Below are 288,358 nucleotides of genomic sequence, written 5' to 3' on the forward strand. Positions count from 1 at the left end.
CGTTATACGTTATATAGTAATACTATACAACCTTATACGTTATATCGTAATGCTATATAAAGTTATACGTTATTTTGTAATAGTATATAACGTTATACATTATATCGTTATAGTATATAACGTTATACGTTATATCGTTATGGTATATAACGTTATACGTTATTTTGTAATAGTATATAACGTTATACGTTATTTTGTAATACTATATAACGTTATGAGTTATTTTGTAATAGTATATAACGTTATACGTTATATCGTAGTATTATACAAAGTTATACGTTATTATGTAATAGTATATAACGTTATACGTATTATCGTAAAACCAGACAACGTTATACGTTATATCGTAATAGTATATAACGTTATACGTTGTAAAGGTATACTACATAACGTTATACGCTTTATCGTAATTGAATACAACGTTATACGTTATTTCGTAATGCTATATAACGTTATACGTTATTTTGTAATAGTATATAACGTTATACGTTATATCGTAATACTATACAACGTTATACGTTATATCGTAATACTATACAACGTTATACGTTATATCGTAATACTATACAACGTTATACGTTATATCGTAATAGTATATAACGTTATACGTTATATGGTAATAGTATACAACGTTATACGTTTTATCGTAATGCTCTACAACGTTATACGTTATATATTAATACTATACAACGTTATACGTTATATCGTAATGCTATATAACGTTATACGTTATTTTGTAATAGTATATAACGTTATACGTTATTGTGTAATAGTATATAACGTTATACGATATATCGTAATGGTATATAACGTTATACGTTATATCGTTATAGTATATAACGTTGTACGTTGTTACGGTGTACTACATAATGTTATGCGTTGTAACGGTGTACAACATAACGTTATACGTTATATCGTAATAGTATACAACGTTATTCGTTATATCGTAATAGCATATAACGTTATACGTTATATCGTAATAGTATATAACGTTATACGTTGTAACGGTATACCACATAACGTTATACGTTGTAGCGGTGTACTACATAACGTTATACGTTATATCGTTATAGTATATATCGTTATACGTTGTAACGGTGTACTACATAACGTTATACGTTGTAACGGTATACTACATAACGTTATACGTTATACCGTAATACTATACAACGTTATACGTTATATCGTAATACTATACAACGTTATACGTTATATCGTTACAGTATATAACGTTAGTCGTTATATCGTAATAGTATACAACGTTATACGTTATATAGCAATAGGATCTAACGTTATACTTTATATCGTAATAGTATATAACGTTATACGTTATATAGCAATAGGATCTAACGTTATACTTTATATCGTAATAGTATATAACGTTATACGTTGTAACGGTATACTACATAACGCTATACGTTATATGGTAATAGTATACAACGTTATACGTTATATCGTAATGCTATACAACGTTATACGTTATATCGTTACAGTATATAACGTTAGTCGTTATATCGTAATAGTATACAACGTTATACGTTATATAGCAATAGGATCTAACGTTATACTTTATATCGTAATAGTATATAACGTTATACGTTATATAGCAATAGGATCTAACGTTATACGTTATATCGTAATAGTATATAACGTTATACGTTGTAACGGTACACCACATAACGTTATACGTTGTAGCGGTGTACTACATAACGTTATACGTTATATCGTTATAGTATATATCGTTATACGTTGTAACGGTGTACTACATAATGTTATGCGTTGTAACGGTATACTACATAACGTTATACGTCATATCGTAATGCTATATAACGTTATACGTTATTTTGTAATAGTATATAACGTTATACGTTGTATCGGTATGTCACATAGCGTTATACGTTATATGGTAATAGTATACAACGTTATACGTTATATCGTAATGCTATACGACGTTATACGTTATATCGTAATACTATACAACATTATAGGTTATATCGTAATAGTATATAACGTTATACGTTGTAACGGTATACCACATAACGTTATACGTTGTAGCGGTGTACTACATAACGTTATACGTTATATCGTTATAGTATATATCGTTATACGTTGTAACGGTATACCACATAACGTTATACGTTGTAGCGGTGTACTACATAACGTTATACTTTATATCGTAATAGTATATAACGTTATACGTTGTAACGGTATACTACATAACGTCATACGTCATATCGTAATGCTATATAACGTTATACGTTATTTTGTAATAGTATATAACGTTATACGTTGTAACGGTATGTTACATAGCGTTATACGTTATATGGTAATAGTATACAACGTTATACGTTATATCGTAATGCTATACGACGTTATACGTTATATCGTAATACTATACAACATTATAGGTTATATCGTAATGGTATATAACGTTATACGTTATATCGTTATAGTATATAACGTTTTACGTTATATCGTTATAGTATATAACGTTATACGTTGTAACGGTGTACTACATAACGTTATACGTTGTAACGGTGTACTACATAACGTTATACGTTATATCGTAATAGTATACAACGTTATTCGTTATATCGTAATAGTATATAACGTTATACGTTGTAACGGTATACTACATAACGTTATACGTTATATCGTAATGCTATATAACGTTGTACGTTATTTTGTAATAGTATATAACGTTATACGTTATTTATAACGTTATACGTTAGTATATAACGTTATACGTTAGTATATAACGTTATACGTTATTTATAACGTTATACGTTAGTATATAACGTTATACGTTATATCGTAATGGTATATAACGTTATACGTTATATCGTTATAGTATATAACGTTATACGTTGTAACGGTATACCACATAACGTTATAAGTTATATCGTAATGCTATATAACGTTATACGTTATTTTGTAATAGTAAACAACTTTATACGTTATTTTGTAATAGTATATAACGTTATACGTTGTAACGTTTTACTACATAACGTTATACATTGTAACGGTGTACTATATAACGTTATACGTTATATCGTAATGCTGTATAACGTTATACGTTATTTTGTAATAGTTAATAACGTTATACGTTATTTTGTAATAGTATATAACGTTATACGTTGTAACGTTTTACTACATAACGTTATACATTGTAACGGTGTACTACATAACGTTATACGTTATATCGTAATACTATACAATCTTATACGATATATCGTAATGCTATATAACGTCATACGTTATTTTGTAATAGTATATAACGTTACACATTATATCGTTATAGTATATAACGTTATAGGTTATATCGTTATGGTATATAACGTTATACGTTACATCGTAATACTATACAACGTTACACATTATATCGTAATAGTATATAACGTTATACGTTGTAACGGTATACTACATAACGTTATACGTTATATCGCAATGCTATATAACGTTATACGTTATATCGTAATGGTATATAACGTTATACGTTATATCGTTATAGTAAATAACGTTATACGTTATATCGTTATAGTATATAACGTTATACGTTGTAACGGTGTACTACATAACGTTATACGTTGTAACGGTGTACTACATAACGTTATACGTTATATCGTAATAGTATACGACGTTATTCGTTATATCGTAATAGGATATAACGTTATACGTTATATCGTAATAGTATATAACGTTATACGTTGTAACGGTATACTACATAACGTTATACGTTATATCGTAATGCTATATAACGTTATACGTTATTTTGTAATAGTATATAACGTTATACGTTGTAACGTTTTACTACATAACGTTATAAATTGTAACGGTGTACTACATAACGTTATACGTTATATCGTAATGCTATATAACGTTATACGTTATTTTGTAATAGTAAATAACGTTATACGTTATTTTGTAATAGTATATAACGTTATACGTTGTGACGTTTTACTACATAACGTTATACATTGTAACGGTGTACTACATAACGTTATACGTTATATCGTAATACTATACAATCTTATACGATATATCGTAATGCTATATAACGTTATACGTTATTTTGTAATAGTATGTAACGTTATACATTATATCGTTATAGTATATAACGTTATACGTTATAACGTAATACTATACAATCTTATACGATATATCGTAATGCTATATAACGTCATACGTTATTTTGTAATAGAATGTAACGTTACACGTTATTTTGTAATAGTATATAACGTTATACGTTATGTCGATATAGCATATAACGTTATACGTTATATCGTAATAGTATATAACGTTATACGTTGTAGCGGTATACTACGTATCGTTATACGTTATATCTTTATAGTATATAACGTTATACGTTATATCGTAATAGTATACAACGTTATACGTTATATAGCAATAGTATCTAACGTTATACGTTATTTTGTAATAGTATATAACGTTATACGTTATATCGTAATACTATACAACCTTATACGTTATATCGTAATGCTATATAAAGTTATACGTTATTTTGTAATAGTATATAACGTTATACATTATATCGTTATAGTATATAACGTTATACGTTGTATCGTTATGGTACATAACGTTATACGTTATTTTGTAATAGTATATAACGTTATACGTTATTGTGTAATAGTATATAACGTTATACGATATATCGTAATGGTATATAACGTTATACGTTGTAACGGTATGTTACATAGCGTTATACGTTATATGATAACAGTATACAACGCTATACGTTATATCGTAATGCTATATAACGTTATACGTTATATCGTAATAGTATATAACGTTATACGATGTAGCGGTATTCTACGTAACGTTATACGTTATATCTTTATAGTATATAACGTTATACGTTATATCGTAATAGTATACAACGTTATACGTTATATAGCAATAGTATCTAACGTTATACGTTATTTTGTAATAGTATATAACGTTATACGTTATATCGTAATACTATACAACCTTATACGTTATATCGTAATGCTATATAAAGTTATACGTTATTTTGTAATAGTATATAACGTTATACATTATATCGTTATAGTATATAACGTTATACGTTATATCGTTATGGTACATAACGTTGTACGTTATTTTGTAATAGTATATAACGTTATACGTTATTTTGTAATAGTATATAACGTTATACGTTATGTCGATATAGCATATAACGTTATACGTTATATCGTAATAGTATATAACGTTATACGTTGTAGCGGTATACTACGTATCGTTATACGTTATATCTTTATAGTATATAACGTTATACGTTATATCGTAATAGTATACAACGTTATACGTTATATCGTAATAGTATACAACGTTATACGTTATATAGCAATAGTATCTAACGTTATACGTTATTTTGTAATAGTATATAACGTTATACGTTATATCGTAATACTATACAACCTTATACGTTATATCGTAATGCTATATAACGTTATACGTTATTTTGTAATAGTATATAACGTTATACATTATATCGTTATAGTATATAACGTTATACGTTATATCGTTATAGTATATAACGTTATAGGTTATATCGTTATGGTATATAACGTTATACGTTTCATCGTAATACTATACAACGTTATACATTATATCGTAATGCTATATAATGTTATACGTTATATCGTTTAGTATATAACGTTATATGTTATAACGTTATAGTATATAACGTTATACGTCGTAACGATGTACTACATAACGTTATACGTTGTAACGGTGTACTACATAACGTTATACGTTATATCGTAATAGTATACAACGTTATTCGTTATATCGTAATAGTATATAACGTTATACGTTATGTCGATATACCATATAACGTTATACGTTATATCGTAATAGTATATAACGTTATACGTTGTAGCGGTATACTACGTATCGTTATACGTTATATCTTTATAGTATATAACGTTATACGTTATATCGTAATAGTATACAACGTTATACGTTATATCGTAATAGTATACAACGTTATACGTTATATAGCAATAGGATCTAACGTTATACGTTATTTCGTAGTAGTATATAACGTTATACGTTATATCGTAATACTATACAATCTTATACGTTATATCGTAATGATATATAACGTTATACGATATTTTGTAATAGTGTGTAACGTTGTACATTATATCGTTATAGTATATAACGTTATAGGTTATATCGTTCTGGTATATAACGTTATACGTTACATCGTAATACTATCCAACGTTATACATTATATCGTAATGCTATATAACGTTATACGTTATATCGTTATAGTATATAACGTTATATGTTATATCGTTATAGTATATAACGTTATACGTCGTAACGGTGTACTACATAACGTTATACGTTGTAACGGTGTACTACATAACGTTATGCGTTATATCGTAATAGTATACAACGTTATACGTTATATCGTAATAGTATATAACGTTATACGTTATATCGTAATAGTATATAACGTTATACGTTGTAACGGTATACTACATAACGTTATACGTTATATCGTAATGCTATATAACGTTATACGTTATATCGTAATAGTATACAACGTTATACGTTATATCGTAATAGTATACAACGTTATACGTTATATAGCAATAGGATCTAACGTTATACGTTATTTCGTAGTAGTATATAACGTTATACGTTATATCGTAATACTATACAATCTTATACGTTATATCGTAATGATATATAACGTTATACGTTATATCTTTATAGTATATAACTTTATACGTTATTTTGTAATAGTATATAACGTTATACATTATATCGTTATAATATATAACGTTATACGTTATATCGTTAAGGTATATAACGTTATACGTTACATCGCAATACTATACAACGTTATACATTATATCGTAATGGTATATAACGTTATACGTTATATCGTTATAGTATATAACGTTATAAGTTATATCGTTATAGTATATAACGTTATGCGTTGTAACGGTGTACTACATAAGGTTATACGTTGTAACGGTGTACTACATAACGTTATCCGTTATATCGTAATAGTATACAACGTTATTCGTTATATCGTAATAGTATATAACGTTATACGTTATATCGTAATAGTATATAACGTTATACGTTGTAAGGGTATACTACATAACGTTATACGTTATATCGTAATGCTATATAACGTTGTACGTTATTTTGTAATAGTATATAACGTTATACGCTATATCGTAATGGTATATAACGTTATACGTTATATCGTTATAGTATATAACGTTATACGTTGTAACGGTGTACTACATAACGCTATACGTTATATCGTAATACTATACAACGTTATACGTTATATCATAATGCTTTACAACGTTATACGTTATTTTGTAATAGTATAGAACGTTATACGTTACCTAGTAATAGTATATAACGTTATACGTTATATCGTAATACTATACAACGTTATACGTTATATCGTAATGCTATAGAACGTTATACGTTATTTTGTAATAGTATATAACGTTATACGTTATATCGTTATAGTATATAACGTTATACGTTATATCGTAGTATTATACAAAGTTATACGTTATTATGTAATGGTATATAACGTTATACGTTATATCGTAATACCATACAACGTTATACGTTATATCGTAATAGTATATAACGTTATACGTTGTAACGGTATACAACATAACGTTATACGTTATATGGAAATAGTATACAACTTTATACGTTATATCGTAAGGCTATACAAGGTTATACGTTATATCGTAATACTATACAACGCTATACGTTATATCGTAATGCAATATAACGTTGTACGTTATTTTGTAATAGTATATAACGTTATACGTTATGTCGATATAGCAGATAACGTTATACGTTATATCGTAATAGTATATAACGTTATACGTTGTAGCGGTATTCTACGTAACGTTATACGTTATATCTTTATAGTATATAACGTTATACGTTATATCGTAATAGTATACAACGTTATACGTTATATAGCAATAGTATCTAACGTTATACGTTATTTTGTAATAGTATATAACGTTATACGTTATATCGTAATACTATACAACCTTATACGTTATATCGTAATGCTATATAACGTTATACGTTATTTTGTAATAGTATATAACGTTATACATTATATCGTTATAGTATATAACGTTATACGTTATATCGTTATGGTATATAACGTTATACGTTATTTTGTAATAGTATATAACGTTATACGTTATTTTGTAATAGTATATAACGTTATACGTTATATCGTAATGGTATATAACGTTATACGTTATATCGTTATAGTATATAACGTTATACGTTGTAACGGTGTACTACATAACGTTATACGTTGTAACGGTGTACTACATAACGTTATACGTTGTAACGGTGCACTACATAACGTTATACGTTGTAACGGTGTACTACATAACGTTATCCGTTATATCGTAATAGTATACAACGTTATTCGTTATATCGTAATAGTATATAACGTTATACGTTATATCGTAATACAATACAACGCTATACGTTATATCGTAATGCAATATAACGTTGTACGTTATATCGTAATAGTATATAACGTTATACGTTGTAACGGTATACAACATAACGTTATACGTTATATGGTAATAGCATACAACTTTATACGTTATATCGTAATGCTATACAACGTTATACGTTATATCGTAATACTATACAACGCTATACGTTATATCGTAATGCTATATAACGTTATACGTTATATCGTAATAGTATATAACGTTATACGTTGTAACGGTATACAACATAACGTTATACGTTATATGGTAATAGTATACAACTTTATACGTTATATCGTAATGCTATACAAGGTCATACGTTATATCGTAATACTATACAACGCTATACGTTATATCGTAATGCAATATAACGTTGTACGTTATATCGTAATAGTATATAACGTTATACGTTGTAACGGTATACAACATAACGTTATACGTTATGTGGTAATAGTATACAACCTTATACGTTATATCGTAATGCTATACAACGTTATACGTTATATCGTAATACTACACAACGCTATACGTTATATCGTAATGCTATATAACGTTGTACGTTATTTTGTAATAGTATATAACGTTATACGTTATGTCGATATAGCATATAACGTTATACGTTATATCGTAATAGTATATAACGTTATACGTTGTAGCGGTATTCTACGTAACGTTATACGTTATATCTTTATAGTATATAACGTTATACGTTATATCGTAATAGTATACAACGTTATACGTTATATAGCAATAGTATCTAACGTTATACGTTATTTTGTAATAGTATATAACGTTATACGTTATATCGTAATACTATACAACCTTATACGTTATATCGTAATGCTATATAAAGTTATACGTTATATCGTTATAGTATATAACGTTATATGTTATATCGTTATAGTATATAACGTTATACGTTGTAACGGTGTACTACATAACGTTATACGTTGTAACGGTGTACTACATAAAGTTATACGTTATATCGTAATAGTATACAACGTTATACGTTATATAGCCATAGTATCTAACGTTATACGTTATTTTGTAATAGTATATAACGTTATACGTTATATCGTTAAGGTATATATCGTTATACGTTATATCGTAATAATATACAACGTTATACGTTATATAGCATTATGATCTAACGTTATGAGTTATATCGTAATATTATATAATGTAATACGTTGTAACGGTATACTACATAACGCAATACGTTATATGGTAATAGTATACAACGTTATACGTTATATCGTAATGCTATACAACGTTATACGTTATTTTGTAATATCATATAACGTTATACGTTACCTAGTAATAGTATATAACGTTATACGTTATATCGTAATACTATACAACGTTATACGTTATATCGTAATACTATACAACGTTAAAGGTTATATTGTAATGGTATATAACGTTATACGTTATATCGTTATAGTATATAACGTTATACGTTATATCGTTATAGTATATAACGTTATACGTTGTAACGGTGTACTACATAACGTTATACGTTATATCGTAATAGTATACGACGTTATTCGTTATATCGTAATAGGATATAACGTTATACGTTATATCGTAATAGTATATAACGTTATACGTTGTAACGGTATACTACATAACGTTATACGATATATCGTAATGCTATATAACGTCATACGTTATTTTGTAATAGTATATAACGTTACACATTATATCGTTATAGTATATAACGTTATAGGTTATATCGTTATGGTATATAACGTTATACGTTACATCGTAATACTATACAACGTTACACATTATATCGTAATGGTATATAACGTTATACGTTGTAACGGTATACTACATAACGTTATACGTTATATCGCAATGCTATATAACGTTATACGTTATATCGTAATGGTATATAACGTTATACGTTATATCGTTATAGTATATAACGTTATACGTTGTAACGTTGTACTACATAACGTTATACGTTGTAACGGTGTACTACATAACGTTAGACGTTATATCGTAATACTATACAACGTTAAAGGTTATATTGTAATGGTATATAACGTTATACGTTATATCGTTATAGTAAATAACGTTATACGTTATATCGTTATAGTATATAACGTTATACGTTGTAACGGTGTACTACATAACGTTATACGTTGTAACGGTGTACTACATAACGTTATACGTTATATCGTAATAGTATACGACGTTATTCGTTATATCGTAATAGGATATAACGTTATACGTTATATCGTAATAGTATATAACGTTATACGTTGTAACGGTATACTACATAACGTTATACGTTATATCGTAATGCTATATAACGTTATACGTTATTTTGTAATAGTATATAACGTTATACGTTGTAACGTTTTACTACATAACGTTATAAATTGTAACGGTGTACTACATAACGTTATACGTTATATCGTAATGCTATATAACGTTATACGTTATTTTGTAATAGTAAATAACGTTATACGTTATTTTGTAATAGTATATAACGTTATACGTTGTGACGTTTTACTACATAACGTTATACATTGTAACGGTGTACTACATAACGTTATACGTTATATCGTAATACTATACAATCTTATACGATATATCGTAATGCTATATTACGTTATACGTTATTTTGTAATAGTATGTAACGTTATACATTATATCGTTATAGTATATAAGGTTATACGTTATAACGTAATACTATACAATCTTATACGATATATCGTAATGCTATATAACGTCATACGTTATTTTGTAATAGAATGTAACGTTACACGTTATTTTGTAATAGTATATAACGTTATACGTTATGTCGATATAGCATATAACGTTATACGTTATATCGTTATAGTATATAACGTTATACGTTGTAACGGTGTACTACATAACGTTATACGTTGTAACGGTGTACTACATAACGTTATACGTTATATCGTAATAGTATACGACGTTATTCGTTATATCGTAGTAGTATATAACGTTATACGTTATATCGTAATACTATACAACGTTAAAGGTTATATTGTAATGGTATATAACGTTATACGTTATATCGTTATAGTATATAACGTTATACGTTATATCGTTATAGTATATAACGTTATACGTTGTAACGGTGTACTACATAACGTTATACGTTGTAACGGTGTACTACATAACGTTATACGTTATATCGTAATAGTATACGACGTTATTCGTTATATCGTAGTAGTATATAACGTTATACGTTGTAGCGGTATACTACGTATCGTTATACGTTATATCTTTATAGTATATAACGTTATACGTTATATCGTAATAGTATACAACGTTATACGTTATATAGCAATAGTATCTAACGTTATACGTTATTTTGTAATAGTATATAACGTTATACGTTATATCGTAATACTATACAACCTTATACGTTATATCGTAATGCTATATAAAGTTATACGTTATTTTGTAATAGTATATAACGTTATACATTATATCGTAATAGTATATAACGTTATACGTTATATCGTTATGGTACATAACGTTATACGTTATTTTGTAATAGTATATAACGTTATACGTTATTGTGTAATAGTATATAACGTTATACGATATATCGTAATGGTATATAACGTTATACGTTGTAACGGTATGTTACATAGCGTTATACGTTATATGATAACAGTATACAACGCTATACGTTATATCGTAATGCTATATAACGTTATACGTTATATCGTAATAGTATATAACGTTATACGATGTAGCGGTATTCTACGTAACGTTATACGTTATATCTTTATAGTATATAACGTTATACGTTATATCGTAATAGTATACAACGTTATACGTTATATAGCAATAGTATCTAACGTTATACGTTATTTTGTAATAGTATATAACGTTATACGTTATATCGTAATACTATACAACCTTATACGTTATATCGTAATGCTATATAAAGTTATACGTTATTTTGTAATAGTATATAACGTTATACATTATATCGTTATAGTATATAACGTTATACGTTATATCGTTATGGTACATAACGTTGTACGTTATTTTGTAATAGTATATAACGTTATACGTTATTTTGTCATAGTATATAACGTTATACGTTATGTCGATATAGCATATAACGTTATACGTTATATCGTAATAGTATATAACGTTATACGTTGTAGCGGTATACTACGTATCGTTATACGTTATATCTTTATAGTATATAACGTTATACGTTATATCGTAATAGTATACAACGTTATACGTTATATCGTAATAGTATACAACGTTATACGTTATATAGCAATAGTATCTAACGTTATACGTTATTTTGTAATAGTATATAACGTTATACGTTATATCGTAATACTATACAACCTTATACGTTATATCGTAATGCTATATAACGTTATACGTTATTTTGTAATAGTATATAACGTTATACATTATATCGTTATAGTATATAACGTTATACGTTATATCGTTATAGTATATAACGTTATAGGTTATATCGTTATGGTATATAACGTTATACGTTTCATCGTAATACTATACAACGTTATACATTATATCGTAATGCTATATAACGTTATACGTTATATCGTTATAGTATATAACGTTATATGTTATATCGTTATAGTATATAACGTTATACGTCGTAACGATGTACTACATAACGTTATACGTTGTAACGGTGTACTACATAACGTTATACGTTATATCGTAATAGTATACAACGTTATTCGTTATATCGTAATAGTATATAACGTTATACGTTATGTCGATATACCATATAACGTTATACGTTATATCGTAATAGTATATAACGTTATACGTTGTAGCGGTATACTACGTATCGTTATACGTTATATCTTTATAGTATATAACGTTATACGTTATATCGTAATAGTATACAACGTTATACGTTATATCGTAATAGTATACAACGTTATACGTTATATAGCAATAGGATCTAACGTTATACGTTATTTCGTAGTAGTATATAACGTTATACGTTATATCGTAATACTATACAATCTTATACGTTATATCGTAATGATATATAACGTTATACGATATTTTGTAATAGTGTGTAACGTTGTACATTATATCGTTATAGTATATAACGTTATAGGTTATATCGTTCTGGTATATAACGTTATACGTTACATCGTAATACTATACAACGTTATACATTATATCGTAATGCTATATAACGTTATACGTTATATCGATTGAGTATATAACGTTATATGTTATATCGTTATAGTATATAACGTTATACGTCGTAACGGTGTACTACATAACGTTATACGTTGTAACGGTGTACTACATAACGTTATGCGTTATATCGTAATAGTATACAACGTTATACGTTATATCGTAATAGTATATAACGTTATACGTTATATCGTAATAGTATATAACGTTATACGTTGTAACGGTATACTACATAACGTTATACGTTATATCGTAATGCTATATAACGTTATGCGTTATATCGTAATAGTATACAACGTTATACGTTATATCGTAATAGTATACAACGTTATACGTTATATAGCAATAGGATCTAACGTTATACGTTATTTCGTAGTAGTATATAACGTTATACGTTATATCGTAATACTATACAATCTTATACGTTATATCGTAATGATATATAACGTTATACGTTATATCTTTATAGTATATAACTTTATACGTTATTTTGTAATAGTATATAACGTTATACATTATATCGTTATAATATATAACGTTATACGTTATATCGTTATGGTATATAACGTTATACGTTACATCGCAATACTATACAACGTTATACATTATATCGTAATGGTATATAACGTTATACGTTATATCGTTATAGTATATAACGTTATAAGTTATATCGTTATAGTATATAACGTTATGCGTTGTAACGGTGTACTACATAACGTTATACGTTGTAACGGTGTACTACATAACGTTATCCGTTATATCGTAATAGTATACAACGTTATTCGTTATATCGTAATAGTATATAACGTTATACGTTATATCGTAATAGTATATAACGTTATACGTTGTAAGGGTATACTACATAACGTTATACGTTATATCGTAATGCTATATAACGTTGTACGTTATTTTGTAATAGTATATAACGTTATACGCTATATCGTAATGGTATATAACGTTATACGTTATATCGTTATAGTATATAACGTTATACGTTGTAACGTTGTACTACATAACGTTATACGTTGTAACGGTGTACTACATAACGCTATACGTTATATCGTAATACTATACAACGTTATACGTTATATCATAATGCTTTACAACGTTATACGTTATTTTGTAATAGTATAGAACGTTATACGTTACCTAGTAATAGTATATAACGTTATACGTTATATCGTAATACTATACAACGTTATACGTTATATCGTAATGCTATAGAACGTTATACGTTATTTTGTAATAGTATATAACGTTATACGTTATATCGTTATAGTATATAACGTTATACGTTATATCGTAGTATTATACAAAGTTATACGTTATTATGTAATGGTATATAACGTTATACGTTATATCGTAATACCATACAACGTTATACGTTATATCGTAATAGTATATAACGTTATACGTTGTAACGGTATACAACATAACGTTATACGTTATATGGAAATAGTATACAACTTTATACGTTATATCGTAAGGCTATACAAGGTTATACGTTATATCGTAATACTATACAACGCTATACGTTATATCGTAATGCAATATAACGTTGTACGTTATTTTGTAATAGTATATAACGTTATACGTTATGTCGATATAGCAGATAACGTTATACGTTATATCGTAATAGTATATAACGTTATACGTTGTAGCGGTATTATACGTAACGTTATACGTTATATCTTTATAGTATATAACGTTATACGTTATATCGTAATAGTATACAACGTTATACGTTATATAGCAATAGTATCTAACGTTATACGTTATTTTGTAATAGTATATAACGTTATACGTTATATCGTGATACTATACAACCTTATACGTTATATCGTAATGCTATATAACGTTATACGTTATTTTGTAATAGTATATAACGTTATACATTATATCGTTATAGTATATAACGTTATACGTTATATCGTTATGGTATATAACGTTATACGTTATTTTGTAATAGTATATAACGTTATACGTTATTTTGTAATAGTATATAACGTTATACGTTATATCGTAATGGTATATAACGTTATACGTTATATCGTTATAGTATATAACGTTATACGTTGTAACGGTGTACTACATAACGTTATACGTTGTAACGGTGTACTACATAACGTTATACGTTGTAACGGTGCACTACATAACGTTATACGTTGTAACGGTGTACTACATAACGTTATCCGTTATATCGTAATAGTATACAACGTTATTCGTTATATCGTAATAGTATATAACGTTATACGTTATATCGTAATACAATACAACGCTATACGTTATATCGTAATGCAATATAACGTTGTACGTTATATCGTAATAGTATATAACGTTATACGTTGTAACGGTATACAACATAACGTTATACGTTATATGGTAATAGCATACAACTTTATACGTTATATCGTAATGCTATACAACGTTATACGTTATATCGTAATACTATACAACGCTATACGTTATATCGTAATGCTATATAACGTTATACGTTATATCGTAATAGTATATAACGTTATACGTTGTAACGGTATACAACATAACGTTATACGTTATATGGTAATAGTATACAACTTTATACGTTATATCGTAATGCTATACAAGGTCATACGTTATATCGTAATACTATACAACGCTATACGTTATATCGTAATGCAATATAACGTTGTACGTTATATCGTAATAGTATATAACGTTATACGTTGTAACGGTATACAACATAACGTTATACGTTATATGGTAATAGTATACAACCTTATACGTTATATCGTAATGCTATACAACGTTATACGTTATATCGTAATACTACACAACGCTATACGTTATATCGTTATGCTATATAACGTTGTACGTTATTTTGTAATAGTATATAACGTTATACGTTATGTCGATATAGCATATAACGTTATACGTTATATCGTAATAGTATATAACGTTATACGTTGTAGCGGTATTCTACGTAACGTTATACGTTATATCTTTATAGTATATAACGTTATACGTTATATCGTAATAGTATACAACGTTATACGTTATATAGCAATAGTATCTAACGTTATACGTTATTTTGTAATAGTATATAACGTTATACGTTATATCGTAATACTATACAACCTTATACGTTATATCGTAATGCTATATAAAGTTATACGTTATATCGTTATAGTATATAACGTTATATGTTATATCGTTATAGTATATAACGTTATACGTTGTAACGGTGTACTACATAACGTTATACGTTGTAACGGTGTACTACATAACGTTATACGTTATATCGTAATAGTATACAACGTTATACGTTATATAGCCATAGTATCTAACGTTATACGTTATTTTGTAATAGTATATAACGTTATACGTTATATCGTTAAGGTATATATCGTTATACGTTATATCGTAATAATATACAACGTTATACGTTATATAGCATTATGATCTAACGTTATAAGTTATATCGTAATATTATATAATGTAATACGTTGTAACGGTATACTACATAACGCAATACGTTATATGGTAATAGTATACAACGTTATTCGTTATATCGTAATGCTATACAACGTTATACGTTATTTTGTAATAGTATATAACGTTATACGTTACCTAGTAATAGTATATAACGTTATACGTTATATCGTAATACTATACAACGTTATACGTTATATCGTAATGCTATAGAACGTTATACGTTCTTTTGTAATAGTATATAACGTTATACGCTATATCGTAATGGTATATAACGTTATACGTTATATCGTTATAGTATATAACGTTATACGTTGTAACGTTGTACTACATAACGTTATACGTTGTAACGGTGTACTACATAACGCTATACGTTATATGGTAATAGTATACAACTTTATACGTTATATCGTAATGCTATACAAGGTCATACGTTATATCGTAATACTATACAACGCTATACGTTATATCGTAATGCAATATAACGTTGTACGTTATATCGTAATAGTATATAACGTTATACGTTGTAACGGTATACAACATAACGTTATACGTTATATGGTAATAGCATACAACTTTATACGTTATATCGTAATGCTATACAACGTTATACGTTATATCGTAATACTATACAACGCTATACGTTATATCGTAATGCTATATAACGTTATACGTTATATCGTAATAGTATATAACGTTATACGTTGTAACGGTATACAACATAACGTTATACGTTATATGGTAATAGTATACAACTTTATACGTTATATCGTAATGCTATACAAGGTCATACGTTATATCGTAATACTATACAACGCTATACGTTATATCGTAATGCAATATAACGTTGTACGTTATATCGTAATAGTATATAACGTTATACGTTGTAACGGTATACAACATAACGTTATACGTTATATGGTAATAGTATACAACCTTATACGTTATATCGTAATGCTATACAACGTTATACGTTATATCGTAATACTACACAACGCTATACGTTATATCGTAATGCTATATAACGTTGTACGTTATTTTGTAATAGTATATAACGTTATACGTTATGTCGATATAGCATATAACGTTATACGTTATATCGTAATAGTATATAACGTTATACGTTGTAGCGGTATTCTACGTAACGTTATACGTTATATCTTTATAGTATATAACGTTATACGTTATATCGTAATAGTATACAACGTTATACGTTATATAGCAATAGTATCTAACGTTATACGTTATTTTGTAATAGTATATAACGTTATACGTTATATCGTAATACTATACAACCTTATACGTTATATCGTAATGCTATATAAAGTTATACGTTATATCGTTATAGTATATAACGTTATATGTTATATCGTTATAGTATATAACGTTATACGTTGTAACGGTGTACTACATAACGTTATACGTTGTAACGGTGTACTTCATAACGTTATACGTTATATCGTAATAGTATACAACGTTATACGTTATATAGCCATAGTATCTAACGTTATACGTTATTTTGTAATAGTATATAACGTTATACGTTATATCGTTAAGGTATATATCGTTATACGTTATATCGTAATAATATACAACGTTATAAGTTATATAGCATTATGATCTAACGTTATAAGTTATATCGTAATATTATATAATGTAATACGTTGTAACGGTATACTACATAACGCAATACGTTATATGGTAATAGTATACAACGTTATACGTTATATCGTAATGCTATACAACGTTATACGTTATTTTGTAATAGTATATAACGTTATACGTTACCTAGTAATAGTATATAACGTTATACGTTATATCGTAATACTATACAACGTTATACGTTATATCGTAATGCTATAGAACGTTATACGTTATTTTGTAATAGTATATAACGTTATACGTTATATCGTTATAGTATATAACGTTATACGTTATATCGTAGTATTATACAAAGTTATACGTTATTATGTAATGGTATCTAACGTTATACGCTATATCGTAATACCATACAACGTTATACGTTATATCGTAATAGTATATAACGTTATACGTTATTGTGTAATAGTATATAACGTTATACGATATATCGTAATGGTATATAACGTTATACGTTGTAACGGTATGTTACATAGCGTTATACGTTATATGATAACAGTATACAGCGCTATACGTTATATCGTAATGCTATATAACGTTATACGTTATATCGTAATAGTATATAACGTTATACGTTGTAACGGTATACAACATAACGTTATACGTTATATGGTAATAGTATACAACTTTATAAGTTATATCGTAATGCTATACAACGTTATACGTTATATCGTAATACTATACAACGCTATACGTTATATCGTAATGCTATATAACGTTATACGTTATATCGTAATAGTATATAACGTTATACGTTGTAACGGTATACAACATAACGTTATACGTTATATGGTAATAATATACAACTTTATAAGTTATATCGTAATGCTATATAACGTTATACGTTATATCGTAATAGTATATAACGTTATACGTCGTAACGATGTACTACATAACGTTATACGTTGTAACTGTGTACTACATAACGTTATACGTTATATCGTAATAGTATACAACGTTATTCGTTATATCGTAATAGTATATAACGTTATACGTTATGTCGATATAGCATATAACGTTATACGTTATATCGTAATAGTATACAACGTTATACGTTATATCGTAATAGTATACAACGTTATACGTTATATAGCAATAGGATCTAACGTTATACGTTATTTCGTAGTAGTATATAACGTTATACGTTATATCGTAATACTATACAATCTTATACGTTATATCGTAATGATATATAACGTTATACGATATTTTGTAATAGTGTGTAACGTTATACATTATATCGTTATAGTATATAACGTTATAGGTTATATCGTTCTGGTATATAACGTTATACGTTACATCGTAATACTATACAACGTTATACATTATATCGTAATGCTATATAACGTTATACGTTATATCGTTATAGTATATAACGTTATATGTTATATCGTTATAGTATATAACGTTATACGTCGTAACGGTGTACTACATAACGTTATACGTTGTAACGGTGTACTACATAACGTTATGCGTTATATCGTAATAGTATACAACGTTATTCGTTATATCGTAATAGTATATAACGTTATACGTTATATCGTAATAGTATATAACGTTATACGTTGTAACGGTATACTACATAACGTTATAAGTTATATCGTAATGCTATATAACGTTATACGTTATATCGTAATAGTATACAACGTTATACGTTATATAGCAATAGGATCTAACGTTATACGTTATTTCGTAGTAGTATATAACGTTATACGTTATATCGTAATACTATACAATCTTATACGTTATATCGTAATGATATATAACGTTATACGTTATATCTTTATAGTATATAACTTTATACGTTATTTTGTAATAGTATATAACGTTATACATTATATCGTTATAATATATAACGTTATACGTTATATCGTTATGGTATATAACGTTATACGTTACATCGCAATACCATACAACGTTATACATTATATCGTAATGGTATATAACGTTATACGTTATATCGTTATAGTATATAACGTTATATGTTATATCGTTATAGTATATAACGTTATGCGTTGTAACGGTGTACTACATAACGTTATACGTTGTAACGGTGTACTACATAACGTTATCCGTTATATCGTAATAGTGTACAACGTTATTCGTTATATCGTAATAGTATATAACGTTATACGTTATATCGTAATACTATACAATCTTATACGTTATATCGTAATGATATATAACGTTATACGATATTTTGTAATAGTGTGTAACGTTATACATTATATCGTTATAGTATATAACGTTATAGGTTATATCGTTCTGGTATATAACGTTATACGTTACATCGTAATACTATACAACGTTATACATTATATCGTAATGCTATATAACGTTATACGTTATATCGTTATAGTATATAACGTTATATGTTATATCGTTATAGTATATAACGTTATACGTCGTAACGGTGTACTACATAACGTTATACGTTGTAACGGTGTACTACATAACGTTATGCGTTATATCGTAATAGTATACAACGTTATTCGTTATATCGTAATAGTATATAACGTTATACGTTATATCGTAATAGTATATAACGTTATACGTTGTAACGGTATACTACATAACGTTATACGTTATATCGTAATGCTATATAACGTTATACGTTATATCGTAATAGTATACAACGTTATACGTTATATAGCAATAGGATCTAACGTTATACGTTATTTCGTAGTAGTATATAACGTTATACGTTATATCGTAATACTATACAATCTTATACGTTATATCGTAATGATATATAACGTTATACGTTATATCTTTATAGTATATAACTTTATACGTTATTTTGTAATAGTATATAACGTTATACATTATATCGTTATAATATATAACGTTATACGTTATATCGTTATGGTATATAACGTTATACGTTACATCGTAATACTATACAACGTTATACATTATATCGTAATGCTATATAACGTTATCCGTTATATCGTAATAGTATATAACGTTATACGTTATATCGCAATAGTATATAGCGTTATACGTTGTAAGGGTATACTACATAACGTTATACGTTATATCGTAATGCTATATAACGTTGTACGTTATTTTGTAATAGTATATAACGTTATACGCTATATCGTAATGGTATATAACGTTATACGTTATATCGTTATAGTATATAACGTTATACGTTGTAACGTTGTACTACATAACGTTATACGTTGTAACGGTGTACTACATAACGTTATACGTTATATCGTAATACTATACAACGTTATACGTTATATCATAATGCTTTAAAACGTTATACGTTATTTTGTAATAGTATAGAACGTTATACGTTACCTAGTAATAGTATATAACGTTATACGTAATATCGTAATACTATACAACGTTATACGTTATATCGTAATGCTGTAGAACGTTATACGTTATTTTGTAATAGTATATAACGTTATACGTTATATCGTTATAGTATATAACGTTATACGTTATATCGTAGTATTATACAAAGTTATACGTTATTATGTAATGGTATATAACGTTATACGTTATATCGTAATACCATACAACGTTATACGTTATATCGTAATAGTATATAACGTTATACGTTGTAACGGTATACAACATAACGTTATACGTTATATGGGAATAGTATAAAACTTTATACGTTATATCGTAATGCTATACAACGTTATACGTTATATCGTAATACTATACAACGCTATACGTTATATCGTAATGCTATATAACGTTATACGTTATATCGTAATAGTATATAACGTTATACGTTGTAACGGTATACAACATAACGTTATACGTTATATGGTAATAGTATACAACTTTATAAGTTATATCGTAATGCTATACAACGTTATACGTTATATCGTAATACTATACAACGCTATACGTTATATCGTAATGCTATATAACGTTATACGTTATTTTGTAATAGTTTATAACGTTATACGTTATGTCGATATAGCATAAAACGTTATACGTTATATCGTTATGGTATATAACGTTATACGTTATTTTGTAATAGTATATAACGTTATACGTTATTGTGTAATAGTATATAACGTTATACGATATATCGTAATGGTATATAACGTTATACGTTGTAACGGTATGTTACATAGCGTTATACGTTATATGATAACAGTATACAACGCTATACGTTATATCGTAATGCTATATAACGTTATACGTTATATCGTAATAGTATATAACGTTATACGATGTAGCGGTATTCTACGTAACGTTATACGTTATATCTTTATAGTATATAACGTTATACGTTATATCGTAATAGTATACAACGTTATACGTTATATAGCAATAGTATCTAACGTTATACGTTATTTTGTAATAGTATATAACGTTATACGTTATATCGTAATACTATACAACCTTATACGTTATATCGTAATGCTATATAAAGTTATACGTTATTTTGTAATAGTATATAACGTTATACATTATATCGTTATAGTATATAACGTTATACGTTATATCGTTATGGTACATAACGTTGTACGTTATTTTGTAATAGTATATAACGTTATACGTTATTTTGTAATAGTATATAACGTTATACGTTATGTCGATATAGCATATAACGTTATACGTTATATAGCAATAGGATCTAACGTTATACGTTATTTTGTAGTAGTATATAACGATATACGTTATATCGTAACACTATACAATCTTATACGTTATATCGTAATGATATATAACGTTATACGATATTTTGTAATAGTGTGTAACGTTATACGTTATATCGTTATAGTATATAACGTTATAGCTTATATCGTTATGGTGTATAACGTTATACGTTACATCGTAATACTATACAACGTTATACATTATATCGTAATGCTATATAACGTTATACGTTATATCGTAATAGTATATAACGTTATACGATGTAGCGGTATTCTACGTAACGTTATACGTTATATCTTTATAGTATATAACGTTATACGTTATATCGTAATAGTATACAACGTTATACGTTATATAGCAATAGTATCTAACGTTATACGTTATTTTGTAATAGTATATAACGTTATACATTATATCGCTATAGTATATAACGTTATACGTTATATCGTTATGGTATATAACGTTATACGTTATTTTGTAACAGTATATAACGTTATACGTTATTTTGTAATAGTATATAACGTTATACGTTATATCGTAATGGTATATAACGTTATACGTTATATCGTTATATTATATAACGTTATACGTTGTAACGTTGTACTACATAACGTTACACGTTGTAACGGTGTACTACATAACGTTATACCTTATATCGTAATACTATACAACGTTGTATTTTATATCGTAATGGTATATAACGTTACACGTTATGTCGTTATAGTATATAACGTTATACGTTATATCGTTATAGTATATAACGTTATACGTTGTAACGATGTACTACATAACGTTATACGTTGTAACGGTGTACTATATAACGTTATACGTTATATCGTAATGCTATATAACGTTATACGTTACTTTGTAATAGTATATAACGTTATACATTATATCGTTATAATATATAACGTTATACGTTATACCGTTATGGTATATAACGTTATACGTTATATGGTAATAGTATACAACGTTATACGTGATATAGCAATAGGATCTAACGTTATACGTTATATCGTAATACTATACAACGTTATACGTTATATCGTAATGCTGTAGAACGTTATACGTTATTTTGTAATAGTATATAACGTTATACGTTATATCGCTATAGTATATAACGTTATACGTTATATCGTAGTATTATACAAAGTTATACGTTATTATGTAATGGTATATAACGTTATACGTTATATCGTAATACCATACAACGTTATACGTTATATCGTAATAGTATATAACGTTATACGTTGTAACGGTATACAACATAACGTTATACGTTATATGGGAATAGTATAAAACTTTATACGTTATATCGTAATGCAATACAACGTTATACGTTATATCGTAATACTATACAACGCTATACGTTATATCGTAATGCTATATAACGTTATACGTTATATCGTAATAGTATATAACGTTATACGTTGTAACGGTATACAACATAACGTTATACGTTATATGGTAATAGTATACAACTTTATAAGTTATATCGTAATGCTATACAACGTTATACGTTATATCGTAATACTATACAACGCTATACGTTATATCGTAATGCTATATAACGTTATACGTTATTTTGTAATAGTTTATAACGTTATACGTTATGTCGATATAGCATAAAACGTTATACGTTATATCGTTATGGTATATAACGTTATACGTTATTTTGTAATAGTATATAACGTTATACGTTATTGTGTAATAGTATATAACGTTATACGATATATCGTAATGGTATATAACGTTATACGTTGTAACGGTATGTTACATAGCGTTATACGTTATATGATAACAGTATACAACGCTATACGTTATATCGTAATGCTATATAACGTTATACGTTATATCGTAATAGTATATAACGTTATACGATGTAGCGGTATTCTACGTAACGTTATACGTTATATCTTTATAGTATATAACGTTATACGTTATATCGTAATAGTATACAACGTTATACGTTATATAGCAATAGTATCTAACGTTATACGTTATTTTGTAATAGTATATAACGTTATACGTTATATCGTAATACTATACAACCTTATACGTTATATCGTAATGCTATATAAAGTTATACGTTATTTTGTAATAGTATATAACGTTATACATTATATCGTTATAGTATATAACGTTATACGTTATATCGTTATGGTACATAACGTTGTACGTTATTTTGTAATAGTATATAACGTTATACGTTATTTTGTAATAGTATATAACGTTATACGTTATGTCGATATAGCATATAACGTTATACGTTATATAGCAATAGGATCTAACGTTATACGTTATTTTGTAGTAGTATATAACGTTATACGTTATATCGTAACACTATACAATCTTATACGTTATATCGTAATGATATATAACGTTATACGATATTTTGTAATAGTGTGTAACGTTATACGTTATATCGTTATAGTATATAACGTTATAGGTTATATCGTTATGGTATATAACGTTATACGTTACATCGTAATACTATACAACGTTATACATTATATCGTAATGCTATATAACGTTATACGTTATATCGTTATAGTATATAACGTTATATGTTATATCGTTATAGTATATAACGTTATACGTCGTAACGATGTACTACATAGCGTTATACGTTGTAACGGTGCACTACATAACGTTATACGTTGTAACGGTGTACTACATAACGTTATCCGTTATATCGTAATAGTATACAACGTTATTCGTTATATCGTAATAGTATATAACGTTATACGTTATATCGTAATAGTATATAACGTTATACGTTATATCGTTATAGTAGATAACGTTATACGTTGTAACGGTATACAACATAACGTTATACGTTACATCGTAATACTATAAAACGTTATACATTATATCGTAATGCTATATAACGTTATACGTTATATCGTTATAGTATATAACGTTATACGTTGTAACGGTATACAACATAACGTTATACGTTATATGGGAATAGTATAAAACTTTATACGTTATATCGTAATGCTATACAACGTTATACGTTATATCGTAATACTATACAACGCTATACGTTATATCGTAATGCTATATAACGTTATACGTTATATCGTAATAGTATATAACGTTATACGTTATGTCGATATAGCATATAACGTTATACGTTATATCGTAATAGTATATAACGTTATACCTTATTTTGTAATAGTATATAACGTTATACGTTATATCGTAGTATTATACAAAGTTATACGTTATTATGTAATGGTATATAACGTTATACGTTATATCGTAATACCATACAACGTTATACGTTATATCGTAATTATATATAACGTTACACGTTGTAACGGTATACAACATAACGTTATACGTTATATGGTAATAGTATACAACTTTATACGTTATATCGTAATGCTATACAACGTTATACGTTATATCGTAATACTATACAACGCTATACGTTATATCGTAATGCAATATAACGTTGTACGTTATATCGTAATAGTATATAACGTTATACGTTGTAACGGTATACAACATAACGTTATACGTTATATGGTAATAGTATACAACCTTATACGTTATATCGTAATGCTATACAACGTTGTACGTTATATCGTAATACTATACAACGCTATACGTTATATCGTAATGCTATATAACGTTGTACGTTATTTTGTAATAGTATATAACGTTATACGTTATGTCGATATAGCATATAACGTTATACGTTATATCGTAATAGTATATAACGTTATACGTTGTAGCGGTATTCTACGTAACGTTATACGTTATATCTTTATAGTATATAACGTTATACGTTGTAACGGTGTACTACATAACGTTATACGTTGTAACGGTGTACTACATAACGTTATACGTTATATCGTAATAGTATACAACGTTATACGTTATATAGCAATAGTATCTAACGTTATACGTTATTTTGTAATAGTATATAACGTTATACGTTATATCGTAATACTATACAACCTTATACGTTATATCGTAATGCTATATAAAGTTATATGTTATATCGTAATAGTATATAACGTTATACGTTATATCGTAATAGTATATAACGTTATACGTTGTAACGGTATACTACATAACGTTATACGTTATATCGTAATGCTATATAACGTTGTCCGTTGTTTTGTAATAGTATATAACGTTATACGTTATGTCGATATAGCATATAACGTTATACGTGATATCGTAATAGTATATAACTTTATACGTTGTAGCGGCATTCTACGTAACGTTATACGTTATATCGTTATAGTATATAACGTTTTACGTTGTAACGGTGTACTACATAACGTTATACGTTGTAACGGTATACTACATAACGCTCTAAGTTATATGGTAATAGTATACAACGTAATACGTTATATCGTAATGCTATACAACGTTATACGTTATTTTGTAATAGTATATAACGTTATACGTTATGTCGATATAGCATATAACGTTATACGTGATATCGTAATAGTATATAACGTTATACGTTGTAGCGGTATTCTACGTAACGTTATACGTTATATCTTTATAGTATACAACGTTATACGTTATATAGCAATAGTATCTAACGTTATACGTTATTTTGTAATAGTATATAACGTTATACGTTATATCGTAATACTATACAACCTTATACGTTATATCGTAATGCTATATAAACTTATACGTTATTTTGTAATAGTATATAACGTTATACATTATATCGCTATAGTATATAACGTTATACGTTATATCGTTATGGTATATAACGTTATACGTTATTTTGTAACAGTATATAACGTTATACGTTATTTTGTAATAGTATATAACGTTATACGTTATATCGTAATGGTATATAACGTTATACGTTATATCGTTATAGTATATAACGTTATACGTTATATCGTAATACAATACAACGTTATACGTTATATCTTACTGCTATATAACGTTATACGTTATTTTGATATAGTATATAACGTTATACATTATATCGTTATAGTATATAACGTTATACGTTATATCGTTATGGTATGTAACGTTATACGTTATATCGTAATAATATACAACGTTATACGTTATATAGCCATATGATCTAACGTTAAAAGTTATATCGTAATAGTATATAACGTAATACGTTGTACCGGTATACTACATAACGCTATACGTTATATGGCAATAGTATACAACGTTATACGTTATATCGTAATGCTATACAACGTTATACGTTATTTTGTAATAGTATATAACGTTATACGTTGCCTAGTAATAGTATATAACGTTATACGTTATATCGTAATACCATACAACGTTATACGTTATATCGTAATAGTATATAACGTTACACGTTATTGAGTAATAGTATATAACGTTATACGATATATCGTAATGGTATATAATGTTATCCGTTGTAACGGTATGTTACATAGCGTTATACGTTATATGATTACAGTATACAACGCTATGCGTTATATCGTAATGCTATATAACGTTATAAGTTATGTCGATATAGCATATAACGTTATACGTTATGTCGATATAGCATATAACGTTATACGTTATATCGTAATAGTATATAACGTTATACGTTGTAGCGGTATTCTACGTAACGTTATACGTTATATCTTTATAGTATATAAAGTTATACGTTATATCGTAATAGTATATAACGTTATACGTTACCTAGTAATAGTATATAACGTTATACATTATATCGTAATTCTATACAACGTCACACATTATATCGTAATGCTACAGAACGTTATACGTTATTTTGTAATAGTATATAACGTTATACGTTACCTAGTAATAGTATATAACGTTATACGTTGTAACGTTGTACTACATAACGTTATACGTTGTAACGGTGTACAACATAACGTTATACGGTATATGGTAATAGTATACAACGTTATACGTTATATCGTAATGCTATACGACGTTATACGTTATATCGTAATACTATACAACGTTATACGTTATATCGTAATGCTCTAGAACGTTATACGTTATTTGGTAATAGTATATAACGTTATACGTTATATCGTAATAGTATATAACGTTATACGTTTTAACGGTATACTACAAAACGTTATACGTTTTATCGTAATGCTATATAACGTTATACGTTATTTTGTAATAGTATATAACGTTATACGTTATTCACAACGTTATACGCTAGTATATAACGTTATACGTTATATCGTAATGGTATATAACGTTATACGTTATATCGTTATACTATATAACGTTATACGTTATATCGGTATAGTATATAACGTTATACGTTATATCGTTATAGTATATAACGTTATACGTAGTAACGGTATACTACATAACGTTATACGTTGTAACGGTGTACTACATAACGTTATACGTTGTAACGGTGTACTACATAACGTTATAAGTTATATCGTAATGCTATATAACGATATACGTTATTTTGTAATAGTAAATAACGTTATACGTTATTTTGTAATAGCATATAACGTTATACGTTGTAACGTTTTACTACATAACGTTATACATTGTAACGGTGTAGTACATAACGTTATACGTTATATCGTAATACTATACAACGTTATACGTTATATCGTAATACTATACAACGTTATACGTTATATCGTAATGGTATATAACGTTATACGTTATATCGTTATGGTATATAACGTTATACGTTATATGGTAATAGTATACAACGTTATACGTTATATAGCAATAGGATCTAACGTTATACGTTATATCGTAATACTATACAACGTTATACGTTATATCGTAATACTATACAACGTTATACGTTATATCGTAATGGTATATAACGTTATACGTTATATCCTTATAGTATATAACGTTATACGTTATTTTGTAATAGTATATAACGTTATACATTATATCGTTATAGTATATAACGTTATACGTTATATCGTTATGGTATATAACGTTATTCGTTACATCGTAATACTATACAACGTTATTCATTATATCGTAATGGTATATAACGTTATACGTTATATCGTTATAGTATATCACGTTATATGTTATATCGTTATAGTATATAACGTTATACGTTGTAACGGTGTACTACATAACGTTATACGTTGTAACGGTGTACTACATAATGTTATACGCTATATCGTAATAGTATACAACGCTATTCGTTATATCGTAATAGTATATAACGTTATACGTTATATCGTAATAGTATATAACGTTATACGTTGTAGGGGTATACTACATAACGTTATACGTTATATCGTAATGCTATATAACGTTGGACGTTATTTTGTAATAGTATATAACGTTATACGCTATATCGTAATGGTATATAACGTTATACGTTATATCATTATAGTATATAACGTTATACGTTGTAACGTTGTACTACATAACGTTATACGTTGTAACGGTGTACTACATAACGCTATACGTTATATCGTAATACTATACAACGTTATACGTTATATCGTAATGCTTTACAACGTTATACGTTATTTTGTAATAGTATATAACGTTATACGTTACCTAGTAATAGTATATAACGTTATACGTTATATCGTAATACTATACAACGTTATACGTTAAAGCGTAATGCTATAGAACGTTATACGTTATTTTGTAATAGTATATAACGTTATACGTTATATCGTTATAGTATATAACGTTATGCGTTATATCGTAGTATTATACAAAGTTATACGTTATTATGTAATGGTATATAACGTTATACGTTATATCGTAATACCATACAACGTTATACGTTATATCGTAACAGTATATAACGTTATACGTTGTAACGGTATACTACATAACGTTATACGTTATATCGTAATGCTATATAACGTTGTCCGTTGTTTTGTAATAGTATATAACGTTATACGTTATGTCGATATAGCATATAACGATATACGTGATATCGTAATAGTATATAACGTTATACGTTGTAGCGGTATTCTACGTAACGTTATACGTTATATCTTTATAGTATATAACGTTATACGTTATATCGTAATAGTATACAACGTTATACGTTATATAGCAATAGTATCTAACGTTATACGTTATTTTGTAATAGTATATAACGTTATACGATATATCGTAATCGTATATAACGTTATACGATATATCGTTATATTATATAACGTTATACGTTGTAACGTTGTACTACATAACGTTACACGTTGTAACGGTGTACTACATAACGTTATACGTTATATCGTAATACTATACAACGTTGTATTTTATATCGTAATGGTATATAACGTTACACGTTATGTCGTTATAGTATATAACGTTATACGTTATATCGTTATAGTATATAACGTTATACGCTGTAACGATGTACTACATAACGTTATACGTTGTAAAGGTGTACTATATAACGTTATACGTTATATCGTAATGCTATATAACGTTATACGTTATTTTGTAATAGTATATAACGTTATACATTATATCGTTATAATATATAACGTTATACGTTATACCGTTATGGTATATAACGTTATACGTTATATGGTAATAGTATACAACGTTATACGTTATATAGCAATAGGATCTAACGTTATACGTTATATCGTACTACTATACAACGTTATACGTTATATCGTAATACTATACAACGTTATACGTTATATCGTAATGGTATATAACGTTATACGTTATATCTTTATAGCATATAACGTTATACGTTATTTTGTAATAGTATATAACGTTATACATTATATCGTTATAGTATATAACGTTATACGTTATATCGTTATGGTATATAACGTTATACGTTACATCGTAATACTATACAACGTTATACATTATATCGCAATGGTATATAACGTTATACGTTATATCGTTATAGTATATAACGTTATATGTTATATCGTTATAGTATATAACGTTATACGTTGTAACGGTGTACTACATAACGTTATACGTTGTAACGGTGTACTACATAACGCTATACGTTATATCGTAATACTATACAACGTTATACGTTATATCGTAATGCTTTACAACGTTATACGTTATTTTGTAATAGTATATAACGTTATACATTATATCGTTATAATATATAACGTTATACGTTATACCGTTATGGTATATAACGTTATACGTTACATCGTAATACTATACAACGTTATACATTATATCGTAATGGTATATAACGTTATACGTTATATCGTTATAGTATATAACGTTATACGTTGTAACGTTGTACTATATAACGTTATACGTTGTAACGGTGTACTACATAACGCTATACGTTATATCGTAATACTATACAACGTTATACGTTATATCGTAATGCTTTACAACGTTATACGTTATTTTGTAATAGTATATAACGTTATACGTTACCTAGTAATAGTATATAACGTTATAAGTTATATCGTAATACTATACAACGTTATACGTTATATCGTAATGCTATAGAACGTTATACGTTATTTTGTAATAGTATATAACGTTATACGTTATATCGCTATAGTATATAACGTTATACGTTATATCGTAGTATTATACAAAGTTATACGTTATTATGTAATGGTATATAACGTTATACGTTATATCGTAATACCATACAACGTTATACGTTATATCGTAATAGTATATAACGTTATACGTTGTAACGGTATACAACATAACGTTATACGTTATATGGTAATAGTATACAACTTTATACGTTATATCGTAATGCTATACAACGTTATACGTTATATCGTAATACTATACAACGCTATACGTTATATCGTAATGCTATATAACGTTATACGTTATATCGTAATAGTATATAACGTTATACGTTGTAACGGTATACAACACAACGTTATACGTTATATGGTAATAGTATACAACTTCATACGTTATATCGTAATGCTATACAACGTTATACGTTATATCGTAATACTATACAACGCTATACGTTATATCGTAATACTATAACGTTGTACGTTATTTTGTAATTGTATATAACGTTATACGTTATGTCGATATAGCATATAACGTTATACGTTATATCGTAATAGTATATAACGTTATACGTTGTAGCGGTATTCTACGTAACGTTATACGTTATATCTTTATAGTATATAACGTTATACGTTAAATCGTAATAGTATACAACGTTATACGTTATATAGCAATAGTATCTAACGTTATACGTTATTTTGTAATAGTATATAACGTTATACGTTATATCGTAATACTATACATCCTTATACGTTATATCGTAATGCTATATAAAGTTATACGTTATTTTGTAATAGTATATAACGTTATACATTATATCGTTATAGTATATAACGTTATACGTTATATCGTAATAGTATACAACGTTATACGTTATATAGCAATAGTATCTAACGTTATACGTTATTTTGTAATAGTATATAACGTTATACGTTATATCGTAATAGTATACAAGCTTATACGTTATATCGTAATGCTATATAAAGTTATACGTTATTTTGTAATAGTATATAACGTTATCCATTATATCGTTATAGTATAAAACGTTATACGTTATATCGTTATGGTATATAACGTTATACGTTATTTTGTAGTAGTATATAACGTTATACGTTATGTCGATGTAGCATATAACGTTATACGTTATATCGTAATAGTATATAATGTTATACGTTGTAGCGGTATACTACGTATCGTTATACGTTATATCTTTATAGTATATAACGTTATACGTTATATCGTAATAGTATACAACGTTATACGTTATATAGTAATAGTATCTAACGTTATACGCTATTTTGTAATAGTATATAACGTTATACATTATATCGCTATAGTATATAACGTTATACGTTATATCGTTATGGTATATAACGTTATACGTTATTTTGTAATAGTATATAACGTTATACGTTATGTCGATATAGCATATAACGTTATACGTTATATCGTAATAGTATACAACCTTATACGTTATATCGTAATGCTATATAAAGTTATACGTTATTTTGTAATAGTATATAACGTTATACATTATATCGTTATAGTATATAACGTTATACGTTATATCGTTATGGTATATAACGTTATACGTTGTAAAGGTGTACTACATAACGTTATACGTTGTAACGGTGTACTACATAACGTTATACGTTGTAACGGTATACTACATTGCGTTATACGTTATGTGATAATAGTATACAACGTTAGACGTTATATCGTAATGCTATACAACGTTATACGTTATTTTGTAATAGTATATAACGTTATGCGTTACCTAGTAATAGTATATAACGTTATACGTTATATCGTAATACTATACAACGTTATACGTTATATCCTAATGGTATATAACGTTATACGTTATATCGTTATAGTATATAACGTTATACGTTATATCGTTATAGTATATAACGTTATACGTTATATCGTTATAGTATATAACGTTATACGTTGTAACGTTGTACTACATAACGTAATACATTGTAACGGTGTACTGCATAACGTTATACGTTGTAACTGTGTACTACATAACGTTATACGTTATATCGTAATAGTATACGACGTTATTCGTTATATCGTAATAGGATATAACGTTATACGTTATATTGTAATAGTATATAACGTTATACGTTGTAACGGTATACTACATAACGTTATACGTCATATCGTAATGCTATATAACGTTATACGTTATTTTGTAATAGTATATAACGTTATACGTTATTTTGTAGTAGTATATAACGTAATACGTTATATCTTAATAGTATATAACGTTATACGTTATATCGTTATAGTATATAACGTTATACTTTGTAACGTTGTACTACATAACGTAATACATTGTAACGGTGTACTGCATAACGTTATACGTTATATCGTAATACTATACAACGTTATACGTTATATCGTAATACTATACAACGTTATACGTTATATCGTAATGGTATATAACGTTATACGTTATATCGTTATAGTATTTAACGTTATACGTTATTTTGTAATAGTATATAACGTTATACATTATATCGTTATAGTATATAACGTTATACGTTATATCGTTATGGTATATAACATTATACGTTATATGGTAATAGTATACAACGTTATACGTTATATAGCAATAGGATCCAAATTTATACGTTATTTTGTAATAGTATATAACGTTATACGTTATATCGTAATACTATACAATCTTATACGTTATATCGTAATGCTATATAACGTTATACGTTATTTTGTAACAGTATGTAACGTTATACGTTATTTTGTAATAGTATATAACGTTATAGGTTATATCGTTATGGTATATAACGTTATACGTTATATCGTAATACTATACAAGGTTATACATTATATCGTAATGGTATAAAACGTTATACGTTATATCGTTATAGTATATAACGTTATACGTTGTAACGTTGTTCTACATAACGTAATACATTGTAACGGTGTACTGCATAACGTTATACGTTATATCGTAATACTATACAACGTTATACGTTATATCGTAATACTATACAACGTTATACGTTATATCGTAATGGTATATAACGTTATACATTATATCGTTATAGTATACAACGTTATACGTTATATCGTTATAGTATTTAACGTTATACGTTGTAACGTTGTACTACATAACGTAATACATTGTAACGGTGTACTACATAACGTTGTACGTTATATCGTAATAGTATATAACGTTATACGTTGTAACGGTATACTACATAACGTTATACGTCATATCGTAATGCTATATAACGTTATACGTTATTTTGTAATAGTATATAACGTTGTACGTTATATCGTAATACTATACAACGTTACACGTTATATCGTAATGGTATATAACGTTATACGTTATATCGTTATAGTATATAACGTTATACGTTATTTTGTAATAGTATATAACGTTATACATTATATCGTTATAGTATATAACGTTATACGTTATATCGTTATGGTATATAACGTTATACGTTATATGGTAATAGTATACAACGTTATACGTTATATAGCAATAGGATCTAACGTTATACGTTATTTTGTAATAGTATATAACGTTACACGTTATATCGTAATACTATACAATCTTATACGTTATATCGTAATGCTATATAACGTTATACGTTATTTTGTAATAGTATGTAATGTTATACATTATATCGTTATAGTATGTAACGTTATAGGTTATATCGTTATGGTATATAACGTTATACGTTATATCGTAATACTATACAACGTTATACATTATATAGTAATGGTATATAACGTTATACGTTATATCGTTATATTATATAACGTTATATGTTATATCGTTATAGTATATAACGTAATAAGTTGTAGCGGTGTACTACATAACGTTATACGTTATATCGTAATAGTATACAACGTTATTCGTTATATCGTAATAGTATATAACGTTATACGTTATACGTTATATCGTAATGGTATATAACGTTATACGTTATATCGTTATAGTATATAACGTTATACGTTGTAACGTTGTACTACATAACGTTATACGTTGTAACGGTGTACTACATAACGTTATACGTTATATCGTAATACTATACAACGTTATACGTTATATCGTAATGCTATATAACGTTATACGTTATTTTGTAATAGTATATAACGTTATACATTATATCGTTATAGTATATAACGTTATACGTTGTAACGTTGTACTACATAACGTTATACGTTGTAACGGTGTATTACATAACGTTATACGTTATATGGTAATAGTATACAACTTTATACGTTATATCGTAATGCTACACAACGTTATACGTTATATCGTAATACTACACAACGCTATACGTTATATCGTAATGCTATATAACGTTATACGTTATTTTGTAATAGTATATAACGTTATACGTTATATCGTAATAGTATACAACGTTATACGTTATATAGCAATAGTATCTAACGTCATACGTTATTTTGTAATAGTATATAACGTTATACGTTATATCGTAATACTATACAACCTTATACGTTATATCGTAATGCTATATATAGTTATACGTTATTTTGTAATAGTATATAGCGTTATACATTATATCGATATGGTATACAACGTTATACGTTATATCGTTATGGTATATAACGTTATACGTTACATCGTTATGGTATATAACGTTATACGTTATTTTGTAATAGTATATAACGTTATACATTATATCGTTATAGTATATAACGTTATACGTTGTAACGTTGTACTACATAACGTTATACGTTGTAACGGTGTACTACATAACGTTATACGTTATATCGTAATGCTATATAACGTTATACGTTATTTTGTAATAGTATATAACGTTATACATTATATCGTTATAGTATATAACGTTATACATTGTAACGTTGTACTGCATAACGTTATACGTTGTAACGGTGTACTACATAACGTTAGAGGTTATATGGTAATAGTATACAACTTTATACGTTATATCATAATGCTACACAACGTTATACGTTATATCGTAATACTACACAACGCTATACGGTATATCGTAATGCTATAGAACGTTATACGTTATTTTGTAATAGTATATAACGTTATACGTTATATCGTAATAGTATACAACGTTATACGTTATATAGCAATATGATCTAACGTTATAAGTTATATCGTAATATTATATAACGTAATACGTTGTAACGGTATACTACATAACGCTATACGTTATATGGTAATAGTATACAACGTTATACGTTATATCGTACTGTTATATAACGTTATACGTTATTTTGTAAAAGTATATAACGTTATACGTTATATCGTAATACTATACAACCTTATACGTTATATCGTAATGCGATATAAAGTTATACGTTATTTTGTAATAGTATATAGCGTTATACATTATATCGTTATGGTATATAACGTTATACGTTATATCGTTATGTTATATAACGTTATACGTTATATCGTTATGGTATATAACGTTATACGTTATTTTGTAATAGTATATGACGTTATACATTATATCGTTATAGTATATAACGTTATACGTTGTAACGTTGTACTACATAACGTTATACGTTGTAACGGTGTACTACATAACGTTATACGTTATATGGTAATAGTATACAACTTTATACGTTATATCGTAATGCTATATAACGTTATACGTTATTTTGTAATAGTATATAACGTTATACATTATATCGTTATAGTATATAACGTTATACGTTGTAACGTTGTACTACATAGCGTTATACGTTGTAACGGTGTACTACATAACGTTATACGTTATATGGTAATAGTATACAACTTTATACGTTATATCGTAATGCTACACAACGTTATACGTTATATCGTAATACTACACAACGCTATACGTTATATCGTAATGCTATATAACGTTATACGTTATTTTGTAATAGTATATAACGTTATACGTTATATCGTAATAGTATACAACGTTATACGTTATATAGCAATAGTATCTAACGTCATACGTTATTTTGTAATAGTATATAACGTTATACATTATATCGTAATACTATACAACCTTATACGTTATATCGTAATGCTATATATAGTTATACGTTATTTTGTAATAGTATATAGCGTTATACATTATATCGATATGGTATATAACGTTATACGTTATATCGTTATGGTATATAACGTTATACGTTACATCGTTATGGTATATAACGTTATACGTTATTTTGTAATAGTATATAACGTTATACATTATATCGTTATAGTATATAACGTTATACGTTGCAACGTTGTACTACATAACGTTATACGTTGTAACGGTGTACTACATAACGTTATACGTTATATCGTAATGCTATATAACGTTATACGTTATTTTGTAATAGTATATAACGTTATACATTATATCGTTATAGTATATAACGTTATACATTGTAACGTTGTACTACATAACGTTATACGTTGTAACGGTGTACTACATAACGTTATAGGTTATATGGTAATAGTATACAACTTTATACGTTATATCATAATGCTACACAACGTTATACGTTATATCGTAATACTACACAACGCTATACGTTATATCGTAATGCTATAGAACGTTATACGTTATTTTGTAATAGTATATAACGTTATACGTTATATCGTAATAGTATACAACGTTATACGTTATATAGCAATAGAATCTAACGTTATACGTTATTTTGTAATAGTATATAACGTTATACGTTATATCGTAATACTATACAACCTTATACGTTATATCGTAATGCTATATAAAGTTATACGTTATTTTGTAATAGTATATAGCGTTATACATTATATCGTTATGGTATATAACGTTATACGTTATATCGTTATGGTATATAACGTTATACGTTATTTTGTAATAGTATATGACGTAAGACATTATATCGTTATAGTATATAACGTTATACGTTGTAACGTTGTACTACATAACGTTATACGTTGTAACGGTGTACTACATAACGTTACACGTTATATCGTAATACTATACAACGTTATACGTTATATCGTAATGCTATATAACGTTATACGTTATTTTCTAATAGTATATAACGTTATACATTCTATCGTTATAGTATATAACGTTATACGTTATATCGTTATGGTATATAACGTTATACGTTATATCGTAATAATATACAACGTTATACGTTATATAGCAATATGATCTAACGTTATAAGTTATATCGTAATATTATATAACGTAATACGTTGTAACGGTATACTACATAACGCTATACGTTATATGGTAATAGTATACAACGTTATACGTTATATCGTACTGCTATATAACGTTATACGTTATTTTGTAATAGTATATAACGTTATACGTTATGTCGATATAGTATATAACGTTATACGTTATACCGTAAGAGTATATAACGTTATACGTTGTAACGGTATGTTACATAGCGTTATACGTTATATGATAACAGTATACAACGTTATACGTTATATCGTAATGCTATATAGCGTTGTACGTTATAACGTAATAGTATATAACGTTATACGTTGTAACGGTATACAACATAACGTTATACGCTATATGGTAATAGTATACAACTTTATACGTTATATCGTAATGCTATACAACGTTATACGTTATATCGTAATACTATACAACGTTATACGTCATATCGTAATGCTATATAACGTTATACGTTATTTTGTAATAGTATATATCGTTATACGTTATGTCGATATAGCATACAACGTTATACGTTGTAACGTTGTACTACATAACGTTATACGTTGTAACGGTGTACTACATAACGTTATACGTTATATGGTAATACTATACAACGTTATACGTTATATCGTAATGCTATATAACATTATACGTTATTTTGTAATAGTATATAACGTTATACATTATATCGTTATAGTATATAACGTTATACGTTGTAACGTTGTACTACATAACGTTATACGTTGTAACGGTGTACTACATAACGTTATACGTTATATGGTAATAGTATACAACTTTATACGTTATATCGTAATGCTATACAACGTTATACGTTATATCGTAATACTATACAACGCTATACGTTATATCGTAATGCTATATAACGTTATACGTTATTTTGTAATAGTATATAACGTTATACGTTATATCGTAATAGTATACAACGTTATACGTTATATAGCAATAGTATCTAACGTTATACGTTATTTTGTAATAGTATATAACGTTATACGTTATATCGTAATACTATACAACCTTATACGTTATATCGTAATGATATATAAAGGTATACGTTATTTTGTAATAGTATATAGCGTTATACATTATATCGTTATGGTATATAACGTTGTACGTTATATCGTTATGGTATATAACGTTATACGTTATATCGTTATGGTATATAACGTTATACGTTATTTTGTAATAGTATATGACGTTATACATTATGTCGTTATAGTATATAACGTTATACGTTGTAACGTTGTACTACATAACGTTATACGTTGTAACGGTGTACTACATGACGTTATAAGTTATATCGTAATACTATACAACGTTATACGTTATATCGTAATGCTATATAACGTTATACGTTATTTTCTAATAGTATATAACGTTATACATTATATCGTTATAGTATATAACGTTATACGTTATATCGTTATGGTATATAACGTTATACGTTATATCGTTATAGTATATAACGTTATACGTTATATCGTTATAGTATATAACGTTATACGTTATATCGTAGTATTATACAAAGTCATACGTTATTATGTAATGGTATATAACGTTATACATTATATCGTAATACCATACAACGTTATACGTTATATCGTAATAGTATATAACGTTATACGTTATTGTGTAATAGTATATATCGTTATACGATATATCGTAATGGTATACAACGTTATACGTTGTAACGGTATGTTACATAGCGTTATACGTTATATGATAACAGTATACAACGCTATACGTTATATCGTAATGCTATACAACGTTATACGTTATATTGTAATACTACACAACGCTATACGTTATATCGTAATGCTATATACCGTTATACGTTATTTTGTAATAGTATATAACGTTATACGTTATATCGTAATAGTATACAACGTTATACGTTATATAGCAATAGTATCTAACGTTATACGTTATTTTGTAATAGTATATAACGTTATACGTTATATCGTAATACTATACAACCTTATACGTTATATCGTAATGCTATATAATGTTATACGTTATTTTGTAATAGTATATAGCGTTATACATTATATCGTTATGTTATATAACGTTATACGTTATATCGTTATGGTATATAACGTTATACGTTATATCGTTATGGTATATAACGTTATACGTTATATCGTTATGGTATATAACGTTATACGTTATATCGTTATGGTATATAACGTTATACGTTATTTTGTAATAGTATATAACGTTATACGTTTTTTTGTAGTATTATATAACGTTATACGTTATATCTTATTGGTATATAACGTTATACGTTATATCGTTATAGTATATAACGTTATACGTTATATCGTTTTAGTATATAACGTTATACGTTGTAACGTTGTACTACATAACGTAATACATTGTAACGGTGTACTACATTACGTTATACGTTATATCGTAATAGTATATAACGTTATACGTTGTAACGGTATACTACATAACGTTATACGTCATATCGTAATGCTATATAACGTTATACGTTATTTTGTAATAGTATATGACGTTGTACGTTATATCGTAATACTATACAACGTTATACGTTATATCGTAATGGTATATAACGTTATACGTTATATCGTTATAGTATATAACGTTATACGTTATTTTGTAATAGTATATAACGTTATACATTATATCGTTATAGTATATAACGTTATACGTTATATCGTTATGGTATATAACGTTATACGTTATATGGTAATAGTATACAACGTTATACGTTATATAGCAATAGGATCTAACATGTTACGTTATTTTGTAATAGTATATAACGTTATACGTTATATCGTAATGCTATAGAACGTTATACGTTATATCGTAATGCTATAGAACGTTATACGTTATTTTGTAATAGTATATAACGTTATACGTTATATCGTTATAGTATATAACGTTATACGTTATATCGTAGTATTATACAAAGTTATACGTTATTATGTAATGGTATATAACGTTATACATTATATCGTAATACCATACAACGTTATACGTTATATCGTAATAGTATATAACTTTATACGTTATTGTGTAATAGTATATAACGTTATGCGATATATCGTAATGGTATACAACGTTATACGTTGTAACGGTATGTTACATAGCGTTATACGTTATATGATAACAGTATACAACGCTATACGTTATATCGTATTGCTATACAACGTTATACGTTATATCGTAATACTATACAACGCTATACGTTATATCGTAATGCTATATAACGTTATACGTTGTAACGGTATACAACATAACGTTATACGTTATATGGTAATAGTATACAACTTCATACGTTATATCGTAATGCTATACAACGTTATACGTTATATCGTAATACTATATAACGTTATACGTTATTTTGTAATAGTATATAACGTTATACGTTATGTTTTTTTTTTTAACTTTGTTTATTATTTCCAGGTTTTTTACATTTTTTTTTTTAAATGATTTTTTTTCCAGAATAAACGCTGAATTCTAATTGTCGGGTGGTACAGGCAAAGGTACCGATACGCGACGGTACGACGTAGCCATGCATTATTACATTTTTTTCTCTTTTTTTTTTTTTAAGATTATTATTGTTAAATAAGATAAAATTAAGCCGCTGTTGCTCTGTGCTTATGTACGATGTTTTAATTTATGTCCTGAAAGCCTGGACGCAAAAACAGGACAGTTCGCTAGCCTATTAGGGAGGGGCTGGGAGGGGATGGACTGGGAGGGGCGGGGAGGGGTGTTCTGTGGGATTAGTATAATATTTGTTTATCTATTTACATATTTACATATTTACATATTTACACTTTTATTCGGTGAGCGTTGCTGTTCTGTGGCTCTTTATCTTGTTGTTTTTTGTTGTGGGTTCCGTATCCACCAATATTTTTTGTGTTTTTTCTGTGTTTGTCTTCTGTATCCTTTTGGGGGAGGGCCATGTTGTATCTCCACCTAGTGTCTGCCGTGCGGCCATCTAGGTTTTCCTCGTATTGAATAGATTTCATTCCTATTTTCCTTTGCATATGATAAATTATGGGTATGTTGTTTTGGTCTTGGAGATAGTTTCTTTCGTCTAGGTATAGGAAGGCTTCGGGGGGGATGTAGCCTGTTAACAGCGTGTTTTTGAAGTATGCGTCGTTTGGGTATAAGCAGCCGAAGATTAGGCTGTTTTCTTTGATCTTCGCGGCTTGCGAGAAGTGATTTCTCGTTAGTTTTAGGATGTGACAGTCGATGCGGTGGATGTTGGCTAAGTCGTATATTTTTTTGTTTTTTATGTATTTTCTGTATCCGCTGTGTTCTGATCTGTAGATGCTCAGGCAAGCTCTGATGCATTTTCTTTCAAATATGCGAATTTTTTCCATTATTGACGCTGGTATGTTGTACCATATTGGGCAGCCGTAGGTTATAATGGGTCTTATTAGCGATTGGTAGCACATGATTTTTACTTTGCTATCGAGAATTCTGGAATAAAACAGCCTTTTTGTATTCCAAAAGGCTTTGCTGGCTTTGGAGAGTTGGATTTCGATGTGTTGCTTATAATTTAGTTTTTCATCTATGTTTATTCCTAGGTATTTTACGCAATTTTTGTGTGGTATGAGGTTCTCTTCGTTTGCTTTTTCTTTTAGGCGGAATTTCCTGACTTGTTCCCTTTCAGCTGGGCCGATTTTGCTTGTCATGGGTCTGAATAGTATGGTTTCGCATTTGCTTGTGTTAATTTTTAGTTTCCATGTATGATAGTAATCGCTGATTTGGTTAAAGAGTTCTTGCAGTTCTGTTCTTATCGTTTTGGTTTTGCGGCCTGTTACGTAGATAATTAGGTCATCCGCGAAGGCTATGGAGCGTTTGTGTGTGGATGTGTTGAGGTTAAAGAGGTTTAGTAAGTCGTTATTGTAGATGCTGAAGAGTAGCGGGGAATTTACTGTTCCTTGTTGCAGGCCGTTCTCTATGGAGAATTCTTTGCTTAAAGTGTGCGGGCCGTCGGTCATTATGAAAGTTTTGTTTGTTATCATGTCCCATACTATTTTGATTAGGTATTCGGGGAAGTTCTTTTTAATCATTTTATAAATGAGTCCTGGGATCCAGACGGTGTCGAAGGCTTTTTCGATGTCTATTAGGCAGGCGGCTACTCGCTGATTTGCGTTAAGTGCCCAGCAGATATCCGACGTAAGTTTGTTTATTGCGTGGATTGTGGAGTGTTTGTGGCGGAAGCCGAATTGGTTTTCCGGGATTACCTTATTTTTTGAGCAGAAGGCTGCTAGGGGGTTGTTTATGATCATTTCGTATACTTTGCTTATGTTGGGGAGGAGGCTTATGAGTCGTAGGTTTGCAGGTGATGAGCCGTCTTTATTTTTTTTTGTAATGGCTATGAGTTTGGCTTTTTTCCATTTTTTGGGTAAGTACGTGTTGTTTAGTGCGTTATTAAACGGTACTGTGTAGTACCATTTTATTTTGTTTGGTAGGCGTTTGAGCGAGATGTTTGGGATGCCATCGAAGCCGGCGGATTTTTTGTTGTTTAGCGTGGAGAAGATTGTACTTAGTTGATTGAAGTTTGTAAAGTAGTTTATTTCTGGGTCGGGCTGTTTGGGGTCGTCCGATGTGTTTTCGTTTGAGAATGTGCAGACTGTTTTGTTTAGCGCTATATCTTGTTTTATTTTATTTTTTAGTATGTTTGTTTCGGCTATGATAATTCTGTTTAATTGTTCTCGGCCCATGTGTTCGTTTTGTGTGTGAGTTTTGGCGAAGTGGGTGCCGATAATGTCTAGTTTTTCCGTTGTTTTTGATATTATGAAGTTGCCCTCTGTGTCTTTGTTGTTGTTGTGTATCTCGATGCCTGCTTCTTGTATGAGGGAGGCTTTTTCTGGAGGCAGTTTGAGGGGCGGGATGGAGTTTTGTTCCTTTGGTCTGAAAATTTGATTTATCTGCGGGAACATGCTAGCAGAGTCTTTTTTGGAGATATTTTTTATTTTATTTGTCCAGTATTGATTTATAGAGTTTGCGAATTCTTGTTTTAGTTGTGATTTTATTTCGTGTAGCAGGTACTTTAGGAATTCTATGTCTTCTCTTTTGTCGTAGGAGTAGTTGAGTCTTAGGTTGTTTAATTTCGATAGTATGTAGCTTTTATCTCGTTGTAGATTTTTTATTTTGTAGTTTATATATGGCTCGCAGGAGTCTTTTTTTTTAAGTGTCGGTACGGATTCTTGTAGGGCGATTTGTATATGTTTTTCTATTTCGTCTATGAACGAGTCGATTTGTCTGTCTGTTAGGTTGACATTGTTGTAGATTTTTAGGTCGCAGTTCTGTTCGAGTAGGTTTTGGAACTTTTTCCAGTCTGTCTTTTTGTAGTTGTACCTGGGTGTTTCGGTCTGCGTTTCGAGTGTTAGGTAGTCGGATGTGTTTTTGCTTATCTGAAATACTATGGCGTTATGGTACGTTAACCACTGCGCTGCCGTCGTCCGACACTAGTTAGTGTCGAGTGGTGGTATTTGCTTGTCGAGTGCCGCCACACTATAAACTTATAAATTTCTTCTATCGCAGAATTTGCTGCTTCATTTTCAGGACGGCCTACTCTATCGCCAGTATTAGGTCTCAGGTAAGATTTGTAACAATTGTCATGATACTTAACCTCAACAGCAACTAAATCATACTCAAAATTAATGCGTGCAGTAACAGCTTTTGATACGTCATCAGAACGACCCTAAGCTACTGTAAAAGTATTTCACTTAAGCCATTTCATATCTTAGTAATTGTGATTCTTAGGGAGAAAAATATGAGGAACGTTTTTGTAGACAATTTTATGATCTACAACTTTTGTCTGGGCTATATTTTCGATAAAACTTACCGTTTTCAAGAAAAATTCAAAAAATCCGAAAATTTTGACTTTTACCTTGAATAACTTTCTTAGCACGCATGGTATCGATAGGGATTTTTGGTACTCTATTTCTACAGGTGCACCCAAGGTCTCTACCAAAATTTAGCTCCGTTGGAATTTTTGTTCTTTGATCACTATTTTTATGTCTATTTTGACCGGACTATAATGGGTGAAATTGAAATTGCAATTGACGGGACACAGTGGATAAAACTGAAAGCAGGCGGATCTAGGGGTAGGACATCCGTTCGTATGATATTCAAGGATATCGCAGGACCTACTGGCTATGCTAAGAGAAATATTGTCAGGTTATCTGACTAGTGCTTTTGAATTGATAATTGCCAGACACATAATGGAAGACATAAAATATTGCACTGAAACCGAGACATGTCGAGTTTTAAAAAAGACTGGATAATCACAATTGCTAAGTTACGTAATTTTCTAAACAATATATATGCCTGGGGCACATATGAAGCAAGATCATTGGAAGCTTCCAAAAGATTACATAAATTTATTTACATAAATTCACGTTGTTATCCGAAATATGGGACAGATTTATAAATGATAACCAGGCTTGTTATAATCTATATGAAAATATCTTGATAAATGAATTATTTTCAACGAAAGCCCGATACAGATTTACGAAATATATGCTCAATAAGCTTCATAAATTTGGTCCAAACAAAACATATTTTGGATGGTTTCCGTTATATGGGGAAAAATGAAAGTCGGTGGTCAAGGAAAAAAAAAACACAAAATGACTTTGTGTTTTCTCCTCACATTTATATAAATCAGAAAACTGCACGCTTACTGTGTATAAAAGTAAACCTAACGTAAGAGTTCTCCTTCTAAGCACCAAACATACAGATGTACAAGTAGAAGACAATTATAAGCGTGTTCCAGAAACCATCACTTTTTATAATAGAACAAAGTTTGATGTGGACGTGATCGACCAAATGGCACACAAATATAATGCAAAAGCAGGGAATTTGGAATGGCCTCTTCAAGTATTTTTCAATATTTTAGATTTGGCAGCAATAAGCGTCTGGATATTATGTAAATATATTATGTAAAAACAAAAAAAACATTTGCCAAAAATTAAACGCATCATTTCATTTCAACTTTCATTTTCTCATTTCAATGTCAGAAATGCAAAAACATTGCCAAGTAGGTAATAATTGTTGTATATATTGCAATAACAGCATAACAACATGTATGGGGAAAATGTACAAATAAAATTCAGTATATTTGTAAAAAATACGCTCAATAAATATGATTACCCTATACCGTTAATATTATTGTTATCATTTCCATGATAATTTTAAAAAAAGACCTTTTACTTATTAATAATTTATTTAAATGTAAAGCCTAATATTATTCAATTTAAACTTAATTTGAATAAATCGATTTTTTAAAAAAATTCGTATTTGTGTTTACCCGTCAATTTGACGGGTGCTCGTAAAGATAAGTATGTAAGAAACGTCCGTAAACCTAGCTTCACTGTCCACATGTGCTGGAGTTGCTCTTTGATAGTATCGAAACATGTTCAGAGAATAAGAGATTCATGTTAGCGTTGACGACTGTAATGATACCCGCAGTAAGTTTACATTTCGAATCAGACGCTCAACTACAATTTGTGAGGCAGCCTCTCAGTAACTGTCGCATTTTCTGAATTCATAAAAAACGATCACTGGTTTAAAAAATATCATTTTCTACTGTACTATGCCATTAAACACGAAGAGTTTGCTTTCGTATCCAATTATGATGAATTTATTAAAATGTAATTAAAGAAAATGATATAGACTAGTATAAACTAACCTCTCTATTAGTATATCTGTAATTAGTATTAAGAATTCGACATGTATCATTAAAAAATTTTTTAAAGCTCAATATCTCATTATAATATACAACATATATTCCAATAATTTATAAGAAATACAAGAACACTAATGGATAGGAGAAATTATAAACCACAGACGAGGTTCTGTACCTCAACACAATGCATAAACATGGCATATTGAATTGAAATATATTTTTATCAAATACTTATAATTATAATGTATGTTTTACAATTATAATCGTAAAACATGGTAGATCGAAATAGATCGAAGAAACACTCTTCTTCGTCTTCCTTCTTGCATATCCTTTTTTTCTCTCACCCCTATTTCAAAATCTCACAAGAATTCTTATTAACTGAATGACAACTCATAACACTGGGAACAAACACATGGACTGCTATTACAAAAACGACTTGGTTGTATGAACCAACTTGTCCTCCAACAGATTCATATAAATGAAGTTCTACTGTATTGTAAAATTACTTATTAAGTACGAAAAAAACATTTCATATAAAATTCGAATGTATTATGTGTTACGTCCCATCTTTAACCTCTTGGCCTACACGCCATCTGCCGATCGGCCGCTATACCATTCATCTGTTCAGCCGCATGCCCGCAAGATGTATACTTCTTATGACATGTATATTTAGGAGCTACAAAAGGAATTGTGAAATAATAAACAACGTTTGAGGACAAATAGTGTTTTTAAGACGTGCTTTAATAATGTTTTTAGACTCTTGGTTTTCACTTATGGCACAAATCTCTTACCACGAGTCTCGCTCGTGGTTATAGGCCAAGGGGTTAAATATTGGTGATCAGTTTTGGAGCCTCCGACCTCGCACAAGATAATCGACACACGACCTTCAGCAACAGTACAGCATGACAATTTCTGTTCATAGATCAAAATACGCACATTTTTGCACGTATGCTTTGAGTGGCATGCAGTGGAGTGCAGTGAGCGTACTGTCACCTGTTTCATCCTCGACTTGCCCGTCCAGGAATGTACAAATTCGACAATTACAGGTATCGTAACGCGGTTGCGAGGCAAGTCTAGTAGGTTTCAAAGAGGGGATTTTCCGGTGCGTCCAGCAGATAGGTAGATAGGAGAGCAATTAAGGAGAAAAGTGTCGGTAAATTCATTAAGTCGTGACCGTCGGTAACGTGAATTCACAAGTTTCTTGCTACGAGTTGCGCACGTTTCGAATAAGTTGCGCGTGTACGGCAGATATCTGTAAAAAGTAGAAAGATAATAGGTCGGAATTCGTGATTATAAACCTCGAGCAGTACGTAAGTACATTGTGCGTTAACTTAGGACGCGGGTTGAGACAATAGTCTTTTAACGTAACAATATTACGAGACCGAGAGGAGTGTGTGAATGTGAGTGCATAGCACAGTAACGATGAACGAACGAGCGTCTAGAGTAAGTCGTGCATACCAATTATTATATTTCTTCTTTCTTTCCTTTGGTATCAGAAATAAAAGTGTATTATTGTTCGTCGAATTCAATATCGGATTCATGTTAAAAATGAAGCTCGGTGCCTCTCGTTCGAGTATTCACCCGTGTGGCGTGCTCGCTACCATAATTGTTCGTGCTCGCATGTCACATTAGAGGGCATATAAAGGACATATCTCTAACTCGGTGATAAAAATTTTGGACCAAATATGAGCATCACAATTCTTACTCGTGGAATCTAATTCAGTAATTAAGACTGGGCCAAAATTGTATATATTAGTTTGTCCGAAAAGTGTCTTTCTTTTACAGACTCCTCTTTTACAACGATGCATCTTTATACAAGAAACCTAATCTGTCGAACGTTGTGATCTTTATTTTGATAGAATAAAATGGATCATACGTAATTCGATAAAATAATATAAAGCGGAAAATGTTGTGCATCCGTTATTTTCTTACAAAATGAAAAAAACTTTTCGGACGAACTAATATCAAAACAGTGTAAGACTTTTTTTTCAATTTAATTTATTAATCTGTATTCCTCTATGTACAAGACTGCGCCTGCTAAATAATCCTTCCTATGATACAAGATAGAAGTCCATTTACTAGTAAAATTGCATTTCACCATCAAACTCACTCAATACATTGCAATCAATTTTTTTAACCATAATAGATTAAAAAAAGAGAGACAAAACGAAAGAACAATTCAGATTATTATTTACAAAAATAATTGATCAATTATCGATCGATTAATCATTGGACAATTCATCTCTGCATTTCTACAAAGGGAAAGAAATACAAATTTAAGATAATCATTCTTTCTTTGTACTGTTTTTAATCAATATAATGAACACAACCTGTGAATTAGGCAATAGATAATTCATTATTAATTATGTACAAGTAATTATTATCGAATAAAGAATTAATGAAGGGACACAAAAATTTTTCGTGGTTATTTCATAATGACAACCCATCAATCAATCGACAAATACGGAATGACTAATTAATTAATCATCGGTACTAATTGTAAGGTCTTTTTGTTAAAGACCGACAGTAGTGACACAATTAACTAATTAATCTTAGATATAATTGATCAATTAACGATAAAATTTCTTAAGCTAATTAAACGAAATTGATACTATTTAAAGCACCTGAAAAATTCTGCTCTTAAAAATTGTGCTCTGCTTAGAAAATTCACTGCGACTTTTACCCTTCTTTTTAAATAGTAATTAGTGTGATCATATTTACTTGTCGCAATCTGAATCATTATGTTATAAATTAATTTTGTTTTATCATGTTATTATATATGAAGTCATTTATATCCATTTACGTGCAGTATTGACCTTGCATTTTTTTGGTAACTGTCTCGTTTTTTCTCTTTTTTTGGACACTTTGGCATAAAAGATAGATAAATATATCAAAGTGACGCGGCTGAAACGAATCAATTTTGATTCAAGTAATCTTTAAAATGAAGAATATTGCTCTAACTAAAAAAAAAATAATGCACAATATTAAAAAAGATTTCACATAAAAAATATGTTTCGACTATTTCAATGGTAACAAGAAATGTCATTACTGATAAAAATTGCATTGAGTAATGTAACATTTCGTATTACATGATTGCAACGTTCTAAGTCATTTTAAGTATTAACTACAATATGCTATTATTCTCTATACAATGTAAATTAATTCACATAATACACCTTTCTAATACCCATTTGGTTTTCATATACGTGTAAATTATTAATTTCAAATTACTTTTTTTCGCACGCGCCTCTACATTGATATTCACATAACAATGGATACCAAAAATAATCATTTACAAGTTTTTGGTTTGTTCTTCGATTAAGTAACATTTTTCTTTTCCACATATGAATTAGTTATGTACAACAACTCATTTAAAAATTAATCTAATCAACGTAAAATGGCTGCTGTGTAAAATTAAAATATGGAGGTTCTCAATTATTTTCGTAATTACAATATGTCGAAGCGTTGATAAAACGATCATTTAAAAGCTTTAAATTAAATATTTATGTAATCGAATGTAATACTGTAATTTTAGGAATACATTACATAGTTTTTCATGTAATATCTTTCCATGCAAATATTTAAAAATATTGAATTATAAATTTATAGTCTAAACAAATAATATTTCAAATATTTCTCAATATTCATGCAGAAGAAGGATTTAGTATCAAAAGTGAAATTTAAAAAGAAAAGCGAAAAAAATAGCTAATGTAGGAATGTTAAGTTAATTTAAATAGTACTGCCCAGCGATGCGATACTTCACAATATTTGACAGAAATTGTAAATAAGGATACTGTCAATTAGTGTCCAACAATAACATTATAGCGCGTACAAAAGGAAAATAACATTAAGTAACATCAGATTCTCAAGCTTGATACTAAATATGTATCTTTATAATATAAACGGACGTATCATTCTGTTCTTTATAAAATATTACTATAAAATAAAAGCATATTCAATTTACTTCCAATTTTAACCCTGTGCTCTCGAGAGGCGACTCCACGGAGTTTCGTGCGGCAACTCGAGTGACGAGTGAGAGGCGACAATCCCTATTTATGCTAGATTTCGACATATCCAATTAATGAAGGCGCAGTATTAGTTCGTAAATAGGTTCTTTAGCTCTTTATATTTTTTGCTAGGAAGTGTAAAGTATTACACTTTAAAATGGGGATAAAATATTTAATCCCAAATCCTCCCGAAACTATGATTCTATCAATGTCTCCGACGTTAATTCGGATTCGACGATCATGGCAAAAGTATTATAGTTTCGAAGTCCTAAAAAATGGTTTTCAGAAGTGAAATTAGCTTAAATGAAGATGAACTTGATTTTGAGCTATTGAGAAATGAGATCAATTGTATTCAAGAATGCACCTTGGTGAATACTTCATAAATTACGATACAAAGAAATACAGAAATTAATTATTACAAAATCATATTTTCAAAGATGTAAATATATATATATATTATTAGAATATAATGTTTTTGTACGTCAATTAGTGTATAAAATCATTTTACACTAGCAGTACACTAGCACGTGTCACGTATGCGATAAATCATCTCGAATTGCTACTTCGCCCGACTGCAAAGTCCTTGAGCGCAAAGAGTTAATATTAGAACGCATAATTAATGGTACATAAGCACGTATATGATACTTAACTTCGTTCCTTTTCCTTTTTCCTTCTTTTTTTTTTTTTTTTTTTTTTTTTGATACATTAAAAATTAAATTTTGTATTCTCTTTAGCTACATAGTAAAATGTCTGTGAATAAAATTGAGATTTTTATCGACATTTTTTGATAAAACAACTGTGATACAGATGAAATGAAGTAAATTGTTCATTTTATCACCGCTCCGACAATCGTATATTATGTTCTGTTAAAAACTTATCTGGCTTTCCCTTTATAATTTAGTCAATACTCAATAAACAATGGTTTCAAAGTAATCCACCCTTTCGTCCAAACAGCAGCGAGCTAATACTTCCCAAAGCGGATTGCGCAGGAGATTCTTTTGCAGCCGTAACAGGAACTGCAGCAGATGTAACCTGTCCGAGATCAGATCTCATGGCCCTAGCACAAGTTCTTCTTTGTCTAGATTCCCTGTTTGGTATAGACTCATCTTGTTTTTTGTCAATTATGTTTCGTTTTGTTGTAGAGGAATCACTAGCAGTGGAAGAAGGTGAAAGTTTCTCTTGATTCCCACTCATGGAGTTTCTCAGGAAAGTTAACTGAGCCATGGGGCTTACAGTACCATGCCTGGCATATAAAGAACCTTGTAACACTAATGGGGAGAAAGATGAACCATACGTTGAAGCCATTATTGTGTCAATGCCTATTCTTTCAAGTTTCTCAACTAAACGGATACTGGTAAGAGCTTTTTTATCTGATCTGGATAATTCGGGTCGTTTTCTCTTTGCCTGTTGGAAAATACAAGAAATATTAGAATAAATCAAATTCAAAATAAATTAATAAAATTTAAAATAAATTAATAATGCCCTTTCTAATGTAAATTCCTTTTATTTTCAGGAAACAATCTACTATAATAATTTGTTACGCTTTTGTATTTAAATACCTAATTTTTAATTAGCAAGTGATTGTTAACGATCAATTAAAGATCTGAATTTGAATTATAAATAAGAGAACTATCATTTATATATTGATAAACAGAATATGCTTTCTATCCTTAACAACAAAACAGTAATATTATTTCTAATAATATAATCAAACTAATAATTCCTCATTTTTATGACAATTGTTCATCAATATGTGGAGGAAAATTTATTTAGTTAAATATCGAGAAAATTCTATTGACATTCCACGCTTTTCAATATTCACATAAATATGTGAAATGATGTCATGATTAAGATCAAAGTTCTTCAACTAATCGGAATATTTTACAATGCTTATCAAAATTAGAAGAGGTCAATTAGATGTGTTTTATAAAATTAATATTTTTTATGTATTTTATAGAAATATATGTTGTGCGTAAATGCGAGCTGCCAATACAATATATCCGAACTTCATTATCAAATCATATTGAATATAACTGTAATTTTGTCATATTAAAACTCCAAATGTTTTTGTTTCTAAATATTTATACATACCTGAGTTTCTCCACCGAATGTTCTCTTTAACAATTCAGCTCCACTGGATAATAACCCTAAAGAAAGTCTACCTTCTGGAGTTGGTGTACTAGATCGACTATCTGGAGGACTAGCATCAGGACTATTACAAGGTGTTGCAGTGGGCGTATAATTCCTCTCTCCACTCGGCGTTAATGAAGAAGGTGATACAGCTTTTATACCTATTTGAACATATTGATTAAATTTATTAAATTTTTTTACTAACGAGTTTTCCTAATAACTGAATTAGGTTCTAGTAGTAGTAGAAAATGTAACTTGTATAACTCTTGTATTATTTTTATAAATTAGATAAAATATTTTCAATGTCAAAACAGAAAATACCTCTTTCGTTTAACATTTTTGCAAGTCCAAGGGTTGTTGAAAATGTTGAAGTTGAAGTTGAATTTTTTCTGCTTAACGTGCTTGGAGTACTCATACCAGAATTTAAAGCACTACTAGGTGCTGTTTCAACAGTACTATCCACAATACTTGGAGTGACATTTCTGTGATCATCAGGATGAAGAACAGTACTATTGGTAAACGTATATATGGAACCTGTATCTTGAAAAATTTTTCCAGGGTTAGTGTATTCTTCATCTTCTTCAAGATCGCTTAAAGTGAAAGTAACTAGGCCTAAATCTTCCAGGCCTCGACCTCCTCTTGTTTTTACTCCTGGCCGTTCTTCTAAAAGACCACCTAAAAAATAAAACAGTGATTTAATTAAATATTTTTATATTTACATTCTGTGATATTAGGTCATCCCATAAGTTCCTGCCGACTTTTGTGTATACATTTCATGTGTCGATTTATAAACATACGGCGATAAGGGACCATTGCACTTGAAAAATGGGAAGAAGTTGTACAACGAGAGGGGGATTACATTTTTTCATGAAACTGAAAGGTATGTAAACAATCTTAACGTATATAACCGCTCGAAAAACGGAACAAACTTATGGGATGACCTAATAGTTTCATTTTTCAAGAAGTGTAATTTAATTATATACAATAACGTGGTAAGTAAAATACTGGTAAATATAATATTTCTCATTGTATTCTTGCAAGAGACAAGGCTATTGTATGTATATTATCTATAACTGTTATAATATATTATACATATACTGTTATTAAAATATATTACTAAAACATATTTTTTTAAATAATTTTAATAAAGGATCATACAAAATTACCTAGTGTAGGTGTAGCTAATCGAGTCCAATGATGTAAAGTTTGAGAACCTTCAATAGGTTTCACTATTTGTAACTTTTCAGGAACTCTCCAAGTATTTCCACCATAGCCACTTAAATTTCCACTACTTCCCGTAGACATAATACTGTCTGGAGTTCTACAACCATGAGGTACGGAAGTGGAAGGTGAATGCATTCCAGCATCATAGTCATAACTATATCCTGTTCCAGTGCTGAGACAAGCACGCCTTGTAAGAACTTCTGCAGGTGTTAATCTACGGAGTGCTACTTCCAAATCTGCTGCACCAGGAGCACCTGGCACTCCTATTTTTTGTGGACCTCTAAAATTTTTAGAACATATTTACTGATTTGTTTTATAAATCAGTATTCAAGGAAATGACTATTAGCCAAATTGAAAATTTCTTATTTTATATATTGTCAAAAAGGCTAATAAATATAAACTTACGGATAATCTTCAAACTCTTCTGAATCGCTATGTCCAGTGGAATCCACAGCAGGAATTGATGCCACAGGTCGAGGCTGACCACAACTCATTCGTGGTCCAGTAGAACTGCTTGATAAAGTTGATACTGTCATTGAACCTATTCGTGGGAATTGATTTGCATCAGCTGGATAAGATGTATTTCTTGATGCACTCCTCACTGTTTCAAAAACTTTCTTATATGTTGGTCTGTGTCCAATATTAAGAATATAAATTAATACTTTTCTTCAATGAATGATAGCAAAATGAAAAATGTGATTGTGAAATGAAACAAAACACATACATCCTATCTGCAATGATGCCAGAATCCAAACTGAATTCAGAATAAAGCGATGATTCCAATTCTGAAGCAATGGAGTCTGCTTGTGGAACAGCACCCATCGAAGGGAACAAAGAGCCTCCCCTAACAGTTGGCATACCTCTGTGTCTTTGTTTTCGTAATTGTTCTTGAGTTTCCGTCAATAAATTTATCACCTTATAGCATAAAATATTTTGAAAAAATGTATTATTGCTTAAAATACTTTAATATCATTTAAGATTATCATCTAGCCTAGTTCTATTTAACTTAAAAATATTTTTTAAACTTATTCTCCTAGTATAAAAAAAGAGATAGTCAGTGAACAGTAGTATGGTAATATAGAACTGTCTGAGAATATACCTCAGCATATCGTTCTTTGAATTCAGCCAACTCGTTCGCCAGAGTGTTTTGATTATCCTTGGTGATGTGCAAAGTAGCGCTCATTTCATCATGCTCAGCCATCAACTGCGCCAATCTCAGTTCTGTTTCAGCCAGTTTTGCTGTCAAATTGACAATTTGTTCGTGTTGCAATCGATTTTCATCCTTCTGTTTATCAAGCTCTTCCGACATTCCTTGTACCATCGTATTTGCACTTGCTACATACAAAATAATCTATTTACTAATAGAATTTTAAACTTCAATTAATACGAACTTTAAACATTCTTATGGAATTCACAAGTTTTTATTTAAAAATTTTAAGAAACATTCATCGACTAACCGAGTTGAGCAGTAATATCTTTGACAAGTTCTGCTTCTTGTTCTTCCGAATTCTCGGCATCGTGCATCAATTTCGCGAATTCAGTTCTTAATTGCTTATTTTCATCCTCGAGGCAGCTGATCTTTTTCTGCATCATGTCAAGGTTGATACTGCGAAGTCCGGTGGGCGAACCGGCTTCGGAACTTGATTCTTCAACATCATTTGTTAATATTTGGATTAATTCTGTCTTTTTTGCGAGTTCGTGCGTGAGTTGGGTAATTTTTTCATTGGCTTCCTTTAAATCGGTCTCTAAACTGGTAACTGTGACTTCGAGTTTTTGATTGTGCGATAGAAGTTCTTTACCGATACGTGCGGTTAGTTCCAAGTCCTTTTCTTTCTACAAATTAATTATTCACTTAACATTTAACGAACACGTCAAATAATAATTCAATAATTTACAAAGTGTGATTAACAAATACCCCGATTGATTGTGTTAAAAGCAGTCTTTATTAGATATCGATACAAGCAATTAATTCCTTTCAAAATATTCCCTTTTTGAGGTTATACACTTATGACAACGTTTCTGTCATTGATTTTCCAAACGAATCTTTCGAAATATGTCTCAGACGCGTTATTATATTCCTTCAATATATTTAAACATCGTACATTGCTTACTCCGTGAGGAGTGTTCTTTTAGCAACTTTTCTTTAGCGAAACGTAGTTCTATAGTTAAACAGTTATCTTATTCATCTGACATGACTTCCTGCAGTTTCTGGCTCTTTCCACAATTGAAAGTGTTACCAAAAGAACGAAGATTGGACGACATTGAGACAATAAAGGCGAATACAATGAAATATCTGAACAGTATTCCGAAAGATTAGAAAATCATCAATGGGAGAATTTGGCATAAATATCTAACAAAGTTTGCCTTTAACATAACAAGTTCGGATATTTTTTTCATCACATCTTAAATTGTAGCGTAATAAGCTTTATTTTAATTTTGTTCTATTTTCTATAGAGAAATTTTTGCGAGTAAGAATAAATTATACATCGTTAGAGGCGTGCGGAATCGTGTCGAGACTTGGTTGAAACAAGTTATATCTCTATTCTTCTAATATCCTATCTAGCATTTTTTTATTTTTTCAGTTATGTTGAAATATTCTACGTGTTTACGTTTTAGGTAAAGTTATACACGCTGATAGGAAATACTGAGGAGGTATTTTAAATTGAGTGAAGACCAAGATGACACAAACAAAATGATAAAATTTTAATTTTCTTCAGTATCTGATAAAAAAGCGAATGGTATGTGTCAGTACCTTTTGCAGCAACTGTGCAAGGTGATTCATAAATGTATGTCCATACTTCAGGTGATGAATCTACACATTAAAATAAATTAAAAAAAAAAAGGGCGTATGAACGTATGTCCTATGTAAGTACTTTTAGTTTTCGAGATATGGATTCCTCATGTTTTAACATACGTTACTGCACTTTTACCTTTCAGCATCTAGAAAACTGTAACGAGCTAGCTAGAATAGAATACTGGCTACCTAAAATTTTATTTTATTTATATCAATTGATATTGTTTCGCACATGTTGCACTCTGACTGAACAGCTTGCAAGTTGGTTACAATATAAACTTTGAATTTACTCACAAGACAACTAACAAAGTTAACTTCGACGAATATGTTACCTGTTTTGCTTTTATAATAAACAACAGATTTACTGGATGACAACCTTGATATTTGTTAGATTCCAAACGAATAGATTTGATACTTGCTAGAGCGATAGATGCTAAATGTAGCAGTTAGCATAACAGATGACGGACCAAACTATACTGTATATATTGTGGAGTGATGAATCTCAGGAAGGTTTTTTTTCAAGATTCGCAAAAATTTGAAGAATAGGCAATGCTGTTGGGAGTAACACGTAGGTTGGAGAATTTTCAAGTTACTCGAACTTAAAGAGGTGACGGAAAAGGACGATAATTGGTTACAGGAAAGTTGGTGAAAATGAACTCTGTCTACTGGTCATCCTCAGTTAGCGATTGACGTGGGTCGACGTGCGTGACGTCCGTGTAATCAGTTAACGGTTCACAAATGATGAAGTCATAAAGCGTGTGGTCTCGAAAACATATTGATTTGTAGAATATATTTTCTATAAATTTTTAGTCATCGGGGCCACAGCTGCAGAAGACAAACCCATTGGATTTATAATCCTATTATTGCACAGCAACAGCACACTTGAGACGAAAATGACTCGATTTGAAAAAGAATGTTTCCCAGAAGAAAGGCTATTTTTCTACATAATTAAATCAAATTTATGAAAAAGAAGAATAATGCTTATAAAACAGGTTTAAATGTATTTTTCCCTCATTTTTAGTTTCTAACCCTGGAAAACTATCAAACTACTACTAACCATCATTGTAGGCAGAACGTAACCTATAATGAGACGCATTTATAGAATAACGTCATCTTTACGAATACAGTCACTTTTTCAATTTTTATGAAAAAAAGTCAATGACGAAAAAGGAATTTGTTAAAACATTCTGGTTATGAATAACTGTTATAAATGATCGAAATATTTGTGGTTACTGATAATCATAGGTGATCAATCAATCAAATTAAAATCATTATAGGTGAGACTATTTTTTTCTTCCTTTTCTTTCGTTTATCTACCATTATCCATAACGGAATGTTTGTTGAATGACCATTATCAATGACAGAAAAAAATTCTGTCATGGAAAATGATTAGCGACAACAAGCAACAAATTCTTTTATATATAATAACTATGACTATGGGCAAACAAAAAGAGATTCTCTTATCGATATTGATCACCAGTAACTAAAAAAAAAAATTCTCTTACACACAATGGTTATCGGTAATCAAAAACATTCTGTTCATTTATTTTATATTAATTCTTATGCTGCAACTTTTAGTCATTTTGGTTACAACTGTTAGAGTCTTTGAACATTTTGTTTAGCTATTCCATATCTTGGAAATTAATATACGTAGGACATATGTTTACATAACGTTTTTTTACTTATTTTAATATGTAGATCCATTTCCTGAAGTATGAACATGCATTTCTGAATCACCTTGTATATTTATATGCCGAATTGAGTCTCGAGATCCCATTACGAATACGAGTTCGTAATCCCTGGATCCTGCACACCCCTATATATATATATTGTATATCAGCAGTCATATTTACCTCCTCCAGAAGCCTTGTAACTGCTTCTATGTCATTATAGGTCTTGGTCATTTGGCTCACCCGGTTGCTACATAAAACTGAAATGAGAAATAATCGTCTCTGTAATAATTTATAAAAGAAATAGCATTTAAGAGTAAATGATTAGAAAAAATAGTACAATCTAATGTGGTATAATAGTACAACCAGCATATTATGTAATAAAGAAGCAATAACTAAACAATGAAATAGAATAATTGTACAAGCAATGCGAGTAATAAATCATAAGGCAATAATAAGAAATTAATATATATATAATATTCTAGAAAAGCTAAATGCATTTGTAATGATACATTCGTTGTTTAAGTCATACATGGTATAAAGAGAAATTTAAATTTTGTGTATACCAAATACTTCCTGTTTATGAGTCAGTAAGAACCTGTTATATGAGTTAGTGTTTCTATAAACATTTGCAATGATATTCATTGTCTAATTTTATACACAGTGTGAACAAACATTAATATTTTGTGTACATCAAATTCTCCCTATTTATGAATCAATAAAAGCCTGTTACACGAGTTAGAATTTCTTTGATCAATATTTTGTATATGAGATATAAATAACACTGCTATTTAAAATGCTATGTCACGAACAATAAGATTAATTATATCACAAAAAGTGATTCCTGAAATTTAGTTTAGAATTTTAGATACATGGCTGACTATCCGCACATGTATTTAAACATTGAGTTTATATTTATTGTTTTTGTTATTGGTGAATATACAAATGTTTTATACGTATTCGACAATGCAAATGAATGAAAAATATATTATGTTATTCGTAATAACTTTTTAATTACCCAAATATCTCCATTATTTTTAATAACACATAAAATGTAATTAAAGAAAGCGTAGAGTTTGTAGAAAACATTTTATGGTCAATAGTTTTCACAACTTTATTCTTTCTTCACTTTTTAATAAAACTGTAGATTTAATTATACGCTTTTAATTACCAGTTTCTATGAAATTTTATTTCGCTGGTATGTGAACTCCTTTATTACCTCTAATTCTTTCTTCTCCTCGCATTTCCAACTCATTTCCTTTGCTCTGCCACTTTCATTTTAAAAGATCATGATCGCTTTTAATTACCCAGATGACAATTTACTTTTCTTTTCTTTGATTTACTAAAATTTTTGAATTCAACATATATTTTTTATTAGACAATATAAATTAGACAATATCATCAATATTTGCAATTTGCACAGCTCCTACATAATAAATAGTATTTTTCATTGAATCTCCTAGATTTTAAGCAAATAGTAAATCTTTTATTTTCGCTAGCCTGAAGTTCTTTTTCGTTGTTTTCAGTATAATGAACCTATTTAGTATAACTTTCCTTTTTTTGTTTCAGCGAAAGTACTTTACATATCGTTATACACGTAGAAAACATAATACAGTAGATTCAATCTGTGCAAAAAAGAAACAGAAAAAGAGAAAAAGAGTATACATTCTTCATAAGAAAATGAAAAAAAGATGTTTGGCGTCAAGGTATTCAACGAGCTTACAAGGATAAACTGAATATCGAACGATCGGAATGCTGACGTTCAGACGTGCTATTTTTGGAAATAGCTTCAGTTAAAAAATGCTGGAATCAATTATTCTAAGAGTCAAGAAGTAGAATCTATTCTACCACAGCAACTTCTGTATCTCTGTAGAGCACGTGTACTGCTAGCGTCTTCGTTCTTTATATTTTATATTTTCACCTAAATCTTTCTTTGATTCGATGCAGAATTTTGACTTATTTTTGACTTATTTAATTACTATGTTACGAACAATAGGATTAATTGTACCACAAAAAATAATTCCTAAAATCTCTTTTTGCATTTTCCTAGAAGAAGATTTTCTTTTCTAACATAGTATCCGTGAGATCTTAAAATCTACTCGACCAATTGGTTTAAAATTTGATGTGCACTTTCAGCCCGCGTATCACTGTAGCTTGAATTAGAATAAATTTAGTACTTTTCCTTTTTCTATTTTTTTTCCTCAAAAGTTGAAAAGATATGAGAAAAATTAATAATCAAACTTCATAGGATTGAGTTAACAGAAATATCATGTAACATGCTTTTTGTGTTTGTCGGAATATCCACTACAATCTCGTGAAAAAGACGTATGATCCTATTTATGTTACCCAAGGTGACCTTGGTTTCGATATAGAAAGAAAGTATTTTCGCAATTTTTTTATTGTTGCTTATAGTACACTCGACATCGGTAAAGTACGTAATAAAAATTAATGTTTATTTAAATGGAAACTAGTTATCAATAAATGTCAAAGAAATTTCTCAAAAAGTGAAGTGATTAAAAAAAATTTTTTTCTATCAGTAACTATTATCAGTAACCATACATAAACATAAAAAATATTTTTGACTATCGCCAACCAATGTTGATGACAAACATTGTTCTGCTCATATTCGACTACTGTCTGTTGTTATAATATTAATTAATATTAATAATAAAATTAATATTAATGACGATTAGTATATTGATACTACTAATATATTTTACTACTACTACTAATATATTTTATTATCGCTATTATAAATATCTAATATACATATAAATATCTGTTACATACAAGTGTATATAATAATATGTGTAATAAATATCTATTTTTTGTTGCATATTTTTCATATCACTTTTCGAATTAATAACACATGTGCAAGTTCCATAATTCATTCACTTATGTTATCAATGAATATGTAAAATTAATATCAGTAATGCTGATAATAATTGACGGTAGTTGAATGTAACCAGAAATTATTTTTGTATATTTCGATAATGGTTATCGATAATGATCATTGGTAATCAAGAACATTTCCAGTCATTTATATTGATATACTCGTAACCACAATTACATTTCCGCCATTGATAATGATTACCGACAATCAAGACAAAAATTTTCCGTTTATAATGATTATTCGTAACCACAATTATTTCATTAAAGATATTAACTTTTACACCACAACTTTTCAAATTTGTCTTATAACATTTACGATGTCTGATCACGAGTGCTATTCCTATTCGCACCAATTTAGCACCTGGTATTGTGTGATAAGAGAGCATGATCTTATCGAAAACAAATGGATTGGATCGATTTAAGAAAACTTTTAAAGAAATGGGTTCACAATAACAACGATAGCGCGATATCGCGAGGAGAGGAGTTGCAATGATGCATTGTCTTCTCTGTAGTAAGTTGCTTTCATCACTTGAGAAATGAGAACACAAACACGATATTATAAAATTTAATGTAGTTACATAGCAGCGAATTGTTGTTATTTCTGTATTTAGAGGTAGCATCGTAATAGTTATTATTTTATTCTTTGGATAAATCTATCACACCGTTCTGAGCTGAAAAACCTTTGTTGCACTTTCTTACATGAACTAGGGATAAAAACAAAAGAACATCTTAAATCTATCGATTAAATCTATCGATTGTATCTAGAACTATCTTCTAGTTACTATTTATTGTAACTAGCGCATCTGCCTATGGATGGCGAGCGCGAACTCACGTCATTTTCAACGCGAATATATTTACAAGAATATGAGTAATTATAAAATAATGGAAATATTGATTTTAGAGCCAATTTGTCATTAAAAATATATATATATTTTTTTTCTAAATAAATAATTTTTCTTTTTAGACATCTACGAAGAATGTGTTCGTAATTGGTTTTATAGAGCTTTTATGAACGCAAGGAGAAAGCAAATGAATAAAAAATTACCGAATTACACTTGAATTTTTTCTATGAATCAGTTAACAGAAGAATTATGCTTTTCATTCTACTCTTATTTTACTTTCGAATAGCAAATTTCATTCAGTTGCATTAATTAGTCGGAAACATTCGTATCAAGTTTGAAATAATATACTGTTTCAAAGTTTAAGCTATACAGTGAACAGATAATTAAGGCCGTCAATGAATTTCTTTTTCAAGTTACAAAATATAATCACCAACATAAGAACCGATATATAGGGTGTCTCATTTTAACACCATTTCATTCTCTATGTTTTTCTATCCGAAAATTTCATCGCGAATCTTCTTTCGTTTCTTTCTATAATATGCATTACACAGAGAGTATCAAATAATAGGTAAGCTGTTGTTTTTAGAAAGTGACGCATCATATTATTTATGTAACTGGTAATAAACAGTTTACGAACGCTAAACTGTCACGTCACCAATATGTAGTGATAAAATGATACAGTTAACGAGATGTAACATGTGTAAGAGAATATTGTATTACTCTACTCCCTATATTGCGTGTTGTAAGTACAGATATACTCGTATAATATTACAATGTATATGACGACGTATTATACGATACAAGAAACAGTACAACAAACGACAACAAAAAATATCAACGGTGGATTAAATGATTTCCAGGGGAGGTGTAAATAAATTTCACAGTGGTTATTTATTATTATATATAATTGTTACATACTCTTCGTATTTATTGACAAAATATAATTTACAACTGAAGGGTCAATGGAAGAAAGGAGGAATGTCAAATCTAACGAATTTTGGGTTTAACATTTTTTGTTGCTATGTGTGCACTTTATTTGTGTCGCATTGTGAATTAAAATTTTCCCAGTTTTATAGTAGTTTCAAGAAATTCATCTGTACAGCCAGAAATGAATACTTTTCATTTCTTATAGTTTAACGTGTTACATATTACTCAAAGTTACAAGTAAAAGTTGCAAAAGATGTAGAATAAAATGAAAAATAAAAAGATATAGTGATTTTGATGTGTGAGAATATAAGGGCTGACGGAAATATGGGAAAAGATAGAAAGAATGTAGAAAGCAGGCACATCAGAATGGCGATGGACCTACATAGAGACACCCCTGACTATATTTTGCGATCGCGTAATTATGCAGAAAAGGGAGCCTCAATTACAATTTGTCGTTATATTATATATTAAAATTTTTCCGAATATATTGTAGAAGGTCCTGAGTAATGTGTATTATACTTTGTCGAGACATGCGATGATCGTGGTTCAAAAGTTACGGCAAAAAGAAAATGGCACTTGTTAAGTTACGTTGACTCCAATATAAATGACTAAAAATTAAATTATAGCCGTATGCATTCGCATAGGGTTGCGATCCTAATAGTGGTAAGGTATATAGTTAGGCTAGGTTAGGTTAAATTAGATTCCATTGGCGGCTGGGGCCGAAGCACTCAGACGTATCACAGAATCTGACCTAACCTAACATTTAAACCACGATCGTTGCACGCACGTTGTAATATATGAAGTATTCTTTCTGGTGGTTTGTGATTATTTTCTAATAGTTCTCTGACTAGATTGCATCAAAGCAGAAAGGGCATATATATATGCTAATACCAACTTTAAAAGTTGTATTATTACTATAATCTCGTTAACGCAAACGTACATACCTTTCTGACAAAGATGTCTCTAGCTACAATCAGAGGAACTATCAACTGACCGTCACAAAACACCGACAGGATGGAGGTGCTTCGTCAGAACACCTTATATATTACACGGTCTTATGCCTCGGACAAAGTGCATGTTACTCAAGACTAAGGATGCCACACGATTCCCTTAATTCGGCGATAACATGATATCACGTTATCCCTACTGCCATTCTACAGCTACGTCGCTTGTGTCACATGACATGAATTTCATCTCACGTTTCTCAGCGTCGCGTGTACCAATATTGTCCCCCACTCTTCCATTTATCTACGGCATGAGTCACGACGTCACTAGTTCACCGACTATACTACTTCCCCCACTACCTGAGGGACTTTTTCCCTTAATTCCCTTGATCTGGTAACGCTGCTCAGGACCAGGGTTTCCGGAGGGGTTCCTCGCACGAGCAGAGGTCGTCAACCGCCACTTTCGATACAACCATAAAGGTAAAAACTCGCGTATTGGTCGAGAAGTTACATTAACAAAGAAGATCATATTGCTATGTGACAGTGGCAGTAGTAGTAGAGGGATTAAGTGTATAAGCGAGGAATTTTTCCTGGTTACTTTGCTTAGGACGGTCTCCTCTACAAAATATTCGAAATTCAACAAAATCAAAGTTGAGGCTCCCTTCTCTGCATAATTACCGGGGATTGGAATCGGGCAGAACGAAACTGGGAATGTTAGCCAGAAAAAGTACCAGAATATACATCCTGGCAATTGAAAGGATCGAGGAAGGCAGATGCCCTGCATCTGCCTCAAGATCTGCTCAACAAAGAAAAAAAAATATTCGGAATGGTTGACCCTCGGAATGGGACAAGCAACTGCTTGGAGCCCTCAACGAAGTAGGGGATGGGGAGATGGGCAAGCTGCCATCGCCTGAGCAGGAGTACAAAGAGCTGGGAAATAAAAGATGAATTATGCAAGAGGATAGAGCGTGTTATTCGAGAAGATTGAAGCAGAGTCGACATACTACAGTGAATACCGGTTAAGAAAGAAAAAAGTGGAGGTCGAAAAATACTGAATGAAAAATGGAGTCGTAGGGGCAGTGGACAAAGACTTAGAGGCCAGGGCTACACGAGCGTTGAGCCGGTGCTGTGTTGCGTAGCTACATACATGCACGCTAAATGTTCTACAAGGCTCACGCGTGTGTGCGTGCGGTTCTACAACGCAGGGTCGATCTAACACTCGTGTAGCCCCGATCTTAGGTGCGAAAACGTTGGGGGGACAAGACGGTATGCTGAGGAAGAGAACCTAAAGCATAGGTTGTGGGAGCTGGAAGAAGAGAGTTTTCGTCACATGTAACTATGCAACGGAATGCAGGGAAGCGGGGCAAGGAGGCAGAGATTTGGATGCGGGACATGATGGGAAATGACGAATGAAAGGAGGATATGAATGATGTATTACAAGGAAGATTGGTGAGAGAGTTGAATATGTAGTATATATATATAAGATGTGTAGTGTATAGTAGAATATTTGAACAATTAGCAAGAGAATTGATTACCACTACAGATTAGTTGTAGATATAGGTTTTACATTTATGATGTAAAAGTAACATAGATTATTATCCAGAAATTATAATGTATGGGTGGAGAAATGAATATACCATACACATGTATATGAGCAAATATATGAAGTTATAACATTATACGTATATTAAAAAATAAATCTTCGCTTTCTGAGAAATGCTAAAACTTGACATTCCCCCTTCTCCTTGTCGACCCTTTATTTTTAATGCACAAGAACTGTTATATATTAAATTCCTATTTAATGTAAATATATCTGATCTGTAGATTATATGTAAACGTTGCTAATAAATAATAACTATATTAAGATTGTATACTAGTATAAAATATTATTTGTATTATAGGTAGTAGTTTTAAGCTTGGTTCAGTTCCCTGTTTAGTGTAGTTTAATTTTAGTTTTCTAAGCAAGACAAAATAAGCTTCTTCTTCAAGGTCCTTGGGGCGAAAATTAAAATATAATAATAACGATAATAGGATAGTTGTTTAGTAATAATTTCCAGAGCCTCTGAGAGATAAGTAAATTGTTTATCGCATTAAAGATATTAACGAATTAGTAATACATCTTATGCATACAGAACAAAATTTGAGCTAAGAATTAAATAGAGGTTTTGAACTATTCTTACAGTTATACTGTATTTAGCAAGAAAATAACATACTTCTGTTAGATTTATGTAAGTGTATTTTGTAAAAGCCAGAAACAAATGTTCAACTTTTTGAAGTGTTTTAAAGTGCTCGGCTTATTATAAAAATTAAACGATTAATTATAAGAAAAAACCAACAATCCTTGCTATATATATATATATATATATATATATATATATATATATATATATATATATATAGCTTCATATATATAAAGTGCTTCAATCAAACAGCGTGCAATAAATTCGTGTTAATCAGCACTGCCTGTGATTTAAAGATTTGCGAATAGAATAATGAAACTGAAAAGTCGTATGGACTGATGAATATTTATAATACAATAATTACAATTAAGATTATGATACTCATAACTAGGAAACGTTACTGTTTCGGTACTAAAATTTCAAAACGCAAATAGACACAAAGATCTTACAATAAACAGAAATTGCATAATTAATACTGACATAAATTTGATTCGCCAACGAAAAGAAAGATAAGAATAAAACAAAAGCTTGCTTTTTAAACTTTCAAATAATATGAAATCGATAAATAATACACGATAAGTAACTAGCATATTCGATTAAATTCAAATTTAATTCTAATATTCCTTTAACAAATGTTTCTCGTAATTGAAAATAAAACATTGAATAATTAGAAGGATTTACATTCGAATGAATAGTTAAACAAATTGTAATATACATACATATGTTATGCTTCTAAGATAATACAAATATTAGATGTTTTAATGTTCTACACGTTCCTAGCCATTTGTAATAATGTAACAAAACAGTTGTTAAACCAATTTATCGCACTGACTATACAGCACAAAATAATAAAAAGCGCATCGACAATAATATTCTCCAAAATATAATCCGATGTATATTAAATTTTTCAAACGAAATTATAATATATTTTTTCGGTAAATATTCACAGAAACAGAGTCACCTCCGATTTACATAATTTTTTAATATGTTATCAAGATCATCGATCAACCTTAGTAGTATGGTGAAGATCTTAGTCAATTATCAAAAAAAGTTTGCATAAAAGTACAATAACTTTCCGGACACCATATACGTTTAATGAAATGTAAATAACCGAGACCTTTTTTTTAGATAACCCAAACCTCACTCAAACTTGTTTGTGATGAACTTTCTACCTTGAGCGCCACCTAGATTTACTCGAAAACTGGATCACCAAGTGGAAAATTGAAATCAATGAGGTTAGGTTAAACCCTAACAGTTTCTCCTCAAGGAAAGGGCAATGGCCACTCTTTGTTAATAGCATAAAAATACCGGAACTATCATCAGTACAATATTTAGATCTTCACTTGGACAATAAATTCAATTGGAAGCAACATATAATAGTGAAAGGAAAGCAAGTAGATCTTAAGATGCAAAAATACGTACTGGATACTTGGCAGAAAGTCGAGATTATCGCTGGAAGATAAAATACTTAATTATAGAACAATAACAAGTCCGCGTATGGACTTCTGGTATCGAGCTACCAAGTCAGGGTTAGGTTATCGGTAATCGAAAGCATTTGGTCGGTTTATAACGGTTGTTCGTAACCAGAATATTTAAAAATTATTTTTTCTTTTCAATCACTTCCTTCTATTTCTCTAGAAATTTTTTTAAAAATTCATTGATTTTCCATTTGGTTTTCTGTTTAAACGAAAATTACTCCTCTGTCAATGACTTTTTCAGAAAAATTCTAAGGATAACTGTTACTTTTGACTGGAAAAGCAGTGGCCAATTGACCTGAAATGAGGTATAGGTATGTTAGGATGGAGAAATAGGTTATCATGGACCTAAGGCTCTAACCCACCAAACCAGTCTATACAATAGAAGCCTATAGAATTCTAAAGGAGTGGAACAAAAATTCTGATGGGTTTCTAATCTGATCTAACTCAAATCTATTTTTAAGTCCATCAGAATTTTGTCTTCCTTCCTTTAGAATTTTTCTCAAAGTGCAGGTACAAGCTTTTACTTACTGATGCTACTACATCAAAATACAACATAATTTATAAACATTTTCTGATAATAGCTTTTAATATACAGCGACCTTAACTAAAACCTTCACAACGCTACTTAGAGTGACGATTTTGACAAATCAAACTAAAAAATCATCGGAATTGGGGAGCCCTTTTCGTGAATATTTATCTTTTTTTTTATAATATTGTAGAGAGAATTAAGACAGACTATGGTATATATAAAATATCGTATTCTCATTTACAGAATATATCGTTTATGAAGGAAACAACTAAAGTTTGTAAATTATACGTACTATAAAACCACAGAAAGTACAAAATAAGGCAGCACTGTGATTCTTACAAACGTTCACAGAGTACACGAAATATGTTGTGATCTATGAGCTTTTTACACTTTCTTCGATCCTCTGGCATTTTACTTCATAGTAGCATATTCGTTACTAAGAAAGAAACTGACATAGCAATTACATTTTATTCAGTTAAATTCATTTTCAATGTTTTCTTCTAATATTGTACAAATTTCTTAGCTACCACTTTGTGTTCCCGCACGAACACAAATTTTTTACTGATTATTCTTTATCACAATAAAATAATTACAATATCAGAATAAAAATAAAACATGGTAAAGGATTAAAAACTCGTGCAGATCGTTAAAAATAACATCCAGTACATATGTGTATATAATATAACGTATAACTAAATATAAATACATACAAAACGTGATAAAATTTGTGATACAAACGACAACAGAATACATGTATCTTCCTCATACAAAGCTTTCGCTTTCAAACGAATAGCAAAGGCTATCGAGTATGAAATTTGATCCGGTACGTCTACCTGAACGCCATCAGTATGATTGCGAACTAACTAGTCTTCTATTGGTATTTATGGACTCTACGACTTTACTGTATGACTCGACCGTTCAATTAAAAATACAAGGTGAAGTCGTACAGAACACATGTCCCAACCATACGTGCTTACATATTCATTCATTGATTATTCATGTGCGGTTCAACATTTCTAACCGTGTAAAGTTAGAACATGCGTAAGATAAAGTACGTGTCACGGCATTTGGAACTGAATGGTTACCAATTGTGTAAAATCTTATACGTTTCTTTTTATTTTATTTATTTAAACGATTATCGTCGCATCGACATCTCAATCATTAGCGACGTGTCCTCTTGTTTAGCTTACGCTTAGATGAAATCGTAGATAAGTTTGAGAAGGTCTCAACTTTCTTTGTATTATGGAAGGAATCGTTTGACGATTTGCGAAGTTTCATCTGATTTCGTGAGATATCAGTTTCTTAAAAAAAAAAGTCAATAAGCGCCAAGGGTCAGAGAGCATTGGTACGTGTTGCAGTGAGGTGTTCTTTTTAGGAGGAATTGGCGAGCAAGTCTCGCGTGACCAACACATCTTTTAAAACACTTGGTTTGTTCTATCCAAGGATCTTCCCACCATGTTGGGAAGAAGTCGTTTGAATTATCGCTCGGTTTAGTTGTAGTTTCAGTTTACAAAATGATTGTGTAAAGTCTTTTAATAAGGTGATTACGAAGCAAAATCTCTTCCTCCTCTAATCCTCTAAACCTCTAATCAGATAATATAGAAAATTGTAGAACAAATCCGCAAATATCAAATCTTTTATTTCACCAGAATTTTGTTGATAAAAGATTGCCAAAAATTGTTTATGTGATATTGCAGTTGTTGACGATTATAAATGTTATGAAATTTCAAGCGTAGTACTTTTTTTATTTATCAATGTATAAACTATTTAGTGTGAAAGTGCAAACTAAAGATCCTCTGGACATCTGATAGTTGTACAATGATGAGATAGATGATACGCAAGTGTGCTTTGTCTTGCAAGTATGAATAGAAACCTATGTATATGTTTGTAGATAGATAAGTCGAATCGAGGTAAATGCGCATTTATTGAATCAAATTTCTAAGTTATTCTTCTTGAAGAGGGAAGAAGCTTTGTACGTAAACAAAATTTCTTTTACTAATTCTACTTATCTCTTCCTGAGAAACCATTGGTCTCGTTCATATCACAAATATCCCTTTATATATACGTACATGAAGAACTTAGAATTCAAAAGATACACGAACATGTGCACGTACAATAAATAATATTAAATAAATAAAATACAATAAATAAATAACGCGAAATAAGACAAAAGACACAGAGAATATGAAATACAAAAATTCTCAAAGAGTAATATTTTCCAAAGAAAAGATCTCGGCTTTAGTGTGGTGTCCGAACTGCAAAATATTCAGCGTGAAGTCGTTGAAGCTGAAGATGAGGGTCGTTTTTATGCAAATAAAGTGTACAAAATTTCGGTCAAATCTGTTGATGCGTCAAATTCTGGCGGATTTTGGCGAGAGCTTCCTTAAAATTTTCTCTTAACTGCAGAATTTAGTTTTAAAAGTCCCTTACAGTGTGCGTAATTAACAGAAATCTAAAATTGTGCACTGTTATTTCTTTTGTTCACCCAACTTTACGTACATTCTTATATCGTCTGATTAATCAATTTCCCAAGTTTTATTCTTTTAATTATATACTCAAAAGTATGAATTTCCATAAAATTTCTCAGCCTAATGATCGTGGTCCTATGTGGATTTCTAAAGTTGAGACCTCTGTCGGTGAAACGTTCACAACATTGGAACCTACCACACCAGTCGAAATGGCTACTTCTACAATTCTATTTTAAAATTCCTACTTTACGTTACATCCCTCCCCCCTGCAACGATGTAACGACTTTTTTAGTCATAACTAAAGGAATAATATAATGATCTTTTTTTATATATTCAAAATGTTACTTATACCAATACCAGCGAAAATGACTAGTTCTACAATTTTATAAACGTGGCAACCCTCGTTTAGGGATTATAGTCCTAGATGGATTAATAATAAATACCAAAGAGTATACTACATAAAGTGGAACTCCTTCTGTAAGAAAGTGAAAAATCACTAAATCTAAAAATATTCTACTATTACGTATTTTTTAAAGACCAGTTGTTTGGTTTTGGTAGAAATAACTTCTTAACGTCTTAAAATTGTAGATGGCTCTAACGATAAAGACGACTTAGCCAATGGCGCCACAGCGAGCTATATGCTTCCATCGCGCATTTTTCCAAGTATCCAGGACTAATATTCATTTACTTAAAAAACAAAGAAGTCTAAAAATTATTTAAGTGATCAATTATATTTTGCGGTAATGATTTTATTTAACGATTTCATATATTGTTCATACGAAACGTCCAATTGAACTGTACTTTATAAAAGTAGAAAAGGTGGCGCAATTAATTGGCAACAATTCCAGGTAAACAATAACTGATAATAACAACAAAAAAAAAAAAAAGAAAAAGAAAACCTGTTGCTAAAGTGAAAAAGGGAGATCTCCTCGTTCAGTCACGCAGCGGTGTTTTTCAAAGAGGGGAGATCTCCTTATTCGGTTGGCCAAGTGTTAACTGTCGGTGGCTCTAACGATAAAGACAACTTGTTAAGACGATGAAAAACGACCCTCGTTTTCGGCTTTAGCGGCACAAAGTACCCTCGTAAAGAGACACGTTCGGACCGATAACTTTACGGTCCGGACACTATACTAAGCCCAAGGTCTCGAAGGAAGTGTAAAATTAGAAGCTTTTGAATGCTTTGGTACCGCGAGTCCTGCTACAGTGAGATTGCTCTTTCACCCCTTTCATCCTGGGGTATAAGTACACAAGGTCATGAGCAAAGGGCAAAGAAACAAATAGGAAATGTGAAATGTGACCGTGGCACGCGAATGAGTCACGAACGTTCGAGAGGAGAGGCCGTGGTGACGCGCCTTCTCGTCATCTCGGTCTTCGACCAACCGGATGCTGCGCATTCACCGTCAATTTCTCATTCAGCGTTTCTAATATACTGTTCAAAATAACGGAAAAACCTTATGATCCAGCCGCTTTATATCCTAAGTGTGCACAGTTTTATACTATAACAGGAAACTGTGGCGCATTGATAAGATAATTTATATATTACGACATTTCTGTTACGGCCCTGTTACGGCCAAGAAATTTTTTCCTGTAGCAAGAATCTCAAACACGCGCGGATAATACGAGTTTCGAGTGTCAGCGTATTTTACTTCTGACGAATATTGTCGCGTTACGAGTACAGTAAGTAGCTTCCTGATTCGTTGCAGTTCGAACAACGCGTATGGAACGTTTGGATAATAATACGTTGAGACAGCAGGTCTTTGGATACTGCAGTTTTTGCTATACCAAAGTTTCCTAACCCTCGGTTGTCGTCATGGGTCATAGTGACCTACAGTTTTACTTTGGACAAAGATATCTTCAAAGCGTAGCTTATGTGTATTATTAAATGTATTATCTATTACTAATTTGTAGTGTTCTTTTATAACATCTGATGATCATGTTGCAAAGAATCCCATTAGTTTGTGTCTGGCGATTCTCTAAAGTTTGTAATGGGATAGGCTGACCCAAGTGTGATAAAAGCATATTTTTTGCTGCAATCGAACAGATTTTATTTCTGTGCAAATTTTCCATAGAAATTCTCGTGCATGAACTGCAGAAGGAATTAAGTGACATGGCTGTTATATCTTCTTAATACCTAAATCTGCGTACGTATAATTAAAATATAAAATTTTGGTATGTTTTGTGCAGGAATGAAATGACTTTTTTATATAATTGCAGCAGATTCTTTCTATTTACAAACAGCTCGTCCTCAACGTGTCAGATAATGTAAATGTCATTTTTAAAACGTGCACTAGAAAAATATTTCTTCCCACGCCTTTAGCATAAGGAAAGATAGAAAAGGTACGATATTTCATCACAAAAGTTTTTTTTTTTTTTTCTAAACTTAATGTTAAAGATATTTTTCTCGAAAATGATGTCACTTCGTTAACCTTCTTTTGTTATTTAAACACATATTCTAGAATATTCAAACTATATTTCCAAATTTGTTCGATTCAATATCACTACTATTCTTCGAACAGCAGCTGCTCGAAGATTGATCCGGGTCTGACTGACCTAATGTGACAAGCGCGTTTCATGAGCCAATGTGACACCGAGGGTTCAACTACGACAATCCTCTACGAAGAAAATATACAATAAGATTTGTTCATTTCCGGTTTAGTTTTCGAGAAAAACGAGTTTGGAAATAAATTAAATTTGACCAATTCCGGACTAGATGGGACTAAATAATTGATATTCTACGTCATTCTATGCGCGAAAATAATTTAGAACAAAATATCCCTCTCTGTTCCCGAGAAAAAATTAAATTAAAAGATTAATCAAACCGACTATCATCTGATTAATTAGTTCCTTGATTTTTGTTAATATAAGAATTCACGTAAAGTTGAAGGAACAAAAGAAATAACGACGAGTGTACAATTTTAAATTATTGGGTTGGTAACTAAGTTACCCAACCTAACCTCAATACATTTTGAAACCGGTCACCCGACCGGACCTGTTACTGTAAATTAAACACGTTCAAACCTTATTTTCTTGAGAACGAAGCCTCAAATAGAAGAATTTTATTCTACGTTTTGGACTAATCTTCACACGTAGAACCAGCTGTCGATTGTTTAGTGGTCGTCTAACCCGCAATAAGCCACGTTTTAACTATTGGGTTGGCAACTAAGTGATTGCGGATTTTGTCAATGCCACCTAATGGCAACATCCGCAATCACTTAGTTGCTAACCCAATAGCTAACTCGATAAATTTTCGAACTCGAATTTTTCGAGAACTGAGCCGAGAACGAACAAATTTGTAAAATCTGTAAAATCTGATTCCACGTGTTCCATTCGTGCGAATTCTGTATCAAAGCACCGGCGCATCACACACTGATTAATTTCGTATTTTGAACAGTGTATCAGCTACTTACGTTACAGGCGAGGATTTGCGAAACTCGAAGGGAAGTGTAATGCAAGAACTGAAAAGGAAAAAGAAGCTCAAGCCATTTCAACTGATCCCGGCAATTTGAGAATTACTGACAGGAAACGCAGGTGCAAGATGGCTCCGTCGGCGAGGAAGCCAACAGGAAAATCGGTGTATGCAATCCGGTGCAATCGGAACATCCCCAGCAAGGCGCGGGTATCCTAGAGGAGCTGGGACAGTTTCCATCCAGGAAACCTTCGTTTTCCAACAAATCCTCGTTCGACGGTCTGATGTCTTCGTCGTATTCGTAAGGGTCATCCTCTTGGGGATCCTGTAGCTCCTGGTCGGAAGATTCTTCCGGTTCCAGGAGCGTATTGTTCGAAATGCTTCTCTCTTCCTCCGCCAGGATCGGCCAGGAACCCAGGGAGGATCGGGAGCAATGGCTGATTCGTTAGCTGTATTTATTAATTAATGCAATTTTCCTCCAGGACCTTCTCTCTTTCTACTTTCTTATTCCTTTCGAAACGTCTATCTTAGCTACGTCTTGCTGCCTCGTACAATTCTCGCTTCTATTCTGAACGTTACAAAGTCTGTACATTAATTTGAATTTCGCATCTGTGCTCGCTGTTAACGTTCAACGCCGGACTGTATCATTTTACGATCATGTTTCGAAAGAAGTTCGCGACTGTGCGTCGATAAGCAAGTGTCCTTTTAAGTTTGTTATCGCCATTGGTAAAAAAGACAGTGGAAACAGATCTGCATTTTGAAGTGAATTTTTATTAAAGTTGGGGTTATTATGTTACATTCGCTAAAATGAAATCAATGTCGTAATTACGACAATTTATTCTATTTCACATTTGCATTGTAAATGCTCTTTTTTTCTTCCGTTTAATAAGCCTTGTGAGATATGTACATCCTACATGCGCAATTAGCGTACATTGCTAATTGGACAGCGTTGTGAACACTTGTCGATATTCCAATTGCTGGATTACGTAACATAGCGAGAAAAGTTTCGTGAGATAAATAGGAACTGTAGAGTGCAATTTGATTATCGTGTGACTGTCCGAGGGTTCGCTGGAAGTTGTAAACACTTTCGGCTAAGAAATATACGTTTTTTTCTTATTGACCTAAGCTTCATTTTTTCCCTTTCTACGAAATCTTACAAAATATTGAGAATGTCACAATATTTCCTTCGATATCGTCGTAACAAAAGGTTGGACTTCAGAATAAGGTATAATGTGTACGATGCTGTACACAATTTAATAATCTTCATTATAACTAGTTTTTCAATCACTTTTTATTCCTCGTTGTTTGCAATGGTAACGATCGTTTAAAGTTCACGAGCAATGCTTGTCATAGAAATAAAGAAAACAAATATATGCTTTAACATTCCATGTTTAATTAGTTTCCTATCAAATATTTATATATGTATATACGCACATACATTGTAAATATTTGTTTCTATAGAAATAATTAAATTTGAAATGTGGGAGTAAAATTATTATTATTATTAATATATATATAATATATATAATTTATATAAAATATAGTATATATATAGATGTATATTTTATGTTTACATTATGTTACATACACATATATATATTGTATTTTATATAGAAAATATTGATTGATTGAGTGATAATATTATCCATTAACTTTTTCCCTGTCAATTGCCACTAGCTATCTGCTATATTACTGAACGATAACAATAAACAATTAAAGAAGAAACTTGCCGCAACGCGCGAGTATCGAACGTTAGTGAACTTTATGATGGAAATATTCAAATCTTGATATCAGCTATCGTCGATAACAAGTTCTGAGAAGAAAAAAACGTACGCGAATATAAATTTTGCACACGCAAACGGTTACATAAATGTTGTAAGAGTTCAACAGTTTATTCGTAAGATTGGTAATATTTCATTGCGAAGCAAACGAAGCAAAAAGGCGGAGAATGTCATCAACGGAAATAACATTCCAAGAACTATTACTGCTGCTACTGACAATAATCCAACGTGGATAGAAAAACAAATATCGCATAATTCAGCAAGTGCAATTGTCTTCGGGGTCTACGCTGTACACCTGATGCACAGCCGACATGCTGACCAACTACTGCAACTACTTGATGAACATCCACAGATGATACAGCAATTCTAGCCACCGATAAATATCCTAAGGTTGCATCGACATCATTGTAGCAACACAAACTAAGTCAGTGGAGAACAGAAGTAAATACTAACAAATGGGCAGGTCACGTTTACCTTGAATTTACCATAACCATGTTGCACTTATATCCCAAAATCAACTGGTTGACTATTTTGGGTCACATCTTGACCGCAAGGTAACATGGAACCAGCAAACGACAAAGAGACCCAGCAAATTCGATTCAGGAGGAAAGCAATGTTCTAGTTAACTGGTGGACGTTCTAAGTTCAGCATAGAGGCATAGTTACTTGTACATAAGCGCATTATGAAACCAATCCTGGCAGTCAATCATAGAGCACGGAAGCGAAAAGCCTACACAGCAAAGTTTGAAGCTCTTCAGCCAGGACCAAGCCAAGAGAAACGATGGAATTCGTGAAAATCTGTAGACAAACTGTGTTACAGTTTGCAGGTAGCGTGGCTGTGCAGCCAGTACAGTTCAAGACTAAAGGACCATCCCATCTTAGTAGTCAGAGATCTACACTTACGCAATCAGCCTCGCAAAATCCGGAGAGAACATCTTGGTGACTTTCTACATCGACCAGTTACATCGACAACAAATTGTAGGTGAGAAACAGTTACGCATTGACACGAATGAAATATAATTTCGTACGGACGCCATCCAAAGGGATAGCTGTACACTTACCGAATGTCTGTGTCGTGAATGAGTTTTGAACAGACTGTGAAGACTCTAGGATACTAGAAAAAGAAAAAGGAGGAGATTCAACAAGTCATTCTAATCGTGACCACGTTACTTGATTCAAATGAAAAAAAAATGGCAAAGGAGGTAGAGATGCAAACCATTTTGAAATCTTATGGTCATTGGTGACCCAAAAACAAACGATGATCGAGAGACCTCGTGATATTGCTCCTGACGTTGGTTTGGAAAAAAATCGAACATGCAAAACACGTGTCGAAGGAAAGAACGAGGTGCAAAAGACGAAATGACGCTGACCCTTCGATGGTCATCTGCAAGACTCGCTCCTTATTATTCCGTGCAAGCTAACGATGTGTTAGTGCAAGATGAAGTAGACGTGGAATTACCAAGGAAACGACGAGAGTTGGCGAACGAATGCAAGGTGAATTTTGACACGGTACCAATAGTTGCGTTCGTACGCGTTTAGTGACGACTTTTCTGTTTCCTAACCCCAACCATTTTTTTCTTTTCTTTTTTTTAACGTAGAGAAATCCTCATGGACACTCTGCTGCTGCGAAGACAACAGAGTAGTGTCCGACAAAAAAGTTACGAGTCGAGTCATATTGACCAGGCTATCACTGCAATCCCACTCCTGGGCACGACCCCACTACTGCCCGCCATGGAGACAACCTAACCTCAACCTAACTCCAACCTAACCTCAACGATCGTCATCTTTTGAACGTCATTAGGCGAGTGATTATTCTCGATCGTATTATATCTGGAATATTATCATCTGGCCAATCTCTTAATTAGTCCCGATGTAACATTTGGGGCAAGATGGGACATTTCGGTGGACGCTAACTTTTAGATAAAATGGACCTACGAATGGAGGACAGAGCGACAATGTTGGATTGGAGAATAAACGCGGATGGCTGTTGAAGTAACTGCACGGAAGCAATGGGCTGTCGTAAAGCAGTTGCAGCTTTTAATGTCCTGAAAACTGCATTGGACAGGAAGGTGGGTCCCTGTCGAGAAAGTCCTCGACAGTTGTTGAGGACTAGTTTAGAACCTTCCCAAAGTGTATTTTCACTGGAGGAGGAGGAAGCATTAGTATTTCATTTGAGAGAAATGGAGGATCTATTATTTGGTTAACAACAATTAACAGCAATTTGTGCACCCCATTGTGCATTTTCTCTTTTTCATGTCAAGTTTTGAAAGTTTATTTTAAGATATTTCTATATTGGTGCTAGACACAACATTTTTTGTGAATACAACACCAGTGGTGCATATAGTATTTTAGAACAATTCTTTCTGTAGCGTTCTCATCTTGTCTTTCCTCCTGGATTGAAACATGAAACTTCTGCAAATGTTCACTTTTCAAACACTAGGACAATTTTATGACAGCAAGTTATTTCATAGAGTCGCGAAAAACCAGTTTAAGAGTGCACTTACAAGTTTATTAATTTTGAAGTCTGCGACAATGTTGAAAATTGCTTAAGCAATTGGGAAAATGCAGAGAATTAGAAAACACGGAGACAGAAATTATTTTGTCTAAATACGAGACATTTTAAAGAAACCATGTTTGATCAAAATTTTATTGTCAAAAATGAACCACCAATTGAGCGATATAAAAATTGTGTAAAAATAAAAAATTTCTATTCTCTTATCAAAAATGTTCCTTCTAATAACACTTATTCCAACATTCAAAGTCATTTGTCATGAACAAGCTAAACCATAAATTATCATTCATAAATTGCGGTTAGCACATGAAGATTTATTCCTCTTACCATTGTCAATATTTCAAGAGTAATTTCTTTTAAAAAGTGTAAAAATCGTGACTCTTCTTAATAAGACTTGAAAATTACTTGCAAATTTTCCGAGTGCAAAAACGAGTGACAATGAGAACACACGAGACATATCTACACGATGTGTTGCTGTTTATAAATTATAAATAAGCATTGTTGAAAGTCAACAGAATAATAATCCGTTTGTTCTGTCCTCCGCTGAAAACAATACAAATATAAATACTGTTGCGTAAGAATGCAATAAGAAATATTGCAATTTGACTTTTCATCAATAGGATTTTATCAAAAATGAAATCTTGGATATCCTCATTTCGTGTTTGATGAGTCATTAATAACACAATAATAGTCTTCTACAAGCTTTCGTTTATCGCAGTCTTATCTAGGTATCCTCAGAGATTTTCCTCATTTTAGATTCTCATTTAAGTTTACTTAAGCAGAAGACTTTTAGTTTTAGCATTATTTGTGTAAAGTAATACGTATATTGATTTCACTTGTTCTTCTTTGGTTATTAATAGTACTCCGGTATATTCCGTTATAATGTGCAATCTGCACGTTCAGCACTGTGGAAATTTGTATAACACGTACTCTTTGCTTTCTAGCTGGCAATTACCGCATATCGTACATTTTGCTGTTTCTATAATCCTATGAAACATGTTATATTTACCGACATTTACCGGTTAAGCTAATTTCTTCCTATCCAATTAGCCTAAGCTGCTCTATATTATTTATACGTGTTGGTAACTGTAACTGGATATAATCTTCACGTTTGCGTGTCCGCAGCTACTTCGATTCTCTTGTACATCGGATCGAATTTCAAGATTCTGTGTTTGTCCTCTGGTATAAGCTTCTCTCTTATCTCCTCTGGGATGTTTGGCGTGGTTTGGTGGGAGGGGTTACTAACTTCAAACAATTCTCTAAATCATAGCAAGCGAACGTCTTTCGAAACATTATCGTAAAAAATTGCATTACGTAATAGAGAACTTTGCATAATATATACTCTGTCGATAAGGAACCGAGCAGCTTTTCTTTACCTGTATCGTTTGAAACGTTTCAATATTTCCCAATGTTAATTATTTTCTATAAACTTAAGCTTGAGAGCAACAAAAAGTACGCACTGTCTGAACTTTTTAGACTGTTAAATTTTTAGTAAAATTGTGACATAAACTACTGGCATTTATTTCGGACATGAAACTCGATACTATGTTTTAAACACGATAGTGGCAAGCTTTATGAAGGCCCTGGAAGTGTTATAAAATATACTTGGACGTTTTGCATTCTTATTAAAAAAATATTCTATATACAGGACACTAATGGCCATTGAATAATTTAAAAACAAGAAGTTGTATCAACTGAACAAGCAACAACGCAAATATGGAGAATTGTTATCGTTTGAAAATATGGGTAAAGGGGGGAAAACAGAAGTTTTAAAAGTTATGCTATAAGACTTATTCAATTAAAACAATGTGGTTACGAATAATCATGATAAACAATAAAAATCTTTTTGCTTATCAACCAAAACGATTTTTTGCCATCGATAATGGCTATTAAAACAAAATTCGGGTTATCGACAATTGGTAATGGTAACGAAAAATCCCGTCATCGATAATAGTTATCGGTACCTAAAAAAAGTTCCATCTTTGATAATGGTTATCAATAGCCAAAAAGAAATCCGCCAAAAATAACGGTTATTAATCACCAAAGAAATTTATGATGGTTATCGGTAGCAAAAAAATTATATCGTTGATAATTGTTATCAACGATTAAAAGATGCTTTCTTACATAATAGATATCAGTAACCAAAATTATAATTGTTATGAGTAACCAAAAAAACCTCAGTCATGAAAAATGGTCATTGGTGACTAAAAATAACTCCGTCACGAATAATAGTTATCGACAACCAAAAAATGATTCTGCCATAATGGTTGTCGGCAACAAAAAATATTTCACGTAGATAATGGTAATCGGTAACCAAAAATATTAGAATCATATATAAGGGGTTATTCGTAAGTAGAATACTTGAAAATTAATATTGTTTAATCGTTTAATATTTTGAAAAATTTCTTTGATACTTAGTGTTCACTGTGTCCTATGACAACAGAAGTTACCAGTATGCCAGTCTCCCCCCTCCCCCCTATAAAAATTGTAAAAATAAATGTTATTTTTGATCTCTGATTACGGTTAATTTATAGTGCAACAATCAAAAATAAAATTACCAAAAGTTCTGACGTAACACCTTAGGTAGAGACGTCGCAGGTGATTATTGATTTTTCCACGCGGTAAAGCTTGCATAAGAGTATGCACTGAAGTGATAAACCGAGACTACGCGACTCTCGTCATTTATTTATAGGAACAAAGATGTGACTACATGTCGACAAACTACATGTACTTGCATCGTTAACTTTGCACTTTATCAGTAGGCTGACGTTCCTCGACATTAATTACGAAAGTTGAACCTACTTTATGCGTTTAATTTTAAGTAATCAATACGACGCATATATAATAAGAATATTCGTTTAAAAAATGTTGAAATTATTAGATATTATACGACGCACCGGTTGGAGTATTTCTTGTAAAATTCTCGTAAATAATGATACGAAATGACCGGCCTGAGAATAACCACGTGGCAATATGCATCAATCTAAAACGTTGCATAATGTATCAAAGATATACATGAACGATTGACCTCCAAAATAATCTCTTACTGTTCGTCGCAATCCATTAAACATGATTCTAGTTATAATGTAAAAACAGTGAACCTTGTGTTTCATTCGTGTTTTTAATCCTAAGATATCCAAATCGAATTCCACGTAACGTTCCAATAACAAAGAAACATTACTACAATGTTTCTTTCATATTGTTTTGTTATATATTCCGCATACCTATGATATACAGAGAAAAAAATCAAAATAATAGCAGAGTCGTAAAAGCAATTATAAATAATGAGAAATGCAAACAAAATATTTAGAGATAATAATTTAAATATAAATTGTAGTGTTAGGGATATTTTATATATAATTATCTTAAACAGATAAACTTGAACACAATTAAGTCTATTTGAAATAATACTATAATAATTGCTTGAAATCGTTCCAAAACATTAATTTATCAAATTATAGTTGTTAACTTCCGTATTTTATATAAATAATAGATAACACATTGCACGTTAATTTAATTAAGTAATACAATTATAGAAATAAATAGAATGGAAGAATTAATAATTATAGTATAATAAAATATTATGGAACAGAATACTCTTTAATCCATCGATAAAATTTAAACAAACAATAGATTTTAATTAATTTCGATTTCTTAACAAGTTTTGATTTTCATTAGAATTGTCGTATAGTTCTAATTTTTAAACTATATATAATTATAAAGTAGTTGAGAAAATTTCGAGCAAAACATAGCACAGACTATAAATAAACTGTGATTTCTTATTAGCGAAGAAGAAGAAAAAAATAAACAAAGGGGTTAAAGTTTCGAGATTTTAAAAATGGCGTCATGTCTCGAGGGTTGACCAGCAACGTTGGGAAAATTAAAGAAAAGGAAGTAATACAGTAGTCGTTATCTATATATGGAATAATCTACCTGATTATTATTTATCTACACATGAATATATCATTTCAAAATTTTGTAATATTTCGTTTATGATTCAATCGAATTTGAAATTTCAAAATTATTGTCCAAGTATATTTTACGATAAAGTACGTTGGAAAAATGGAGAACAAAAAGTGAAGAGGAGATTTGCTTATAATCACATGTTGATCACTCGATGTAATTAGTTGTGTTTCAAAATAAATACTTACCATTCAGCACATTAATTTTCTGCCTCTGACGTCAGAGGTTGTACCGGGCACATTTCACTGATCTTCTTGAAGTTCTCAAATTTTAACAATTAATTGTTTATATAGACACTAATTGACACAACAAACAGTGATCGATGATTCACGCACGTGAAAGAAAGAGAATATTACTTCTTATTATTAGAAAACATGAAGGTAGCGTGAAACGAAACAAACGACAAAATTACTCCGGCGCCATGACGCATAGCTGTCAGAGCAAGCTGCGCGGGCAAAGATGCGTATAAATACGGTTGAGAGGGAAATTTAAATCCTAGGAAATTCCTAGGGAAATAATTCGACGTAAGTATTAGATGGATCTGGTTTTTGTAAAGCAATTGAGGTAAAGCAATTACTTGACAATTTGTTTGGTATCTCCGATCCTTTTCAAATTCCCATATATTGAAAAGCTTCTTAAAAGTTCAAATATTATTTAAAAAAAGTATCACAAACAATTCTAATTGTAAGTACTTTTAATTTTATATCGAAACTAAATTTAAACCTAACCTAAAATAGGCTACTACTAAAATATTAGTTTGTTATTTGTTATTTCATAGATATACAAAATTTTGCCCAACACTGCCTACCAGTAACAGCAGCAATGCGATTATCGGATTTTCTAAATCCATGACCTAAGTTCATTTATTACGGAGTTGTCTCGCAACTTTCCGATAAGCGTTGACTTGTTAAAACGAAACTATATTTCCTACGATCTTTGTGACTGCATTTAATTCATCTACAATATTTCGTCATTTTTCAATATGTTAGTTCATATGTTCACATATCACACATATAATAGATATATTACAATACTTTGATTACAGAAGGAGAAGCAACTAAAAACTACTAACAGACCTCAGAAGCAAGGTCAAACTGGTTTGTTATATATAATAGAAATAGAATACTGTTTTTATGAGTATATATTATATGTATTACTTAGTGCTTTCACTATCACCGTTTAAGGAAAAAGTCACTGTTCACAGCTCAACATTCAAAATTTTTAAATTTTACATAATGTGACATATTTTTACATATATAGTAATAAAAGCTGCCAAGTAGACAACGCGATTCTTAGAATCGCACACATATGTGTAACGCTGAGCTGTGAGTAGATTGCTTCTTACTACAAACCACTTGTCACACATATCTAGATATGTAAGGTATTGTATTGTTACCTATTTAACACACACGATACTACTAAGACAAAGTCAATATACGAGTTTCGACGACGGACTCAATAAGGACGGAAACCTCCATGTTTACATTTTTCTGTCGACCGTTCGAGAGATTTGCGAGTGTTGTGTTACAGTGTCTCATGTTAGACGTGTGGCTATTTGCACAAAATTTGATATTCTATGTGTTCCAAACAATTTTATGTACAATCTTTGTCAATCGAGAAGAAAAGTTTAAAATAAGTGAAACAATGTGTTGCAGTGTCGGATTAATGATAATTTGGCGTTGTTATAACAAATAGAAATGGTATCTTAAACGAAAATAAATAAGATTTATCCTAAAGAAAATTGAAACACAATATACGTAACATACGGTCACGAACGAGAATATTGGCACACTGTTACAGGGTGAATAATTTTTTTTAAATTGGATCAAACGATTTGAGCCTTTTTGAGAAGTTAGGAGGATTAGTTTACCAGATGATGTGGCAAAAGATCTTTGAAAAAATTGCAGTTGATCGGAATCGCAAAGGAAATAGTGAAGGTAATTTCTTACAACATTTTATCTGAATTTCTAAGGAAAATTTGTGTATAGTATAAACATGTAGTGTATCACATGTGTGACGCGTGGTAGCGAGAAGGTAATAAGCAATAGTAACATAGATCTAACAATAATCGTTACAAAGTAAATAATATGTTAATTAGGCTGTATGGAGGAGTTCAACAGCTGCGATGATGGAAATTTGGAGAATGGGAATGTAAGTTTGGAGGAGATTACAAAAGACATATTTAAGACATATTTAACGTCATGGTGAAGAGTATAATGAAATATGGGGGACAGAAGAAAAAAGAGAAATAGAAGCAGTACAAGAAAGGTATCTAAGAGCAGTATTAGTGACTGGAGAGGTGCACACCTACAGTAGGATATTTAGACAAGAAACGAAGACGGAGAAAATACTTCTGGGGTCAGGAGAAAGGTACATAAAATATGGAGATATGAAGAAGAGATTAGAAGATCAGAAAACTCACTACTTGAGGAGTGCAGAAGGGTCATTGATAGGGAAAAATGAAATAACATGAGCCATAGAATGGCAAGAGAGAGATTTAAAGGAAAATAGGAACGAGCAGATGGGAAATGGAAAACAGAAATAATCTTTCGTTTATTACATATACATGTAAGTGTGATTTAAACTATATCATGTTTAATCTCATTTTAATCAGAAGAATGTCGCAAATTCGTGGGTATAAGATTAAATTCGAGAAAATCGAAAATAAACAAGTTCCATCATCGTCTCACGGATAATTAGTGATTTTTCATAGACCATTGAATACAATAGATCAGGTTACGCTACTCAACGTCGAGCTCCGTGCTGTGTTGAAGCGAACAACATTAGAACCGATGACGGCCTATCAATTAGGAAGAAAGAAAGTATGTACCTACGAAAGGAAGGGAAAGTCAAGAAGATAAAGATAACAAAGTTAGGTTCGGATTAGGGAACGAGTGGAGGATGAGTAAACTCCGGATGAGGAGAAGAAGGAATGCGGTATATATGGGAAGGGGGAGGGAATAGGAGAACACGTTATAGCGCAATGTGAATATACAACAATGGGTGAACGAACAGAGATTCTTATCGAATAAGAGGCTAATGGAATAGGATGGATGAAGAAGGTGACGGATAAAAGAGGATGAGTAAATGAATCCCAACAGGGAACAGGAGTCTATAGTACATTTTGGTCAACATCGAGCGAAAAGTATAATATGATTCTATGGTCCCTGTAGATCATTTTACTACACGCGGATTATAGATTACATCGCAGTAAGGGAAGACGACGTAATGTTGAAGACAAGAAGCGTGTTAGGCGTTTGGAATTTTTTTTACTATTGTTCATTCTGGTCCTTAATTACTTCGCTTTGTTGTAATAAATACTGAAATAAAATGTATTACTACGACGTAGTATAACCTACAAACCGATTTATCTCGAAATGTGCTAAATGTGCTCTAGACCTGTATTACAGCTTGGTATTCAAATATTGGAGATATAAAGATGTTTACTGATGCAAACTGAATGAGACATAAAATGGAATTATGTAGGATATTTAGGATGCAATTACACATAATAATATGCAAAAGCGATTCAATGTATCCCGGGAGGGTTTTGAAATGAAAAATAAGCGTAATGTAAAATGGAAATAAGTAGAGCTTCCTTATTCAGAACACAGCATTTTCCAGTAACGAATGACTTTTCCCTTTCAAATATGTACATATTTTATTATTGCCCGTACAAAATGTATTCTTTCCCTTATTCGATCGAATGGATTTTGATTATAAGAACTTACTACGAAAGCAATATCGTTCCATCTGTCGAGACAATATACGACACATTTAAAAACCTCAAAGCTGCCGTAGGTACAACAGAATTGGTAAATGTACATGATGCTGGGAAAATCACAATCGCAAATATTAAAAAACGAAAACATGATACTGATTTCAATTATTTGAAGCACATAGATCCTTCGAGTGCTGGCAACGGTAGGATAACCTTAAATATACTGATGCAATGAGATGGTTTCGTTACGATAAAGACGATAATAGCGATGATTTTATACAAACGGAGACAGCAAACGAAAGTGTCTTCTCATACCGATGCATTCGTGGTATTCGAAAAGGAGCTTCGAACGTTCGAAGTAGAAAAAGAACGTGGAAAAAATTAGTAAGGTTATATAATAAATATAATAAAATATAATAATATAAAATATACTAAATATAATAAGAGGTAATAAGGATCCATAAAGATTCAATTGATCCTAATTTGTATTTGAATAAGTGAAATTTCATATGAGAAAAATAATTGTTCCATTATCCAAATACTTCATGATTCGAACAGTTTCGTCTTTCTGTTCGTTCGGATAAGGAAGGTTCCTACTTTGTAATTATCAACAAATGGCTATTCAATTTCAAAGTTTTAGTGGACCAGATGTTCAACACACTAAATAAATACTACTACTACTACTACTACTACTATTATTACTAGTACTATTATATTACAGTACCTGAGTAATATCAATTCTGAAAAGAGATGGATAGACATCTGGAATATAATTTTTTGAATTTCTTAACTATAGTCCGATAACGATTAAAAAAGAAAGCGTGGAACAAATAATTTTTTCGTAATGTTTCTGTGAACTGACTGAACGTGATAAATAACAAATGATTACTGATAAAAATTATGTATATCATCGTTTTTACAATTAGTCAGTTGATTAATCTTTTGTTGCCATAGTATTACAAGATTTAGACGTTTCTCCAACTGCAATCAATTACCAAACTTAATGGGACAAGTAATCCGTCCAGTTTATTAATTTCAGCATTTGCCGCAGCGAGCGTTGCACGATTTGATAAGTAGAAGATAAGAAACGTCAAAGAAATCTCTTATCCTTTCAAAGTCACTTTCAAATTCTTCGAACTGAATTCTTAATTTCGTATTATAAAAAATTATTAATTTCGTATTTTCCTAATAACTTTTCTCGCATTTCCAACGATTTCGTGTTTACTTTAAATTTCCTATTGGAACAAAACTCGCTTATTTTCCAATGCAGTATTTTTCGAAAGATCAGATCCGCGATTGGAAATTTTTCTACCCTAATTGCGACAGAATATTTTCATTTCCTGTATATGTCAATTATATCTAATCACATATTTATGAAATACTAAGCTTGTAATGGGCGAAAGTATAACGCAAGAAAAATAATAAAATACAAAAAAAAAAAAAAAAAAAAAGGAAGAAATTTTATTCCAAGTCAAACCGACAACCTTCGATTAACATTCTTTTAACGATACATAATTAGCTTTTAATCAGAAGAAATTTCTTTTCAAGTTTCTCCTGGACTATGTTAATTTCGTTATCGATGATCTGTACAAAGTGACACTCGTATCTGGAGGGATCTTGAATATCGCTTGATACATCCTCTGTTTCACTGATCGTACTCGATCAACGAATTCCGAACAGAGAAATTAAAGCGGCGACGAAACGAAGGCAAATGAAAGTAGACCGTCATCGATTTAAAAACGACAAGATCGAAATCGCGCTTCCTTTCTTCGTGCATTCGATACATGAAAGTAACGTGACTTCCTCAGTCGTTAAGAAAGAAAACTTTCGCGATACGAATATCGGTCTGCTTGTTCCTAAAAGGAATCTGTTTTGAATGGTATATAAACCGTATAAGCGTATATGGTTACTGACATTGTCCAAATGTTATTCTTTGAAACAGAATAACATCTTTTACAATTCAACCAGACGACTTGTTTTTTTTTAGGAAGGGGGGATTTTATTAATATAAAGAGAAGATTGGTACTGCAAGTATATATTTTTTAAATATGCTTGCATTAATATTCGAAGTCTTCCCATCAAATTAGAAACAATTTTCTTTTTTAATTCGATTTATAATTAAAAAATCAAGAAATTTGTAGACGTGCTTATCGCTGGATAAAACGGTTCTAGGTTTGATAATGACAAATATCAATTTCATAATTTCGTATTGTACGAGGGAAAAAAGAAAGAAAGGAAGAGAAAAGAAAGAGAAGAAAAATGTAATCACATGGCAAATAATGAAGATTGTAAAGAATAAAATTGCTGCAGTTTGACTCATCTATGACGTTGTAATTAACATGCACCTTATCAAGTGCGAAAAGATATTCGGATATTTTTCAGAGAGTGAAGTGTATTTATATAAAGAATGGCAAATCTAAAATTAAACTAAACTACCATTAAGAGACATTCAGAAAGCCATCGTTCTATATATATAATGCTATCTTTTACATTTCGCATTCGTCCCCGTCACTTTTTCGTATTTAGAGAGATATCTCTATAGCCGAGCTATTAATATCCAATTTCGTAAATGGCGAGATCGACTAATCGATATTATAAAGCGGAGCTTCCTCGTCTACGGGTCGTGACCCCATGTGGGGTCGTGTAACAGAATTATGGGGCGGGGGAAATTTTTGCAACTGCTACACACCAGAGAAATAAAAATGTCAATGCCCTGTCAGCAAAGGACGAAGAAGAATTTACCATGTTATTAATCGACATGAGTATAAAACAGAATTTTCAACAATTTTTAAAATGATCTTGAACACGCTTATGATATTTTATATTACATATGTAATAATGTGATTCAACAACTCTGTTTAAATAATATCTGATGCTAAGTAAATTGGTCAAATGTATTAGTATTCAGTCATACTATCACAATAATTTACAATACTAATAATGTGCTGCAAATATATTATTAATATTAATGCAACTATTCAAATTTGTTAACGTTCGACAAAGTTATTTGAATAATATCTGATGCAATTAGTATTTACCTACACTATAACAAAATCCTATTAATAATATTAATGTACTAGTATTATTAGTAGTGTTAATACCATTAATTAAATTTGTTAATGTTCAGAAAGTATATTTGAAATAATGTCTGATATTAAGATCTAGATTCCTCAAGGCAATTAGTATTCACCTATACTGTAAAAAAAATCTATTAACAATACTAATGCTATCTCTCAAATATATTAGTAATGTTAATGCTATTATTCAAATCTGTCTCAGATTCAACAACTCTACTTGAATTATATCTGATACTATACAAAACCCTTAACTATATTAATATTCAGCTATACTATCACAAAAATCTATATAGTTTATATACTAATAATATTCGCCAAATATATTAGTAATAGTAATACTATCACTCAATTTTTTTAACGTTAAGCAGCTCTATTCGAATAATATCTAATAATAAAGCAGATGCTTCAAATCTACTAGTTTGTATTCAGTCATACTATTACAAAAATCTATAATAGTAGTAATATCCTTCAAATATATTAGTATTCAACGTTATTATTATTATTCAAATTTGTTAATAATCTGAATATTAAATTCTCGCCTCAATTATGTAATAAAAATTGTAAATGAGTAATTAATAATGACATGAAAAAATGGCGTCTTTATTATCGACGGTTGTAAAATGAAAATATCGATTAACTCTGAGAAACATTGAACATACTCTGTTATATCAAATATTCAGCATTTGATTCTTTATGCAAAAATAAACAAGCACATTTGTTTCAACGATATGCAAATTTAATTCTGCTCTAATAGCTGATAATAAATGATACAATTATAAATGTAACAAAGAATTGTTTCAAATTAAACTTCTCTAATTTATTCTCGATTAATGTTCTATTTGTACAGGGTGGACAATATATAACTGACCAATTTCAAAGTCCTGCCATTCCGAGACGATGCATCATCTCCTGTTCCGCTTGAACGATCGTATCATAGACGTACGACAAAATAATCATCCAGCATTACACAATTCGAGAGCGGTGAAAAATTGTCAAAACACTTTATCAAAGTAATTCGTCGATAACGATGACCTCACGCAAATTACTCTGCCGGTATCTTCCGGTCATCAAAGATCGCCTGATTCTATTGCAGTGGGTTCCTTCTTACGAGGTTATCTCAAAAGTAAAGCGCATGTCGATAAACGAAAGCCAATCGAGCAGCTAAAAGATGCTATTCGAGAAGCGATAGCGAACATAACTTTCGAAACGTGCGAAGATGTAACGAAAAATACGACTGACAGGGCTGACTTTGTACAGCGTCCGAAGGCAAACATCTTTCTCATATCATGATTCCATACATGATTTCCAAATATTAATAAATGACTCGTATTAAAAAATACTGTTGTTTTTTTCTTCGTCTAAAAGTTATCGACAGTGAGGATCAGTCGGTCATATATCGTCCGCCCTACATATCTATCTTATGTACCTTCTTATGTACAAAACTGTGGCTGCGTAACATTCTCTCGACATAAAATGGGTTGGCAAATGGGAAAAGTTTAAGAAGCGCTGTCATAAACCATTCATATCCTACCTCGATTAAGGAGCAATGTTCTGATAACTCTGATATATATCTTGCCGTATTTCGTTTTGGCAACGTGAAACAGAAAGTCTGACACGATTCCATCGCCTTCGTGTATATCGGTCTCCGCCAAAACCTCTTTCAGCGCCTCCACCCGTTCTTCCGGCGTACTTTCGTCGTACGACGACAATTTGTTCTCCAGGCATTCGACCACGCTGAAGTCTTCCCAGAACTCGGGCGGATCAGTTTCGGGCTTCCTGGAAGATTCGGTATCCAGGAAACCAGAGATGTCCAACCCTGCGTAAGACACGTCCAATGCCAAATTCGCGAATGTGGGAGTTTGGGCTAAAGGGGAACTGGCTTGCAATTTCCACTGATGATTCTCACGATCTCTCGACTTGCAGCGACTTTGCGACTCGCCTGACCCTATGGAACTCGCTCGGTTGTTAGTCCGAGAAAGTTCCTTCGAGTCCGCGAAAAAATATTCATTCATTTTCTGCGAATTGCTTGCTTCCGGTCGCCAGAAGTATTTTTCCTTTAAATCTGCCGACAGATTTTCGTTTATCCCCAATAACAGCTGCCTGTCCTCGCTGCTTTTCGACGAGACCGCTTTCAAATTCCAAACGGCCTGTAAATCACGATGTTCCGCGACGTTTCCCGTTGTTTTCCACGCAAGATTTCCTGCTTCGCCGTCGATACATTCCGAGCAACTTTCGCTGCTCCTTGGAAGAAAACCATCGTGAGAAACTTGAATTGTCTGCCAAGACGAGTCTTTCTGGGAATCCGTCTCCGCCGCGCTCTGGGAATACTTTGCTGGCTCACCGATTCTTCCTCGCACGCCAACTCCCGACAAATTTTCAACCGGCTCTCGATCCAACACATTTTGAACTGTGTCAATCGTTCTCGAAGAATGGCCTACCTTCCTTTGACATTGATAGCTTGCTTCTGCACATGAAGCACCGTCTAACTTACGCTCAAATTTCCCAGACACTCGCGGATCGTGCTCGTTGCTCATGTCCCATAATCGGATTTTCGATCTTAAGAAGATCGAAATTTACGTACCGCTGTTCATGAGATCACGTTATCCCAACACTATCTTTCCATTTGTCTCTTTCTCGTCAACACAGCTTCGCCTCGTTGGTTCATTTATTTAATTCTGCACTCTACAACACTGTTACGAATGATGTTCGAATCGTATGACGAATTTTCGTGAATTAATGCCAATGGTAATTTCGAGAGTGCGCTACAAGAAGCAGTTAGGTTTTAAGGATTGCTGTTTTATGCTGGCATATGCTTGGGTGGACGTGAAATGTGTGACGTTGACAAGAGCATGGAAAAAAACTAATGAACTGCCTTGACGGCACCACACAGGGCGAAATGGAAGATAATATTACGACAGATGTAGAATATGCACACAATACCGAGAATATAACGGCAATAATGGCATTTCTCAACACTTTGAAATATTTGAGGCGATAGAAACATAATTGAGATGATCGAAGGCACAAAGGGCACTTCATCGAATTGAATCTGCTCAAAAAGTTGTGTGATTTAGCAATTAAATTTTTGATCGAATCATATTTAATTTCATTATTTGTATTGCTATTATTATAATTTATATTCTTCTTTTTAATAAGTAGGATAAACATGAATTTGCGAAGATGAACATCCTTCTATTTAATTTCGTTATTTGTACCGATATTATTACAATTTATATTCTTTTTTTAAATACATAGAACAAAGATGGACATGCTTTTCTTTAATTTCATTATTTGTATTGCTATTATTAATATCTATGTATTTTGAAACACATACATAAAGATGAATATCAAGAAGGTAACTCTTTTATTATCCGAAAACCTTTGTCCCCAACAATTCAGATAACCGAGATTCTACTCGAATTAATTTTTACAAACATTGAATATCTTAATTGGATTCTTGCTGACACAAGATCATTAAACCTAATGGCAGATATATTTTGACTCAATGAAGATTATAATACAGCAATGGGAAAGAAAGTGGAGACGAACAGCGTCCTCTCACATTGAAAACATCAGTGACTCGTTCTTCCAAAAATACGACATAACCCCCTCACTACTCAGAAGAGACCAAGTCGCTATTACTCGCATCTGAATAGACGACACAAAAGTCTCCCACTTGCATCGATTGACAAAGGACGCAGCTCCCGTTGAAGAATGCGGAGAATGCAATGTACCAGTCGTTTTATTTTATCCTGCCTGGAGTGGTATAACACACGTCGTTCATAAACTGAAACCGTGTATTAGAGACAATGGTAACAAAGAAAAAATCAACGATCTGTAAAGACCCATTAAAGAAAGCAAGATAGTTAACGTGATACTTTAAGCATATCTGCCTTCTTCGCTAATAATCTTGCAGTAATGCAACGTTAAATTTATATATATAAAATTTTATGAAATTAAAATTACCATACCAGACTGGTCCTTTGTCATTTGAAATATGGCCCCCTTATGTATGTTTCTATAGATTTGTTTATGAAACTATATATTATAAAGAGAGATAACTTAAAAGTTAAATTAACACCTAAGCTATTTTATAATCTGATTGGCTAATGTGTTATTAGAAACGCGTCTCCTATTGGGCGATCAGATCGCCCCCTGTTGGTTGATACAAATGGTAATTGCGTAGCCACAGTCTCAATGGCAACGTACTCTACGGCGAGCGTTTATACAGCAGGTCGCCACACATAATTAAAGATTAATTATGGTTAAAGAAAAAATTAAATGAAGAATATACAATAAAATTTCCTCATATGACGCTTCACTTCTGAGAAAATCGAGTTTGAAAAGTTGCCAAGTATACTTTAACTTGGTTAAGACTAGGTGTGAGTAAACAGTCAGCACGAGGTTATTATACACGTGAAAATAAACAAAAAATGTTGAATAATATTTTCCCGTTTAAGGCATCATTTTCAAGGAACTAAAGTTTGATGGAAATAATGTTTAATTACGAACTGGTTTGATACAGACGCATGAAACATCTTCAAATGTATTTTTCTCAAAAGATAAAAAGAAAAAAAAAACGAAGCGCATTATGAAAAAAATCTATTCTGTACTTTTTGCTTATTTTCACATGAAGTTTAAGCTCCTGTCGATTGTTTACTCTTGTTCAGTCTGGAATTATTTAAATTTAAAAATACTTGTTAAATTTTCAAACTCGGTTTTCTCCAAAACGAAGCCTCGGATGGAAAAATGTTATATCAAATGTTCTCTTTTTTTTCACGTAGAATCGCCCCTTGCTCGGTTGTATTACGATTTCCACCTCACGTGTGTATAGAAAACAAGACTATAGTTTTGCAAATATATCGTTCTTATCGACCATGTCATGCTGCGTGACCTAACAACTAATACTATTATTTCGTACCTGTGCAAAATTACTTGGAACTAAAATACCTTGTGTTACCTATTTCATTGTTTTATCAAAATAAATAAAGCGTGCACGTATATCTCATCAAAAGATATTGATGTACAATTGAAAGCATATCACGGTGCTGTTTACAAAAATCATTTAGATCGTATCGATAAGAATATAAATACTCGGAACTTTCAATACGTGCGATTGACTAACTGATATCAGCTATATAAGTGCCGATAAACTGACCACATTGTTATGGACCAATTATGTATATCTCTACGATCAGAAATCATAATTGTCCATCATGAAATTAATGCTAATGTTAATAAGAAAATGTAACCATGAAACGACAGAATTTATACTTTATACTTAACATTTATTAATCAATTTCAATTTGACTAATATAGTTGGCTAGGGAACTGCCTTATCGATAGAGAACTAAAAGCAGAGCGGATGTTCAAAGCGTTCGCCATGAAATTCGCAAACATAGACACGTTTCATACAAAATATCAAACGTGTTTAAATATACCGAGATTATATTATTGTAATTAGTCTGTGAATTTTTATAGATCTATGGGAAACTTAGAGGTCTGAAAAGCAACTTCTTTTTATCGTTAATATCGAATATAAACATTTTTCTCTACTTTGGTGCACAAATGTGAGACGAACCTTCAATTTTATTTCCATAATTGTATTGTGTTCATTATATGAATTAATTGTATTGTATTGTATGTATTCATTACAATTGTATTCATTACATGAATTAATTGCAGTGTATTAATTGTATCCATTTTATTTCTATTGTATTCACAAATAAAAATTTGCATAAATATCCTCGGTCGAATTATGATAATATATTTTCAATGTACATATTTATGATACAAATTTACAGTATCAGATAAAATTAGACGGTATTAAACTAAAATGTGTTAATGTTAAACTAAATTACGTGTCAGTAACGTGCGTATTAACAATATAAGTTTGAATAATTTTCCTCCTGCACCCAAATTTCTATCCATCATTTTTTAAACCCGCTGTAGCTACAATAAATTACAGACGTCCGCATATTTTCTGGAATTTCATCAACGAGATAAGAGGTTGAAATCAAAAATAAAACATTGCATGATTGATGATCATTGCTTGGCAGCTAATAACGAGTAAAAATTAATCAAAAAATATAATATCACAGTTTTTTACGATGATCATCGATAGCAAATTTTACAATTAATTTTAATACGTCTCTTATACTTTTCTATGATCCTAAGAACGAGCGAACATCGACTGTTATAGCACAAAATTTCCGTGCACGCTGATTAAATTATATGCATTAATTAAATTGCTGGCAATAAATTGGTGTGAAAGAGCCGCACCATAGTTTCGAAAACAATAAACCATTATACGTATCGCATTTTCTTTTCCTATTCCATTTAGCTGACGAATTATTTCTATGAGAAAGCGTTGAACAATTCAAGAGGGGACGTGTCTAAAGAATTAGATGGTTTTTCTTTAACAAGGAAAGCTTAATTCATCGTCTAATTGATTGTTGCACAATCCTCTGAGAAAATCGGCTACAAGACTTGAGAAATTCCTTTTCCCTGATAAGTCGCGAATTCAGCCACGGACTAACTGGTTGCTTGCTTCACTCAGATTTACGCAGGCTGTCTCAACTGAATGAGATCACCCAGGTATCTGACTTATCTACGATTGTATGAAAAAAACCTCTCAGGGCAAAGTTAAATTATTTGCCGTTATGAATCTCGTTCATCACGTGAATTTAACGTAAAACTATCAGTATACATATCTTAGTAATTATATAGAATAATTACACTATATAGAACTATAGAAAAAGATAGATTTATAATTATAGATAAATATATATAATGTAATATAATTATAAATATTATATATATATAATTATATTTACTATTAAAAAAAATATAGCAAGAACTTACTAAGGCAGAGGTGGGATGAAGTAGACATTTTTGTTTCGCACAAGACATAACAAAAATTAAAAGACCATTCAACTTCTAATCGATAACACTGACAAGCTATCGTCAATGATCGTTTAAATGTTTACGTAGCTTATCTTTTGCTTCTTAATGAAAAGTATTTTGTGTCCCTCATAAATTATCCGTATTGTATGGGACGGTGTAATAAAAGAGAATAATAGTAATATGTTATTTGATTAATCCATTTCTCAATTTTTGTTAATGTAAAAATTTATATAAAGTTAGATGAACGAAAGACATAACAATGAATGTACAATTTTAAATGAAATGTTGAAACCGGTCATTTGAACGGGCCTGGTAAGGTTAGTGTTAATATTATCTCTAGACATCAAAATCATAATATTATGATCAAACTTACGTGAAACTTACTATATCTGTGTAACGAGCAAGAGTAATCATGAAATTGAAGAAGAAGAAATAAACCTTCGATAAAAAATATAGTATAATTCTGAAATTTAATCAGAATTAACGTAAATATATAATATTAGTTTATAGCGAAACTAAAAAATCAACGGTAAAACCTATAAGACTAAACAATATTAATTAACGTGAATAATAAATTCATAAACCTTTTTATTCTGTAAATATGCCAACGATATTGAAAATGTACGGAAAAATTGGAAGAGTATTAAACGAATGATACCGGGCACCTCATATGTTATATATCATTCTTCCATAAGCACCCGTTCCCATGTAGCATTGAAGAAATTCGTCGCTAATAACAATACTTTGCGAAAGACTTCGACGAAATAACAAAAATTGTATCTCTGATATACAAAGAATTTAATCCAATTCAGTAATATGTTACTGCTATCTTTGAAACAACAAGCACTTGAAATTGCACGCAATATAGCACATAGCAGGCGAACGCAAACAAAGAATTTGTGCTGTATTACGGCGATCGTGTCATAGTCAGGCCATCGGATAGATTAAACAAATAAATGTGTATTTCAGAAAACTTGTCATAGCCTCGGGAGAAGCTTTTACCAGAGAGCTTGATAAACGATGTTTTGCTATGGAATTAAAGATCAACGTAACATTTATTTTATATATATGACATGGCGTCTTTGACGAATATGGTTAGCGTGGATCTGTGACATTTTATTCGAAGAATATCGTCGATGTTGCGAACGTTGCATACAAAGAGTGTTTGGATATGTTTAGATAGTTGCTGTTAGGGTAATAAATCAATTAGGATACTGAAAGTGGACAATGTGCAATATTCACATAATTCATATAATATGTAATAAAAGAAGAACGACTTAACGAAAATATAAATGGGGTATACATGGTATAAATACAAGGAATAAAAGGAAGACATTACACATACACTTATTATAAAAATTAGGAAATACAATAATCCCCTGGAAATTACTGTATATTTGTTTTTATCTTCTGAAATATATTGAATGGAACTAAACATACCCATAAAGGGATAGCAGACCGTACACGAACATACAATAAGTTTTAACGTTATATATCTAAAACTAGGAGTGAAACTTGCTGGTGGTAATGTAACGAGGTTGGTTGCCGGGTTGGTAGCCCTGGTCCGCTAATACACATGAGAGAAACAACAACAAATTCGTGAATCGCGATATCTTACAAACGCGTATATCGCCATTTGCAAAGGAAAAAATGGCAACGCGACAATGACCTGAAACGTTGAATTAATGAAGGCATTTCTTTTGCAACAGAATGTTGATATAATTAAGTGGATAGGTAATCTCCTAACTAGAACCAAATTGAACATTTGTGGGATTGCACGTTAGACGTCAATTGGGAAATTAAATTATACTTAATTAGAAATAAAAGGTAGTTAACACAAAAAGCTACAAAATCATGATGTAATATACCGACTGGGGTTTACGTTCGATTAATTGAATTAATGCCACACAGATGGCATGCAATCATCAAACCCAAGGGTTGCCCAATGCCTTTCTACATTACTTTTTATTTAGGTTTTGTTAGAAATGGTTATATAATTCAAACAAGGCATGTTTCTTAACTTTTGTCGCTAGGTTTTATCTTGTTTTCCCGATATCAATATTAACTGCAGATGTTACAAGAGTATAATCGACAAACAACGATATTATAATTTCATGTATGGACTGCTCTCCCTTTATCGTATTTTTAATTCCAATCATTATCAATGTATCTAGGAAGATAAAAGATATACAGGAATTTCCAAGCAATGGTTACGTTTTTTTAATTTCTGCCAAGTGTACATACACGAGTAAAAAAAAGTCCTTAGACGCAAGGTCAGAGGCTGACAATAAACATCAAATTTTATATCGTTAATTCTACATGCATAACTGGTGCTACAAAATAAAAAAGATATCGTCGCCAGACGAATTTTCAATGTCTCTCTTTCAAATTATAACAAACGCACGTTGGGATGGTCTTGAGATGAACTCAAGATACCATTCATCAAACACGTGATTGGTTCTCATGCGGCAAAACACGAAAACCGAAATGCAGATCACGACAGTCCCCTCATTAAAGAATTAACAAATTAGCCAAAAAGTACAAGGAAGACTCAAGAAAAATATTGGCAGAAGTTATTATTGTTGAATAATAATTCGCGGTTGAACAGTCAAAAGACAGTATCTTAGCTTAGTGAATTTAGCACGCCCAAATGTCAATTTTTGCAAGAAATGAACGTTTATCCACGTCTGTCCAACTATTTGAGAATTTTCCATTGTCTACCCCCCAAGAAAAATTTTTAGAAATTTTCATTTAGCAATAAATCTAACATCTGCACCGCTAATTTTTTCATCGATTCTTAAGTGAGATACAATTGTCTTAAATCACTGAAAAAATTCATACTGCATTCATGTCAGATTTTTAAATATTTAATATTTTAAATATAAATAAAGATTTTTAAAGCTCATACGCTCCGACTTCTAATTTTTATAATACTTTGGTCTAATATTCGCAACGTAGAAAGTTATAAAGTGAATTTTCGAAACTAAAGTAATATTTATAGTTTTAATAATAATTATTTTAATTACAATAATTATTTGTGGTTTCGATAATAATTATTTTATTATAGCGAGAAGCATCACCGCATTTTCATACTTGTCGATAAGATTAAAACCAAACGAGAATTAATCGCAGAGTATTACTACACGCGCGAAATTGGTCGTCCGACTGTTGGCTGTTGCGAGTCACATGATAAAAATTGCATAGTTCCTTGAATATGGTCAATATTATCGGATTCATATACATATGCAATCCTCACATACATAATGCATCACCATTTTCACGGATCAAAATCAAGAAAGATAAATGTCGTTGGTCGTTGTAGCAGGTGTTCTTTAAATATATCGTACGCCATATTGAATCGGCCATTATGAATCTTCCAAATCTAAGTTCAAATTCGTTGCTAACAGTCGACAAAATCTCTGGGAACGATCCTTTAAACTATCAGACTGACGTAAAAGTTCGTACGTCGAAACGTATGAGTTGACACGTTAATGGATTTTCAGATCTTTAACCTCTCATGTCTCAGAAACTAATTGTCAGCTCCATTTGAAAATTTATTGTGGTAGATGTTTCACCATAAGGGATTATCGACACGAAATACAGTTCTAAAATTCGGGGGCACGAAATAGGTGACTTTTTGGGTCAGTTTTTGCAATACAGAAAAAAAAGGTTTTTCATCCCACGTTTTTCCTATATAGCTAATGTTTTAGATATGCTGAATCTAAATGAATGGAAACACCTTTTATTTAAATGTTATTAAACACGTGTTCATCAAATATAATTGACGTGAAAGCAAGAATTTTATTCTCACGATAAAACGTAATGACTTCTTATTACAATGACCATTAAAGTGTTCCTTACAAAAAAAAGTACTTAAACGCGGAAAATAATCGGAGCGCAAGAATAGCCGTTGATTAATGCAGGTTTGGATACGTTATATTTCTATTTAAGCTCTGAAATCACGAAAACGACCTCCATGTTCGCCAACCATTCACACAAATTATACGATCGTTAATTTTATTAAGAAATTATTCCATTGATTCAGAAAGAGTTAAGCAATAAAACATAATAAAATATCAATATAATGCAGTAACTAAGAGCTCATTCTAAGAATATAATATAGTGTAAGAAATTAGGAATAAGAAGGCAACAACCTCCTTGTAATAGGCTGTAATGGGCCTAAAGTACAGAAAAAATTACTATTGTTATATTCTTTTGACGATTAATTTGTTCGACGAATAGCCCGTAGTTTTCTTTTTACGATAATAAGGAATCGAAAAATTGTATTTAACTTTTATCACATTTACTTGCAAAATGAAATGATTCCCGTTAATTTCATTAACGTGGGTTAGTCACTGTTCTCAAATTGTTTGTACAATAACAACCACAATATGCACATCTCTATTAATTGCATACCAATATACATATAACAATTGTGTACATATTCGACATTAAACAATGAATCCAGAATAAATTCATATATTTCTGTCAAATTTTATACAACAAATAATTTTCAATTGCTATTAACAGCAAGGATCTTTGAAATCTATCACGTTATCAACGATATGTTTATAAAGATAAAACGATGTTATACAGTTATGTAATAACGATATGCAAAAGTTATATCACATTTGGATAATGTTAAATAACGAAAGATATAAAGCATTATTTTAACAGTACAAAACACGATAGAGTATCGTGAAGTTAGTATATAACCTGAAAAGCAGTACATATTTAAAATCTAATCGATGTGAGTTCCAATTTAATTTAACCCAATCCCATTATAACTAATGATATTCGTAAATATAAATGTATCTCATGCGAATCATTTAAATTTTTGTCGTGAAACTTGAAGAAAATATGTTATTCTTTAAACCTAACCTCACTTCATCCGAGTACGCATGCTTTGAAAGGCATATCTACATTTTCAAGTATCTTTTAATAATTATAAAATTAACTTTTAGAATGAATATCTTTACTGTTTTACAAAACATCAATTAATTTGCTATAAATAAGGTGCAAATTAATCTATCTCCATAATAAAGCAAAGAAATTATTTTCTAAGAATCATTTTAACCTAACCTAATCGAAAGGGCAGTAGATTTCCAAACATTCCAATCTATTAAACATTGACTAACTTTAAACTAACCAATTTAAATTAAAGAAATATTCTACAGTTTTACTTATCTCTCACACAAAGTATTAAATTAGAAATTCTAAGTAAGAATTTTATGACAAAGCATGTTTATTACGGAAACGTAACGTTTATTGTTCCGGTGTTCAATATTAGCAATCACTTTCTTAAAAGCAGTAAATGAATATATGATATGTAAATACTGCAGTAAGCTGCACTGCATTCAGATTAGTGTCAAGCTTCGCATACGAAACAATACATGAAACACATAATAAAATATTAGATCAAATTTTAATTCCGATTATATTGCGAAAATTATAAATGAGCGAACTGTCGAATTTTCACTGTGGCATTAATTCACGAGTAATAGCTACGAATCATTCATCGTGTGAATGAAATTTTCATCCAAGATTATATAAAACGTTATGCGTATGTACATCGTAGAGAGTTAGGAAAAAGCTATGCGTGTAGATGATGAAAAATATGTGAAATAAAAGTTCACCATAGCACCACTTCACTTATAATTGCCACATCTTAAGATTTAGTTCACTGCACTAGGCCACTTTTCTTTGATAAACACTAACTGATAGGAATACGTCAGCTTGCCAAAAGATTAGACGAGTTCTTTTACATACAATATCGACGGAAAATAGACGCGCACAACGTCCTTCCAACGTGGAGGACGAGCGGCGACTAAAGTACATCATATAGAATTTCCAGCAGCACTGCCGGGTCGAGCGCTCTGATTGGTCGAGCACTCTTCCGGGCGGCTCTTACGATTGGATATCCGACAAAAGAGCGCCTAATTGCATGTGACTTGTTATCACGGAGACGTAAAACGATATTTTAAATAAAGAACAAATGTATTTAGAAGTACCTATTCAAAGTATTTTCGTTGTAAATATCCTTTTAGCAAAATTAATGTATCACGCGAATCAAATTGCAAAACAAAATATTAGTATATAGAGTATTTTCATAATAATAACTGGAACAGGCTATAACTCCGTCGCAAGTGAAGATAGAGAAAAGTCGTAGAGAAAAAGTTTGCACTGTTTAACACGCTCTATCATACTACCGTGCTAGTTTTTCTCGCATATACACCGGTTGCAGTTGCGAAGCGTGTTGCACACTTTTTTCAAACGAGTCTCTGTAATTTTTTATAAACCATTCGATGCATTCTTAATATTCAGAAAGTATTAACGTACTTGGATCGATGAACGATACAAATTTGAAAGATATCTCAATTCTAATTCCACCAAATTTGATATATCAAAAATAAGTCCATTTCTCCACCCAAGTACCTCGATACTTTTTTGCAGAGAATGAAACAACACATCGAATGATGTATAAAAAAAATATGTTCCATTGAGAAAAAAAAATAGAGATGACCTTGAAATCTTTGATACGCCTCGCTTCCACAAACACGTGTAATTTTTCCTAATAAAAATTTGTTCTATCTTCTACGTTTCAACGCTATAGCTTGTTCTAATTCTTAGAAACACCTAATAAGCTGTGTAATATATCTGAGTAATATACTACTCTCATATATCTAAATAGAGATATTTGAGTGATCGCAAAGAACGTATAAAACTTGTAAAAAGTTAATTTGATAAAAGTATTTAGATAACGATTTATGAATAAGATTGAGATACAAACTTATTGATAAAACTGCACGTATAATGCTAGAAAACACAAGACCATAATTCTTTGTGTACATCTGTGATAATGAATTATTCATTACGCTTTAAATCGCTCATAATCTTATGATATAAATAACTATTTACCATTGTATATGAATTATTAAATATGTACCTACATCGACTCTTTTCGCTCAAATGTGTTATACGTATGTATTTCTGGGAAACGGCAGTCTTAGTAAATGAAAGGAATTAAAATAATCTTTAATTTTGAAATATAGCGAAGCAAAGATTAAATATAGAAATGAAGCAAGCTACAAAATTCGTAAAGCTGAGAGATAAGCTGAGAGGGGGTTCGAACATCGCACATTTCCCGATAAACACGTGAAACAGCGAATTCTTTAAATAATTCGGCCGTACGTACGAAAGCAAAACTAGCGAAAATAAGATGCTCAAGGGGAGAAATCAATCGCTAATGACGACGTCCAAGGAGCATTATCGAGCAAATTAACGATAACGAGCGAACGATAAAGATAGAATTTTATCGATGAAATTGCTAGCTTATCGATGAAAAAAAAATACGCTAACTAACAATAAGTTCTAAACATGATTTACGAAGACGATAAACAATCTGCAATTTCCTGTGCGAAATTCGAGGGCGAAATATTTGAGGATTAATAGTTGACGCACAGTTCCCTCGTCGTAAGCTCTTCTTAGCGCTGCAAGAGAATTCCGAGAAAAATAGCGCGCACAATTTTACTTTCTCAGGTCTTTTTCAGTTAAAAACCCATTGTTACGTAGCTCTTGAAAAGTGCTGCTTTAAAAGATGCTACGTATCTCATTTTCTTCGTACATTGTCCGTAGGACGGTCAATTTCTTAAAAAAAGAAAATCGCCATCATCGTGCGACATCGGTAAGCCCCATAAACAGAGTGGTCCAGCTGTAACTTCATCATCTGTAACATGTCGCTTGTTTTTCATGATATTTAAAAATTATTTCACGTACATGTAGAATGATTTCGAAGGGAACATAACTTGCAGCGACTAAATTTTTGGTAGATGAATGCGTAAAAGACATACGAAGGTCACCGATGCTTTTTTCTATGGGATCACGTGTGTTCTTAAAACGCTGGTCGATCCAGCTGAACATCAAAAAGTACTATTTATAAGTAAAAGTAGTATTTATGTCGAAAAACTATCTTATTTGTTAGGTACTATTATTATTTATTTACTATTATTTAATATATATTATACTATTATATTATATTTATTTAGCATTGTATTATTTATTAGTTCAGTAGATATTTTTACTTTAATTTGTCATACTTAACGTATGACAGACAAAGATAGTCTCTCCTTGCCAAATCTTCACAAATTAAATTTTAATTGTCTGCTATTTTTAAAATTGATATTTTTTCCATATAACAATATATATCGTATAAGATAAAATACTATAAATGTACTAAATACTACGCAATATTATACCTAATATGGAACTATAATGGTATTTTTAAAAATCTCCCAAACAAATATCTCTCGAACGCTTACAGATGATCTCAACCAATCGCTTTGTTATCGTACGCGTTGTGGTTCATCGGTCGAGCGAACGTATAATGTCGTAGCATGATCGTTTTACCTTGTCGGTGTTCGAAAACTTTCAATGCTGTGTAAATTTGACGTGTTTCTTCTTTTTTTCCTTTTCGTATTTCTTATTATTTTACCATACTTATTTGTGCTTCTCGTTGCTGCTCACATACGAACTGAAGTAAGTATAAGCTGAACATCGTGTTTCCAACTTCGTGTAATTCCAAATATGGCCACCCAGTAGCGGTGCAATTACGCAATATTCCATATTTGCATCGCTTTCTTTCTAAGTTATTTTATTTAGAGGAACATCAGGATGCTCTCTTGCAGCATTAGGAAAAATCAACAAGAAAGAAAGTCATGAGAAGAAGGTGGCTCGAGCCATAAAAATCAGTGGAGAAAAGAAAATGGGGTATCTGAAAGCAGCAAACTACTTTCAAGTGGGCAAGAAGCTGCTGTACTGCAGTCCAGTTTGATACTTGCATTTACGACTACTGTAAGCATCTATTTCTTAACGTGTTTCTTTTAAAATGTGATTTTATTACCAAAAAAGAATAAAGTAGGGCGAGAATAAAACTATTCTTTGTTTGTTTTCCATGAAAATGTAGTACCTTGTGTCAATATCACATCTTTGGGTACATGTTCCATATTAGATATAATTTCTGTCTTTTTTAAGGTTAGTTCGAGAGAAAAACTTGTTTATAGCGTTATGAGTATAAAGTAACCTTAAAATGAACGTAAATATACGAATAACCGTAGGAAGCTTTCTTTGTTGTGATTTCTTTCCCACGAATAACATTCGAAATACGATATGGTATTGCAGGTTTGACTAATTTACTTTTTTATCGGGGACGACAAGATGGATCGATTGCTGCAGGGCTTCTTAAACTATGAGTCGTAATCCTATATAGGATCGTGTAACAGAGTTACGAGGTCGTGAAACTTTCATAACTATCACACATCGGTGAACTAAAAAATGTCAATCATCTGTCACAGAAGATCAAGTGATTAATCGACATAAGTATACAACAGTATTCTTTAAAAAAATAGTTTGAATGTATTTTTGCTTGGAATAAACACAGAACTTCCAATAATTTATAAAATGTCCTTAAACACACACTCATGATTATTTTATGCTAGGTATCTACTGCAGAAGGACAACATCATCGTTGACGATTGCAAAATGAAAATATAGATTAACTCTGAAAAACATTGAACGTACTCTGTTGTATCAGATATTCAACCAGAATTTAATTCTTTATGGAAAAATAAACAAGCACATCTGTTTCACCGATATGCAAATTTAATTCTGCTCTAATAGCTGATAATAAATGATACAATTATAAATGTAACAAAGAATTGTTTCAAATTAAACTTCTCTAATTTATTCTCGATTAATGTTTTATTTGTACAGGGTGGACAATATATAACTGACCAATTTCAAAGTCCAGCCATTCCGAAACGATGCATCATCTCCTGTTCCGCTATAACAATCGTATCATGGACGTATGAAAAAATAATCATCGAGCGTTACACAGTTCGAGAACGGGAAAAAATTGTCAAAACACTTTATCGAAATAATTCATCGATAATGATGATCACACGCAAATTACTCTGCCGGTATCTTCCGGTCATCAAAGATCGCCTGATTCTATTACAGCGGGTTTCTTGTTACGAGGTTATCTCAAAAGTAAAACGCATGTCGATAAACGAAAGCCAATCGAGCAGCTAAAAGATGCTATTCGAGAAGCGACAGCGAACATAACTTTCGAAACGTGCGAAGATGTAACGAAAAATACGGCTGACAGGGCTGACTTTGTACAGCGTCCGAAGACAAACATCTTTCTTATATCGTGATGTTATACATGATTTTCAGATATTAATAAATGACTCGTATTAAAAAAAACTGTTGTCTTTTAGTTCGTTTAGAAGTTATCGACAGTAAGAATCAGTCAGTTATATATCGTCCATTCTGTATATTTAAGTTATGTACCTTTTTATGTATATAAGTTGTCTTACCTCGACCTGTTATACTTAATTACTCGTTTATTTGCGACAATACAAGAGAACGTTTTGGACGAAAGTTGCATGGTACTGTGCTTTTATCTATCTGATCTTATGATGACCTTGAGACGTATAGCTAAGGTGGCATAAAAAATTTTTAATGGGTGCCTTCATTTTTCATTAGGTACTCTCGTAGTTGATATTCAGACGTGTTGAAAAAGATGCAAACTTTTAATTTCAACATATAAGAAATTCGATACTAGGAAATTAGCTGAACGTGACTGCTCGAAATGAATTGACTATTTTGGACACATTACAAAACTGCAATCTTGTGTTTCGATGATGCCACATCAGTGACAGTATTATGAAAATCTTTATGCGTGATCGTAGTGTACACTAGGTAACGTTAATGCGTGTGGCGCATTGAATTTTAGCACGTTTATGCCAGCGTGTACCACCGGTGGCTCACACTTGAATCTTTCATCAGACGGTGCACGCCAGTAAAAATGTGGTTCGTTTAGTAACTAGAAAAAAATTGGTTGAAAATTTAAACAATGGAAATTTAACGCATATTAATTGAAAAAAGTAGGATTTATGTAAAAATATAACAATTTAATATTATTAACTTATTATAAAAATGAATACGAGCCCCGCCCCACGGTAAGAAACACAAATAGCAGCGCTGGCGTAAACATGTTAGAGTCCGCATCCCGATTGTGTTGGATAGCGCGAAACACACGAGTTTTTGATGTTTTGAAAACATCTGAATGTCGGCTAAGAGCACACGTAATAAAAGACAGAGGTACGCGTTTACAAACTTTAGCGTCGCCTTTACAAGACGCTTCAAGATCGTCGTAAGGTTAAATAAATAAAAGCACTCGATACCAAACAAGTTTTGCCTGAGACATTTTTCTGTATCATCGCACATAAGAGAGTAATTAAGGATGACAGAGTTAAGTGGGACACTCTGTATAACTGGGGTGGCGTGAAATATTTCCTGGCAAAATGGAGTTGCGAATGGGAGAAGTTTAAAAAGTGCTGAATTAGTGTATTGAAAAATTCATGATTCCATGAAAAAAAAAAAAAAAAAAAAGGAAAAGAAAGAAAGGGACAACGGTGACCTTCATACGTCCTCTACGCTTTCATCTAGGACAAAGCTAATCATACCAAATTACGTCCCCCTCGAAAGCATTCAACTTGTACCTGAAACATTTTTTTTCTTAATATTATCAAAATCGAGCGATATATTCCAGGTGATAAAGTTAGGTGGACCACCCTGTATAAGAAACGATGTAACACTTACCAATATAAAGCGATTTGCCTAACGTTTAGCGTAGAGAAGCAGAAAAGACGGTGATGAAAGAATTGATAGAAACAATTACTTACTGAAATAATTGAGAGTCTCCCGGATTTGCTCCGGTGACAATTTTAAGTCAACGTCTATTGATTTTAGGGCCGGTGAAGGGATGAACCAATCCGCGTTCTCGTATCCTATAAACAATAAATAACATCAGTCATACGAATATTTATAAAATAACTACCTGTAACGCTTAAATATATTTGGCGACAAGAAAAAGAAAATAGCAATTACAATTAGAGTATTTTATACAAATTCACATATTTGAGAACATAATCGAGAAAGTAGAATCTAGGTAGAAAATTGATTTAGCTACGAAGTATTATAGAAAGAACTGTACTTCGAATATTTTAATGCAAATTGCTTTATCCTTATCGATTCATGCAAACATCTCTCAAGCTACACATTATTCGAAAAAGTGTCTCAAATAAAACTTATTTTGTTTCCAGTAGGCTATTTTGTGATAGCCACGAATCTTATGTAGGTGGACGCATCCTTGACATTTCATGGTAACCTTTGTTTTTTTTAAATACAACTATACATTTTTTTATAACCACTCGGTGTATTTTTTAGTTCTCTACAAGAAAGTATCCAGGTACTTGGGTGGAAAAACGACCAGTTCAAATGATATTGTAACTTTAATCTTGTGAAGCTTACCGTACACCCACAATTTGACAAAGTTAACGTTGAAATATCTTTTAAACCAAGCATTTTCAGATACAAGTACCTTAATACTTTCTTCTAGAGAATTAAAAACTGCATACGATGGTGTATAAAAAAATGTACAGTTCCATTCACAGAAACAAAGATCACTTGAAGATCTCGAGAACGTCTGGACAAATCTGGTGGCCATCACAAGACGTCCCATTTAAAACACGACGTGTTTTATCAACTAATGGGTCACTTTTTCGGATAATACACAGTTTGAGAAATGTTTGGCTCGATGAAAATGAGACACCCTATACATCTTTTTACACTGTACACATTCTGCGTAATTTTGCACTTTCAAGTTTTCTATAAATGCGTAAAAATCTGGAGCCTAATTATAGTAAACGAGAGAGGTAAAACACACGCATACTCATACACGTGTGTATAATAAAAATATTTTGTTTTTATTTGGATGTTTCGTTGCGTCAAAACATTTGGATCATTAGCAGCCAACGTTACTTACACAACAGCCATTACGTAAGGTTACAAGTCGGAACATTACAGATTGTGTTAAATTAAATGGAAAAATATTGATTCTTTTTGGAAACTTCAATTTTTTCGCGTTGTCATAATAAATGTTCGTATTACTTCGTGAATAAAAATGATTTATTCTAAATAGGGTATCATAATAATACTACTCGTAACAATAAAACACATTCGAGTGAAATGACAATGGTAATTATTTGTTTGCACTGATGATGTTTCTCGTAAACTTTTGTAAACATGTATAATTTATTAAATTTATTGTAAACACGTATACTTTATGTATTTGGTTGCCCCAAAAGTTTATTTCGTTTTATATTTAGATGCACTACATTTTCTGCTTTATATTATTTGTATTATTTTATAATTATATTATAATATAATTGTATTACATCATATTATATGTAATATTATTTTTATTTATATTATTTGTTTTTCTATTATTATTTTATCGAATATTCTATTGGAACAATATGGATCATACATAATTCAATGAAACAATACGAAACGAGAAATGTAGTGCATCCATTATTTCCTCATAAAACGAAAGAAACATTTGGGACAAGCCAATATAATAAAATTGCAAGTTCACCCTCAATTTACAGAATTTACGTGTAAGCGAAGTAATTAACGCTGTGTAAAAATAGGCCGGCTAAATTAGATTTATATACAAGTCTGAAAGACGATTTGCAAGTGTTACAATGTAATAGATTTGATGCGTAAAAGTGTACGTTTTTACAAACACACTAACAGCGAGAAATAGAAAATTCCTGGCAGAATACATTTTATATATTTTTCTATACACCGACGTCGTCGATCTTGTTATTAAAATTACATCTCATATTTTTCTGTGCACTCTTTCAGAAATACTATTACGTCCAAATTATCGAACCATATAGTTTACGTGGTCTTTGAAACAGAATTGCCTATTTTATCTTTGACGAAGACTTTGTAATAATTAAGTTCAGCTTATGCGCCATCATAAAGTTTCAAAAGTAAATTACACTACTAGCACGTATAGTTCTTGATAATGTGCGTATGATAATGACATCTACGGTGTGTACTTGTTTCAGCGTGCAGAGTGTCCTATAATTTTGCTGTATAGATTCTATGAGCGCGCTCTGTACGTAGAAATACGATGAAAAAGTCTCGTGACAAAATGTTCGTAAAATGCTTTATTAAGAACATATAAAACATAATAAAATAAGGAACAAGATAATACTAATATTGTATCAATATTAATACTATCTTAATAATACTAATATTCTTAATAGCATACACGTGTATCACAACGAGTTAATTAGGAAAATCGACACTGCAATTGCAGAAACTAGAAAAAAATTCCAACGAAATTTAATCCACAACAGATTCGATAAACCTACGTACTAAAATGTACCTACGTCGGTACAAGGTATTTTGTGATGTTTTTAACGTTTTACTATGTCGATAACATGTTTCCTATCGATAAGGTCACGCGATGCTTCGAAATGGAAACGTGAGAACGTAAATACAGGGCCGAACCGAACAACATGTGAAATCTCCTCGCGACGAGATTCCTCGTGGAAAAATACGACAAAAATGTGCCACAGAATTTTTCACTCTCCGGTTAGTTTACGAGAAAATCGAGTTCGAAAATTTGTCAAGTATACTCGAACAAGCAGAGGTCTCAATAATCGACAGAAGGTCATTCTACGTGTGAAAGGAAGTGGAAAACGTGAAATGAAATTTGTTCACAGGACGCTTCGTTTCAGAGAAAAATAAATTTGTAGATACACCAGTTTCCTTGAAAGTAGAACGAAACCACAAACAGGAAAATTTTATTCCACATTTTCAATTTATTTTCGCACGTGCAACGACCTCCGGTCGATTATTTGGTTCTAGCTTATCTGAAATTAGCCATGTTCCGGTCTACTTGATAAATTTTCAAACTCGATTTCCTGCGGAACTAAGCCGAGAAGAAAAATTTCTACGCTATATTTTCCCCCCTGTTTTTCCACAAGGAATCACGCCGTGCCAACTTTTACGTTATTCGATCGATTTTATATGTAACTTGTGAATGATACATCAAGCACGTATGGGCTTTTCGTTGGATTTGTTTTACTTTTGTTTTCGCCAAGTTTATTTACGTGAATTCAGACGATCACTATTATTGCCAACATTATTCTCAATACTCGAGGTTCCACACATTGCATTGACAATATACAGAGTGTGACAGGAAATGTGGGGCTTTCTTTGATATTTAAAATCAATGGAGGAAATTCCTGTAGACATGTGCTCCATCTGTCTTCGTTTATGAGATACAACGACGTTTGTAAATCTATATGATAATTAACCTATGGAACATGTTGAAATACCGAGGCTGAGAATAGAGCAAATTCTTCGACAAAATCGGTGAACACCAGCAACCGTACAGAGTGTAGCCGGATGCATGACAAAACATATACAGTTTTACCTTGAAATGCAAAGTGGTCATTTCAAGCATCTTCTGTGAATCTAATTAGATGACACAACATCAGAATAGAAAATTCGTTACATCTCATAAACGAAGACAGACAGAACACGTGTTTATACGAACTACTTTGCTTGCTTTTGGACGCACGATCAGCTCCAGAAGTGGATGCCACATGTTCTGTCGTACTCTGCACATTGATCATCTAGAGAGTGTACAGGGTATTTCTTACGCACGACGATCTGGAAAAACTGAAATGCTAATGATAATATCGATCGTTTGGACGCTCCTTAACACGTCGAATGCCACGCCAGTTTTATTGGGTTGGCAACTAAGTGAATGCGGATATTGTCAATACCATCTAATGACAAAATCCGCAATCACTTAGTTGCCAGCCCAATACAAGGTTTGGTTGTGGGGCCACGATGAATTTTTTATTATGCGATACATATAATGTTGAAATATTACTTACAAAAGATATGTTACGATGTATAATCATCATTAATGAATTTATCTCACTGGGGTCACCGGTGACCCCCATCACGCTGTAGTGCAATTTCGCTCGATTCACTTATTTTTCGCGATTGTCAATTATCTCATATTGTTCCTTCGCGTTGCTAAATAATTGTTCTATGTTGCTACGTCTCGGGACCTACTATAAACCATAATACATCCCTCGGTCATACTTATTCGGATTAATAATCCTAAAAAACCGTTACAAGATTTAGCATTTTTAACTTTACTCTCAAGGCCCTCAATTGCCATCAAACATCTTTCAAGTGGAAACGTTGCTTAGAGTTATCGTTCACTAAGGTAAAACACGAAAAAGGCGAGTTTTCCCATGTTCGACAGCCATTAATGGGGGGTGCACATAATACATGTATATTTCATGTATAAATAAAACTATTTTTACATGTTTTATAATACACTAATTTCGTCACACCATTGTAGTAACGATGGTAATAATACAAAATTTATAACTATTGACATTTGTCCAAATTATGTATTTCTACTAATCTTGGTGCGTGGGTCACCGGTGACCCAAGTGGCATTCAACGTGTTAACCGTTTGATTTCCAGGACAAAAGTTTGTTATTTTATAAGATACATCTACATTATTATACATGCGTGCTATTTGTTTATAAATATTTCAACTTTTCTTCGATAAAAATTACTGAGAAGATAACAATGAAATACGAAACACCGTCAGTCGTTCAAACGTTCCGGCACTTTTCGACACAAAATCTGAACAGCACTGCTTGGGGCTCAAATGGTTAATCGATTCGCAACCGATGACGTACCGCTACGTCAAAATCAAATTAGGTGGTTGTCACCGACGACGTAGCAGTACGTCAAGCTCCGAGTGAGATGTTTCCCCCGCCATATGCCGCTAGTACTAAATCTTCACTTTGCCATATTTTTATCAGGGCTCTAATTGCATGACCTGTTTCTTATAACGACAACAGTGAACCTGACGATGGATCTGTATCAGAGGAACATACATATGCAACCTGATCGTACGTAATCTGTCATATTCAATGGGCCACATTCAGTGAAAATAGAATAGAAAGTGGAATTGTTGATGCAAGTGAAGAGAATCTTGTGACGAACAATGTGGCGTCAAAAATGAAAAAATGAGAAGTGGATATCAGTGGATATCGTATAGCGTAGAACCGAAGGACACATGGGAATGTTAAATAGAACAAATATTTCAAGAAATAGAAATGGAAAGATCGGAAGAAATTAATATACTATCGCTAAATGATAAACGAGGGCTCGTGACAAAATAATTAGACACTCGAGGCGGATGCAGAAATAGCACAAGTCTTATTAGACACACCGAGCGACTTGACACGTTACGTTCATCCACTGTATGCAGTTTCAGTCAGTTCGACACTGCAGCGAACTGGTTGCGAATGGGATAAAACACAGTGGAGAAATTTGTACAAAAAGATACAGGCCACCCTGTATGACACTTCTCTTGCATTAGATTGGAACCTGCATTAGTCGAATGTTCCATTCGAATTCGAACATTCCACTATCCAAAGGTTCAATTAGCGGAATATTCTTTGCTTGTGTGGCAAAGGACACTTAGGTGTGTTTTCTGTAATTTTATGTTACTTTCCTATTACTTTGATACGAAGCTAATGTTGTGCGCGTTAATATCTCGTGTCTAATGACATCAAAGAGGAAACGTGTGGTAAGAAACGTGGAAAGGAAAGAAGATATACATGGGAAATTAGAAAAAAGGCGTGGAAGTGCCGGAAAAGTTGCAGAAATTTACGACCTTGGAAGATTGATAATTAACGACGTGAAAAACAGAAACGTGTAATTAAAAATTTCTCAGATGTTCCGACAAGTAGGAAAACATTAATCCATATGAAAAATAAATATCTATGCTGTGCTGTTTTATAGTAATTGTGGTAAATCAGCAATAAAGGAATACCAGTATCTAGATATATATTCTGAGAAAAAGTTTCGGAATTTCGATAAATATTACCTTCCACTGATAAGTCGAATAAGTCTTCGTGCTGAGAAAAAGAAGATCACAGTGAAAGCAGAAGACGACGCCTTCTTGTTTTAGATTGTTTATGGCGTTGGAGAGAGGAATCGTAGATGGTTTGAGACACGAATAGAATATAATTCAAAGCAGTGCAATGCATTGGCTTGAACAGAAAGTTCGTTTCGTTTTTCGTGGCGAGATGGACCTCAGTTTAAACAACGACTATCAGCCACAATTTGATTGGTCGAAATTGGTATTGATTAATTAACAGTGTTGAGTGTAAAACAAGCATTTTCCGATGTCTTTTCTTTGTTGGCCAGGCACTAGTTCAAACATAGTTCATGAAAATCCAAGAATTTAAAGAATAGCTTTTAATTACAAGTCAATTGATTTACCTGATGTTGATTAATTGATAGTTAACTGTTGAATGTTAAACAAACATTTCCCGATATCTTTTTTTTTGTTGGCCTGCTATCAATTCAAACATGGTTCATCAAGACAATGCAAAAGTTTAAGCAATAGCTTTTAACCACAATTCAATTGATTTACCCGATATTGATGATTAATTGATAGTCAACTGTTGAGTGTAAAACAAACATTTCCCGATATCTTTTTTTTGTTGGCCTTCCATCAATTCAAACATGGTTCATCAAGACAATGCAAAAGTTTAAGCAATAGCTTTTAACCACAATTCAATTGATTTACCCGATATTGATGATTAATTGATAGTCAACTGTTGAATGTTAAACAAACATTTTCCGATATCTTTTTTTGGTTTCTTGGCCAGGCACCAGTTCAAACATAGTCCATGAAAATCCAAGAATTTAAAGAATAGCTTTTAATCACAATTCAATTGATTTACCCGATGTTGATGATTAATTGATAGTTAACTGTTGAATGTTAAACAAACATTTCCCAATATCTTTTTTTTTGTTGGCCTGCTATCAATTCAAACATAGTTCATCAAGACAATGCAAAAGTTTAAGCAATAGCTTTTAATTACAAGTCAATTGATTTACCCGATGTTGATGATTAATTGATAGTCAACTGTTGAATGTTAAACAAACATTTTCCGATATCTTTTTTTGGTTTCTTGGCCAGGCACCAGTTCAAACATAGTTCATGAAAATCCAAGAATTTAAAGAATAGCTTTTAATTACAATTCAATTGATTTACCCGATATTGATGATCAATTGATAGTCAACTGTTGAGTGTAAAACAAACATTTTCCGAAGTCCTTGATTTTTGATGGCCTGGTACGATTTGAAGCATGCTTCGCCGAGGCGACGGACAACTATATGTGTTAAACGTCACACGACAAATATTGATGCAACTCGAATGGGGTGTTCTGCACCATCTACCATATTCTCGCGATTTTACACGCTCAGATTATCATTTACTCGCTCGTTACAAAACTACCTTCGACAATAAAAGCTCGTGTTCCTTGGAAGACTGGAAAAACAAATTGGAGCTATTCTTTTTCTCAGAAGACTAAGCAATTCTATGCCAATGGAACAGCGAAGTTATCAAAAGAATGACGAAAAGACATCGAAAGGAATGCCGCATACATCGATCGAAAATGGTAGACGTAAAAGAGAAAACACGTCCTGCAGTTTGGTCGTAAAAACGAGACGAACTTTCCATTGAAGCCAATATCAACAAAATTCGTTACACCATTAAAGAAGGTGTAAAATCCATAAATAATTAAATTCATTTAATTAAATTACATTCAATTGTGATTTTAATTTAATTAATTCAATAATTTATAATAATTCAAAAGATGTATTACATTCACTTTATATCGTGTTCTTTCTCATTTTGATGATTTCGAAATACAGAATGATAATGATAAAAACAGATGCTGTTTTGTATCATTCGTTTCTATATCGTAGAATTCTCTCATCTATTGACTAAATTAGGATACTCGAGGTTCCATCGTACTTCCATTTTTCTTTAATTTAATGTGATAAATTATATTTATGTGCAATGAATTATGTCTATATATAATGTGTTCATATTTACCTTGAAATTGAGTGAGAGTATCGGCTCGCAGACGGTATCGAGGTATCTGTTCTTCTAGCAAACTGATGATCTCAACTTCTGGCAGTTCAGCTCCACTGCATACCTCTACAATAGAGTTAATTTCGTATTCATATTTTACTCTTATTAATCCATCAAATCACTTCTAACAGTTATACTTAACATTTACATTGAACAACCAATTAAATTGTAAGAAATCCTCCTAAAATTTTACCTCTCACTTACTGTACACCTTATTTATAGCAATTTGTGTTCCCTATCACAGTATCATTGGAGTGTTAAAAATCATGGCAGTGTAAGTCAAGAGATTCTGAGAATTAGAATTTAGCATTTCAAATCCTACAAACATCATCTTCTCCTAATTAACGACGTTATAGTTTTACTTTCTTCCATGATACGTTTTCGTGCTCTGAGAACGTACGATAAATTTCTGGTAACAACAATGAACGTTGCACGCTATTTTACGAAGAAACCAGGGAATTGACTTACACCGCTACGATCCTCAGTCATCCAATACGTTACGTGCAAGTTTCTGATAAAGCTGAATAATTAATTATCACTTAACATTTAAAACTATGTAAAACAATGTAATTTAGCAATTTCTACGTATCTATTATTATAAATAAAATATAGTATACTCTATGTGATTATCTAGTAGATTTAGATCTAGTAGATTTACACGTTTAAGATTTGCTTCGAACGAAACTATTTTCTGTAGCTTCTGCAATGCATATCTGCTTGCAAGTCTCAGACGTTTTGCACGTGTTTTACAATGTGTTTATGAAATGAATTGCATGGAATTTTCTCTCGAAAAGTAATTACGACAATGCAGCTGGAAAGTATGTATTTTCTATACGATCCTCTTAATTTCTCATAGCGGGATCGTCGAACCGTGACACGTATGCTTACAAAGACAGGGTCTAATATGCTGATCTAATACGACAAGATCTAACAAGCTACGCTTAATTGGTGTGGCATTACTCGAAAAAGTGTTCTCAAATTTGTCTTCTTATGAATTATTCCATCAGATTGTTTGAGATTATCTAGCGATAAAGAAATAAAAAAAAAAAAAAAAAAAGGAAGGAAAAGAAAAAAAGGGAACATTATCGTAGTTAATTATCTTAATCGGCAGCAGTGAAGTTTATTAATTACTAAATTATCCAAGTTCGTTAAATTGAAAGCATGTGATATATATATGGCGAAAGAAATCAAGTAGCGTTGTAATAGAACAATTCTCATTGTCTAACGATCACTATGAGAAACACTGATGTAATCGATTCTACTGCATACTGTCAAGCTAAATTAACTAGAAATACAAAACCACTTATACCAACACTCAATCTGATAGGCAATCATGCTTGCTGGCAATAATGCACGCATTTAATAGAGTGCACGATTTCTTCAGTGATTTTTTTTTATTCGTATATAAAGCAAGATTGTTTTTCAATACGGTTTAGCAATTAGAATAGAAAGACATTTTTTAATTTTGTCTCGGTGAAATTTTTGTTGTTAAATTGGGATTATAATTAGATGACACGTTTGAATAATTGAACTACTCTATATATGTATTTGTTGATAATTTGGAAGAAATGAAGTGAATTTAAAAGAAGATTAGGCGCAGAGACTTCTAGGCAGAAAAGAAACATTTTTCTTTTATAATTTAAGTTCATGTAATTGTGATTATTTAAGTTTAGCTATGTTATATTTCTTTGTACAATATCAAACAATACCAAAGCAAATTTTTAAATTTCAAATGAATCTGAAAATTTTCAAATTTCGAATAAGTCTGAACATTTTTCAAGTTTCTAGTAAGTTTGTGCATTTTCACATTTCAAATAAGCTTGAACATTTTCAAATTTCAAATAAGCTGGAACATTTTCAAGTTTCAAGTAAGTTTGTGCATTTTCACATTTCAAATAAGCTGGAACATTTTCAAGTTTCAAATAAACTGGAACATTTTCAAATTTCAAATAAACTGGAGTATTTTCAAATTTCAAATAAACTGGAGTATTTTCAACTTTCAAATAAACTGGAACATTTTCAAATTTTGAAATGAGCTGGACATTTTCAAATTTCAAATAAGTTTGAGCGTTTTCAAATTTCGAATAAGTCTGAACATTTTTAAGTTTCAGATAAGCTTGAATACTTTCAAATTTCGAATAAGTTTGAACATTTTCAAGTTTTAAGTAAGTTTGAACATTTTCAAACTTCAAGTAAGTTTGAACATTTTCAAACTTCAAGTAAGCTTGAACATTTTCAAATATCAAGTAAGTTTGAGCATTTTCAAATTTCAAATAAGCTTGAACATTTTCAAAATTCAAATAAACTGAAGCATTGTCAAATTTCAAATAAGCTGGAACATTTTCAAATTTTAAATAGGTTTGTGCGTTTTCAAGTTTCAAGTAAGTTTGAGCATTTTTAAATTTCAAGTAAGTTTAAGCCTTTTCAAGTTTCAAGTAAGTTTGAACGTTTTCAAATTTCAAATAAACTTAAACACTTTCAAATTTCGAACAAGTTTAAACATCTTCAAATTTCAAGTAAGTTAGTGCATTTTAACATTTCAAATAAGCTTGAACATTTTCAAATTTCAAATGAGCTGGAACATTTTCAAGTTTCAAGTAAGTTCGAACATTTTTGAATTTCAAATAAGCTTGAACATTTTCAAATTTTGAACAAATTTGAACACTTTCAAATTTCGGACAAGTTTGAACATTTTCAAGTTTCAAGTAAGTTTGTGCATTTTCAAATTTCAAATGAGCTGGAACATTTTCAAATTTCAAATAAGTAAAAATTTCTACATTTCCGATAAAGGGTGACAAAAAAAATTGCCCGTCTTTTGTCTCACGATTTTGGGACGGAACATAGTGCCTAATGATGAAATGAAATTGTCAAGTTGAATTGACTATTAATTTGTCAGACACAGGAAGTTAAAAACATGAAAATTCATTAGCCACATCAGTTCATCATACGCTTCGACCTACAGGCTTCTATATTTAAGAAATTGTTGCCAGATCTTTAGTCGATTGCTAACAACGAACTCAAATTTAGATTTTCAAAATTCACAATGACCCATTCAACATAACGATCCAAATAGTATGCCAAAAAATGTCCTAATATTCATAAAGCTTTCATTCAGAGAACTCTGATGTTAAAAAATTATAAAGGGAGTCTTCAAACTTAAAGTAATATTTAATAACAATAATAATTTTAATGGTAATTACTCTACTTATAATAATTGCTTACTATTTTAATAATGATTTATTTTATTATAACGGAAAACTTGTTTGAAACAGCTTGTTTGAAAATTATACTTGTCGGTAAAGTTAAAACCACAAGAATACTAATCACAGAATATTACTACACACGCTAAGGTGATAACTTTCCGACTGTTGGCTATTGCCGTCACATTATACCAATTGCACGGTTCCTTGGATATGGCAATATTATGTGATTCATGTACATACCCAATCCTCATATACGTAACGTATCCATCGTCATTTCCAAGGAACAAAATCAAGAAAAATAAATAACCTTGTAGCAGGTGTTTTTTTTAAATATGTCACCCGCTACATTGAATCTGTCATATGAATTTTGTAAACCTAAGTTCAAATTCGTTGTAAGCAATCGGCAAAACCTCTGGCAATAATCTCGTCAATTATCAGACTGACATAAACGTACGTCGAAACGTATGAGCTGTCGCGTTAATGAATTTTCATACTGTATTACCTGCCGTATCTCTCAGAAACGAATTGTCAGCTCAGCTTGAAAACTTGTTGCGATTGATATTCCATCGTAAAGTACGATTTGATACAAAATTCTGATCCACTCTTTGAAAATTTCAATTTATTTCTTTTAACAATCGATCGAATGTATCGTCATAAATTAGTAACATAATAATTTTCTTAGTAAAATTAGTAATATGATCAAATAGGTTTTTGTATGCGTAAATATTATTTTTGTTTGCTTATTATGTTGTAATAATATATTGTACGGTTATCTGCTGGTTGGCTCAACAGAGCCAATTGTAAACGTAAAATGTTTCCTTACAAAGTTATAACAATAATACCGAAATTATAAGTGATTGGTTTCTTGTCTTATTCTGCATGGAAACGGATGTGAATTTTGTATTTATTAGAACAACAACTTCAGTAAACATAACCAATCGATCGAACGAGAATCCAGTTACTTATAATTTTCGTATTGTTGTTGTCACTTTGTGATAAAACGTTTATGATCTTACGTTTGTATAACATTTTTTCATATTTTTGATCGTACAATTTGGCGGGATAAAAATGAGACACCTTGTATATATTTTTTGTGAACATAACCTATTACCACACATTTCTACGTAAAAGAAGTTATTAATTACTTTTCATTTCCTCCAGCGAAGCTAAATGCGAGGAATTGTAAAGTTAGAATTATTTCTATTCGCAAATATTTTTACATATTTCTAGAGATACTTTGGTATACGCATTTATGAGATATTTAAGTACATATTCCAAAAAGATTGTAACGCTGGTATAAGTATACAACTTTCTACAAGATGCTTTACTAATTGCTAATACAGACGCTATACGAGAAACATGATTTACGTTAATTAATTGTAATAAATGTCAAATTGCATTTTTTTCAGATTTACTAATACATATACTACGATATATTAAATATGGCATCGTTCCCCATTTCTAGGCAATGTGTACAAATTTGATTGTATATGAAAAACTGATTTTAATATATACGTTACATTTATTAAACATTTCCCTCGAGGAATTAATCGTGAATACCATGGAATGAATAAAAAAAGAAAAAACTTATTGAACATATATTTTCAATAATTTCAGAAAAATTATATATACGTGATTGATCAATAACAGTTAATTGAAAATTTTATATATGTAAATACGTATTCTTTTATCGATCGTACTTTAAATATCAAATCAACGTCATGCCACGTAAGAGTCATACGTAGCTAGTATTCATTTCCTATTTGTTGAAAAGTATTTTAAGTGTGTTATTTCTCAAGGAAAATTATTTAAAGATACAAAATTATATAATCGAAGGGAAGCTCTTCATTTCCCGACAAACGAAAATAAGCGTTTAAGTCGTAAAATACTCTGACTTTTGAAAACAGTACAGGTTTATATAACGTTGCCGGTGCTGCCACCTAGTAGCGTGAGCAAGATACAAAGCAAAATACAAAGTCGGTCTCTGTCGATAACAAAGTTCTATTCACATTATGTACATAGATAATCGTGAATCGAGATTTAACGAAACAAAATACACAGTTCAGAATTGTATAAAGTAATACGGTTTGAACATAAATTAAAAAGTGGAAAGAATGCCTGGTGAAGAAGCGTACCGTTTCTCCATTTGTTAAGAATGCTTTCCTTCTTTTCCAGAAATTTTTTAAGTTTCGCAGGGCCACTGGGCCGACTAGACTCAGCACTTCTTAAGTACATAATCCTTAATTCTAACTCATTTTAAACACGAACCTCTCTATCTTTCTGAACACCATCACTTCAATGCTTAATTATGTTTACAATATTTTTTCACTCGTGTAATATTACTGTTCACTTATCCACATGTATTTATTGTCAGTGGATACGTAGCTTTAATTTCTTTTTATGTATATATTACAACCTGTTAGATATGCTTTATATTTGGCACATAAAGTGCATGACTACGTAAACACCAAATAAAAAGCTTTACGATACCGAACGAGTTTACAATCTTATTTTTCGGTATCAAGAAGTGCAAAAAGGAAGAAAATGAAGGAGAAACCGAGAAAAATGACCAACAGATGTTCGTAATGTCAATGTAATTGACTTTTCGCAGTCGATATAACGTTACGAACGTTCCAGTGACATTATGCTGCATTGAAAGAGGCGATGAGCACACGTCTTTTATGTCATATCTCTAATTTATTTATACGATAATTGTTATTTATAATTTCACAAGACACTTCTTCTAGTCGAAAAATGTAACGTCAAAATTTCTCACGTAATTTATGATATCACCAATAGTTAAATTTGCAACGAGTTCTTATTAAAAAGTAGAATTGGTGAAATTGAAATTCTGCAGAGTGAAGGAAACGATCAGACGGATTCGCGAGTCGAGTGAGAACTTAGTGCTCGAACAGACCGAACAAAATAGCACAAATCTATTGGCTCGTGGCCACCAATCTTGTTTCTTTACGAACCCTGAATAGGTTGATCGAAAAATATCGATTTCTATAAATTTTACTCGCTATCATCATTTTTTTATTATCTCGCACCTTGCAGTAATTCCATTTCGCTAACGGTCGAATTTACCGAAATTTACCGGCTAAAATAAAAACCTGGCGAATCGGGTCGACGAATTTTTAGGCTCTAAAACCGATGACGTTCCCACGAGATAAATATAATTTTTGCAAATAACTATTTCTACAGCGGCTCGTATACTTTTCATTTCGTCTCAATGTTACGAATTTTTGTATTGTTCAATTAATTTTCATTTAATTCTAATGAAGTTTGCGAGCTAAAGAACAGAACGCTGTTCTGGGAAAATTCGATTCTGCGAATCTTTCGTAACATCTTTTCCTCGTTTTCCGACACATCTACGCGATAGATCGATGGACATAGAAAATTGTGAAAATCTTCGAATCGGTCCACGTTAATTAATTTACCATTAATTAATTTACCAGCTTGTTATCGATGGACTGCGGAATCTTATGAAAAGTTTAAAAATACCAAAATAAATAAGACGCACGTAACATTGCAAAAACAGACAGAGCATCCAAATAACATTACAACATAGTACTTCTTATACTCAACAGGAAAATAAAATGTCTGCCTAGGTTCTACCATTTTAATCGTGCTCGTGAAAATATGAACTTGCATAAAGTTCCGTAATCTACTTATCGATATTATATTCAGCGTTAGACAAATGAACGCTAAAGTAGGAGAGCGTAAAATGACCGACCCTTTATAGGTCGGTTATTTTTAGAGCCACGCAACGAAGTACGTTAGTTATTTCGGCATCACCGTCAGAATCGTAAAATTATCTCGTCAGCTGATTCGAAACACCGTATACCTGGTTCAAATGCTTGCAGCACTGCTTAGGTGAATGGTCGTCCTAACTTACGTCAGTGGGCGAATTTAAATGTTCCAGCTACATCGAAAACCAGAAACTACACTTATCAAATATGGCGCATAAGTGTGAAGCAAATATGTCAGTACTATCACAGTCGCGTTAAATCTAAAGCTTTGCCTGATAGAGAAGATTTCAGACGATCCATACCATTGGCAATATTATTTGAAGCAATTTATTATTTATTTATAGTATTTTTATTACAGCTCGCAATGAAGCAAATGTGTGGAGATTTTAATTGAAATAAATAAATAAAGTAGTTTTATTTCCATTGGCTGTAGCTTCTTTCTTCTCGTCGTTTCATTGGGTTGAACGATAAGATCGTTTCGTTTTTACGGCCAAACCGAAGCGTATCTTGTTTCCCGTACGTCTATTGTTTACCATCGACGTACGTGTTTAACCTTTCGATGACTTTTCGTTATTCCATTGTGATGTCGTTCTTTCATTGGCGTATAATCGCTCGGTTCCCCAAAACGGACGAGTTCTAATCGTCGAGCTAGTTTTGTAACGAGCGCAATGAGTAATAGCGCGGCGTGGAAGTTCGCGAGAATATGGTAGATGGGGTAGAACATCCTATTTAAGTTGCACGGATATTTGTCGCGTGACGTTTGACACGTGTAGTCTTATGTTGTGAACTTATGTGATGAAGCATGTTTGAGCTGGTGCCACGAGAAAGAAATATTTGGGAAAATGTTTGTTTTATACTTTACAGTTGACTGTTAACTAATCTTCGATAGACCAGATTAGAGCAATTAAATCGAGGTTGACAGCCATTATTTAAACTCTTACGTTGCCTTGGTGAATCATGTTTGAACTTGTGCCAGGTCAAAAAGAAACAAGTACTTCCGAAAATGTTTGTTTTCCATTCTACAGCCTACTGTTAACTGATCATGTATGATACAATTAAGTTAAACCGAGATTAACAGCCATTGTTTAAGGTTAGGTTCATCTGGCTACGAAAAACGGAATGAACTTTCTGTTCAACCCAATACGATATTTTTACTTATTTAATGGTTGATAGAATAATTGGTATTGTTTGAAATTTTCTGTAGCTTTTGTGGATTATTATTTCAGTTTAAGTGTCCTGTATCAAGGTGGCCCTCGATTTTCTAAATTTTAAACTTTTCATTGTTGTTTCAAACTGCTCCACATGTTTGCTTCAAAGAAATAATCAATCTGCTTCTAAAGGTTTCAGGAACAACGCCAAAAAAGTGAATTCTTAACCAACCCATTTTTTAATAATGGAATATTTAAAAATTGCTATAGATTGTTCTATTTGTTCTGAACATTGTTCTATTGTTCCATTAGGAAATAATTTAATGAAACTGTACCCATAAGACAATGGACATTTCTCTCCAGTTTGACATAAATATATATAAATATGTATAGAATAATATTGTATAATATACAATAAATTACATAACATGTATTGTACAGTACAATGTACTTGAACAATATATATTATACAGAATAATATATATAATACATATTATATTATATATTATTACTTTATATTGTATATATTATACAAGTAACACAGTAAAATAACTAAGAATGAAATGTTTAGCATGATACAATAATTAGCAATTTAGAATAAATTGTATAACATGTATGGTACAGTACAATGTACTTGTACAATATACATTATACATAGTGATATATATAATACATACTATATGTAATATTATCACTTTGTATAGTATATATTGTACAAGTAACAAAGTAAAATAACTAAGAACAAAATGTTCGGCATTATACAATAATTAACAATTTACAATAAATTGCATAATATGTATTGTACAAGTAACAAAGTAAAATAACTAAGAGGAACTAAACGTTTAGCTTTATTAATTATTTAGCTGACAGGATTAAGGTACCTCATAATACATGTAAGCAGTGTACACAAACAGGTAGAGAAGAAGAAAAAAAGTGTAAAATTGAAGATGAAGAAGGATTTCTCAGCACAATTTTCCCTTTCCACGTAAATATACAAGACAATACCAAACGCATGAACTACATACACACAATACAAATAAAGAACATATTGCACATTGACTGAGTAACAATAACGGTACGTTGAGCAGCAATTGTAGAAACTACACAAAAGCGGAAACAAGTAGAGAAACAGTTTAATGTAGGCATACAGTGCCCTGAATAATTATGAACTCAATCCTATCGTTCGTAATATTAAAACAAACGTTGAGGAAACTATTTTGACAAAACAAATTTATATAATTTTATATTATAATAAAAACCAAAACGAAGGATACAAGAAAGAAAAACTTTCTTCTTTTCAAGTCCGGTAAAAATGAAATTTCCTCTGGAAGTTGTATTTTTAATTGTAAAAGAAATATAAACTCAATGTAAATTTTCTTATGTCCTCGTTAGATTTCTTTTTATTTTTTTGTTTCTATTTTATTCCTTTATTTTTTATTACTTTTATTAATCTGTTATATAATGTTTCGTTTTGAATAAATTTCACATCCACACGGATTTTATTTGTTTTTTAAGTTCAACGATATTTTTTATAGCTACTTCTCCTGATCGTAAACTTCTCTCGCTAGAATTCCACACAGGTTGTCGATAACGTTCAGATGGGCAGAATCGATGCTGGCCATGGCAATAATTCTATCCAGAAATCTCGAAGCCACATTTTTATACTCGAATAGCAACGTCGTTTATTTGAAAAATTATTTTTTCGTTCTCTATCTCAGTTATCAAAGGCAATAATTCGCCATGTAACATCTCCCAATATCCTTTACTTTACTATTTACGAAAACAATTTCTCTTAACTACGATGTCCATATCCACACACGATATGTTTTCTTCTTCTTCTTTTTAATGTTATGAAATAAGGCAAGAAATATATTTGATTCTATAATTATTCACAGCACAGTATATTTCCATACTGTATATGTCCAACAGGGTGTCATGAAACTGACGCACAAACCGACAGGAGGTAAATTCATATGAAAAAATAAGTCGAAGAAATGGAACGACGTGTTTTCTACGAAGCTTCATTTTCGAGAAGATCCAGTTTGCAAATTTATGTATAATCAAGTATAATTAAACGTGGCTAATTACGCATTGGACAGGAGTAAATAATCGGTAGGAAGTTGTTGTACGAGCGAAAATAAGTCAAAAATGTAGAATGAAGTTTTTGCACCAGACGCTTCGTTTCCGAGGAAAATAAATCAAAAGCTTGATGGTTGACGTGCGCTAGTCCAGTTCTTAATTAAACGTGTTCATACTCTATTTTCTTCAGAATGAAGCCTTAAACGAAACCACTTCATTTCATATTTTTCACTTATTTCCGCACGTACTCCGTGCATTTGCTTCCACGTTGATAAAATGATCCTAAAAAATTACGAATCTTGTCCTTATTTATGAAACCATTCAAATTAAACAAAGAATATGGCAAAAGTAACAATCGATATCGCGGAGATAAGATAACGGCAATAGCGGGAAGCAAACCAGGACGTTAACTATGCTATTTATAGTAATAGAGAAAGATATTTAGTAATATAGGTGCGAGGAGAGACAGAGATCTCGTAATTCGAAACTTCCATTTAAAATACACGGGTAACCTGATAGGTTTTCAAACTCATTATTCTCGAAAACGAAACGTCGAACAAAAAAATGTTATTCTCCTTTCTCGACTTATTTTTTATTTTTTCACCTAGAATCGCCACTCGACCGCTCGTACCATGCTTTCGGAGACACTCTGTGTATTATTACATATTTCTCCATAAGACTGACACAAAAGACAAAGCTAAACAGCAACATGTACACGGATACTATATATTAGTATAAATACAAACACAATTACATATCACACGCAACACACACGAAATTCTTATAATTCTATTCTTATCGATGTAGCTAAAAACGGACACCAAATAAATGATCGTTAAAAAAGAAAAAAAAGGGAAAAAGTCTAAAAGAAAGACGAAAAAATGTTATTCTACATTTCTTTCCTATTTTTTCGCAAAGGATCGTTCCTCACCGTTCGTTTGACGTACATATATATATATAACGTATATATAGTTAAATGTAGGTACAATAGCAAATAACAGAAAGCTTAAAATTGATATACTATGGGTTTTAGTAACTTTTGTTACCGAACATTTCCTGCCATATCGATAACGATCATCTATTCTGCAGTATAGGTACACTGTACTTATTTGTTGCTCTTATTAGTCGACTGCGGATGTTTACGCGTCTTTGCAGGAAATTTAAGATCCCAAAAATCTCGACAGTGCGTATAATACGTAAGAACATACGCAATATTTAAAACGGATCACCTACTGTGATGTTCGATAGACGAAACAAATTTCCATTTAGTTTCCGTTTCTTTAATTATCCCGATAAAAATGTGAATATTGCATGAACATGCACAGCCTGCTAGTTACATATAAATTCATCTAGCAAAATTATGTCGTTTTATGTTTTTTATTTTCTAAACTTTCTTTTGCCCGCCACATGATAAATATATAAATAATATTATAAAAATATCACAAAAACATTTTTATCGATCGATCAAAGTTGCAAACGTTTATCGTTACCGATAACAGGTAACCGTGAATTTACAGCACTAAATTAATTTCATATCGATTGATTTCGAATTGGCTACGGTTATTTCACTCGAATTATTTTCCTATTTTATTGATTTAGAAGACGAAGTTCTCACTTAGTTGCAATGGCTCCACCGATTTTCTATAGCAATATTCTACAGGAAACAGGAAGCTTCGCAAATCTCGTTTATTCTTCTTAAACGAGGAAAATTATTCGTTTATGCTAGTTCGATGTCGAAATGCCTCTATGGAACGATGACTGTAACGAAGAAGTGGTAGACGATGACAACGGCAACAATGATGATGATGATGATGATGATGATGATAATGATGATGATGATGATGATGATGATGAGGATGATGAGGATAATGATGATGGTGATGATGATGATAATGATGATGATGATCGTAACGATAATGATGATGATAATGACCGAGAGAAGTAATCATCATTTGCCGGCGGTGAATGTCGTTTGCCATGGAGGTTCGCAGACCACCATAAAATACTCGTTCTCGAGAACAGAGGGGATAGTTGCTTCTTTGAATTCAAGAAGATTAGAGCACTTCTTTCATGCATGAATCGCACCCGAGAACTCCTCATCGAACGTGGAAACTTCATCTGCTCGGATGAATTCAGTGATTGTATTAGAGTGCTGAAAGTGTTTACGCGGGAAACGGTCGCGAAGAATCTGTCGGAAAACTAATTATCGAACCCGTGACATTCGCTTCCGCGAATTCTAACTTACTCTGTGACTTGTGAACATTGCGTCATTCGTAAAGTTGCATCTGTACTGTTCGTAATTGAGAACGCAGGTAAGTGGTTGACACACACGTCGCTAACAGGATTTCCATTACCCAGGATATTAGGTGCTAACGACTAATTTCCATGAGAAATCCGTTTGTATACTGTACGACGTCACGCGTGCTTTACGTGAATTATCGTGCAAATTTGATCCGCCAGTTTTCATTCGTATTTGGCATTCGAATCGATACGTATTCTACAGTCTATTACGTAGTAGCATTTTCGGTAACTATGGGACAAGCCATAGCGTTCAGACGGTAGAAGATTAATTTTTTCTTCACTGAAAATTAATTTTAATCGAGGAAAAAAAATTTCGTTAGCAAAGATTGTATGATTTCGAGTGATGCGTCACGTGGTGCGTGTGTCTTTTCCGAAAGCAGAGGCGTTTGAAGGATTTCAAGGACATCTGTCTTGTTCTTTTTTTTCTTGGATGAAACTATATATTTTAGCGTACACCGTTTGATACGTTTGTTATTTCCTACAAAAATGTATTCAGGTATCGAAAAATGGCTAATTTAAGAAATATTTAGATCGTAATCTTGTATGAGGAACAAGGAAAAATGCAGAGTAGAATGCTTGTGTTTCCGCTTTTTTAATCTCATGAAAACTAAATCTAACGAAATTAGAATTGAAATATTTTTCGAGCTAAGCATCCTTCGACCCAAGTAGCTTCATATTTCTTGAGAATTAAAAAATGCATCGAATAAAATTAAAATAAAAAATTAGCGAGTTTCGGTTAAAAAAATGAGCGTAATGGAACTTCGCAAGTTTTTTCTCAAACTTTTCTTGATGCAAAGTTATAGTTATATTGTTTCCGTATGCCAGGAACACCTTGTATACAGTACATTCTGTGTAACCGAGAACGTTCAAATATTCGGAAAAATACGAAAAGATGTTCCGAACAAAGGCTATATAGTATCAAGGCAGACACACTGTGCTTTTATCTCCACTTAACCGGTGACATTGAAATATAATACTAAAATAGAATATTGACATTTAAGTATAATATTGAAATTAAAATATAATATTAAAAGTAAAATTTTTCATTCAAAGATCATCATTTTTGTTACATATTCTTATAGCTGACTTACAGACGTTTTCAAAACACTGGACACTCGTGTCTTTTGCATCACCCGTTATCGAGATATGAATTTTAAAATTCGATGTGCCGCCGGCATTAACGTTACCGATGCACACCACGCGGCGCATAAACACGTTTCTCGTAACACTGCTACTGGCACGGTATTGACGAAACACAAGATTACGATTTTCTAATGTGTCCAAAGTAGTCGATCAATTCTCAGACTCGGTTACTTTATGTAATTGCTCGTATCGAATTTCTTACATGTTGAATTTAAAAGATTATTTGTTTCCACAGTTTAATTGTTTATCTTGCAATGTTTCGAAAACATCTGAGTGTCGGCTACGAGAATACGTAGTAAAAAATGGGGTATCCGTTTACGAATTTTAATGTCGCGTTTACACAACGTTTCAAGGTCGCTGCAAGATATGTGACCCTCGATGTTATGTAAGTTTTGTCCGAAACATTTTTCGTATCACTAGTATTTTTCCAGATACTTGAGGATCTCCGATTAAACAGAACATTATTGTAGGTGGTGTGTGTTATATGTAGCGTATTATTCGGTACCCGAATTCATACGCATTATGAATACATTTGTATCATAAAAACGCGTTGCCAGGTTAAGAGTATACAGTTACATTAATATTCGGATACAACACTATCTCTGTATCTTGTTGCTTTGTATAATAAAGAACGATTTAAATACATAGTCACTTATTCTTCTAAAAATGTGAATCATTTATTGTAGGTTGAAAATCAGACAATATAATTGTCATAAGACAAATCTTAGAAGTTATGTTAGAAGAGTTAATATTTTTAATTAAAGAAATATTTAATACGAATAACCATTACAAATGATAAAGGTTTGTTGGATAACCGGCAATAATTATCGATCGCGGCAATTTAATTTTAGTTACCGATAACCAATGTCGATAACCTGAATCGATAATGAAACATATTTTTCGTTACCATCAAGCAATGCCCACGATAAAAATTTTGTTTAGTTACATTCGACTATCGTCAATTGTTATTAATATCACCGATAATTAGTACATATTCATTAACAGCATAGAAAAGACATATATTTTACTTTTTTTGTTGTTTTTAAAATTTTTATTGTAGACATTAATTGGTGGTAATTAAAAAAAAATTCAGGTCATTTATATTGGTCACTAACAATCAAAATCAAATTTTCGTCATCAATAATATTTACTGGTAGTCAAAAGAAATTCTATCATTCATAATAATTATTCCTAATCAGAAAAATTAAAAATTAATATTTTTTCTTCATTTAATTGTTTTATCGAGATTTGTCGATAACCGGCTTTCGTTCAAATAAAAATTGATTTTTGCTCGATGACATTTTTCCAAAAAATATTTAAAATAGCTGTTATTTTGGATCTCTGTTGAAAATACGTGAACAAGAAGTTGTCATACAACAATTGTTGAATACCGATAGATTCGAGGAAGCATAATATCATAGTACCAGATATTATTTTTAAATAGAACACATATCAGGTGTTATCCTGATTAATATCCATAAAAGAATATTTTTTAAATTTATATCCTGATTAATTAATATTTAAATTTATTTCCTGATTAAAATTAATATTTAAAACCAGTAGATCAGTCGATGAATTGTGTAAATTTTAATATAAATTTTTAAAGAAATAATTAAATTGAAATATTTGTTGACTTCCGAAAAAATGGCAAGTATTGCTCGCATATCATTAGTTTTTCATTAATTTATATATTTTACTAATATTCACGTGTTATTGATGTACTAATGTACTATATTAACTATAGCGTCCAAGTATTTATGAGCGTTAATATATATGTAAGTACAGTAGCTCACAAAAGTATTTAAATACCTGCAGAAACTTGTTGCAAGTATACTTTTACGAATATGTTTTGTATGTTATACAAAAACATCTTGAAATTTTATTAACACTATAATTGGACACGATTATTCCCAAATTGTAATATTTAAAATTTGAAACTTGAATCTGAGAATATATATTATATAGATGTTACAATATATCTACTACAAGCATATATGTATTTGTATATTAATAGACGACAGCATTCTTCATATTAATAAGTCACGATATTTAATGCCATCATCTTTAGCAATAACTATGTGTATGTTTAAGACCACTGCTGTATACTAACTCTCTACTATTAATAAGTGTATGCTTGCAGTAAATGTTTTGTAACTTCTATATACATTTCCAGATTCGTTTCAGATTTTATCAATGTGCAACAATTATGGGACTTAGAGATGGAAGGATGCATAGAATGCACGTCCCATGCAAAATAATATGTATTTGTTCATAAGAATATAAATTTGCATAAATTCTGCAATTCTCTAGTAATTATAGGTGGTATTCTGAATTCAAGATCATCTCAAGGTCATAGTATAGCAGGTCATTCAATTCGTCTTAATGTCAACTACTACTCAAAACATATGATGCCATTAAACAAAGTCCAGGTAACCTTAACTTTTCAGTGAAAAAATTTTTTTTAGAAATTCTTGATATCCAAATTGGACTAAAGACTACCTTTTGTTTCAAACATGTTCCTGGCTTACTATGGAAAATGCCCCAAAAAAATAGCGGTTCATCTTGCAGGGTATATAGCAGTTTAAATAAATTGAAAAATGTGTGTGTGTGTTAGTAACAAGTTTTAATTCATTTAATAATAATAAAAAGAAGTTGGTTACCTAATTTTAGTTTTATCCCAAATTTTATCAATTTTTTTAACTAACAAGAAACTTGAAAAAAATTAGGCATGATTCATTCTAGCAAACAGCAACATTATCTACTTACTGCAACAGCTATTCGCGTTGATCATAGCGCATTATTGATAATGATTGTGTAAAAGAAAAGAAGATATCGTTGAAACAATAGTTTCTTAAGATGGTCAATATGTGAGCGTCGATAAAAGGACGTAAAAACACCACTAAGCGGATTCAATGTTTATCGATAAAAGATCTTCCGATAAAGAATTGTTAAAGTTATAAAAAATGAGGGAAAACCAAAAGACAAAAAAAGATGGAGATAGCGAAGATAAGTATGTACAGTCGGTCACAAAAGTGTACGTACATCCTTTAAAACAAATCAAACAGACCAAACAACTTGAGTCTTTTGAAGAAGTTAGAAGGATTAGCTTACTAGACGACGTGTAAAGAAAATTTTGAGAAAAATGCAATTGGTTGGAATTGCGAGGAGAATAGTAGAGGTTGGTCTTTACAATTTTTGCTCACTCACCAGTGATGGTTTCGACATCCTTGGTTATCGGTGGAGGAGGAGTAAGAGGACCTGATATTCTGTTCCTTGGTGACCGAAGAGCCTGTAGGGCAGCCCTTGCTGTAGGCGAGACTTTCGATCGAATCGAAGCCTCGGGCCCCTTGGGAGCCGCATCCTCCACGGCGGCCAGCTTGGACGCTGTGGCGACGAAGGATATCGCCTCACCTTCCTTCACGGACAACCACACATGCGAAGAAACAAATTAAATAATAAATAATTACGTCACTTATTTTCGACAACATTCAACAAACAACGAATAATTTGAAATTCTTTAAGAACGGTAACAGACAGGTCGACTAAGACCCACTGTCCACGAAAGCGTCGTATCAAAGGAGCGTAGACATAACCTTATTAAGTCCACACTATCAGACAATTTTCCATAGACACGTGTCGCAGCCAAATAAAATCTGTGTTTCATGGAAAATCCGCAGAAAAATAGATTTTTATTGGCTGTGTCACACGTCTATGGAAAATTGTCTGATAGTGTAGACTTAGCTTCAAACGAGACGATACGCTTATGCCGGTGTTCAAACTACGAAGTGTACATACATTTTGTAACATTAATAAAATGTCGGGCAACGAGAAAGACGCTTTCATCCTGAATCACTAGAACTGTCGTTTTACTAGATGCTTCAACGTTTAGCCACTGACTGAGAATGTTAAAGCCAGACTTGACGAAAACCCTGCTGTTTCGTGCATATTGTTTTACAACACGATATATACAGGTATATATACGTCTTGAAACTTCCCTGGTGGTGGATCTCACAGTTATGTAGCGACCTGTGTTTCTGCAGCCCGCCACCAGGGGCGTTGCTGCAGAGTAGTCAAAACGATAGGGGACAAGAGGTTATAATTTTTTGTCTCCTAAAACGAAGTTTAATCATAAATAGAATTGTTTATGGATAAATAGCGTATACCCATTTATAAAGTATTATAAAAACTATAAAATATTCATTGGATTATTTCCACCACGTGTTACTCTGTTGAGATTGTTGACTACTCGAAATCAACTGTGTATGGTGGACAATACAAGAAACTTTCTGTCCTCAAATCTGAAACTACCCCCACCACGGAAGTTGCAGGGCCTGCTTATACCATACGGTTTTACAATAACCACTGCATGCGTACTTACTGTCTACCTACATCAACGCGTCTAATATACATTTATGAAACAATGTTTTATGGTCAGTGGACATAAGGTGGTAGATTTTCGGGTAGCGAGGAATTTTATTTAATTCCTTTGTACAAAGATCGATTAAGTGATTGATTGGCAAGGAGTGCCAGATATAGAACCCTAATTGGTCAGAAAATCTATAAAATTGTATTCAGTGGTCGATTCAATACAGCTAGAGAGATCGGGCTGGTTCAGAACTGAACCGATAGTATGAACGCGTTTCTCAATTTACCATCAGTCAACCCGTAATTTTTCGAGTGTTGTTGCGGCGCACAGTAGACCAAACAGCGATTTTTTATGAACTAATTCTCAGTTTTCTTACATTTCTAAAGTCCAATAGATCTTTAGATGAAATACCATTTATCTATGAGAAAGATACCATTGAACTGAAAAGTAAGTAATAAGAAGCGATCATAGTCTTCCCTTTTTATTGACCCTATGATTAACTTACAATTAGTTTCTTTAAATACTCAGTAAATTATTATATAATTTTGATCGATTAGCACGTAGATATTGTCCTATTGGACGATACCCGGGCTTGCGTCTGTCTTAGCAATACTGACTTATTGTGTCGTGATCAGATCCTCCGGATGTGTTTTTCCCAACCTTCGAGCTAAATTCAATATGTACAGGTTTCTGGCTAAGCTATCTGCATTGCTTTCGAGTCGAGTTTTATATTTCTTTGCAAAACATTCTGTTCCCTCTTCGACTGTTTTAATACCTAAACCTATCCTAAGGTCACCATTACGAACATACCCCGGACCATTTGCAAATATTCTAAGTATTATCGAACGCGTTGAACTCATAGTGTGAATACCTATAATCAAAATCATAGGATAGTAATTTGACCCGTCCAAGATCGAACCGAGAGTGGACTAATATTCTTTCTAGGAATCGTTTCCGGGCTAACATCAGAGTGAGGTCGGATCGTTACTCATAATGGGAATATCTACAGTCAAACTCGAAATGGGGTAACAGTTTGACAAAACCGAGAACGAATATCTAATATTTAATATCGTTAAAAGTAACAGAGATATCGCTTTGTAACAGAATTAGATTAACACTACACGAGTGTTAGCTACAACACTGAATGTACCACAGGACTCGTGTGCAGTTGCATTTCTACAACGCAGGTCACGCATGACAGTATCGGTCCAACGGTCGTGTAGCCTGTATATTTGAGAATGTACTGTTAAATTTTGAAGGAGAAATTTCAAGTATTGTGTCATTAGAATGTACAACCATTTATGTATTTTCAACGCCCCTAGCGGTAAATGACCATTGAAGGAGAAATTTCAAGTATTGTGTCATCAGAATGTACAACCATTTATGTATTTTCAACACCCCTAGCGGTAAATGACCATTTCGGGTCCCTGACCGTAGCAGGTTTGTTGCTTACCCCTATACCTACTTCTGCCTTTTGTACTATCCTGTTACGAAACCCTAGAGTCGGAACTGTTACTCAATGCATTTAATCTTCACAAGTTTAGTGAACTTATTTGATATAAAACTTTAACACGTTGAATGCCATGGGGGTCACCGGTGACCCGCGCACCAAGATTAGTAGAAATACATAATTTGGACAAATGTCAATAGTTATAAATTTTATATTATTACCATCGTTACTACAGTGGTGTGACGAAATTAATACAGTATAAAACATATAAAAATAGTTTTATTTATACATGAAATATACATCTTTTACGTGCACCCTTTACCAATGGCTGTCGAACATGGGAAAAACCCGCTTTTTCCGTGTTTTACCTTAATGAACAATAACTCTAAGCATCGTTTCCACTTGAAAGGTGTTTGATGGCAATTAAAGGCCTTGAGAGTAAAGTTAAAAATGCTAAATCTTGTAACGGTTTTTTAGGATTATTAATCCGAATAAGTATGACCGAGGGATGGATTATGGTTTATGATAGGTCCTGGGACGTAGCAACATAGAACAATTATTTAGCAACGCGAAGAAACAATATGAGATAATTGATAATCGCAAAAAATAAATGAATCGAGCGAAATTGCACTACAGCGCGATGGGGGTCATTAGTGACCCCAGTGAGATAAATTCATTAATGATGATTATACACCGTAACATATCTCTTGTACGTAACATTTCAACATTATATGTATCGCATAATAAAAAATTTATCGTGACGTCATAGCCAAACCTTGTAAAACTGGCATGACATTCAACGTGTTAAACGTGTCTTCCACAAAAAGGATTTTTATCATCTGGCGTAGATAAAATCTCAAAATGTACATGGCCCTGGTCGCTCTAAAATCTTTACAGGATATTGCACATACTACTAGCTCTCATCACACAGATGAGGCGCGTTTCATGAGAGAATGTGACGAAAGCTAATTTTTGACTTGACAGACAACGAAAATGTAAGCAGAGGGAAATCTCCTTACATACGCGCCGATGATTATGAAAATTGTGTAAGTCTACAACTTAAAGAGAACTTGAACTTTTACTTTATTTCATGTTACAATATACGTTACAATAATATGCAAGAATTTCTGCATGAAAAGCAATTAACTTAAGTCACGTTCATAGTCACTGACACGTATGTCTATTACACCGAAACTTTTGTCTCTGAAAGAATTACAGATTACTCAATAAAAGGTTAAATCCCAACAATATATTTGATCCACTTTGGAAGCATTATTTTTCTTTTATGTTTGCCGCATCAGGGATTGTATCATATCTCTGTCATAACCAGCAATATAGCATGTTCCAAGATGAACAGAATGAGACCTACACGAACCTTCTTTCTCATTTGTAATATTTCCTGCGCCACTTTTAGAAAAACCCCTTTTCAGGAAAGTTTTATCTTTACTTCTTCCTAGAAAAAAAATGTCCCACATTGTGCTGCATTAAGAACTGTATTCTCGAATAGCCAAAGGTGCATGTGTACTACCGAATGAAGTAAAAATCATTTGCTCCTAGCTGATCCTTTTTGTGGTTAGTGTCGAAGACTATCGTAAATGGTAAAGTAATGGTAATTACGCAACAAACTGTTCGCTGACATGCATGGAAATTTCAAAACAGCACATGACAATAATAAATCAATTGTTCTGTACATACGACAGAAATTTCCACTGTTATACCTTCACACCTCTTCGGACAATCTTGGTAAAAAACACTTCAGAATTGCTGATACCTTTTATTTTAATGACTAACCAGTTATTAACAATTCAAACGTTAACTACTTAATGAGATAAGTTCTGTTGCGCAGTTGTCGAAACATAGCTATAAAATCACTTTTGTAATCTTTTGTACAATAGTCAATAGGATATCGTGCATCCTGGTTACATCTATCTGCTGTAATACCGGGTACTCGCGCCTTTTTCGATACTTGCAGTGAGTAAACTTTCGGTAGTAAAAGGTACTTTATTCACTTTAATATTCGGACACATTTGAAGGTAATTCTTAGGTAAACCTCAAAATTCAAGATTAAACCTCAAATTTCAAATTTCGAGCGGAATTAATTTGGAGCGCAAGAGACCCTCGTGTAAAATCTGAAATCGACTTATCACATAATTATCGAGAAATTGCTAATAAAAGTCGAAGCGTTGTCATCGCACAGTGATGAAAAGGCAAGGATTTTAGTTTTACTTTCCCTTCGAAAATGGAAAACCTGTATCCAAGAACCATGCCAAAATTGGCAGAAAATTATATCCAAATGTGACGAAGTGAATTGTTCTATTTCTGTAGAACTGTCCAGATGCTTTTTACTTGAATACTAATGAAAAACACAGATTTACGTAGAAATCCTTCATAAGCTACGCAATGCAGCCGATGTGGCAACGTCTCACAATGCGTATGTTTAGACGTTTGAATAACGAGTGACGATTGACTGAAATACACCAATTTCTTTAGTTAAAGCTAATTCTGTGAAAAAGATAGTTCTTTAGAAAAGATACAATGTATAATTGTTTCAAATTCATATTAAGTCTGAACCGTGTATTAGTTATCCGAAATTTGGAGATAAGACATTAAATAATATAATACCAATCTCAATTTATTTATTACTGTCAAATAATTTTCTCAAGTTTAACGAATTTTATTTTATAATTATTAAGTCTCTAATCTTTTTTTTGGCAATTCTAACTAATTTCTCTTTCTTGTCTTTTTTTTCATGATGACAATTCCATTCTGACATCCGCGGCGACGTTGCCAGGCCTGCTGCTTCAATTAACTACGCTAGTCAATTTGACATTCTATTTTCGTACTGCAATTATTTATATTAACATTTAACTTTTTAAAATAAATATAAATGATGTCAAAAATTATTATTATTTTTATAATATTATTATTAGTAGTAGTAGTAGTAATAGCAGTACTAGTAGCAGTAGTTGTAGTAGAGTAGTAGTAGTTTCTGCTCGGATTTTTCTTTTTCACAAATTTCATTTTTTTTATGTTTGTTTCACACCAATTTATGTACAATTATAAGTAATAGTGTAAGTACTGTATATATGTATTATAAGTAATAATGTAACCAATCCATATACAGAGGTGTAAACATCAGTGACCACGATTTTCCTCAGCTATTTCCGATAATAAATAATTCTGATAAAAATTAATCAGCTTCCAACCGACTACAAATTGCAATATCAAGAATTAAAAAAAAAAAGAGGTTTCAGCTCGATGAGAAGACAAAGTCACATCCATTGTTCCAAATGGAACAATACATTTTTTTACACATCATTCGATGGATTTTTTAATTCTCCATGAAAAGGTGTGAAGGTACTTGGATCGAAAAATAATTAGTTTGAAAAATATTTTAACTTCAACCTTGTAAAATTTGTCGTATAAAACACGAGGACAGATAGCGTAATACTTCGTTATTTTTATATTTCTCCTCGCAAACTAAAATTTCCTTTTCAAATATGATGAACATATACACATGCACGGGAAGAATATAAATGTGTGTACGTATGTGAGTATGTTGTGCTCCAGTTTTTGTGGGAGGAGAGTTGCTTTGCAACTAGGCGGTCAGTAGGTGTTCCCCACGTTGATCGAGGGAACACTGTACTAAGTCTAAAAATGATATGCAATTTAGCAGGAAAAAATGTCAGAAAAATTAGAACAGAAATGATTAAAACATACATATGTAATACGTGTAATACATATTTGTAAGAAATTTTACCAAGATTTAATTTTACTAATTTTTATTAAGAATATTGTAAATTACATATTTGTAAGAAATTCTAATTTTGCATGTAGAATTTAATTAGACGTGAGTCGTTCGATTATTCGAAAAATTCGATTATCCGATCATCGTGAAAGTAATTAGTTCGGACAATCGTGTTGTACCGCATTTCGAAACACAGGTGTTAAAAGGGCGTAAACCTGTTTCGTCACACTATTTCGCGAAACGCGCCACTGTAGCACCGGTACCAAAATTATATTTTTTTATGTTAATATTTAATCGTCCTTTTGGTTTTTAAATTACCAAAAAAAAAAAAGAAACGAACTTACGAAATTTGCAATTTAAGCAACCGCGGTTTTGCCGATTTTCGACATGAATTATTCATTTTGATACGGACGATGACGATAAATATGCTGGTTAAGAATCTTCTTGATTTTTTCCTTTTAGTCCTCCTCGCCAGCCCCAATCGCTAACCAACCAACCGGCGAGATAAGATTTTTAAACGCGCGTTTATTGCAAGATGAAAACAAGAAACGATCAATTAAAACACTTTGCAAAATTGCTATGTTCGAGTACAACAAAGGAAAGATCGTTACGTTAGACGTACAATGCGTCATTTAAAATGAAATTCACAATTATGAAATATTGCATCGTTCACAGACGAATGATATCTTTTAATAATAAGGTCTAATATCTAAAATCTTCAGACAGAATCTTCTTTCCTAACTGTATTCAATAAATGCAGTGTTTTATCAAATATCTACTGAAAATATTTATTTGATTTTTGTATTCTGTTGACCTTGAATTCCATCATATCATAAATCATAATGCAATATAATGCAATATAATGTGAAGAAATTAATATACAATATAATATAAAGGATACATTAATATAACATAATATAAAAATCTATTCAGACTATAACAGAATACAACGATCTAACAGCAGTTGAAACTTCTATTTCTCTCATAAATCTACACCACACGAGACAAATACTGGGAACTAGTGACGTGAATATGCTTATTAATTCATAAAAAAACACATTAGAATAGTAGGATAACGATTTTATATAGCGTTATATGGTGATGTGGTTATACAGAGTGACTCAGCTTAATGGAATCATCTAAATATCTGCTTCACGTATTGTTGCATGAAAAAGCTTTTCAGGGCGAAATTAGGCTATTTCAAGGGGCACGTGTAACGGTGAAAAGAATTCTTCAAGTTCGTTTCTTTTCTAGGAGACTTCGAGGTCATCGGTATTTTTCTTTCTTTTAATAGAATTTTGTACATTTTTTTTACACCAATCTATGTGATTTTTTATTCTTCATAGCAGGGCTTGTTAAATTATGGGTCCAGACTCCATATGAGGTTGCGTAACAGAATTACGGGATCGTGGAAATTTCTGCAACTGCCCCACACCAGTGAAATGAAAAGTTATCGATCACCTTAAATTAATCAATCAAAGAGTGAAGAATTCACAAAGTTGTTTAATCGACACAGGTATGAAACTGCAGCTTTTTAAAAAATCGTTAAAATGGTATTATTATACTAATATTAATACTATAATGATAAAAAGATTTTAAACACACATAACATTTTATACTACGTATCTGTTGCAAAACAAAGTCTTCGTCATTGAGGACTATACAACCGAAATATCAATTACCTCCGAGAAACGTTGAAGATGCTCTGTTGTGTAGGATCTTTACTACAATTAATTTATTTACAATAAATGGATTAAACAGATGTTGGTTAAACAGGAAACGATGGTCGTCTAACGTGAACTATATACAACAACGTACTATAATTTAGACAATTAAATGGTTAATTTGCAACTCTCGTCACCACGGATCCAACGCTCTATCTTACGCGGACCACACTCTCTCGGCAACGCAAGCAACACTATCTTCCTGACTTCTCGATTCTCACTCTTTGACTTCTCAACTAACTCTCTCACGGTTAATTCGTCTTTCTCCCTTAGCATCCCTTTGTTTTTTGTCTTAGCTCCACCACGCACGTGTTCCGCAACCGCTCGTGGCCAGGGTCACGACCTATCGGCACTTCGCCTTTCTCGCGACATTGTTTATAGTTCACTCGATATCTCTTAGGCCTTTGGTCCACGAATACAGTTATATCAAATATCCAGCCAAAATTTGATTCTTTATGCGAAAGTAAATAAACATGTTTATCTCGATATGCAAATTTAATTTTGTCTTACTAAATGGTAATAAATAATACAATTATAAATATGACAAAGGATTGCTTAAAATTAAACTTCTTTGATTTATTATCGATTAATGATTTATTTGTATATTTATTTTATATACCTTTTCATGCATACGAATTGGGTTGAGTAAAATTTTTACGGAAGAAATTTAAACGAAACAATATATATATAAATATATATAAAATATAAGATATGGTATAAATAAAAATAAGAGATTCTAATTAAAAAGCAGACACATAAATCATTTTTACACCTTTTGCATTCTGCAAGTATTTCCCTTCAAACAATTTGTGTTATCGTTAAATAGAAAACGAAGATTTCTTGGGCGATTGCGTTACATTCAAAAATATTTCCAGCCGAATTTCATCAAATGCGGAGTACGAAACACAAAAAACCGAAAGATAAACACAGCCACGTTGTACAAAATCAAAGTCAAAATATCTCTTGAAAATTAAGTATCTTCAGAAAAAAGTAAATACCATCTAAAAAATACCGATGACCACGAAATCTCTTAAAAAAAAAAAAAAAAAAAAAAAAACCTGAGAGAAAGTCCAACTCTTACACGTGACGCCTGAAGTAGCGTAACTTTGTACTGAGAAGTTCTTCCTACAGCAATAAATGAAGCAAACATTTAGGTGATCCCATTCAGCTGAGCCACCCTGTATGTATATTGTTATACAGTAAATAAACAAAATAAAAATCTAAAGAACAAAGGTGTAATATTTTTCCTTGTCCGACGGATCACGTACCTGGAAAACGTATCACGAGTCTATAAATTTACATATAAATTCTTACGATCAAGGTATCAATTACAAGCTGGCAATATATAAATCAATGTTTAAGTAAGATTATTTCTGAAAAGAGATTCCGCTAACAGAGCAAATAGTTTTATTATCAGTCGTACATCAGTTGCAATATACGTAATCAATTGCAATAATGATAATAATATGATAATAATAATAATTGAATAATGTTTAAGTAAGATTATTTTAGAAAAGAGATTCCGCTAACTAGTTTTATTAACAGTCGTACATCAGTTGCAATATACGTAATCGACTGCAATAATGACCAATCATCGAAATCAGTCTCGGCAAATTATCGCGTTCCTATCCGATATGAAGTTTTAACGAATGAAAATTTATTTCGTTTAGTACGAACGTTGATAAAGAGATTGGATAAAAATTTCTTCTTCCGTTCTCCTTATTTTCTACCATATCTTATTTTTTTAATCTCCTTATACCGTGTTATTATCTTTGTCAATAGAAATAATTTTTATTGTAACGTGTATTCATGTTGCATTTATATTTACTATTTTAATTTCATAGAGCATTTTTATGTATTTCTATTTTATAGCGCGAACAAAAATTGTACAAGTTCGATTATCGTAGAATTACGCTGGAAATTCTTCTTAGAAATTTCTCGCCAGCGAAGTAAAAACAGAAGATTAATAATACACGTACAATAGAATACAGTCGAACATCCAGTAGCCGAGGATCTATTATCCGAATATTCCATTATTCGTATATTCTACTATCGAAACGTTCCATTAGCAGAACAAATCTTTCGCTTGTGCCCATCGCTACTATGTGTCCTTTCTATAATTTCATATTATTTTCCTATTACCTTAATACGAAGGTAATATTGCACGCGTTAATATCTCGCGTCTAATGGCATCAAAGAGGAAACGTGTCGTAACGAACGACGAAAGGAAAGAAAAGATGCCTGAACAGTTAGAAACAGATATGGAAGTGTTGCAAAAATTGTAAAAATCTACAACGTTCGAAGATCTATAATTAATAACGTGAAAGACGGAAACATGTAATTGAAAATTACTCAGGTGTTTCAAGTAGTAAGATAACTCTAATGCGTTTGAAAAATAAATTTGACAATGACAATAAACCAGCAATAAAGAACTGCCAGTATCTTGATATGTCTCGTGCGATAAAGTTTTGAAATTTGGATGGATATCAATTATCAAGGTTTTAAATCTTCACACTGAAGAAAGGGAAGGTTACGGTGAAAACAATGATGAGAACCTTCTTATTTTGAGATGTTTATGGCATCAGATGGTTTGAAGCACAAAGAGAATATGATTCAACCTATAGTTCAGTGTATGATTGTAAAATTTGATTTAACAGTAATGAGGATGCAGAGTCCATAAATAATTTAAAAAGTATTACGTTTATATTGTGTCCTGTTCTCTGTAATTATTCTTCTATTACTGGTTTCAAAATATAAAGTAATAATTGTAAAAGGAGACGCTAATTACAGACTTAATTTAATTGAAATTAATTCCACAGGTTCCATTGCACCACGTAAATAATGAAATCTATTTCTTTTTCTTTTTTCTTTTAAATAGGTGGAAAGATTAAAAAGAAATTTGAAAGAACTCACGATATCTTCAAGTTAATTATAAAGCATAGTTAAACGATAAAAATGGCATCATTTGCCATTTCAAGTTTCTAAGATGTTGGCGCTATTTCTCGTGACACTGATACTCACGAAGTAAACACTAGCAACTGCAAGCTAAAACCAAGCAAGGACGAAACGTTACTGGAATGTACAAAAGAACGAATTCAAGCTATTAATATACATACAGAAAAGTGTATACGCGCTGTATCCAGTGAACTGTATTCAGTCACTAAGTTCACGTGTCTCATGTTTCCATTAAAGGGAAACCTACTACCATTTGTAAAAAACATACAAGATATTCTAATATTCTTTATACGTAGACTACCACGGAAATTTTATATTATATATATTTTGTCCAGGAAGTCGCAATGGATTGAAACATGCCAGACATCCGAAATAACATTTAGATATTTCAAAGATTTTTTTGGAAAAGTCATTGAGTGAGAATTAAATTTTATTTAAATGTAAGCAAGTTATCGGTAAAACTGAAAAAAATTTCTCAAAATATTGAATAACTACAAAATATTATCCTTTAATTGTTTTGTTTACGAATAACCATTATGGATAATTACAACGTTTCTTGCCTGTTAGTAACTGTTATCGATAAAGGACATTTAATTTTGGTCATTAGTAACCGATACAAAGGGATTTTTTTTTTTTTTTTTTTAAGTTACCAGCAATTGATGAAAAGAATTTTGTTTTGATTACGGATAACCATTACCTATGGCAAAAACTTTTTTTAGTTACATTCTACTATTATGAATTGTTATTAATATCACTGATAAAATTAGTATTCATTAACGACATAAAGCAACATAGTCATAAAACTTATTTATTAATTATGAAAATGTACGAAACAAAGAATAAGACAAGAAAAATTGTAGTACAATATTTTTATTCTTGTATTAACATTGTACTACAATATACCTTTTATCCTATTTTTTGTTTCATATACTTTCATGCCCTTTTTTGCTCAATAAAATGTATAGCTTTCATAATTAATATTATTAATATTTTTATTTTATTTTTTATATTGTCAATGAGTATATACTAATTATTATCAGTAATGCTAATAACAATAAACGATAGTAGAATAGAAGTGGAAAAAATTGTTACCGTGGATAATGGTTATCGGTAACCAAAATAAAATTTAGATCATCGATAATGGTGATTGGTAACCAAAATTAAATTTCGTCGATAATTTTTATTTGTAACCAAAATAAAATTCCCGTCATCGATAATAATTGCCGACAATGAAAAAAAATTTCAATTATTTATAATGGTAATTTGTAAAGAAAATAAAATTCGTGTCGTTGATAATTTGTTACTGGTAACTAAAAAACATTCCAATCATTTATATTGGCATATTTGGTAACCAAAATTAAATTTCCGTCATCAATAATGATTACCGGTTATCAAAAAAATTTTAACCATTTATAATGGTTATTCGTGATCAAAATTTTGTTAATTAATTTTAATTAATTCTTATAACATAATTTTTAAAAATTTGTCTCACAGTAATTATGATTTCTGAAATATATCATATCATAACATCTAATTTTTGCGAAATATTGTATTGAATTTGCGCATCTTTTTTCTGACGATGTTATTGAAGTCATTCATATCGTTGCAAATTTTTTAATCCGTAAAATTTACGAAAAATTGAATAGAACATGCATCACCAGAGACAACCGTAGCACTCAACGTGTTAAATACAAGGAATTGGAAAATTTTCTGGAATTATGTTTAATTACATTCATTTCAAGTATCATTTCAAATGATTTTCAGAATTACAACTACTGTATCATCAGTTATATATCTAACAAATGTTCATATGTACATACATCGTAATATCTCGGCAATCTTATCTATTTTGAGAAGATTCTATTGATTAAATGCAATTACTTTGCAGAAACTAAATTCACATATATTATATAACTATAATTGAATTTATGAATATACTATAAGTCGTCTATCATTTTTATAAATAAGCTTTATTATTTCTCTCTTATATTAGAATGATTATCATTCACTGGAAAAATTGACAGAGATATCCATCAATCAAGATATTTGAAAGAGTCAATAATTTATCACCATATAAAATATTGAGGAAAGTTTTTATTTGATTTTATCGTTGATACGTTATCACACTGCGATAAGAACAAAATAAGCAAATGTGAACTTTCTTTCGGCATCGTGTTAAATAGCACGTAACACAATATGTATATCTAATATGCATATATTCTATCCTAATCTTTCAAGTAGTTATCAAGAAAAGTAGATTAACATGCAGTTACGACCCTTGGTCAAGAAAAGTATCTTAAAAGCACAACTAAAGTGCAAATGAAATTTTATACGTTACGTTATATCTCATTTATATTTGTATTTCTACGTTTGCTGAATTTCAATATAAACAAATCGTCAGCATTATACTATGTTCGAGACGTTTGAAAAATCGCTACTACGTATAATGGATTAATGTATTATTATTTTTATCCATAGATCGATCTAATTCTCCAATTTGTGACGCTCAGAATACGATGCGATATAGGACAATTTTATTAGTTTCCACGTCTGTCGATATCACATTACATATATTTTACCGACGCTTACAGCATTATGAATTGACAGACTTCAGCCTGTCAATTCGCTTGTGTCATAGAACAAACGAAAGATAGTACCTATGAAAATTGGAAGATTGAAGACAGTCATTGAAACAAAGTGTATGAGAAACGAATATAAAAATGAAAGTGACAGGAGAAACGATTCTGCGATTATTTTGAATAGTTTGTACCGCTGTAGGTACCATATGTAGCTGGCTTTTGCAGCTGTTTCTTTTATACAAGTGAGATCACTAAAGAAGACCAGTTTAAAACTTCTATGTAGCCTTTGCTATTAGACTCATTACGATTATATATTTACAGTTAAACAAATCCTAAAGAAAGACATCAGCACTGCTTACGTCATAGAATAAATAAAATGTGGCACGTACTCATGCCTATGAAAATTGAAAAAGTGTACGAGGAATAAATATAAAAATGAATGTAGCTGATGTTTGCAGCTGTCTGCAGCTGTTTCTCTTATAGAGAGGACACCACCAAACATCTGTTTAATACTTCCTCTATATGAACTTTACAAATTTTATCTCAATTGTATTTACAATTGATCCATATCCATTTTAACAAATCCTAAAGAAACATCAGTGCTTCAACACACATAGAATAGAATAGAATTAACAATCTGCTTATGCCATAGAATAATAAATCTCCCACAGAATAATAATACATGAAATACCTATGAAAATTGAAAGATAAAAAAGAAAAAAAATATTGAAACAAAGCGTACGAGAAATGTCAGGGAAAAACGATCCTCTAATTGCTTTGAGCAGTATCTATTGCTATAGATACCGGATGTAGCTGGTGTTCGCAGCCGTGTCATTTATACAAATGACATCACTAAAGAGGATCTGTTCAAAACTTCTATGCAAACTTTACAAATTTTATTCCGATTATATTTGCAATTGATCTGTATTCGTTTGAATTTCATTTATATTATTATGAATTATTACATTAAATATTGTTATATTAAATTTCATAACATTAATTTTAAAACGTAAAGAAAAACACCAATGATTGTTCAACCATACGATATAAAAAATTGTGTAAAACTTATTTATTAAAACGTTATTTTTAATGTACATTGATTTTCTCACAATTTCTTTGAAATTCCGACGATTTCGATATTTATGTATTATTATTCATATATCTATATCTATTATCTGTACAACGATTCATTTTTCAGTTAGACCAGTTTTACTTAAAATACTTATCTTCAAAGTTAGTAGTAAAATGGTTAGAAGAATCTTTTTTAGAAAGAAACGTGTGTTTTATTTTTAGAGGTTATTGTCACACTACAAATATCTTAATATGTTTCATTTAGCAGGAGTAAGAAGCATTCGTCGTATTTCACGCTGCGACGTTTCGTGTAAAATGAATTTGTATTATTTTCAGGCATGAATAAAAACTTACAAGAGTAGATTCGCTGACTGATCGTGAAAGGCTATTTGCCTTCGTTCCCAAACTACGCTGAAAGACTCCATCGTAAGTCAATTCAGCGTTATCCTTTTCGCAAGTGGAATTTTGAGGTTTTAAAATACGTCTGGCGGAATTTCGCCTTGCTTCCGCGAATGCAATCCCTCTAAGCAACATTTGTTTGAAAACAATTGTGAACTATCACCTCCAAGAATATTTTTCTCGGCACGTACGCCTGACTCCCGACATAAAAATCAGTGTTTGCAGTTTCTCCAGATATGCTTATCGTTATACCGAGAGAAAATTCTTTTAATACCGAGTAACGATAACGACGAATTAAAAATATACAAAAAATCCTTCAGACAGGAAGTAAAGCCTTTTTCATTTCAAACTATTCAAAAGTATGAATTAATAAGTACGAATTCCGTATATGTAAATATGGTATTAAAAAGGATTTTACGTTCAACACGTAATTGCAGATTTAAAAATTATTCTTTCTATAATCGTGAATATTTCTGTAAAAACAATTTCGACTTTAACACAAAGTTACAAATCGAAATAAATTTCCAGGGACTTCTAAACTTTCACTCAAATCTCACTTGAAACTGAATATTTATCTTAAAGGAGTGTCACAGAATAAAATGAACACAGATATCGGAATCGTTTTGGACGAATAACTCGTCAACTTCTAAATAACTTCTGAACACCTCAATCCTCGCATAAGAGAATGTCTTTTTCCTCCGCTCTCGTTATCACTTGTCCCGAGCCGATAACAACTGTACAATCATATTCAAAAGTCTGTCAATTTTTTAACACCTATCCGTATAACAATGATTATATTGACTTTCCTTATAATTTAATAAAATTAGGAATTTGCGAATACAATTCAAAGAGTAATTAAGGTTAAACCTTCGTAAAAAGGGTGTGGAGTTGAAGTAAGATTCAAAGAATGAATTAAACATTTCAGAATAAAAATTTTAAAAAGATATTTAGAGAATATATCAGAAATAAAAAAAAGAAATAAGGCATAAAAAGATTATAAAATAATTTTATATAGCAGAATCAGAAATAAAGTTATGATATGTTAAGGAGCATATGTATAAGTGATGAACTATAACAAAATAAAAATCAGTGAAATAACACAAGACAATCTTATAACATTAATGTAGATTAGTCTAAAATGAAATTATAAACTCTTCGTAGTGTTATTAACATGAATACAAGATGAAATATATATAAATAATAATTTCAAATTACAAACTAACATAACTCGGTTTATTTTTCTTTCAGAGACTGTACTATCCTAATACTAAGACAATTATCTCTATTCAGATTAAAATAACCGTTGTCTGATATGGCATAACAGTTGAGCTAATTTATTGGTGGCTAATAGTACATTTAACTGTTGAGGAACTGTAATTTGTCTACAATATTAATCGGATTAAGACTTCTTAATTTATCAGAAGGTAAGAAACATTTCTATAATTATTATTGATTTCTTTAATTATTCATGAAATTAATTATATACTAATTAATATATTATAGCAATGCAATAAAGAATTTTAATATATAAATGATTAATATCCAACCAAAACAAATTTTAGTAATGATAATTCAGAAAAATAAGCTGTCTCAGTATTAAAATTATACGTTAATTAAAACAACATTTAATGAAACCAGATCATTTAAGTACTCAATAATTTATCTCATAACATTACTTAATGGTTTAAGGTTATATAATCAGTTTATAAGTTTAGTTCATTTAGGAACTCACCGTGACGTAGTATAAAATTTTTGGTTTCCAATAAGGAAACCACGATGATCACCAAAACAATACACTGTATAAGTTCTGCAAACATAAAAGAAATCATATAATTATTTTAACACGGAGTTGTTTTAACTTCTTCTTATTAAAACATAATATAATATGAAAATATAAATTAATTATTCTTAAAATTCACTTATTCTTAGGTTTACATTTCCATATACACATATATAACTTGAAAAGAAAAGAAAAAAACATTTTAAATCAATGAAAAAAAACAATAAAACATGGAAATATATAAATTATTTAAATATAAAATGCATTTATCAATTTAATAACTGAGTAATAGAATTTTTAAATCTATATAATTAGACTTATCATTATAATTATAATTATATATACTATATCAAAATATTTAAATAATGTCAAATAATATCAACATGATAACTAAAACTATTTTTTTTAAATAAAACCAGAAGCAATACATAGCAGTCTTTAACTTAAAAACAGAAGTTACAATAAAATTAATAAGAAAATGTCACAAATATTTTAATTTCGTAAATTATGTTTTTTTCTCAACTTTTATGTGATTATAATACTAATGTAATAGTATCTAATATAAATTTACTGTTGTACATTAAATAAACTAAATATTAATTTACACACACTGTTAAGTTCAGACTTTATAGAATATTTTATAATATAGTAAGAAGAGAAAGCAGACAATACCTCTGTTTCCACTATTTTCTCAACCTTTTGTTTTAACTATATTTAAGAACAATAATACTTTGAAACTGGACTACTAACAAATTGATTTTAAATTGCTTTACATTTAAAAACATAAAAGAACATTCTATTTAATGATACTTATTTTATTTCATAAAATTTAAGATTATATAATATAAACAAGAAATATTAATTACATTTCACTGACATTAAATAAAATTTTAAAAAGTGTATTTTGAAGGTTAACTTAATGAAGGTTACGATTAACTTTTGTTCATTAGATATAAATTTTAATAGAAAAATCAGAATATTTCCCCCCTTTAAAAGCTCAGTAATCCTAATAAAAATCTCATGTGTTTAACAAGCAATTAGTTATACTGGTTACTCAGGAAAACGAAATTCGAGGACAATGTATCGATTGAGTCGCCCGCAGTAACCTTTCAAAACGAGGTTAAAAACAATAATCATTATTTTTCCATCGAATTTCACTACTGAATGTATTAATTTCTTCTTGTTTAAATGTTGGTGACTGAATCTTTGAGAAATGAAAATGATACACTGAAAATACATGAAAATATAATAAAAAACAGAGAAGATTGACTCACCTGTCTTTTTGACATTTTTTACTTGCGTCACATAACTGTCAGTTTTCCGTAATTATCATGTTTTTATACAATTTTTCTCACATATACCGCGATAGTGTGACGAAAAAATTTTAAAAAAGTTATTTTGTGAACAAAATTCGGGCGTCCATGACAGCCCGAAACTGTTCGAAGCTATGAAGACGATCATATAATGGGTGGTAAAATTTGGTTTAATTTAGAATACGACGGGAGTTAGAGAAACTATCTGCAATCACGGAAATATTTTCTACATTCTCTTACAATACAAATTCAAAGTTTTCACTTTTCGGAAATGTGGAATGTAAGTATAAAAGATAATAATACATTTTATACCATAATTTTATAGAATTTAAATTAGAATATTATTGCGCAATTTAAATTTACGAATTTTATTTGTTTGCTACTTTCTTCACTGTGATCACAATTTGGTTTTAAAAACAGTAAGTGTTCAAATTTTAATAATGTAAACATATTTTTCAAAGTATTTAATAATTACATATTCGTACAATTTTGGAATGTATTATAAAACTATGCAATGAAATGACTCATTTAAAAGATATGTTAGTATTAACAGATTAACAATTTTATTTTCGTTAAAAATGTTTTAACCGTATAAGTGCGTGCAATTAGAAATATTGTTTCGTAAATTTTAAATTCTTTGTTAAGTCTATATAATATGATCTGTGAACTGATGTAAGATTTATATATATAATCAGAATTACAATAAAAAAATTAAAAATAGTATTGACGTGAACACATTATTTTTAAAAATAGTACCAGATAGTACCATAAAATATTAAATTTAATATGAAAATTACTAGACGTTAATCTAATATTTTTAAAGTAATTGAAAATCGTATAAGATATTATGTTTTTTTTTTAATTTTTCAGTTTTGTATTCTAATATTAAAGGCATTAGTACTAGTATTAAGTACTATAGATTTTTTGAAAGTTATGATTTCATTACTTACAAACATACGTTGATGTTACTGTATGAAAAGAAAAGAAAGAAATGACAAGATTATGGAAATCTCTAGATACATTTCTAGTGACTTAATAAGATTAAATGTCTTTTGTAGGAAAAATAAAAATTTTGTTGAATTTATTAGTTGAAATGTAGTGAGCAATGACGCTTTTTATACGTCTATCTAGTCAAAATAGGTATAATCTAAAAATGTAAAGGTATTTGTAAAAAGTACTATACATGAAATATGTATTTCATTTATCTCTTAATGTTGGTAAGCCGTCTATCGATTCTCCCCACGTACACACCTCCTCTTCAGTCATCGATTGCACTTTTTGCACCTGCCATTTTTTTTCCAGAGTAATGAGAGCCTCATCTCAAACCAGTAGCACGAGGGTGCAGTAAAACAGGCCTGACCTGCGAAACCACCCTCACCCTCTTCGTCTCAATGAATCTTTCATATTCAATATCTTTCGAAAATTTTTGAAGTGTCTCCTGCAAGAAAGAAAGACAGAGAAAGATACACTTGAGAAGTCAAAGTGTGGAACGAAGGAAGAATAACGCTGCCATCAGTAAGAAAGAAAAAGAGGAAAAAAGACAGAAGTAGAAGAAGGTGAAAGTAAGAGAGAGACGGACAGAGGGTGGGTGGTGGGGGGCTCTCGGTTTAAGAGAGAGGGAGAGAGAGGAGGTCGAAGGGAGTCGAGCGAGGAGAATGACGGATAGCCAGCAGCAGTTTTGCTTGCGTTGGAACAACTTTCAAGCTAATATCACCAGCCAATTCGAGGCCCTCAGGGATGACGAGGACTTCGTTGATGTCACCTTAGCCTGCGATGGTAGGCGTCTCCAGGCGCACAAGGTTGTCCTCTCCGCGTGCAGCCCTTACTTCAAGGAGTTGTTCAAGGTTAGAAAACCTTCCCCGCCTTGCTTCTCTCAGTGCTAGTTCCTCGATGTTCCCCCCTCCCTTCACCTTAACCCATCATTCTTACCTTCTTTGAGACTCATGCTTTGCTTTAGATATGGTCGAATCGAAATTAGAGTTCTTATTCATAATTCTCCTGTATATGTCGTGATACTATGTCGTAATGTTCCTATATATCTTCATATATAGTTTGCATGGGAATAGTTTTCCCTTGATGTTATTTATTTTTCAATATCTGATGATTAGTTAGATTGACTTCAGCATAGCTAATTTTATACAAATCCTACATAAATTGCTCAAATTCAATACATTATTTATATAATTACTAACAACAATTATGATAAGAAAAGTATAAAATAAAAATCTAGTTAGGAATACAATTCTTTGGTAGTAAGCAATATATGATTTGAATTTTAGTACTTTTGATGTAAGTGCTAACATATTTATGATATTTATAGAATAAATTTATTGTTATATTAACCAAAAGACCGTCATCTAAAAAGTTATTACATTAAACAAAGTTTTAACATTATTTTAGCATTATTTACTTACAATTTGAAGTTTATATTTTACATTAAAATAAAAATGAAAAGCTATATTTTGTTTCATATCTTATATTTTCCTTTATAGTTTGCCATATGTTGAATTTATTTATGTAACTTTATTATATTAAATAAATTGTATAATACTTTCTTTGGTTTAGTTTGGTTTAGTCAAGAATTTGTCAATTTTGTTGCTTTTAGACATTCAAATATAAATTACTTTTTTATTTCTAAAACTTGGATCTATTAAAAGAAAAAAATAATAACATTATATTGGTATACAAGTGTTGATTCTAATACCTTGCGTGAAATAAGGAGAAATTTGCTAATGATAATATAAATAGTAAATAAGTATATGAAAATTAAATGTAGATTATATTACGTTAAATGATTATGAAATATTGAAATTTTTGAAAGACACAATATTTAATTACAAAAATTTGTACATCACATAAGATTGAGATACAGAATAGTAGTACTTCGTAATTTTCATATGAAGATATAACAAACCAAGAATAATAGTTTTGATTAATTGTTCATTGTGTTTTATTCTTTGTATTGCTATGTCTTTTATCTCCATATTCTTTAACCAACATTAAATATGTAAACGTATTAAAAATTGTTATTCATATATATGTCAAGATATTTTAAGTTAAAACTGACTGATGTTTTACTATAATTTGAATGATCTAAGTTATGTTAAAGTTGTACCTTAAAAGAAATTAATTAAGAAATAATATATGATAACTACAATAATTCTAACAATAAGTAATGATATTTTATACATATTATATAGATAAATTTTTGAAATAAGAAATCTTCAGTTCCAGAAAATGCTAGTACCAATTCTATTTAAAATTTAATGATCATTTTATTGGAAACATTAGTATTATTTGCACTTTTAGTTTTTATAAATATTGCTTTTATTGTCAAATACTATAAGTTGTTATGTAGTATTTGCTTATTACATATATTTTCAATTTATATCTATAATTCTTTATTTGTATTGATTTACTTAGTAATAGTTTTGTGATAAAATTAAATATAAAAATAAAAATAAATATGATGTGTATTTATAGACAAATCCATGCAAGCATCCGATAATATTTATGCGAGATGTGGAGTTTGAACACCTGCAGTCACTTTTGGAGTTCATGTATGCTGGAGAGGTTAACATATCTCAAGCAGAATTACCTACATTTTTAAGAACTGCTGAGTCTCTGCAAATCCGTGGCCTCACTGACTCTCAAAATAATCAGCACAACAACGAAAAGGTATGTTCTAAAAATTTTTTGGATGTTATATATTGCGCACATTGTTCTTAATATAAGTAATTTGAGATTCTTAAACTAATATTAGTGGTATTTACTTTTATTACCTCTTTCTTCAAAGGGTTTGAGAGACTCTGTATCCCTCAACCTTACAGTATCCTTAAACTACCTTATCAAATACTTTAGTTTCTACAACCCTATTATCTAATCGCTTTATTGACTATACTACTTTTTACCATTTAAGATTCTATAGGCTTGGAGTGTTTCCAGAACTTCCATTTCCTCTTATCTTCTATTTCATGCCAACTATGACTTTACTTATTTATTTTGCTTTCATAACTCTTTTTCTAATGTTAATGCTAATTACTTAATACAATATTATATTAAAGAAGGTGATTTCGATACATTAATACTAAGTTTGCCTAAATAGTAAAATTATTTTATTTATTATGTAAAATTATATAAAATATATGTAAAGTTCATATAAAGTTCATAGAAATATTACTGTGCTAATAATTCACAAGAATATGTGAACAAAAAATTATTGTGCTACAATTGTTATGACATTAAAATAATTACTTATTTCTTTTAAAATACTTATTTAGTTTAAATTTGTCATTTTTAGCATTTGAAGACAAACAACATACATGCATCAAATGGCCGTGGGTTGATCTCACCAAATTTGGAGGAGGACCGTAGCAAAACTCCACCAACTTCAAGTCCTCCACCATTAAAAAGGCTGTGCAAACGAAGTGATTCGCCTCAAATATCTAGTCCAGTACCAGCTCCGGCGGCCTGTGCAACTGGAACGCCACGCACACGGCCATTAATTGAGCCACAGGTTCAACTTGACTGTTATAAAGATCTCGATATTGTTGAGGTTAGTTTATTTTTTATTATAGTTTTATATTCATTATTTAAAGATATATTTTTTAATATACTTATATAAGCATTCTTGTATAAGCATATAACGAATACAAATTTGAACAAATTTTGGAAATACATGAAATAAAAATGCTAAATTTATTTTTCACAATTTTGTGATAATTTTTTTAGTGTAATAAATAAATGTATATCATTAATGAAAGGTGATCAGTATTAGAATAAATCTCAGTTTTTAGGAAAAATAATCATAATAATTTTTGTGTTTTAGCCAAAAATAGAATTACCAGAATATGGAAGCGATGATGATTGTTCTCCAAAGCAGGAGGTCAACACACTGCCAAGTGGTTTTCTTAGCCTTGATGGTGGCATGGAAGTTTTGCCATCTTATCCACCTTCCTATCAAGGTAATTACACAGTGTGTGTATGTTGTGTATGCATTAATATATTAGTATTTAATTTATTTAGAATAATTATTTAAAATTTGCATCATTTCTACAATTTCATAAAGATCATAAAATACATTTTTTACCTTTCTATAATAATTTACATTTTTGTAGGTGGAGGAGCAGGAGGAGGAGGAGGAGGTGGAGGAGGGGGTGGTGGATCACTAGAAGGTGGGATGCCAGGACCATCTCATGCTGGTAATACGGAATTAAATCAAGAACAACAAGGTAAGTGATCGTCCGTCCCAACCCTAATTTTTTGGTAGTTGCGAGCACCATTACAAACAGCAACAACCTAGCCGATCATGTCGGACAGAATTTTTTGGATGCGAATATAAAGATGGAAGGAGAAGGAGAGCCTCGGTTTGAAATGGTAAGCTCGTGTAGCTCGGTAGCTCTTGCTAGGCGGTAGGAGAGAAAGGGAAAGAAAGGAAACAAAAGGAATGTGTGTATGTAAGAACGAAAGTGAGAAACAAACATTAAGAGAGACAGGATGTAAGGAAGACAGAGTGAAGAATGTGTAGATGAGTGTGGGAGAGGGAGAGAGAAAGGTAAAGAAGAGACATTTGACACTCGGAGGCGATTTTCTGATTTTATCCAGGGGAGTGCAGTTTGCGGCTGTTGTGTGAGAAAGTCAGCTGCGTGTACATATATACTCGAGCTCTCTACCTGTCTATATTATTTGCCAGAATTGGAGGTGATACTAAAAGATTATAATAAATTTTATGTATATTAATTGTTACAAGAAGAGAACATTATACAGTTTGTGTTACTTTTGATTTTAATTAAAAATTATAATTTATTTTTTATATTAAGTTTAAAATTGTTTTATATTTACTTAAAATTGTAAATATAATTATTATAAGTTCAAGCAATGAGAACTGAGAAAATGAGGGAAGAAAAGAAGAATTTTAAATAGTTAAATGTAAAATCCCTCCGTCTGGTAAAATTGCCTGTCCGTTGCTTCTATGTTTTCCGTTATTGTCTTTCAGAAGCTACGCCAATTGGAAATATTGGATAATTTTAATTTATGATTTTTATTTCCTTAAAATTCTTTAAATTATAATAGTTTAGAGTATATCATCCAATAAAATATTAAATCAATTAAGATAAAATATTGATAAAATTTGAATTTATTTTAATTTACAGTCAGTGTTTATTATTTTACATTATAAGTTTTTAATATTTTATATTTCATCTAATTGGCGTCGTTTTTCTGTGTACTCATAAATATCCCATGGCAGAACACCCTAACTTGAAATATATAGCGAAACTGTTGCTTGATGCTAAATTTTGTTATAAGCTTCTTGGTTAAGGTCAGTGTTTAAGTACGATGTTGTAATTAAAAAAAGATTAATATCTCTGGCTTCACTAATCAAATTATGTAGCAATATAAGGTTTATAATATAATAAGTGATTAATTGCCAAAAAAATTCGGTTACTATTAATTTTGAAATTTTCATATAAATTCTCAATGTATGATTATATTTCTGTTATTTTTCATTTTAATTATAATACTTCTTGTTTAGATAAACTATTCAAATTTAAATGGTATTTATTTTTATTACTGTAAAATTAAATTAAAATTATTTACAATGTAGAATGCAGAACAAGTAAAGAAAAAAAATATTATGCATATTATAATCGCAAAAATTATTTGTTTTTATTTATCGTTATTGTTTTAACAGTGATAGTAACAGCAACTATATACAATTATATATCAATAAGATTTATACGTGTCAAGCGAAAATTTGTAAACGTAAAAGGGTGTTATTGTCAAGAAACATTGTATAATAATCTTGGAGGATGCAGCGCGAGCTCTCACGCCTCATGTCCCAATAACACACGCTTACCATTTGTCTCCGATGTGTGCGCGTTAATAAACGCGCGATATCGTTGTACGCACGACAGGTAGTAATAGGATCAACCAATATATTTTTTCTTAATTTTTATAAAACAAACAAGTTATCTTTTATTCACTAATAAATATATAAATGAAATATATGAAATCATACATATAAAAATTCAGGAAATATTATTTTGATTTGTTACTTGATTTATTATGCTCTTAATTATTTTGTTGTAAGAACTTTGAACTATTACCAATGAATAGAATATAAAATCAAATTATTTGACTCATTTACTTAAGATTAGAGGTGGTAGTTTTCAATGTTGCAATTGAACATTGAAATCTAACCACATTAATATTTTTATACTCAAAATAAAATGTTATATAATAGTAATTGAGGGGTTAAGAAAATGGCACTTATTGAAGTGTTTTTATCTTTTTGGAGAGGAGATATAATAATTTTGGTATAAACATTTACATAATTTGTGTAGAAGGAATTGTACAAAAAATAATATAATCATAATACATAAAAATTGATATTTAGAACTCTAAGAATGATCCTATTGCTAAATTAGAAAGAGTATATAATAGTCGTGTGGCTAGGGTTTCTTAGCTGGTTGTTGCTGTCCGGTGGTGGCTGGCAAATCGGAGACCCCACCCATAAATCCATTCAATAAAACAAAACAAAAAAAATTAACTCCCTTCTCCGTGCTGCCTCTACCGGGTTAGAGCAAGTTGTGTGTGTGTTGCAGCTGACCTACGCAAACTGCACTCGCTGGACCCACGCCCCTGTCCTGTCTGCAACCGCATGTACAGTAACTTGTCGAACCTACGTCAGCACATGCGCCTGATCCACAACCCTCAGAGTGTCACATGCCCCCTCTGTAACAAGCCATTCAAGACCAAGCTCTACCTGAAACGCCACCTGGTCAGCTTCCATGAGCTCAGCGTGGCAGACAGGCATCGTCAAGAAGAAATCTACCAACAGCAACAGCCTAAAGCGCAACAACAGACTGGAGCGCAAACTCATCTACAAATCCAGGCACAACAAACAGATAATGTTAAATCCTTTTCTACGCCCAGAGTTTCTATGGAAGAGGGCACAGCTACAGTAACTCTGGAAAACAAATCAAGAGTATTCCAAGATGGTGCTTATGAGGTCAATCAGACCAATGCCGAATCTAAGCACTTTCAGAGCAGCATGATGCAATTTGATGCTGCATACCACTAATGCGCCTTAGTTTCTTCGGCCCATTTGTGATAGCTTTTTGGTTGAGTAGGCTTAATGCCAGTAATTTCTGGCAACCATAAACTCCAGATGGAGATTAATATAGTCTTTTGAAGACAGATTAAGGTGCAGTGAAGAGATTAAGGGTGTGTGCTGTGATGGAGAGCATTAAGAATTTTTAGAATTCTTAACATTGGATATTTTTATATAAGATTACTTATCAACCACTCTATTCTTCATAGCAAGTGCTTAAATTTAGAATTTCGTATTATTTTTAATTGGTATAAAGTAACCATATCTTACTTTTATTTTTTTGTATAAAAATATAATTCAAAGATTTCGTATTTATTTATAATAAGTGATATAGTAGTAACAATTATTAAAAGTCTTTAGAGTATGATACAAGTATGAACGAATGGAATGAAATTTTAAATATTAATCAGTGAACAATGATATTTTCTAGTTTTAAATATTTTATTTCTTTTCTTTTTAATTTATTCTATTTTCATTATTTGTTTTATCATAAGTATCAAATTATTTTTTTATTGTTTTGTTAATTATATTTTTCTAATATATAAAAGTAACAGATTATATAATGCATATGCAACATATTTTTCGAAACATTGATAAATTTATTACATGTAAAAGAATATAAAGTTTTTAAGTTTTGAATAATAATGTTTATTAAAGTATGAATATTATTTTTAAAACTAAGTGCATTAAAAATTCAGGGTCTCTTTATTAGAGCTTAATAAAGAAATTATTTATTAACATATATATTAATAACTAAGTAAATAATATTAATATATTAATATATAATATAGTATTAATATATTAATATATAAGTTACTAGTACAGCTTAATAAAAGCACAGAAGTATTGAAAAATATATAGAAATATTAGGAAGCAAAAATTGACAACAGAACTTGAATTTAAAATTTATATTCTATATGTAAACAGTATTCTTAATTTGTTCAGTACAGCAATATTCTTTTATCATTTTTTTTACAGCAAAAAGAGGTTTTTCTTTTGCTACTAATAATAGTAAGATTCATTTTTTTTAGCTACAAATCATTCGCAACTGAAACTTAAAAATTCTGCTCTAAAGATTTTTAACGAAACGACTACTAAAATTAGCTTCTGAGCTATCCATCATATAGCACTTTGCTCCATAGAATAATCTTTTCACAGTGTCTTACAATAACTAATGAAACAATAGTCCTCCGAAGGACAATTCGCAAAAGGTGCCGTGCCTATTCGTCGTAAGGAAATGCGAGAATATTCCTTAAACAAAAGAAGAAACAAGAGAGAAATCACAAATAACCGCCGCAAGTGGAACAGCCATCCCACCTCGTACTGATTATTCCGCGAGCCAGGATAACTTGTTGTTTTATTTGATGCTATACAGTGTTATACAGACTACAGATATTTACAACGATATTATATTCTTACAGAGGATTATATTTACTTTATCGATTGCGTCACACGACTGGGTGACACGCACAGAAACTCCCAGGATGACGTATGAACATATTATAATATATTTTTCACCGCATAGCAGTTTAACGGTGCAATAGACAGCCAACCGATTTTACAGCTCAAGCAGATTTACAGAGGATTTATTATTGACAGTTATCGATGGGAAACCACCGTGATGCAGCAGATTGAATTTAATATATTATAAGAGGCCTGTGCCCGAGATGGCTTTTCTTGCTAATTTTTTTATACGCTCTAATGTGATATTACAGAGCTGAATTTATCACTTTTCTCCATAGTTTTAGCAAATTACGTATAATCCAACTTCTTTGGAATTTCGTTTAATTCTTTGAAATTACTTTTTAACATCACCATAAAACATTGCATTTCTGTATTTTACTTGCTGTCGTTTACTACATTGACCAATTATTTTTAATGGTATTGATTTTTGAAATATTGGTTTCTCCATTAAGTGAATTTCTCGTAAACAGTATTATTATTTTTATTATTCTCATTTTGTCTTTGTTAAACAATGATACATTTGAAACTTTAATGTATTGATATTATAAATTAACTATATTCTTAGAAAACATATATTACTAATTTAGAAATAATGGAATAGTTTGTCCCAAGTGATTTATAGAGTATTATTTTATAAAATGTATTGCTTTATCGACCAGCAATTTATTATTTAATAACGTTAATCATATATTTTACAATCTTTAATCAATCTTTTTAGACCAAGTTGAATTTTTTTCTTTTTTATTAATGCTTTATTATATGATAAAGCTTTATAGTGATAACAATTTATAAATATTTTATTATCTTAGTAAATGCGTTTAGTAGATATCTAGTAGGTGATTTTTGAAAATACTTCTATGCAAACTGATTTTATTAACACGTTAAGTTACTGGTTAACTTAAGTGACATGTATAATTTATTAAGTGACACTAATTTTTATACATGTGTTAAATTTGTTTGTCAGTATCTTAAAGTATGTAGACATTATGATACATAGAAGGTGAAGTATTTTATATTTTATTTCGGTATTACAGGATATTTAGTTTTCCTAGAACTTGTACGATATTCTGTATGTATTATTTCAAGAGAAAAGAGGAAAGATAAAGCCATCTCAGTCACCGCCGAACTCCATAGCCATAGTACCACACAGTACAACTCAGGATCTTTTATATTATATTTTACAGATGACAATAGTTCCGTGAGCGCGATGTTCTCGACAAATGTTTCACTATATACTTTACGTTAGAGTCTAAAATTTCCATCAATTTCATAGTTATTCAAATTATTATTACCTAAGTAGTAATTTTCAAAATTCTCCATCTTCTTTCTTTTCTACCAACCAGATCATCATTTCAATTTTGTTCTTTCCTTTTATTTCTTATTTCATTGACTTAAACATTGAAATATTTAATTATTGAATTTAAATATCGAAATTTCAAATATCGAGATTTTTTTCTTTTTTTTTTTTAAATCTTCTTAGCTTCTTACATGTTGCTTGTGTAATTATAAGATTGTTGGAAGTTTTACGATAGACTCCGAGTTCGAGGAAAGTGGAAACGTTTCTCGAGTTGATCGCGCCATTCACACAGGCTCCTTACCTCACGATTTACAATCAAATCACAGATGCAGCTATATATTATTATAATAAGTATATTTACATACCGTTTTACAATAGTGCCGGGGTCGCAACGACTGCGACGAATCAAATTTTTTAAAAACGCCAGACTCATTAACCACGAAAGAGATAGGAAAACAAACTAATTCCGATATTTTCGTCTCACACGTGGACGGTTTTCATTTCCTTATTGTTACGCACTTTTTCCGAAGGTTTTTCTATTCGTTTTTTAACGCGTGGAACAGAGAGCTTCGTGCCCAGCGCATAGTTTTTACTGACTCTAAGATTAGAATATAAATGTTGCATATCATGTTATTAAGATTGTTGTACAGACAGCCTGTTGCAAGCCTCGGTCTACGGTTCCTCCACTAACACTATACTACTTCGATTCTTCTTCAACATTTTATTCATTCGTTTCTTACATCTTCTTAACGATTATATATCTTTTGATCGTCATACGATCTAATCTCGCTATTGATTTATTTTTTCTGTTAGATCATAGCTCGCTATAGACATTTAATCAACAGAATTCTCATTTATTTTCTTGTAGCAATTTTCTTATAGCCTCAAAGGAGAAACTGTTCCAGTTTCAATTTCCAGAAAGTAACTAAATGATTAAATATCGTTTAGCTATGAATTTTAGATACATTCCATTAATTGAATATCGTTTGTAGAAAACACTGTGAGTGTCAGAATGGAAAACACTTGGAATATTTTAACTGAAAAATGTTCTATCTACCAATGAGGAAGTGCTATGTCTCTTTCTAAATTGTTATTAATAATGCTGAAAGGTGACGTGACAACCTCATCTCTATACAAAAACATATGAATGCTAATGAACAGCAGATAATTGTTTCCTAGCTTTTGTTATGCCATCTGCCTTCATTCAATTGAATGGAACATTGAGTTTCCTAGAAGATACACTTCTCTTTTTCATGAATTTGAACTATATTAATACTGTAAGTTCTCTTTCCCCCCCAAGAATCTGTTGCTTGGCACTTGCAATGTTTTCCACGAGCACTCGTCGATTAGATGATACAGTAAAGTCTCCATAAAAGCTAAGAATTGGCGAAAGGAAAAGAAGGAAAGAGCAACTCGACTTATTCGTAGCTGTATGGTGTTCATTCCAGCGAATGACAAGCAGAAAAATGTGTAGGATCCCAATAACTTTCAAGTAGAGTTGGCGTGGATTTATGCAAATTCATATTTTTTAACCAACCTAATGAAACACTTATTTCAATTGCTAAATATTATGACACTATACTTTGGGTATCTCGCATATTTTTCCATATTATACGCTTTCCAATTGAACTATAATTGCGTAAGAACCAGCAGTCTACTTATGAGATGCCTGGGTGGGAAACATCACCACCAGGCACATGAGATAATTCTCTTTCAAAACTTAGTTATTTCTCTCCACAGTTTGTCCTATTGGACATTCGGTGAATTCTTCCATATTCTTTATAAATTATCACCTGGATGACTATTCCCAGAAAGGAAACATGTCATCTTGCATCATCTCATGAGATTAGCAGGTCAGAAGGATGCTTGTTTTTTAATCTTCGTTTAATCTTGGCTTTGTGGGCCTGCAGGGTTAGTTGATTAGGACGCTGTGCGACTCTTTTCTCACGCTTTGTTCCATTTCTCTTAATTTCCTCTTGGATCGTTGGTAGCCTAATTGGCTGTTTCCTTAGACTTCCGCTGCTGAGACACTGCGCTGCATTCGCAACTGTTCTCAGTACGGTTGATTGCAATGATTCAGCCACGTGCTTTATCACTGTTCTTGTCCACAGAGATGAGATAGCTGAGAGTACAGCTATCGCTACTCGGATGCTTGCTATGTTTCACTCGAGTACCCTACTCGTGTCACAGGCGTTCACAATGTTTCTCGCTATTTGTTTTTGATAGACAATGAAACGATCATTTTAAAGTAGACATTTTTAGCTCTGTACGGAAATGCCAACGAATCAACATTCTCGAGTAGTATGCTGATAGGCTATACGTTGATGATATTGTCAGCTGTTGGAACTACACTTTGACAGCTTGCAACTTGTATACACAAGTACATCTTAGCAGCTTTTGCTAATGTGTTTTCAACAGCTGGAAATGTGTGGAAATGTTGAAGCCAGCCAGTCTACCTGCTGAGAACGCTAACTTGTTGGTATTTCGGTACAAAAATGAAGATATTTAATTTAGATATTCGATTTATTCAGAAATATAAATTCTTCGAAATATCGTAAACATCGAGTGACACGAGTAGAGTGTTCGAGTATTGTTCTGATTGCGAGTATCCGGGTACCTGATGGTCGGATAGGACTCGAGTAAATTTTTGTTTTATATTTTGAGATAGTCAATTATCTCTTTTTTATTATTTTTTTTTTTATTTTGAGATAGTCAATGATTGCCTTTTCAAGTATAAGAGAAGCTGATATAATAGAAAAGTAATTTTCTTTATCTCGAGACAGAACTTCTTGAGATGGAAGTCGGTAATTGGCCTTTTCACGTAAAAGAGAGATTCCAAGGTAACACGATGCGATTGGCGAGAAATTTAAAACGAAGAAGCTTCGTCGTGGCGCTAGTGTCGTCTCGCTGAAACGAAGATGAAACAGATCTTCAACGCTAGGTTTACTCACATTTCCTATATATTCCTATCTCTACGCATCGATTTGACGTATGAACAAAATCATAAATGTAGTAGCTTAATGGGTCGTAGAGGAAAGGACAAATAATGATGTTTTGATTTAATTAATAATATTCGAAGCAATGAAATGATTACAATGCTGTCGTACGTCTTATTTTCATACGCGGCTTTCGACTTCCCGATTCACACTCTCCGGCTTCTACACTCGCTCGCTCTCGCTTCTCAACTCACACTGCACACCTTTTGCATCCGCCCTCTCCGGCATCTCAACTAACACTGCCCTTAGCGTCTCTTTGTCTTTTCCCGTCGAGAAGAAAGCGACTGGCCATTTCCTGCACCACAAATAGAGAGCTTTTAGTGACTTTGCTTCGTATGCTGCCCGAGCTTACAAAATCGCAATAAAAGCAACTAACTTAGCCATTGAAATTGTCCAATCACTTTTTAGCACACCATATGTCTCTGTTTCGGTGCAACATTTTTTATGTTGCAACATGTTTTTGTCGATTATCAAGTGGAACTGCTGACGTTATCTGTCGCCACATTCCTTGTTGCGTATCTGGTAAAACCAACAGTGTCGTTGAATATTCTGATAAGTGGTCTACCACTAGATCCGCCTGTTTGCAATTTCTTCCAAGTTGTTCCATCGACCGCAGTTTCAGTATCACGAACCACGTTCAAATTTCGCACGATCTGGGAATGTTCTCATGATTCTCCGACTCGGAATCGCATCGGAGACGACTCGAAATCCCGAGAATCTTCTCCTTCGGTTTTATCTCAAGACTCCTCTGTTTTGTTGCTTTCGTCTGATTCAAAAATCTGAAATTCAGCCTCGTTTCGAGATACTTCGTCTTCATCCTCTTCACAGCTGGCGTGTCAGAGCACTGCTCGCGTACACTGACCATCTTTTGCGTGATGTTGTCTCCTCTCCTATTGGGTTGGCAACTAAGTGATTGCGGATTTTGTCATTAAGTGGTAGTGACAAAATCCGCAATCACTTAGTTGCCAAGTCAAAAGACATATTCGGAGTTCGTGAAAATTTCAAGCAACAAATAATAAATTCACAATGATTCGCGACTACACGATCCTTTTACTGATACTGAAAATGCACTAGTAGCTCGGAAAACGTCTTCATACTGCGACTGCAATAGGTTGCTCGATTTTTGCAACTATGCGACTCATATACCGAGTTCCGTTTCTTCTTCTGAGGCTTATTGCCCTGTTCTGCCTGAAGTTCTCCAAGGTGAATACACAACTCGAAATTTGAGAAATTTTTTTTTGAGAAATTTTGTCGCAAGTATGTTCACTTCTGGCGTTCACTTTTGCCAACAGTTGGCTCGTGTATGGCATTCGTATTTCTAATTATATTATTATATTATATTGGTAAATTATTATTAATATTATTCAATTATATTATTATATTTCTAAGCCAATTTACCAACTTACTTTACGATTATGTTAAATCGACGCGTATGCGCAGAGATAGGTACACCAGGTAGAGAACTTGGAAACTGGAAAGCTTCGAGGAAAATGAATTTCCATGTATATTCGTCTCGTTGAATGGATAGAAGTCGATAGAAACCGTAGAACAAGAACGTACACGGTTTGTGTAATTTTCCTCGTGAAATTCGAAATGCGTCAAAAGGACGCGCGTTCCGTGAAATTAGCGTCGAAGAGAAGTTGACGCGTCACGTTACTCGCGTCGAAGGTTCAAAGGGGAATTCCGCCATTGGTGGGGATAAGCAAGCAGCAATTAAACGGCAGCTACTTGCGAGCAATTATGGAGTCTTTACTGTTAGTCCAATTCAATTAATCGATATTTTTACTTCGTTTGTTAATAACATCGAGTGTCTTGAGTTTTTCGATCTAAAACACATCTGTCAGAAACTTTCGATTCACTTTGTTGCAACGTATAATACGATGATTCGTCGAAAGTGTAAACTGTAAATATTTTTCCTACATTATCAGTTTCTTGTGTTCTTCTTTATTCGGATATAATTTTCTCTTGTTTAATTGAAATATTACATCATACGATTCGATACCTTTCGATTCACTTTGTTGCAACGTATAATACGATGATTCGTCGAAAGTGTAAACTGTAAATATTTTTCCTACATTATCAGTTTCTTGTGTTCTTCTTTATTCGGATATAATTTTCTCTTGTTTAATTGAAATATTACATCATACGATTCGATACCTTTCGTTCGAGTCACTTTGTTGCAACGTATAATACGATGATTCGTCGAAAGTGTAAACTGTAAATATTTTTCTTACATTATCAGCTTCTTGTGTTCTTCTAAATTGAAATATCACCTTATACGATTCGATTTGATAGATTTTGATGAAAATATTAGTTGGAAAAGATCGATAATATTTCCATTGCAGAAATATTACACGGTCTTTGTTTCAGGACAGAGGATCAGTTGTGGTAGCAATTTGATTATTTGTTTACAGAATAATCGATCGATTGGCTCCCTAGACCGAGATTCATGTTCATATACATATATCATACACACACATACAGCACATAGGCAGAATGAAACAGCGAGCCACAGAGATAGAATACATAGAACGAGTAAAGCAAAGAAACTGAGAATCGATGATTTTAGACAAAAAAGGAAACGAAACGAAGCAGACAATTACAGGGAAGTCATTTTTCTAACTCGCAATCTTTCGCTGGGCATTAAAAGTGATATTAACGATCAGCCGATTAGTTGATTGATTGATTAATTGATTAATTGAGACATTCCAATAGACAATGCAGTTTTTCCATTTTTCCTAAACAAAGAGAAAGGGAAACAAAAAAAAACCGCCGAATAATCAACAAATTACTACGGAAAAAAATTAACGGCAAAACCGAAGAAATTACAGGAAAATTCGTTATCCGGGAAACGTCAAAAGTCTGGAGAAAGCACCTTTTCGCACCATTCATTCCCCGTGTTTCTTTTTCAAACGGTTTATTTGATCGGTGGGCGATTTGAAAATTGGAAAGTTGAGATGCTTGTTCGAGTTCGAGGAGCGAACATGACAAATCCGAAGTGGAAAAAGAAAAAAAAGAAAGAAAAGAAAGGAAAAAGAAAAAGATGGGGAAACGTCGGGCTAGAAATTAGAAATATTTTTGAAACTTGAAAGGATCAAGGAATCTGGGATTTAGAAAGTTGGGCAAATTTTCTATTACCGGCGAGGTAATAAATTAGAGCAAACTAATGAAATTGTCCTGATCCAGATAGGTTTAAGGTTGCGATCATTTCACGAAATTTTACTATGCAGGTTTCTATTCGAAAGCCGTGAACTTTCTAATTTTCGATTCAACTAGATTTCCTTTTATCAGTCGAAGAAACAAAAGAGTATAGTCAGAGATTCGACGAGTAGCTACGGATGTTAACATTCCCGTTTTTTCATTAATATCCATTCGTTTCGTTTATTATTTATTTTCCCCGTTATTTATTCCGAATGTTACTAACGACCATTCGAAATGTTCGCAGGATGCATTGGGACGAGTTTTTCCCATTCAATTTTTAAGTTTCTCTTCGTTCTTGTCCTATCTGACTCCTTTTGTTTTCGAAGGAAAGTGCATTCGCTTAGTTGTTGTACATATTGTAAATTACAGCGATTCGTGTACTCGACAGCTAGTAATTAACCATAGTGTTAGGGCTTAGGGTTAACGAAAAGAGGAAGGAGATTGGTTTCTCGTTCGGAACGCTATATAGTTTTTCTATTTGGAAAAGGATGGTAGTTAGCTTGTTTAATTATTCATAAGGATAAAATCTAGTCAAATTGAAGTTTTACGAAGAATTTACGAGGTTCGACAAAATTTCTCTGACGTGTCAAAAAAAGGAAGTTACGTTGCTTGTCGAGTTAAGCTGCTTGCTGAAGCGTCAAGCGCTTGAAACTGAACTCTACGCTCAAACTAAAGTATACGATAATAGGGAAATTAATTAAATAAGGCAAGTTAAAACTGCTCTCTTTTCAAGAATTACAATTTCTCTTTAACCTTATGATGTTTCGATAATTTTGCAAAATTCTGATCGGCTCATTTTGGCAGATTGGTCAATGTAAACGCGTCGATGGCTTGCTGGACAATTTGAAAGCTTCTCTTGAAATATTGCGAGCAGCGAAGCTTAATGTAAAAAGGCAGCTGGCAAAAGTTAAATTTGCATCGAATGAAATACAGTGGAACCTGCAGTGCTCGAATTAGCGGAGAGAATTTTGATAACATCAAATATTATATTATCATACGAATGAATAATCCAATCTTTTCGATGAAATTCAAAAAATTATACTTAAAAAACGATACCGCTAATTGTTTGATTATTTTTCAATTGAAACCATTGAAGCATTTGTCGTTGCTTCCTATAGCGATCAATCAAGCAAACGATGAATTCCATCAGGAAAAATGTTGTCTTTAGACGCGTTATATCGTCCAATTATATTCTGTTTATGCCTCACATCGTCTAATTAAGAGATCTTTCTCTAATGTCATAAATATTTGCAAATAAGGAGGCTTTTGTCGTCTTCACTGTAATCTTCCTTTTTTCAATACGAGGACTTGAAACGTTGATGATATGAATTATCCAAATACCAAAACATCTTCATACGTTACATATTAGCGTCCCTTTGTTGCTGATTTATTAGCATTACTATACAACAGAGCATAGATATTTATTTTTCAAGTTCATCGAAGTTTTTCTACTTCTCAAAACACTCACGTTTTTGCTTTCATTATATCAATTATATTACAATCAATTTATATTATATTAATTGTACATCTCTTAACGTTGTAAACGTTCGTGATTTTTGCAACATTTCCACACTTTTTTCTGACTTCACTAGCAGCTTTCTTTCCCCTTGAACGCTCAATGCAACGCTCAGGCATTTGCCCTCTGACTAATTTGCTCGCTACACACAAGATATTCACTTTTTGTTATTATTTATTTTATTATTTAAACAATTTCATATCACTTTCCTGTATACTTATATATATATATATATATATTGTTCCAGTATATCAAAAGTATTGCTCCATGAACAATACTTCTGTCCTTTACTATTATACATCCTGTCTACAACTTCATATCATTTTCCTGTATACTTATACATATGCATTCAAAGGTATTGTTCCATGTATCGTTTCAGTATACTTTACTATCAAAAGTATTGTTCCACAAACAATACTTCTGTCCTTCACTATTATACATCCTGTCTACAATTTCATATCAATTTTCTGTATACTTATATATACTTCCAAAAGTATTGTTCCAGTATACACTACTATCAAAAGTATTGTTCCATGAACAATACTTCTGTCCTTCACTATTATACATCCTGTCTACAACTTCATATCAATTTTCTGTATACTTATACATATACTTCCAGAAGTATTGTTCCAGTATACTCTACTATCAAAAGTATTGTTCCATGAACAATGTATACTTATATAAGTATACTCCTGTATACTTATATATATATATATGTATATATACCTTCAAAAGTATTGTTCCATGTATTGTTTCAGTATACTCTACTATCGAAAGTATTCTTCCATTATATATGTATATATAAGTTCTTGGAACAATACTTTTGAAAGTGGAACATTCGAGTAACTTTTGATTTTTTTCCATTTATGTCATCCTCGAGTCTTTACGATTTGTTTGCACGTGAACATTCGATAAATTGGACTGACGATGTCGTTGGTGACTGTACACGTAATGGGCAAATTATTGGACTGATATTTGCATAATTCTTGTATTTGGATAAAAATGTTTGCATGGGTGTTAGGGTGCTGCAGGTTCTACCGTGTGTTCGATAAGAAGCAACTGATTAAACGACGATAGTCGAGTGTGCTTGCTCTTTAACCCTTTGCACTCAGAATTTCATTTCAATTTCGTTAGCAGCAGCTGCCAACGCTTTTAAGTGTTTTATTTGAAACTTACTTTAACTAAAAACTTGGACAATTTAAATAGATAAAGGAAGAAAGAAATTCACTTAAAAATTTGAAAATACAACAATAGTGTGAACAAAACTTGTATTTAAGTGAATTTCTTTCTTCCTTTATTTATTTAAATTGTCTTAGTTTTTAGTTAAAGTGTTAGACAATTAAAGTTTAGTAAATTTAAAAATTAGAAAATACAACAATAGTGTGAATAAAACTGGTATTTAAGTATATGATATATCTTGAAACAATTTCCAGGATGTATCCTCCTTTTCTTTTGCACGTTTCACAAAAAGAAGGTGGCACTGAAAGAATGTCGACCGAGACTCGACAACGGAGCTCCTGAGATAAAAACTGATGTCGAGTCACACTCGACACACGAGTGCAAAGGGTTGAGAATACAAACTTGTACATAGCGTTTTCGGATAGTTTTACCTGACAATTCCGAGAACAGTCTGATGAGCTCTCGGATTGGTTAGTTGATCGATGCAAATGCTGATGGTTTGCTGGAAAATTTGGAAAATTTGAGAGACCAAATAGCCAAGCTTATTGTAAAAAGGCAGCAGGCTCATGGTAGATTCGTTGAATGTATAACGTACGTTTATTATTATTTTCTTTTTTTGACACAAAGCGTAGAACCGAGGGGGAAAGAGAAACTTAAGGTGAAACTAGATGATATACTAAACGAACAGATAAATTTTGCAATACGAGAATGAGAATTACTGTATGATGAATTTCGTAGGTAAGAGAAGTATAGTTCACTGAAATTGCGACCGTACAACTTACTAATTACGAATATTACGTATTAAAAATTAATCTTATATCTCTTCGTTCTTTCCTATCTCTTCTTCTTCTTCTTCTTCTTTAAAATATGTACGTCTATCATTCTTGTATCTAACGTAAGGAATTTTCTACTTGATAGCGTACTCAAACGACCAGTATTTCACTATATTTTTTAATAGTGATTTTTATAACTGTAAAGGTGAGGTAGTCGATAGTGCAATCTTTCGAGCGTAAGTGTAGTTAGTGCATCAGTATTAAAGTGAAGGCATAGGGATATATGCAACTTTCGTGCAATTTTCTATAATTACGTGTTTTTTTTTTTCTTTAATTTTTACGTGAAATTATCGATGATGTGATTGTTAGAGCTTCTTTTAATTAAACGTGTACGCGAACTGTACGAAAACAATTGATAGATCGAATAATGCTGTGAGTCCTGTGTTAGTTAAACGTTCGATTGGAAATGTGATTTCTTCTTTTTTTTTTTTGTCTTAGTCTTAATTACTCCTCTCGTTCTAATTAGTTTTTATATTTAGCGAAGTTAGGATGATAAATGATCGAATTACGAAAATATAGATTGCATTTGCCGATTAGGTTCGCGATTTCCTAATGAGAAACAGGATACGAACATAGAGCATTAAAAATGACTATTATTAATTGCTGTCATTCAAAAATAGATTACTTTCTGTGAAAAGAATCTTCAATTAAATTAATCCAGAAAATTTGCAATTTAAATCACGATTTATATTTCTGATCATTTGTTAATGATTCACTTTAGTTATTAATTACGTGGAATGGGTAAAAACCCAATAAATATAACGGAGTAATTTTGCGAAATTTCTTTCCGTGAAAGATGTGTAATTACATCTCGAATTCTAATTTAAAATTCAGGTCTTTCAATTATGGGAAACATCTCCCTCCCTCTCTCTCTCTCTCTCTCTCTCTCTCTCTCTCTCTCTCTTACTCTCTCTTTCTTGATTATACAATGGATTTCAATTACGAATACAATCTACTGAAATATTTTCATCTTAATGAAATTTCTAATTTCATTCTTTATCATCGTAAATCGTATTTATAGTTTAGTACGATTCGAAGGAATATCATAATTAGCTTTAAATTAGACGTGTAAATATTTCTCTTGAATTATCAGTCTTGCTATGGTTTTCGTTTATTCAAATATATATTTCATTTGAATATAACTTCTAAAAAGAAAAAAAAAAAACAAGTTGATATGAACCATTTTACTATGAGATAAAGCACTAAATAAATAAGATACCTATCTATTGATATTTATCTAAAAGTAAAGTAAAAATTATCTGGCTAATAGCCGAGCTGTATATTATTGCTTTCTGCGTTGGATAAGAGCCCGGTTGCTAATTTCAGTGAAAAGTAAGTCGCCGAACGAGAATCCAAAGTAATACAAATCACATAATGCAACGTTTTTTGCAAATTTACTTGGATCAAACCCTTTTCACTTTCTTTCCTCAAAAAGTGAGACAGGTTTCGCGTGAAAGCGAACAATCCTAATCGCAGACATTTTCACGAGAAACATTCTGACAAATATTATCGGAAATTGCTTTTGCAAAAAGTGTACATCGTTGCTCCGTAAACATTCTCCACTGGCAACTCTCTCAGACAATTGAACGAAGTTGCGCTTCTTTGCAAAACATTAAATCTCCTCGCAACTTTTTTTAGCGATTTTTAATGCAAACATTAAAGCAGAACATTTTTCCAATAAATAGAGATCATCGTTCGGAGTTCTTTTTGGAACAGAGCGCACGGTATGTGGAGATTTTTGGGTATCGAAAGGAGAAGCAATTTTTGGGCTACTAATTTTTGCAAAAGTCACGCGATGAATGTAACGAGAAGCGAGGGAAAAATTGGAATTTTTGATAAAGGCAGAAGTATGTTTCTCCCGAAAATAGAGGATGCCACTGATAAAGAAATTGATGATACTATTATTACTATTAATAATGTTCTTTATTCTTAATAATAAAGGAATTAACGAAGACTATTATGTTCAAATGTTTGTCAGGTTTCTGCAAAAATGTATGACTTTAGCGTGAGAACTAGGGGGAAGTGTCTTGCAGGAAGATTAAGAACATTTAGATTTTAGAACATTCGCAAAGAAACTGAAGAAAGTTAGAATTGCAATTTTTTTGCAACTACGTATTCAGAGGGGAACGCTGAATATTCAATTTTAAGCCTTTGACAATTTTGCAGGAGTCGTTGCAAATATTGTAATCCCGGATTTTTGCAAAAAATTGCAAACATTAGATGCAAAAGTTTTTACCGAAAAGTCATAAGAATTAGATTGTAGGATTTTTACGAGAAACACGAATAATAATAAACAGGTTTATAGATTTTTTGCAAAACGAAAATAAAGAAGTCTTGTTCAATAACCACGGGAATTGTCACGTTCAATTTCTGTGGAGATTCAAATGGGGAATTATCGGGTACAAAAATGATTTTAACGGCAATGTGACATTCCAGATAGAAATATTTTTCAAAAATGCGAAATTGACCTTTTCTTTGCAAGAAATCTATGAAACGAATTCGTTCGAATAATTAAAGAAATTAAAGAATTCCGTAAATTACGCGCTCGTATTTGTATTTCTAAAATTTCTACAAGGAGTGAACAATATGAAGTGAAGAGAAATGAAGGAATTGGAATTGAAATTTTTTATGTATTTTCTCATTCAGAACAAAACATTGCATGTACATAGAGGAAATACACTCCGAGTGGATTTTCTTCGGATTTTCTCGCTTCTGATGTAGAAATTTTTCACGCTTTAATCTAAGGAAATTTATTTATTAGAATCTATTATTATAAACTGTCCCGAGTGACATAGCGTAGGTATATAAAAATAAGAATGATTCATAACTATTCACATGAACGACTGAATAATCGATTCCTTTCCTTTCTTCGCTATACTAATGTGAATGACAAATGAAGATACAATTTTGTACTTAGGAGTCTGTCTAGACAGATAATTGCGGTGTATCTGCCGAAATCAACTACTATTCCTTGTATGTACCGTTAATTTTAATTTCAAGAAACAAACATGTATGTGCTTGTAAACGAATAATTTTTTTATCTAAACGTGTAGTTTGCTTTGAATTCATCGTAGTTGCTTATCAATCGTGTTACGCAGAACAGATGAGTCAGAACACGTGTGAAGCGCGGCAGAAGCTGATTTAGCACGCTAAAATAAGAAGAAAAGTTTATGTAAAAATATGATTTTGTTTTGGAGTAACAGTAGTTTCTACCAGCAATCTTCCAATGAGTGTTTTAAAGCGGCTATTTTTAAATTACGTAGAACACCTTTTCCTTCTTCCTCCTCCAAACGATTTCCCTCCTTTTCCGCAGTTTCTACTTGCAATTAACCCGTGGCTGCCTCCTTTTCCTTCCTACCGAGGATATTCCGCTTTAGCCACCGTTCTATGTATTTTTATCCACGTTTTCTTCTTACTTTTTCATAGAGAATCAGCTCATGCTTGCGTGCTATTGGACCTTTGTACAGCAAAGTTGTATAACGCGTTAAAAAAAGACGCGTTACACAACACTTCTGTGTAACACGTTATACAATTATGTTACATATGCAGCAAGTTACATGTTACACAGCGAACGCCGGTACACTTTGTAAGATCAAAGGAGATCACATTGCTAGGCACACTGAGAACGTTGTTACATATGTATGTAGCTGTTTACAGGGTGTATTAGTGCAGCAGCGACTGCTTCAACACGCTAAAGTAAGAAGAAAAGTCCACGTGAACGTATATACCTGATACGACCTAGTTTTCGAGTGACAGTTTCTTTTATATTGTAATGGTCGCTTACCTATGTTTAAACTGATTGCTCCAAGTGATCAGAGATACAGCTCACATAGAAGCATGAATGCATCGCGTCATATATCGTCGAAATTGTCCCAACTGTTTACGCGGACTTGTCGGCAACTTTGGTCGTCACGCTGACGAAGAATTTCAGTACTGTCGATTGAAGTTTTACGAACAAAAGATTTTTAACGTCTCAGAACTAATAATCGAATGGATTCAGGTCCGGAAAGCGAGTTGGTCAGGAAATAAGACCATTCGCCAGGAAATTGTCGATCTAAGCAATGCCTAGCGTTGCGAATTAACCTGCAATTCGAAATTCTTTCTTATTTTGGTGTACTGTATCCTTTGGTTTATTACAACCTTTGTCATAGTTGTCACATGACTCATGACTCACTGACATGTCAACTGACTTACACTGTATATTACTTTGTGAGCTGACATTTAAGAACTTCTCCAGGTTTATCTTGAAACTCACTGTTTTAGGTTATGTTTTATACTTGCTATGGTGAAAACGATGTCTCTGATTAGCCAGTCATTGGAAGCCCGTTCTCATTGGTCCAGTCGGGACCGGATGACCAGAAGACGGTTACCATTGGTCGATCAGAGGCACCGATTGGTCCATAAAGAATGTGCACATAACCTAAAATGCCAGGTTTTAGAATATCCAGTGAACGAAATGTAAACAGTATATAAAATCATCGATAATTCTAAGAGATCAACTACGATGAATTCAGAAAACCGTTATGGGTGTCCTAAATCAGTTAATTTGCTTGAAACTTTGTAATTTATTTTAAAGTATGACATTGTAGCTTTCATCGTAGTATTATTTTATTACTTTCTGTCTAACTTCGTAAACCGATACGTGATAAATAGGAGATAAGTATTAGCTTATTAAAGTACTAATAAGTGCATTTTTCATTGCATTTTTAGCGTTGTCTCTTTCAGAGTTGATCATTGCCCATTTACTTGTAGCACAAACACTCTGAATCTTTACGATTTGTTTCGATCGTAACAGAAATGTGGATATTCGAAGAATGTGTCGTACAATATTTTACTAAGTAATTGCTGAATAATTGAAGAATTAAGACGAGCAATTATCTGTACAGATTGAACTACGAGATAAGAACAGAGAGCAACAACTGTATGGATCTTTTGCAGTTCGATGTAACGTTTTGTTTATCGCTGCGAGACGCAGAAGCTGCGTGTATTTTTCTACGTTATTTTGCAAACGTAATTTATAGAAAACATTATGTTCGAGAGTGCGAAGTGTCGACGAGTAAAACGTTTTGTATTCCACATAATTGTAAACAATAAATAATTAAGCTTCTGTGAATTTTCCAGAATAGAAATGGAAATGTATTAAACGTCAATCCTTCTTTGTATACGAATTAATTATTTATTGTTGAAGGTAACGGATGTGAATTAAGTTTAAACTGCAAATTGTTTAAAAAATCGATCGACAAAGTTCCTTTCTCGATTCTCCATGAAATCGCTTAGCTAACTAATTGATCGTCTCTTTGGTTAATCGATTAACCGAGAAAAATGATTACCGCGATACTTAACAAAGTGTTTGATTAAATGATTGTCCGATCGAACGTCGTTTATTTGGAACGAGTTTCACATGTCCGCGAATTTTCTGTATAAAATTCTGTTAAACGCGCTCTAACGAAACACTCAAATGTTTCTGCGTTATTTTCAGTTCCTATCTTATTTAATTCTTCGATCTTATTCTTTAAGTTGACAATCGCGAACGTAAACGACCGTATTTTTTTTTTTAATTCGACTTTACCACGATTTTTATATGCTTACATTTATTTCTGAAAGCCAGACGAGTGTAGATATTTTTAGTTAACGATTGATTATATCACTAATCTACCAATAATTACTCCGTAAGTCTTTTTTTCTAATAAAATATGTGAATATTTGTTGGATGATTCTTTCTTACACGATCAATATTTTCCTAATTTACCGTGTGCATTTCAAATCTCACGACGCTACACATTCGAAATATTAGGAAAACGTTTCAAATCATATTTCAGGTTTAAGAAGCAATATAGCCAAAAGTTTTTTTTTCGCACTTTAATCAAGATCGATATCATTTAAGAATACTGTTCAATCCTCCATGGACAAATCTAGCTTTTGCAATAGAATGTTCCCTCGTGTACTTTCGTTGCTATCGTTGGACAATTCTATTCTTGTGTTTCCAATTGTGTCCTGCACAATTACGCAAAACGGAGAATTGGGGAGACACGGGAACGCTGGGAAAAAATTGCCTCAAAATTTATTTCTTGATATTTTGATCTTATTAATTGATCTGTAAAAAATATAAACGTACTATCAATATCTGTTTATGGAAATATCGTGAAATAAACTTTCGAAACTTGACACGGAAGGTGCAAAAAAAAAAAAAAAAAAAAGAAAAAATAATTTTAAAGACAGTGACAGTGTCTTGTAAAGAGACAGGACGCACCTGTTGTTCCAAAGGTTTCCTTCTTCTTCCAAGGAAATAAATGTGCAACATTTTTCGTTTTATAATATAATATTATTTTATAATATATTTTTTTATCGAATTATCTTGTTCCAATAGAACAAATTACGTGTGATCCATTTTCTTCTATAATTCAATAAAATAATATAAAACAAAGAATGTTGTGTATCTAATATTTCCTTATTAAACGAAAGAAGCTTTTGGAACAACCTAATATTTGGGTGTGTTCATTGTTGTTAGACCATATAATAGGCTCTCCATTTCTTTTAAATGAAATACTAATCCTTCCACGAAAACACAATTTGGAAGGGTGTTATTAGTTGAGAATATTCTCGAATAGACCCAGGTCTCTGTGCAACGTGGTTTTGAGAACATCAAAGGCTGCAGCCTCTTTACCATAGCAGCTATTTCTTTTGTACAATTGCTTCCACTTTGTCGCTCTGTCTTTCTTTTGTACGTACATTACAATTGCAGAAGTACAGAAATTTTATGTAAAAAATTTAATTTGCTTACGAACAACGTTCATAGCTTAAATAGCTTAAGCAATTGGCCGCTTGATAATATTCCAGACATTCGATCGAGAACAGTCACTTACCTATTATAAAGATAGTACAAGATAAGATCGGGATCGTTAGAAATAGAAAAATGGTCGGTGAACGCACGAGGGCGCCATCAACTCACTGTAATTATCGGTGTCGTGCAAAAGTCTGTGTGCTCTCATCATTTCAGGAAGCACAGCGATGCGAAATAAACGGCAATCCCACCTTGCCCCATATTCTTCTTTTTTCTTATTGTATCGACGTTCTTTGCAGAGTGGCAATTTGTAAACAATTTTTTAACAATTTTTAAAGAGTTAATGTTGGTACATAGTTAATTCGAAACAATATTTCAAATTAATATATTTCGAACGAAATATATCGAACACATGGAGGATTCAACTGTAGAGACACTTGACAATTTCGATCAAATTCGAAGAAATTTTGCGTGTCGACAAAATCGTTTTACATGCGTCTGAATATAAAACTCGAAATGATGTTAAGTCAGAAAAATTATTGTAACTACCATAATCAATACATTCTCAACACGAGTAAGAGGGTACTTTAAAAAAATAGAAAAAAAAAGGAAATGATTTCTGCAAGGAAGTATATTTTATTTCTTTGCGTAGGAATATTCGCTACAAAATTTATTGCTTCCATAAAGCATCATCCAACAACTAGTTAAAAGAACGAGTAACCTGTCAGCAAATTTATCGATTAATCGTCTACGTAACGATGTTAAGTACTTGTACTTTCGTTTCAAACTTTTACAAGATCAAGCTCCTTTTCTCGAATGTAAACGTAAAAACAAGACTTAGAGAAACAGCTCTCTGAACGATGGACAGCTGGTTTCGAAGAATTAACGATAGATATTTAATATAGGTAATCACCGGGCTCGGGATATCGACACAGATGCACGCGCAACTACGTAAATGTGTTTACAATTTCTGATGATTTGGAACCGGTGCGTTTGTATCGATATTCCGATCCACGTTAACTGTATGCGACCTTTTAATTGTCAGCGCGAAGATATCAATGAATAAAGATATTCAAATTTGTACGTCAGCTTCGATATAGTTATTTCACGTTTCACGTTTCGATTATTTAGCCGGTCAGAAGCTCGTTGAGAGCTCGAGCAACGATTCATGTTTATTATTTATTGATTTCAGTTTTGTCAAGTCTGCTTCGCATCTTCTTGCGAAAGCGCCAATTTCCGCGCAGTCATTCAGCCAGATTTATCGATCGGGCTAGAAATTTCAGCCGCGTTATGGCTCGTAGTTAAGGTTTCAATTTTCAGTTGAATGTTTTACACGCGTACGCTTGCCAATGATCAACACTTTACCGGCCGATAGCCGATTAACCCTTTGAGTGCTGACTACTCGCGGCCTATGTCGTCCGTACGGACGGCGCGCGTCTAGCGCTGACGATCGCTGTGGACGGAATACTTTTTCGTTAGACTGAACTCTGTTGATTGACTGTTCAAAGCGAAAATCGTAATAAGTTATAGTAATTCTTTTGCACGAGATTAAATGATTTAAGAGCGTTATTTTTTAGTTATTTTTAATTATTTATTATAAACATTGAAATTTACAGTTAACTAGAATTTGGCTAATAAACTAGAAAACAATAAACTAGAAAACTAAATTTAGTAAATACAACACAAGTTAATAATTTAGTTGTGTGTGAAAAATTCAGTGCTTGAGAAAACTAAAAAAACCAGATGTAGAGTTTTCTTACAAGTGGTGACCGCTTCAACAATAACGAGCCACTATTGGCATTTGTTTACTGCCGTAAGCAATGCATTTATATTTATTTCACACAAACGTAATAGTATTACTTCTGCGTAGGTGTTCGGAAAAATTGAAAAACCCATACATGCGTCCTTAGCCCATGCCGGGCACTTACAGAAAGCGCATATATATGTTCTTAGTCCACACCGATAGCTTTCGCCAGACACCTATATGCGCCCACAGCACTTAAAGGGTTAATCGGTTGTTTGTCGCCGACGCTTACCGACCGATAGCCTATTAATTGGCTTTTTGTCGCCGACGCATACCGACCGATAGCCTGTTAATCGGCTTTTTGTCGCCGACGCTCTTTTTCATTATTCGAACAGTAATTTGTTATTTAGTACTAAGGTACCTTGCTCAATTGCGTCAGTTGCGTTGCTTTCTAAGCTCGCACAATTTTATACCAATTTGAAAAACGTATCGTTGGCGATGAACGAAAAGAATGGTATTGGAGAGACTAAACTAAAACAGAGCCGGCGCCAGGGAGAATCTGCGCCTAAGTTGCCGGTCGGACGTGCGTATGCTGTTGAACCGCTAGCGGTCAGTAAAGTGTTAAGTAACAAGTGCTTTACTTGAAGGCTTCTTTTCAAACAGCGACGATCAATTTAATGCTTGAAACTAGCAAAGTATATTTATGAAACGTCAGCTTAGATTTAGACATTTCTTTCCATTTGTTAGGAAAATTTTCAGATATTTCTATTCCAGTCAACAGGTTGTTAGAAATGTTTGCGAAATATTGTCCAGATATTTGTAAGCACGTGTCCCTTTAAAGTCACGTTACTCGACCATTTCATCCCACACTTCGTGTAATTACACGAAATATTGATCGAATTATGTCACCGTAAATACTAACTCACCTCGTTGCTTGTAAATCGCCTTCAAAATTTTATTTTAATAATTTAACCTAATTTTTATTATCTCTTAATTATCATATAAAAATGTCAACATTATTTTGATCGACTTACGACAACATCGATGCGTTGTTGTGAACAAATTTCCCAGTTAAAAGTCGATTAACCATGAAATTCTAGTAAAATCGACAAACTTTGCGTGTCTCTACGATTTTGCAAACGAATCGTCCCGTTTCGATTTTATTTTAATTTTAAGTTCCGCAGCGTAAAGCGTTCGACATGAAGATCTCCTCCCTCAGCGAAGATTATTTAAACACGAGACGAACATTCGTTAGAAACAAACGAATTTCTATCAGCTTTATTTAATAAATATTATCTTCCGAAAGTTGTAGACGCGAGCAAGCAGATATATGTGTTTTATCGAGAAACCTGTAATTTTCCGCAATCGATTAGCCGATTGAACGCGAAACATCACAGGACTTGGTGTTACAAGCGAAGCGTACTTTTTCAACGATAATTACAGGCAAACGTTCTTCCCAACTTTCTCTTTCTCTTCTCCTCGTCGCTCTTTAATTACGATAGAAGAAGAACCTCCTTCTTATTGGTCTTCTGAATTTCACCCCTTTTTCCAATTAAACAGATCTCCCCTCTTTTTTGTTTTAAATGTATTTGCTGCCAGTTTGTCATTTCAAATCCGAGGATCTGGAGAAATACGTTGGTGGACGAGTTACACAGACTGGCACAGTGACAATTTCTATTGTATCTGTTTATTATTTCGCGTTAATTGGCCTTAATGGAAGCTTAAAAAGTGCGAGCGAAAGGAGCTGCACTGAGACATTGAATGGCTGAGAACTGCACAATTTGTGGTACGAGAGCGAGCTCGCCAAACATTCGCATAGAACCTGTTTATCGTACAGAATGCTATCGAAAGTACGAAAACGAAAACACGTGGAAATGTGTTCAACATTTCCAGATTTCAAACTGTCGTGTGATCGTCAGATGATTTTGGTCCACGAGTGCCACATCCGTGCAATTTGCAAGTGCGTTTTACGGCTCTTGCGATTCGATTGGCTGATCGAATTGAACGACTTCCGGTTAGATTTTACGACAGCTGGAACTCGCGAGTTGATTGATCAGTTCGATCAGCCAACTGGAACGTCGCTTGGTAAAAATGGAAACAACGGGGCCAGGGACCCTCAGTTTCAGGTCTGCGCTGAAGAAGCAGACTGCGATGTCCAGGAAACGTTGGCACGAAGTACAAGTGCAACAGCTACGCGATTGTTTAAAAAAAAGAACAACATTATGGCTGTTTTATTATTTATTCAGTTAGTGAAAATGATAGGTACAGATATGTCCGAACGATGGGGCTGCCAGGTTATCTAAGAAAGGAAAGAGGAGACCTAGAGTTAACAGAACAAGCAGAGTGTAGAATTTTGGAAAAATTGGGAAAGTAGATACTAAGGATAGGAGGAAGGCAGAAGGTGTGATCTATGCGTGGATAGATTAGGAGGAGCCTGTTGTACTCTCAACGACTGCAGTCGGTTGAGAGAAACGAGACATTCGCCTACCAAGCACGTGGTCAGGCAAGCAGGAGATCAGCAGTTGAGCTGAGGAGCCGATTTACACGAGTCATTGTTGATAGAGATCTTCATGTGACAGTAAAAGTCACGATAGTTGCTGTTGTGACAGCGTGGGACGAAGCAAGCTCAACGTCATGACAAAAAGAGTCTAATATTGACGACGAAAGTCGTATCATTTAGTGTCATGAGTGTGAAAGTCACATCATCAAATTTAGGTCATATCTACACGTGACTCTAAGTCGTGACTTTGAAGTCACGAGGCTGAAAGTTAGAACAGTACATTGTGTTGCTGCCTGTCTGCCTCTTAGAGAGGAGCTTCGTGACTTTGTACCATGTGCAAACGTACTGTCACATTGAACTGTCACGTGAAAATGTACCTTTGGGTCCAGTTTCGGGTTTATGATACGGTATTTCTGAAGCTTGCGAATATGCTTCTGTTCCAATCACGTGAGTTTGTTTACCTTTACTAACTCGATTCGTTGGATGGAGTTCAGAGCACATGACAAAGGACTGCAGCAAAAGCGAAAGAGGTGTCAGGCTGGAAGACGTAGTAAACGAAAGATGGGATAGGAGAATTGTAGAATGGCTCGAGAGGCTGCAGATTCTGTAGACTAGTAAAAAGTAGATCAAGGAGAGTTTTGAGCAAACGAGCAAAGGTATAATAAAAGGGCAATTAGTCTTGGAGTAGGTTTTAATCAGTATGAATGGGACAAAGAGAATGAGTGAATCAAAGTGCTTGGGTGAGATAGCTTTGTAAATATAGGCACAGTAGAACCTCAGTTATCTGAACTAATTGGGGGAATAAAGATGTTTGGATAAAGGAATTTTTAGATGATAGGGCAGTTAATTCCCTCATGTTCAAGAAGAAGTTCATCTTTGTTCTAGATATCTGAAAAAAGGACGTACATGTTAATAATAGTGATATAAATAATGAAATTAGATGGGAATTTCATCTTTGAAGATTAATCTTCGTTCTGTGTATTTTAAAAAAGGATATGTATACTAATAATAACAGTACGAATAATGAGATTAAATAGAAAGGTGTTTATCTTAGCAAGTTTATCTTTGTTTTGTATGTTTCAAGAAAGAACATGAATATTGATAATAGCAATACAAATAATAAAATTAAATAGAAAGGTGTTCATTTTAGCAAGTACATCTTTGTTTTATCTATTTCAAGAAAGAATATAAATATTAATAATAGCAAAACGAATAATAAAATTAAATAGAAAGGTGTTCATCTTAGCAAGTACATTTTTGTTTTATATATTTCAAAAAAGAAAATAAATATTAATAATAGCAATACAAATAATAAGAATTAAATAGAAAGGTGTTCATCTTAGCAAGTACATCTTTGTTTTGTATGTTTCAAGAAAGAACATGAATATTGATAATAGTAATACAAATGATAAAATTAAATAGAAAGGTGTTCATTTTAGCAAGTACATTTTTGTTTTACATATTTCAAGAAAGAATGTAAATGTTAATAATACCAATACAAATAATGAAATTAAATAGAAAGGTGTTCATCTTAGCAAAATCATCTTTGTTCCATATATCTCAAGAAAGAACATAAATATTAATAACAGCAATACAAATAATGAAATTAAATAGAAAGGTGTTGATCTTAGCAAAATCATCTTTGTTCCATATATCTCAAGAAAGAACATAAATATTAATAACAGCAATACAAATAATGAAATTGAATATGATATTGAAGATATACAATCTTTTATAATTAATTGACATATTTATTTATTTATATATATTAATATTAAATAAAATAAGTAATATGTCTGATAGAAGATATATTTTGATAAAATATTACTATATATTTATTACATACTATTACTAACTATTTTATAATATATATAATAAGCTTTTAAACTAATAGGAATATTAATATCCTATAAATAAATTTTTATATAAAACATTTTAATTTTTAATAAAAATTAAATATTTATTTTAAATAAATTATATATATTTTCTTTAGTATCAACTATATTGCTACTTTTTATTTTAATAAATTCATCAAGAATTTATATCCAATGATTACCTATAGAAATATTAATTAACAATATAAATATAATCAAATCAAATTTACATAATCAAAACATTTTTATAAAATATATAATCAAAATATATTTATAATATATAATCAAATTTCTTTCCATATGTGTACATAAATGTTTAACGAAGCTAGTCTGTAGTCGACTAACCTACAAATGTTTCATGTACAGGACGTAGCAAAATATGGGGCACAAAGCGATTGAAAGTTGTCGAACCGGAAACGTAGAACGACAATTTTAATACGAGGCTCAATCTCCGCGAGAAAAATGAGTTCTTATCGTATTCCTATAATAAGAATTTCGTAAACATGGCTGCCATCAAAGAGCAAAATTGAGGTTATAATTGTTACGTTTGAGACGCGGAAATCATCGACCGATCTGTTTATATATATATATCGTAATTTTATGAGCATAATTCTGTGTTTAAGCTGTATTCCTTTTCTACAAGATAAATATTTGTGTTTGTTTGTATCTCAAAATCAGACTCACTTATCGACGTGTATTATACCGATAACGATATTGCATTTAGCTTTTCGTTTGTTTGCGTTTCGAGTAATTTATCATGATGCGCCTGTATTTTGAAAATTATGAAAGCATTTTATTTCGCATTTTTCGCTTATTCCTGCAGGTAGAATAACTTGCTGCTGATTATTCGAATTTATGCAAATAGGAATGAGCGAAGCACGTGTGTATACGTTATGCGTACTTATAAAAATTTCAAACTCCAGTTTCACGGAAATGACGCCTCGTATTAAAAATTCACCTCCTACATTTTCAATTTACCTTTACTTCTTGTACCGCATTTTTCGATATTTTTAAATATTCACTACGCGGGCTTGGCCATTATTTAAATAAAACATTTAAGAAACGATTATTTTAGTGATACATTTAGTGATATTTAGCGATTTAATATTTGAGTAGATATTATTTCGAGATAATTATGCTTCAGTTTATTCGAACGAGCAAATAATTTTTGTTTAAAAGAATCTTAAAATTTAGTTCGCTGTTTAACTATCAAATATAATTTTTTTATTTTTTTCCATACTTCGTATTTGGATAAATGTTTCTTGAAATATTGTCTTAAATAATTTCTCATCCAACATTGTCAACTGCGTCAGAAATGCTGATTTTGCTGTCTCATAGGTCACGCAAACTTAATAAATAATTAATATTAAATATTAATTTAAGTAAATAATAAAAGAAATATTAATAATAGAAGGATGATTGTTACACGTATAATTATATACACATTTCAGAGATTAAATATTCCTACGTTATAAAGTAATTCACGATTATGCGGTTCATAACTCAACTGTGTGCAAAAGATAATATTTTTAATTAATGTTAGAATACAAATTATTTATTCTATCTAAGATAGAAAATTACTCGAAAATCATTTATTTGATTTGAACATAAAATAAAGTTGTTTCCCCTATGTTGTTTCTAAGATGCAAATAATGAAGTAGATGAAATGTTAGGTTAGCAACTAAGTGATTGCGGATTTTTCAATACCATCTAATGACAAAATCCACAACCACTTAGTTGCCAACACAATAGCTCATTATTTTGGTAATTTCTACGCAGCTACGAAAAATTTGAAAAACGCAAAAATATGCAAAATACGCATGTCAAAAATATATGAATATTCAGTTAGTAAAATTTTTGCTTAGTTTTTTTAGTTGTGTTCATAACTAAAAAATTGCATATGTAAATATCGGGTCCGATTGAAATCGCTGACGCAGATTTTATTGACGCCAGAGCAACGATAACTTTGACTGACAACCACTGTGATGAAAATATTAACCGATAACAACAATAGTCGACATAAAGTACAACCAGATTTTTACTGCTCGAGCCAAGTACGAGTTTGGTTGAACGCAGCGTTTTTTAAACCTTCTCCTTTCGTGGCTCCATTTCGTCCGGGAAAATTTTAGTATACGTGATGTAGCACAAAATAAATATACAAACGAGCAATTAATGGATAATAAATCAAAAAAGTTGAATTTGAAACAATGCCTGTTATATTTCTGATTTTATCACTTAATAGCACTTATTAGGACAAAACTAAATTTGTTTGTTTAATTTTGACAAATATGTTTGTTTATTTTTGGATAAAAAATTAAATCTTGGCCAAATATTTGATATAACAGAGCATTTTCAAAGTTTCTCACGGTTAATAGAAATTTTGATTTCACAATCGTCAATGACGAGAACGTCGTTTTGCGATAAACATGTAGCATAAAATGTTATAAACGTGTGTTAAGACTATTGTAGAAGTTGTTGCAGGTTCTGTTCTAATTCCAAGTCAAAATTCATTTAAATGATTTTTTAAAAGCTTGTGTTTTATATCTATGTCGATTAATAATCAGACGAATCCTTGATCCTTTAATGATAGATGATTGACATTTTTAATCTCACTGGTATGTGACAAATACAAAAATTGTCATAGCCTCATAATTCTGTTCAACCTATAGCTTAAAAAGCTCTGGTTCAGAATATTGTTCCAATCTGTGTTCTGGCTTTGCCAAAACATTTGCTACGTGTGTGATGGTATTAGTTGATAAAGAACCGATTTTATACTATAATTAACATAATTGTTATTAATAATAATTAACATAATTAAAATACTTGTATTTTAGTCGAATTTGCTACAAGCAATTGGCAAGTTTTGTGTCGATCATTGACAGTTCTTAATACATACCGTCAACGATTGAAGTTACTGTCAGCCAAAGTTGTAAATCAAGTCCGTGAACTGTGAATTGTTGCTGGTGAAAACAGTGTCGATGACTTCAGTGGGACGCCAATAATTCACTGGCATCGACACTTGATCGACATCAGACAGTTGATCAACTGTAGACATTTGATCGACAACAAATACTTTATCAATAGCAGACACCTGATTAATGTCAGACTCTTGGTCGATACCAGGCACATGATCGACACCAGACTTGATCGATACCAGGCCCTTGATAGATACCAGGCATTTGATCGACGCCAGACTTGATCGATACCAAGCTCTTGATAGATACCGGGCATTTGAACGACGCCAAACTTGATCAATATCAGACTTGAACGATACCAGGCACTTGACCGACACCAGACTTGATCCATATCAGGCATTTGACTGACACCAGACTTGGACGATACCAGGCACTTGATCAATACCAGACTTGAACGACACCAGACTTGATCAATACCAGGCACTTGATCGACGACAGTACTGATCGTTAGCAATAATGATCGAGGTACATACTCTTTAAGTGGACAAGGCTAGATCGTAGCTTGCTGTAAACAATTGGTTAAATTCTGTATCGATCATTGTTGTTGTCGGTCAACGCTGTCGTCGATTAAACCTGTTGTTGGTCAGAGTGGTTGTCAATCAAATGTGGTGCCGGTGAATTGGTAAAAGCAGTGTTGATCAAATCTGGATCAGTAGTTTCAATAGGACCTTAGTAAATATCCACAGTCTACTCATTATTTAAAATCAGTGTTTTCTATCTTCGTTTCAAAGAAATCTTGCCCAAATCTGTAATGTACTCTATAACAGCGTTTGCTAAAATAAGAAATTAATAGGTTCGAAATAAAGAAATTTTATTGAATCTTATATATATATATATATATGTATATCTATATTGAGAGAACATAACATTTGAGAAACGCTATATGAAAATACTTGTTCAGGTCGAAGGGTACGCCGCGGCAGGCCGCGGCTTGGAACAAGGGGTGGAAAACATGGATCCCCGTCTGTACAGGGTAATTCGCCATCGAGGAGTGAATGGTTACCCTTGGATATGAGAACTACACCTCCTGCTGCGATGCCTGCTTTCCGTGGTTTCGAGGAGTCCTCTTCCGACGGCGTGGTAAATTTCCATTGTTCTTATATTTTTTCTCCTCGTTCATTTCATTTAAGCTCGCATCATTCATTCAACCCAGTCTCAGCCCAGACTTTTTATACGACTGCAGTAATTTCAAATGACCTATGGAAATTAATAAAATAAATTAAAGATATGGAATATTGGAGATTTCGTTTTTAGAGAAGTATTCATTCTTTTATCTGGAAGAGTCCTAGTTCATGTGTTCGAGCATGTGTTTTCGCATAACGACACTACTTACGTCGTCTCATAGAGAGGCAATGTTGCGCCTATCACTGACATGTTTCACTTACGTGCACTCAGCACGTGTTCATTTATTGGTTGGCAACTTAGTTGCTAACTTATATAATACATACATACGTATTTCGATAGAAAAATGGTAACCACGCTAAAAAGAAAATAAATTCCACGGTAAATTTCCATTGAACAATGGAAAACGCATTTAAACCCTTTGAGTGCTGAATACTCGCGGCCTATGCCGTCCGTACGGACGGCGCGCGTCTAGCGCTGACGATCGCTGTGGACGGAATACTTTTTCGTTAGACAGAACTCTGTTGATTGACTATTCAAAGCGCAAATCGTAATAAGTTATAGTAATTCTTTTGCACGAGATTAAATGATTCAAGAGCGTTATTTTTTAGTTATTTTTAATTATTTATTATAAACATTGAAATTTACAGTTAACTGGAATTTGGGTAATAAACTAGAAAACAATAAACTAGAAAACTAAATTTAGTAAATATAACACAAGTTAATAATTTAGTTGTGTGTGAAAAATTCAGTGCTTGGGAAAACTAAAAAAACCAGATGTAGAGTTTTCTTACAAGTGGTGACCACTTCAACAATAACGAGCCACTATTGGCATTTGTTTACTGCCGTAAGCAATGCATTTATATTTATTTCACACAAACGTAATAGTATTACTTCTGCGTAGGTGTTCGGAAAAATTGAAAAACCCATACATGCGTCCTTAGCCCATGCCGGGCACTTACAGAAAACGCATATATAAGTCCTTAGTCCACACCGATAGCTTTCGCCAGACACCTATATGCGCCCACAGCACTCAAAGGGTTAACGATAAATCACGCGAATTTCCTCATTTAACTTGCCTCTCGAAAACTTTCGTACACTTTCGAACACAACGATCGACCACGTTCATCAACAGATTTTTAAGTGAAATTGAAACGCGAATATGCTTGTCTTTCCTTTTCTACAAAATATCTTGCACTGTCGGTTTTATTAATTATTTGCCAAGATTATTACGTATTGGGTAAAGTTACGTACAGTGTGTCCGGTTTATCTCTGAATAATATATATAATTATACAGAAATGTATTAAATATATATAGAAATATTTACATAAATTATGTAATAATATCTTCGAATAATAATTATCCTGAAATATTCCGAAAAATATAAATTGTACAGAAAGATGTTCCAGACGAAAGTTGCAGGACATCGACAACTCTCTTGTATTCGACCTTGAAACCTGGTGCAAAAGACACGAGTCTGTAATGTTTCAAAAACGTCTGAATACCAGTTACAAGAAAACGTACTAAAAGATAAAGCTATCCATTGGACAATTTTAACAATTTTAATTATACAAGACTATATAGTATATTCTCCTCGATATCGTGAAATATTCGTTTGAAAAGTTTTTTTCGTGTCTTTATCAATTACATCTTTCGAGATAAACTGGACACGCTGTGTATTTTCACAAAATTTTCAAAGACATTCCCTTCCGTTTAAACGACTGTCTTTCTCCTAAACCTGTTAACCAGAAAAGCCAACCTGTTACCTGATTTGCGAATATTCTTAACGTAATTTGTTCACTTAAGAGTATCCCTTTTCTGAAATAATTCAACTAGTTTTTTATGAAAACGTTGTCGTCACATATGCGACGTAAAGGAATTAATTTACCTACATTAATGCAGCGTCAAGAAGAATATCTAATTAGCGCATAATCTGGCTAGCATAATATACGTGCAAATTACCGTGTCATTTTCCTCCTTCGCTTTGCTCCTGTTTATTTTCACTGAATCTTTTTCTGCGCTTGCTAATTGTTAATATCATACGCCCTGGGGCTGTTTTACTCCAAATTATTCCAGAAATTATTTTCTTTTTTATCATTCTTAATTAAAGGCAGTTCCCTGTCCTCCACCTTCTTTTCTCATCCGCTTGTCTTAAAGAGCTGTAATAATTTATTGATTCAAGTTGCTCGAGTCTCGCGTTCGTGTCTTTGCATCCTCTAACACTTTGAAATACTAATTTTCTTCAACTTCTTGCGTCCGCATCTGCGCCGATGACGTCGGAAGCGAATCGAGTGAAATATTTGTCATGCAAAACCTTGCTGCGTATTACTGCACCGTAGATTCATGTAACGTAGAACAAATGAAAAATTCCACTTCTTTCAATTTTACACCATTTTCATAGTCGTCTGCACACTTATTGATCTAACTGTGCAGACTTTATATCTTCTTACCTTCTTATCGTTCACAGCAATTTATCTACTTTTACAGTTGTTTACTCTGTATTTATTTACTGTACATTATTTACTGTTTGTGCTTGTTCTCGTTGGGCCATGGTTCTTGCACTTACATATTTATTCCTTCACTCACTACGTGTTTATTTTCTCCTTAGTTTTCTATTTATTGTTACCTTTAACACTTCCGCTACGGCGGAGTTGCCCAGCAAACGGTTAAACCGGAAATTCTTCTGTACACTATCGCTCGGAAATATCTGGATAGTTTGGTAGGTTGCTGATAACAGTACAACTTTATTAATTCTCCAGTTACGTTTTAAATTAAATTATTAATTCTACAGTTACCGAGTCGGGCGAATTGTTCATTCATTATTCGAATTGTTTCAAATAAATATTTATCCAAGACTATCGGAATTAATTCATAGTAGTGGAGTATTTTGTCAGTGAAGTAATTATCCGTGATCAATTGTTTCATACGTCTGTTCGAATAATGACCGCAGAATTATTCGAGTAATAGGAATAATCGTTTGTACAAGTATATACAGACACTGGTACAATTCTTACTGTTAATTTGCCAAACGAATAATTTACCATTCTATGAAATAATTTACGATAAAATTATAAATAAACAACATATAATTTTTACACGAACCGCAACAGCAGACGGAATATCAAACACGTGATTGTTCTGTCATTTGAAAATTTCGTGAACCCAATATTAGAACCCTTTGTTCTTCTTATTAAATAATTTGAATATAGGTAGCTTTGGCGTACTCGAGACGAAATCTCTGCCAACTGCGTGTAATGTTGTAGTTAAATTATGTGGAATACTTTCGAGCGATAGTAGCTACGCCTTTTAATAGATAGAGCGAAGAAAAGTTTGGCATTTAAATAAACTGTAAATTAAATGTTAAATCAATATTATGAAAATGTATAACTAGCAAACGAATCTGTTTTCAACCGATTCACTCAGCGATCAAATTGATTATTTCCGTCGAAATTTGGTCGAGTAATTAAACATGAATTAATTACGTATTTTGATATCGAAGTTAAGGAATTTTTGAATTACACTTTCTGTACAAAAATTTATTTTTAGTCGTTGCAAGAAGATTATAAAGGTTCATAATCGTGTGATTAATGTGAAACGGTCATTCGATTATATAAAACGTTCTGATTAATTCAGCACGCTTTAATTAATTGAACATTTGTGCCAGATCCATTATAATTTCGTAGGCAAGCTTCCATAGCGAAAGGATTAATACAGTGTTCTCTGGGTGAGGATATCGGTTTTCACTTTGAGGTAGCGTAACCTTCACATCCTATTAAGATGTTAATTTATTAAATAAGACAGACCTAATTAATGCTCTATTTATCTTCACATCTTTCAAGGATCAAAATAGGTATGACGTTGACTCAAAATTATTCCTTCCTCCCTTTTCTTAAAGAATTCGTATTTAACACTAGTAGATTAACTTTCTATTATATTATTTATTAGTTATTCACTTCAGCACTTCAGGAAGGCAGAAAACTAAAAAGAAAAAAGAGAGTATGAAAAGACTTTAATATAATGCAATGGTAAATAATTTTTTCACAAAAAGTTTCGATGAGTACTATATTTTATAGTTTCTCACTGTCTGATAGAACCTGACACATAATATAAATTAATTATTTATACAAATGTAATTATCTCCTGAAACATAGTGTCCATATTAGTGTATTATATACATACATTAAAAATATACAAATTCCATTGAATCTTGAAAAAAACATGTTTAAGGAGAAAGTGAATACTTGTCATACGGTTTCCGGCCTTCGTATGGAGCTCAAGGTCATGGGAATAGACATCATACCATTTCACTGGAATAATATTAATACTGTTCCCTTTTTTTAAACGAGATTGAAAATTTGAACTTTGAACAGCTTTTCTAGGTGGAATATTTCACTGTCGCTAAATTAACTTAGAGGACACTGTATTTTGCTACTCACTATATTTATCTGTATCTGAAAATTCTATTACGTTCCTTTGAAACTTTCCTTCCTTAAGATATGTTTTAATTTCTTCCTCGTTTTAACACAAAAGCATCATTCTTTTTTAGATCAGCATCTGCGATTTGCAACACCTATATGCATTTTTGACTCACGCGCAAAACTCAAACACTGCACCTGTAATATATATGTTACTATATGTATTATTTTTCTACCTATTTTCCTGGATTAGAAATTTGCATAAACATGTTGGCTTTCTTTTTCTTTTAAACTTTGACAAACATGTGTTCGGCAGGTGCACTTGGGAGAGGGAATAGCAGTGTGTGAGGAACAACTAAGGGCTGTGAAATGGAGCGATTACAGAAAATTGACCCGTGGTCTGGCTGCAATTTTGTTCAGCCCCACCGAGTTGGCCACCTGCTCGGTCACAGGACAACGATGGAGCCGAGCTGGAACTGCCACTGAGAGACCAGTGAAACCTGCGCTAGATAAGGCCAAAGTACAGGCTATTATATGTAAGTAGCAGCTACTTTTTCTTAATGTATATATTATACAAACTACTCTTGACCATTGCTGGATTTATTAGGTTGGTATGTTCTCGAACAAGATTATGATCATACGTATTGTACAAGAACAAGAAATATAGATCTCATTGATTATAGTGACACAGGTCAGGTTCCATTGAAATCACCGACGCTCACACACAATTCGCGGATCACAATTCACAGACACCAGACTTCGCCAACGCTGGAATTGACCGACAGTATTAACATGGAAAAATATAACAATAAGAGACGATTGTTACTTATGCATGTAGTTTTATCGCTGCAAGAAATTGACGGCTGGCTGCCTTGTGGCTGCCGGATTGAGAACGCTAACTGAAACTCAAGACAGAGCAGAAGCTGGTGGCTGACAGACAAATAAATTTTGGTTTGATTTTTATTAATGTACGGTAAGCGCGAGTAGAGTTTTAATGCAAGTCAATACGAAATTTATGGTCTGTGTTAGCTTTGAGCTAGTATTCTTAATCTGAACGTCACAAAGCAGCCGGCTATCAATTATTTGCTGCAATACACCTACATGCTTAAGTAAAAAGTTCTCTCTTATTTCTTCGTGCTAATACTGTCAATCAGTTAAAGCTGAAATCTGGTATCTCTGTGAATTATGGTCCGTGAAAATGGTGTCAGTGATTTTAATGGACCATAGAGCCATCCTTTCTCACACCATAAAACTGTCTATAAAAACAAAAATTCGTGAAACGTACGAACTTTGTTGTTGTGCGCAACTATCAGCATGAATCGTTTAGGAGCCACATTAATCAGCTACATAAATTTGAAAGCAGAAAAAGGCGAGGTTAGGGACACTATCTTTGAAATTTATCTCATGAGTTGCTATTATTTCTGTCCGTAATTATTTATAAAGAGGCAACTCACGTATGATACGGATGACCTTGAAATATATTGTCAAGATTATAATTCTCAACAACTTTTTCCTCATATATGTTACCATCGCGTGGCTTCAATCTAATTTAGTTGATACCTATCTAATCTAATCTATAACCCATTAGTATATCTTTCATTATTATATTATTATATTTTTCTTTCATTATACTAAGGGTGATTAGCATCAATGAGTTAAATTTAGGTTGGGTTATATAATATGTTGTCAAGATCATCACTCTGAACAACTTTTCCTTATATACGTTACCGCTGCTCGGCTTTAGTTTGGTATTGTTTTATTTGGTTTGACTTTTATTGTACATACAGAAGAACGCAAAAACGTATAAAGATATTTTCTTAACAGACCAAAAAATACTCTTTGTTTGGTAATAATTTAATATTTCCAATCTTAGTCTCTTCCAAGAAAGAGTGTCTCTCATAAGACTCACTTTATTGTAACCTCGTTCTCAATACACGTGCAGCCATCCCTCCGTCGCATCGCGCAGTGCAGCCACCTATGGGACATCTGAATTACTTTGTACATTTAGTTTGGCAAATATTAATCTAACCAAACTTATAACCTATTAAATTATCTTTTTTTATTTGTATCAAGGACGATTAACAGCAATGAGTTAAGTTTAGACTGAGCTATGTAAAAATACAGTCACTCATATGACAGAGTGTGAAGTGTAATGGAAACTAAATGGAATTGAAGATTTTTGTGAATATCCGAATAGGCTGAGCGGTGGTTACATGTGTAGCTGAAAGCTGTTCCGAATGATAAGCTTAACAACATATCTAAAGATTATCGTAATCGATGTTATCGAATCATCGAGTCATCCTCTTGAAATAAATGATTCAGGTAGCAGGTAAGTGATTTGTCATTAAGTGATGGAAATAGTAAACAAAACACAAAACCAAGTAGGCTACAAACGATAAGATATTGACTGAAATTAAAGTCATAACCATTAACATAGCATAACTACCGCGACGACGTACATTTCTAACTACATACAGCCAGTGTAAAAAGTATTCGTAATTAATTTCAACAAAAATATTGTAGAACATCGTTTACGAACAAAGTTTTCTATATGAATATGTATATATTCTTATTAGTCTGCAGAATAATTTTCATAAACAACTAGATGGGATATCTATGTTAACAAACGTCTAAAAAATGAATAAATCTTACTTAATATCTAAAACAGGGAATCACTAGATTTAATTATTTCAATATTTAAGGAGTTTTCTTTTAATTTTATTACAGCTTTTCCAAATTGACGAGTACTCCCCTCGAAATATTTTTCCATTCTTCTAAAATAACTCTCTTTAAATAATTTCTCTGTGAAATACGGTGAATCGATATTTATCGTCTTAGATGATCCCCTATATTTTCAATAACGTTTATATCTGCGGGTCGTGGAGATGGTTTCAAGCGTTTCCAAACATCAAACAAGATCCACGCTTTCGCGTATTAGTAGCATTATGCTTTGAATTGTTATTTTGCATCACGATGAAATTATTTTACAAACCCACTTTTTTCTGCATTTTGATACAGATCATCTGTTCAAATATCTACGTACATTTTATTCTACGAAGCGGTAACTGTACGAAGATCTATTACGCTACAAATTTATTAATATCTTCACAATCGGAACATGTATCGCACTTTTTTCTTTTTTGAAAACTATTCTGAGGACTTGTAAGAATACATACATATCTTTTACTCTCATTTTTTTTTTTTTTTTTTTTTTTTTTTTTTTGTTACTAAACGATGTTCTGCAGTAATTTTGTTAAAGTTAAATACTGTATGAATATTTTTTACACTGACTGTACAGACGCTGTCAAGGCGTGTCGTGAAACCTAAACAGTGTTCCCCGACCGTCATCGCTATTGCACGATCGTAAACTTCGACAGATGTAGATCGTGTAACTGTTTGTATGCGTTTTAACATTACGAATGTCTCGTAACGTCCCTTGAATTGACGCTTCTGTGAACAGAGAGCATGCTTTCAAAGGTGGAGCGAGATAGAGCGGGCAAAGTACTATTCTTGCCCATATGCTGCCTCACCAGCCATCTTCTCTTCTCTGCACTATGTTTTTATTGAGATACTGTATATGTAATGTGACGAGCGGCACTCATGGTGTCATGTTCGGGTCATATCAATCGCGCCAGTGGCAATCCGATTTTCAAAACAAATACAAACGATGTTAAAAATTATTATTATTATTTCTATAGTAAATTTATCACCGTTATGTTTATCATTTATTTACGTTTATATTTATCACGAACTCCAGTTTGACTTACGTAGTAAGCTAAGGACCTAATGCGTTGGTATCTCGTTATTCGATCTCGTATAGGATCTATATCCATAAAATCTAACCATAATAGTCGTAACTTATAATTTTTTTACACTTTGTATATTTTTTTTAACGTTTATCATAAAGTAAATCTTTATTACAGCATCGTACGAATAACGTGTCAATTTCTACTAAGCTTACGGGAGTTGCTCGTTCGTGTTCGTCTGACTGCACCAGTCAAGTTTATTGCATCAGTAAAACATCTCGTTCATAACGATGATTCTCTATTTGTTTTAAACAGTGTAATCATTCACGTAAGTAATTACATTTCTTCATAATGTCAGGACACGAATAACCTCTGTATTTCTGTAGCTTATCTGTTTTTCAAATGCTAATTCTGTTTAACTATTCAATTGGCCATTATTCTGTCTACTGTTTTTGATCACAACGGACTCACAAAGCATTTGCGAGGAAATCGACAGCGTTGCCGAACTACGTACAAAGGCTTTTCTGTTTCTACGTAATAATGCAAAGATTGCACATTGTACGAATCGTTTGAGAAGATTCAACTTTTCGAATGGAAGCTTCTTATGCAAGATGGATCGTAATTCGTGGCACAAGCAGAACGAGAGGAGTGATATGGTTAAAAATAAGGCGAAACTTGAGAGTAAGGAAATTACGTTATAAACGCGTGCCAGAAGAATAGTCCATTTCAATTTTAATCGAACTCGCTTTATTGTTTCAGTTGAAACGTTCCCTCGCATATTGGTAGAATGCTAACAGATTGTCGAGACAATCTCTACCATGACACGGACTCTCTCCCCCTCTCAATGTCTCAATTAAAACAACAGACCAAATTTTATTTATTACGTTCGTTGTGTTCATCACCAAGCTCGAAGAATTAATTAATAATTAAGTATTGACAGCGAATAAGCCAAATAAGCGAGGACTGTGGCCTAAAAAGCAGAGGAAGTTACAATAGCAGTCTGTGATGAAATCCGTGAGGCTAATCACGTGTCATTCAGCGGATCTTCAAACGCGTTTCTCTCGAAAGCGAAGCCGCCAACTTAATCTTGTTATTTCTAATTCACTTTCATTCTGGGCCATAGAATTTTCCTTGCTCTGTTTCTATCATGTTTGCTGATGTAGGATGTATATTCTGCATTTTCCTTCCATATTATTTCTTATACACAGACAGCACAGGTTCTTATCTCTTTCCATCTCATATGTAATTCTTGCCATCTTACTGTTTTAAAGCTGTCTATTTGCTAATCGGCTTTTCCGTACTCTTGTTTGATAAATTTTTCTCCATGGAGACAGTCCATGTCTCCGTCTTCGTCAAATTAAATATATTTAAAACATAATCTTCTTTCTTGTAACGTCGATGAGTTTGTTCGCACTCAACAACAATTTTTTTTTTCTTTTTTGGACTACAGACTGGCTAACAATCTATCTCTTTCTTTCGCAATTTTTCTTGTGCAGATTTAGACAGATAAATTTAATTTTGAAATTGTTTTATTCTCGGCTTCCTTCGATATTGGTTTCATGTTCGGGTAGAGTTTAATTCTCGGTTGTCGTTATGGGTCCTGGTGACCTACAGTTTTACTTTAGAAAGAGATATCTTCAAGATATTCGCTTATAATTGCATTATGTGTACAGTATTATTAGTTTGAAGTGTTTCTTATAATCTCTGACGATTATACCGCTAAAACTCTCATCAGTCGCGTACTGAGTGTCGTGGCAACTCTCCACAGTTAGTAATGTGTCATGTTGATCCAGGTGTGACAAAAGCGTATTCTTTGCTCAGATCGAACATATTTTATTTATGTGCAAATTTTCCATACAGATTCTTGTGCATTCACTGTGGAGGAACTCTTTTCAAATCTTTCTTATTTACTTTTAAAATAAATAAATCTACCTATCTATAAATAAAATACAGAATGTTTGTAGCTTTGACTTGACTTTTTCATATAATTGTCTCGGTTTTCTTATTCGAAAACTGCTTTTCTTCGATATGTCAAATAAATATCTTCTTTGAAGCGTGCACTAGGAAACTACTTTTTCCCCTAGAGCACCACATCTCGAAAGCATCATCGTAGATGTTTAGCGAGGGAAGCATAAAGAAGTTACCGCATAACTTTTCATAAAAATATCTTTCTTCCAAACTTGCAGGTAAAAAGATTTTTTTAAAGAACAAACGTTGTTTGTTAACCTTTCTTTTGTCAAAAAATATTCTAGGATGTTTAAACTACCCTCAAATTTTGTCTATCCAATATCACTGTTATTTTCATTAAACAACAGTCACTTGAGGATTGAAAAGGGCCCCAGTGTTTGAAATAAGAGTCGATTTATTATCAGTGGAAAAGAACAAATTTCAGTTCAGCAGTAAGATCATCATCTTGTAGAATAATACATTTCCTCCGGTGGCAGTACTTTTACGTAAACAGTACGCAATTCTGAATGGCACAGTCTTGAATAGGCTAATTAAAAATGGCACCATAATATTACCAGAATATCCATAATATAATCGCAACAACGCTATCATATTATAAGCAGACTAATATAAAATTTTCAGGAACAAAAATCTATGTACGTTTCGTACTGGCAAGTGGATGTTGAAATATTTCAATTTCGGATTAAAATAGACTTACAAAGTTTTCCAAAGGTTGCGTAACAACTTTATCGTGCGATTTCGTGTTGCGAAAAATGCTAGATAATAAAGAAGAGATTAGAGGGTATAAAGTCTGCGAGATGAAAAACAGAAATAGAAAGCAAACGATTTAACTCTTGAGAATTTCATTGCACGTGCCTATTGAGATTTTGTAATGTAAAATAACAGCGTGACTAATTGTTAAATGATAAGATATTTCGCTGATTTCAGCTGGAATTGATGTGTTATTGGATGACGGTACAAAGACGTTAAATTGAAATCGAGTCTTGAAAAGTACCATATTTTCAAACGAAATGGCAAAATGTTTGATTACGTTGGAATTATAGGCACTTTACGAGCACTTAACGCAGCTAATGTGTTTTTCTTGCGCATCATGCTGTATCACACTATATATTCATGTGCATATCCAACAAATCAGAATTCCAATACTCATAAACCGAACAGAAACGTTATCGAGAATAAAAAAATTTGCACGAATAAATGTGAAAATATTACTAAGTTACTATTGGGTTGGCAACTAAGTGATTGCAGATTTTGTCATTAGGTGGTATTGATAAAATACGCAATCACTTATTTGCCAATCCAATATATCTCGCTGTATTAATAACAGATGATCTTTGCCACTAATTGTTACGTTTAACTATTCACGCTGTATACTGATTTTCTACTAATTGCAAGTGCATATTTGTCTTGTAATTTCTGTATACATTCTTTGATTGCTTTCAAACGTTACTACATTTAGATTTAAAAAAAAAATACAATATAGAGCTAATGAAATTTCAAAAAATTTCATATAATGCACATAATATATTCATAAAAGAGTTCTATGGAAAATGTTGGAATATTTTCATAAACCACAGCGTATCGTGTTATTTGAAACAATGAAACTAAATTTAAATTTGTTCGCTGGAAAATTGCTAACACTTAATGAGTGAAATTTCCGAGCTTATTAACTCAAGAATGATAACGAATCTGGTCATAAAAGATATGTATATGCTAATAGAAATATTATTTTTGATCATACGTAATACGCTCGTGAGGTCTTGAGCAGAAACCGAAGAAACGTTTTAAGGAGTAAAACGAATTAGAGGAAGAAAAAGAGGAAATTGGGGAATTTGAATTTCGATAAAATTTCGCGAAACAATTGAATCTAGCGGAACAAAACAACACATAGGAAAAGGAACGTAAAATGCGTGTATCAAGAACTATTATAAACACAGGATATCCGAGAATAGAGCGGTGACTACTCTCGACGATGTCTAAACATTTACTTGGACTGAAAATAGTTCGTTCAGGAATTGGAATTTCAGTCTATAAAACAACTCTTCTTAGAAAAATCTAGTTGCCGTACGTCAATCTATTTTCTCCCGAACTGTATAAATATCGAAATAAGCGAACGAAACGGTGTAACGTTAAGGCTTGTTTTCTCCTTTATTCTTAAATAGCTTGATTTTAAGCAGTGCCTAAATATTTAAAATATTATAAAAGATTCAGCAATAAAATCAGATATTAGAATATGTATACGAATTTTCTTCCAACATGAAATAATGGAAAAAAAAGTTCTGGCAATATGGTAATGTTAAAAAAGATTTCAATTTCATATATTGATATTCAATGTTATACATACATATATATATAATTGTACAATATGTATATTTCAATATCTATTTGAATATACATTTCAATATGTATATTTGGGTATATATTTCCATATGTATATTTGAATATATATTTCAGCGTATATAACTGAATATATATTTCAATATGTGTACTTCAATATATATTCCAATATGTATATTTGAATATCTGTTTGAATATACGTTTCAATATCTATATTTGGGTATATATTTCAATATGTATATTTGAATATATATTTCAGTGTATATAACTGAATATATATTTCAATATGGGCATTTCAATATATATTCCAATATGTATATTTGAATATCTATTTGGATATACATTTCAATATGTATATTTGGGTATATATTTCAATATGTATATTTGGGTATATATTTCAATATGTATATTTGAATATATATTTGAATATACATTTCAATATGTATATTTGGGTATATATTTCAATGTGTATATTTGAATATATATTTCAGTGTATATAACTGAATATATATTTCAATATGTGTACTTTAATATATATTTCAATATGTGCATTTCAATATATATTCCAATATGTATATTTGAATATCTATTTGAATATACGTTTCAATATGTATATTTGGGTATATATTTCAATATGTATATTTGAGTATATATTTCAGTGTATATAACTGAATGTATATTTCAATATGTGCATTTCAATATATATTCCAATATGTAAAAATTGAATATCTATTTGAATGTATATCTCAATATGTATATTTGAATATATATTTCAATGTGTATATTTCAATATATATTTCAGTACATATAATTGAATATATATTTCAATATGTGTATTTCAATGTATATTTCAATATGTATTTGAATGTATATTTCGATATTTGGTTAGTAATTAACATGGACTATTGTCCTAACAGCTACAACCAAAATGACTAAAAGTTGCTGTGTAACGATTAGTAGATTAGATTAGTAGTAGATTAGTAGAGTTTGACTGACTTTGGTTACGAATAACCGTTATAGATCAAAATTTGTTTAGTTACCGACACCATCATAGATGAGAGAAATTCTTTTTGGTTGCCCATAGCCATTATGTATTTGAGGGAAAAATGAGAAAGGGAGAGAAAAATAATATTTCCTTTTGGTTGACGATTCATAAAAGTGTTAAGGATAGCTGTTATTTTTGAGGTATCAAAATAAAAGAAAATGGTCTTACACCACTTTCAAAATAAACGGTCCATATGGTAATTATTATTTTTCTTTTATAGTTTTATTATATTTATTATATATGCATTATATTTTGCATATATTTGCATATATGTGGATAAAAATTGCTTGAGGAGAAATATGTAACGTCTGGATCGATATGAACCAGCCAAATCTCTTTAGATACACAAAACCTCAGGTTCTTATAATGTTAAAAGTATAAACTTAATTTCATTTTCCTAAGATTTTCTCAGTTTTTTCAATTGCAATAGTAAAGACCATTATATGATCGAATTAATAATTTTTCGACTGATATTTTTACATAGAATTACTAGGACACCCTGTACACGTACAAAACGAAGGTTTCGCATTTCCTATAGTGTGCAACTACCATATTTCGTCAGTCGTTCTTTTGCCTTTCCATAACGCCATCTGATACTTTGTAACGTACGACGATTACACAAGCATTTTGACAAATTGCAAATCTTTTGTGAACAGAAATGCTACACGTTTCTCATCGGAACAATGCAGTGCATGTCAGTTCTATAATTGAGAAAAAAATAGTGAAAGAATAAAATTCGACGTACTTTATACATATATTCACTTGAATTGGCACCATCTGGTTTCCAACTATCGTTGTAAAGTGTTGCCAATGAAAAAAAGTTCAGTCGATGAAAAAATTGTCCCGTATTACCGAAGTAAAAAAGATTTTGCACAGATAGAATTGTAAACTGTAATAATAATGAGAATATTATATTATAATATTTAATATATAATAATGAGAATAATAACATTGAGAAAATTGTAAATTGTTATTTTGCAATAGCATCTTGCACTGCATTGTAAAGTGGAATTTGTACTGCGTCTCAAATAACGGTAGAATCGTTCTTGCAATTCTTATATACGTACAACACGACATATTCTGATTAGAGGTACTTCAAAATAGAATAAATGACTAAAATTATTAAAAATATAGACACTAAGTTATTGTTACAATTTCATTTCATTGTGTCCTGTATATTTTTATAATAATGTTAATTCAATGGAATTAGCACTCACACGTTACCCTTAGCAACTGAAGCAATTTTCTGGATGTCCTACACGACAAATTACAAGAATCTACTATGGATTATTTGAAAAAGAAAAAAGAAAAAGAAATCGTATCCTAAATTCAGTTTTTCTATAATAAAATGTTCTGTACATGAATATGCTAGCTATATTTATGAAACAAAAGTTAACTATACTGGATGCTTCAAAATATGTAGGAGATATGTGCAGGGTCGATCCTAGACATTAAAAAGATAAAAAGATTTAGATACAAAAATGTTGTTTGAAGTTTATCTCCCAAGTTATGAACAATTTTATGCAACAATTTTATCCAATTAGTTGCAGCAACCCAATGAATTAGCTGACTGGCCAATCGTTCACAGACATGCGATCGCAGTCAATCCGCATACGTTTTTCGCGGAAAATCCATAGCAGAATGTATGTAGTGTGTACATTGTAATGCATTATCTGACGATATCATGCGGACAATGACGGAAAGTGTACACAACTGCAGAGTAACGTTACCAGATTGAGGGATGTAAGGGAAAAGTTCCTCTGTTGGTGGGGAAAGTAGTATAGTTGATGAACTAGTGACGTCGTGACGCATACTGTAGACAAATGCAGATGGTAGGATAATTTCGTAGGCGGAACGCGGGGAACGTAAGACGAAATTCATGTCACGTAATGCAAGCGACGTGGCAATGGGGTTGGTGACGTCATGTTATCGTTAAATTAAGGGAACCGTCTGGCAACACTGTTACAGAGTTGCCAGGTGTAAGGAAGACGCAACGTCAAGTAGACCTACACAAGGTATTTCACTTAACTTGACCATCCTAAATATCTGGCTTATTTTTTATGCTAGGCAAAAATATCAGAAGAAGAGAATAATCGATTCGAAGGGGCAAATGTGGTGGTAGGCAGAAAATTTTCTCAAGGCCACGTTTTTCATGATTTCAGAGTCATCGAAGTACCTTTAAACGGGACTACATGCGTTTATTACGACAATTTTATAGCTCATAAAAAAAGAAATTCAACAATGTGCAATATGTTGACCTTTATGCGGCCTTCAATGAGAAAATCAGGATGTATGGAGAGAGGGTTAAGATAAGATTTGTATGTTTCAGTGTAGAATATTTATTTCAGAAGGTGCTCAAAATGTGCACCATAAATTCCAACACACTTTTGGAGACGACAAATGAATGATTTCTCTACATTTTCAAGTATCTCTATACTATACTCTACATGATAGATAAGCTACTGATTGTAAAGCAATAATCGCGTTGATATGATGCTTGTAAACATACTTCAAACGATAAAAGAAGAATACGAACGTCATTTATAAGCACCAGGAATAATTACACGGCACACTGTTGCAATGAAATTGAGATTCTTTCATTTACCGTCCCCGAAATCATTGGCATTGAAAATATTGGTATTGAAATTAATAGCAAATATTTCATGATTTTCCCATTGAAGGTTACTCGAAGGTCAACATATTTCAAATCATTAAATTTGTCTTTTTATGAGATATAAGACTGCTGTGATGGAAATATGTAATCTCGTGTAGAAATACTTCGACGACCTTGAAATCTCGGAATAAAAAAATTATCATGAGAAAATTTTTTTGTCTATCACCATGTTTACGCCTTCCAACCGAATATTCTCTTTCTCTGGTATTTCTTCCTACTGTAAAAAATAAACAAGATATTTAAGATGGTGAGGTTAGGTGAAATACACTATATAGAAACACACTAATGCGACTCATGCACACCATGCGGTGGATTATAGTACTAATCGGTAATTTCGAAGCACGTGGAACGTAGACGCGTCTATGAACGTGTTTTTGAGTTCATGGGTGTGTTATAGACAATTGCCTGTCAGTATGAACTAGGCTTAAGTGAAATAGAGAGAAAACCTCGTCAGTTGATTTATTGACCAACTACTTGCGTATTGTTTTATCAAAGTTCCAAGACGAGTAAGAAATTAAACAAGACAAATATTTACTACTTTTCCACCGGTATAATTTCAAAATGATTATATTTTGAAAAATTGAAATGTTTTTGTTAACGAGGATATGCTGACCATTATGTTCATTAGTTTCTTTCTTTAATACTTATTCCTTGCAGTATTTGTTGTGTATATCGTTGCAGAATTGGAAAAATTGTATTAATAGTGGATACTTTAGTACTACAAGCATTGACAATAGCATTGCTAGACTTCTCACTGCTATTAAAAACTCGGATATAGGGAATGATCCAAGTAGGATGTATCTTTAATTTAAGAGTTTCTTGAATTATAGAGGGATTATAAAATGAATGTAGTTTCTTTTTCTAATGATCATCTTCTTGAAATTCCGTTTTAATATTTTACAAATAACTACTGTTACGTTATAAATAGACAGCGATAACAAATTCGTGCGTCCTTAAAAGAAGCAAAATTTCAGCCGTCATTAAAAATGTCATAAATAAATCCGTCATTTCAGAAACAACAGAAATATTGCGAGGTAAATGCTTCTCTGTTTTAATAGTTGAAATCACAAACATATCCGATAAGGCAATTTTATGTTTTTTAATTCGTTATGCTCACAAAGAATAGGTACACGGGATTTAATTATCGGATTTGATTGGAATTATAAAATGTACAGCGGAAGATTCTTGTACGAACGTTTTCTATATTTCTGAACAAAATACAATTAGTCTATAAATAATATCGTTGACGTATGCGTTGACAATGCGAATCTAATTTCTAGTTTATTAAGAGACAATGATGAAATTTCTGTCTTCGGACGAAATATCTGTGCAATATACTTTTTTATTCGAAGCGTTGTTTTCCAGAAAAACTGAATTTGAAAATTTATCAAGTATACTTAAACTTGGCTAATTTAATTAGGCGTAAGTAAATAATCGAAAAGAGGTTATTCTATACGCGTAGGTAAGTTAAAAATGTGGAATAAAATTTTTCCATTTACGGTACGATTTTAACCTGGTTTTCAAGAAAATAGGGTTTAGACGTGTTTAGTCAAGAATTGGCCTACTACGCGCGTATGATAAATTATCGCACTCATTTTTCTCGAGAACAAATCGTCTTGGGGAAAATATTTTGCCCTCTATTTCTCACTTATTCTCACGTGTAGAATAACTTTCTGTCGATTATTTGTTCCTGTCCAGTCCAGATTTAGCTATGTATGTTCAAGCATGCTTGATAAATTTTCAAACTCGATTTTCTTAAACACCAAGACTGGGACAAAGAATTTTATTCTATGTTTCCAAGTTGCTTTTGCTCATAAAATAGCCCCTTAGTCGATTAATCACGTTATGCAGCACGTCCTGTGTATATTTTTGTTTAATAATTATTCAATTATCATTTGTTACTTTTACAATAAGTATGATCTGTCCTTTTTGGGAGAAACATTATTTCATGTTATTAAACATATTATCATTATTAAACATTATTATTTAAATTGTGCTATAATTTGATATTATATCATATTATTATTATTATATCGTATCGTTGTTTACATTATATATCTATATATAATATTATATTTATAATATAATTATATTATATATTATATTATAAATATTATACTATATACATTATATATATCATATAATATAAATAACTATACGATATAATAATAAGAATATAATGTATGAATATTATGATATAATATTATATTATATTAATAATATAATAAATATAATAATATCGATATATTAATATAATATTATGTTTATAATAACATATTATATATAATATATATAAATATGATATAATATAACATTATAATATATTAATAATATAAATATAATAATATTGATATATTAATATAATATTATGTTTATAATAATATATTGTATATATAATATATATTTAAGATTTGTAAAATTTACTTTCTATATGTTAATATATCATTAATAATATTGATATTATATAATATGTATGGATATGATACAGTATAAATAACGATACGATATAGTAATAATATGACATGATATTAAGGTATAGCACAATTTAAATAATAATGTCACATAATAAAAAAATTATATAAGATATATAATATAATAGTTAATATATATATATGTTATTATCATATTATATCATATTAACTGCATTATATCAGATTTTTGAGCTTTTCGTTTTGTAGTTATGAGATGCAGTAAAAATCGATTCGGAGAATATATACCGGGTGTCCCGGTACTGATAGTACAATCGAGGAACAGAGGGATGTACATGAAAAGATGTCTAAAATATGGAATACATTTTTTTACATTTGGCGCTTCGTTCCCGAGAAAATTGACTGTGAAAATTTGATTGCTATATGTAAATTTCGATAGTGCACCGATTAGATACGAGAAAACCACCAGCAGGAGATTATTCTACTTGCGAAAATATTTGTTCATTTAAGACATCGTTTTCAAGGAAATAGAGTTTGTCCGGTATGCACGTATTTGATCAATTTTCAAATTTTATTTTTTCGGAAACGAAACTTTCTATGGAAAAGTTTTTTCTTACATTTTTGGCCTACTTTCAGTTGGATAACTTGCTGTCAATTATTCGTTTCTGTCCCGCTCGAAATTAATCGAGTTCGACTACACTTGACAAACTTTCAGGATCGATCTTCTCGAAATCGAAGCGTCGTATGAAACAAAACAATTTTATTCCGCATTTTCAATTTGCTTTTTCACGTAAAATCACCTTCTCGCTGATTGTACCACCAATACCGGGACACCCCGTATATCATATCCATGAGCACCATCTATGTACAGTGGAAACTCCAGTATTCGAATTTATGGAAAGCTATAACTGATCAAATGAGGAATTATTCGGATAACAGTAGTATCTTTTCATAATTATTTAAGGAAATTGCACTTGCTTAGTTGTTGTATATATCCTAAATTACAGCTGCTCGAGTACTCGAGAGCTTGTAATTAACTGTAAGGTTAAGCTTAAGGTTAGCCACAAGAGGAGATTGGTTTCTCAACAGTATAGTAAACAGTATAGTTTCTTTATATCGAAAAGAACGGTAATTAGCTGGTTTCATTATTCGTGAGAATAAAATTTAAACAAATTGAAGATTTACGAAGAATTTACGAGATTTAAAAAAGAAAATTATCATCTGTTGTCAACTAGTCATATCCATTGAGCAAATTTAATAAATCAACATCGCATCTTTGTTCGCCATTTTCTGCTCTTTAATAAATAAATCAGAGCAGTGTTTTAAATACCTCAACGCAGAAATTAAAGTATACAATAACAAGGAACCAGGAATCCTAACAGTTATAATCAAGACGACTAAAAATTGCAGTATAAGAGTTAATAGATAATTTTAACTGATTTTGGTTATGAATAATCGTTATGAATAACCAAAGTATTATTGGTTACCGATAACCACTATCGGCGACAGAATTTTTTTGGTTACCGATAATCGTTATTGTGACAATTTTTTTTGGTTACCCATAATCATTATACATAAGAAAATTGTTTTTGGCTGTCGATAACTATTATCCGTAACAGTCCTTTTTTTAGTAACCAGTAACTAATATTTGTGACGGAATTCTTTTTGTTTACTGATAACTATTATCGACGACAGAATATTTTTGGTTACCGATAACTGTTATTATGACTATTTCGTTTTGGTTGCACGTAATCGTTATATTATATAAGAAAATTGTTTTTGGTTGTCGATAACCATTATCCGTAACATAGTTCTTCTTTATTTTTGTTACCATTGACTATTATTCGTGACGGAATTTTTTTCAGTTACCGATAACCTCTATCGATGACGTAACATTTCTTTTTGGTTACCGGTAACTGTCATCAGCAACGGAATGTTCTCTTCGGCATCGTCAGTTGTTAACATTAATGATAATCAGTATCTAGCCTAAAGGCATTCAAAGTAGATTCTCCATTCGTTTTTTACATGCAACTTTCTGAGCTCGTTAAACGAGTAGAACAGGTATATTCACTTCAGTTAATTGCTCGCTCGGTATGTCAAGTAACCAAAAAGGAATCTCTCATCGATAATAGTTATCGATAAGCAAAAAAAGAAAAAATTCTCCCCTTGTTAATGATTATCGGTAACCAAAAACATTGTGATCGTTTATAACGGTTGTTCGTAAGCAAAATCAGTTGAAATAATCTGCTGATTCTTATATATGTAATTTGTTTCATTTCGATTATAACTGTTATGGTCCCAGGTTCCAAGTGAACGTAGACGTCCTACTTTTGGAGTGGTAATTCTGTCCACGAAGGGCATAAAGTAAAGCGAATGGAGGAATGAATGAAATATTGGTTGAATCCAGTGATGATCAGTAGAATCGCAGTATCTAATTTTCCACATCTGATGAAAATACATTTTTCATTGAAATTTTAAAGCCTACGTGACATCGAGGTTTCCCACAGTCGACGTGAGCAGCGTGAAGCAAGTGTTGGCTTACAAGTGCAAGGAGAACTCGACGGCACTCAAGATGAAATCTATTAGATACATTTGGTGAGTCCAATTTAATTTCCGATTCATCCTCTCGTATTTTTTTTTTCTTTTTTAATCTTTCTTTCGATCGTAAACCGAGACTTTCAGTTATTGCACTTCATCACCGAGAACTTGCTAAATTTTCATTCGAGTGTCATCGACGTTTGAAATTAAATGAAGATTTGCTTTTTGCATGACAATTATACAAATCCATGATGTTAAAATAGGTATAGAAAATCGTGCAGTTTTATTTACTGGCGAAAAGTATTTTCTATTAATTATATATTTGCGAATATCGTCAATAATATTAATTCCCTACGATTCTGAGTCATTAATCGTTATAATAGATTAAACCAGAAATTATGGTAGATTAAACCAGTAATGGTTTAAAAAAACTGCTGTGACAAAAAGAACGCTGTGCGTTTGCATTTAAAAGTGGTATTTAAATCGTTTGCGAGGTTTAATACCCAATAAATGAAAATGTAAATTCTGGCACTTTTTGCCTCTTCCTCATATTTGCATAAAATTGTTTCTTTCAGCCTGCGAGGCGCTTTGACTTTTAAATTAAAGATTCTGGGCATAAACAAATGTTTTCCATTACTGAAAGATACGCAGCATTTACTACTTTAATGTTCCGCAGAATTTTAAAGATGTTCCCTTATTCAAATCGAAATAATAATCTTTCTAATAAACTGGCAGTTACAAACTTTTGTTATGTCTTCAGATACACAATTTATATTTATATTACTTTCTGAGTGTACTCATTGAACGCGGTACATATATACAGTCCTAACCTAAAATTTTGTTAAGACGAAGAGTTATTCTATTTAACATTTTGGTTATAATATTGAGTATAAATATGTTGTAAATAGAAGTAGTATAATTGAAGTTATTGTGGTATTTCATTTTTCTAAAACGATATCCGATCAATACTTGTTTATTTTTATTCTATGTGTTACGTAACGTTAATTAGAAATTTTCTTATGTAATAACTGATGGCCATATAGCAGACACACGACACAAGTATACCTGAACAGTGTTAAGCCGGTTACACACGTAACTATATACTTTATATACTAGTATACATATACAAAATTTCACAAGTATACACGAGCGTGTGTATGATAATATTGCATAAGTATTTTCATTGAGAAATAGAAATATGTTTAAACATCTATACTTGTACAAGTCGTGTGTGCACAGGTGTACTTTAAGCCGGTTGTACATGTAACTGCACATTTGAGCGGTGCACATGTACGAATTTACTGCACAACTATACCTGATGGCCATATAGTTTTCACACAACACAACTATACCTGAATAGTATTGAACCGGCTACACACGTACATAACTACATATTTGAGCGATATACATGTACAAATTTATTGCATAAATATACATGAGTGTGTATATTTTAATATTGCACAAGTATTTGAACTGTACAAGTGACATGAAAATGTTAAAACTTATATTGAGAGACTTAGTAGAGGGGTGACTTAGATTTTAACCCTCTGGTGGTGAGATTGCAAACTACTGAAAGTAGTCTAGTCAATTAGCTGGTTTATTTATATTCCAAACACTCAATAGCTTTTAACAATTTCAAACTTGTTTAATATTCTATGAAGTAGTCTTTTTTTCTTTTCAAGTAGTCTTTGCTAATATACTAAGTTCTGTGTTAATCGAAGAGCTTGGAAGACTAACTGATGGAATTGTTGTGTTCTTTAAACGATGTATGCGACTATTTAGAAGGAAAAATTTAAATAAATTTCCTACACGACTTCTTAAAATTCATGAATTTTATGTCCAATTCTATTTATGATTGCAATAATACTTACCTGATGGAACAAAATCTTCTTTTTGTAAAGTATAATGAGCATGCTCTTATAGATAATAATACACTTTTGTCCATTGTTATAATTTTAATCCATGCACTGAAGCGGTCAATAATTTCCTCTTAACTTTATTTATTTTTTCGTAGGTAGTAGGTTTTCGGTTCGCCGAAGAAAATGATAAAAACGGACAGCGTCATTTTTACATACAACTGTACACACAACAATATATATTATTTTTATTTATTTCTAGAAGAAGTTTTATTATGTAACTTTTTATAATTACATAAATAATTACACGACTGTCGTTATACTGATCAATTCGCAGGCATTAAAACGAATTTAAAACACGTTCTTTACAACGTGTCCCTTTAAATATTGGTCATTATATAGGTGACAGATGCTCGATCTATTCTCGGTAGTTCAATTTTCTGCTACTAGTTGGCGTATCGAAATTCTCAGTTTCCTAATCGTGTATTACCACTACAGTGAATTTTGCCTATAATGTACGTGCCTGATTGCGCATGCGTCGATATTTGTTGCCAACCTAACCGAATCCAAACCTAGTTCTTATCTTTTATTTCTAGTTAATATAAAGGTAAATTAAGCGACGTGGCAAACATGTCGCCTATGCTCGTAGCTATGTCGCAGATAGTCACGTACCTATGGGCATAATTCTTTCTTACGCACTAAATTTATACACGTACACCGCTCAAGTATACAGTTACGTGCATGGTCGATTTGGCTGCACTGGAGTATTTAGGCCTACGTCTATTGGGTCGTGTAATACAACACGAGAAAGCTTATGAGTAGAGGAATCCAACATTGGTCACAGCTGCTGCAAATGTAAACGTTCTATTCTATTTGTATAAACTCGCTATTTAGAAAATATGGGTTAAAATATGTAAACCTGTCAGTAGAATAGTCTCTGAGCCAAACCTAACATGATCTGACAATGTAACCAAACTCTACAGTAATATTATAGTAAGACCCATATGAAAACCAACGATGTTTGCTACCATGAAGTATCATCTAACACACAGGGAAACATATACGATCGATGACTATTTGTCACAGTGAATTTACCTTTCAGTCGTGTGTGATCTTTCTTGAAGTTTGGTGGCGGGATTGTGTTAGAAGTTTGCAATTCTCTCTTGGCTTCTCCCCTGTCTTGTCTCTCTCTCTCTTTCTTTCTCACCTAAGCATATTTGTTTCTCTTTCACCTTTTCATTACAATTTGTCTTGTTCCATTTTTGGTAATTCTCTTTTACCATTTGTGATTTGGTATCATGCTAATACTAATCCTCCATAGGATGTTGCTCCGCGACTGTTGCTTCTCCATAATGTACTTGAATCCATGGGATGCTACCTATTCGTTTTCTGTTAATTTTATTATTCGTGTGCTTTTATATTCTTCCTTTGTATTTTTTAATACCGTTTACTACCTCCTCGGACAGAGTTGGTATTTTTCTCTCTGTGCATTCTCATTTCTGATCCACATGTACATAGTAACGAATACACTTAAATGAAATAAACTTTCTGCAAGAAGAATGCATTTTTTTTATCGCAATTTGACCTATATTTTCTGAATGGGATGTTCGCTGCTAGGGTGGGATGACCTTGACCACCTTTATTGGATTCCTCTGCTCATGAGTTTTCCAGCTCGTTGGAAATTGGTTGGTGTATCGTATGGTCCAATAGAACTATAAATTATAGTACTGCCGGTTTAATAAGTCCATCAATTGAGTTAAAAGAAAAAGTACAAAACTTTTTGCTTGCTACGTTGCTGATCCTGTAACGGGTAACTGAACGTTCTTAGGAAACGTTTCTGCACGTTGATCTACGTATTTACGTAGATCCTTTCCTTTTTCCAATAATATTTTCATCACGATGCTTATTTATGGTATTTTATGATTCGCATATTTTTTGAAAATACAGTCATGAAAGGAAGCTTCACTTAAATATCGTATAATATGCGATCATAAATGATAAAGAGGAAGAGGGAAGCAAATCAAAAATAGAAATCAGAATTTTTGAAAATAATGCAACGAGATTGTTAAATAATTATTCGACAGTATTAAAAAGAAATAATAAAATAACATAAAATATCCTTACCTCAATTAAAAAACAAAAAACAAAAAATTTAGATTCCTTCCGTAGGTGGTCTGAAATTTTTGCACGTACCGTATGTTTGTATAATATCAACTTGTATAGTAGCATAATTAAATTTACCTATAATAATGAAATTGTTAATTTTCAATGGAAGCAAGTTGAATTAAAAATGAGAATCGCAATTTTATTTGCCAGTGAATGGAGAAACTCAACAGCGACATTAATTTAAATTAACGCATTATATGCATTTGATATTTAAACCATGAAAAATGGATTATTGTACTTGACAATTTCGTATTTTTCTGTTTTTTATTTTAGAATTTGATTGTATATTAATAAAAGTAATAACTGAATTTAGCAGAAGCAGTTACGATAAACAAGTTAATTTAAATGATTTATAACAATAGCTATTCTTTTAATTCACTCATGAAATATTTATTTAATTTATTTAATTCACTTTATAAAATAAGCATAAGATTTGCTGATATAAAAATACGAATTTTCTTTTGTTATAATTTTTCAGAAATATCATAATTATAAATATTCCAAAGATTCCGGGAAAATAACATTTTTTTCGAATCATTCCGAAAAATAAATCAAATTTTCAATGTACAGGACCTAAGGGGTACTTAATCATCCATCTGCTTACTGGGTCGTTCTCGACCAGCAATTTTAAGTCATTTTTCATTCTTGCCACATTTCTGTTTCAATTTTACTTTGTTTTAAAAGACTGAGGTAAACGAGGTAACAGTAAAAACTACTGGATGATGTTTTAGAAGCTTGAAAGTGTCTTCAGAAGCTTTTTTGGATCTTACAAAAGCATGAAAATTTAATAAAAAAAATTGCATGGACATAAATGACCCATCATGGAGATGAAGTCAATAAAGTCAAGGTGAAAGATAAATATATCGTTATTTATATTAAATAATACAAAAAAATCCTATTAGCTTTTCTTACTTTATTGTTATTCACGTTGACTGACCGTTTAAATTACGTTTATTTTCCCTTGAGAAATCAATAGTTAATTTTCCACTACATATCACTACATTCCACTACATTTCCAATTATATTTACCAATGAATGCAATTATTGTCGCTGAACGATTTGCTTACACACGTGTTTACACGCGTTTCTGTAAAAGACAGGTTAATACGATAATTTCTATATTATTAGTTGATTATCGTAAATAGGCATCAAGTGAAACAAGAAAAATTAACGTTTCCTAAGAGTCCATTTTTCAATGAAAAATTAGTATTCCTTGCAATTAAAAATTTTGTACACATTCAACTAATAGCACAAACGTTAGATACATGAAATGCCCAAGACTGTTATATCATGTTCTATTGCAGCAATTAAGAAATTTACGCGCTATTATACTATTTCCATTCAGAAATTTTGTGAAACTTCGTTAAAAGAGATTTCCGTCATGCAGACATTCAGCTGTCTCATTTATACGTTCTTCAGACTGTTACGTTAATATTTCATTACATACGTTTAAGAACACTTTAAAACGATAGGTACACGTTTTAATTGGGTTCAATAATCGCATCCGATCATTCAGAGGAAGTTGTAGTTAAGACTGTTCCTCCTTTCTGATTAATCGTAAGCTTTTTAAAATTAATTTCTACGTATCGCTCGTGATACAGTTAACTAATTTCATTAAGGAATCTTGTGCAGTAATTAGTCTAGCATCCAACGATTTTAATTGCAACGAAGAATGCTTTGAAACAAATCGCATTAATCACGCTTGTATTACGGACAACATGAAGTACTTGCATATACTGGGTGTTTCATGATAAATGGGCAACATTTGGGGAACAAATTCAGCACCCTCCAAAAAAGAAAAATATAAAAAGATAAAAAAAGATTCGTATTGACATATCGCAATGTGTTATACTGTACAATATATACAATGGATTGGTAAAAAGACTGTCCAAGAATTTAAGGGCTTATAGTACTCACCAGGAGTACTTTTTATTTATTTAAAATTTTAGTAGGTGCTGATTAATTTCAAGTATTCTCATAATTGACCAGTTAACTGTTAAGTCATTATTCACACTATATACAATTTTTTAATTTTTATTTGTTCGTTTTATTTCGTCTTGGCATTTAAATATTCAAAACATCTTGAAATTTACAAATATATTTTAATTTTCGCAAAAATTGCAATTTAAACAATTGTAACCACTTTTTACACATGACGAGTATACTCGTCGTAACAGAAAATATTTGCGATTTCCTCATGACGAGTATACTCGTCGAAAACAGCTAACTGGTTAAAAATCCAATAGAGATAGATGCACTGAAATACAAGGTAGTTATTTTTAGCATCTCCTACGAAGGTAATTTGATACGAAATGACAGAATGTTAAACTCGCTATATTTCGTAAACAGGAACTCAAAATTTCTAGTTTTTAAATTATTGGTACAGGAAAAGCAATTGTTTCTTGCATGTACTTTCCGCTGGTAGAGACCTATAAGTGAACTTTAAAAATTCACCACGTGAGGGCAGTTGTGTTGCTATTGCATCATCACAAAACTATAACAGATTAATACTGAAAAATACAAACAGAAGCTATCCAATCGCCCAAATACTTTCACAAACGATACACAGCCGACCTATCCTGAGGAGATTAATTAAAAAACATCGGAACGATTCAACGATTTAAGAAACAGTAAGGGAAACATATAACTATAAATTGTAAATTAGTACAAATTGTGAGGTTATGCAATGATATATCGTACTATTCTTTACATTTAATACTACATATGTATAATAGGAAATAATTAATATTCAGGTACATTAGTCTTTGCATTTCCCACCTACGTTTCACGTATACCAACCTCCAAACTTAAAAATAATTCCACAAAAATACATTATATAAAATTGTCGAATGTCCCCAAGACAAATTGCCATTTTTACAAAGAATATATAGGAGAGGATAACAATTCGGAACATTCAAACTCGTGTTCCCTAAAATCGTGACTTTCGAGTGATATTATTGCTATATTATAGTAAATGACTGATACGTTGATATCAGTATTTTTCTGTTGCTGTGTCGAATTAGGTGCTGAATCCGCCCCTTAAATATCGCCAATTTGTTACGAAACACCGTGTATATAATCTTTACGTATTTCATGAATGTCTTTTATATATGTTTCTTAATACCATAATCTTTTATAATATAGGTATCTACACTGTCGACCATAAGTACGTATTAGGACACATACTCGTTATATTTATTGGGAAATTAGTGTAACTAAATTTACCTTATGGGACACGCGAATAACAAAATTTATGATAATATAACTGGAAAATAAAATCTGTAATAAGCAGTCAATTTATACTTATGAAATTTCAATATTTAAATAATTTATATTTATGAAATTTAAATATCAGCAGCTGTCCTAACATGTATACACGTACTTATGGCCGGCAGTGCACAATAAACAATTTTACACAAATCTTTCATTAGATATATGTATATGAAAGGATACCAAAACAGGAAAAGGAAAAGGAGGAGTCTGGAAGGGTTGATAATATTTGTTCGCAGTGAGAGACAGGAAACAGAAAGATCACCAAGGGCAAATCCCGAAGATAAGTGAGAGGTGGTAGAAGTGCGTTGAACGTGCAGCCATAATCGAACAACTTCGCAACGTTCAATCGAATCTGGGGACTTCTTGCGGCTTGCGACTAACCTTCTTGCTTCGTCCTCTCTCGGCATCGACATCTTGAAAATTACTATTTTCGATTAAGTTGGCTCGCCGTTTAATATGGCCGTGGCTAATATGCCACATAACCACTGAATTACACGAAGGACTCGCTATTGTTAAAGAGTTCAAGAACTTGAAGGAATCAATGCTGCCGTGTTAATTCAAATAGGTATATCTGTTCGAAAGGTGATTTTGAGAAAAGTATCTTTCAACATTTAACAACCAGCCATCGATTTCACATACGTCCGGGATATGAACTGTTATATCTTCAGTTTTAACGCAGATACGATTTTCTTATTTGCTATACATACAGGGAAACTACTTTTCTGCTGCCTGACAGCAATGACTTGATTTAAGCGGAAGTTGCAGATATGCCCTTTTGACGTAACAAAGGCAGAATGCCAAGTCGAGTTACTTCGTAGATTGATATTTTACCTTCGATGAAACAATGCCGAGACTATTTGGACAGTTAAAGCCGTTATAGGATGAATTCGTTGATTGCTTCAGAATATCAGATTATTCTGGTACATGATGTAGTTCAATTACGCGAAGAATGGAAAAAATCTTCGAAGGTAAGGGAAGAACGTCTGTTCGAGAAAGAACGTGACGTCTTAAATCGCGTAATTTCCAAATTTCCATAATTTGGATCATGTCAAGGTTGTCCTTATGCCTTAAACCGCCGTGTTTTAAATTAGCACCGCTAGGATCGGTTGAAAATCATACGAATCGATGATATTACCTTCGTAAAGAATTATTCAGAAGAAACGTACATTCGTTTAAAAAAAATAATTAAAAACATCCGACTATCGTTATTAATAATTAATAACCGAGCCTTAAATTTATCAACTCCAATTTCTGAGCGTTGAATACAATTCGTAAACAAAGAGCTGATAAAATGTAAATAAAATAACGAAAAGTATCGTGAACTTAAAAAAGAAAAAGAAACATCTAACCTAACAGCGAGATGCTTTTAAAGGGAAAAGCGGACGCGGCCTACTTGATAGAAAAATCATCTTCGAAACGGATTTAAAAAAAAAAAAAAAAAATCGATCTTAATAACGAAAGAAATCGTAATAAATCATATAACTTGTATAGGATCAATAATTAGAAATGAACAAAAAAAAAGAAACGAAGTAATTTCGTTAGTAATAAACACGATCGTTTATTATGAACGAAAGACAATTTTGTTTATAATTCGCGAACGAACGTAGTGGTAGTAGCAACCTCTTAGGATGGAATTCAATGAAATACAGTAGAACCTCGGTTGTCCGGACTAATCGAAGGATAAGTATGTTCGAATAATAGAATAATTACTTTCCTGATGTTCATCCTCGAAAAGGTGTTCATCTTTGAACGTTCATATTTGTCCTATATGTTTCAAGAAAGAACATAAATTATATCAATGTCGATACAAGTAATGAAATTAAATAAGAAGATGTTCATCTTTGAAAACTCACCTTTGTTCTATATATTTCAAAAATGTAAATAAATATTGGGTTGACCAATAAGTAATATTGTACTTTTTGTACAAAAAGATAGTCACTTTGTGTTTTTATTGAGAAATTTTATTCGGCAACGTAGTAGCCGTTTTGGTTCACAGACCAAATTTTGCCATCGTGTGGACGATAGTTCCACTCTTCCAAAACTCATCTTTTTCTGCAAGGGACATGGACACGTACATTTTGCAGGCCCTCAAAGAACCAACATTTTTATCACCGAATTTTATAAAGATCTGAACAAATGACGATTTAAGGATATTATGTCAGGGAAGAGATGAAAAGGTGTCAGAGAACATCCCAATTGAATTGCCTCAGTTTTTGTCGAGTTTGCGACGAGACGCATGGTCTCTCATCGTCGTGGTGAAAAATGACTTCTTTTCTATTCGCTATTCCTGGCCATTTCTCCTCGACATTCGCCTTTAGCCGGTCCAATTGGTTACAACATTTCGCACAATTTATAGTCTCAACTTGTGCTAGGTGCTCACTATTCCCTTGCAATCCCATCATACGCACCGTGTGATCTTCTCAGACTATAAAATTGGACTTAGACGTTGTTAATGCCATTGATCTCGGATTAGTCCAATGCCTTTTCCGTGCAACATTATTCTAGGTGACCCATTTCTCATCAACTGTGACAATCCACTTTATAAATGGCTCATTTTCCTAACATTTCAACAGCGAATCGCAAGCCAACATTCTATCCGCTATGTTTCTTTCTGGCAATTTGCGCGGAACCTAAATGCCATATGAGCCGTTTAATGCAAAAATGGTGTAAGTTGATTGAAAAAAGTTGATTACCAGATAACGAGGGATAAAGTAAAATTTCTGTGAGGCTGATTTTCACATATTCTTCTATCCATCGAGAAACTAACGAAGACACACATACACGACTTCCTGACAAAACAGAATGAAGGTTGTGCTTTCGAGCTGTACTGTTACATTAAATAGGCAAAAGATTAATTTACACTATTACAAGTTGATGTAAGTGATTCCAAACGTTAGATTCCGCTTCTTTCAACATCTCAGTAACCTGTCTGCTTATCAACAGTCGATAATTTGTCATTATCAACTTCGACGGATGTACCAGGCTGTTTCTCATCGCATACCGTGAAATCTCCACTACGAAATCTCATAAACAACCATTTGCATCACTTTTACACTTACAGCATCACCATCGTGCACATTGCAAATCTCTTTTGTCGTTTGTGCGATGCTTTTTAACGATACAGTTTACTCAATTATACGTCTTTTCGTCAGAGGCGCCATCAGCTGACTTGTGACCCGATTTGTGAGGTTAGGGACACTGCATCGTTGCTCGAAGACAACAGAGCGCCAAGTGGCGTGAAAACACGACGTTATTTATTGGCCATCCTAATAACAGCAATATCGATACTGAAATTAAATATGATCTGTTTAGCTGTTAAATCACGTAGCTGTTTTAGCAGATTTCATTCGGCAAAGTTACATTTCTTTCCTGCATAGATTATGTGTACGAACTCAAATGCTACAAAACGTCAAGGAATATCATTATTGCCATTATATTCGCTTCTCAATTAATTCGTTATTCGAAACACACGTAACATCAGCACGATAGCCATTCGAAGAAAGTTCATCGCGTTGAAACCATTCTATTAATTCGGGGCTGTTACAATAACCGAAACCTGGTACTGTGTTCAGTGCAGAAAGAGTCTCTTCTACGTCTGTCGTAATATTATCTTCCACTTCTTCCTGTATGGTGTCTTCACTAAGTAATTCACTAGTTTTCTCTATGCTGTTCTCAGTGTCACACATCTGATGCCCAACCAAGCATATACCATCGCATAACTGCAATCTTGTAAACCTAACTGCTTGTAAAGTTGCATCATATTTTCGCCAGTAGTGTCGTTGCTCGTTGACAAAAATTCCTGTAAAGGATTGAACTTTGTATATGCTAAATGTGTCGGGTAATGGAACGTACGGGTAATAGGAAATTCGGATGACAGGAGTTCGGATGATCGAGGTTCTACTGTAATTAGGATGATAAGGGCGCAGTTTGGATTAACTAATTCTTAGTTAACTTTCTTTGCGAAGATAACTGTAACAGAGGTTATGTTTCTTTCTAACGTAACATTCAAAGAACGTACAACACGCAGTCGAAAAGTGTGGTGTTAATCGATTTCAGATTAAACGAAAGAGGAAAAATTACCTGCTAAAGTAGCAAGCTGTTCAATAGAAATGTCTCTTTAATTACTTACATGAATTTTTATATCTTTATTAATTTACATTTTTCAAACGTAAACGAGGTAGATATAACGATCGAATTCCAATTTTTTATTGCATGATATTGACAAAATATTTGATCGTAAAATTGAAACATTTTTTTTACCAGATATTATGATATGCTTGAATTTTGCAGTTCAATTTTTGACCAATCTTTTTCTGGGATATTGTCTGAATTAATAGAATTTTTAAACTCACAAATTATGGGCCAAGTTATGCAGAAAGCCATCAGTCATCGATGATCTGCACTCGAGTTTTAGTTTCAGGATTTTAACTTTAAAAAGATGGCTTTATCTCTGTTGAATATATTTTATTTCCTGTTGTTGTTTTACCATTTTATCATTTTCAATGGCTTATTTAGTAGCATAGTTAATATATGGTTTGGAAGTTTTCTGCTGAATAATTATAAGCCTAAAATGGAACTATGGCTGCGGTAGTTTTAATAATCGTACAATTGTAAGAGTTGTTTTATGAGTTGGTAATCTTTTGCAAAGTGAGATTCACAAAATTATGGGATCCGTGATGCGTTTAACTAATCTTGTTGTCATTTCAAGGACTGCCAGGTTTCTGCGTAACTTAGCCTAATCGCATCGTCGTCTGTTTCTTAATTTGACAAATTATTATTTTAGTATTTTAGCAAATTGTAGTTTTTCCTCGCCTGTCGATAAACGTACCAAGGGGTAATTGTAACAAGACGTTGATTACTATTTTTTCGTCAGATTTTACTAGAAATTCTCCATCTGTGTAAACTGAATAACGAAAAATGTAAAACAAAAGGGACAACTACCCGGGATGTGAGGGTAGCAATTTTCGTATAGGAAAACGCCTAAAGTTTAAACAAGTAAATAGATAAATAAACCGAAAAATTAAAGAAATGAAGAATATATATATATACATACATATAAATATAAATGAAAATAAATAAACAAACAAATAAATTCATATGTGCGTATGTGTGCGTATACAGAGATACGTATATGTATACAAATGCATACGCACGCATATAATTATATTGAATTATTATTAACGAGAATAGATGAGAACTTATATATTATTTGTTGGGAGAGCATATATTATACGATATTTAATATATTTAGGATATTTATTTGTTGATTTGGTGATAATATATATATATATATATATATAACATAGAAAAATATATATATATATACATAAATAGGTAAATAATTTTTACAAGGCCTATGACAGGTTGAAACAAATGAGACATGGTATTTCAACGGGGAAAAATCGATTGATCACTTTCGCGGTTTTAATCCGGATTATTTTAACTTTACCGCTTAATTCGTTGTTTTAATCTGAAGCAATTAGAAACTCGAATTAAATAATAACATTTGATGTATATACAAAGTTGCGCAGTATCCTTCTCCTTATCGAGATCGATTCGTCTTTATTTTCTAATAACCTAACCTCAACCTAACCTCAATCTATTCTCTAATTTCTGTTATACAGCTTAGGTTGAAAATGAAATTGATCATGGAATTAATAAAAAATTGTTATTTTATCGAATTTGTAGTTTACTTACAGTGTCGAGCAAAACTTTGTTTAACTATTGAGCAGTGTATAGAAAATACTGTTCGAATTGCGAGTAAGAATGAAATTTCTTAGAAAATAGAAGTCATTTGAACAATGCGAGAAACAATTTGTCTATTATTTCTTATTTACCAATGAAATTTTATTTTTAGTTTGCATTTAACTGCACGATAAATGATAATATATAAATAAATAATTTTCGCTTCTTACTTTGTCCACTTGCTTCTGAAACTACTCGCCCTTCAAACTAATTATTAAAAAGCCTGTTTAATTTTGTCACAACTAACGAACATGATTAAAAATTACAAACTGTCGTTTACAGTAATATTATATTTGTTAATAAAAATAAATAAAAATAACGAATACAATTGTACCTGTAAATAACAATTAACTTGATTACTTTAAACAATGCATTTAGAATTGTCCAAATAACAAATAATTTATCTCTGTTTTTCGTTCGGACTTTCAAATAAACAATGCCTCTGTAAATAATTATTTACGTCAAGATTTATTCAACGATGCTCAACATTGTTTGCAAACGAACAATTAACGAAATGTATAATTAATTGTTGTTCGATCGATCGGTATCGTTAAGCAAAGCCTATGGCAAAACGTCGATTAACTTAATTGCGAGGCCTAACAGATACAAATTTTAAACTATTAATGGAAAATATTTCGTTCTATAGTTGAGTGATTCCATCATCGGATTTCGATAATCCTCATGGGAAAACAATTTATTTGAAAGATGAATCGATCTCGATAAATCGTTTCCAACGTGAAATTATTTCTTAACTGTTTTATTTAAAAACCAGAGGTGAAAATACATCTCGTGTTAGCTATGGTTTTGTCGGAAGTTTGTTAAAAAAAAATTCTTTCGGACACGGCATTAATCGAGCGAGTGCTCGATTTACTCCACTTTCTACGGTTTCACATGTTTATTAATTTTTTGTTGTCATCGAAAATGATAGGTGATTTTAAACTGATATGTATATAAATGTTTTGTTAAAATGTTATTATCAGTTATATATGTAGATGAATGGAATTTCATAATTTTATTTAAACGTTAGAGGCGTTGTGTAAACATTTAGAGAAAATATATTAGTTCGTTACGAGTCTGTTAATTTTATCGATGTCCGATTTCTTTAGCTGCAGTAACAAAGAATATTCAACATTTGCATTATTCATAGTCGTTTTATTATATATTAATATATATATATACATATATAAATATACATTAATTTAATGAAATATATCGATCGATCGTGTTGTGTAAGTGAAGAGGAATATCGATGATAAAATATTTGGGAGGAAATTTTACACGTAAGAAAATGAATCTAGCAATAAATTTTCTAAATTAGCGGTTAGTGATTGAAATTACCGTGGAAGGTTCGCAACTTTGATCGTTCTCGGATGTCTGTATGTACTGCGACTGAAAATTATCGATGGGAATAATTTTCTTTCATTAACGAAAGTTGCCCGTAGAATCAGATGTACATCGGTTGTCGATTAAAAACCAGTTTCGAGCAATAAGATTTTGTATACAATTTATACAAAAATTTAGAAACGATTTTACCGAAACTGAATAAAACAAAATTGTTCGCGTTGTAAATTCGTACAGTCGGAAACAAAAATAAAAAAAAGAAAAAAAAAAAAGAAAAAATAAGTGGACAAGTGGTAAAAATGGTTATCAATAAGGTTGAAAATAGCATTGCTCTTACATATATTTATATACGATTTATATAAACACCTGCCTAATTTATATAATATACCTACATACACGCATGTATATATGTACACATAAGTATACATGAATGATCTAATCGATGATCGAAATCGTTATATATATTTTCAGGAGAGCAAAATCTTTTAATGAATTGTCAGCCAATTGTTGGAGAACAAAAATAATAGTAGAATTTACTGCACTGTTTCTCACTGATATCTTTCTCAGTACTTTTTGGACACACCCGGTATTAAACGCTATTCAGAAGAACAAAAAAAAAGAAAAAAAAAGAAGAAGATATATATAGATATATTACAAAACACTAACAGGTAATACAGATACATAGCTACCACTGCAAATTGGTCAGGGGTACTGCACGTTACTAGAAATTCTGTTTAGAATATTCTGCACATAAAATATACCTGCAATTTGTGAAGTTTCTTATTTATGAAGTTATAATGTCTACCAAAACTTTCTAATAATTTTTGCCAAATGTATTCTATCATATCGCTTATCCAATGGAATCTCAACATCCAATGAACTCCATAAGTTGCAAATTGAATTACTTGAAGCCTTGTTGATAGCCACTTAAGCAATTGAATATTTGAATCTTGAGGAAGCTTTTTACTTTCCTTGGCAGTATGTCTGGGATCATTTTTTTATTGTAGGATGAACACTTGTTTGAGACCAATTCTTAAGCCTATCACTTTTAAATTTTCTTTTATTATATCAGTGTACTTATGTGCATTCATGGCTGTATTTATAGATACTAAAGCATCAATTTGATATGTCATGAGAAATTCCTTTATACCAGCGCTCCTTAAACTTTCTCCATTCTCATTTTGTCTGGACAAATTTGACACCATCACTGTTGTGTACACAAAAATGTATACAAAGTAAATATACAAAAATGAAACATTAATCGATGAATCAAAGAAGTTTAATTTCAAATGAAAATTTACATTATATTATATTATATTTATTTTATATTTATATTACATTAAATATAAATTTAATTTAGAAGTTCTTTTTGATTGTTCTAAATTAAATTTCTTAATTAAATTGAAGTTCTTTTTGATCGTTTATTTTTATATGAAGAATTAAATCTTGGCTGGATATTCGGATATAGCAAAACATTTTCACCACCCCATAATTCTCTTACTCAACTATATACACGGTGGTGATCTATACTTTAAGATCTGCTCTAGTTCTATCAATGATGTACAGTTGCATTATTGGTGCAACAATTGGTTTGTTGAATTCCTAACTAGATTTTGTTTTCCAATTGCTGTACACAAATTTTCACCACCCCATAATTCTGTTACGGTTGGTCTTACAATTTAGAAGATATCAAGAATAGGAAGATATCAATATCTTTTTTACCAAAAGACAGACACAGAATGGGACATTGTTTGCAAAATACCAGATCTCTCAGCCTTCCATTCTACATCACATGTTTCTGATATTACAATCCTACTGAGTATACTACATATTCTCCTGTTGTTTGGACTTCACTTTGGTACACCATTTTTGTCCCTAACATCCTTCTACTTATGTCTAAATCTATGTCTAAATCTACATATTAGATCCTGTTAATCTGAACCATTCTAAACCAAACTACTTTCTAGTTTAACTACTTTCTATTTTTCTTAACTATTTTCTTAATCAGCTCACAAATGCCTCTTTTTCTTCTTCGCTCAATAATTCTTCTATATTGCACTCATCTTTTGTATTTCACTTCTATCTTCCCACTTCCACGTTCCTGTGCAGACTCCAATCAGTGCTTCAAGATGACCAAGTTTCTCCCATGTAAAATACAGCTTATTTTCTCTTCAGTTTTGCAAAATCTGTTGTTCGCCTCAACATTCTGGCATCTTCCTCTTGCGACCAGCTGTTGAACTGTTGGCTCATTCCTCGTCCTTTTCTACCAGATAGGTAGACACGTGGTAGGTTTACACCATCTTTTTTCTTTCAAACACTGTTCCACTAAACTGCTTTCTCTATTTTGACGTTCCTGTATATTTCTGTTATTAACACGACTTACGTGTAATTCAACTTTATTTTACCTTCGTCCAGCAGTCTTCGTCGAAGGTATATTTCTGCTTTTCCTGCAATTTTTCAATTTCATAATCTTTTTCTGCGATAGCACATCGTCTTTATCAAATAGTGCGCAATAATATAGGTTTTTATATTTTTTTGACTATGCCTTTTTGGTACACTATGTATATTTTGAAGCAATTATGTGGTCACTTAATTGATTACAACGATCAGAAGCAACAAAATCTTGAACCTGCAATTAAAATCTCGCCATTTTTGGCATCATAGTATTATTTGAGAAATAATCCTATTGTTGCAAAGAATTTTATTTGAATTAATAGACTTGATCAACCGACCACATTTAAGAATCACTTACGTTTGATGTCCTGAATAACGGAACCGGAAATGTCCTCTTAATGGACTATCTTATTTGTCAAGCACGATTTTTCAGTCTACTTACTCGCCATTCTTCTGCTTGTACGTTTATATTTATTATAGGTTTATTAATTTGTTATTGATTAAGAGGATATATTATAAATCAGATTTAAATATGTAAGATTAATACTATTTTAATGGAGCTTTATCGAACACCGTTTCTCCCATTTGTCCACTTTTGTTCCTGACCGTATATTTACTTGCCGTTAGATTTTTAAATAATAAATTTTTCCAAATCGTTTCGATATTGTCTGACAGTTGCTTTCGATTTGAACTTGATTAATTATTAAACGATTCGATCGATTTCGGCGTGCATTTCGTTTCCTCAATCAACGTTCACGTAACTCGTGAAGGAGCGATTATTTTCTATCGTTAGAGTTCTAATTGTTACATTTCTGATTAGTTGTTTTTTATAAGGCGAAATAATTTGTAAATAAAATAATAATAATAAATAAGGAGAAAAATAATAAGAATAATAATTAGGAGTAACGAAAGACAGAAACTTTTGTGATGGATGGTTACGTTAGTAACGGATAATTAACAAATAATTAATTAGGCTGAACTTTATTTAGCCAGATCAAGGATTATTGATTTTGTTTCTTGCAATCTTATAGTTTTCGTCCTGTAGAATCTGGAAATGCAGTTTTAAGGCGCGGCAGCCACTAGTTCAAAAGTTATGACTGTGTAAAACCGAGTATTTTTAGGTTATTCTATACCTTGCTTTGACGCCATATTGACTTCTATACACGATTCGTCCAATGAGTGTCGCTGGCTGTGAATAAATGCACGTGATTGGTGGCCATCTTGTGGCGGGATTTTGAATCATGGGTATTGGATTATTTATTAATTGGGTTATTTATCAATTAAGTTCGGGTTATTCTTTAAGTTCGTTGTCCATTTAATAGCACAACAGTGACGTAACGACATTCAGCTGCTCATACGTCTTCAACACGTGAGGGTCACACCTATCGTCCATTTTACAAACTGTCGAAATTTACCAGCATAGTAGCATTGTACCTTTATAAAGGGAAAGATAATAGAAAAAGAGGAAGAAAATTCTGGGCACACAGAAGTTTGAAATTACGAAGAAGCGACGGTGAATTTGATGCACTGTATATGTAAACAGATAATTGGAGATGTAAAAAAATCGCTATTCTCAAATATCAAATATCAACGGCACGATACCATATATTATTTAAAAAAAAAAATAAAAAAAAAAATAGAAAATGTTATACAAAAACAAAATACAAAATACAAAAGTAGCAATTGACATCCGTAGAAAAATTGACAGTACGTCTAAGGCACATGCAGGACAATAAAATCATATTTACGATATTTATAATATACATAAAATTAAACTAACTGGAGTAATTATGGATCTTGAACTGATTAAATAAATAATTATAAAAAATTCAAATGATTAAGCTAACCTTGTTCGTTACCAACGCGTTATCAGCAGTAAACCTAACCTAATTCAGATTACTATCGAGATGATAGGGAAAACCGTCGATGCTGTGCTGTTGTCGTTAAATGGACAAACTACTATTGAAAAATGTAAAATATGTAAATTATGTGAATGCTAAATGCTAGTCTGATGCTGTTAGATAAGCGACGATTTTTGTACATAGGATTGGGCTGGGATCATTGTTACTAAAGTAGAAAATTTTGTATTTCACTGATCTTCTTAAAAAACAGTATTTAAATGGGAAGGGTCAAAAATGTATTAGTTTCTTCCAAAAAAAAAAAACAAAAAAAAATTAATCTTCAACGAAGTTCAGTTGAATCCTCATCAGTGCAGGCCAATTGGTTGAGGAACCGAAGCAACATGGCGTCAATAAAAGGACGTGCAAAATACTTTTTCAATGCTGATAATTTGTTATCCAATAAGATTTTTCGCCTTAAAACTCGTATTTATCGAATCCTTCGCGTGGAAAATAGCCAGTCAGCAAAAGAAGAAAAGTCAACAATCGTCGATCCTGCGAAATAAAGTTCAGCCGTTAATTAACCTCTCTCGGTAAGCTTTAATTATTGTTAATTATTGAATATTAGGTAACCGATAAATTAGTCATTGATCAACGAGCTAATTTACTTAGGGCAGAGAATTCATGGGACTTTTACTCTAGAGAAAATAGAATTCGCGCAGAGACGAATGTGTTAGCCAGCTGGCGAGCTATTCCTTGTGATTTGAATGGGGAATAACGGGCTGGCTGATCGTATGGTTAAGCAGTTACCGAAAATATCTTCTCTCTGCTCTGTGTCCGCCGTGCAACCATAGGCCACATACGCATAGATGCACACTAACAATTGGTCGGCAAGATTAAATAAACAAATAACAATCTGGATTCCGTGAAAACGCGATTCTATCAGAGCGGTGGGTCGATACTGGGAATCACCGAAGGCAACGGTTTTAATTAATCGGTTTTCGTCGGCCGAAATACTCGAACGTAAATTCAAAACTCGATCGAACATAATTGAAAGTAAAAACTGAAATGTTTCTCGACTATAGTTTAGAAATTTATTAATGAATTTTAAATTATCGAGAGAATGTTGGAAAGGCGGAGGGGAGGGGGAAATATAACTTTTTTTCGACCTGACAGGTAGAAAACGCGCGATTGTTTCTTGTTGAATAAAAGGGCAAAAAAAAAAAATGCCGAGGGAAAAATTGGGAAATGGGGCGTGTGTGCGTGTGTGAGAGGAACAACAAGAAATTTATAAAGATATACGAATAATCTAGATACCAGATAACAAGATGACATACTCCATGCCTTACATAGAATTATCTAAGCCTAAGTAGATGTATCTATATAATTAGTCATATTAATTGAGGTAAATTACGAGAACGTCATGGTCAACAAAGAATCGAGAAATCGAGCATGTGCACAAATCAGTTTCCGGGGATAGATCTTCGAAATTAGAAGTTTTATCTTCTTTCCTTTCCTAAGTGTTTTCTTCATATTTAACAGAATAGCTAATTGATGTTGTAACGTATCACGTTTCGTTAACAAATATGTTTATATACTTTTTATTTTTTCTTCTTTTTTTCCCTTTTCATATGATTTAAGATGGATATCAGAAAGATCGGGAGTGTTGAAGTTTGCACGAGCTGGGTTGTCGCTATTCACACTGTTACACTTAGCACGGATCCGTTTAACACAGATTGAAGCTTCTGAGAAACAGCCTCGTCCAGAAGTGAAATTCCGACGTTCCGCCGGCTTTGCAGCTTGTTTCCTCAAGGCTGAAGTGGAATTTACACGATTTCACTTTGGAGGAACCCGGCCGATGAACGCTGCTTTCATCCTCGAATGAGTCACTGATGGAAACAAGTTCATCTACGATGTTCCCCCGAAGTGAAGCAGTGTAAATTCGGTTTAAGTGTAAAGGCCCATATACACTTGCAACATGTTGCATGCATCGAGTCTTAAGTTTCACGACACGTGTTACGATTATGTAATTAAGTCTCAACAGATAGACATCAGACGCAACTTGTATCGATACAGGAACCCAACCAACAACACAATAATCCAATCTTAGTTGGCGACCATAACCTTATTATTAACATCTGCGATGTTCCCCCAAAGTGCAACAGTGTAAATTCGGCTTAAGTATAAAGGCCCATATACACTTGCAACATGTTGCATGCATCGAGTCTTAAGTTTCACGACACGTGTTACGATTATGTAATTAAGTCTCGACAGATAGACATCAGAAGCAACTTGTATCGATACAGGAACCCAACCAACAACACAATAATCCAATCTTAGTTGGCGACCATAACCTTATTGGGACACGAGTTTCAACGTGTAGAGGGCATCACCGATTTAATTTACTTAATTTACAGCAGATTCATTATCATCGTACTTTTGGCTGAACTTTATCCAGTAGATGTTGAGAAACAGGGTGACCCATACGCAAATAATTTCTATAATCGATCGGTTCGTTCGTTTTTAGTTCCATCAACAACGCGAGGTTAGGAAACCTGTTTCTTTCAATTGGATTTTTGAGTTCCTATCTTTTTACAACGAACAGACCTCCTATTGTCGATAACGATACTGGAGTTGGAAAATAATCAGACACGTCGAAACACGCGTTGCAACATTGGCATCAGGCTATAAATTGAGAAGAACCGACAATGTAGAGGCGAACTGAAACTGAACAGATTTCGTGAAACTTAGACGTCGACGTATCGAAACATGTTTCAACGTGAATTTTAACGGTGTGGATAGCGATAGAAGGAATTGTAAAAGAAAAGAATATTACTTATTGCTGTTTTGCAATTTTTTACAAATTTCTATCGTATCGTACGAGCTACGTACATAATTAATTCTGACTGATTAATTCTGATTCTAATTAAATGTATATTCGAAATTGAAAATAATCGCAGGATGTTTCGAATGAGAAGAAAAACGAACTTTATCTCGAAGTTAACGAGAAAAGGGACGATGAGAAGGGTTGTGATTTAAAACTCGTGTGATCGTTTAGAGGAATATTTTCATCGACGATTTACCATAAACAAGTGCACGATAGTTGAAAATATTTATATACCTTTAGACTCCAATTGTTACTTACAAAAAGAATCGTCGATGGGAGGTTTCGGTAAACGAGCGAATTGGTCAATGTGATCCGCGGGTTCGTTGTTGACCGAGCATTTTTCTTAATGAACTTACATCCCTAATTAGAGTGGAAAGTGGCGCTGATTAACTGGACATCACCTCGGAAATTGAAAACTCTGTGGATTCTAAATTTTGTTCGTACGGTGTTTGTCGATAGAGCTAAGATTCTCGTAAACATCCGCGAAAAGAGATGTATATTTTCTCTTCGAGCGTTTATATTAAACTTCGTCGATTTCTCTTTCACATCGTATATTTTCAATTTTAACTTGATCCATTAGTTGTGTACATTTCTAAAACCGAATGACTTAACAACTTCCTGAATAGCATCGTTGGCAATAAAAATTAATAAATCTGTCGAACGTGAAAATAAAGCGTTTGTAAAATATAATCGTGGCAAAGTTTCCGCAGTAAATTAAATTCGTCGCAAGCGAATCGATAAATTAATACGCCTCGTATCGGTTAATTACGGATTATCGAACGCGATGTATAAGTGATGCGTTAATAAATATATTCCTTAAAATACTGATTTATTTCCCCAAAGAAAAACTTCTATATAGTTACCGTGTGATAAAACAGATAGAGATAATAAATATTTATTAACTATAACATTGTTTATTTATACGAAGGAAATATTTTGAAATCCTATTCTTTAATCATTAATTTATTTCTTTATTATTAATTCAAGTTCTCTGATATACTTAATCGCAAATAACATACGAATGCGTGATCGAGACAAGTCACTAGTATGGAAATAACATTGAAAGAAACAATTTTTTTTTATTTATTTATAAATAGATGAACATATATGATATAGTTGACCGGGAACGAACAATTTATGAATTTTTTTTATCGTTTATTCTGTCGAATGTCAGGGTATATGAAATTGATTGAAAATTGAGAAACTATTGTCGATGACTTATTTATTCCTCTCGAATAATTAAGTGATCGTGAAAAAATTCTCTTTTGCCCTAAATCTTTGAATTTGAACGTTTCTTTCTTAATGACGAAATGCGATTTGATTACTATCGAAGAACTAAATCTACTACTATTCATCTTTATCGATAAGAATACTATTATTTAAGTAAAGGATATGTAGACATTCTGGAAATGGTTGTTCACTCGCATGTATATCCGTATAAGTTGATTGCATATACCGGTGCTTCTCAGCCACGTGATAAAACCAATTTTGTGTTTGAAATTCTTACAGTAATATTCAATTTCCATCTGAATCGTTGGTTGAGAAACGCTAGCTCGACTCCTCTCCATTTTACTGCTACTGTATTCTCTTACTTCTGGTAGCAATGGAAAATAACAAATTTCCCAAAGAAATTGTATGATTCGATGAAAAGTTAGGTAAAACTGTTGTTTAGGGGATCCAGGATATATGTTATCAAGATCATCTGTCATGAGTGGCCTTCAAAAGATTTTAGACATTGCTCGTTGTTCCTTAAAAAATTACGAGGTAAAAATTGCGGGTCTATGATACTTTGGTTCGCATTGATTAAGGTTAGAGTTAAGTTAAAATGCTCAAACCTGACCTAAACCCAGTTATGACAACGTAATTAAGAGACTCGTAGTAATTCTCACGGTTTACCCACGCTTTTGTTAATTTCTCCATGTTGACTCTGGCATTTATGCGTTTCTTCCTCTGACACGAAAGAAATTTAGGTTAGGTGATGGCTCAAACTGCGCAGCCAATAATGACATTCCTAACCTAAATCTAAACAGAACTTTAAATATGGGAATATTAGTATAAAACATGTATATACATTGTATATACATATACAGCTAAAATGTGTACTCACTGTTGAAAAATATAAGTTTTACTTACGAAAGCTATTTTATTAGTAGTTTTTTAACGAACAACGAGACACGATTAGAACTTTTCAAAGGTCACCGAAGAAGATTACCTTGATAACACATCGTTCTTTCGCTGCAACAATGACATGGAGATATTGGTACAGAAAAAACAGTTGTTTCCTGTACTTTGTGCTGGTGGACTTGGAGAACTCACCGCATGAAGGCAGCTGTGTCGCAATTGCATCACCACGACACTATAGCAGTTCGGGACATTCAAATCTAAAATTCTGATTTTTAGGTTATGTCATTGTTTGCAGCAAACGAACGATATGTGAAGGACAAGATCATTGAAGATGGACTGCCAGATAGCAGTTTTACCAGAGCTAAAGTTATAAAATTGCGTAAAAAAATAGAATTGGTTTGAACGACGGAAATTGTAGCGATATTCAGAGAAACTGAATGGAGTCGAAATATTTGCGTCATATGGGTGAACTGAGAAGCTTTATTTGCCGACAATTGGTCAAATATTTCCATCAAGTTTAGTTTGATATTGTATATGTTGAAGCTACTGTGAATTAAAGTGTAAACAGTTACCTAGAAATTCTACGGGCTATCGACGATAGAATTAAACTGCCAATCTATGTTGCAAAATATTTCGTGCACATAAGTCTATGATAATCTGTACAACGAAACGATGTGATTCTAATAATTACATTAGGCGGAGAATATTTTGCAAGATGTGGCAGTAGATCGAGATATTGTATCTTTCAAACAAACTTGTGTATTCATCCGTGTTTTTTTTTTTTTTTTCTATTTCTATCGTCGAAACGGCGATACGAAGCGCTTTTGGACTTATCCGCATAAAAATTGTAAAAGCTGATGGATAAGAGGAATACGGGACGTAAGAGTTGATTTACGTAAGAGAAGAAATAATGAAATTGAAGTGATGGCGATACCGATGGTCTTCTCTCGAAAGCTAAAAATGTAAAAGAAATAGGTACCGAGAGGAGCGCCCGCGGTTGTGATAAGCTACTAGCTAAGTTACGATTAGTAGATTTACTAATTGATTAATTAGATGATCGTCCTAACCGGTTAGTGCGGCTTCATTGTCCTGATTTGTTGTTTGTCATTTCCTTTATTCTTTCCTGTGTTATTTTTAATAAATTCACGGATTATTTTGTTTAAATGCCTGTCTGTTTATTTATTTATCCCCTTTTATCGTTCCTTTTTAATACCCTTAAGCGTGTGCGACGATACACTTGTGTTAAAACAAATACAGTAGAACTCCGTTTATATGAACCTATCGGAGAAGAAATTAGTTTATATAACCAGGTCGTTGATATGGTAGGAATCCACCATTTCTCCCTACCATCTATGATTTTTCGTTCAGTTAATAGGAATATTCATATAAGAGGATTCCACGAAACATACGCTCTCGAATACGTAATAATATTGCAAATCTGTATCGACTGCGATACGTGGAAGTGTGTCACATAACACGTGCCTCTGCCGTTTATATCCTAAAGGCGCGTATACACTGACACAGTTCGTCCACATACATTGTCCGCCGATAATTATCAATAGATGTATGGAGGCTGATCTACGATTGGAAATTTGTTGGAAATGGAACACACAGATTGTGGAAATCTATCTTTGTACAAATATAATCATCACCAGGTCCTTGGAGGTCCCTTTCGACAACGAAGACGGGTACCCTAAACTTTGTAAATCCTGATTTTTAAATAATAAATACACACCTATGTACTGTTCCGGGGCTAGATATCATAAAAGTATAAATAATTAATATTATAACGACGAACAGAATTTTCTACCGTAAAATACCACCATTGTCTGTCAGAATTGTTCTCCGATTTGAAACGCAAATTGTAAATACGCGTCTGCGGATAAACATCTGCCAGTGTGGTCTAGACTTTAGGTTAAACGCGCACCAGCGACAATTTGTCACGCGATAGTCTTTTCGCTTACGAGAAGGGCATTCGTTTATACGGACGTGCGCGCATTTGACGACACGACCGCAGAACTTTTTCGTTAGTACAAGAAGGAGAAATGGAACTTTTGATTGATGCGACTGAGAGTGACAAATTGTGGCTAATGCAGACCTAGCCTTATTGGTAGACGTTTATATGAGGCCCGATGCAGACGAGCGACATTTTTCGACGCGATGTCGCTGTGATCGTATATCTGTCTTCGTTGTCTTTGGCGGAAAAAATTGGAGAAACAAAGGAAAATACACGATCGCACTGACATCGCGCGGACAAAGGTCTAAGTGGATTGACACTCGGCGACAGTTCAGATGAATAGGAGCTCAACTAAAGTTCAGATAACCAGGCAGTGCTAAAATTTCGTTCATATAAACGGAGTTCCATTGTAGTCAGTGTAGTTCTTGGTGAAAATGGCGAAAATGGGTTTTGCCTCATTTACAAGAGAACTTTCGACTTGTGGAAAAGGGGCGAACGTGGATTCGGAAACTTCTCAGTTGAAATACGCGAAGATTATCGACAATAATTTTGTAAAGTAATTCCCTACAAATTGAGGAAGGAGCAGTTAACGATCTACTGAATCGGGAAGTTCTTTAAAGGTTTTTTTGTCCTCGATCGTTTTCTTTCTTTTTTTGTTTCTGAATAAATAATGGCGCAACAGTAACAGCAGTATTAAAACTAGGAAACACATCGAATTTCCAGATAATAAACGTTAAGCATACTTGCAGCATAAATGAAACAAATTATGTGAAGGATAAAATTTAAACGTATATATGTACCTACTACATCTACATACGCGTTAGAGTAATCACACCTAATACGATTAAGTAACTGCACCTAATATGATAGAGCAACTGCATCTGATTTGAGGTTAGGTTGGTTTTAGTTTCCCAGAAAAAAAAACATGCTTTTCTTCGATGAAATTAACGTCAAAGCACGACGAAGTTTATACACATTCGTAAGTTAACAGCTTTTTTATCAACTGCGTGTGTACAATTTATCAAATAATGATATCAAGCACTAATTATAGCCATTTATATATTTTTTGAAGGTGAATACACCCATTGATGTATTACATCGTCATTTATTATCTTGCTCTGCTAAATCTGAAGGATATATATTTGAAGGAAGTGGTGCCTTTTTAACCTTTTCTGTTTCTCGGAGATCTCCAGGAAATGCGCTGCGAGCCGATTGTTTTTTTTATTTTTTTTTTTATTTATTTATTGAAATTCACAATTTGTCCAATTTGGACATTTGATGGAATTTTTTAACAGTTAAATTAGCATGTTGGTGGCTACCCCCAGCGGGGTACCATCCTCGTGTTTGCTAGATTATGTCCTTTATAAGGTCTGCTGGGTGCTTCCTTTTTAGTCTTCTGTCCATGTTTATGGTTTTGTACGTTTTCGCAGCTAGCCGGTTTGAGTGTGTTGCTATTCTTGATTTGTATTTTTCTGAGTATCTGCTAATTTCTTCTCCGTATGTCTTCGTTTCTGGCGTACCAAGGTCCGTTTACTATTGTTCTAAGGATTTTAGCCTATATTACCTCTATTTTGTTTATATGGCTCATTGCTGCCGTCCTCCACAATGGTATTCCGTACGTCCAGATTGGTTTTATGATCGTTTTATATATTTTTAATTTATTTTCTATGCTTAATTTGGATTTTCGGCTTGTTAGCCAGCGAGCCGATTGTAGCAATGAGCTTGCAGTGGCGGTTAACATCATTTGCCAAGTTATGTGACTTCTTTCTTTATGGAAATTCCTTGTGAGAATATCAATTTCGTTGTTGATTTCGCGGTTTGAAACATACTAATCTGCATTCGTAATGACTCTTAGCTTTCTAATATCTTGCCAGCTGTGAGTAATTTTAAAGTTAGAGTCAGTGGCGGTGTCCCACAGAGTTGGCTGGCTGTTAATAGCTAACTACGCAAAAGTAAGTGTTTTGAAGTCAAGGTAGAGAATTTAAAAAAGATAGTTTAAGAAAAAGTTTAAGAAAATGGCACCTAACATGGGACAGCTAGGAAAGTAAAGGAATCTGAGAAAGCTTTTATTTTCCTATGAGAAATAAACATTTATTTAAATCAACAAGACAAACAAACATCTTCCATCTTTCTTAACTTACATTATATTAATTTTCTTTGTCTTCTACGTGTTGAACACGCGGAGGACGTAGCCGAGGTACATCGTTCGTCGTCCCAATAAAAACAACGAAAAAGCTAAACCCACTTTCCATTATCGTCGCCTCTTTTGTAATCTTTGACACCTAATACGTGTAATCCGTGCCACGAGTAACAGTATTACTTACTGTTGATTTTCATGATGAGTTTACTGTTCCATATTACGCACGTGCTCTACATTGGGCACATATGTATTACGTCAGAAAACTAATCATTACACTAGGAAGCAGACGAATTTCATGGTAAATTTCGTTTGAAGAAACACGTTTCTTTTTTCATTTTCTTGCAGTAGAAGATTTTACTATTTAATTCACCCCTCAAGAGATTTCATACGCTTTCGAGTACTGATATAATCAACTTGGATTGGACGACAGATTTCCAAGCGAAGCTGAGATGCTTGTTCCCTTCCCTTTGATGAAATATTTTACGTTTTGCTGACTGATGTCGCTAGTTACTCGACCAGATATTGCAGTGTGTTCCATATTAGGCGCTGCTTGCATATTAGGTACAGTTACTATATTCCATACAGGACAGGATTTACGCGTGTCGTATGTAGTATTACGTTTCATATACATCATGTCAATATGGCGTCAACACGCTATGAGAGGCCAACTTATCATAACAAATACTGTTGTTGTTCGTTCCCGCCATAAACGCTGTACTCGTGTTTACGATAGAATTATTTGCCAGGCGTTCGAATCGAATTTCATTTTTGAGAAACGAGCACGTTTACGATATCAGATTTTACATTTGCATAATTTCCGTCTATTCGTTGAACGAACGAAAAGTACGTTTAGGAGAAAACGATTATTCTCCGATGAAAAACAAATTCCCCTCGACGAATTTTGGGATAAGCAATTTGGGATTGCGCACGTTTAACGATAAAAATAGAATTAAAAATAGGAATAATAAAAATCGAATATAATTCGACTGATAAAAATGATGGATTTATGCATTCGTGAAAAAATCGGTTGGCTTCGTTTCGAACGTGCTGTCGCGACATCTACCGACGCAAATGGAATCAAATGGCTACGAAAGACGAACAATTCGGGGTTATGTTTTACAGGTACGAGGAAAATATTAACGGTTTCATTACGTTTAATTTAACAGAGTTCATCGTGTTTTTCATCCTATCCGTGGATTATAAATTCGAATGGATTTAATTAAAGAAATTTAATTAAATTTTCATTTGATTTTGTTTTAATTAAATTTCGGATATATTTAATTAAAGGAAGTAGCTGATTTTAGTACACACAGCAACAGTGAAAAATTCCTCAGATCTTAAAGGTTCAATTCAGGATCTTAAAGGCAATTAAACAACACAAACGAGTTCCTTGACGAACCACTATATTGTGACAATGTGCGCGAAGAAATAGAACCTTTCGTCGTCAAGAATATCGATTTTCGTATGCATAGCCTAATACCGAGAACCGTGTGAGACTTCAACGCTGTAGGAAGAACGATTAACCTGCCAAACAATATGAACAGTGTGTTAAATTCAAAGGAAAGTTAATAAATCTTACTCGATTTCAATCCGAAGCAAGACTGTGCTAAAGATTACAATTTTAACTAATTACGTTATTTGGATTAAAATTAGCGAGAAAAAGAAAAATAAGAAATTTGAATAAAATAGTATATCAAAGTTATACCAAGAATATGGAATGTATATGTATCTACATATATATACACGTGCATATAAAAGTTCAGATATATTATACAGTTTATATAATACTAATAAAAATGATCTGTTTATTGTCCCCAATTACACGCAAAAATAATTATAGCGCATGAACGACTTTGCAGGCTAGAAAGGAAAATTGTAATCAAAAAATTCTGTCGAAATAATGCAGTGAGGGACAAAAGAATGTTCATAGGATAAGCAGACAATAATAAGACAAGAGATGTTAGAACCTTAGAAAAAAAGTTCTAATTGATAGGAATAATTAGATTCGTAAAGGAAAGATTTTAGGAAAATTGGTTGTAATTGACAGGAAAAATGAGTTGATTAAAACACTACAATTTTAGAAAACGAAGTTATAATTGATAGGAGTACTTAAGTCATTCAAACGCTATAGTTTTGAAAAAAGAAGTTACAATTAACAGAAATAATTAAATTGTTAAAAGACTACTAACATAGATGTATCCTAATGTACCAATGTGGTAAAAAATGTTCAGTGCATCAAACTTACTATCAACATAGTTGTTGTTGTTACATATACTATACTTATATAATGTAGTTATTATTTTGAACTATACTTCAGCCACCACTATATACGCTACATCTTTATATGAAATTACAAATTTCTCATACAAAAATGTTTCAAAATATATAAATTTAATTTTGTCTGCTTGTCGCTACTACTGTTATGATGTTCTATTGATACACGGTACCTTTGACATCGAGTAATCTGTTAGATCGTTCTTGTTATAATTGAAATGACCCAATTCTGACTAAAAGTTCCAGTATCTGTCATTTTATCGAAAACAACATTTATCAATCAAAGCATGAGTCTATTAAATACTCATTGACCGTCATATACATATCTCTTTAAAAATTCTGCGCTTTTGGATGCAAGAAAAGCCTTGGCAACGTTACTTAAATTGTACGTATTGATTTATTAAATTGTATATTTATACAACTAACAAAAAATACAGTATTGGGGTTAGTATAGTATTTAAGTCCACAGATATTTGGTCACACGATACATCGTTGGAAAGCTCATGAGCAAAGCAGTTCAACATGAATGGTCACAGCTACCGCGAATATCCCATTCAGAAAGTATAAACTGAAATGTGAAAACATTAGCTTAAATGTGGGCAAAATTTATTTGATGCAATTCTGTATACGGATACAACATTACTGTTATATAATATTATAGCAACAACCGCACAAAAATCAGCGGTATTTACCATCATGAAGCATCTAACAGTTGGCGCAGAATGTCCATAGACGAATATTTGTGTCCATAAATGAATTGCTGTCAGTCATACGTGGCATGACCTTCCTCGAATTTTGGTGGCGAGTCTGTTAAAAATTTGCAATTTTCTCTTCTCCTTTTTTTGTATAAAAAGTATACCCTAACCTAACTCCAACATAACCTCAACCTAACATCAATCCTCTACATGTGAAATGACAAATGTACCTAAATGAAATTTGCGAAAGGAACGTGTTTTTTGAATCGTATGCTATTATTAAACCTATATTTGCTGAATGGGAGACTTGCAGTAGTCGTGACTAGCTTTGCTAGACTCCTCTGCTCATTAGCTTCTTAATGGTGGGTCGTATGATCCAATAGGCGTGGGCCTATAGAATATAGTGCTGCGCAGTCTGGTATAAAAATGGATCTTTTAATTGTACGCGAAGGAAACCTATAACGTTCATTAATCATCGTGAAGAATCCATTTATCTTATTCTTTCTTCCATGAAGGCTCGTAAATGATGAGAGACTGTTATATACTGCGGACTTAATTTACGTGCACCATTTAATCATACAATGACGTATATTAGACACGATTAAAGTCTTTAGACTATCATCGGTAACTTCCTTCGATCGCTTGTGATTCATTTTTGGTGTTCGTATCTTCTTATTCAACGTCTCTCGCCAATAACAAATTGTACGTTCATTTATCGTAATTCATGTACGAAATCCTTTATAAGCTCGTGCTTTTTGCTCATTATAATATTGTAATATTCTATTTAGCGATACGTCTAACCATTATGTACCATATTCTGTAATGCAGCACTGTATTCTCTAGGTCCACGCCTATTGGGTCGTACAACCCATCATTGGGAAGCTGATGAGCAGAGAAGATTTCGTAAGAATTTATATCGTTAAGAATTTGGCCATTTCACACGCAACGAACTAGTATTTATAATAATTACTAATTTATAGAGTTCAAAGTATAGTAAAAAGCTACAATCAATTATGACCACCTTCCTCGTAATCAAACGAAGTTTTGATTGTATAGGTTAATCTGTATAGTATACACTGATGTGCTAAAAATCGTGGTACAATAGAAATCGTACAAACTGAAAATCATATGCAAAAGTGAGTCGAAAATGTAATCAGTTTTTCATACAACGTTTTCGAGAAAATCGACTATGAAGTTCCATTAAGTATGCGTATGCTCGAAACTTTGGCTTGTACCAGAGAATAAAGAGATACAAGAAATTCGTTCAATCGATTCTCGTTATCTCTTACTTTTTGTCCGATTTTGTCGATAATAGAAGTTTATACCATAAAATCTCAGTTAGTTCATCTTCGTGTACGTATTTTAAAAAAAGAACACAAATATTAATAATAGCAAAACAAGTAATAATATTCAATAAAATGCTGTTTATCTTAGGAAATAAATCTTTGTTCTATGTATTTCAGAAGGTAACATAAATATTAATAACAGCAATTTAAACAATGAAATTGAATAAAAAGATGTTTATCTTAGGAAATTCATCTTTGTTCTATGTATTTCAAAAAAGAACATAAATATTAATATCAGCAATTTAAATAATGAAATTAAATAAAGAGCTGTTCATCTTAGGAAATTCGTCTTTGTTCTATGTATTATATTAATAACAGGAATTTAAATAATAAAATTAAATAAAAAGCTGTTTATCTTAGGAAATTCATCTTTGTTCTATGTATTTCAAAAAGGAACATAAATATTAATATCAGCAATTTAAATAATGAAATTAAATAAAGAGCTGTTCATCTTAGGAAATTCGTCTTTGTTCTATGTATTATATTAATAACAGGAATTTAAATAATAAAATTAAATAAAGAGCTGTTCATCTTAGGAAATACATCTTTGTTCTATGTATTTCAAAAAAGAACAGAAGTATTAATAACAGCAACACAAGTAATAAAATTAAATAAAAAGATGTTCACCTTAGAAACTTCATCTTTGTTCTATGTATTTCAAAAAAGAACATAAATATTAATGATAGCAACACAAGTGCTAAAATTAAATAAGAAGCTGTTCATCACATCACATTCGATGTCCGCTTTTAATTTATTGACTATAACTTTGCAACATTGTTTATTGAGGTCCCATTGAGATTGCCAACACCGATTTCGTCGGCAACAATTCTCCGACACCAGACTGGATCGACAACAATGATAGTCGACACAGAGTTTGACTAATTGCAGAGTTTGGTTTAGAGTTCACAGCACATATTATATCAGTGCGCGTCCCAACTTTGTCCACCTAAGGAACATGTATCTCGATCATTATTGTTCGGTCGACAGTATCAGTTAATATTGACGTCGGATAACATTGTTGTCGCCGAAATTATCATCGTTGAATTGTAATCGTATGAAAACAGTGTCAGTGAAATCCATGTCGGTGATTTCTCAATGGAATCCATTCATTGCAGAGGTTTAAAGCAACCAGGACTTGTCAAAATTATAAGAATAAATAAAAATATCTTTAGCAATATCATCTTTGTTTCTAATGACCAGGAACTGGATGAGTATGAAGAAACAACAATAAAACATTACAATGAAATTTTTTTATTTCTTCCGATGAATATGTACTTGTACAATCGATAAACCTTTAAGATCTTGGGTCATTTTGTCGAATATTTTGTATGTTAATTATATTAGATTACTTATATTAATTATTAATAATTTAATTTAATAATCTAATAATTAATTATATTATGCCTGCCCTATCCTACAACATTAATGATCATACAATCCGTCACTGAGGATCTTTATTTTTCTGTACATGTGAACTTGTCTTGCATATTGCTCCATTCACAATGTGCCACCCTTTATCTTTCACCATTTTCAACATTGTCTCTCCTTCTCCATTTCTTCCTGTTGTGCTTTGAATTTTTTCTCATGCGTTTATCTTCTGATTCTCACCTGTACACAGTTCCATCTCTTCCTATTCTTCAATTGAAATCCTGTTCTATAATTCAAGTCAGCACCTTGTCTTTAGTTCAGACGTTTTACAACTTCTCTTCTACTCTCATTTTTCTGCCTACAAGTTCTTGTACTTCATGACATTCGTCTATTAGTTGCCAGTCTCTTCTTTTATTCCTATTTATAATAGGAATTTTTATTATTTCATATATTGTTTCATATTAGTCTTATTATTTACTATAATTACTTATCTATAATAGGATTATTCCCTCAGCATGCCCTTTCTTTCCTACCTTCACCCTTAGCTCCTCCTTAGTTTCACCTTTGTTCCCCCACCTAGACCTCGCAATTGTCTTTCTGTCTTTACTCTTCATCCTTCCTTCTGGCTACTTTGGCCTTTGCTCCCTCCAAATTCTTCTGTACGTATGTCATTGCGTCTAGACTCTTCCACTTTCCACCATCTTTACCTCGTGGGTTCTTTTTATCTTTGATCCATGGGATGGAAATTATCTTCTTTAAACTCTGTCATCTCTCCACTTCCATCCATGTTTCTATCAAATCTTCAAAGTCTTCAAGTTTCTGTCAAACTAATAAAACCTCTGTATAAAATCTCCAAACCTGCTGTCCTTTTCCTCTGTTCCTGTGTGGCAGAACGATAACCTGCATTCTCTTTCCTTTCCCTATTTCTTACCTTTTCTAGCTCTCTCTGCACTCCATACGTTCCCTCTTTCTTCATTTTCTTCCCTTTCCACTCTCTTCTTTTCATCTGTCTTTCTTGGCCCCCGAGGCTACTTCAGAAAGATCTTCCTATAACAGTTACACGAATTGTTCGTCTTTATGCCATTTGAACCAACAATTTAGATCCTCGAAGAACGTTTTATCTAAAATATTTGCCAGATCTTTCGATTGATTCTGCTTGAAGGACGTGCAGTTGTGTATAGGTGCAGCGCTTTTTGCCAAGTTACAGAGGACATGGAACACGGTGATGTTTTAACACGTTTTCTTTTTTCTTTTTTTCTTATTGCTTTTCTAGGTTCGAGAGATATTTACCGGTACGTGATTGAAACGCGGACATTTTTCGAAGCAACGGCATATACAGTTCAAGTGTATCTTTGAACATTTCAACGTTCAATGCTTCAGCTAATATTTCAATTAAGCGATATGTAAACTAACGTTGAAAGATTTTAAAGCCACGTTCAATCGACAGATTCTTAGCAGTGTTAGACGAACGTCGGATCGTTTTACATTGTGATCCTTGTTCATCCTTAATATTAATATACGTCAATAACTTTAATATCTTCTGTTCTATGATTTAGACGGTTCTTCAGGCTTTATTATTTGATTAAAATCTTACCTGTTTAATATCGATGGTTAAAAATTATATTGAAATGTTATTAACGCAAACTGACCATAGCTTGTCCGATGTTATTAGAATGTTCTGTAATACAGCGTCTATAACGTAAGAAGCTTTTTCGTACCATCGTGTCATTCAGCGCCATTTCTCACAATATCCCAAGTCAATGCACGAAACAACAGCAATAAAGATGATTCTTAAGCGGTCATTATTCGATATTGTTAATGATAGTTATACAAATAAATCGAGCTGTGAACATCGGAGGGAATTAACGAGTCGAGAAATCGCTCGCTTCGTTTTAACTTGAGGAAATTTCTTAACGCTCGTATCTGGGGCAAAGATTATTTTTTCATTATTTAAATAATCGAGAATAGTATTGACTCGCGTAACAATAAAATATAAGATATCGTTTCGGGAATTTCCTCTCGCTGTTCGTCTTTGCAAAAATTATAGTTCTTCTGGCGTCTTTCGATGGGAAAAAGCGTCGAGAACTTTCCATTCCGCGGTCTAAATCAGCAACGTGTTGTTGGAAACGCCAGTTCTCGCTTAAAGTACAAGTAAAAGCGAGCGAGAGGTTAGGATGTTTGCGACGTCAGGGCGATCGTTGCTAAACAGTTGTGTTGCGTTTCGTATTTTGCCACATCGTCGAAACGGTGAGAGTGGCAGCACTAGAAAGGGCAAAGAAGAACGATAATTTGCAGGGCTCGAGAAATGATCGTTCAACACGATAATACCAGGTAATTGTGATAAAAGTATAAGAAAAGCGTGAGGCAGAGAAAAAGGCAAAGATTACCAATATTAATTAGTTAATTAATGAACACATAGCGAAGTAGATAATTTTTTTAGATGATCAAGAAAATAAATTACAGGGAATATTTATACATACGCGTGCGTACAGGAAAAAAAAAATATATATATATATATATATTATAGTTGCACGCGTGCATGTGTAAAGTAAATGAAACGTGACGAGAATTTTATCCACGAAACAGACAAGTGATTAATATATAATTGATTTAAGGGCTGTATTAACCGACACACAATTAGAAAACGATAGAGAGATATACAGTATGATTAATTAATGAAACATTAGAATAACTATTATACCAATTAATTAATTGGATGCATACATTATGCGTGTATACATTAACAGCAGCAACGTATGTACTTGTACACATAAATAATAATACAATATTATTATTATAATTATTATTATATATTATACATATAAATATATTATATTGTATACACATTAGTGAATGTTCAATGTTGAAATAAAATGCATATACGTTGTTTACACCATATACGTCTATTTGCTCGCCTATTGTTTCATTCCCTCGAACGTACAACTTTTACGTTGCTTTGTTACGTTCGTCTTTCCAGTCCAGTTCCTGCATCCATCGGTCCATACGATCTAGTTCCATTCAATCCAGTAGTGGATCGTAATTGGAGTAACGCGAACAATGTTTTCATTCCAGTACAGTAACGTCATTCCGGTAAGTATTCCCAACGACTGGATCGAAAGAGCATTTTTCAATCCAGCAAACGTAACATTCCAATGTTTCTGAAATGAAATTCTGAATTCTGAATTCTGGAATGAAATGAAATGAAAAACGCTATAACAGTTTTCGAATAACACAGACGTTGACCGATTTTCAGTCGAACGATTGGAATGTAATCGTTCGATCCAGCGTCTGGATTAAGGCAAAGCCAGCTTTACTTTTTGGATTATATGTTGGACATCAGTAGGTAAGTAACTATTGTCAGTGATATTATGATATGAATATTATTAACTAGGAAATTTTTAAAGGTACTCATTCGTATTTTATTCTTTATAGGGACGTAGAATATAATTTTATGAATATCTACAATTTTTCGAAAGTGTAATATGTTGAGAGGGGTTTGCTTAAAAAGAACAATGAAAATAAATATCGTAGAAGAAAGTGTCGTAAATAATTATAAGCGCTTTTACTTTAATATATTTTTACTTTTATATTTTACTTTCTCTCTTATATGAGGTTGTTGCAAAAGTTTCTGTTGTTTTGTAAGGAAATAATAGATGCACGAAATTTTTGTTTTATATTACTTTATTGAATTATTTTGTTTTATTACCACAAAATGGTTCATATATAATTCAATGAAATAATATGAGAGAAAAAATATTGTACATCTATTATTTCCTTATAAAGCAAAACAAAAGAAACTTTTCGTTATAACCGTTCGTTATAACGTTCGTTAAGAAACGTTCGTAAGAAACGTTCGTTATAACCTAATATTTATAAGCAATTTTACCTCAGAACGGAAATTAAGTGACAAGAAGTAAACAGAAAATAGTTAAGAAAGAAGTTCACTTTAATATTTATTTAATCTCGTTTATAGCTGTAAATATGTCGCAGATTCATATTTTGCGAGGCTTTTCCAAAATTGAGGTTAGGTTTAGCTTTAGTTCTAAAGCAAAATTAAAAGTATTTATATATAATATATATATATAAATATAAATATAGCTCTTTTTAATGTCTTAAAGTTTGAAAGAAATCGAAGATATTTACCAAATTGTATATGCTGACTATTGTATTATTGTGTAATTATATATGTTGTACTATTATTATTGTTACTATAGTACTTATATACTTATTATTACTACTATATTATACTATAATATTATATATATTATATATATATTACACTATATTATAGTTGATAACTCATATTACAGCTACATATTAAAGGTTATCAACTATTACAATTTATCAACTATATACTGTATTGCTGTGTGGTATGCACTTTCTTTTCTCTTACTTTTCTTTGTTTCCCGTTCTTGAACGCTGCTTAGCTTAAGTACATTTAGCTAATTAAATTCGTATTTATCTGTACACATAATCTTACATCTATTTAGCTCACACACCTAATAGTGGGCACTTACATTATGGGACATATATGTACATATATAATTAACTAGAATGTTATGGAACATTATAAATAACTAGAACGCCTATTTACTAGATTATTATACCCACCTTTTGCATTTATTAAAAACATTATAATATAGTAGCCATTTTTATTAGCTCTTATGGTCTGTGGCTTAGATTTACAATTGCTAATATAATGTGTATTTAAGCAAATGTGTGTTTGTTATAATCCTCTATGTGTTTCTTTCTTTCATTCATTTCTGTAGAATGCTCTTGTCTTCATCGTTTTTTATATGTAGTAAAATAGTCTTCTTCCATCGTCTTCAGTTTGTTGAGCCACTGTTGTCAGCGTTTGTTCCATTGTTTCATTTCCCCTCAAATGCACTGCTCTTATTTGTTCATACAAAGAGCATTCTAACCATACGTATGCGCTCCATGCTCTTTTCTCTATACCTGTTGCATAATGTTCATAATTCCTCTTCCTCTATTCTTGGGTTCTATAAGATATTTATTTATGTGCTTATGAATGTTACTCGTAAGCAAATAAAGACATCGTTGTTCAATTAGTTTTCATGTAACATTTGGGGCAAGATGAGAACATCTTCATGAACGACATTTTTTAGATAAAGTGGACGTAAAGGAGAAAGACAGGGCGGCAAAGTTAGACCGAAGAATCAATGCGGAAAGCAGTTGCAGCAATTATACAAAAAAGTATGGGCCATCGTAAAGCAATTGAGCTTTTAATGTTCCCAAAACCGGATTGGAAAGGTAAGTGGCTTTCTGTCGAGAAAATTCAACAGATGTTCAGGAATAGTTTGGAACCATTACAAACTTTTGTTTTCACTCGAAGAGGAGGTGTCTTTTCTTTCTCTTAATTAGTCTTTTATTTAAGAGAATTGGAGGGCCTATTATTTGGTCCAACAGCAATGAACATGTGCAGTTAAGTGTATTCCATCTTGCCTCGTGTACGGGTCGAGACAGGACATTGTCAGTGTCTTTAAAATTATTTTTTTGTACTCTTTATGTCAAATTTTGGAACTCGATTTTAACATATTTCGACAAACAGATGTTCGTACTCTATGTAATATTTTTTGTAGATACAACAGTAATAAATCAAGGGCAATTTTCTTTTATTGTTCTCATCTTACGTCAACTTGTTGAACTGTAATAACTTCAAAATGCTAAAAGGATTCCTACTAATTCGTATTTGCATATGAAAATTAGACTCTTCGCAGGAAAATGCGGAAAAAATTAAACCACGAAACAAGCTTGTAACGGAAACTTTTAAAAAAGGGAGGAAGAAATTCGTGCAATTTGTTTTTTTAAAGCAACAATGTTAACAGTACGATATTAAGGATTACTAATAATTCCACTGCAGAAATTTATATATTTATTGGAGATTCGAAGGTATAAAAGCGTGCAAAATGCACACAATATGAAAAAATTGTTTAAATATCCAAAATAAAAGACACTTTATAATATTTAATACGTTTCAAAGAAGCAAATTTCTATTTACGTTTCGTTTGTTTTATCATTTTGATACGAGTATGAACTTGCATAAACACCAGCATTCCACTGACAATATTTTGAAAATGTGGAAAAAGCGATAGAATTTAGCGAGAAAGATATTTATTCTCGTAATTAGAAAAAATATGTCTAACTTGAAAATGCTCCTTAATTTTATAACGCACAACAACAACTGTAAGGATTAGGGAGAAACATCTCGAATCTCTCGGAAAATCATTAATTGCCAATTGATGCTAAATGCTGCGCGAAATTTTCAAAATGCTACTAACGTGTCCGTAATTCAGCGATTTATTTTATTTATTCCAATCCATAATAAAATGTGTATGGGAAATGCACGTATTAAAATATACCTCTTCATTTTAAAACAGTTGCATAATCCTTGACGTATTGCAATTTATTTTATTATGAAACATAATGCAACTTCGCTTACCCACTCTCGTTTAACCCTTTGAGTGTTGACTACTCGCGGCCTATGTCGTCCGTACGGACGGCGCGCGTCTAGCGCTGACGATCGCTGTGGACGGAATACTTTTTCGTTAGACTGAACTCTGTTGATTAACTATTCAAAGCGCAAATCGTAATAAGTTATAGTAATTCTTTTGCACGAGATTAAATGATTCAAGAGCGTTATTTTTTAGTTATTTTTAATTATTTATTATAAACATTGAAATTTACAGTTAACTAGAATTTGGGTAATAAACTAGAAAACAATAAACTAGAAAACTAAATTTAGTAAATATAACACAAGTTAATAATTTAGTTGTGTGTGAAAAATTCAGTGCTTGAGAAAACTAAAAAAACCAGATGTAGAGTTTTCTTACAAGTGGTGACCACTTCAACAATAACGAGCCACTATTGGCATTTGTTTACTGCCGTAAGCAATGCATTTATATTTATTTCACACAAACGTAATAGTATTACTTCTGCGTAGGTGTTCGGAAAAATTGAAAAACCCATACATGCGTCCTTAGTCCATGCCGGGCACTTACAGAAAGCGCATATATATGTCCTTAGTCCACACCGATAGCTTTCGCCAGACACCTATATGCGCCCACAGCACTCGAAGGGTTTTAAACGAGCCAGCTTTTGTTTGGCGTCAATTCCATGAACCCATAACTGAGCCTTTATTCCCTAAACTACGCGCAGCGAGCGAATATTCGTTATACAAACTCGTCGGTTCCGCGAACTATCTTAAATAATAATAATAATAACATTAATGATAATGAGATCGATTGGATAATTTATTTAAAGTCGTATCGACTATTATGGTTATTAGCGACTACTTTTTCATTCGGTGACTTATTAAATTGTTCAATAAATGTGCAATACCTCAATTTCTTTAGAGAAGTTGATAATTACTTGTTGAAGCGGGATCGGTGCGGCCATGTTATTAAGATTACAGTCGACTTTATATTTTTTCCTTTTTTCATTCTACACAGGGTGTCTCAATTATATGCGATCAGCTAAATATCTTCCTTAGAACAAAGTCAGATTACTTCAAGGGGCACATATTAGGTGGGAGGAATTTTTTCTCAAGGTCATTTTTCAGCAGACTTCAAGCTTGTCGGATATGTTATCGAGGTTATAAAAATATTTTTATTGTGTATATATATATTTTTTCCTTTTTATTATATATATAATAAATATAAATAATATAAATAATATATATAGAATACCTTGATTTGATTTGCAAAAATTCCACCATAATATGTGCTCCTTGAATACGTAATAACGTAAAGGGTAACGTTAGGGTAAATCAGATGATCGATTCTGGAAAATCGAGATTATTTTGGGAATAATTAAATTAAATACAATAACAGTTAATAACAAATCTACTACAAATATTATCTGGGAAATCGAGAAATGGATTTTCTATGTCCTAAATTACCGTTCTTCTCTCGTGATCTATTCTATTCAACAAGTAGCTGTCGATAAAACAAAACAAAAGTAAAAAAAATGCCGGTTGGCGGGTAATTTGAAGTCATAAACACTTTTAAATTCGTACGAAGCATCGTTCAAGTTTTACCATTACGCGATATGCAAATCAAAAGACAAATGTGATTATTCTATCATCAAAGTTTGCGCGTTCTGTAACGATGTTCTGCCTCTAGTGGTTGACGCGAATAGAATTTTTATGCCCAGTGGAATAATTGTAATTGTTGAAAATTGAATGATCGTATTAAGAATTGCGAATACATTTCTACAATGGGTAAAGTTTAGTAAGCAATAAGACGGATTGGCCAGTGTTCTCGCGATATCCATTTGAAATGCATTTAAATCGCTCTTTGCAATTCATTCGCGAGACAGCGTTCAAAATGAGAAACTTGATAAAGGATTCGATTTAACTTCGCTACGTGCTTATTTTTCTGATTCTTCCAATTGATGCCTTTGGTAAAGAGAAATACTCATTCGCGAAAAAACGTTCGCAATGTTACGACATACCACGAAGTTCGCAGAATTGTACGTATTGAAATATATGTAATTTTGTGCGGTATACCGGATCAGCTGCGCAGTAGTAATACACATATATGTTGAGTATGTATGCAGTATGTGCGTGAGCATGTGTGTGATATGTGCGCGCGCAGCGTCGCATAAAACAAGAGAATGTCACTGTTCCCTACGCATGGCAATAAGTGAGACTAGAAGAGTGCCGAAACACGTGTGATAGGTATCTGTGAATATCTTGTAAATCATATATTAAATAAATACAAAACTATTTTATTAACATCTCTGCATGTAATGAAAGTGTTTCTACATAATTATTTCGGCGATTACGATCCACAATTCTCAACAAATGAAAAGCGGCTCTGTTGTCACGACTGGCACTATTCAAATCCAATGGACTAATGACAGAGATAAAGATATGGCAACACTCGGCAACAATGTATATCGCCGAAGTGCCTAATGAGCCATCGATATCCCAACGGTCTTTCCGCGGAATGTTTTAGAAGAAGGCGTGCGTGGCAACGGTCGCGGACGCCTAACAAACGCGTGGATAGTGGGGATATTGAGGGGTGACAAAGAAAGAAGAAACAGATCCCATCGAAAGTCAAATTGTAAGAGCTTCAGTCTTGGAAAGTCACGGCTGGAGTACAGTAGCAAATCGTAATTAGTGTAAACCAAACCAAGTGTTCAAAAATAAATTTTCTTTTTATTTTTTTATATTCTATTTTTCTTTTTATCTGAGATTTCCTTTTTTTTTTATTTCACGTGACACTGTCATGGCTCTGTGAATGGCTGGAAAGTATATAAGGTGGCACTGAAAAACGTATTCTACAAGAGCAGATCTATTATCCGAAGTGTTCTAATTTTTTCTTTTTTTTACTGTACGTAATACACTCAAATATACATATCTCTGTTGCAAAAGTGAAGAAATCTATATTTATAAAAGCTTTCCTAGGTTTCATTTGCTTTCAAAGTAATTTCTCTTTGCGAGCGATACACCGAGATGGAAACTTCTTTTTCTTTGCCATTTCTTCAAACAATGCTGCAGGTCTTAATCCCGTAGAACATTCGCTTGGTTGACCTTTCAAGCGTTTCCGAATCGAATACGAAAGAGATGACCTTTCGAATGACTTTTAATTACAAGAAATAGAAAGAAGTTGCTGATACTGTAGCACGCTCTTACGATTTTCCTTCTAACTAAGTAACACACTGAAAATGCGAAAATGTGCGTTTGTCGCGATGCAATAAACACGTGGTGTGGTATTATACTATACTATAGCTACAGTTGTACTGGACGAGCTGATCGAACGCCTTAAAATAAACGGAAGTCGTTAGTGTTGCACGCGTTTTCGTCGCCCGCATTTGTTCGAACACGTTCAATTAATTTGACTTGTTCGTCCCATCTATTGCGATCGAGGATACGTGGCCTGGATATTTCGAATGAATGATGATTTTCTATTGAAAGTTTCTCTAGTTTCATTAAAAATTTCTACATAGAATATAAGAAAAGTGTTACAGGGTTTATTCGTACCATACCATTGGATTCATCTGATCGACTAGGAAAATACTGAAACGAATTATTGTAGTATCGTGGGGAAAAAACCTGGTTAGAAAACAAGGTCGCCTGTCCTTCGGTTATTAACCCTTTGAGTGCTGTGGGCGCATATAGGTGTCTGGCGAAAGCTATCGGTGTGGACTAAGGACATATATATGCGCTTTCTGTAAGTACCCGGCATGGACTAAGGACGCATGTATGGGTTTTTCAATTTTTCCGAACACCTACGCAGAAGTAATACTATTACGTTTGTGTGAAATAAATATAAATGCATTCCTTATGGCAGTAAACAAATGCCAATAGTGGCTCGTTATTGTTGAAGTGGTCACCACTTGTAAGAAAACTCTATATCTGGTTTTTTTAGTTTTCTCATGCACTGAATTTTTCACACACAACTAAATTATTAACTTGTGTTAATATTTACTAAATTTAGTTTTCTAGTTTATTGTTTTCTAGTTTATTATCCAAATTCTAGTTAACTGTAAATTTCAATGTTTATAATAAATAATTTAAAATAACTAAAATATAACGCTCTTGAATCGTTTAATCTCGTGCAAAAGAATTACTATAACTTATTACGATTTGCGCTTTGAATAGTCAATCAACAGAGTTCAGTCTAACGAAAAAGTATTCCGTCCACAGCGATCGTCAGCGCTAGACGCGCGCCGTTCGTACGGACGACATAGGCCGCGAGTAGTCAGCACTCAAAGGGTTTTAATTTACATAGAAAAAGCCGGTGTGATCAAAGTCACCTAGTTCTTGCGAAGCGTTAACAGGACGGAATTAGACAAAGGAAAAAATAGCGCTAATGAAGGGGAGCGATTCGAATCCAAGGAACGGTTAATCGAAAAGTGAGAGTAGGTCGAGAGGTTAGAATTAATCGAGGAGTCGAAGAGTAGAGTTATTAGAGTTAGCATTGTCGCGTTGCGTCGTTGAGAGTAGAGTTGTTAGCGTTGCGGAGTTGCGTGAGTAGCCAAGTTAGAATAAGATTGTTACTATTAGTTCCATATTAAACAAGCATCGTTGTCTGTCTCATTAATATCCGTATAACTAATTTAAAATAAAATAAATAGTATCAAAGAAATTGTATACCTAATACTTTCCTCGATACTACATTATTGACGGTAATCCCCGTCTACGTATTTGAAGAAAACATTTTATTTTTGTCTTGCAATTTACCATTTCTTGGTAAGATTTTTAATAAACGATTATTTGTAAAAGAAAGTGGTAAGAATTTTTAAATTCATGTTCATTTCCTACCATTATCAAAATCAGACTAAACAGCGTATTAGGCTAAATGCATATTCGGATGAATAAACTCGTCGCCGAAACGATCAAATCGTTACGACGAAGGTGTCACGTAAAATAAAAAGAGGAAATCTCAGATGAAAAGAAAAAAATAAAAGGAGAATTTATTTTTGAACACTTGGTCTACACTAATTACGATTTGCTTCTGAACTCCGGCCGTGACTTTCCAAGACTAAACCTCTTACAATTTTACTTTCGAGCGGATCTGTTTCTTTTTTCTTTGTCACCCCTCAATATCCCCACTATCCACGCGTTTGTTAGGCGTCCGCGACCGTTGTCACTCACGCCTTCTTCTAGAACATTCGGCGGAAGGACCGTTGGGATATCGATGGCTCATTAGGCACTTCGGCGATATACATTATCGCCGAGTGCCGCCACATCTTTATCTCCGTCACCAATCCATCGGATTTGAAGGGTGGCAGTCGTGACAAAGGACACACATATTTTATACACAAGGTGTACAAAAAATGTTGCGGCTAAGGAGATAGGTACGTATAGATGTAACATATTTTATACACAAGATATATAAAAATTATTTTATATAAAAATTGTTACATATGAAAATTATTAAATTTATACGTGCACGTAATTTTTATGCATTTGTTTATATAATAATTTTACAGGTCCGGGTCGATGAAGTTTTGTGAAAAAGACTTACAGAAAAATTGACCTTGAATGTTACACTTCGTCTCATTTCATTTACGTTGTTATTATTTGATTTCATGGTGTTGAGGCAAAGATGCAAAAAGAATCATGTGAAAATTTTGGACCATCTACTACGTGAACATTCCATTATCCAGACGTTCTGTTAGTTGTACAATATTTCTTGCTCGTGTTCATTGCTATTACACAGCCTTCCTACAATTTCATATCTTCCCTATTAATTTAATACGAAGTTCATATTGTATGCACCAATATCTCGTATATAATGGCATCAAAGACGAAACGTATTTTATTAAGCACGAGAGGAAACAAGAGATGATTTAAAAAATTGAGAAAAAAGTGTAGAACGGTTTTTGTAAAAGTTGCAGATACCGCAGCAATATAATAGAATAAAAATAAAATAAAAAGATATTAGGTATAACCAGAAAAACTAAACTAAAAACATGCAGCTGAAAGCTCTTCAGGTATTTCAAGAAGTAGACAAAAATTTCAGTGGAGTTTAAGAAATATTTAAACTATGTGGTATCATAGCGATATTTGTAAATTAGCTTTAAAGAAACGTCGATATTTAAATCTATTAATATATTATGTGGAAAAATTTTGAAATTTGAACATCGTTAGCCATATTAATAATTATGCAAAGAGGCAGTCCTCAACTCCAACGAGCTTGACCTTCGAATATATTGCAAGGAAAAGATACCAAGTAACAATCGTTTTTTCCGACTAATATGTTTCCTAGAAATATTTTGAAGATACGCTTAACGAAGTTTCACCCTTGATTTTCCACTGTTTCTAGTTTCTTCCAAAGCAACTATCTTAAAAGTCTTCACATCTCATATCATAACATCAAATACGTTAATTCTTTTATAGTAATTAAATAATCCTTATCACTTTCATTTTATCAAAACAAAAAAAAAAAAAAAAATTTCTATCATTCTGAACTAATAAAGACTTCTGAAATACGTTAGAAATGCTTTCACGAAATGCTATTTAAGAAGTGCTCGTAGAAAAAGATTTGAAATATAAAAGAAAAAGAAAAAACTTTGATACACTTTTCAGGGAATCTTTATATCCTTGTTTTTCTGTTTCTTGGATGTGTAAGTCGAGCAGCAGAATTTTAGATAGAAGTAACAAGAGGTGATGTAATAGGTGAGACCAATTACTGAATTTTCATACGTAATATAGCAGTCAAGTTTATAGGTGCTTCGCTGATTATAAGCTATGTTAGTTATAATGTAACTAATTATCATTTGTACTATCTGCATTACATTAAACATCGTAATAAAACATATTGGTAATTTGAACTTCATTGCTTTCAATGCATAATAAGAATACATGCAGGAATTAATAAAGTACTCCATTACGCTAAACCATCTCATGGCTGCTGTAGTCCCCAGGTATGTGAAACAGAAGTAAGGAATAACAGATAAATGACGGTAGACATGCAGAAATTTCACTTGTTCTTTTTGTAACACGGTGAACATCGTATCGCACAATTGTACAATTTTCGATAGGACAAGCGCCCATGTCCAAAAGCCAGAAACAAGATTTTGGAAATAGTTACTGAAAAGAAAATAATTTTCTTCTTATTATACGTAATTAATAAACATATTTGAAATATCGGCTCGTTTCTTGATTATCGCGTGTAAACTAAAGTAACGTATTATAATGAAACAATAAAAATTTTACTATTTTGATTTGGAAAATTACTATACGATGTAGGTACACTGTATATATCGATATGCTGCAAATTGGTGAGTATAATTGATTATATCAATTAATAAGATAAAGCTCATTTCAGAAACAAATTTATAGAACTATTTTCATAATAGTACCATAAACATCTGTTAAAAATGTATTCCTTGTTTGACTAGCGCTTTTCACATATCAATGTTCTCTAAATACCGAGCATAAGAAACTGTCTCATATAATAATGTTTCGTTAATAATTATTTTTCAAGTCGCCATTCACCCGGAAATATATTAAAAGATAAAATATGAAAGTGGCATTACCTAGGTATGCAAACACTATAGTAAAGGCCACGATGGCCCAATGCAAAGAACAACTCCGGTGCTGTTCTACTAAATCCGATAATGGAGAACAGTGCCATCACTCCATACCATAATGCAAGTGGACGTTTCAAATTGTACTTTGGTTTATTTAACATGTAAAACATCCCGCCAACAATTATGATGAAGTAAATGATAACGGAGGAGAAGTAGAACACTAAATTATTCGATAACCATTTTTGTGTGTCTAGATAAGAGTAGCTTTTTTCGAAGTTGAAAATATATGAGTACTCAGGTGTAACGACATCTATAAAATCGTCTTCATGCATTGTGAAATATCTTCTTTATATCCACTGGCCTTAAAAAAATGAAAGAAAATACGTAGTCTTCCCGTCATGTTCTCAATTGACTAAAACGTAAGAACAATCGTTAACATTCTCTTTTAGAAATATGTAAACTAAAAATATTTCATAAATAATACGTTCAAAGTGATGTAAAATATCCCGAGCAAAGTAATAAGATAATACAAACAAAATAATAAATTAATCATTTTTATATATAGTATTTAACTAAATTTTCACACAAAATATTATCGTAAATTGTTTACCAGTTAGCTATTGCGGCTTCTTTGGAAACATTGAAAAGCGTGTAATCCTAAAATGTGACGCAAAAAGTAAGCGATGCCGAATATACTCGTCAAACACAAAATATGTTATATGGCTGTGATAATATGGAATTAAGTTGCAGTGAAATGACCATTTTATTTTTTTATTTTACTACTGACTGGGCTCATCATAAAATATTGCCATTTCTGCATGACGAGTATACGCGTCAAAAACAGCTAACTGGTTGGTATTATTAGAAATTCAACGTGGTACGAACAGCAGCGATGAGGAGAGCACGACACGTAGTGGTGACTATGAGAATTAGGTTGAGTAGATGGACGAAACGAGTAGACACAAGCTATTGATATTACGCGTGCACTTGCTGACATCCTGACGAGTCGAGCGTGGCTCGTTGATTTATACCTCTGCGTGTTCTTCTGCCATTGGTTCCTTTGTATTTTTGGAAACACGCAGAAGTCTAAACCGTTTGGGTGGTTAGAAGACAAAAAGTCAACGGTTAACGTGGAAATGTAAACGATTACCATCCACCGTTTCTCGCTCTGATAAGTCGATGACCTGTCGATGAAGTATGACGGCCCGAAGTTTGCCGATCCGGCCGGCGCACAGGCGCTAGCAGTGCCGAAAATTGCCGAACGAGACCGTTGACTTTTAAGTGTTAGAAAAACAGACGTGACGAGCTAATCGACCGGGAAATAAGAAACGAGGCAAAAACTACGGTCTGTGTCTTATTGCCAAAAAATTCTAAAAGTAGAACTTTTGTGCGTATTTTATTCTTAGCACGATTGAAAGCTATTATTTCTTATTTTGAAACCTATTAGAAAATAATATTTGAAATATTAGGTTGCTCCAAAAGTTTCTTTCCCTTTATAAGGAAATAATAGATGCACAACATTTCTAGTTTTATACTATTTTATTGAATTATGTATGATCCATTTTGTTCTATTACATTGAAATATAAATATTGTATTGAATTATGTGTTTTGCAGTAATAAAACAAAATGGATCATATATAATTGAATAAAACAATATGAAACAAAAAATGTTCTCTATTGTATATCTTACTACTTTGTTCTGAATATTTCTATCTCTTTTAACATATTATTCATTAAATATTCAATTTTACGTATTTTTAAAAGAAAATGTTAACAATTTGTCAGTGGGTATAAAAAATGATATTTGTTAAAAATGACAACGCTCGCCATCCATCTGCAGATGCGCTAGTTACAATAAATAACTAACTAGTTACAATAAATAAGTAACTAGAAAATAGTTCTAGATACAATCGATAGGTCTAATCGATAGGTTTAAGATGTTCTTTTGTTTTTATCCCTAGTCCATGGTAAGAAAGTGCAATAAAGGGTTTTTAGCTCAGAATGGTGTGATAGATTTATCCAAAGAATAAAATAATACCTAATATGGTCCTATCTCTGAATACAGAAATAACAACGATATTTCAAGATGAATAAAGGGGATATTATTATCTATATCTAAATTTTTATTGCGTCGATTATTTCCTTACGAAACGAAAGAAACTTTTGCGATAACCTAATACATTTCTTACTGCTTAGAAAATAATAATTAAGAAATTCTTGTTAAAGGAAATATCGAAACATTTTCATACAGTTTTTTAAGATTGTTAAAAAATCGTAAACATACCTTCCTACAGTTATACGATATAAGCACATTTATTGTGCTTTTGCAATGATACGTTGCTTTTATGAGCATCGTTGTTGAACAGTACCCGTTACGTTGTAAATGTTCCAAGTTTGTTGCATAAGACACATCAATTAGATCGCCACATTTCCGTTGTAATGCGATCGTTATCACTCAGAAATTTGAAATTTCCTTATCACAGTAGCATTTGAATTTTCTGAATATTTTTTCTTGGAACGTTCGAGGGTTTTTTGTTGAACAGAATAAGAAGATAAAAATTCTAAAATATTGCATCGGCTCAGTCAAAGCTGAAGCTTTACAAGTCAGATGGAAAGTTCGCGTTTATTTAAGCTTAAATCTTTACGTCATCGTACTGCATTATCTATATTAACTTCGTCAAATTAAAAGAAATACATTAATTCACATCTTCTGTATAATGTAGCCAAAATGCAGAGAAGTCATTTGTCTATTTTAAAGGTTATAACGAATTGTTAGGCATCGAGCAGATCAGTACAAACTAATGATTTAATTAAATCTATAATTTACCTTCAGCCGGAGTATTTTGAGAAAACCAGGAAGTTCGGTTACCTGTCACCTTAATCATTTATTTACGCAAATGGCATCGGCCTTGTCCAAGATAAAGATAACAATATAATATATCATTATTGTAAACCTATACATTAGGAAATATGTAGAAATACTGTAGACCTATACAACAGGAAATTGATATATAGTAGTAATCAACGTATTATGAACAATTTTGTACATTTATTATATTCGATTCACATATGGGCAGGGTTAATGACATCGATGATACATTGAGAACAACATAGATAGATATTGATGAAGGATATTAAAGGATATTAATCCTGGAAGAAACGTTGTAATGGGATTCTGTTCACATTTCAGTGCGGTTCACTGCGGGCTCACTCACATTGTGTTTAGCATTGTTATGTATATATTTTGATATATCTTACAAGGAGAGGTCACAGTCGTTGGGTCATCGATTTTGATAAAATTCTTTCTGACGAGTCTAGGACAAAAATAAGTCGACCCGCATTCTACATTTTTTGTCAGTATTGATTATTTAGGAGGATATTATTACAAAAATAAATACGATCAGTCCATATCGTAGAAAGAATAGGTTTCAAGCAAGTCTTGAGGAAAATACACTCTGGTGGAACGGTAACAAAACTTATGACAAAAAGAAAATTGTAATTGTTATACTACATTTACTGCAATATAAGTTACAAATGAAATTCCATATGCATTTGCGTAAAATAACGATCCTAATATTGGTAAGATATAGTTAGGTTAGGTTTGATTCGTTGGAGGTTGGTAACCTAACTTCTGAATCACGATCATCCTACGGCTCAAACAAAGTGAATACTACTCAGGATCCTGCCCTCTGCAACGTATTCAATAAAAAATTTAATAAAATCGAAAATGAGATCTTTTTTTGTGCACATTTAGCCGAATATTTTGCGCCGTCGTGTTAAGAAAAAAAAAAAAAAAAAAAAAAAATAACGATGAAAGCGACGGCGAATGTGTGCCCTCTTTTTTTCAAAGGGGTTATGACATCAAAGGATTTAGGTGGCTCGAGGCACGAGCAGAATGTGATTCAACCCAGCCCAAGATGTTAACAAATTTATTTGATTCAGTAGTAGAAAAGATACGGGATCCATAAATAATTTTTGAAATGTCACGTTTAAGTTATATCGTGTGTTGGGTCTGCAATGGAATGCAGGGGTGAAAAGTGTGCAAAGAGGATGTGGAGGCAGGATTTAGGTGCGGAACATGATAGGAAATGACAAATGGAAGGAGAATATGAATAGCTTATTAGGGGACAGAGATTTGGGTGTGGAACACGATAGGAAATGACAAATGGTAGGAGAATATGAATAGCGTGTTAGAAGGCAGATTAGTGAGAGAGTTATATGTCTATCGTAGGACGTTGGACATTTGAGCACTTGGCAAAAGAACTGAGTTGCAATAAAAAGTAGAGAAACATTGTTACCACAGGTTAAAACAATTACAATACCAAATTTTCGCAGAAAATTAACTTCCCGAAAAGTTGTTTCTCTACAAATTTATATCATTTTCTAGCCCCTACGATATCATCATTATCATATCATTTATTAATCGTTAAAGAATATTATGAACAAAATTTCACTTCACGCAAATTGTGTTTCAACACAATGTCATACTCCCCTAACAACACCATTGTGATGTTATTTGTTGTTATCACAATTTGCAACTTTTCAATGTTTTTCCTGATGCCGAATAATAATAAAATATGTAATTTCATTTGTGTGACTCTATCAATTACTGAAATAACAAAAATACATCAATCTGGAGTCTCACCCATGACAGCATAAACGTGCCCCTTATGACGGTAGCTTTTAACATATCGAACGCCAAGGTAGAACGCACATATTTCTATCCTTGGTTTCTCTTGAAAATCCATTAGATTCCTCAGAATTTAAATTTTCCAGAATATTTGAATATAGATCATTTTATTTTATTTTTTTCTTCTTCTTCATTTGCATCCGTGAGTTACACAAAACAAACGGGATGTCCAGACCATATAACCGGTGTCTGCACCACAACTGCAGTTAACCAACGTTTTTTGCATCGTCAGAGTCGGCTCACATTTCAAAGATACCTCGAATCACCATCGTCGCATTACAACCTGTTGCCATGGACGTCAACGACACGTGAAAAAACTATGCTCTTACGTAGTATATGTAAACCATACGAAATTGCTTATCTGCCGTTACCTCCTATGCAATGTACGGAGAGAACAGGGGACGCCATAACTGACCGCGTGGAGAGTGAAACAAAATTCAGTCGAAAGGTTTATATCGTCAGACTAACACGTATGAGCTTTGCTTTCTGTCTAAACATGGAAAAAACTCCGTTTTATATTATTTTCAAAATTCTTCTATGTTTTATCTTGGCGAAAAGATTCGTTAGTTTTGAGAAAGAATTAAGCAATCCTCAGCAAATGTTGGATAAATATGTGCACTTACATTATACGGTTCATAGATGTCAGGCGTATCCAACTCGCAGATCGTGGTGTTCATAGACCAGGGTTGGACTTACACTCAACTCATACAGCCTCTTGGCCAAACACGGTGCGAGTTAAATGTAACTCACGTGGCGTTCAATGTGTTAACACATTGTGAAGTGAATGGTCAGAAAATAATTGTAATCCCGATTTCTGTAACCGCATGGGACAATCAGGAAATAAATAAATAAATTCATATAACACATAAGTGTACGAAATAGAGCGAGATAATATGATAAAAACTCTAATGATTAAGAAATAATAACGATGGATTCAATACAAATTCCTCAAATAGTGTATCATCATTGTACAATAATAGACAAAATGGGCGAAAAATGCCGGCAATTGACAGCAGCATCTAGGCTAAAATGTGCGGCCATCAAAGTGTTAAAAGATTAAAGCAAATAATAGTAAATACAATAAAGACGATAATAACAGAAATGCCAGGATTTGTTAAAATAGCGATAGAGAAATACAGTGAATATGGAATAAACAAAATTTAATTCTATTGCACGTGAATTTATATTATAATATTTTAAGACTTTTCAGATTTGCGTCACCTGCTTACGTGGAAAACAAATTGGCTGCAATATAATGCATTTACACCCACGCCTACGTTATAGTTTACGTATATTTGTATATACTTTACGATACGCTATATACTTCATGTAAAACAAGTCCCGACACTCGCTAGGAAAAACCGTCCGAAAATGAAGTTGTGTTTAGTCGCGAAAAATCAACATGCAAGGTCAACAAAGCCCGTCTTCTTGTGAGACAGACGGAAATGAGTAGAGCGTCTTCGTCTCTGTCTGAGATATTCACAGCGTGTTACGCATGCGTAGAACGAGAACCGTTTTGCCTTGCATGTTGATTTTTCACTAGTCACGACTCAATTTCCAGATGGTTTTCCCTAGGATTCAGTATATAGACTATCGCGAGCTGTTTATGTAATACTGTTCATACCTGCTGGTTCGTATGATACACAGTTGGAAAACTTATGAATAGAACATGGAACATGGTCACAGCCACGGCAAATGTCCCACCCAGAAAGTATTAGAATACTTAACCTAAAACCTAATCTAATCTGGTAACGTAATTCTATACACAACGATACTACAGCAATTTTGTAGTAACGTCAATCGACACAAAAACTGACAATATTTACCAACTCGAAGCATCTAACACACAGCGAAGCACGTATAATCGACGATTGTTTGTCACAACGAACGTAATTTTCAGTCGCGTGCGGCACGATCTTTCTCGAATTTTAGTGGCGAGATTGTGTTTAAAGTTTAAAACTCATGTCTAGAAAAGTATTGAAAGGTATCAACTCACGGCTATATATACGTAATGACAAATATACTTCAGTGAACTTTTTGCGAGAAGAATACGTTTTCTAACCGTATCGTAAACTAACCTATATTTTGTAAATGCGACGTTTGTGGTAGCCGTGATTACCCTTGTTCAACTCTCTCACTTCTAAGTTCAACGGTGTAACTTATGATTGAGAGAATTAAAGGAGATTTCTCAGATACTGTCGAAAGTAGTATAGTTAGTGGACCAGTGACGTTTCGATTCATACTGTGGACAAATGGAAGCGGGTGACAACATTGTTGAAGCGACGCGGAGAAACGTAAGACGAAATTCATGTCCCGCGACACAAGCGACGTAACTGTAGAGTGGCAGTGGCATAATGCGACATTATATCGCCAAAAGGGATCATCTGGCAACTATGGCAATCATACGACCTAACAGACGTAGATCTACGTACTATATATTGGGTTGACAACTAAGTGATGTGCGGACTAGGTCGTGTTATCAAAATCTGCAATCCCAATAGTACATATAGTATTGCCAAAAAACTAACTGCAAATTAAAATTAAAAGATTTTCTATAAGTATTAGGCGCATTTGTATCCATACTATAAAAAGCCATGCTTCAATTTCCCTATATATCTCTTCCAAATATTGTGTCAGACGTACGTGTCCTAATAGCTTAAGATATCTCTTAAAAGTAAAATATGCTGACACTCAAAAATCATATTACGCATGTCTGAGATTCTCCATGTACAAATAAATCCCTTGGCTGTCTGTATTTTCTACGCGTATTAATAAACAATTCAGAAATTGGTATCGATAGTATCTTAGCATTGATAGTGGCGTAACTTAAAAAATATCGAATTTGCTTTTGTAAAGGCTACATTATGTTACTATTCTTATTATGTAAAACAGTATATTTATAGTTCCATCAGTTTTGCATCAGACGGCAAAATTCATGGCGAAGGATTCTTTGAATATTTTAAAAGGCCTCTTTTCTGAAATTTACATTTTTTTTTTATTGTGCCACTATCAATGCCAAGCAGTGATATTATAATATTCGGCAATTGAGATACCGAAATTTTCAATATTACATATTTGACATTACTTTCATTCAAAAAAGGTGAGATCGGAGCTAATTTTTCTTCAAACGAAAATTATTCTAACCATTTTACATAATATATTAATCGTTCAATGACTTTGCAAGAATGTTTTCTCCGAAATTAGTGAAACTCATTTTGGCTTACTATAGGGATTACGCGTTGAAACTTTTAACTTTGAAGATAAGTATTTCCACTTTGGCAAGGTCTGGCTCTCCAAAAATTGGATCACGTATAGATAGTATACTAAATAATGTATCGTCGAAATTTCAAAAAGATCGCAGGAAATCAACTTACGCTACAAATATTTTAAGCTGCGTCTCCACTGACAGCAACATCGAGCAACTTTTTATGATTTAATTTTGTTTATAGTTTCAGTTTCAAGATTTTCTCTTAGAATTTTTTCTCAGGAAATGTCGCTTACAAGAGCTAACCTACTACCTATATTGCGAAAATGTTTCTTCGCAGTGCTTTCTTTCTTTGTGTTTCTTTCCTTGCCATTTTGGCCTATTTATCTTTTTATCCCGTTTCTCATTTCTTATCTCAGTCTTTGGTAGACTACATTCTTTAAGCGGATTCTGAACCACCAGAGACTGCGCTGAAATAAGCTTTTTGTTTGTTCCCTTCTTTGCTATATTCAAAGTCGCATCGACTACCATAGCTACTAACGACTATATTTCAGCAATACACCGAGGTCCCTAGCGGTTACTTAGTTGCTTAGTTCCATAATCGGATGAAAATACAGGCACATAAACGTCAAATCTGGACACTCGCTAGGGGAGACCGTCCGAAAATTGGATCGTAAAAAACCAACATGGAAGACAAGGAAGTTCTTGTTCTTGAAAGGCAGGCAGAGATCATAGGCAGAAAGAGTGTCTCTGCGTCCGTCTGAGACATTCATAACATATCACGCATGCGCAGAGAACTTTCTTATCTCTTATGTTGATTTCTCACGACTCAATTTTGGGACGGTCTCTACTATACTTTTGATATATGACTTTATATTATCGTGAATGGCATTTGTTAAACATTACGATCAAACAACATTTATTAAAATTTTTACGTTTGTAGCCGATACAATATACACAACTAGGTTAATGTAAGAATTGCCTAAGATTTGTGTGTATGGAAGTTGCCACTTATAGACTAACCTTCAATTTTGGCTTTTAATAAGTAATGATGTAGAGAAAGAGTCACCTTACCCATTTCAATGAGCTTGAAATATGTTGTTTGAGTAACTTTTTCCTGTACATATTACCGCTACTCTGTTTTAGTTTGCCAGATGTCGGCGAGAAATGGAGATTAAACGTAGGTTAAGATTGCGCCACACTTTGACGTATAGAGCCATTCTCCATCCTAACGTACAAATTACATGACTAATTAATTGCGAAAATAATTAATTAACTAGATTTCTGTTTAGCGTATCGGGTTTGGTTTAAGTTAGGATACACTTCCAATCCGGCTACCGTAATTCCCTAAAGTAAAGCTGATCTAAACCTAATTCAAATTAAATCAAATCTATTCCAAACGCTAGAAATACGATACATTTTACCTAACATACTTTTGTGTTTAACTTGCAAAGTAAAATCGTGCAACGGTGTTTTGTATAGAAAAAAATTAATCAAAATAAAGACCCTGACGACATATTTTAAAAAATTTTCTTTTTTGCAAAATTACCTCTTAATATCACATTTTGTCGGTTTGCTAGATGTTACTTTCAGCACCATGACAGTTCAGATAACACATATTTAACTCTTAGACTGTAAACGTTTTTACGGTACCCTCAAACTGTAGGCATGGTTCTTTCTTATCCGTGTATTTTTTAGTAAGCAATACTTGTCAAAAAAATCTAAAAAATTTCACATATTCGCGTCTTCAAACATTTTAGATCGAAGTTATCATAAACCTTTTGCCCAATAATTCCCTTTAAGATGGCATGAAAGGATTTCTACCTGTTAGCTTGCAAAAGATTCTCCGCACGGTCGAAATGCTCACCTTTACAGTTTTAGGGTTAAAATTTTTGGACGAAAACGAATAATTGTTTGAATAATCGTTGACAAGCTTTTTTGTTATTGTTATTGTAATATATCCGTAAAATGTCGCCACATCGTTGCTTCATTTTCAGCAGGGGCAAAATATTTCTAGAAGTTGCTGTTTATTCAAAATGTTTTGGAACATGCAGCAGACAACTAGCGACAAATAGTTACTCGTTGTTATTCAACGGAGACGAGGCCTTTGTTATTAAATAGGTTTGGAGTTTGATATTTAATTCATTCACACAGATTAGTTTTGTATGTTCTGTATTTCACCACCTTGTACAGCCATTTACGACACACCAGATGCTCAGATAAATAAAACGCGACGAACAGGGAAAAACAGAGGAGAATCGCAAGTAGGCGTACCAACTCTGCATGTAGGAACTAGTAATCATACCAACCTGACATTTATCTCAACAACCTTACCCAGATAACAGGGAACGAAATCACATTAATAAATACTTCTCGTTGCAAGAAATGACACTCGCCTTCAGAAATTGATCAGATTGCATTTAATTATGAAAAATACAGCAGAACTTCGTTCATCCAAATCCCGTTTATACAAACCAGTTTTTGCTCACTATCAGTTATATACGCTCGTAACTGAGCCTCTATTACTCGTAACGTACTTTCTGTTATACGGACGCGTGTTTTGTCTAAGCTGACGCATAATTTAACACAGTTTGCGTCGAAATGGTCGTTCAATCTCAATTATTCGAACGTCAACGTCTATTATCGAAACTCATTGCAGCAGCTGCCGGTGGTAACGAAAGAGCCTCTGTTACCCAAAATAACCGACGACCGATTTGAACAAACGATGTATTTGTTCCACTGTATTTCTATTAAGTTTATTTTTAACCAAACACTTCAACGTTAATAGCGATAGAAAATTATTTATACGAAATCTGTGATTATTTGTTTAGTTAAGCTGCTGACTGCACTTTGTTAACCTTTTTTTAACGGACGTATGTATATTACCTGTAACGTGATATTGTAACTTTACCGTATCGGATATATGTCATGTCGAAGGTAACGTAAAAGCTACAAAAACCTCAAGTCGTTTTGAATTACGGTGGCTCATGGATACCGTGGATCGCACGGATCGTCATACATCTTTGTATCTTTTTTATACGCAAATCATTAAAGTAGGGATGAAAATTGTTTTTGAGGTGAAGAAAAACAACTTATACTTTTGTGAAAATTTATATATATATATATATATATATATGTGTGTGTGTGTGTGTGTGTGTGTATGCAACAGAAAACCATATTTTTATGTTGGGAAGAATTTTAAAAAATATCACACATTGATAATATACAAGGCGAGCCAATAAAAACTACCGCCTGAAATAATTCGTTATTTAGTGATTTTATGAAAGAAATGCTTGAAGCGAAATTTGTTATATTCAAAGAGCCTGATCAGACGAATACACTTTGATTTTTCGATATTTTATATTTTCTGAGATATCAAGGAGACCATAAGTATTTTAACAGTCACCTTATATTTTCCTTTATTCAACCACAATTCAACCACATATTATAAAGCGACGAATGAAATTATTTTAAGGTTATGTAAGCTCCTTTCTACTACCAATGCAAATATTGGGATGTAAAATCGTCTCGAGGTACCAATAAATAATAATAATAATATGAAGCACCGCAATATCTCGGCAAGTAACTAACAAAATTAATCTACGTCATAATCAAACTACAATGTAAAATATTTCGTTAAAAGCAAAAGACAAGTGTATTCAGAGCACGGTTGAATGTAGTTGATTGTTGTGTTTGAAGGCGCATAAAAGCTTTTGTGAGGCTAGTTAAACAGTGAACATTTTTTAGTAAAAGCAAGCTAAAATATATTAGTGTTGCATGATTTATCATTAAACGTGTTTGTTTTGTGTGTTCAACTTTACCGTTAAACTAATTTTCTTTTTAGCGTAATTATTATTTTTCTGTCGAAATACGTATGTAATCACTATGGAACATGATACTGTTACTGATAATGATCATATAGAATTATATCTATTTCGTGCCGGCAACTACGACAGTAGTGAAAAATTGGTTCAGTTCGATGTTTTCATTGGTATCACGAAGATGTGCCTCAGATGCATCATTCACATGTTCAACGCGTAGAAGACAAAGAAAATTAATGTAATATAATGTATTTGTTTTCTTGTCTTCTTTATAATATGAATATCCATTTTTCATAATAAAAATACAATTTTTTGATATTTCTATAGTTTTCCAAATGTTCCATGTTAGATATCATTTCTTTGTTCCGTATTTGAACATCTATCAATTTTGTCACGTTTTAACGTTAGTTTCATTAAAAAAAAGTACGTTTCTCTTTTTGGCGGGCTTACAAGATCAAATGTTTCATATTAAATGCAGTATAATATTACTTATAACCTAACTCCAACTTAACCTCAATCAGCCAATTCTTTGAGACCGTTTCCTTTTTATATATGGTATTCTCTGTTGTTCAATACAGACCTGCAAAAGAGAACTGCTATATCTAAACAAATTGCAAATTTTTTTCCATAGAAATGTTATTTCATGCTTGGAAAATGTACTATACTATACTCCATACTACTCTTATAAGTGGATCTCATGAAATTCTGTTCGCCACGCATGAAATCTAGTCTGCAGGCATGCCTCGAGGTAAATGTCGCCGTGTACACAATCTCTTTTGATAGACAACAAAGTATAAAATAATGAACGCATAAAAATATGTTTCACGTTGGAAGTAATCTGCCTTTAATACGAAATATGTGCCCAGACTTCAAACATACACATTTGTCATATACAGGGTGAGTCACCAAAAGGAGGTCAGCTAGATAACTCGTGCAATTTTTTAGACACAGAGAAATGTCTGAAACGGGAGTTGTCTGGTTCCGAGGAGACTGTTTCGCGGTGGAAAAAATATTTTCTTGCGTGGTCGTGTTTACAGTTTTTGAAGGTCACCTTCATTTTCTTAAACGGAACCATGTATCTTTGAGCATCTACGATCGTGTAGCTCTTCTCAATGTGAATTCAAATATCACGGTCACTTAAGGTCACTCAAGGTGACGGGCGCGATGACGCGAAAAAAATAAAAGTGAAAAATAAAAATTCGTTGCAAATGCTTCGGAAAAGTGTATTCTCGGCTTTATTGGCGAAAGAGATCTTTGAACGGACAACATACGTTGCACATCGTGGATGTCTCTCTTGTCGATAAAGCCGAGGATCCACTTTTCATTTAAGTTTCTAGTTTCATTTAAACAAAGTAAAGGTGACCTTCTAAACCTGAAATCCACCCGAAAAAAAATTTTCCATCGCATAATAGCCCCGTCGGGACCAAACAACTCTTGTTTCGACCGTTTCTTTGTATTTCAAGAATTGAAAGAATTATTCGGGTGGCTCGCATTATTTGACGATCGCCCTGTATACTGCCGTTTTCAGATAAAACGTCGTATGTAGCATTTTTCTTGTTTTTTAAAGTATGTTGAAATATTTGAAGTTACCCGTGTCTTTTTTTTATCTATTCAGCAACGTTATATTAGTCTGGCTGAAATGGTGACTATATATTTTAAATTAAAAGAAAGAAGAAAAGAATAGCAATGGAACCACAAAAGAAATGATAAAAGATAAATTTTCTACAATTTCAGAATGGTAAGTGGGACATATTAAACGTTGATTAAAATAATCTAACCTCAATATGCAAAACTGGAATTTTGCACACACATCAACTGACGAGGACTAGTGAACAAAGGAGTGCAGAATACACCTGCTAATACGAACGCTGCTAATCGAAAACAACGCGTATCTGGACCCCAGCGCTAGGATGTATCAAGTCCACTTTTTCTAAAATACAACACTCTACATGTTTCTCGTATCAAATTTGTCACCTTTCCCGAGGACAAAAACTTTTTCGTTCCGAATCGTTCAGCTTTTATAATGTTTATAATGTTCTACATTTTATAACATATGTATGTTATATTGTATGATGTTCCTAGCAAAAGTACTAAGTATAGTAACTTAAGCAACCTAGTGAATAAGTTTATACACGTATTCACTATATAGGTGTATAAGCTAGGTGTAAATGTAGATGCAACTGTAAATGTGAACTTAACTGTAATGAATGTAAATGTGGTACACATTTAACTTTACACTTACACACATGTAACTGTGTGAATGTAAATGTAAATTTAACTTAAGTAATTTTAAAGCATAGAAAAGTAAATAGGAAGTAAGGAAACGATGCAATAAATTTAAATCACCCAGCGCTAGAACATATAGCTGAGAAATTGTAATAGTTGAAAACCTAAATTCCAATAAGGAACACACACATGATACGTACATAATAACCTACAAATTATATTAAGTCCATATCTTATTGCAACACTTTTACAAGTTTGGGTCGTCCACCTTTAAAGTTTGAAAAGTGCAACTTAGTACACTCTGGGGTCTAAATACGTAAGTACAACTAGCAGCTCACATACGTCTCTCACTTATAGGAAATTCCATTTTCAGCAATAGAATATACGATTGTAGGAGGAAATGCGATATCGCGTTGAACTGGTAGTATCCAATGTGAATTGGAGAAGCATAATCACGAACTCGTCTGCTCGCATACGTTCCCTTATACAAGATATTCCGCATAACGTGGTTAAGTGATTAGGAAGTGACACTAAAAATAAGTAGAGAACATAAGATAAAAATTATTTTTATCCAAGACTTCGTTTTCGAGAAAATCCACTTTGAAAATTATTATAAAATATTAATATTATATAAAATATTAATTATAAGCGAACATAACCAATTCCGGAATGGACAAGAGTAAATAATCGACAAGAGGTTATTGTACATGTAAAAATAAGGCGAAAATGTAGAATGAAATATTTCATTCCATTACACGATACATTTTGTTTCCAAGAAAGATGAACATGAATTTATCATCATGACGAGTACTAGGCGCTAATTTTCATCTAAACGTGTTCGAACTGCATTTTTTTTATGAAGCATAAAACGGGAAAATTGTGTTCCACTTTTCATTTATTTTCGCACGTAAGATAACCTATTATCGGTTATTTGTTTCTCTCCAATCAGAAATTAGCTATGTTCAAATGCACCTGATAAATTTTCAAAATCGATTTTCTCGAAAACGAATTTTATTCTACACTTTCGATTTATTTTTCCACGTAGAATCGTCTCTTTTCCTACTCCTCTAATGGATTGACCACATTATGTGAGACACCCTGTATGTACAGTATAATCTAATATCGAAACGCTCGCGTGACAAAACTCAATTGTCTACGTCAAACCTTAAGGCCTCGTTGATACACGTTGCGATGCATGCGACGACGCGTAAGTTTCACGAAATCTGCATCAGTTTCAGCTTACCATCACGTCATCGATACCCCTCAGTTTATGGTGTGACACCACATCGAAACACGTGTTTCGAAATAGCTGATCGTTTCTCAACTCCGGTATTGTTACCAATAATAGCAAGTATATTGATTAAAGAATAGAAAAAATTAAACACCGAGAAGAAATGGAATTGGAAGGATTGTTAACTGACAGAGGCAGATTTTTTAATGGTGAGCTACAAAAAGAGAAAAATGTTTATGTCCCATTTTGTAACTGGATTTTATGCCGAATGAAACCTTCTAATTAAAGTGAAACATTAATTATAATAAATTATCAAATTGGGTAGACAATTAGTTTCTTAGATTTAGGAGTTTAAAAATGTGAATATTCATGAACGCATCAGCTGATAATATAAAGTATTGTTGCCAGAGATTTTATCGACTGGTATTTGTATACATTCCGCTGATGTTCAAATGGTGTTGCTACAAATCAATCAAAATAAAGCAAACGTGCCTACGTGTATATAGAATGAAATGGAAACACTGTCGTTACTTTTTTCCCTATTATCAGTGAGCAATAATTATACTCGTGTGGAATCAAGTCATTATTGTATTACGGTATTGAAATCAGCATATGTATGTAGTATCTAAATGGGTCTTAGAGAGAAAGGACAAGTAATGATGTTTTGATTTAATATATATATTTCGAAGCAACAAAATGATTACAATGCTGTTCTACGTTCTATTCTCGCATGCGGCTTTCTGCTTCCCAATTCAAGCTCTGCCCACTCCGCACACTCCACACGCTCTGCACACTCTCCACACTCTACACGCTCTGCACGCTCTGCACACTCTGTACACTCTGCACACTCTGCACACTCTCGCACTCTCGCACTCTGCCTTTTCCCGTTCCTCGGAACAGGTATCCCGAAACCCCCGTGATCAAGGTCACACAGCCTTTTCACGAAAACTGTCCACTTAAAGGACCCAACGGTACATTGATGCTAAACGGTACTTTGTTTACAGTTCGGCCGATACCTTAGGCCTTTTGGCCCCGATACTACATGTATGTCGTATTAAATCCAGTTGCCAGTATGAGCAGTATTGTATCATCGAATAGACGGGTAGTATAAAACTGGGTTGTTTTATCGTATATGAGAAATTTGGGACGAACCTCTTCGACAGAAACGTCAATGTGCAACGTAGCTTGATATATTGATCCAGAAAGAAATAATTTTTAGTAAGCTTCTAACCCTTTCGGTCTCCATAGTCATCTATGCATACACGTGTTGAATAAAATCCACGTTCTTGGTTTAATAACGAAGAAATAAAAACACAAACGACCATAAGTTACACATTACGACATCTATCGATATTTAGTATAAATCGAGCATTTTTTGCTGTTTTTATCTTGTGTTTATCTTATCCTCTTTGATTAATCCTTCCGATTAATTATCAAATTTGTCACTTCGTTAGCATTATACGTATTTTATATGTGGTATTATATTACATTATATTATATTACGTTATATTATATCACGTTATATCATATTAGATTATATTATGTTATAATATCATAACACGTTATATTATATTACGTGGTATTGTAATACATTATATTATATTATATTATATTATATTATATTACGTTATATTATAGTGCGTTATATCATATCACGTTATATTATATTACGTGGTATATTGTATTTCGTTGTATTATATTACGCTATATTATATTATGTTATATACTATTACGTTATAATATTATAACACGTTATATTATATAGTACGTTATATCATATCACGTTATATTATATTACGTGGTATATTGTATTTCGTTGTATTATATTACGCTATATTATATTATGTTATATACTATTACGTTATAATATTATAACACGTTATATTATATTACGTGGTATATTGTATTTCGTTGTATTATATTACGCTATATTATATTATGTTATATACTATTACGTTATAATATTATAACACGTTATATTATAGTACGTTATATCATATCACGTTATATTATATTACGTGGTATATTGTGTCTCGTTGTATTATATTACGCTATATTATATTATGTTATATACTATTACGTTTTAATATTATAACACGTTATATTATAGTACGTTATATCATATCAAGTTATATTATATTACGTGATATATTGTATTTCGTTGTAATATATTACGCTATATTATATTATGTTATATACTATTACGTTATAATATTATAACACGTTATATTATAGTACGTTATATCATATCACGTTATATTATATTACGCTATATTATATTATGTTATATACTATTACGTTATAATATTATAACACGTTATATTATAGTACGTTACATCATATCACGTTATATTATATTACGTGGTATATTGTATTTCGTTGTATTATATTACGCTATATTATATTATGTTATATACTATTACGTTATAATATTATAACACGTTATATTATAATACGTTATATCATATCACGTTATATTATATTACGTGGTATATTGTATTTCGTTGTATTATATTACGCTATATTATATTATGTTATATACTATTACGTTATAATATTATAACACGTTATATTATATTACACGGTATTGCATTAAGTTATATTATATTATGCTACTATACATATCACGTTATATTAATTTAAAATACTGAGTGAACTATGATAAATGAGCACATAACTTACAAAAACTACGAACAAGCTACGAAGCCCGCGACAATATTTTTTTTTGCAGAAAACACGTACATCACACTTACATGTTCTTTACAATGTATAGTCGTATAATTTTTTCCAATTCAATAGATTTACATATATCGTATCTCATGGCGAATATAATGGAACCTCCACTGGTCGAAAATCTGTTATTCGAATGTACCACTATTCAAACGTTTTATTAACCAAACAATAGTCTCTGTTGGTGCCCTCTATTGTCATGCAGAAAATAGAAGAAGACGTGTCAGTACAAACTGGCACGTTATCGAGGGGCACTTAATTTTATGTAAATAGTTCTTTGATAGGTGGATGCGTAAGGGTCGTATAAAGGTCAATTCTTTGAAATGAAATAACATAAAATGATGTATAATATAAAATAGAAAATGGAATGGCTTTTTCTCACACCATCTAGGTCGTTTTAAAACGCGTACAATCACCTATGGCTCAAGATCATTTAAGGTCGCTCAAGGACCAAAAGTGGCAAAAGAAAATAATTTACTTTATGTGAACGATCGGATACGTTATTTTATACGATAATTTACGAATGTATTGGTACTCCGCTTCTTTTAATATCCAAAGAGATGATCTCCACCATGCATGCCCTAAAGCGATACTCTAAAGAGGGATATCACAGCGTGTTGCATTTACGTTCAAGATTATTCGCGGATTTTTATTTATGATGAAAATTAAAGCAGCAAATGTATAGTGAAATATCGACAGCCAGAGAAAAGATGAAAAGGGGCGCGTAACAGTAGATCGTTCAGCGATTAATCCGAACGAAATTCCATACGCCGTGGTATCCACCACTTGCATCGCTTTAGGCATTCGTCGGTGTTTAAGGACATCACTTTGAATGTTTAAAAAGTAGCAGTGTATTGGTAAATTAATGAACCACCAATACATAAAATTCAATATTCCACCGCTTACATAAATTAAATTATTTCCTCTTGTTGATTTTTAGTTTATTTAGTTGAATGACCTTTAACCATAGAGGTCATTGTACGTGTTTAAGAAGCTCCAGTAGATGGTACGATTTCATTAAAAACCCAGATTACTAGTTAACCTTCATATGACCTTTGTGGGTCCACCTATCAAACAGCTATGTATCTCAAACTGAATCAAATTACGTGTCATTGGACACTGTACCAATTTAGCCGGACACATTTCATCCTGTCACCAATAACAGTCGAGATATTTAGGTGGCCTGTTTTAGGTGCTTCGACCTGTATATTTGTTTTCTTCTTTTGCAATCTCATATTTTTCTACTTCCTTAGCGCGAAGCTGATATTGCACGTGTAATTTCTCATGTACAATGACGTCAAAGAGGAGATGTGTTGTACCAAGCGCTAACAGGTTGACTACCACTGTGCTCATCTGGCACTGCGCTAGCTTAAAATAAGATAAATTCCATGAACGGAAACTTTTTCAACGTGTGAATGACATACAGTCGCTGACATTAGCAGGCTCGCTATCGTTGACGTGGATTCGTATCCTTGCGAATGTTATACTTCCGTTTGCCGCTGGCATTCACGTCATTTCGAATTCCGTTGCTGTTTGCCACCGGCGAGCATTCACGTCAATTGAAAATCTGTTCCTGTTTACCATCCACCTGATGTCACGTCATTTCAAATGCTGTCCTTGTTTGCCGCTGATGTGAACTCACGTCATCTGGCAAAATCTTTTTCTTTCCTCTAGCCACGTTATCATCCTCAACAGTTCCGGGCATATTCCTCGCTTGATAACGAATTCACAGGAAATGCGAATTGAGATAATTTCGCGATACAATTTCGCTGTACGATCAATGACCTGCTCCTCCTAATGGCCGCTCAAGGAATGCAAGGTGATCATGTTATTGCGATTGCTGGACTTAATTCGCTACACGTTATGTCGTGTAGCTTCCGGTGTTTCCATACTTGAACGTGCTTTTTCTAATATTGTAAAATAAAATGATATTGTGAAATAAAGAAAACGCCTTCCGTCGAGTACAACGTTCTATGGAAATAGATAGGCAGTGTATGGGCGGGAAATCTCATGTGCAGCTTCCTGGCCATGGACCCAGAAGATTCGAAGCCGGAAGATGAAATCAGAGACGGATAATTTCACCAGTTACTGGCAACGAGAATTTGCTGGATAGAACAAGACAAACGCTTGTAAATGAAAAATAGAAGAATGATTATAGATTAAATTCACTGTCGTTTTAACAGCAGAACCTTGCGGCTATCAGCTATAGATTCACGGGAATTGTAAGCAGTGTTCAGCTGAGACTCTCGCGTCAGAATTTGTTAATATTCGGACATCTTGAAAACGGAATAATTTTAAAAAATTGGGCCAGACGACTTGAGCTTTTTTCAAAAAGCGCGCAGACATGATTGAAGACCTTTTTTCCTTTTATTTGTCACCTTGTGTAATTGACATAAATCTACCAAACGTATTGTTTAAATATTCATTATAGTCTGAGATTAAAAAAGATAATAAAAAGCGACCTGCACTTTTCTCTCGATTTCGACCAATTTTAATCGAACAAAATTAATCAACAAATTATCAATTTATTTAACAAAAATTGTATTGCACCTCATCCAATAAGCTAGTTTTCCTAACTTCTCGAAAAAGAAGAAGCTCCAGTCGTTTGGTCTGATTATAGAAAAGTGGTTGTAATTTAAAATACGCAAATACGACGTAATATTTTGCGAGAATTAAATGTTATTGGTGTAGTATATTTCAGACTATCCCAGCTCTCGGGGCAAAATAAATAAAATTCTCGTGCCGGTGGTCAACGTGTTAAAATAAAACGAGAGACACTTCAGCAGTAAAAAGGAAGAAGTGTGAAACTGCCGTAATAATTACAAAAATCTACAACGTTGAGAGATCTACCATGCAATGGCTTCGAAAAACAGAAACGTCCAATTGAAAGTACTGAGATGGCTCGATAAATACACAAATTTTGATGGAATTGAAAAATAAATATTTGACCTTTGCAATATAGGTCTCCACAAATCGGTGATGAAAAGGTGTTGCTATTTATATAAAAAAAGGGCGCATCTGGCCGATTTCAATGAGCTTGGAACATGTTGTCAAGCTGAATATCCTGAACAACTTTTTCCTATACGTGTTAAAAATTTCGATACAATTTATGTTACGATTAATTCTGATTAATTCTGAAGTAGGCGAGCGCATTTTCATATAATCCAATTTTAACTTAACTCATTGCTGAGAGAGGTAACCAGTTTTAATATAATAATCGCATATAATGATCATTTAATGTACAAAGTATGTCGATTACAGGGGATGGCCATTCTTTTGTACAGAAAATTGGGAAGACTCGATTTATAATTTTTTTTTACCTATGATGCATTGGTGGGAAAAATCTGGGAAAATTGTCATAAAATATATAGTTAATGATCACAACAAGCTGCTAAAACTGACAAAATATTAGCATGGTTACGTGTACGATTAAGGCAATGATATAAACAAATACCGGTTTCTAATGTTTTTTTACCTATATTCCCGCGTGTCAAAAAATCTGAAAAAATTACACATTAATATTCGTAACAAGACACTAGTACTGTAAAAATATAAACGTGGCCTGACCGTCAATATCGATACAAACTCAGCATTTGAAAATTTTCCGAATTTTTTAAAAATCGATTTTGTAGCAAAAAAATTCTAGAAAAATTCACAGACGTGCATGCCACCGAGTAGAATATCCCTGATTTTTCTCAGAATTTTTCATTGAGTAGAACGAAAGAAATGGAGCTTAAACTGTAAACCGCTTTTCGTTGTGTAACTACCCTTATAGTACGGGTAGTGACTCGATACTTTCCGAGAAATCTATTGAATGATACGCAATCAGATCAAATTGATATAGAGGCATGTTTACTATGCTTGTTCGACTATGATCTTTAATTGAAACTTTTCGTGAATACGTAGCCCGGAGACGAACATTGACCTTGACAACATATTTCAAGTTTATCAAAATAGGTGAGGTATGTCCTCTATATGCAGAATTACCAAAATGTTAATATCTAGGCCAATATCGTACAAAAAAGTTTTGGAATTTGAAAAAGTATTACATTGTTATTAACGTGTTAAATTTTCTAATTGGAAAAAAGATCACAATGCAAGTGACAATGAAGATGTGCCTCCTAACCTTGAAGTGTTTATGGTATTAGAAAGAACATGTAACAACACATGTGTCATCGGACGATTCGAATCAGGAATGACTCATATCGTTGCGCCTTAGAGTGTTAACGCTGTTTCGATTTGGTGGATTCAAGAAGTAACGAACTCCAGATCAAAGCATCATCACCGTTATTTGTAATCGCCAACCGGAATTACACTCGAACTTTTTACAATAACAACTGTAGTTACAAATAGACGATCGTGCTCTGCTATTTAAAGTGATTTTAAAGTACATTAACTGTTACATTTTACCACTCGTCTCTTTAATACACTAACACGTTCAATACCACCTCAAGCATTTAGGTGGTTCAAGGCTTGGACAGAATAAAATTCAATGTAGCTATGTATTAAAAAATTTATTTGCATTAGCGATAAAAATGATATCCGGTTGAACCTCGCCAACTCGAACCTCAAGGGAAGCACTGAAATCTCGCGTTGTGCAGATCCTACCAATTCTTCTAGGGAGGGAGACAGGTTTAACAAATAAAAACGACTTGAAGAGAATTTATGTAATTCTTAACATTTTTTAAATTGAAGAAAGTCAAGGAAAAACCAACTCAGCTTTTACAATTAAATTACACAAGGTGTCCTGCAGTTTAGTGTACGAACTTTGCCAGTGTATTCTAAAGAATGTTTTTAAATATATTCTGAAGAATAATCTTTAAAAATGAGACTCAAATATCTCGTAGCGAAAAGTCCATAAATTCTTCATTAAAAAATTATAACGAGAATATCAAATGCAACAAACGTATACGTACGTCGATATCCTTTCTCTTATTGTTAGTTGATACAGAATAAGAAAAGTCACACAGTGCTGCTGTATTTGTTGCACTTTATATTTTTGTTATAATCTTCTAACGAGGCATTTGTGGACATTTTGTTACACGATATTTTAGCCTCTTTTTTAAACTTATAAAACACACTGGCAGAACTTAACAGAAATTAACAAAAATTTAGAAATTGATTAACCAGATAATATAAGAGTTTATGTAAAGTTAGATGAACAAAGGAAAAAACGATGAATGTACAATTTTAAATTAAGTTTTGAAACCGGCCATTTGACCTGATAAGATTAGTATTAAATTGCATTTTGTGTTCTACATTTGCGATAATAAATGGTAGTTTATGTTACGTGAACTGACGACAATGACACGTTGCGCTGTACATGAAGATGACACACATTTGCCAAAATGTCTGAGTCATCAAATGTCTGCAGTCCGTAGATTGCGATTCGTACTCCGGTGGACTAGGAGTTAGTGATCCGATAGGACGAAACTACAGAAGGGTTTTACGAGCGACGCAAATTGTCTTTCGACCTCAAACCGTCTGACGTGACAAATCTTAAGTACAGGGTGGCCTGTAAGTCACTTTTTCGTTTAGACGTTATATAACTCTAAACTCTTTTATTCTATATTTTACAATTTTTTATACACTTTTAAAATCTATTTTTTGGAATTTTATAATTGGAAAATTCACAGTGGAGCAGCGAATAAAAACAATTGAATTTTACTTCCAAAATCAATGGTTCAACTTCTCTAATGCTGTTCCAAATGTGTACCTACCTTTACCTCCAGTGGGTACGATAATTAGGGGAAGATGCCAAACAATCATAACTCAAAGTTTATTCACTATACATTAGCACGACTGTATCTTCGAGCTCTTTTGTTATGTCAACTGGTAAAGGACATCACTTGGCATTTGTTTTAACATGCAACATAACCTATATTTCGAAAAAGATTATGCTGCGACATCCGTAAAAACTTTTGCTGCCACTTGATACTTCATATTGTAATAAAAAAAAAGCGATATCAACAGCAGTGAGTCGTTGCATTTTTTCTAATTTAGTTTGACTTCTGCGCAGGTGATTGACGTGCAACTTGACTTACTTAACGAAGGTTAGGGTTAGGGTTAGGTTTGGGTTAGGTTGAGGTTAAGGTCTCCCTTCCGGTACTACCCTTCCTCCTCCCCGTCCCAGGTCCCTCAGAGAACGCGAAATGCTTATGAAGGTTCCTCTACGTAAAAAAAAAGAAAAAGAAAAGGATTCCCCGAGGACGGGGCCCGGTGTGCGATGGCCGCACAATGTGCCGTAGCCCATGGGACAGATATAAGGGTGGGGGGTCTACATCTTGCCTCACTCATGGGCGAGTCCATACACGAGGGGGTCGATGATGGATGCCTTTGTGGTTTCAGGTTCCCCTTCTCACGCGTCCGGGATGGCCATTGTGGAAGTTTTAAGCGCTAGGAATCCGGCATTAGAGCGACCTTCCGCAGAAGGCGCTTCCTCCAGAAGGTTCCTCCACGTTTAAAAAAAAAAGTAAGAGAAGTTAGAGTTAGGGTTAGGTTAGGATTTCCCAACACATTTCGGTAGGATGCATAAATTGTGTTGAGGTAAGATGCCGATGTTATATTGATTGCAACTTATTTATTTTGGTAATCAATGTATATCTATCTACCTGTGTATCTAGTAAACGACGCAAATCTACGTGAGAAAACCGAACAGAGGAAGATGGGCGGAGGATTATCTTTGATCTGCTGTACTAACATCGAAGGATAAAGCTAGAAGTGCAAACAGGAAATACCACACGATTTCTTGTTTCGTTTGCGTCTTTTCCAACGATTGATTCAGCTTGAAACGACATCGATATGATGTCAAAGAATGAGATAAAAAATGAGATTAATATGCCTGACGAATAAATTCTTTATATTGCAAATGTATATGTAATGTATGTAATGTGTGAATATGTACTGTAACGTATACGTAATGTGTATGAGAAGAATTCATGCTTGCATGGGTTAGCATTTGGTTTCTGTTAAATTTAGTAGTTTTCGTTTAATAGTGTATGATTAGAATAACAAATAAAGTTTGTTGATTTGATAGAAATATATGCATTAAACTTTTTATGAGTTTAATAATAAACTTCAGCCATCTCCCCCCCGCCCCCCCCCCCAAATTTTCTTATGTTAATAAATGGAACACTAAGTTTTGCAGCACTGAAAGCCCAAGAGTAGCTCATCAGCGTGATTTACATCCCATAAAGATTACAGTGTGCTATGACGTTATGTCACAAAGAGTAGCAAATCAGATCTTATCTTCCTTTGAAAGTTTATACTCGTTTATACTGTAAATTTTTTCATTGTATATTTCTAAAAGGCAGACCTGAAAAATCTGGAAATGGAAACTTAAAAATATACAACGAAAGAAAGTTATATAAGTTGTAAATGGCAGAATGACTTATGGTCCACTCAGTATAGATTCCCCACGCATCCTCTCAAGATCGAAAACTCTTGTACTCGTAGCGAACGCGGTATTCCTTCGCTGTGTTGCGTTAAAAGTTGGAAATTCGCATATTCCTACGCGGTGTGAATTCCTCTACATAATAACTTTTTATGGTTTGCGTGTAAGGAATACGCATGTGATACGCGGGTCTATATACGCGGTGGCTGCGAGTTGAGAAACAATTCTTCACCGTAAGGTAGATTTGTAACTATACCGGGTGTTCTGCGTAATACAACATACGATTCTTCGAACAATTTCTCATTTACCACTACGTAACAAAGAAAGCTTTAAACCAAAATTTATATATACTGGGTGTACATCGACACTGCTTTTACCGAAAACAATTCACAGGCAAGAGCTTTCATCGGCAACAGTGTTAACTGGCAACAACAATAATCGACGCAGAGTCGAACCAATTGTTTGCATCGTGCTCGAGCAAAGTATTAGGCTGACTGGAAAATTTCTTTCGTTTTATAAGGAAACAATAGACGCACGACATTTATTGCTTTATATTATTCGTACTATTTGGTTTTCTATTATTTTATCGAATATTCTATTGGAACAAATATTGGATCATATATAATTTAATAAAATAATATTAAACTATTTCTATATTATATACTAATATATTATATGCTATATTATACACTATAATAATATAAAATTATTTCCTTATAAAACGAAAGAAACATTTAAGACAACCTAATACAAGTTAGGTTACAGTAGAATTTCTTAAACTATAGATCGCAACGCATATACTTATGGTAAACTTATGGCGTATCTGTCGTAAAGCAATGTCTTCATGATTGACGAGTTTAAAATCGAAATGTCGATTAACCCTGAAAAATGTTGAAGATGCTCTGTTATATCAAATATTCGGCCAAGATATAATTCTTTATGCAAAAATAAGCATATTCATGTAGTATCGGGGCCAAAAGGCCTAAGGTATCGGCCGAACCGTAAACAAAGTTGCAAGAGCCGCGGCATCGTCGGTACATCAATGTGTCGTCGGTCTTCTTTTTAAGTGAATAGTTTCGTGGAAAAGGCCTGCGTGACCCTGGCCACGGGCGTTTTCGGGACACGTACGCGATAGGGCGGGAAAAGACAAAGAGATGTTAAAGGCAGTGTTAGTTGAGAAGCCGGAGAGGACGGATGCAAAAGGTGTGCAGAGTGTGAGTTGAGAAGCGAGAGCGAGCGAGTGTAGAAGCCGAAGAGTGTGAATCGGGAAGTCGAAAGCCGCCTATCAGAATAAGACGTACAACAGCATTGTAATCATTTCGTTGCTTCGAATATCATTTATTAAATCAAAACATCATTACTTGTCCTTTCCTCTAAGACCCATTCAGATACTACATTCATTATGCATTATACATATCAGTCTGCGTTCTAGTTTTATCCACGTAGAGAATATGTATCTTATTATCCTCGTCGGTTAATAGCGTGGTCGGTCAACGTTGTTATCGACGAAGTCTGGTGCCGATCAAATGTCCGGTGTCGATCAAGTGTCTGGTGTCGATCAAGTGTCCAGCGCTGATCAAGTCCGATGTCGATCAAGTCCGGAGTTGGGGAATTGTTGTTGATAAAACCAGTGTCCGTGAAGTCTGTGTCGGTGATTTTAATGAGATCCCGTCAAATGGCCATGACGAGAATTTCGAGAATTCGCAAGGCTCACACTTCCGAGGTACCCCCTCGTAAGGTTTAAAATTTAATGTTACCTCAATTGATAAACAATTTCCGGTAACACCATGACAAAGGACAAAACAAAATGTTGTGTATATAATAAATATTTTTGAATAAATTCATATGTACAATTCGATAAATAAATAAATAAATAATAAATAGGACGATAGACAAGTACTCTCTGGGACGTTCCTTGGGACGTCTTATTTCTTGCTTGTATTCTTTAATCATCTATAAATATATTGCACAGCTCTATCGAGCTTCTTAATACATTCAACAGGATAGTCTTTATGTCATTATCAGCGATTCCCAATCGCTTGAGGACCTTCTCGGTGTTGGGCGTGATAATATAGTGAGACTGAAACCCAAAGTTACTTCTTTTGTTTTTTTTTTCTTTTTTTTTAGACTTTTTGACACACTCAATGCAATATACAAAAATGGAAAGGAAGCTCTTACCAAAGTATAATGTACAAAATTAGACATTCCGCTTAGAAAGACAAACTTAACCTCTAAATCTCCTCTATGCCTCCACCAGTAAAGAAACTATTGATACTATATAATTTATAGTATTATTATAGATAACTATTATGTTACTTAATATAGATACTATGTATTTCTTGAGACTTCTTGACACACTCAATGTAATATACAAAAATGGAAAGGAAGCTCTTACCAAAGTATAGTGTACAAAATTGGACATTCCACTTAGAAAGACAAACTTAACCTCTAAATCTCCTCTATGCCTCCACCAGTAAAGAAACTATTGATACTATATCATTTATAGTATTATTATAGGTAACTATTATGTTACTTAATATAGATACTATGTATTTCTTGAGACTTCTTGACACACTCAATGTAATATACAAAAATGGAAAGGAAGCTCTTACCAAAGTATAGTGTACAAAATTGGACATTCCACTTAGAAAGACAAACTTAACCTCTAAATCTCCTCTATGCCTCCACCAGTAAAGAAACTATTGATACTATATCATTTATAGTATTATTATAGGTAACTATTATGTTACTTAATATAGATACTATGTATTTCTTGAGACTTCTTGACACACTCAATGTAATATACAAAAATGGAAAGGAAGCTCTTACCAAAGTATAGTGTACAAAATTGGACATTCCACTTAGAAAGACAAACTTAACCTCTAAATCTCCTCTATGCCTCCACCAGTAAAGAAACTATTGATACTATATCATTTATAGTATTATTATAGATAACTATTATGTTACTTATTATAGATACTATGTATTTCTTTAGACACTGCTACTTTTACAAGTAACATCGTCCTTTATTGTTTGAAACAACGATGATATTGCGGATGGATGAAGTTAGTGGGACACCCTGTATATAGCTCATACAGGTATGTCGAAAAAATGGACGTAGAGACCAGAAGCTGTCCTAAGCCGCGAGGCAAGGATTACGTATAAATACATAATAATAATAAATAATAAAAATATAGAAAACAATCCATGCGAAAATAGTTAACCCTCCGCCTGCAACCTCATTTTTACTGACGTCGTTTGCATACTGGGTGGTTTAAGTCTGTGCAGTTCCTTTTAGTTTTTTGTGTTTTAAAAAACCCTCCGAAATTCTTGGATATTTTTCCGTGTCCCTACGATATTATCTAATAGTTTCTATCGTTACTTTAATTTTTTGAGCAAAGCAAAATTTAAACAAAAACGTGGAAAAAATGAAAAGACCACTTCAAATTACTGGTCGAAAACCACACAGCATGCAAGTGGAGGGCTCGATAAGTTAACGAAGCAAGCGTAGAATTCATGTATCCCGAAGGAAAAACAGCATTTCAATAAGGCAAAAATTAATAATCTTAATGATTAAATAATAATTATAATAATTTGTTGAGATAAAATAAGTTTGGATAAAATTATTGAAATAATTAAGTTCAAAAAAATGAGTTTAATCATTTTGTAATATCAGGTCGA

The 288,358-nt window shown here is 32.1% G+C and overlaps 3 protein-coding genes and 16 long non-coding RNA genes across 40 annotated transcripts; 9 read left to right on the forward strand and 10 right to left on the reverse strand.

Moving 5' to 3' along the window:
- Positions 1 to 8,981: 8,981 nt before the first annotated feature.
- LOC126925977 (uncharacterized) lies at positions 8,982 to 29,820 on the reverse strand. Its single transcript, XR_007714206.1, has 3 exons — positions 29,808 to 29,820; positions 15,519 to 15,578; positions 8,982 to 9,008 (listed from the first exon to the last, which is right to left on the reverse strand). It is a non-coding gene; the product is annotated as an uncharacterized LOC126925977 (long non-coding RNA).
- Positions 29,821 to 49,901: 20,081 nt separating this feature from the next.
- Positions 49,902 to 55,996, forward strand: LOC126926126 (uncharacterized). Of its 4 annotated transcripts, none has more exons than XR_007714294.1 (3): positions 49,902 to 49,918; positions 53,992 to 54,203; positions 54,979 to 55,996. It is a non-coding gene; the product is annotated as an uncharacterized LOC126926126 (long non-coding RNA). The 4 variants fall into 4 exon arrangements; XR_007714291.1 differs by lacking the exon at positions 49,902 to 49,918 and adding an exon at positions 49,999 to 50,152; XR_007714292.1 differs by lacking the exon at positions 49,902 to 49,918 and adding an exon at positions 50,013 to 50,148.
- LOC126926123 (trafficking kinesin-binding protein milt) lies at positions 53,508 to 150,362 on the reverse strand. Of its 8 annotated transcripts, XM_050742234.1 has the most exons (13): positions 150,084 to 150,362; positions 135,044 to 135,251; positions 118,172 to 118,276; positions 110,037 to 110,141; positions 60,851 to 60,927; positions 57,661 to 58,036; positions 57,303 to 57,538; positions 56,928 to 57,118; positions 56,609 to 56,833; positions 56,146 to 56,483; positions 55,301 to 55,654; positions 54,941 to 55,140; positions 53,508 to 54,253 (listed from the first exon to the last, which is right to left on the reverse strand). In XM_050742234.1, the coding sequence occupies exons 1-13, from the start codon at positions 150,261 to 150,263 to the stop codon at positions 53,774 to 53,776; spliced, it is 3,075 nt and encodes a 1,024-aa protein (XP_050598191.1). In that variant the 5' UTR covers positions 150,264 to 150,362; the 3' UTR covers positions 53,508 to 53,773. The 8 variants fall into 8 exon arrangements, with proteins under 8 accessions (XP_050598191.1, XP_050598190.1, XP_050598188.1 ...); XM_050742233.1 differs by lacking the exons at positions 110,037 to 110,141; positions 118,172 to 118,276; positions 135,044 to 135,251; positions 150,084 to 150,362 and adding exons at positions 92,918 to 94,061; positions 103,929 to 104,127; XM_050742231.1 differs by lacking the exons at positions 110,037 to 110,141; positions 118,172 to 118,276; positions 135,044 to 135,251; positions 150,084 to 150,362 and adding exons at positions 92,918 to 94,068; positions 103,929 to 104,127.
- LOC126926132 (uncharacterized) lies at positions 58,633 to 59,638 on the forward strand. Its single transcript, XR_007714305.1, has 2 exons — positions 58,633 to 58,733; positions 58,820 to 59,638. It is a non-coding gene; the product is annotated as an uncharacterized LOC126926132 (long non-coding RNA).
- On the forward strand, positions 66,608 to 67,989 carry LOC126926133 (uncharacterized). The gene is made up of 2 exons (XR_007714306.1): positions 66,608 to 66,752; positions 66,880 to 67,989. It is a non-coding gene; the product is annotated as an uncharacterized LOC126926133 (long non-coding RNA).
- Positions 82,056 to 83,950, reverse strand: LOC126926142 (uncharacterized). The gene is made up of 2 exons (XR_007714314.1): positions 83,184 to 83,950; positions 82,056 to 83,101 (listed from the first exon to the last, which is right to left on the reverse strand). It is a non-coding gene; the product is annotated as an uncharacterized LOC126926142 (long non-coding RNA).
- On the forward strand, positions 85,121 to 87,950 carry LOC126926127 (uncharacterized). 3 transcript variants are annotated; one of them, XR_007714297.1, is made up of 4 exons: positions 85,121 to 85,272; positions 85,367 to 85,913; positions 86,244 to 86,525; positions 86,687 to 87,950. It is a non-coding gene; the product is annotated as an uncharacterized LOC126926127 (long non-coding RNA). The 3 variants fall into 3 exon arrangements; XR_007714296.1 differs by having other exon boundaries at positions 85,367 to 85,572; positions 85,634 to 86,525; XR_007714295.1 differs by having other exon boundaries at positions 85,367 to 86,525.
- Positions 91,122 to 108,563, forward strand: LOC126926137 (uncharacterized). The gene is made up of 2 exons (XR_007714309.1): positions 91,122 to 92,497; positions 108,325 to 108,563. It is a non-coding gene; the product is annotated as an uncharacterized LOC126926137 (long non-coding RNA).
- LOC126926130 (uncharacterized) lies at positions 106,661 to 108,038 on the forward strand. Of its 3 annotated transcripts, none has more exons than XR_007714303.1 (3): positions 106,661 to 106,827; positions 106,951 to 107,142; positions 107,470 to 108,038. It is a non-coding gene; the product is annotated as an uncharacterized LOC126926130 (long non-coding RNA). The 3 variants fall into 3 exon arrangements; XR_007714302.1 differs by having other exon boundaries at positions 106,977 to 107,142; XR_007714301.1 differs by lacking the exon at positions 106,661 to 106,827 and having other exon boundaries at positions 106,886 to 107,142.
- LOC126926138 (uncharacterized) lies at positions 116,475 to 118,150 on the reverse strand. Of its 2 annotated transcripts, none has more exons than XR_007714311.1 (2): positions 117,012 to 118,150; positions 116,475 to 116,544 (listed from the first exon to the last, which is right to left on the reverse strand). It is a non-coding gene; the product is annotated as an uncharacterized LOC126926138 (long non-coding RNA). The 2 variants fall into 2 exon arrangements; XR_007714310.1 differs by having other exon boundaries at positions 116,699 to 118,150.
- Positions 130,101 to 226,985, forward strand: LOC126926124 (zinc finger and BTB domain-containing protein 12-like). Of its 4 annotated transcripts, XM_050742239.1 has the most exons (12): positions 130,101 to 130,704; positions 151,377 to 151,552; positions 153,401 to 153,501; positions 154,524 to 155,065; positions 156,705 to 156,899; positions 157,522 to 157,776; positions 158,050 to 158,185; positions 158,339 to 158,452; positions 190,596 to 190,774; positions 195,549 to 195,768; positions 211,912 to 212,026; positions 212,545 to 213,880. In XM_050742239.1, exons 4-12 carry the CDS (start codon positions 154,877 to 154,879, stop codon positions 212,633 to 212,635), a joined length of 1,494 nt encoding a protein of 497 aa, XP_050598196.1. In that variant the 5' UTR covers positions 130,101 to 130,704; positions 151,377 to 151,552; positions 153,401 to 153,501; positions 154,524 to 154,876; the 3' UTR covers positions 212,636 to 213,880. The 4 variants fall into 4 exon arrangements, with proteins under 4 accessions (XP_050598196.1, XP_050598197.1, XP_050598199.1 ...); XM_050742240.1 differs by lacking the exons at positions 130,101 to 130,704; positions 151,377 to 151,552 and having other exon boundaries at positions 153,345 to 153,501; XM_050742241.1 differs by lacking the exons at positions 130,101 to 130,704; positions 151,377 to 151,552; positions 153,401 to 153,501; positions 212,545 to 213,880 and adding an exon at positions 219,501 to 226,985 and having other exon boundaries at positions 154,387 to 155,065.
- LOC126926129 (uncharacterized) lies at positions 176,788 to 178,094 on the reverse strand. The gene is made up of 2 exons (XR_007714300.1): positions 177,605 to 178,094; positions 176,788 to 177,174 (listed from the first exon to the last, which is right to left on the reverse strand). It is a non-coding gene; the product is annotated as an uncharacterized LOC126926129 (long non-coding RNA).
- Positions 190,489 to 193,846, reverse strand: LOC126926135 (uncharacterized). The gene is made up of 3 exons (XR_007714308.1): positions 193,268 to 193,846; positions 192,780 to 193,145; positions 190,489 to 190,891 (listed from the first exon to the last, which is right to left on the reverse strand). It is a non-coding gene; the product is annotated as an uncharacterized LOC126926135 (long non-coding RNA).
- On the forward strand, positions 199,009 to 202,424 carry LOC126926128 (uncharacterized). Of its 2 annotated transcripts, XR_007714299.1 has the most exons (3): positions 199,009 to 199,306; positions 199,365 to 199,659; positions 199,738 to 202,424. It is a non-coding gene; the product is annotated as an uncharacterized LOC126926128 (long non-coding RNA). The 2 variants fall into 2 exon arrangements; XR_007714298.1 differs by having other exon boundaries at positions 199,009 to 199,659.
- A 5,502-nt stretch (positions 226,986 to 232,487) lies between the features above and the next one.
- LOC126926131 (uncharacterized) lies at positions 232,488 to 233,189 on the reverse strand. The gene is made up of 2 exons (XR_007714304.1): positions 232,937 to 233,189; positions 232,488 to 232,706 (listed from the first exon to the last, which is right to left on the reverse strand). It is a non-coding gene; the product is annotated as an uncharacterized LOC126926131 (long non-coding RNA).
- A 9,581-nt stretch (positions 233,190 to 242,770) lies between these two features.
- Positions 242,771 to 243,139, reverse strand: LOC126926134 (uncharacterized). The gene is made up of 2 exons (XR_007714307.1): positions 242,997 to 243,139; positions 242,771 to 242,965 (listed from the first exon to the last, which is right to left on the reverse strand). It is a non-coding gene; the product is annotated as an uncharacterized LOC126926134 (long non-coding RNA).
- Positions 243,140 to 251,850: 8,711 nt separating this feature from the next.
- Positions 251,851 to 252,268, forward strand: LOC126926139 (uncharacterized). Its single transcript, XR_007714312.1, has 2 exons — positions 251,851 to 251,987; positions 252,123 to 252,268. It is a non-coding gene; the product is annotated as an uncharacterized LOC126926139 (long non-coding RNA).
- A 5,353-nt stretch (positions 252,269 to 257,621) lies between these two features.
- On the reverse strand, positions 257,622 to 260,563 carry LOC126926125 (elongation of very long chain fatty acids protein 6-like). 3 transcript variants are annotated; one of them, XM_050742246.1, is made up of 4 exons: positions 260,266 to 260,563; positions 259,991 to 260,037; positions 259,387 to 259,741; positions 257,622 to 258,937 (listed from the first exon to the last, which is right to left on the reverse strand). In XM_050742246.1, exons 3-4 carry the CDS (start codon positions 259,710 to 259,712, stop codon positions 258,430 to 258,432), a joined length of 834 nt encoding a protein of 277 aa, XP_050598203.1. In that variant the 5' UTR covers positions 259,713 to 259,741; positions 259,991 to 260,037; positions 260,266 to 260,563; the 3' UTR covers positions 257,622 to 258,429. The 3 variants fall into 3 exon arrangements, with proteins under 3 accessions (XP_050598203.1, XP_050598200.1, XP_050598201.1); XM_050742243.1 differs by lacking the exon at positions 259,991 to 260,037; XM_050742244.1 differs by lacking the exon at positions 259,991 to 260,037 and having other exon boundaries at positions 259,387 to 259,792.
- A 3,311-nt stretch (positions 260,564 to 263,874) lies between these two features.
- Positions 263,875 to 264,835, reverse strand: LOC126926140 (uncharacterized). The gene is made up of 3 exons (XR_007714313.1): positions 264,695 to 264,835; positions 264,443 to 264,561; positions 263,875 to 264,354 (listed from the first exon to the last, which is right to left on the reverse strand). It is a non-coding gene; the product is annotated as an uncharacterized LOC126926140 (long non-coding RNA).
- Positions 264,836 to 288,358: the final 23,523 nt, after the last annotated feature.

The sequence above is a fragment of the Bombus affinis genome, chromosome 17, assembly GCF_024516045.1.
Source record: "Bombus affinis isolate iyBomAffi1 chromosome 17, iyBomAffi1.2, whole genome shotgun sequence".
Lineage (NCBI taxonomy): Eukaryota > Metazoa > Arthropoda > Insecta > Hymenoptera > Apidae > Bombus > Bombus affinis.

What these genes read in the sequence shown, in the direction of transcription:
- LOC126926123 (XM_050742233.1), bottom strand. Translation starts at nt 93,920, where the DNA reads ATGAGCAACGAGCACGATCCGCGAGTGTCTGGGAAATTTGAGCGTAAG. An exon ending in AGATATTACTGCTCAACTCG is followed by an intron (nt 57,539 to 57,660) that starts GTTAGTCGATGA and finishes TTTTGTATGTAG; the next exon opens with CAAGTGCAAATACGATGGTA. An exon ending in CATTCGGTGGAGAAACTCAG is followed by an intron (nt 54,254 to 54,940) that starts GTATGTATAAAT and finishes ATTTTCCAACAG; the next exon opens with GCAAAGAGAAAACGACCCGA.
- LOC126926124 (XM_050742239.1), top strand. Translation starts at nt 154,877, where the DNA reads ATGACGGATAGCCAGCAGCAGTTTTGCTTGCGTTGGAACAACTTTCAA. An exon ending in ATCAGCACAACAACGAAAAG is followed by an intron (nt 156,900 to 157,521) that starts GTATGTTCTAAA and finishes TGTCATTTTTAG; the next exon opens with CATTTGAAGACAAACAACAT. An exon ending in TTATCCACCTTCCTATCAAG is followed by an intron (nt 158,186 to 158,338) that starts GTAATTACACAG and finishes ACATTTTTGTAG; the next exon opens with GTGGAGGAGCAGGAGGAGGA.
- LOC126926125 (XM_050742243.1), bottom strand. Translation starts at nt 259,712, where the DNA reads ATGCATGAAGACGATTTTATAGATGTCGTTACACCTGAGTACTCATAT. An exon ending in TATAGTGTTTGCATACCTAG is followed by an intron (nt 258,938 to 259,386) that starts GTAATGCCACTT and finishes TTTTCTTTTCAG; the next exon opens with TAACTATTTCCAAAATCTTG.